At 45.6% G+C, this 287,367-nt stretch overlaps 3 protein-coding genes and 1 long non-coding RNA gene across 5 annotated transcripts; 2 read left to right on the plus strand and 2 right to left on the minus strand.

Moving 5' to 3' along the window:
- The first annotated feature begins 65,776 nt into the window (after positions 1 to 65,776).
- Positions 65,777 to 79,939, plus strand: LOC308346528. The gene is made up of 5 exons (XR_013967193.1): positions 65,777 to 66,153; positions 68,465 to 68,533; positions 69,095 to 69,183; positions 74,818 to 74,887; positions 79,563 to 79,939. It is a non-coding gene; the product is annotated as an uncharacterized lncRNA (long non-coding RNA).
- Positions 79,940 to 82,171: 2,232 nt separating this feature from the next.
- CHD2 (chromodomain helicase DNA binding protein 2) lies at positions 82,172 to 198,324 on the plus strand. Of its 2 annotated transcripts, none has more exons than XM_080809522.1 (39): positions 82,172 to 82,704; positions 83,052 to 83,184; positions 104,901 to 105,132; positions 108,847 to 108,933; positions 110,640 to 110,701; positions 116,755 to 116,862; positions 118,825 to 118,965; positions 120,395 to 120,528; positions 122,381 to 122,606; positions 124,044 to 124,144; positions 125,185 to 125,229; positions 125,400 to 125,578; positions 127,502 to 127,626; positions 128,641 to 128,857; positions 130,623 to 130,712; positions 131,516 to 131,706; positions 139,766 to 139,954; positions 144,748 to 144,910; positions 145,235 to 145,387; positions 147,787 to 147,858; positions 151,137 to 151,286; positions 152,032 to 152,180; positions 153,189 to 153,285; positions 153,746 to 153,838; positions 157,171 to 157,341; positions 158,196 to 158,371; positions 162,947 to 162,988; positions 164,260 to 164,399; positions 169,297 to 169,435; positions 169,633 to 169,783; positions 170,915 to 171,037; positions 172,259 to 172,387; positions 173,300 to 173,440; positions 175,195 to 175,329; positions 180,979 to 181,157; positions 183,083 to 183,182; positions 184,210 to 184,423; positions 189,778 to 190,021; positions 194,815 to 198,324. In XM_080809522.1, exons 2-39 carry the CDS (start codon positions 83,123 to 83,125, stop codon positions 195,146 to 195,148), a joined length of 5,484 nt encoding a protein of 1,827 aa, XP_080665648.1. In that variant the 5' UTR covers positions 82,172 to 82,704; positions 83,052 to 83,122; the 3' UTR covers positions 195,149 to 198,324. The 2 variants fall into 2 exon arrangements, with proteins under 2 accessions (XP_080665648.1, XP_080665649.1); XM_080809523.1 differs by having other exon boundaries at positions 82,197 to 82,704; positions 172,259 to 172,381.
- Positions 198,325 to 211,662: 13,338 nt separating this feature from the next.
- RGMA (repulsive guidance molecule BMP co-receptor a) lies at positions 211,663 to 237,521 on the minus strand (the record flags this gene model as incomplete). The annotated part of the gene is made up of 4 exons (XM_080808433.1): positions 211,663 to 212,385; positions 219,930 to 220,444; positions 236,470 to 236,581; positions 237,357 to 237,521. 4 exons carry the CDS (start codon positions 237,519 to 237,521, stop codon positions 211,663 to 211,665), a joined length of 1,515 nt encoding a protein of 504 aa, XP_080664559.1.
- A 37,419-nt stretch (positions 237,522 to 274,940) lies between these two features.
- Positions 274,941 to 275,399, minus strand: LOC308346074 (transmembrane protein 216-like; the record flags this gene model as incomplete). Its single annotated transcript, XM_080808677.1, is given in 3 exon segments — positions 274,941 to 275,222; positions 275,224 to 275,240; positions 275,243 to 275,399. Coding segments are annotated over 3 exon segments (456 nt in total).
- Between the last annotated feature and the right edge of the window lie 11,968 nt (positions 275,400 to 287,367).

Genomic DNA, 287,367 nt, shown 5'->3' on the forward strand with positions numbered 1-287,367 from the left:
AAAAAAAAAACTTTGGGGAAAAGCAGGGAGTGGGTAGACGGGAGGCAAGGATAGGACGGAGAACTTCCCCCGCACCATCCCTTTTGTAGTTTTTGAGGCTTGAACCTGTATCTGTTTAATTTAAGAAACAAAAAAAAAGAAAAAGCCTTTCAGAGGAGGGGTCATTTTAGAACTCTCTGCCTCCAAGAGGACAACTCAACGGTCCTCTAATGAGAAAGTCTTCATGCACCCGTTACTGATAAGGAAACAAAAAGGGTATCAGAGCTGCCCATGGCTGCAAGAAGGTTCTTTCATTCAGACCCACGCATACAGTGCCCATGGCCTCTCCCATTATGCTCCCGAGACTCATTCAAGCTGAGACTCAGGCGCCAGTGACATCTGCTCACAGAGGTAACCGTGGGCAACCAGGCTTCTCTCATGGTTGTCATAGCAACACTGGTGTTCCTACCATTAGGTTTTCATGGTGAAATGATTATCAGGCCTTGTGGTGGGCTCTTCCACGTCTGCAGTATGAATGAGCCTAAATTAGATGCAATTTCAAATGAACTGTGAAGAGAGGCTGTGAATGGAGGGAGATTTCCAGCTCCTTCCATCGGGACTGGCAAGCCTCATGAGTTGCACGCCCAGTGCAATTCAAGGATGGGATGTCACCGGCACAGCGGTCATCAAAAGCTGGGGGATGGCCAAAGACCTGCCATGTTTCCCTGCAAAATGGGCAGCCCCTTCGCTACTTCCTTTCCTCGTCCCCAACACGTAGCAGGAGCTAACCCAGCAGGCTCTTGGTTTCAACCCCGGATCCAGAACAAGAGCTCCTGATTTACCAGAACACCGTGAGCCCCAATCTCCTGAACAATGAGCCCCAGCTCCACACTGCGGCAATCTCAAATTCCTGCTCGCCAGAGCCCGCCGCTGGAAAGGGACGGAGCCAGGATTCCCAACCGCCTCTCAGAGTGTCTTCCATCCCTGCTCCTTCACTCACGATGAAATTTCTCTTTTGTGTTTGGAGAGTGGCACGGAGTTTCACCCACTCCATGAGCCTCAGTGAAAAGAACAAGTGTTCTGCGTCCATCGGCCAAAGGGCGGAAGGAAGGGGCTCCGTCCCGGCAGCCAACCACCCCCGCTTGTCGGTGACAAGCTCCCAGTGACTCATACACACCCTTCACCTCTGATTTCCAGGGGTTATAATTTGCCCAGCCACATGCAAATACATTTCTCTCTCACCCTGTGCTACATTATTCCGTTCCTATAGGGCATCGCAAAGTGGCAAGGTATTAGAAAAGACTCACAGAATTTGGGCTTGCATTAGGTACTTTCTGGGAGAATTCAAGGAAGTGGGGCTTTGCTTTGAATTGGATGTTGTCGGGAAGAAATAAATCTTAGCTACAAGGAGAAAATAATAGAGAAAGCTAAAGTTTTAACTGTAGAGAAGCAATCACTGTGGGGAGAACAGGATTATATTAGTTTCCTATGACTTCCAACAAATTACCACAGATTTAGCAATCATTTATTAAACACCATTGTTTCACAGTGTCTGTGAGTCAGGTTGTGGCATGACTTAACTAGGTCCTCTGCTCAGGGTCTCACAAAGCTGCAGGAAAGACAGAGAGGGCCTTAGGGAAGGAAGGAGGAAGGAAAGAGGTACACAGAAAGGTGAAAAGACTAAGACTGAGACCAACACGCAGGCCAGTACTAAGTATAACTTTATTATGGGCTCTTCTCCAGTCCAGCCTCCAGATGAGAATGCAGCCATTGGCACTCCCGAGTTCAAGGTCCAGCAAACATCAACAAGCAATGATAATGCAGTGCGGCAGGGCAGCCACCGAAGCAGTCACAAAGGAAGCCAGGAAGGCCTTAGAGGGACAGGATCACCTGCCATCACCTACCACATCAGGGAGGAAGGCACACCTCAGCTGGATTCTGGAGCAAGAGCTGGTCCCACAAAGCAGAACATGGGAGAACGTTCTAGCGTCTGAAGACAAAACAGCACCAAGACCAGAAATAAGAGAAGCTACAAAATGCTCAGAACACTTGCAAGCAGCTGGAGAAGTTACTGTAGAAGGTGCAAGGGTATGAAATGGGGTCAAGGGGGAAGAAATGGGGTCAGACAGGTAGGGATCAGATTCTGAAAACCTTCAGTTGCCTGAGAAGGACTTTTTTTTTTTTTTAGAACAATGAGGAGTCACTGCGAAGTAGGAAAGAGCTATAGAAATGTTATTCACTATTAGTAATATCCAGAATCATCACAGCAGCATTGATTATACAGCAGAATTTCCAAGCAGATGTTTTCAGAAACCAGAAATGTTACATTTATATATATTTATATATAAATATATATTAAAACATTTTATTTTATTAATAATTAATATTATTAATTAATATTATTATTAATAATAATAAATATTGCTAAATATTATTAACGTGAATATTTGAAGCAAAAATTATTTGTCACTGATAACAAGTGTCCTGGGCACATCTGTCCCGGTGTTAAGATGTCTGCAGGGTCTGAGGTCTGAGAGCAAGGGCTGGATCCTCTCACAGCTTTGAATGGGGTAGAATTTAGGTAAAACACGGGCAGGCATGCTTGCACAGCTCAGGTACTGGTGAGACCATAATACAGAGAATGGTGATTTCCTCAGGTCCTTTCGTTATCAACAAACATTCATTCTGTGGGAAGGCCACCCATCGCCCCTGATCTGGACACACCAGCCACTTTGGACCCAGACCTAAGCATTTACCTGATTCTTCTGACAGCAGTTCCCTTGCCGCTTTAGACTGCTTTTGAAGGAGCTCATCACTCAGAAGCCTACCTTGGAACAGCGGCTCAGGGGCAGTGCCTCAAGTCAAGCCTTGGTCCTTAAATTCATGCGGACAGAGCTTCTGAGTCAGATCGGCTTCCCGGTACCGCATACAGACGATCCCTAAACTGTTGATAAGATTTGGTTATTAAAAATCCCCAGGGGGGCGGGGAGTCAAAGAATCAGGTCCATCGTTAATCTCGACAGAGAGTCGAGAGAATTAACCAACCAAGTTTAATTTCATTTAAGTCTTTCTTACTGGCTTAATTTAATAATTATTTGTAAGCACAAAGCATCCCTCCTTATGTAAGATCTGCAGGAAATTAATCACTTCTCCCTCCGGACAGGTTATTTGCATTCTTTTCAACATTTTTTAATAGGAAATACATAAGGCCTGGTACAAAATACGAAAGAGAGGAAAGAGCAGACAGAAGAAAGTACATCATCCAGGTCCCTCCCCCAGAGGTAGCCTCTGGCAATTCCGGAAAGCACGGACACACGCCCTGTTTGGGATTTTTTTTTTAATATTATACCAAAAGTAAAAACAATCTACACAGTTTTCAGTAATATAATATTCTAGTTGGTGACTGTTCTATACCAATATGGGAGAAGCCCCATTCTTGGTTACTCCACTGTAAGGTTATGCCTACTCTCTACCATTGATTCCCTTACACACAGACATTTAAATGGCTTCAAACCTTTTGCTACTTCTAATAATGCTGCAAATTAGATCCTCATACAAAACTATTCTCCATATGAAAGAATAAAGAAAAGGCAGTAAATACCTAAAATGGAATATTAGTCAACCTTAAAAAAGGGACATTCAGGGGGCACCCGTGGCTCAGTCAGTTAATCTGGCTCCGGCACTGGCTCCCTGCTCAGCGGGGACCCTGTTTCTCCCTCTCCCTCTGCCTCTCTCTCTCTCTCCCTCTCTCACATGAATAAATAAAACCTTTAAAAAAAAAAAAAAAAAGGACATTTGGACCCAGGCAATAACATGAATGAACCCTGAGGACATTACACTACTGAAATAAGCCAGTCACAAAAGGGTAAATACTGTACGATCCCACTGTACCTCATAAATTGTATGTTACATGTATTTTACTACGATTTTTAAAAATTCATTTTCTATATTCTTAGGTATTCATTTACTCATTCATCCATTTATCCCATCGTTCCATAAACCTATGTGTGCCAGAATCAGAGAGTTACGCACAGATTTATCCTCAGGTTCAGGAAGACAAGAAGGAATTAAGGAAGCAAAGAAATATCACAAGGACATTCCAAGCAGAAAGCTCAGGATGTGAAAAATTCAAGTGCCACACTAGAGAAAAAAGGATGGAGAGATAAGGAGGGGCCCCATGTAAAGACCTCCAGCATCTTACTAAAGGGGAGATTTTATTCCAGAAGAATAAACAGTCATGCTGAAAGGTTTACGCAGCACATCAGCCACCTGACCTGTGTGGTCAGAGAGCTCGGGCTTCCCTGTGCGGGCTGGACAGAGACCGAAGCTAAAAAGAACTCCTTCCATGCTGCTTTCCTCCAAAGGCAGAAAAGTAACAGTGAAGCTTGGTGAATCTTGACCTGCCCAGAAAAGACGGAAAGGAAACAGACTGTAGAAAATTAGGGTGCATAATTCACTGCTCTGGTAGTTTTCAAAGCATGGCCTCTAGACCAGCCACATCGGCATCACCTGGGAGCTGGTTAGAAATGCAAATTCTCAGACTCTCTCCCAGCCCCACTAAGTCAGAAACTCTGGGGGCGGGACCCCAGCAATCTATGCTTTAACAACCACAGGTGATTCTGATGCAAGCAAGTTTAAAACCATTCTCTACAGCAGAAATTACCACAGGTGCCTTTTATTTTCTCTTTTTTATGTTTTTAAGTAGGCTCCACGCCCAGCATGGAGCCCAACGTCAATCTTGAACTCACCACCCTGAGATCAAGACCTGAGCTGAGATCAAGAGTCAGATGTCTAGGGATGCCCGGGTGGCTCACTGGGTTGAGCCTCTGCCTTCGGCTCAGGTCATGATCTCAGGCTCCTGGGATCGAGCCCCGCCTCGGGCTCCCTGCTCAACGAGGATCCTGCTTCCTCCTGCCTCTCTGCCTACTTGTGATCTGTCTGTCAAATAAATAAAATCTTAAAAAAAAAAAAAAAGTCAGATGCCTAACCAACTGAGCCCCCCAGGTGCTCCAGTGTCTTTTAAATAGTATGTTTCCTTCTTTTTTTTTTTAAAGATTTTATTTATTCATTTGAGTGAAAGATCCAAAACTTTGTAGAGACTTAAAGACCAGAACTTTCTAAGCCACAAAGTCAAAAAGCCTAAGAAATACATGCCAAGAAAAGCCATCTGTGAACCATTCAGAAATACCGCATGTCCAAATGTCCTGGGGTCTTCGAAATGAGAGCACTCACAGGTCCTTGATTATAGCGAAACCAGTAAGCATTCCTCCCAGACTCCAGACATTTTACTCAAATCTGAGGCGGCCCATAGTTACAAAATACGTTTCCTGCCATTAAAGAGAGTTTTGTTTGGGCCTCTGCAACCACTACGACAATTCCAGTTTTCTTGTGGATACAATTCGTATAATAAGCAGCAGCAGCACAGAAGCAGTGGGGTGCAGTCAAAAAATACAGGCTCTGTTGAACGAAGGGTCTTCTCTCCAGCCCCTGGCCTAGGAAGGACAGCCTTGCTGAGGTATCAAGCAGGCAGTGCTGTGATGCCTACTACAATACCCGAAACAAGGCAAAGCATGCAACAAGTATCTATTATTCATGTACTGATTTCCCTCTGCGCCAGGATGGAGCACAGCGACAGATCTCACTGTGAAGGGAAATCAGGACACTGAGCTCAACGGTGTAAGAACATCGGTCGCCACTAGATGGCGATCGCGGAGCTAAGTAATTAGTTATTAACCGCGGTTCTCCACGGAGCACCATTTGTCGCTCAGCATTCAGTTACCCTCCATTCAGAAAATGATTTTTCAATGCCTGCTGTGTCCCTAGCACCACAGTTAGGGTACGAGGATCAGCAAAAGAAGACAGAGTTCCTGTCCACAAACCTTACGGTTCTAGGTGAGAACATGGGCAAAGAATCGCAGCAGTAAAACATCTCAAGTGCCCTGATTCTACACAGGGGGAGAGTCGGGCTGCGAGGGAGGAAAACGTCCCCAAGAAAGAGATGAGACCGAGAAGGGGGAAGCTGAGGTCGGAAGAACGGGAGCTGGTGGGGGAGGGGAGGGGAGGGAGCACTCAGGCGGAGGGAAGAGCCTGTCAGTGGCTCCCAGGTGTGCAGGAAGACAGCATATCCACGTGGCTGGAGTCCACGGTGTGGGACAGCAGCGGGGGAGCTGCCCATCCCGGGGGATCAGCAGGAGCCAGCCATGCAGGGCCTCATAGACCCTGCTCCTTCGGGGGATTTGGGTCTAGACCCAAAGAGAAATAAGAGGCCACTGATGGGTTCTACACTCTAGAAGGGGAGAGCGCTGGTTGGCGACGTTGGGTTTGGCTTTGACACGTCAGATCCGCATTCTATCAGGGTTGCTTGGGTCTGCTCCGGGGATTCGACTGAAGGGTTGGATCAGGGACGGGGCCATGGAGATGAAGGGGCAGGATGACAAGATGAGCCCAGGAGGGAGGCGGAGGCGGAGGCGGGGGGAGTAGGGGACACATGACAATCAATGGTGAGGGACTGGAACAGGAAGGGGAGAGGCAGAGATGGCTCCCAAGCGTCCAGCTCAGACAGGACAGCAGAAAAAAAAGGGAACTGAGGTGGGGGGCGGTTCTCAAGTAGTGGTTGGGTGGAGGGGAGTCATGAGTTCAGTGTTACACATGCTGACATTGAGGGGTTTGGGAGATGTCCAGGCAGAACCATCCAGAAGGGAAAGTCTAGAGTTCAAAGACAACCACGTTGAGTCAGCTGGACAGGGATGAGATCACTGGGCAGTGAAGCCTGGAGAAAACAGGAAGGCCACCTGGATGGAGACCAGCCACTGTTCAAGGACAGACAGAGCTGCTGAAGGCAGTCTTAGAAATCTACAGACAGAAGTCAGGATAGAGATAAGGTTTCCAAAGAAATAAAGAAAAAAAAAAAAAAAACCCTGAGAGATAATAGGATTGTAAGAAGAATGAGATTCCACGGCATTCCCAGCAAATTGCTCCTCCTCCCAAATTCATTCTTAGAGAAAGGTTGTGGCCTTTAATCACCCCTAATTGCTTAGAGAGTCTGTTCAAATAGCCCTCTCCAGGAACCTGAGTAAACAGCTTTCAGCTCGCTGTATGTGGGAGGGGCCCGCTTGGCAGGGTGGAAAGTCAAGGGCTCTGAAGGAGGGCTCTTAGTATTTGGAACACAGGGGCGCCTGGGTGGCACAGTGGGTTAAAGCCTCTGCCTTCAGCTCGGGTCATGGTCTCAGGGTCCTGGGATCAGCCCGCATCGGGCTCTCTGCTCAGCGGGGAGCCTGCTTCCTCCTCTCTCTCTGCCTGCCTCTCTGCCTACTTGTGATCTCTGTCTGTCAAATAAATAAATAAAATTTTTAAAAAATATATTTGGAACACAGTTCCCCTGTCCATTCCCACTTCAAACAGTTAAACCGCCGTCAGCTCGACTTTTTTCCCCAGGATAGATAACAGACACCCAGAGACTTGAGTTCAAATCCCAGCCCCCTCCTTTAGAAACTGAGCGCCTAGGGCAGTGAGTTACTTCTCTAAACTCTAGTTTCCCCCAGTTTTAAAAGAGGAATGCTCTGCAACTCTCATATAAATAAAAAGAAAGGGAGAGGATAAAGCAAACGTGCCAAAATGGTCATTGGTGGATCCAAGGTGACGCTACAATGGTCATCCTTCTGCAGTACGTATCAGATCAACACGTTACCTAACTCAAACTTACACGATGTTATACATGCATTCTACCTCAATAAAGGTGGGAAAATGGGTTAACCTGGGTGATACAGATGTTTTCAAGACTATTCTTATAGTTTTTCAATAGGCTTGAAATTTTCTTAAAAAAAAAAAAAAGGAGGGGGCGTAGAATAATAAAAATATCTGGTGGGGCACCATGAGTGTAGATTAAACCCTACTGGCTATTAGGTGAGAACTGTGGGGTGAGAGGCGCAGAGGTGTTCATTATATTATTTTCCACTTCTTTTTTTTTTAAGATTTTATTTATTTATTTGACAGAGATCACAAGTAGGCAGAGAGGCAGGCAGGGAGAGAGGAGGAAGCAGGCTCCCCGCTGAGCAGAGAGCCCGATGCGGGCTGATCCCAGGACCCTGAGACCATGACCCGAGCCGAAGGCAGAGGCTTTAACCCACTGAGTCACCCAGGCACCCCTCCACTTCTTTTTTCAAGAAGGCTCCACGCCCAACATGGGGGTCGAACTCACAACTCTGAGGCCGAGTCACAGACTCCACCGACTGAGCCAGCCAGGGACACCCATTTTCTACTTCTGTAGATTTTTTTTTTCATAACAATAAGCTTCTTTAAAAAAACACAGTTGCTGTGTGGGGTAAGAGGCACCCCAAGTGCCAGTACCTGGCTCTGCCCTTCATCCTTAATCTCTTCCCACTTACTTTCATTTGCTCTCCTGCCCCAGGCGAAGGTTGCCCTACAATGCCACTTTGTTCTCAGATTTGCTCGAAAATACAAGGTTCGGGTTGGGGGGTAGTTTTTTCCTCTTATCCTAGAACAGCTGACGACTTACAACACTGCTGGTAACTCACTGGACGCTTTGCACAATTCCTCGGATCTAGGAGCGCCGCAGCTTGAAAGGCCTTCCCTTCTGGCAAGCAGACCAGCCCTGAGGTGTAGAAAGCCACAGGAATGCTGGGCAGAGAGGTGTAGGGAGCGGAGGTCCCCCCTAATTGCCCATTCGCCCTGCACTGCTCTGGCCAAGCTCGGAGCTTCCTGGGCTCCTTTTTCCACGACTGCTGAGGCAAGGTTGAGAAGCGTCCCTGCCCTGTTTGGGGGCAGAAGCACCCACTTCGCTGCCTAATGTGCTGCCTCACTCCTCCATCACTCCCACGTTCCAGGCGCCCTAAGCAACAGGTAGGTGGTTCCCAGCTGGACTTGGCTCTCGGCCACAGACGCGCTTTTGCCCTTGCCCTTGGAGTGAGCTCGCGCCAGCAATGCCCTCCCGGCCCAGCATTGTTCCCAGCGCTTTTGCCCTTGCCCTTGGAGTGAGCTCGCGCCAGCAATGCCCTCCCGGCCCAGCATTGTTCCCAGCAGCCCTGCCTCTACTTACCAGCTGGGTGACACTGAACTAGTTGCTTAACCTGCTAAGACACTGTTTTTCCCTTATTATTCCCTTCCTCCTTGAATTGCTTTTGCAGATCAGGAGAGATGGCACATGGATGTGGCACTTAGCATGAACGACAGCTCAACAAATATTATTACTGAACACTTCACAGACTCTAACGGAAATGATCTTATTTTTTGCCAGACTGTAGGCTCCTTGAGAACAGGGAATGTAGTTACCTTCTTTGCATCTCTAGTGTCTATCATAGAACACAGCAGACGGATGGGACTTGTAAATACCCGTAATTCAGAATCGCATGAGGGTTTGCTCTCACTTGTTGCAAAATACAGACCCACTAGGAATCAGGTCCTAGTTAGTGCCTGGTAGCAAATGAGTGAGGATACCACCCTCTGGGGCGCCTGGGTGGCTCAGTTAGTTAAGAGCCTGCCTTCTGCTCAAGTCATTATCTTGGGGTCCTGGGATCGAGTCCCCGGGGCCAGCTCCCTGCTCAGCAGGGAGTCTGCTCCTCTCTCTCCTTTTGCCCCTCCCCCCGGCTCATGCTCACTCGAGCACTCGCGCTCTCTCTCTCTACCCCCACCTCAAATAAAATCTTTAAAAAAGATATTACCCTCCATGATCCCTTTACCCTTCCTCTCTAATATGGACAGCTGGGTCTGCTAAATCATATGTGAAGTGCCACTAAAAACGAGTTTGGTCCTACCCTGTATTCGTTCCCCAGGGCTGCAGTGACAAATTCCCACAAACTAGATGACCTAAGACAACAGAAATTTGTTTGTTCCCTCGGAGTTCTGGAGGACAGCAGGGCGAAAATAAGGTGTTGGCAGGACTGTGCTCTTCCTGCAGGCTCTAAAGGAAAATCTGTTCCGGGCCTTTCTCCTTGCTTCTGGTGCTGCCCGCACATCTCCTCCGCACTCCTTTATGTGTAAACACGTCACTATCTTCCGTGTCTCTGCAGTCACATACTCTTCTACCTTCTGCTGACGAGGATAGATACAAAGACAAGGAGGCTCCACCTTGACAATCCAAAGTCTCCCCATCCCAAGATCCTTAACTTAGTCACATCTGCAAATGCTTAGGGTTTTGTTTTCCAGATGAGGTCACATTCCAGAGATTAGAATGAGAGATGGGGGGGGCGGCATTATTTAGGACACCACACCCCGAGCCCTGGTAGCTTAAACTGAGGTACATTTGTAAGCTTCCCATGGGACTCTCGCAGCTGTAAAAACTACTGAGCCCGGGCACTTACCACAGGTCTGTTGAATGAATGAACTCCACTATGGAAAATCACCCTCTCCTCCACTGCCTGACTTTGGGGATAGCCCTCAAGGGAGAGAGATCTTTCTATCAAGTTCTATGCCTTTAAAAAGTCTTAAAAAAAAAAAAAGTTTTTGGACTTCCTGACTCCCAAAATACAGTGGGCCACAAACACATCCGATCAGAGATGAGCACAACCCTCTACCCCTTCGGTTCCCTTTGTGATGCAAGTTTCTCCACGGGGGGGGGGGGGTGCAGAGGGCTCCCTGGGCAGCTCTGCCTCCCCCTTGCCCCAGAACGCTTGTGCAATACTGAGCAGACTCACCCAGGAAAAACTCGTGACTCAGCCCTTGTTTACAATTTGATTTGATTAAGAGAGGAAGGGTGTTGAGACATCTTAGCCCAATGCTGCTAAGGGACTCCTGAGTCCAGGCGCACTGTCATTCCAGGCAACCTGAGAGGAGCGACCTTCTCTGGGCTCCTCCCAGCAGAGCAGCAGCTGTGAGAACGTAGACTGTGCTGATAAATGTTTAACCACCGGTTCCCCAGAGGCAGAAGCCTTGGATCTGTAGCTTTGCCTATTGCTAAGACATAAATAGTCGCGTCGTGGCCAATTTCAAGCTGCCAACGAGGTGTTGCGTTCTCACCAGCCAACTCCGGCCCATCCCCGCAGCTCCCAGGCACTGACCTATGGAAAAACCACTCTTCTCCCAGTGAGAATTTGCAGGCCCAGGAGCTGGACCGGGCAACTGATGGAGGATTACTACAGAGTCAGTTTCCTGTATTAGAGGACCAAATAATAGTACTAGTAACAGGTGTTTAGAAGAATCACAAATCTTTATGACCCCTACCCAGCACAAGAGTTGTAGGCATGAAACACATCTTTCTCTTCTGTCATCAAACTATTTCTCCCATCTCTCTCTCTTTTTTAAGGATTTATCCAACAGTGATTCGGCCAAACGCTGTCTCGAGTGCACTACACTCCTTGACTCAATGTCGTACCCTCATAAGAATCCCAGGAAGCAAGCACTTTAATGATCTCTTTGTTTCAGCAGATGAGTAAACGCAAGCACTAAGAGGTTAAGTCAACATGCCTAAAGTCACACAAACCTGAATCACCTTTGCAATTCCCAATAAAGAGGAGAAGAGCACGGTGGGTGGCTCAGCATCTGCCTTCCGTTGGGGTTGTGATCCTGGGGTCCAGAGATAGAGCCCCATCAGTCGGGCTCTCTGCTCAGTGGGGAGTCGGCTTCTCCCTCTCCTCACTCGTCCTCACTCTCTCTCATATAGATGAGTGAAATCTTAAAAAAAAAGAAAAGAAAAAGAGTAGAAGAAATGACAGTCTCCCAACCCAGGAACTCATATGTCTTAGATATAGATCTTTGTAAAAATAAGGAGCAGTATCTATCCATATTTAATTGTAAATTGAACCTAATAGACATGTAAATATAACCAATAAAAATTTTCACGATGATCAGTCTTGGGAATAACAGCACTTAATCTTTCCACATTCATCTTCACTAAAAAGGCTCAACTGTCTTTGCAATTATCAATTAATTACACACCAATATTCCTCAGAGGCTAGACAGTACATTTATGGTCTGTTTTATAGTCATTTTATTGCTGGTATTAGTAATGAAAATAAGAACAATGTTATGCAGCATACAATGTATCACGCAGACACCAGAATTAGACATAGTCATTGTTCCAGGGTTTAAAACAGAAACTAAATTCCCAAGAAATGACTATTTCACTATTAATAACAATACCTCAAATTCACAGAGCGTTTTATGTTTAAGTTTTTCATGGCTACACAATAGAGCACGTGGAATATAATCTGCAGCCAGCCAGACCTGAGTTCAAATTTCTGTTTCTGGGGCACCTGGGTGGCTCAGTGGGTTAAGCCTCTGCCTTTGGCTCAGGTCATGATCTCAGGGTCCTGGGATGGAGCCCCGAATAGGCCTCTCTGCTCAGCGGGGAGCCTGCTTCCCCATCTCTGTCTGCCTCTCTAATTGTGATCTGTCTGTCAAATAAATAAATAAAATCTTAAAAAAAAAATTCCGGTTTCTGCTCTTAACATTGTTCTGAGTATAATTTTTAACTTTAATTTTATTTGGAGTCTGTCTGATTCATTTGCTTGACATTCACAAATCACAAAGATTTACAGAAAAATGTTCCGAACTCAGTCCCCCTCCCACCCTGTACCTACCTCCTTTTTTTGGAGGTTAAAAAAAAAAAAAAAAAGTTTATTTTTTATATCCTTCCAGTGATATTTTATGCATACAGGGTACAACGAAAAAAGATACATAATCTTGTACCATTTTATACCAATGTTAGTATTCTACCCTCATGGAAATTCTGATCTAGTTTCCTCTCCTGGAAAAGGGCGGTGGGGAAGATTACATAAGAGAATCACAAAAATACCTAGCCACAGTGCGGGACAGGGAGGTCGCCCTCAGTAAAAAGCCTGGGAGTTCAGGGGTCCCTGGTGTGCCTCACACCCACCCAGTGCTTGTTAATCACTTCCTGACTCCTGCCTCCCCGCAAGTTTCCAATTTGGAAAGCCTTACGAAGACCCCATAATCTGCATCCCAGCCAGCTCCTAATGCTGCAGCAGCTGCTGGTCAGAGGGTCCCCTGGGAACCGCAGAGCGGGCACTTAGATGCCCACGATTGCAACTTCCAGGTCCGGCCGCTGGAGCACGTCACTCTCTGAGCCTGTTTTCTTATCTCGTGATTAACGAACAACTCCCATCGCAAAGGATGTTGTGCGGGTTAGGAAAGATGCAGCAAATGCACGGCCTCGGTCGTGGCACGCTCCAGAAATGAAGCGCGAAAGAGACTGGAGGCAGCTAGAAGGGCGGGGATCCCCCAAGACAACCGAGCCAGCGCCCCCAGCCCGGGGACCGGCAGGGTCGAGGGCAAGCACATCTGAACACAGAGGTGGGGGCTCCTGCGTCAAAGACCTCGTACACCGGGCACCGCGTACCGAAACCCAACCATGCAACTGTACGGCGCTTACTGTTGAAACTGCGCGCAAGCAAGCAGGCGACCCGGGTTGAACCCAAGAGCCACGTGGGCGCACGGGACCCAGGCCCCGCCCACACGCGCCCCGCCGCGCTCCGAAGTGGCTGTGCGCGGACGTGCGACCGCCAAGGGAAGAAATGGCGGCAGGGGCGGGCGGGGCCGTGCGCGAACGGCCACCAGGGGGCAGTCGCGCGTCTGCGGGCCGCGGCCGGCTGGAACCGGTCTGGCCGGAAGTGGGGGCGGTGCCTCGGCTTCCGCCGCGACGCGCCACGTGCGCGGCCGGGAAGGACTGGAGAAAACAACAAAATGGCGGCGGTTGGGGGCGGGGTCAGCTGGTGCCCTCGAGCCCGCGGGTGCCATAAAGGGCGGCGGCGTTCGCAGAGCCGGGTGGACGAGTGGAGTGGGGGTGCGGGAGGCGGGGCAAGCTGACCGCTCCTGTCCGGCGCCTCCCGGCCAATGCGCTAGGGCGAGAACAGCCGCGCTAGGCCGTGGAGCCCGCGCCCTAGGCGTCCCCCAGCCTCACTGTGGCGCGTTCGCATGAAGCCCGCCGGCCTACTTCCCAGTCATTGTCCTGGGTTTTTGGTTTTGGGGTTTTTTTGGGGGGGGGGGTTGTTGGGGGATTTTTTTTTTGTCCCTGTGTTTGCAGCTCCCTGCGAACGAGGGCAGCAGATAAGCTCTCCTCAGGGCGTTTCCTCAAGTGAGGGAGAGGTTAGGGGCGGCGGAGAGAGCCCGGCGAGTCCTAGTTGGCTCGAAATGCAGTCCCTCCTGTTGGCGGCAGTTTTCATGACCCGTTTCCTGCCTTTGTTCAGACTTAGAACTGCAGCCCTCTTGATGGAGGGAAAAAAAAAAAAATGCTCCGTGCTCTGGGCTTGAGGGCGTCCTCCCCGCCCTGTCCCAAGTGTCGTTGGAACGCGTGTGACCTGTTAGTGCGCGGGAGCTGACCGGGACCGCGATTGCGGAGCAGACGCCTTGTTTCCTATCGGCCACCTCGGTCGTGTTTTCAGAAAGAAATGTAGATGTCGGTGGTTCTGTGTCACACAATGCAAGAAAAAAAAAAAAAAAAGGCGAAGTCGCCAGGTGTTCGTGGCTTTTACACAAAGGCCTGCAGCTTCCCCTCCTTGTGCGTGGATCCGCACCTGGAAAACCGACGCATTCAGTCTCTCCCTGGACAGTTGCCCCGGCTCGATCTGCCTAACCCACCGTTTCATCTCACATGGGGTTGAGACGCAGAAGGGCCAGTGTGGGTAAAAATAGTTAACACGAGCCATGCTGCTTGTGATGGTATATTTAGAATAAAGGAGACGTTTGTCCTTGGTTTTATTTATAAATCTGTCGTCGTCTTTGCGTTTCAGATGCTCTCATTCCTGGTACTTTGTGGGGTCATGTAGCAAGTCTGGAAGGACGTGACTGTTGAGGGGTGGGGGGCGGTGTTTTTAAATAAAACTTGCCTCCCACAGTGTGGGGATGTTTAATTCCTAAAAATTTCTTCATGTGGTAAGGGCCCCCGAATGAGGGCCCGCTACAGTGACAAAGCCCGGGAAAGACATTATTTTGTTTACAAAGGAGCCCTGAGGTTTCCTCTGTCTGGTAGGCGGTTTCACACTTGTGCTGTGATCAAAACTGCGTCGCTTTTAAGTGAAATGCTAGAAACGGTATAGCGTGGTCAAGAGGGGAAGAGAATGCTCAAGGTTTTTATTTTAGGGATTAAATGCAGATTTTTGACCCAAGCATAGGTTCCAGAGAATTTCCCTTCAGCCACTCATTTTTGTATCCATGACTTCGAAGATTTCACTGCAGACTCGGCCATCATTTTAGGGGGAGGAGGGGGAGGCTGGACGGTTTCCAAAGGATCCTTTAACCTGGAGGGGTAAGGACCCACCCTCTCTCAGGCCTGGGAAAAGATTGCAGCTTCCTTAATAACAGGTCGTCAAAAGGAGCCTGCCCCCTTTAGTCTCTATATTCGTCAGTGATTGCCCCCTTTTTTGTCTCCTGTGTACACATGATTCAGATTTTGGGCAGCTTTTTCTGCAAATACCACTGAGCACAAGAATTAGTATATCCCCATGCCTTAAGTTGTTTGCCTCCAAGAATTTCATTAACACTGCCTTCCTGTTAAAAGGAGAAAATGTACTTTAATTTTAGAATAAAATATCATTGAAGCAAATTTGGCTTTTTAAAAACTGGGAAGCAGAAGAAATTTTAAAGAATCTGTACTCCAATAATTTAGAGGTACTTGTCCTTCTAAGCATATACTTAAGTTTGTTTGGGGGACTTTATGTTGTGTGTACAATTTAGTAGCTTCCCAGAACGCCACTACCAAGGAATGGCCACTGTTAAGCAAATTTTATTTTTTCTTAAAGTAACACTGTACCTCATTTTGTAACCTATGGTTTGTATTTAGCCATGTATAATGTACATTTTCTTATGTCAGATAAGAACGTTAATGATTTTTAGAGCCTGCATTATATTCTATCAGATGAGTTAACCATTAACTATTTTCTTACTGTTGAACACCAAGTTCGTTTGCCAATTTTTGCCCTTGTAAGTAATATTGACATGAATACTTGTGTGCAAAAGCTTTTTAAGATTTTGTAAAATAAAGTTTACAGTGAATCTGAAGTTTTTAAGGTTTGTGGGTACATGTTTGACTCCCCAAGTTAATGGCATTCCATCTTGAGCGTTCTCATTACCGTGCCTCAGCATGCCACTTGGGGTCAAATCCCACCTCCTGTACTTTCTTTGCTTGCCTCTAAATTTGTTTTAGTTATAAATCATTTATTCTTGGTGCCTTGCTTTTGATATGGATGTGTGTTTAATAACTGGACTAGAACTTTTAAGTTAAACATTTAAAAGGAGTCCTTTTGCTGTCAACCTGTTAGAAACACAGAAACCTCTTTTCTTTGTAACCACTTCATTTCTGTGTATAGATGTGCCACAAAAGAAATTCATTGTTGAAGTTCTCTCTGCAGTGTTAGGCAAATATATCAACTTTGTAATTCTCATTGTAAAATAAATGAACTATGGGATTGTGGGCTTTTTCAGCTTAAAGGCCTCTAACCATGGTGTATCATCATTTTATTAGTTATTTCCAATTGTTTTGTTGTGGATAGGTTGCTAGACCTTTATCTACAGGGACAGGAAAAACAACTCTGTTAGACACAGTTGTTACAAGGTTTCTTTTTTTTTTTTTTTTTTAAAGATTTTACTTACTTATTTGACAGACAGAGGTTGCAAGTAGGCAGAGAGAGAGGAGGAAGCAGGCTCCCTGCTGAGCAAAGAGCCCGATGTGGGGCTCGATCCCAGGACCCCAGGATCATGACCTGAGCCAAAGGCAGAGGCTTTAACCCACTGAGCTACCCAGGCGCCCCACAAGGTTTCTCTAGATCAGTGTAATGATACTTAGATACTCCCTACCAAGAAACCATTCTGGGTAGTCTGTTCTTCCAAAATTAAACTGTTTGCCACACTCATTCTTCTCTCTCAAAATAATTTAGAGAATGCGGAGAAGTAAAAAGGAATAAGACAAATGTATGAATAATGGATATGCATCAATCAGCAGCCTTTCCATGATCATCTCAAAATTACCTCAGAGACTGCGAACTCTTTCCTGGGGCAATATCCTTTCTAATCACCCCCTATCCTTTAAACAGCCCTAGTCTCTTTTTAAATGAAGTCCTAATTACTAAACTTGGAATAAGATCCATCCCACTACAAGTGAGAGCACAGTTTGTTAAAAATATTTATTCAAACAGATTTGGGACTTGAAAAGCTACCATAGATGGTAATCATTATTATTCTAGAAGTCTCCCTTTTGGTGACAGTACCCCAGTGCAGGGGCTTATCTCTGGGACTATCGTTTTTGAGACCAGCTACTTAACAGTCTGATTCCACAATAAACACGCAGATTTTTTTTTTTTTTAAGTTATATCAGCGCGGTGTATCTGAGATTAAAACCTGTTATTAGGGGCACCTGGGTGGCTCAGTTGTTAAGCGTCTGCCTTAGGCTCAGGTCATGATCCCAGGGTCCTAGAATTGAGCCCCACTTCCGACTCCCTGCTCGGAGGGAACCCTGCTTCTCCCTCTCCACTCCCCCTGCTTGTTGTGTTCCTGCTCTCGCTCTCTCTGTCAAATAAATAAATAAAATCTTTAAAAAATATATAACCTGTTATTAAAGATTCATTCACTGTAATCCTTTCAAAAACAGCTCTAGATTTTTCTTGTTTTATCATTTGATTTCATAGATGATACCCAAGACAGCAAATAGATGAATATTTTACATGTTAGTTCTTCTAAGGGCAAATGACTTTGAGCAGCTTTGGGGAGCTATATAGCTCTTAGAAACTTGTCTCCTTGGAGTTGAAGTATAAAATCGGCTACTGATATAAATGAAGAAGGGGGATGGGAGGAGGAAGAAGGAGAGAAACAAAAAAAAACATATTTTTTGGATACTTAAAAAGTACTTAATATTCTTTCATCTTGAAAACATCAAGTTTCCACTCTCAGGTGCAGTTGTGGCCAGCAATGAAAGGCAGAGGTCTCATCTTCTTGCCCCTTGAGTGAGCCCTGCCAGAAATAACAGAGGGAATCCAGGTTGTGTCATGTCCTAGACTTTAGGCCCCAGAGTCTACTACACTGCTACACTGGCAAGTTATGGGCACATTCCAGCAGGGCTGGGGCTCTGGTGACCGGTGCATCATTACCTTCTAGTCTCCCCCAAATCTTCTGTCCCCCATATCTAACACCCCTAAAGTTCTCACTCTTTCAGGGTTCTATGGAGCCGTGGTTAACCATCAGGGCTTAGGAGTCAGAGGAAGCTGGAGTTGGGTTCTACTTCTGTGATCTACAAACTGTGACCTTGGGCAGGGTAACAGGTCTGGGTCTCAGCTTCCTTCCCTGTAAACTGGAACTATTTCTTTCTTTGTTATGAGAATTAAATGATGGTCAGTACATAGTGCTTAGCCTAGCGCCTGGCACAAATAAGCTCTCAGTAGGAGGCATTGGTTATTAATCCCTCTACTTCTTTAATCCCTCCTCTACCTGCACTCAGTTCCTCCTTCTCCTTTGGCTAGTGGCTTCCTGACTGGTCTACAGCCATCCAGCCTGGTGGCCTGAGAAGCTTACTGTTCCTTGTATCAGTCTTCCCTTTAAACATACCCTTAGCTCTTCTAATCTGCCTGGCAAACTCCTACTCATTCGTCAAAACGCAAACCTCAATATCCTGACGATGAAAGTATAAACTGATGTAACTCCTTTGAAGGGAAATTTTTACAAAAACTAACTGCATGCACTAACTTGTGGATCCAGGAATTTTGTTTCCAGGAATGTACCCTATATATAGCCATCCTCACACATGGGGCAAAAAGGGAATGTACATACAAATACTATTTGTAATAGCAAAAGATTGTAAAACCCTACATGTCCAATAGAGCTCTAGTATCAAAATTTTAATTTATCCCTATTAGGAAATACTGTGGGGCTATTAAAAAGAAGTAAATAGCTCTACAAGTACTGATTTCCAAAATATATTGTTACATGAAAAAAACTGGCACATAAAAGTTGAGTAGAAGACACACATTTGTCCAAAAGAAAGTGGACAGATGGGGCATTATATTTATATTGATGAAATGGTAGTAGTTGCCTCTGATGGGCAGTAAAGCATCTGAGTGAGGAAAGAGTTCCTTTTCACTGTCTACTTTTTTGTTCTATTGAAATGACTAACCACTTGTATAAAACATTAAATTTCTTTAAATTAAAAAAAAAAAACCTTAATTCCAGAATCTTTTCTTTTGGCCCTCTCCCTCCATTTCCAGCCAATTTATCCCTCCTTCAACATTCCTCAGTTGCCCTTGTGTTTTGAATGTAATTCACCTCATTATATTGAATGTAACTGTCTACAAGACTGGTTTCCTTAGAAAACCAAGAGCATCTAAGAAGCTAGGACTGATATTGTTTTCATTTTTTTTAAAAGATTTGATATATTTATTTATCCCAGAGAGAGAGAGAGAGAAAGAGAGAGGAAGCTCGAGCGAAGGTAGAGGGAAAAGCAGACTCCGCATAGAGTACAGAGCCTGGTGTAGAACTCAGTCTCAGGACCCTGAGATCATGGCCTGAGCTAAAACCAAGAGTGGGATGCTTAGCCAACTGAGCCAATCAGGTACACCAATATTGTATTCATTTTTATGTTCCAAGGATCCAGCCCCAGATGATACACATACACTCTTTTTTTTTTTTCTTTTGAAGGAATGAATTGAAAAGGTCTAGAATGGGTCTCTCCCACAACTGCCCTGATCCTATTCTGGTTATCCAAAGGAGAGTGTGGGCTCTTACAGATTCACCTTAATAATCTGGCCCCACACTATATTATCAGTCATTCCCAGCAAACCCTCTTGTAGCTCCAACTACATCTGACTTTTCACTGTTTTTGTAATTGTTGTTTGATTTTTTAAAAATCCACAGTCTCTTCAAATGCCTTGCCTTTGAGCGTGCAGTATCCTCTACTAAGGTCCTTCCCCCATGTTGGCTGCTCAGTCTCCTGACATTCAAAGTCATTTCCTCTTCGCATTGGTGGTGTAGTGGTTAGGGTAGCCGCCTTCCAAAGGCACTTCCCCTTTAAAGCCTTCCTGTTTTTACCCTGCCTTTGTCAGATAAACTTCACATTCCCATGGCCCTCTGGTCAAACTTGTGATCACTAGTCATTTATTGCAAATATCATTTCACCTGTTAGTTCACCTGACAAAAATAAGGATTCCTGGAATTCATGCCTGACACATAGCAGGCATTCAATAAATAATTGTTCCATGAATGGATGAATGAACAAGGAAATAGTAAGCACTCTTTATATTTTGATGGGCTGCATGTGATAGCCATCTGTTTATTTATTTAGGGCAGCATAGCTGGACGCCGAGTGCGTCACATCCAAACCTCAGCCTGGCCTCTTGAACTGGGAGGTCTCGGTAGTGGTTACCACTCTAATGCAGGTGGAGAAACCTGATTAAATGTGTCCTTTTTAAGTCCCTTAAAGGAAGACTGACAGATTTAACAAATACAAATACAAGTTGCCTGGTTACATTTGAATTTCCAATAACCAACATTATTTTTAGTGTAGTTACGCCTCAACTATTGCTTTTACTTAAAAAAAAATTATTCATTGTTAATCAGAAATTCAAATTTGGCTGGATGCTCTGTATTGTATCTGGCAACCCTACCACAAAGGCCGAATTCCCAAACCCTATCTTCCTGTGTTCAGACCCAGTTAATTCTTAGAGAATTTTACGAACTATGCAGTCTTATCATCTTCATGAAATAAATAACCCAAATCTCCCAACTCAGCTCACTAGAATTTTTTTACACATTAAAAAATTTTGCTTCCTCCCAAAACTCCTTTATTATATTTTTGCCATCAGAGTTAGCTTCTAATTTACAGTAGAGTCTTAACCACTTAATAGTAGATAGAACTGGATCTGCGAGGGAAAAATCCATGTGACTCCTCCCATTTGAATCTTCTGGATATTTTCTTTCGGTGTCTGGTGTCTACGGTATGTCTTATGTACCAGAAGATTATGTCTCAGCACCGTAGGGCAGCCATTAAGTAATATTACAGAGGAGGCTTTGCAGAAGACTATTTTAAAACTTAGAAACATCATCTGATCTGAAAATGGGCATTTTCAGATTTCAATCTCTCCGCACCCGTAAATTACCTCGCAGGCCAAAAATGCAGGCACCAACAGTGACTGCACATATTTCTGTTCCCAAGGAACATTTCCCATGACACGAAACCGCATTCCCCTGCGGCTTGGAAGTGAATGACAAAATCTCCACGATACACCTTTTTGCTACATGTAACTAGTTTTCCCTGCGGTCCTATAAAGTCAGGTAATGTCACAAGTGTCATCCCTTCTTTAACGTCCAAATTTGAAAATTATAGGCGTTGTCCTACCTGTCTAAACTAATGCAAAAATAAATAAACAAACAAACAAATAAATAAAAATAATTCCCTGAGTACTCAAATAGCACAGTTGTGAGTTCTGAAAAACACGAACGACCATCAAAAATGACTACGTGGCGATGAGAACGTGAGAGAATTTACATTAGGGGCGAAAAGGGGTCATTTTTAAAAAAGGGCTTGGAGTGGACGGGTAAAGTGACTTAATGGGGCAGAGAGGCATGGGGGAAACGGCTCAGTCCCTGAATGGAAAAATCAGTCTGCCAGGCCCACGGGAAGCCTAAAACCTCGTCTCCACATTTCCCCAAGAGCCCTTGTGACACGGTCAGGTCCGCGGTCAGAGCCTGAGCACAGGAGTGGATGGGTGTGCCTGAGAGCAGTTTCCAACAGAGAAGACAAGTACCACCGGGCAAACCAACAGAAGAGGAACACAGCGGAGGACCATCTTTCCAACTTTGAAATGGACTGAGCACTCACTCATTACGTCAAGAGTTTTACTTTGGGAAGACCAGTATTTCTTTTTCCCCCCGCTGCTTCCACGATGGCTTCTAGTAAATACTGCTTGGTCGGGGGGATACATTCAGAGCCACGGAGGCGAGTAGAATATGTCCTCGATGTTTACGTTGCAAAAAAAAAAAAAAAACAAAACAAAAAACAAAAAACAAAAAAAAACAAAAACAGGAGAATTCTGTTATTTATTTGTTCTTTCAGAAAAGTGAGACAGCAATAAACGACCGCTTAACTTGTACAGCATAAAAGCTTCGCACATGAAGAAAGTTCTTTGACGACCAAGAAGCAGGAAAAATCTTATAGGTGATTGATTCTACTGTAAAAACTGATCTATGAAGGGAGGACACATTTTCTGATCCAACCTGAACCCATCCTGTTGCCTCTTAAACACGTTTATCTTGGTTTTTTTTGGGTAATTTTTAATAGGTTATAATTTGCCAATCCATCTGTCAAAAATAGATTTATTTTGCTTCAGAGCCCAATCATTTTTAAACCTGTTGCACAGTGTAACTTTATTCCTGGAGCTGTTATTTTTGTCCCGTTCCTGTGCGTTTAGCGGCTCTTTCTGCACCAGAGAAGAGATTTCGGGTGTTTGGAGGTCCCCCCCCCCAACTTTCTTGGTTATGAGGAAGCCTATTCGTTTCGACATTATTTGCCCAATTATAAACTAGTCCTAGAGACTTCGAACTGAATTTTATTTCCTCTCGGAAGATAAAATGGAAACCAATTAGTTTACAAGGGCATCTAGCTCAAGGGCTCTGGTTAGGAAATGTGAGGGTACCTTTAAGAGCAGCCGCGGTAATTTTCCACGGCCCGGACAGCCCCGCCCACGCGGCAGGCGGCGGGGTGCGGCGGAGTGCGGCTGCGCGGCGCGGCGCGCGCCTCCCGTTGCCTGGATACCGCCTCCTACACCCCCGGCCCCCGAAGCCCTTTTGTTTCCAAGATGGCCTCCGAGTTCTGTCTAAATGCGCTCGGAACAAAGCCAATTGAGCCCCCTTAAGCTGAGCAGAGAGCAAGAATTGTGTGGTTGGCGCTAAGAGTGTTCAGTGTCAATATTTATTTACTATTATAACTTTACGAAAATCCTCCCTTGGGTTGTCTGGATGGGAGTAAAATCGGGGAGTGCCTCAGGGCGTGTAAGCTCTGGTCTCAGCCTTTCCGCGACAGAGCTTTTGGCCTCGACGTTGGAGATACGTTCTTTTCTTCTGATAAGAATTCTGTTTTTTCCTGTTCGACTAGCTCAGGAAGAAGTCCTTCCAGTTTTAAACTGGACTCTGATGCTCAACGTTAAAGACCATATACAATTACGTGGCGCCCAATTAGGGTAACACTCGCCACGCGGCCGTGTCCGCGCTCCTTTAAAAATCCCCGCTGGTCTTTCTAGTTTTCCTTTTCTTGAAAGTTTAGTTTAAACCCAAATTAATCTCATGGTACCATTATCATGAATATAAGATGGCAAATGCCTCTGGGGATAGGAATTATGTTTTATTCATCTTTATCGTCCCAGAGGTATTTCTGCCTGTTACAAATCTTAGAATAATGGAGCTAAATAATCCTAATTAATTTTTGTGGCTTTTTTCTTTTCCCCCTAACGCCAAGCACTGTGCTATGAGGCGGGTCCTATGAGAGAGCTTTTATCTCCCGTTTTACAGGTAGGGAAACTGAGGCACCGGAAGGTTCAGTCGTTGCCTGAAGCACCGCAGCGAAAGTGGTGGCAGGGAGATTCCAACCCGGGCAGCGTGAAGCCAGCCTGCGCCCGGCTGCCCTGGTGCCATACTGCCTCTGAAAACACTGCCTGAGTCCATGATGTCTTCTAACTGCGGCCCTGTCAGGGAGGAGCATGGAAGTTCCTTTCTCTGAAATACGTTCCTCTTTGTTGTGCATAGACTTTTCACACTTACATCCGTCAGGGCATTCAGATGCTTACTAGAGCCCGAGCTGGAAGACACAGACTCAACCAACCCTGGCCGCAGGTGTTGGGGACGTATAATTAAAAGCAAAAACTCCTGCCAACCCAAAGAAATCTCTCCACAGGTAGAAGAGGCGGAAAACAGTTTTATTATTGAATAGAGAAAGTATTAAGACAAAATAGGATGTGCATCACAGGCAGTCCATTGAGAGATCGAAAGGACGGGAAGAAATGCCACCCTTTTGCACTGCTAAGCCAGATACGCCCTATTAGGTAGGTACCTGTTCTCAAAACAAACAACTAGTTCTCAAGTAAGAGGACTTGACAGCACCATTTGTCACACACTGTTCCTCTTAAACTCACCTTGGAAATCGGTAGCTGATATTCTGTATTAGCTAATTAGTATTATCCGAAGGAAAAAGTAAATTTACATCTTTATGGCAGGAGGTAGGTTTGCAACTTAGAACCAGAAACCTGAGTTAGACTCCTACGCGCCCATAGAAAACGGAGGGGTGGGGGGGATAGGGATGCTATCTTCCTTGGTGATTACATTTCAAAGAGATGGCTCCCAGGTCATTGAGAAAAATATTCCTGGGGTTGAAAAGCTGGCAAAAGGCTTACCTAGCTTTTAAAAAGGTTTACATACTTCTGGAAGGGGTAGGTAATTTATAATCATACATTTTCTTAAAGTGAATGCTGAAAGAAAGTGGGGGAGTGCGGGGGTCTCTTTCCCTTTCTGTACTAGACAAATTTATTTAGATTTAAATTTACCCTGACACAAGATACAGAGACAACTCAGGTCAGTTCTTTCAATCAAAGAGTGTGCTTGCATTCAGATTTTTCAACTCACTAGCCCACCTTTTCCCCAGACATAATAATAAGCATTACCTAATGCTGAGAGTTAGGTTTTCTATTTTGATTCGAATTCTTACTTCCTGGTTTCTTTGAAATTACATCTAATTTCTAGCAGATGCTGAGCGAATTTGCGTGCTGCACTAGACCATGAAAATGTGTCTAAGAACTGCCAAGCAGACAACTGGCTTTCACGTACTTTTGAGTTCAGTCTTAACTCTTCTGTCCACCCTCTTCATAGCACAGCCTTGGGGGTGTGACAGGAAGGACCTTCCCTTCCCCCCACCTCTTAAGCCTCCACTGACTTACCTCAGCTTCTTTAATGAAAAGCTCAGGTTGCTTGGCTAAGGCCTCTCTGCCTTAGCATGTGGTGATACCTGACACTGGACCACCTTCCTCTAGGTTTCTGCTTGCCTTGTTTGACTAGCAAGGCATTTCGCCCATACTTTCCTTCTGGAATCCTTCACTGGCCAGCCTCCCTGCTCACTAGCCTTCCTCTCACTTGGTCTCCCCTGGACTCTGGGCCCCTTGGTAACTTCCCCCTCTTATCTGTATGGGTGGAGACATGTTTAATGTATTATTCTGTAAACTTCTTGAGATGTAAGATCTTTGTTAACAACAACAACAAAATCTTTAAAAATTCCCAACATCTCACAGAAGGGTACCGAGATGAGCAGATCTGAGACCTTGAACTGGTGAGTCACAGGCTTCACCCAGCTCCACCGAACTATTTTAACTCTTTAAAAAAAATTTTTTTTTAAGTTCCAGGACACAGGGGCACCTGGGTGGCTCAGTGGGTTAAAGCCACTGCCTTCGGCTCAGGTCATGATCCTGGGGTCCTGGGATGGAGCCCCGCATCAGGCTCTCTGCTCAGTGGGGAGCCTGCTTCCTCCTCTCTCTCTCTCTCTCTCTCTCTTTGCCTGCCTCTCCCCCTACTTGAGATCTCTGTCTGTCAAGTAAATAAATAGAATCTTAAAATAAATAAATAAATAAATTCCAGGACACATTTTAAAATCAGGATTTACATTCAAATCAGGGTCTTTGATGTCTCTTTAAGATGTGACCATCCTGGGTCTGTTTCCACATGGCAGCAGGTACCAACCTGATACAGAGACTAGCCACTGTAGATGGGACAGGAGCTGTCCACTTCGTCTCAGCCTTTGCCACTCCCTGTCACTTTCCCACTGAAGCTAAGTATGAGGCTTCATTTATTTATTTATTAAAGATTTTATTTATTAAAGATTTTATTTATTTATTTGACACACAGAGAGAGAGATCACAAGTAGGTAGAGAGAGAGGGGAAAGCAGGCTCCCCGCCGAGCAGAGAGCCCAACGTGGGACTCGATTCCAGGACCCTGAGATCATGACCTGAGCCGAAGGCAGAGACTTAACCCGCTGAGCCACCCAGGTGCCCCATGAGGCTTCATTTAAAGCGAGTGCACACTGATGTTTCTCTTGGAGTAAACTACTTCTCAGTACCGAAATCAAGGAAGCAAGACTAAAAAGCATCTTTCAAGGATAATGGGAGAGAGCCCATTCTGTGGTAGGGGAGAAGAGTTGCCTCTGGGTTGCTAGGGCACATAAAATACGTCTGTCTCTGTTTTTCTTAAATCCAAGTGCTTTGTTATTTACGTCATCTTCCTGGCCACTACAGATATTTGATTTTTTGACCAGTAGGGTAGATACTCAGAAGCTGTTTGAAGAAATGAGGGAAGAGAGAAGAAAGGAGGGCGCCTGGGTGGCTCAGTGGGTTAAGCCTCTGCCTTCGGCTCCTGTCACAATCTCAGGGTCCTGGGATCGAGTCCCGCATCAGGCTCTCTGCTCGACTGGGAGCCCGTTTCCTCCTCTTTCTCTCTCTGCCTACTTGTGATCTCCCTCTGTCAAATAAATAAATAAAATCTTTAAAAAAAAAAAGAAAGAAGAAAGGGAAAATAAATTTAGAAAATGGTTAGGATCCCAAACTTTTCAATCCAGCTACTTAAAACAGTCTTTTCCAATTTATCACCTTTGGCCAGTCCTTCAGTTTCATCCTGAACATCTCCTCTGCCATTGGCTGCTGTTGGCTTGGGTGTGTACATGATACTCAAATCCCTACAGCCACTGCCTTAGCAAAAACCATTCGTACCTATGCTTTGTTCTTGATGACTCCACAGACCTAGAATACACAAAACAAAAAAGTTCACTTCATGAGGGTAATTAGTTTTCAAAGGATTATTATTCACAGCACTTTAAGATAGATAGTGTATAATGGATAGAACTGAGAGCTATTTTGTGAAACTTCAAAGAAAAAATCATAAGTCCTGTTGCAATCCATTCTTATGTACCACAATGAGCATCTACATAAATAGTCTTTTCTCTCTAAACACAAGTGAGATAAGAATCACCAAGGCACGTACAAAGGAGGAGGATATTGGCATTCATCTCACATAAAACTGGTCAAGATAACAAAACCATACTTAAGAAGTTACAAACATTGTTTAGTAGAGCTTTTGTTTTCAAGGAAGGGTTTTTAATTACCACTTCCTCCTAAATTCTCATAGCTCAGATTTACATTGTTTGAACAAGAATCCTTTCCAGTCTTATGGAGTAGAGAATCTTTGAGTTCCTTGAGTATTTGCCGTCTTTTAATGGCATTATTGAGCATGGAGTGATAAAACGGAGCCAATGCAAAGTTTTTCTTTCGCCCTGAACGTGCCGTGACATCATGAAATAAACCTCAAGTGGTCTGTCTCCTTTTCCTTGCCTGGGATTTAAAAGCCACTAAATTATTGTCTTGCCTGGCCATCTCGGTCCTTTTCAAAACGTGTGGAGGTGCTCCGGCAGTGGTTGGTGGGGGGATCGGTATAAGAAAAGCTTCACAGTTGATTCTGAAAATATCCTTTCCTGAAGAACCTGCAGTTTAAAAACAAGGGAGGGATTCTGTAGGGGAAGGGTGCATCAGAGAATTTTACATTTGTTAAACTCATTGTGAAAGAGTTCTGTGCACTTAGGAGAAACAACGACCCGCCTAGCAAGCCATGCAAATTGCATTTCCTTTGGGCTTGAGAAAAGCTGAATGAACCTTCCAGCCACTAGAAAAGACCTAAAGCAAAGTTGGCGTCAGGAGACCCGTGTTTTGCTGAAAAGACTCCCTAAGGATGAGGGGAAAGCGACTATACTACTGAAAAATGGAAATAAATGGCCTCTTTCAGCACCTAGAATCTGCCCAGAAATTTAAATTCCATTCTCCGTTAGAAAACCCAACCATATTGCACGTAGTAGGGTTTGTTTATTCAGCACATCTCTTCACAGTCCTCCAGATATTTTAACAGCCGTGCTCGACTATGTGGCTGGCACAAGGACCACAAAATCTTTCGTAGCTAGGGAGGCTCGTTGGCAAATAGATTTCTTGCATGTGATGGAACACAGGCTCATTCAGAGAACTACACATTTCCGTGTGGTTAGATGTGGGAGACTGAAGCTCTGATTATTACCGTTTCTCTAGGCATGCTGCAATAATCGTGTCCTGTCTGCAAAAATGGAGAAATATTTACTCTCTGCAGGTTTTCGTTAGCTTCAACAAGAGTAACTGCAAATATTTTGATATTATTTTAAGGATACTGACAATCAAAGAAAGATCCTCAATTGGCTAAATTATCGCGTTGGTTGGAAAGAGAGGGAAATATTTTTTTTGTTATTTTGATCCTCTCTCACTCGGGATCTGCATGAGTTTCCATCCATGGTATGGAGTACCCCCGTATGTCACAAGGAACCAGCCCAAACCAAACCAGTCACCTATTACCGCAGAAATTTGAAGGATGCGTGAGCTCACTGATGTCAATTACAAGAAAGGCGTCTACTGCCATTTTATTAATCATCCTATCTAAGGGTACCTGGGTGACTCAGTCGTTAAGGGTCTGCCTTCGGCTAAGGTCATGATCCCAGGGTCCTGGGATCAAGCCCCACATCGAGCCCTGCATCGAGCCCCGCATCGAGCCCCACATCAGGCTCCCTGCTCAGCAAGCCTGCTTCTCCCTCTCCCTCTGCCTGCTGTTCCCCCTTGTGTGCTCTCTCTCTCTCTGTCAAATAAATAAGTAGATAAATAAATAAATAAATAAATAAAATCTTTTTAAAAAAAACCATCCTATTTAATCTTCAGAGCCTATGCATCTTCCCTTTTCTTCAATACCAACTGTCCTTGTCCTTATTCTAAGTCAAGCTGACTTGGAATCTATTCAGGGCTGTTACTTAACTCCACAAAGAAAACACTCTGCTGGGTGCTAAGCTCCCAGATTTGAGTTAGAACCTACATCCTGAGTCTGCACAGGCCTTTTTTCCTTGCCTTTCTATATTCATTTCATTTTTCCACATCTTCCTTTTGAATATTTTCCTAGAAATACCTAAACCGTAGGGAAGGAGATGGAAAAGGCCATAGAAACAAGAGTTCCATATGTGTTGCATGTGACTCTCTTGCAGAAAGGTAGTACAATGTCTCTACGGTCTGGCTCTCAAGCTTTGGAGCCGAGATGTGCTCAGGGAAGGCAAAAGGTCCCCCAGCCCAGGAAAATCTACCAATCCAGTTTCCCAAGGCACATATAACTTGCTGACACCAAAGAAGGGCGCCGTATGGGGAGATGTGTGGTGGGGCACGATCATTAATACACTGCTTTAGAAAGAGGGGCCGTGAAGGACTCATCTACCGGCTTCGATGCACGCGTGTCTTTACTTTGGCTTTGGGAAACGATCGGTCAAAATTTCCATTTCTACAAAGCCTGAGTAAAAGAAAATCGAGTGTTAATGTGGTCGGACCCCAGGTTTAGGCAGACGAGAGAGGTTTCAACCAAGTTTGCTTTGTGTTAGAGGACTGTCACACAAGCTGTAAATAAAAAGACCCCTGGCTTTAGGCCTTTTTCTGTTTGTAGACAGTAAATCTAAATCCTTTGTCCCCGCAGACCAACTCAACTGCAGTAACCTTGGCTACGGAGGCTGCAGAAGAAACACACTCTCCAGATTTCCAGTTCTATGTTCAGTTTTAGAAAATCGGTTATGGCAAAAGGGAAAAAAAAAATGACTTTGCCTCAGTATTGACACCAAGAAGCACTCCTCAGACGTAGGGAGGGGAAACAATGAGTCATTCATGCTGTCAGCCCAGGTGGTGCCTGAATTCCAGACACAGGCCGCCGCTGAGTTAACCCCTGCAGGCCTCCTCCCCGAGCAGAGAGAGCGCTGGGCCCGCCTGCCCCGGCCTCCCCGCGGCCTCTGGGGGAAGCAGGGCGGCTGCCAAGCAGGCCCGGGGCTGGAAGGGGACACGAAGCCTGTCACCAGGGGCCCTACCTCCCCGGGGCCAGTCCCAAGGGGCCTCGGGGCTGTTTGTCACCACCTGATTGGCTCCAGGAGAGGGGTGGGGACATGGAAACATTCTGCCCAGGATATATTTAGTTGAAGTGCAGCTGGGGGTGCGCTTAAACAAGGGAGCTTTTGTCCTCACCCTCAAGTGTTTTTCCTAACTGGGCGAGAGTGAAAAACTTCAGCCACGTACTGATTTCTTTTCCTTCCCCTCCATTTTTCTCTTCTTTAGGGTTGCCGGGGGGGTGGGGGGGGAGTTGTTCTTTGGAACGTGGAGGATTTTTTTGTGGTTTGGTGTCTAAGAGGAAAGGGAGCCATTTTGAGGCCGAGTTGACAGCCCAGTGGAAAGCACATACTCTTGCTGGAAGACGCAGTTAAGAAATCCAGACGCTTCCAACACGTTGGATACGTTCGCGTTGTCGCAATTAATTTTCTGTCAGGTCAAAGGGGAAGTGAGGTATTTCCAAACGTCTCTACTTGGGTGGATTTATGGACTTAGAAACATAATTAAGTTTTATAAGCTGACAGAACCCTGTTTCGTTTGAGTTGATTCACATTTTCCAGTAATGAAAGATTTACTTCTGCGCTGATGAGCACAGCTTCTTTGCAACAGATTACTGATGAGCCGTGTAATGGCTCCTGTTCCCGGACTCCGTGGAAAGCCACCGAGAACTGGCCACCTTGCTATGACGCTTTTACGGCCTTTGTGTAAATGCTGTAGCTTAGGGGTACATTGTCTACTATTAAGTCGCACAGGAAATAATGTTAAATGGAAATCCCATTTGCAGTAATGAACCAAGGGCAAAAACTTTTGAACAAGAAGCCGACTGTTTTGATGATACCTCGGAAACCAGTTGTATTGGTATTAGCCAGGGATCTTGAGACAAACAGAAGCAAGAAGGAAGAATATATATATGGAGAGAGAGGGAGAGAGAATGAGTGAATGAGATATGTTTCAAGAAATTGGCTCATCTGATTGTACAGGTGTCAGGTCCAAAATCTGCTGGGTGAACTGACAGGCTGGAGACCCAGGAAGACTCAATGTTGTAGTTCAAGTCTGAAAGCTGTCTGCTGGGAGAATTCCCTCCTGCTGGGGGAGGTCCGTCTATTCAGTTCTTCAACTGATTGGATGAGGCCCACCCACTCTGTGGAGGGCATTGTGTTTTACCTCAAGTTCCCTGACTTAAATGTTGCGCTCACCCAAAAATACCCTCACACAAGCATTTAGAATCATGGCCACACATCTGGGCACTGGGGCCCAGCCAAGCTGACAAGTAAAATCAACCATCCCACAGGTTAATGCTCCCATTTGGAAACATTCACTTGATTAATTACAAGGTTATTTAGCAGGTTGAAGCCACTGTGAAGGTTTAGAAATGGGTAAGATATGATAACTTCTGATAACTGCTTTCTTGAAAACTGCTTTCAGGTCTTCTCACTCTCTCTCTCTCCCTACCTCTGTCTCTCTCTCTCTTTCTCCCTCTCCTCCCCCCCCATCCCCACCCTTCTCTTGGGAGGCTTGCACTGGGAACCAAATGAGGCACAGCATTGTGAGAAAGCCCATGCTACTGGGAGAAGCCATGTGAGGATACTCCAGACAAAAGTCCCCAGCCAACACAACCTCATCTCTAGACATGTGGGTCGGCCAACCCTCAGGTGTTCGCATCCCCAGCCTCCAGTCTACCAGCTATGCCCTGACATAGTGGACCAGATTGGGCCCTGTCCCAATTTCTGACCCACAGAAACTCAGAAAATTCTTAAAAAGGGAAAAAAAGAAGAAGAAGTGGGGGAAGGGGGAGAGGGAGGAGAAGGAGAAGGAGAGGAAGAAAGAAAAGATGAATGCTATTTTAAGCCAGTAAATTTGGGGAGAACTTGCTAGACAGCAATAGATAACTAATAGAGTAAGATAATGGTCAACTTTATAGGAAACTACCAAACTATCTTTCCAAAATGTTTTTACCATTCTGCGCTCCTGCCAGCAGGGCATGAGGGTTCCAGATGCCCCATCCTTACTAGCAATTGATAATTAGCAAGTGTTTCAAATTTTAGCCCTGCTAATGGGCGTGGAGTTGTTTCTCATTGTGGTGCTGATTTGCATGTTCCTGATGAGGCCATACTTACTTTGGATCAGAAATATTATTACTCAACTTAGAAACCAACCTTATTTGCCACGATGTTTCCTAACCATATGCCATAAAACCAACTCATCCTTATCCCCCAATATTTGAGAGTTTATTCTTACATTTCCAATTTGTCTTAAAAATAATTGCCCAAAATGAGTCTGTATTGCTAATAATTATCCACAATGGGCTCAGGAGTTTGCAAGCCCCTGGAAGAATGAGGAGCAAAAGCCATCTATCCATGGATATGGGACTCCTGAGCCTAACTATACCATCACCTGTTTTATTGTTCTGTTTTGAAACTGTTTTAAGATTTTATTTATATGTTTGAGAGAGAGAGAGAGCATTATGACAGGGTGTAGAGGAAGAAGCAGACTCCCCTCTGAGTAGGGAGCGACACAGTGTTCACCCCCAGGACCCTGGGATCATGACCTTAGCTGAAGGCAGACACTTAACCAACGTAACCAACACTTAATCAGTATTGCTATTATTACTATTTATTGAGAAATGCTCCGAGCTGGGCATCTGGCACTTACCACAACACCACTAGGAGGTTCATATTTTTATCCTCATCTTATTCCTAAGGAAGAGTAGGTTTAGGGAGGTCAAGAAACTTGGCTATGACCACACACTGAATTTGAACCCAATATTGTTTTATTTGATCCAAAATAGCTTTTTCCTCACTTCTTTCTAATTTTATGCTGAGATGTAAGGAAACATTTTGGCCTAAAGTAAACAGTGGAAAATATTCCAGACTGGGAGTTGAGACACTGGGTTTTACTCCTGGCTCTGTCTCTAATAAATGGTCCACTCTTGGGCAAGTCCCTCTCTGGATCACAGTTCCTCATTACTAAAAATGAAAGGCTGTGTTAAGACCTTATCCAGTTCAAAAACTGTGATAGATCAGGCATAAGGCTAAGCATTTTACAAGTGTTAGTTAATTTATTTATAGGTCATAAGAACCCTATCACATAGGTATTATTATTGTGCCCATTTTACAGGTGAATAAACTGAGGCACAGACATTAAATTACCTTTCCAAAGTCACAAAACCAGTACATATGATTTCAACTCAGGCAGGTTGGTGCCACAGTCTGTGATCTTTTAAACCAGGCAATGTTCATTGAAAGCTTAATTTTTTAAAAAAGATTTTATTTATTTATTTGACAGAGAGATCACAAGTAGGCAGAGAGGGAGACAGAGGCGGGGGGGGAAGCAGGCTCCCTGTTGAGCAGACAGCCTGATTCGGGGCTCGATCCCAGGAGCCTGAGATCATGACCTGAGCTGAAGGCAGAGGCTTTAACCCACTGAGCCACCCAGGTGCCCCAAAAGCTTAATTTCAACCGCCACCTCGTGACATTAGCAGCATTATTCTCTCCCCATCCCCATTTTCCCTCCTGCTTTTTTGTTTTGTTTTGTTTTGTTTCTCTTTTCATTTCTTTTATTCTTTTATTTTCTTTTTTGAGAGGAGGGCAGTGGGAGAGGCAGAGAGAATCTCAAGCAGTCTTCATGCTCAGCACAGAGCCCGATGCGAAGCTCGATCTCACAAACCTGAGACCATGACCTGAGCTGAAATCAAGACTCAGCCGCTCAACAGATTGAGCCAGCCAGAGCCCCCTCTTACCTTCTGGATGAAAAAAACTGAGATTTAGAAAATTTATTCTGTCCCAAGTCCCACAGCCAGTCAGCGGTAGAGCCAGGATGGGATGGGAAGGAAGCCCGGGCAGTTTGTCATCAAAGTCTAGGGTCAAAGTCTCAGGAGTCAGAACGTGAGAGACCACAGCTCCATAAGCCCCAGAGAATCTTGCCAAAGGAGCTCCTGGGAACACCCAGGAGGACCTGACGTGGTCACACCTTCCTCTCTCAATTCCAACCTGGCCGCATTTCCCCTCTCTTTTCCTCTCCTCTTAGGAAACCCATTGCCTGGAAATCATAAATTAGAACTACACGTGTGTGAGGGAGCCTGCCCTGGGGCACTGGTGGTGGCCTTGGTAGTGCAGCTTCCAGAACATTCCCTGCTGCAGGCTGTGGGGGAGGGGGTCTCCCTAACAGGTCCTCAGGGTCCTCATTCTTTCAGGCCCAATGTTGAATTAATTACCTGGGACTCAAGCCTCAGGTAGAAAAGGGAGTTTGGGCAGCTGGAATAGGACAGTTCCCAAGGCTGTTACTTTGAGACTCTGGTTTTGTTTTTATTTATTTGACTATATCCTTTTTTATTTTTTTAAGATTTTATTTTTGAGTAGTCTCTATACCCAAGGTGGGGCTCGAACTCACAACCCCAAGATCAAGAGTGGCATACTCCACTGGCTGAGCCAGCCAGGCACCCCAAGCATATCTTTTCTTCTCTTTTAATCTTTTTTTTTTTTTTAATTTATTTATTTGTTAGAGAGAGAGAGAGAGCGAGCACAGGCAGACAGAGTGGTAGGCAGAGGCAGAGGGAGAAGCAGGCTCCCTGCCGAGCAAGGAGCCCGATGTGGGACTCAATCCCAGGACGCTGGGATCATGACCTGAGCTGAAGGCAGCCACTTAACCAACTGAGTCACCCAGGCATCCCTCTTTTAATCTTTTTCAATAGAAAACACGCACATAATAAAAAGTCAAATAACACAAAAAGCACATAGTATCTAGTGAATGTGATTCTTCATCTTTTTAAAAACGTTTTATTTATTCATTTGAGAGAGAGAGAGAGAGAATGAGCAGGGGGAGGGACAGAGGGAGAAGCAGACTCCCCGCTGAGCAGGGAGCCCGATGCAGAGCTGGATCCCAGGACCCGGAGATCATGACCTGAGCCCAGGGCAGACACTTAACCAACTGAGCCACCCAGGCACCCTTGATTCTTCATCCTATCCCTGACTTCACTTCCCAAGACCATCTCATTCTCATCCATCCAGCCAAAGGTAGTCCTGCGTGTGTGACCATACAGGGGTAGATTTCCAACCACACCAGCAGGCACCTGAGATACACACTGCTCTGTATCTTCCTATTTATTTCTGTTTAGCAATGTAGCTTGGAGATTATTCCTTGCCAATCCCTAAACACTCTCTCCCTCTTTTACAAGGATGCCGTGGGGATTTCTGCTGTAATTGATCCGACCAGTCTCCTCTCCTGACTGCTGAGGCTGTTTCTGATAGGAAGCTCCGACAGGTCGGCCTCGCGAATCTCTAGTGTTTGTGTTGCACGGCCACGCAGGGCCCTCGGAGATCCTGTCTGTCACGTGGATCAAGGAGGAAGGGAGCGGGGCTTATGGCTTGCCCTCCCCCAGCCTGCAAGGCTTGTATTACTGCTGGAGTTTGCTGCATAGGGCTCTAGTCAGGGGACAATTCATCTGTGGAGGTAAAGCTCAGAAAAATGCATCCAGACCGCAGCTCTACTGCGTGCTGAAATCTGGTAGCTGCAGCCATGAAAATATCCTGGGAGCTTTCCCAAATATGCCTGGCCCACTATGCCACGGTCACGGTCATCTTCTGCTACAGGACCTTGAGTCCCAGGGACGGGGTTGGTTCTGGGACTCGGGCAGCTGGAGGCGCTGCCTGTCATTCAGGGCGGTGGGGACCCGCAGACAGGGAGGGGGAGAACAGGAGAGAGTCTGCCGGAGGCTGCCAACCTGTGGCTATTTCTCTTAGGAAAGGACCTGAGCCACTGACATGGGTTCAGTTCTCATTTTCTCTTGCCTGAGGTGAAAGGTTTCGGGGAATCTTCTTGAAAAGCCAACAGCTGAATGTCTGCCTCTGTCCAGCTTGGTTCAAAGATGTCTGGCTTGACTGTCAGCCCTCTGTGAGCCCCTCCATGATTTCCCTTCTAAAAGAGACACCAACACTGGGAAGCCCCAACCTTCTATCCCCAAATACACTCTCCCAGGACAGACGAAAAAACCTTTCCTTATATTGAGGCCATTGTCCCCACCCTCCTCTCAACAAAAATTAGTTGAAAGTGACCAATAGAAAGCCACTGATTGGGGCGCCTGGGTGGCTCAGTGGGTTAAAGCCTCTGCCTTCGGCTCAGGTCATGATCCTGGGGTCCTGGGATGGAGACCTGTGTCGAGCCCTGGGTCGAGCCCTGCATCAGACTCTCTGCTCAGTGGGGAGCCTGCTTCCCCCTCTCTCTCTGCCTGCTTCTCTGCCTACTTGTGATCTCTATCTCTCTGTGTCAAATAAATAAATAAAATCTTAAAAAAAAAAAAAGAAAAGAAAGCCACTGATTCTCCCCCCGTATTTTTTTCGTGAAAAAATATTTTTTTCACCATATTTTTATCATGAAAATTCCAAAACATACAGAAAACTTGAGAGAATTTTGCAGGGAACTTCCTTCTATTTACCCCTTAGATGCTACAATGAATATTCTGCTAAATTTGCTTTCCTTTCTAAAATACTCTCCCATCTCTTCAGGCCACTGATGCTTGAGGGTTTTTTAAAAGCGTGGCCTAAAAATTCGATTCATTTGCTTTTAAAACTTCAGAACAGGAAACTTAACGCCTTGTTTAATGAACACAGAATAATTTAGTTCCATTCCAAATTGGGCTGCGTGGAGGGAAGAGAGAAAGGAGGTGAGAAGAAAGTGAAGAGCGGGGGGAGAGAGGAGGAAGGGGCCCCGGGGGGGGGCATGAAGACAGAGGGAAGGTCTCGGGGTCCCAAATGAGCGTGGGCCGGGTCACTGGCACGACTCACCGAGAGCCGGGGGTGTAGAGGTGCAGCACCCAGTAGGCAGCTGCCGCCGTTAAGGATGCCGCTGGCCTCCCCCTGTCGCAGTAGGGACAGCCACATGTAGGCGTCCCGGGAAGGTGGAGCATGTGTCATCATTCCTCGCAGACTTCCTGGCCCCTGGGGGCTCCAGCTCGGAAGACAGCTGTCAAATGGTAAAATGGAGCAGAGCCGGGATCTGGAGAACCAGACACCAGCTGTGAATCCCAGTTCTGTTGTGACCACCCCCACGCCAGCCCTCGGACACTTATCCAACCTCTCTTAGCTACTGTATTCTCATCTGGGAAATGGGCCCGTGAGGAAGAGATACCTCGTGGGGCTGGTGGGCAGGTACTCTACACGCTTTACCTCATGCCGTCCTTGCATGGGCTCTAGGAGCGGGCCTCATTTTAGAAATGTGGGAACTGAAACGTGGGGTGGTGAAGTCACTTCTGCAGGTGTGCAGCTGGTCATGGTGGGGACAGGCCAGGCCCCCCCACTGCTCTGCTGCTCTCAGCACTGTGCTTGGTGCTAACCCTATTCGGCATGACTACACAGGCTTGTCACAGTGGGTTCCTGCAAGGTCAAGGTGGGAAAACCCATGCGAAAGAGCTAATACTTAATAATAATACTGGGTCCTTAAAAGCCTTCACTGAATGACAGACCATGTTGGTGAGCTCAACAAACACTTGGTTCTTCAGCTGCTGTCCCTAATTGTTCTCCCATCCAAGTACTAACCAGGCCCTACCCTGCTTAGCTTCCAAGATCAGAGGAAATCGGGTGCGTTCAGGGTGGTATGGCCGTAGACAGCTTTCTCTAATCGTTAATGTCATAGAAGCTTCCCTCTGATCAGAATAACCATGGAGGGATGGGGAATCTCCTTCATCCCGTATTATACAAATGTCAGGTTTAACAAATTACGAGGGAGCTGATTTTCTTTGGGTTCTGACCTCATTTATATTAAAGCGACATTGAACCTACTATATATATGTTTTTTGCTTGTGATCATACAACAGGAAAGCAGATGAGACATGTCAAGATGTAGGGCAAGCCCTTCTTTCGCCTGCCTGTACCAACCCGGTACTGGACTTCTCTACGGTACCACGGGCAATCCAACCCCCAGGGCTGTCCCGGGAGAACCGAGCTGGGAGACTCTTCCCTCTCCTTCCCTTCAATAAGGCCTCTGCACACACTGGTTACTGAGGCACGCTTTTGCGTGGTGGTTGTACTTCTTGTACTTGTGAAGTACTTCCCTTCAAAACTTGTCAAATAACAACCCTATGAATTTATCTCTAAATGCAATGAAGAAGATACACAGACTAAAGGAAGATCATATATGGAAAAGTACTTTCAAACTTTCTTTTTTTCTTTTTTAATTTAATTTTATTTTTTAAAAAGATTTTATTTATTTATCTGACAGAGAGAGAGAGAGAGAACACAAGTAGGCAGAGAGGCAGGCAGAGAGAGAGGGGAAACAGGCTCCCAGCCGAGCAGAGAGCCCAATGCAGGGCTCGATCCCAGGACCCCGGGACCATGACCTGAGCTGAAGGCAGAGGCTTTAACCCACTGTGCTACCCAGGCGCCCCTCAAACTTTTTTAAAATTTTCTGTACAAACACAAGGTTTTTAAAAAAACTGCTTAATAGCCAAAAGGTAGAAGTAACCCAAGTGTCCATCAGCAGATGAAGGGATAAGCAAAATGGGGTATGTTTGTACAATGGGGTATTATTCGGCCTTGAAAAGGAAGGAAATTCTGGCACACGCTAAACATGGATGAATTTTGAGGCCTTTATGCTGAGTGAAATAAATAAGTCTCAAAAGGACAAACTTATGTGAAGTACCAGAGTAGTCTAGGCAATGGATTCGGAGTGTAATATGGTGGCTGCCAGGGGCCAGGGAGGGGAGGAAGGGAATGGAGAGTTACTGCTTCATGGGCACCAAGTTTCAGCTCTGCAAGATGTTCTGGAGGTGGATTGTGGTGATGGGTGTACAGACCATACCTTTAAAAATGCTGAAGGTGGTATATGTTATGAGTATTTTTCCCCAATTAAAAATAATTAACTAATTAAAAACAAGCTTATACATTTTATGATGTTGGTTTTCAAAAATTTTTATTTAAATTCCATTAGCCAACATATGATGGTAGTTTTGTCTCATTTTTGCCTAAGCCAGTTAAGAGGACACTATATCTTTTTCTTTTAGTAAGACCCAGAGACCAGAGCTAGGAAAGAGGCACCCATGAAAAGGACAAAGTCCTGGGCTTGAAGCCAGAAGTTAGGGCCCTTAGACTCACCTGGGGTCCAAAGGTGATTCCAAGGGCCCCCTGACTGCCTCTCCTTGGAGTGAGAGAAAGCAATAGTTTTGGGGACTAAGTGAGTGATGACCAACTGAAGAGTCTTAGGACTGAAGAGGGTTCACATGGCAGAGGGCGCCCCGGGCGGGTGTGGGACCTCAGCACCCTACTCGGTGAAACCAGGGTCTTTTTTTTTTTTAATTTTATTTATTTATTTGAGAGAGAGAGATGACAAGTAGGCAGAGAGGCAGGCAGAGAGAGAGGGGGAAGCAGGCTCCCCGCTGAGCAGAGAGCCCGATGTGGGGCTCGACCCCAGGACCCTGAGATCATGACCCGGGCCGAAGGCAGAGGCTTAACCCACCGAGCCACCCAGGCGCCCCGAAACCAGGGTCTTGACACCACGTGGGAACCTATGTCTCAGCTCCTTCTAGCTCTAACAAACTGTCACCATCTACAAAGAAACAACTCAGCCCATACACCTTTGCTTTTAAACAAGACCCGATTAAGCCAGTCCCTCAACTCTCAGGGATATGCGATGTTTCAAGAGAAAGCAGGAAATCTCAAGTTAAGTGTTTACAACTTGCCTCTGTGTGTGTAAACACTCAACTGTGTACCATTCCTCCTCCTCTCTCTGTCTCTCTTTCTCTTTGTGTGTGTGATGATGGTTTAAAATATCAGCAGATCCCTACAGTCTCATTTTTGTATCACGGAACAATACACCTCCTTTCAGCTTTTCATTCCCAGGATAAACTAATCCAGTTTTTTTTTTTCTTCTCTTTTTTTCCAAAGGCCAACCCTTTTAGCATGTCATTATGACCGGTTGTAATTTCCATTCCTGTGTGTTCAGGATTGATGTAAAGGAGTTAAAAGCTTTTCCTTGGCCTTCATTACCTCTTCCCCAAAGATGAAATTCAACTTAATATTACAACAACAGTTCCACAGGTCACGTCCCACATGTTGACGTCCCCTCCACACATTCGCACCAGCTGACGGACCGAACCGCAGCTACCACCTGTCCTCTCCCCGGCAGCTGACTCTACTCCTGTGCAACCTAGAAAGGAAGGTCCTAGCCTGGCTCTCTCCGTCCACAGCTGCAGCCTCAAGCCTCCTACACCTGTACAATGGGAATAAAAGTGCGCTTTGGAGTTGTACAGAAGAGAAAATGAGATGACATCTTTAACTGTCGGCTCCCCACCTCTTCCTTCCAGAATTTTCTTCCTGGTCTCTTTCCTTTTATTTTTTCTCTTTCTCCTTGTCTTTCTTTCTTATTCTTACCAAGGGAAACACTGTGGAGACCACAGTTAATAGAGCACACCCTTCAATGACAAGGCATTTGTTTTATTTTATTTTTTTTCCCTGGGTCACTTTTCCTGATTTCTGGTCACAGCCTGGCCATTGGTAATTGGTCATTTGTCAGCTGGTGCACTGAGATCTACGTACATGGGCTACTGTCACCAGAATCTCCATCTTTCTTCTTGAGTTTAATAACATTTTCCAATTTCCTACCAGCTAGCCTAACTGCATCCCAGCAAATCTGTGGGTCTCCTTCATTAAGGAATTTTGCAGCAAAATCCCTTCAACCGGCTGGGAGGATTTTGCTCGCTTTGGTTTGCACTGAGCTTCGTCCTTTCCCCTCTCTCATTAAGAGACCCTGTTTGGGGGCTCCTGGGTGGCTCAGTGGGATAAGGTTCTGCCTTTGGCTCAGGTCATGATCTCAGGGTCCTGGGATTGAGCCCCTCATTGGGCTCTCTGCTCAGCAGGGAGCCTGCTCCCTCCTCCCCACCCCGCCTCTCTGCCTACTTGAGATCTCTCTCTGTCAAAAAAATAAATAAAATCTTTAAAAAAAAAAGAGAGAGAGAGAGAGAGAGACCCTGTTTACATCTACACCTCCAATTCTGTTTTCACATTGGACCAGCCCTTTCGGTTAACATTTTCACCAGTGGCGTGTCTAGGACTTCACTCAACATCAAACTGTTTCCTTCGAGTCAGAAACAAAAACAGATCCTTTGTTCAAAAGTTCCTTCACTCTCTTCCTCAAGCTTCCCCCACCCCCACCTCCTCCCTGGCTTTGTACTTTGTACCGAATAGCAGCTGTACCTTCTGGAACAGTCCTGAACTGTCTTATGCTATGCAATGCAGAGAATGCACTTTCTCATAATCAGAAGTTGCTGGCAGAGCAGAAAGAAACAAAAAACAAAAGCTGCATTTCAGGAACTTCATTTAGTGAAATATACTTCCTTTTGATAGCACGCCAGCTAATTTCTTCAGCAGGCAATGATATTTTGAAAGTAAATGACTATGGGGGGAGGGAGGGAGTCAGTGAAGGGAATCAATAAACCAAATCAGGTGCCACTTTCAAATGATGTTGTCCATTCATTCATGAAACTGTGGGAAAGAGATAAATTCAATGGTGAATGCCATATATTACCATAACAACTTTGTTCCCTGTTTCTCATATAGAGGAGAATTAAAAAACCCCCCAAACCCACCTGTATTTGATGACAAAGGAATTGTTACAGATTACAAATGTTTTACAGGGTATATTAAAATATTAAAGCAAATCTAATCTCTTACAAATGCACAAAATAGACCTTATATTAAAACCTTGAGATTATCTATATGTTTCCTTGCTTGATACTGAGGGATCTTTAAATCAATTTATTAAGATTACAAGTAGATGCACAGGAATTAAAAGGTCATTTGGCCTTTCCTTATATAGTTTCATCAAAGAATTCATCAATTATCTAGTTTCCTCCTCATTTGAGATTAACAAACTATGATATACACAGTAAGTGATATACTTTATAACACACAAGTCAGCATGAAAACAATACTCAGAACTGTTGATTTTAACATCTATTTTAACTAACTTCCGAGTACCAAATTACATTATTTTCTATTCAACAAATATTTTGAACACCCGTTATGTGCGAGCATTGCATACACACTATGGGAGAATACAAAGAAAAGTAGAATAGTCCCTTCCGTTGAAGAGCATTCCACATCCAAGAATACAAGACACCTATAACGACTTGAAAACACTAAAGACTTCTTTATGAGAAATAAGGTGATGCATGTATGATGTACTTTCAAAATGTTAACAAAATCCATGAACATATTTTAAAAACTTAGGATGGTACAAGAGCACTGTGAAACCCAATTCTCCCTTCCCAGCTCCCCCGGCTCTTTTCCCAAAGGCCATCTCTGCTACGTGTTCCTTGTGTATTTCCAGTGATGATATAAGCAGATACAAGCATATACATAAGCTTACGTATCACCACATTCATCACTAGTTCTTTACACAAATTTCTAACCCACATTTTAAGAGAAGGTTAACCTAGAACAACTAGCCATTGTTTAGCAATCTCAGGGGATGATCAGATCCGTTCATTTGGATGGCTAGATGAAAAAATCATTCCTCTCCGGTAGGACATTTCAATTTTTTACTATATGAAATAATGCTGTGTGAAACATTTTTGCGATCCAACCTTTCTTTAGGCAGATTTTCAGAAGGCGGATTATGAGGTCAAGTCCTTTGGGTATTACCAAATTGTATTCTGATAGCTATTTACTCCCATCAGCACCATCAGGGATGATTTCATTTTTTTCCATCTTTGCTAATTTGGTAGATGGAAAACATAATCTCATTGTTGCTTCAGTTTGCATTTCTTCGAATTAGTGAGGTTGGACATTTTTCCAGATGTTGGCTAGTCTTTGTAGAACCTGTTTTTGAGAATTTTCTGGTAGGCTCCTTTGCATATTTAACTGTTGGGGTTTTTCTTCCTGAATCTTATGATCTCTTTAAATATTAAAACTATTAATTCTCTTCCTCATTATTAATGAATAGTTCCCCTCATCTAGTGTTTGCCTTTTGAGTTTTGATTTAATTAGCTTATTTTTGGCCCAGAAGATGTACATTTTTATCTGTTCACTGCTATCCATCGAGTCATTCATAATTCATTTCATTACCTTTGAGGCTAGAATAACCTACTTATTGCATCCTTTCAAGAACTTTGTAGAGACGGAAGGGAAGTCCACCTTATGTTTATAGCCTGTCAACAGGGGAGTTTTCTAAGCATTCATCTGCAGAGGTGGGTTGACGATTCATTCTCTCTTTAGGTCTGATGTATGTGAATCTAAGAAAACATCTTAGACATCCCTTTTGGAAGGACTTTGCCTTATGGTGCAACTTCCAGTTGGGAAGCTAATCATGTGGAGTTGTGAAGTGCCATTATCTTTCTTTTCTCTTTCTCTACGACCCAGAGTTGAAAATTGCTATTGACTTTGTTTTTAGCCTCTCAATGTGTTCATCTCAAATCCTTTATTCAAACAATTCTTCCTGTTCTCTTGGCCACCGTTAAAAATAAATCTGAATATATCAATCAGTTCTTCAGAGAAGTAGAACCAATAGGACACACACGCATCCCCGTCGTCGTCATCATCCTCACCATCATCTCTCTATCCTGAGAGGTTTAATCAGTTGGCTGACGTGACTGGTTGGTTGGGGGGGTGGTTAGCAAGTTGGAAATCAGGCAGGATTTCCATGTTACAGTCCTGAGGCAGAATTCCTTCTTTGGGAAACCCCAGTTTTTGCTCTTAAGAGCTTCAGCAGATTTTGGGAGGCATTTTTGAGAGTAATCGTTATTACTTAAAGTCTCCTGATTGTAAGTGTTCATTACATCTATAATACTCCTTCACAGCGACCTCTGGGCTAGTGTTTGACCAAACAACGGGGCACCATAATCTAGGCGAGCTGACACATGAAACTAACCTTCAAACTGATCTTCCCATTGGATTGATTTCTTTCTCAGTCTGTGCTTCTATGATCCTATAAGCTTATTTGTGAGTGCGCAGTCTACTAGGATTTATTAAACCTATTATAAGATTTTGATAGTATACATTTGTGAATACAATCATTGCCCGAATGTTTCTATGGCTGGTTCGCTGGCTATACAGATGTTCTGCTCCAAAAGTTGGATCGAATTGAACCCCATTCTAGGAATTAGGAATACATTATGTCTAGCTTTGACAATATGGTTATTAGAGAGTTTCGGATCTAGTAGGACATGTGATAAGAGGAACGGTTGAATGTGCGGTTTTGTATACATTGTCTGGAGGTGGTATGGAGGCTCTGGCTAAAACATCAGCTCTGCCCCTTAATAGTCTTTTTTTTTTTTTTTTTTAGATTTTATTTTTATGCGTTTGAGATAGAGAGAGAATGAGAGAGAGCATGAGCAGAGAGAGCAGCATACTCCCTGCTGAGCAGGGAGCCCAGTGTAGGACTTGATCTCAGGACCCTAAGATTATAACCTGAACTGAAGGCAGCTGCTTAACTAACTGAGCTACCCAGGTGCCCTGCACCTTAATAGTCTTGAGGGAACTAGGCAAGACCTGGGAAAGGGAGGCTACAGGCATTAGTTGGCTGGGGTGCCACCAATTCAGAGGAAGAATATGGAGCCGGATGTGATAACCTGCAATGGCGACCACGCAGGTACTGGGCAGGTGAGAGGTGGGAACTATGCCATCCTGGTAATGGGAATGGAACTAAGGACATAGCTGCTGCCAAGCTGGTAATGGAGACCAGCTTACGCACAAGGATTGCAGTTGAGTGAGACAAAGGACTCTGCCACCAGCACTGGCAGTGGGGTAAGGAGATCCTGCTTACACATGCTTGCGTGAGCAGGAAAAGTGAACCTGGGCCTGCTTCTCTCTCAGGCTATTCAATAGGACAGGCCAGCCCCTGGTCTCCTGGAGACACAATCCTGGGAGTAAAGAACAGGCACAATCACCCTCCTAAGAAGCGAAGAATCTGAGGTTCCGAGTGGGTAGGTCTCTTGCACAATGCCATGTGGTTATCTGTTAAGATAAATGTATTCATATGTGTTATTGCTTGAATTGCATCCATCCCCCCCTAAATTCATGTGTCAAAATCTTAACCCCTGGTATCTTAGAATGAGGCCTTATTTGGAAATAGGGTCATTGTAGATGTCATTAGTTAAGATGAGGTCCTCCTCGAGTAGGGTGGGCCGCTAATCCCACATGACTGGTGTCCTTGTTAAAAGGGAAAACTGGGACACAGGCTTTGCACGCAGGGAGAGCACCATGTGAAGACGATGCAGAGATGAACGATGCTTCCTTAAGCCAAGACACAGCAAAGATTGCCAGCAACCCCCAGAAGCGAGGGGAGACACATGGAACAGATTTTTCTAACAATCCTCAAAAAGAGCCAAACCACCGACATCTTGATCTTGAAATTCAAAACCATGACAGCATAAATTTCTGTTGTCAAGCCATTCAGTTGGTGGCAATTTGTTATAGCAGCCCGAGGAAACTAATACAATATGAAAACATCTATTGCTCTTTATGTTTGTTTTTAATGAAAAAGCATCTTGGAAATTGATTCAATTTCTTATTTTAAGTGAGAACAGGTTTTGCTTAGCAAATACATAAACAGAAGTTCTTGTAATTTAACAAAAATGGTGGCACGAAAATTCGGACGCCGAGTATATATGTATCCTGTAAAGAAACCAAAAGATTTCTCGATGAGATACTCCGAAGGTCAACATTATCTTCCATTTATCCATTCACAGGTGAAGATGTTTCACTCCCCACAGAAATTTTGAGAATCACTGAGTCACAACCAGGATTATTCACAACCCAGGATTATTCAGAAATTTCAGAGACTTTCTCTGTAAGGGGAGTAGTCACCTAACATTCATCCTCAGACTAAATTATGTTTGTTTGCTTTTTATTTTCCTGAGCACATTTTTTTTTTAAGATTTTATTTATTTGACAGAGAGAGAGATCACAAGTAGACAGAGGCAGGCAGAGAGAGAGGGAAGCAGGCTCCCTGCGGAGCAGAGAGCCCAATGCTCGATGCTCGATCCCAGGACCCCGAGATCATGACCTGAGCCGAAGGAAGAGGCTTTAACCCACTGAGCCACCCAGGCGCCCCCCTGAGCACTTTTGAAAAAAACAGCAATTTAAAAACTTACACTGAAGTTTCATTTGAACGAGCTGAGAGTTTAGTTTCTTTTACTGAAACACAGTTGACATACAATATTATATTGGTTTCAGATGTGCAACATAGTGATTCAACATTTATATACATTATGAAGGGATCATCACAATAAATCTAGCTACCATCTGTTACCATACAAACTTGTTACATATTATGGACTATATCCTTCTATGCTATACATTGTATCCCTGGGTCTTATTTATTTTGTAACTGAAAGTTTGTACCTTTTAATCTCCTGTCCTTATTTTGCCAGCCCCACAACACCTTCTCCCATACAGCAACCATCATATTGTTTTCTGCACCTACGAGTCTATTTCCGTTTTTTCGTTTTGTTTGTTTGTTTGTTTGTTTGTTTTTGTGAGACGGAGAGATTGAGCGAGTGAGGAGCAGGGAGGGGTAGAGAGAGAAAATCTCAAGCCTATTTGGCACTGAGTAAGGAGCCCGATGTGAGGCTTGATCCCACAACCCTGAGATCATTACTTGAGCCAAAAATCAAGAATCAGACACTTAACCGACTGAGCCAAGCAGGCACCCCATTTTTGTTTTGTTTTGTTTTTTAGATTCCACATATAAGTGAAATCAGATGGTATTTGTCTTTCTCCATCTGACTTATTTCACTTAATTCATCCAGATTGTCACAAATGGCAAATTTTCATTCTTTTTTATGATCTTTATCCATTCATTCATTGATGGACGCTTAGGTTCTTTCCCTATCTTGACTATGGTAAATAATAGTGCCCTGGCTGGCTCAGTTGATGGAGCACGTGACTCTTGATCTCGGGGTAGTGAGTTCAAGCCCCACATGGGGTATAGAAATGACTTAGGAATAAAATATTAAAAAATAATAATGCTGCAATGAACATGGGGGTGTCCATATCTTTTCAAAGTAGTGGTTTTATTTTCTTTGGATAAATACCCAGAACTGGGATTGCTGGATCATATCCGTGGTCCCATTTATAACTTTTTCAGGCAACTCCATGCTGTTTTCCGCAGTGCTGCACTGATTTACATTCCCATCAACAGTGCACAAGGGTTCCTTTTTCTCCACATCCTTACCAACACTTGTTATTTTTTCTTTTTTTTTTAAGATTTTATTTATTTATTTGACACAGAGAGAGAGACAGAGAGAGAGAGGGAACACAAGCAGGAGAGTGGGAGAGGGAGAAGCAGGCTCCCTGCTGAACAGAGAGTCCAACGCAAGGCTCGATCCCAGGACTCTGGGATCATGACCTGAGCTGAAGGCAGTCGCTTAACCAACTGAGCCACCCAGGTGCCCCTTTTTTGTCTTTTTGTATAGCCACCTCTGGTGAGGTGATACCTCGTTGTGGCTTTGATTTGTGGGGACATTCATGTGAGTGAAATTATTTTTTTAAGCATGCTGTTTCACAGATTGAAAGAAAAATTGTCTTTCCATAGGTTCGGCAGCAGCAGCAACTATCCACGAGAAAGTTTTCCCCTAGATCCCTTCTGTCATTCCACAGAATAATACAAAAGATGCAAAATTGATAGAAATACAAACACAGAACTAGAAGGAAGAGTTTTTTGGTGAAATCTATTGATGGAGAAACTCAAGTATCAAGTAAAGATAGAGGTCCTGTTTTGGGGATGCCTGGCTGGCTCAGTCAGTTAAGCGTCTGCCTTCAGCTCAGGTCCTGCCTCTGGCTTCTTGCTCAGCGGGGAGCCTCCCTCTCCCTCTGCCTGCTGCTCCCCCTGCTTGTGCGTGCTCTCTCTCTCTCGCTGGCAAATAAATAAATAATATCTCCTAAAAAAATAAAAGAAGTCCTGTTTTGGAGTTTTTTAAAGTTTTGTCTGTTTGTTTGGGTTTTTGGGTTTTGTTGTTGCTATCGTTGAAAAAAGCAAAGGGTCATAAGTAGTCAATCACATTTACAATATGTAAACCAAAGGTAATTTGAACCATTCAGAGCTACTTTGAAGTTTTAGCCTATTCTGTTGTCCTATAAAACTCAAGGGAGGACTTTGGGCTTGAGCACTGTTTAGGGGCCAGAAATGAAAAGTCACTTTGTTTGGTTATTTACTTTTTCATCTGAAAATGGAATACCATTACTGACAATCTTGCAGAAAGAGCAGGAAGAAAAATATTTGGAGAGTATTTCCAAGCTAATGCATACCTTTTAAAATTATTATCTAATTAGATAAACTACATGTTGTTTTAACGCATTTTTCAAAAAAGTAATTTCTGTTGCAAATATTTTCTTCATAGAATAATTGCATTTCAGGCTCCACATCATCTTGGTTGTTATCACTAAAGATGACTGCTAACCTGAAAATGCTTGGATGATGAGAAAAATGCCACCAAATTTACATATGCTATATCCCTGAAAAGGAGTGGCCATTGACTCGCATGTGTTGGAATTCAAAAGCGTCCAAAATACTCTGAAAAATCAGGAAACTGAAGAAATAGAGGAAAAAAATATGTAAAAGATGGTAGCAAGCAACAGAGTCAGAAGACAGACCGGGTTTCCCACCACTTGTCCTAGTGCTGTGCCCAAACACAAGTCAGCCGGCAAAGTTACTAAAATGGCATTATCTTACAATTTCCTAGTGTTGTGGGTCCCCGAGACTTCCCCAAGCTTCGAAAATTTGCTAGGAGGACTCACAGAACCCAGAATATAGTTGTATTCACAGCTCTAGTTTATCACAGCAAAAGGTTGCAAAACAAAATCCGCAGAGAGGAAAGGCTCTGAACTTGGCTCAGACCCCACTTCACAAACAGGGCTGGTGTTGTGGAGAGAAATCATGTCTACACGGGTTTGTCTTGTTTTGTTTCAGCTCCACCCCCTGTGTTGATCTGGTTCCATCTCTTTCAAGGCCAAACGGCAGAAACATCACCTCTGTTCCACCGCCCACATCTCTTCTTCCCTCTCCTCCCCCAGGAACAATAGCTGAGTCTCACAGCTTGGAAGACACCAGGCACGGTCTAAGGACTTTATGTATTTACGTGACTAATCCTCAAAGCAACCCAACGAGGTGGGTGTTATTACCTCCATTTTTTTTTATTACCTCCATTTTTTTCCCAGGTTTTATTTACTTATTTGACACAGATAGAGAGAGACAGTGAGAGAGGGAACACAAGCAGGGGGAATGGGAGAGGGAGAAGCAGGCCTCCCGCCAAGCAGAGAGCCCAATGTGGGGCTCGATCCCAGGAGCCTGGGATCATGACCTGAGCTGAAGGCAGATGCTTAACGACTGAGCCACCCAGGCGCCCCTAGTACCTCCATTTTTAAAAAGAGAGGATAGAGGCACAGAGGGCCAAGCAGCCTCTTGAGGCCTTACAGCTAAGAAGCGGCACAGCCTTAATTCAAAGCCCTACAGTCTGGCTCCGGACCCAGCTCTCAGCTCCTGTATGACACTGCCTCTCAGAATTAACACACACTGGGCTGCACACAGTCAGGCCGTCGTGGCCCTACCAAACCCAGAGAGCGACAGGAAGGCTAGAGAATCAAAGCCAGCCCTCGGCTGACTGCAACTCTCTCCTTACAGTCATTTCCAAGTCTCCCAAACAGGCTTGACTAACGTTCTCAACAGTGACCAAACAAGCCACAAAATCCTGAAGTGATTCATGAACTCTTAAAGAGCGGGTAGAACAACATGAATGGATTTGTGACTGAACTGTATATTTAAAAATGATAAAGGTGGTAAATCTTATACGTAGTTTGCCACAATTTTAATCTATCTATTTTTTAAAGATTTCACTTATTTATGTATTTTTAAAAATATTTTATTTATTTATTTATTTGACAGACAAGAGATCACAAGTAGGTAGAGAGGCAGGCCGAGAGAGAGAGGAGGAAGCAGGCTCCCTGCTGAGCAGAGAGCCCAATTCGGGGCTTGATCCCAGGGTCCTGGGATCATGACCTGAGCCGAAGGCAGAGGCTTTAACCCCCTCAGCCACCCAGGTGCCCCAAGATTTCACTTATTTATTTGTCAGAGAGAGCACAAGCAGGGGGAGCAGCAGGCAGAGGGAGAAGCAGGCTCCCCACTGAGCAGAGAGCCCGATATGGAACTCTATCCTAGGACCTTGGGATCATGACCTAAGCCAAGGGCAGACACTTAATGGACTGAGCCACCCAGGCGTCCCTTACTACATCTTTTAAAAACCAGACATAATTTCATGCAAAGCCCTTCTGGCATCTATGCTAGCGTGCAACGGATACCCCTTCCTTGTGCATCTAAGTAACTTTGGGGAAGACGGTTTAGTTTGCTTGACTCTCCGTGCTGAACTTGGGAGCTCACAGATCAAGCTGTATTTGCTAATCCCTGCTCAAAGTGCAAGCCTGCAGATAAGCTATTGCTAATTATTATTCCTTTTCATGTTTGTCACACAATACTGTTTTAAAAGTGTTCTTTTTGTACGTTATCTCATCAGACAGTAGGTTGTAGTGAATTGCCCTGCAAAGAAAATGTAGCAGATATAATCATCTATATTGTATGGCAGAGGAAGTGGTGGGGGTGAGGCCCGGGAAGCCCAGATCTTGAAGCTTGTAAATGGCCGAGTTGAGGTCACAATCAAAGCCTTTTGGTTACCACCTTCCCTTTTCTCCAATTCTCTTAATCCCAGGAAGGCTGGAGTGAGGGGAGCCAAGTGAGGCACTTGCCTGGGTTACAAAATTTAAGAGGCACCAATCAAGACAAATTATGGTTTAAGGTAATATCTTTATAAGTTAAAATTAATGTTAAAATCGTCCCAATGAACAAAACACCAAAATTGTAAATGCAGACCTGCTGTTTGCTTATTGTACAATCCTGCATTATTGTGCAGTGGGAACGGTTGTTTCCCATCAGCCTGAGAAGTTCTCAGACCCACGAGGCCATCTCCTCCTTGTCAGGTGGTGGTTATGAGGGTGGCCAAGGGGGTGCAGACAAGTGGGTGAAGCGGGGTTCTCTAGAGATTTGTGATCTTTTACTGTAGAGGAGGTTCAGAACCTGCCTGGGGTCAGATAACCGGAGAGAATGGTCAAGTTCAGGTTGGATCCCAAAGTTCACGGTGCCAGGGACCCTGTACTTTGCTTGCTGCTGGGTTGCCTCTATCCACTCTGCCTTCCTAGTGCCTACAAGTAACAAGGAGAAAACACCCGTAAAGGAGTCACTCTACTGCACACTGAAAATTATAAGAGCCTAAGTGAAGTCCCAAGGGGTGCCCAGGATGGAGATACTTATGGTTGGCCGGTCAGGGGCGATTGCATAACATGCCAGCCATTCCAGAAATTCTATCAGAGTGCCAGGGGCAAAGATCTATTTTTACCACCCACATACAGGGTGTGTCCTACTTTGAAGGAACTCTAACAAATGGAAACCTATATTTACATTAAAAGTACATTAAGTTGTGATTATTTACTTGGTCTAAATCATGTCAAAGCCCATTCAATATCAAGTTCTCCTAATCTATTAAGTGGAATTTGATTGTGTGGCTGATGGGTACTTTGCCAACCTGTTGGGTAATTTTAACGTAGCAAATCTTCAGTCAGCTGCTATTTGAGCATCTACAATTGTGCCGTGATAAACAAATGAAAGTCGAAGTCAAGGTCTCTACCTCCAGTAAAGCCACACAGAGTCTACTTAGGGAGATAGGATCCCTATACCCACATAGACAAATATTGACTCACGATAAGAGCCACCTGAATACTGACTAGCATAGCCATTAACTCACAGAAATTCCAAGGAGGAAGCAATCACTTTGTTTTCTGGATTCTTTCTTTCTTTCTTTCTTTCTTTCTTTCTTTCTTTCTTTCTTTCTTTCTTTCTCTCTCTTTTTTTTTTTTCTTCTTGGGGAACAGAGAGGGGACAGTTGGCATGAACTGATTCTGCAGGATGGGTACCTAGTAGGAAATGTGTGCAGCATGTATTTGAGGGCTGTAGGGAAGGCTGCGCAAAGGTGGGGGGGCCGCCAGGTGCCAGAGAAGATCACATGACAGTGACACCATCCATCCTGCTGAGTAGCAGCTGTATTAAGCTGGCAAAACACCAATCTGAGACCTGAAGGTGGCCTTTGTGCAGAGAGTTATAAGCAGATGAGACGTTCTAGGGAGCCCATCAAGACCAGCTTCATTAAGCCCAACCAGAAAGATGCCTGAGAAAGAAATGGTTGAAGCAGGTAGAAGAAAGCAAGGAGCAGCAGTATCAGAGAGAACTGGGTTCCAAGAGCTCCACGGGGTGAGTGGCCACTGTGAGGTGCAGGACGGAGGTCAAGGAGAGAACCATAGGAGGCGGATGGTCATATTTTTAGGGAAGGGATTTCCTGTTGGCATAGCTTCACAAGGACGGTACCAGTCTGACGCTGAGCACGACCTTGATTCAGCAAACTTTTCTTCTGTTTCTCCAGCTAAGGCAGCAGAAGGGATGACTTCCTATGTACATGTAACATTCAGCCATAACTGAGAACAGAAGTTGTCCAGAATGGCACAGGTCCAGGGGGAAGGGCCAGAAGGGACTGTTTTGGTCCCTGTTTTGCGAGGTGGGTCTCTCACCAGGTCTCTGACATTTGGTGGGCAATGGATGTTTTAGACCCATTAGACAGGTTCTAGAAGTAGGCATGCGCCCAACAATTGGCACTGGTGTCGCTCACCTCTGGCTTTCCTTGTTTCTGCTCCTGGGGCCTCTGTGGGCGCACAAGCTAGTGGTTTACTTGGACCTCTACCTTGTCCTCTTTTCTTTTCACCTTGCCTACACATTTGCTCCTTTCTTGACTTGGCTCTCATGGTGTAGAAGTTCCTAAGATGACCCTAAGGCAAAGAGCTTTGAGCCAACAGGTAAAATGCAATCTAATACAATCTAATTCATCCTAGTAGTATGTTCCATATAATAAAATCTGGAATATCCTTGGAAGGATACTTAGGAAACTAGTTACATGAACTGCTTTCCTAAGGGGTACTGGGTAGATGGGAACAGAGACGGGGGAACTTTTCACATTCTACTCTTTTGGACTCTTCGAACTTTGAATGAGGTGTTAACTATTTAAAAAACTAAAAATTGAAAGGAAAAAAAAAAAAAAAGAAGGGCCGCCAGGGTGGCTCAGTGGGTTAAAGCCTCTGCCTTCGGCTCGGGTCATGATCTCAGGGTCCTGTGATCAAGCCCCGATTTGGACTCCTGCTCAGCAGGGAGTCTGCTTCCTCCTCTCTCTCTCTCTCTGCCTGTTTCTCTGTCTACTTGTGATCTCTGTTTGTCAAATAAATAAATAAAATATTAAAAAAATAAAAGACTAGAACATGTGTGCTGAAAAAATAAAGAAATGAAATAGAAACAAATGTTTAAAGAGTACAATCTTCACAGGACAGTCCATCAAAAAATAAGCAAACAAACAAACAAAAATAAGCAAACAAGCAAACCCTTCTGTCATTTTTAAAGGAATAGCCTTCTTCAGGTAGAGTTGACACACGTAATCTGTACCTGTTTAAGTTGCATAATTTGATGAGTTTTGACATGCATTTCCACCTTTGAAACCATCAGCATAATAAAGATAATGAATATATTCGCTACTTTTGAAACTTTACTCATGTCCTTTGAAATCCCTACCCCCTTCTCTCCCCGCCTTGTCTCCATCCTCAGGTCACCAAAGCACCAGTCTGCTTTCTACTGGTTTGAATTTTCACAATGTTTATATAAATGGAATTATATAGTATGTTCTTTTTTTTTTTTTTTTTTTTTTTTTTGTCAGGCTTCTTTCACTCAAGCAAAGTCATTATTTTTTTTTTTTTGAGGATTTTATTTTTAAGTAATTTCTACACCCAATGTGGGGCTTGAACTCACAACCTCAAGATCAAGAGTCACATGCTGAGCCAGCCAGTTGCCCAAGGCGACATTATTCTTGGGATTCATCCACGTTGCATGTATCAGTAGTTCATTCATTAAAAGTTGTTGAGTTGGGATGCCTGAGTAGCTCAGTCAGTAAAGTGTCTGCCTTCAGGTCAGGTCATGATCCCAGGGTCCTAGGATCGAGTCCCAGATTCAGCTCCTTGCTCAGCAGGGAGCCTGCTTCTCCCTCTGCCTGCTGCCCCCCTTGCTTGTGCATGATTTCTCTCTCTCTCTCTGACAAATAAATAAAATCTTAAAAAAAAAACAAACAAACGAAAGTTATTGAGTAGTATTTCATTTCATAGATATGCCATTTGAATAAATACCTAGAGGTAGAGTCATATGCTAGTATATGAAGACCTAAAGAGAAACTCTTTTGAAGTGGCTGTACCATTTTGCGTTTTCACCAACAAAATGTGAATGAATGTTCCAGTTGCTTCATATCCTTACCGCCTGGCAGGGACTTTTTAATTCTCAACTTTCTATTGTGTGCATAGTGGTATCTTGTTTTGCTTTTAATTTGGATTTCCGTAATCACTAAGGATACTGAGGATGTTTTCATGTGTTTATTGGCTCTCTGGATATCCTCTTCGATGAACTGTCTCTTCAAATATTTCTCCTGATTAAAAAAATTCTGTTGTTGGGGCACCTGGGGGGGCTCAGTCAGTTAAGTGCCTGCTTTTGGCTCAGGTCATGATCCCAGGATCCTGGGATCAAGTCCCAAGTCAGGCTCCCTTCTCACAGGGGAGTCTGCTTCTCCCTCTTCCCTTCTCTACTGTTCATGATCTCTCTCTCACTCTCTTTCTCTCTCTCTCAAATAAATAAAATCTTTAAAAAATTGTGGTATGATTATTGAATATGGAGAGCTCTTTATGTATTCTGAATACGAGACCCATCACATACATGATTTGCAAATATTTTGTCTCAATCTGTTGCCTGTCTTTTCATTTTCTTACTTTCGAAGAAGAGACATTTAAATTCATTTAATAATGAAGTCCAGCTAGTGTGGTAGCCAGCCTGCAAGATGGCCCCAGTGACAGTCCCCTGCTCCAGCATTCCCACTCTTCTATGGTCCCCTCTCACACGGAATTGGGCTGGCCTGTGTAATCAGCAGAATATTGAGGAGATGATGTGGTGTGGCTTCCTGGGCTAGATCATAATAGACATTATATCTGCTGGTTTCTACCATCGCTCTCTCTTGAATAACTCTCTCGGAGGGAAGCTAGCTACTATGTTGTGCAGACACTCAGGCAACCTTGTATGAGATTCATGTAGCAAGGAACTGAGGGCTCCTGCAAACCGCCCTGTGAGTGAACTGTCTTGGATCCTCCAGCCCCAGTCAAGCCTTCAGATGACTGCTGCCCGAGCTGACATCATGTCTACAACATCACAGGAGACTCTGAGACAAAACCACTTAGCTAAGCGACTCCTGAATCACTGACCTACAGAAACTATGTGGAATGACAAATGTGAATTATTATTTAACTCACTAAGTTTTGTGGTGACTTTTTTTTTTTTTTACAAAATATAGATAACAGTACAGTTTCTATCATTTGTAATAGAAACATTGTCGTTTAAAAAATTATTTTATAATTTAATTTATTTATTTGACAGAGAGAGCAAGAGAGCATGATTTGGGGAGAGGAAAAGAGGGAAGCAGACTTCCCGCTGAGCAGGGAACCCAATGCAAGGCTCGATCCCATCATGACCTGAGCTGAAGGCAAATGCTTAGCCCACTGAGCCACCCAGGCACTCCGATGGTTTTTTAAAAAAGATTTTTATTTATTTATTTACTTTGACAGACACACACAGAGAGAGAGCACAAGCAGGGGGAACAGCAGAGGGAGAGGGAGAAGCAGGTTCTCCACTCAACAGGGAGTCTGACACAGGGTTCTATCCCCGGATCCTGAGATCATGACCCCAGCTGAAGGCAGATGCTTAACTGATAGAGCCACCCAGGTACCCAGAAAAACTGATGATTAATACCTATTTTACATTTTTTTAATGTGGAGTCCCTCCCCCTCCCCCCCTTTTTTTAAAAGATTTTATTTATTTGACAGAGATCACAAGTAGGTAGAGAGGCAGGCGGGGCAGGGGTGGGCGAAGCAGGATGCCTGCTGAGCAGAGGGCCCATCGTGGGGCTTGATCCGAGGACCCTGAGATCATAACCTGAGCAGAAGGCAGGGGCTTAACCCACTGAGCCACCCAGGGGCCCCTAATGTGGAGTCTCTTGGGGGATGGGATGAGATCTTTGGATCCTTCACTTTGTAGTAACTACCACCAAAGTGTCCTATAAATAGCCTGAGTCCTTTATTTCTCATGACGTTTTCTCCTTCTTGGTCCCCTGGCCCATTCCTGTGACTTCTGACCTTAACATTCTACAGCCAACTGATTTGGGCTGATGAGGTGGTGGCAGAAGACATTGGAAAGAAAGTCACCTTGAGCAAAATTAGGGGTTTTGACACTCGCAATAATTCCTAGCTCACCCATCTCACAAGGCTGGCCTCCCCAAACATTATCTATTTCAATATAAAACAAGTTTGTTCTTGCCTTAGGTCTTTTTCAGTAGCTTTGCTCTCCTGGTTGGATCATTGTTTTAAAAAATTATCATTAATATAATCAAATTTTAATCAAATAATCTTATTAAATGTTCTTACATATTGAAGAGTATATAAAGCATACACATACAGGTAAATAATAATAACCTTGCACCACAACTTGGCTTAATAAATAGAGTGTTAACAGTACCTTTGCAGGCCGCCTGGGTGGCTCAGTTGGTTAAAGCCTCTGCCTTCAGCTCAGGTCATGATCCCTGGGTCCTGGGATTGAGCCCCGAATCAGGCTCTCTGCTCAGCAGGGAAACTGCTTCCTCCTCTCTCTCTGCCTGCCTCTCTGCCTACTTGTGATCTCTGTCTGTCAAATAAATAAATAAAATTTTTTAAAAAACCAAAAAAATAAAACAGTACCTTTGCAGCCTGCCGGGTACCCCTTCATGGTTGTGCCCCTTCCTCATCAGAGGTTACCCATATTCCTGAGTTTGAGTTCATTAGAATTAATTGTTCTCTTGTTTTCATTTATAGTTGGAAAAAAAAAATCACCTATGAGGTCTCCCTGGATAGTCATCATTCAGTTTTGAAAAACTGAGTTGCAAGCACACACCTAGATATAATGTTGCTGGAGTCAGATAAAGGAACCTAGAAGACAAAGGGAATGGTCCTTAAGTTATAGTCTGACTTCAGCTTCTTGGGGAATTTACCAGAATGTCTCCTAGGCAATGTCATGAGTGAATCCTGGGGAAAAGAGGGTGAGGCTAGTCAGGGCCCTGGAAGGACAATAATAGTAGGAGGCTGTGTTAGATGTGTGGCAATTATGTGGGGGAGGGGAGGGTGCCGCTCTGTTTTCATCTGCTTCTAGGATCCGCACAGCCCTGCAGTAGATCAGAGCTGATCACTTCTGTGAGGGAAGACAGGAGTCCTTGGCTGATCTAGGGTGGCCAGGCTTATGGGGAAGAGAAAATCTTTTATCAATACATGCTCCAAGATAGGTCATGGACAGACTGGGATCTGGGTCGGATCCACCTGTGTATTTGGTCCTCAAGTAAAAAGGAAGGATCGATGGGTGACAGCACCTGGAGGAAACCATTTTCAGCATGTCTGTCTCTTGGGTTACACTGTCCCAGTTCTGACTGGTGGCCATCTGGAACATGGAATCTCTCTGCACCAACCATCTAGGGACCGTTTGCTTGCTTCCTGCAAGGGATCTCCTCTGTCCTCTGTCCCGTGACTTCCTCTTTTTTGGTTTAGTGTCCTGTGGAATCCATTCTCTAGCAGCTCCTTGGAAAAGCACACATGGGAGGCAACCTTTTTTGAGATTTTGCATGAAAATGTCCTTTATTCTATCCTCTTATCTACTCAATGGTTTGGCGAGGTATAGAATTTTAAGTTGGAAATCATTTTCCCATAGCATTTTGAAGATGTTACTTTACTATCTTCTTGATTCCAGCCATGCTCTTGAGAACCCCAAGACTGTTGATTTCCAGTCCTTTGTACATGACTTTTCTTTTCTCTTGAGGCTTGTAGAATCTTTTTCTTCGTCCCCTGTGTTTTGGAATTTCACAGTGATGAGCCTTGGTGTGTGTGTGTGTGTGTGTGTACGCACACATGTGTTTTAGAGAGAGCGTGTGTGCACATGGAGGGGGAGGGGCCGAGGGAGAGGAAGAGAGAGACTCTCAAGCAGGCTCCATGCCCAGCACAGAGCTTGATGTAGAGCTTGATCTCATGGACCTGAGATCATGACCTGAGCTGAAATCAAGAGTTAGATGCTCTGCCTACTGAGCCTTCTAGGCGCCCTTTGGTGTTTATATTGATCTGTTGGTCTTCTTTTTTTCTTTTTTTTTTTTTTCGTTTTAAAGATTTTATTTATTTATTTGACAGAGAGAGATCACAAGTAGGCAGAGAGGCAGGCAGAGAGAGGCAGGCAGAGAGGCAGGCAGAGAGAGAGGGCGAAGCAGGCTCCCTGCTGAGCAGGGAGTCCAATTCGGGACTCGATCCCATGACCCTGAGACCATGACCTGAGCAGAAGGCAGAGGCTTTAACCCACTGAGCCACCCAGGCGCCCTGTCCTTTAATTTTCTCTCCTATTGCCCATCTCTTTCTTTTTGTTTTACTTTCTGTGAATTTTCTCCAATTTAATCATTCTTTCTACGGAGTTTTCTATTTCTGACATAACGTTTTCGATTTCCAAGAATTCTTTTTGGTTCTTTGAAGTATTTCTTTATATGGCATCTTTTTCTTTTTTCATGGATGCAACATCATCTCTTCTCCTTTTGAAAATCCTGATGATAATTTTCTAAATTTATTTTTTGGTGTCTTTTCCCTGCATGGTCTGTTTTCCCTTCAAGTTACTTCCCCCCCCCCCCTCCCCCCCCCCCCCCCCCCCGCTGGTTTTAGTCCTTATCCTTCATGTGAGAAGCTTTGTTTAGCTGCTGGGCATTAGCTGTTTGCTCATGATTAAGAGTACAGTCTAAAAGGCTGTTTAGAAGTTCTGAGTGTGGGTTCAGACCTTGTTGTGTATCTTATCCAAGGTATCCCCCAAAGCAGGTTCCAAGACTTATATGGAGGTTGTGCATTTGTTAAGCAATCCAAAAAAGCAGGAATGAGGGACAGTGGGAGGGTAAAAAGAGAGAAAGCCAAACTAAGTGTTAAATGTGTTATCCTGCTGGCCATTGCTGTAGTGACTAGTGCTCCATTCCATGCGATATTCTGGGTCTTATGGAATTAGACTGTTCCCTCAGGGGATGAGAAGGGGGAAATATTTATCTTCAACAATAGCTCCACAGACATTATCTTCCCTGAATTTCTGGGTTGCACTTGCCTGAATGCAGATGCTGAGAGCTTCTGCAGACCCACATGGATATCAAAGAAGCTTTGGGACAGAAAGCTAAGATTCAGGGCTGAGGTGAGACTTTGCTTGCTGTATTAGTGGTTTGTTTTTTTTTTTTAATTGACATATAACGTATTATATGTTGTTGTTGTTTTTTTACTTGACAGACAGTAGGCAGAGAGGCAGGCAGAGAGAAAAGGGGAAGCAGGCTCCCCACGGAGCGGAGAGCCCTTTTTTTTATTAAACATTTATTAAATGTTTAAGAACATTTATTAAAAAAATTTTTTATTAACATATAATGTATTATTTGCCCCAGGGGTACAGGTCTATGAATCGTCAGGCTTACACACTTCACAGCACTCACCATAGCACATACCTTCCCCCATGTCCATAACCCAACCACCCTCTCCCTACCCCCCTCCCCCGGCAACCCTCAGTTTGTTTTGTGAGATTAAGAGTCTCTTACGGGTTGTCTAGACTTTGGTTGCTGTATTAGTTAAGGCTCTCTAGAAAAACAGAAACATTAGGAGACAGAGATAGATATAAGGAATTGGCTCATGTGATGATGCTGAGAAGTCCCAAGATTTCCCTCCTGCAAATTGGAGATGCAGAAGAGCCAATGTCATAGTTCCAATCCAAGTCCAAATGCCTGGGACCCAAGATAGCCAATGGCATAAGTTCTAGTGTGAGTGCAGAAGACCAATGCCCCAGCTCAAAAACATTAAGGCACAGAGAAAGAGAGAGAGAGAGAGAGCATGTGAGCAAATTTCTCCTTCTTTCACCTTTCTGTTCTATTTAGGCTCTCAACAGTTTGGGCAAAGCCCCCCCATATTAGAGAGGGCAACCTGTTTTACTCAGTCTACCAATTCAAATGCTAATCTCATCTGAAATAGCCTCATAGACTCACCTAGAAATAGAGATTAATATCTGGATATTTTGCAGCCGGGGCAAGTTGACACCTGAACTTAACTCTTGTACTCGCTCTGGGAAGCCATATGGAACTTGATGGGATGGTGGCTGCAACTGTGGGCAGAGCAAGAGGTGAGACCAAGGGGATTAGAAGTGGTCTACACAAGGTGTTTGGCACTCTGACCCTGAGCTTTACTGAAGGGTGACTTGGCTGGATCTGCTGGGAGATTCCCCAGTGTCAGACTCCATGGGTCTTTCTTCACAGACTGATAAGAGTCCTTGAGAAGAGTTTTCCTGTCTCTTATCTAGAAGGTGAAGATCACATTGCCAGCATTCTGAGAGCCACATGGTGCAAAATAGTTGGCTTCTCTGCCTTTGGTGTACATCTGGCCTCTGGATCCCCCAATTTCTGCTGTGGTTCTTATCCCCCGAGTGTGCCTGGCATCTTCTAGACCAGAGACTCTCCCCGGAAGATAAACCTCCAATCTTCCGCTGCGATCAGGGATGGGATCCAGCTGCTTTTCAAATTGCTTTCATTCAGTTCTTACCTTCACCTTCTCCTCTCCCCTCAGGCCCAGTGACCCCTGGTTCTGCGAGTTTCTGAGCCTTTTAAGGTATTTCCAGTACAAGCCAGTTGCTGCTCAGCTTTCTCGGATCTGCTAAATCAGTTACCACTCATCCATCTATTTTCTAGCTTCTGAAGTTGTGTTGTTCTCTTCTCTTCTCCTGTTCTCCTCTCCTTATGAGTTTAGGACTTAAAAATAAAAAAGAAGAAAGAAAGAGGGGAATAAACGAAAGAAGAATGAACGAACAAACTTAAAAAAAAAAAAAATCTGTGTAGAGCAGTTTTGGGCTGGAGCAAAATTAGTTGCATGCAGACCATCTGCCATCTTAGCCTGAAACTCACATGCCGTTATACACATAGCTGCCTCCTTTGTGCGCTTCCTGCTTCCAATTTAAACATCAGAGAGGCCTTTCTTGACCACTCATCTGAAATTAGGCCCCCTCTATAGCACTTATCATTACCTGGTATTTTCGTATTTATGGACTTCTGCCCTATTAGAATGTAAGCTCCCTGAGAACAGGGACCCCGGCATCCGCAGCTTGTAAAACAGTACCTCCAACATGGAAGGAGCTCATTATTGAGCACGTTATTCAAACCGTGTTTGGAAATGATATTTTGAGCATCAAAGGAACATCAATCCTGTGCGTGAAGTACGCTGGGAAAAAGAAAGACTGCCACATGGGAAGAGGGAGTGGGGTGTGTACAGAAGTGAGACAGAGTCTGCATGTAAATCATGCAGAATATAAGCAGCAAGCGAAACTGCAGGGAGAGTGGGAGCAGAACTCCAGGATCTGGAAAGGTCTGTATTTGAAAACAGTGTCTCTGACCTGAGTCAAGGACATCCCGGGTTTCCGATGAGTCTCCATCATGAGCTGGGTTGATCGTCTGAGACCAAGGGGGACACAGACGATGGGAAACGGAGAAAAGCTGACCTCACTGGCGTCTCTTCCTCTTTAATTGCCACATGAAGACAGGAGGGCACGGGCGCATGGTGAGCAGCCCTGTTCTGTAGTGTGGGAGGCCAAGTTACACTGGGATTGAAAGCGGCTGCCCCATTTTATGTACCAAGAATCCTTATCATCAACCAGGGACATTTTAGGTGCTGTTCACATCTCTGGAGGTACTGAGTATTGTGTGAACTTTATTTCAATTAAAAAAAAATGTGTTTATTGTAACAAATGCAGATGTCACAACTAAAAAGTTAAAAAAAAGGGCACCTGGGTGGCTCAGTCGGTTAAGCATCTGCCTTTGGCTCAAGTCATGATCCTGGGGTCCTGGAATTGAGTCCCACATAGGGCTCAGCAGGGAGTCACGTTCTCCTTCTCCCTCTGCCTGCCCCTCCCCCCTGCTTGTGCTTGTGCTTTCTCTCTCTCTCTCTCTCAAAAATAAATAAAATCTTTAAAAAAAAAAGTTAAAACAGTTACCTTCCTAATAGTGTTTTTAGCTCAGTAGATTATTTGAATTTTGTTCTTTTCTTTCTTTCAGAAAGGTAACATTCACATGGCTCAAATTTCAAAAGTCACCAATGGGTCGGTTGGCAAAAGTGACGTTCCGACCCCGTTCTCTACCTGTGAGGTCTCCTTGGAGGCGACTAGTGTAAACAGATCTTTGTATCCTTACAGAAATATTCTCTGCCCATCTATGTTTTCATTTGGTCACAATTATATAGGACGAGAACTACTCAGAGCACACGCAGAGGTCTTTCCTTTAAGTGAGCCAAGGCTAAGGGCTCTTTATTTTCCCCTGTAAAGAAACAGCAGTAGGGACGCCTGGGTGGCTCAGTTGGTTGAGCAGCTGCCTTCGGCTCAGGTCATGATCCCAGCGTCCTGGGATCGAGTCCCGCGTCGGGCTCCTTGCTCAGCGGGGAGCCTGCTTCTCCCTCTGCCTCTGCCTGCCACTCTGCCTGCCTGTGCTCGTTCGCTCTCTCTCCCTCTCTCTCTCTGACAAATAAATAAATAAAATCTTTAAAAAAAAAAAAAAAAAAAAAAAAGAAACAGCAGTAATAGGAGCGAGTGTGACTGGGGAGAGGGAGGGAGGGATCTCCTCTCTGTTCATTGGCAGATCACTTTGCACGAAAAGGAACAGTACAGGGGATAGGATGGGGTCCTTCAGGTGTCAGGTACTTTTCATTTAGGACAGAGCTAGTCTAGCTTTAACAAGGGATGGCCAAAGACTTGGAAAAGTTATAGCAAAAGAAATCATTGTTGATGTGTGGCAGGGAATAAAGTTTCAACGTGGCAGATGAGGGCTTTCTCTGAAGAGGATGTTGTGTGGGATGGAAGCTCGGGAGAAGAAAGCTGTTTTATGTAAGCGGCCCAAGGTGTATCTTCATAAAAGGGAGTCACCCCACGGCTGAGCTGTGGGGGTCCACAATCAAAGATGGAACAAAACAAGAGCTAGATGATTCCCAGGTGGCAGGCCAGGAGATTGACAGTAGCAAGGTGGGGCCCACATCTGGGAATTCAGATAGAATGGATCTGACATTTCCCAATTGGCGGGAAGCCCAATTCTGAAGGTGGAACATTGCAATGAAGTAGGGGATGGGGCAGCTGGCAAACCAGACAGCTTGGCATGACAGAGGATCTACTGAACCTATCTAGCAAGGGGGCAGTCCTCAAAAAGAAACTGGGAGAGGCAGAAGGGAATGGTCTAGAGCCAGAGCATCTGGGCTCAATCCTGGTTCTGGTGTGTCTTAGCAGTGTGAGCCTGGGCAAGTCAAACTCCTCGAGCCTCAATTTCCTAATAGAGATAATACAGAGGAATAATACTAGTCTCTCACAGGGATGCTAAGTTAACCTACAATGATGGCTTCGAACAATGCCTGATGCCTAGCTAACTCAACGCTTTTCAGCCATTAATTTTTTTTAATTAAGATTCTTTATTTATTTATTGGAGAGACAGAGTGAGAGCGAGAGTGCCAGAGCAGGGTTGGGGGCAGAGGGAGAAGGAGAGGCAGACTCCCCACTGAGCAGGGAGCCTGACTGACCCGGAGGAGCCTCATCTGGGGGAGTTCAACCTGGGCCTCGATCCCCAGACCCTGGGATCACGGCTTGAGCTGCAGGCAGATGCTTAAACAGTTGAGCCACCCAGGTGCCCCCAGCCATTACTATTTTTAGTAAAGGCTTGTTCAGGCCTGCTTTGCTGGCACAGAGTACTTGGAGAAGAATACGGAAAAGCAGAATCATAGATGGATTTCAGGTAGTGGTCAGAAGGGAAAAGGGGAGTGAACGATAGCACAGCAATAGCAAACCAAGAAGCATGAAGGAAAGGGATTCAGGGTGGGACTATTTCAGAGAAAAAAGTCTTGCTGCAGGTCTACAGTGCTCAAAGCCAGACTGTATGAGGGCATGTCTCTTGGAGATTAAGTGCAGAAAATTTAATTTCAGTTAAAGAAGCACTCTTTCTCTGTGCCCACTTAGAGCTCAACTTATATTGCTAAGGCGAGTGGCCAGGTTACCTAGAAGGAACCCAGTATCTCTAAGCGAGGAGACTTAGGGTCTAGTCTTGGCTCTGCCCTAAGTACCTCATGCCATATTGAGCTGTTAATAGCTGTGCCGTTTTTGTTTTGTTTTGTTTTAAATATTTTATTTATTTATTTGACAGAGATCTCAAGTAGGGGGAGAGATAGGCAGAGAGAGACAGGAGGAAGCAGGCTCCCTGCTGAGCAGAGAGCCCGATGCAGGGCTCCATCCTGGGGCCCTGGGATCATGACCTGAGCCAAAGGCAGAGGCTTTAACACACTGAGCCACCCAGTTGCCCCAGCTGTGCCGTTTTTAAAAGAAGGGCCAGAACTTGTTCCTAAGCCTGATGAGTATTTAACATACTCTGAGTCTTACCTAGGGGAAGGGTCTCAAGAGAATTCAAGAGTTGCCCCAAGAACCAGCCTCTCAAAGGTATCTGTTAAAACCAAGAGCCTCGGGTGTTCCTTTCCTTTTCCCTAGGTCCCTTGCCAAAAGAAGCAAGATTTCTTAAAATGCTGGCAGTGGGAGAGAGCTACTTTTTCTTCTCTCATCCATTTCGGGAAAGTTTAGGTTTTCAGTTATTCCTATTGATTGTCTAGATTGCTTCCAGATTTAAGTTAGAAGACTTAGTGAATAAAACGTGAGTTTCTTAAAGAGAATGAAGTTTGTTTTGCCCGATTCTCTGGGAGAGGGCTGGACAGGTAGACTGTGGTTAAAACTACCTCTTTAAACAAACATTGCCCAAAAGGGTGGTATCGGGCCCAACCAGGATTATGAAACACCGATTCACTAAATTCTAAGGACAAGGGACATATGAATAGGCTGTCTTACGTAAATGGGCAACAGGAAGCTTACCACCCCTCAAACAAATGGCAACTCAATTTGGATACTGGGCTAGGCGTTGCGCTTTGTGGAAAAACCACTGGTCCTGACTTTGTGGCCCTTAGGGAAGACCGGCTGGTTAGAAGAAAAATCTTGAGTTCTACAGTCGAGGAAATACGGCTTGTTTGCTCGTCAACCTGTCAGTCATCTTCTTTTTTCTCAAAAAAGAGGACAAAAATCTGAGCTCGGAAACACTGAATTCCTAGCTTTTTCCGTAAGTGAGGCCCTTATTTCTAGGTCTCTGTATTAACGATTCTAACCTGGCCTATCTGGCGCCAGGAACCACCCTCCCGCCCCTCACCAGCCAGCCTGGAGGGGTCCGCACTGCGGGGCGCAAAGCAACAGCCCACCTCCAAACCCAAAGGTTCCATCACCAGCCAATCCCCGGCTGGTGCCCCACAAGAAAACCAGAAACACCTAAGAGGAGTGACTGGCACTTAAGTCAGCCTGTCCGCACGGCGGCAGCCGAAGGGGTGGGATCAGAATCAGCCAATAGTATTGAAGTAGTTGTTGTTGGGAGGGAGGAAGACGCCTGCGAGCGTGCGTGAGGCCGCTCCCGGGAAGGGGAGGCAGGAAGCTCTCGGAGCCAATGGCCGAGGCGGGCGGGCGGCGGCGCGCTTGCGCGCTGGGACGTGGGGCTGCGGGCGGGAGGCGGGGAGGGTGGGGGAGGGGAGCGGGCAAGAGCGCGGCGGAGGCTGCTGCTGCCGCCGCAGCCGCCGCCGCAGCGAAGAGGCCATGTTGTGTGGTGTGTGGGGCGGGGGGAGGAGGAGGAGGGAGTAAAGCCGAGAGAGGAGACGGGAGAGAGACACCACACACACACGGCACAAGATGGCCGGAGAGGCAGCAGCACCCCGAGCTGTCAGGCGCTCCGCCGCGGCCGCGGGGCCCGCCGCCCGGCGGGAAGCTGCGCCCGGGCGGCCCGTAGGCCCGCGGGAGCGAAGCGGTCGCGGCTGAGGCGAGGCGGGCCGCGCGCGGGTGTCGGAGCCCGCGGCAGAGGCTCCCGGGGCGGCCGGGCCCACGACGCCGAAAGCGACGCTGCGGCAGCGGCCGCGGAGGCTCCCCGGGGCCCCGGCGGCTCGACCCGGCGCGGGCGGGAGGCTCGGGCGGTCGGCCTGGCGCGGAACGCGGGTGCAGCCGGCCAGGAGGTGCCGACAGCCGCGCTCGGACCCGGTGAGTGGCTCCCCGGCTCCTTTTATTGTCCTTTGTCCTTGGGAGGAAAAGCAAAATGTCCTTGAGCGCGCGAGCAGGAGGGGGTGGCGGGCCGGGCCTCGCCGGCCGGCTCTCCCCGAGCAGCCCCGCCGGCGTCGCCTGCTGGCTCTCCCGGCGGGAAGCGCCGGGCGCCGCGGGGCCGGGGCCGGGGGGCGCGCGGGGCCCCGCGGCAGACCCCACGGGGGGCGGCCTCGCTGCCCGCAGCGGCCCGGCCGGGAAAGGGGCGGCGGCGGGTGACCGCAGGCGGGAGCCCGAAGGGGACCGCGCGAGGAGAGCTCCTTTCTGTCCGGGTGAGTTATTTTGATATTTAGGGTAAGGAAAAAAAAATTCCTTTCAGATTCTCCAACGGGGGAGCTTTTTAACCTCTTTCCGGCGAGGTGGGAGCTCATCTTCGTGGTCGAATTTAAAAGAACAATGGAAGCCTGACTACGTTTAAACAAAAATAAAACTTGCTTTTTTTTTTTTTTTTTTCTTTTGGGTGTTGGCTTTTAACTCTTTCAAAGCCGATTTTGAAAACGGCTGCAGTGTTACAGATGAGAAGGTACTTGCTGCTGATTAAAACCTCTGTGACGTTAAGGTTGTCTTTAAAAAAAAATGCAAGTTGGGGAAGTGCCGCTGGTATTTCAGAAATTACGAAGATAAGTTTACTATACCGTCTAGGCGTTTAATGGAAATAGGTTTTAATTTCAATGCTAGACGATGACGTTTGATTAAGATAGTTTATTTTACCGACTAATTACGCCAGGATTAGTTGACGTTCTCATGTTTGAATAAGGCTTAAATAGACTGTTTGGTACTTTTTAAAAGGTCATAAGGAGCCGTTATCTGTAACTTACCACACCTGAATGTTAGAACGTACTTGGATCAGTTCCTGGACTTCTAAAAGTTGAAGTTCATCATTTTATTATTTTTAACAATAATGTATGTTAGGACAAGCCATGGTTGGCAAAACTTTTACAAAGGAATATTCTGACGCCAAATCTCTTTGTGAAGTTACTTTCTCGTAGTGTAAATATTAAAGTAGGACTGTTCTCGGTAATGGGAGATGAAGAGGAGCCATATTTGTTGCATTTGTTGCATGCATAAAAATCTAGATATGCTTAAAACGGAACAGTATTTTAGTAATAAATACTGCTTTCTCGAAAATTTGCAGAGTCCTGTATAGTTGTGAGTTTAAAAAATTGAGAGGGGATGTAAGTTTAATGGCTTGAAGAACAAACCACAGATGCACAAACCTTTGTGTATTTTAGAATATATTTGTCTTCATTCTGCGGTAGCTCTTGTGTTGTAAAGGTGCAGATCTACGTAAAAATAGTGTTGGGCAGATTTATGTAGTACCTAGAAAATCAAAGTTACTGGTGTAATCCACTGTATTTCTGATGGTATTTTTGTCAGTGAAATTGTTTTATGTTCTGAATAGCATTCATACAGTGCTACATGTTACATCAGTTGCGCATATCTTGATTTTACAGAATCTTTACCAATTTTGGTTTTTCAAAACAACATTTTTGAAATTTGTGAGCACTGAAAGTAGTTTTAGATGTACATTCTGAATCTATTTTTTCAGGCCCCCTTTTTGAATACTGAAATACAAAATAATTGCTAGCAATTTTAACCTCAGAAGATCTTTTTACGGGAGAAATGGGGGAAGGGAGAGACTGAAAATGCTCAAGACCCTGGTTTGAAATTGAATAAAGGTCATAGATACTACATGTTTTAGACTTGCTTAAAAAACAAAGCTAATATCACACTTGGTGAGATCAAGTAACTTGTGGTTTAAAAATTTAAAGTAACCAGTAGCCATTTTAACTTCACTGATTTCTCCTGGAGGAGTTAATATTTGATTGCTCATAATTGTAAAAGGTATTTCTAGGTGGCAATGGAAATTTTAAGATGATTTCAGTGTTTAAAAACGGTAACTTTTCCTTTGTTTTGTGTATTACCTGGCATCAAAAGAAAAATAAAAAAACAAGGTTATAATCCTAAATCTGTCTGAGGATGTGAATTTTCTGGAGTTTATTTAATCTCATTGCCTTAATATCTAGTGTTTGTCCATGCCACTAAAAGACGAGCAAAACAAAGATTGATATATCATTAAGATAAGAAATAACTGCAACCTTAAATGTAAAGGTAGTGTGTCGATGAGCCATTCCTAAATTTGTCCATAGATCATGTATTTGGAATATTTTCTCATTGTTTCATCACACTGAAACTTTGGCCAAGAACTGTTCAAAAAATCAAAACATTGATATCATCTTTTTTTTTTTTAAAGGTAACTTACAAGATTAAAATTAAATTTGGTTGATGATGGTTCTGAACAAATACAGCTCTTTTATTTGAGGTAAGACTGGGTAAATTTTTATTACTTTCACACAAAAATAAGCCTATTTGGTTTTTATTTTGCTCTTTGATTTCCTAGGAAGTGGTGATTATGAGTATGAGTAAACTAAATATCTGGAATAATTTTAAAAAGCCTTTAAATCTTACCATTGAATGAAGAGTATATGTGCTTAGCCATTGTAACTTAATGTGCCTTTTGAATAGTTTAAAATACTGAAGGTCTCTTAAGCCTTTGTTTAATTTTGGGAGCAAGAAAAGACTGATTATATTTTGAGAAAAACGGTGAACCAGAGATACGTTTTTTTCTTTTTAATTCTCTAGTGTACTGTGCAAACTAATTTTTTAAGTATTTAAAGAAATGAATTTATTGGAAAATTTGAACTAGTTACTATTCATAGTAGTAGATTTTAGGGAAGAACAGTTTAAAAATCAAGTTTTGTGAGCATAGCTTTTAGTTTTTGTTTTCAGTTATATAATAAAAGTTTTAAAAACACTATTTGCTGTTCGTTGTTCCATCAATAAATTGTTTAGAATATTGGTGTGTTCTCCCCCCCCCCCCCAGAGGTATGCCATTTTGAAGACTGAGACCCATGGAGTTTTATCCTTGAGTATAAAGGAAATATTCGCAGAAGTCTCTATTTTATATAGCAAGTAAGTAAACATTTTATTCAGCATCTTAAATAGCTACCAACATTTGAGTAGGAATATACCATTAAAGTTTGTCAATTAAACATAAATTGTAGACTCTCTATCTTGAGAAGGAGATGAGGAAAAAAGCCCATCAAATTCCTTTACCTTATATCAAAGCACTTTCGTATTCTATTAAAAGTTGATATACGTAATTCATATCAGAGCAGTAAGACAGTACTTTTTAGTAATACGCTGCTTCTGGATTATGGTTGAATCAGTAGTTGAGTTATCACAATCATATGTTTTTATCATCTGAAATTCTTCAGCCATTTTTTTGATGATCTAGATCATGTTTTTGAAATGCCCTAGAATTTTGCATTTGCTGATCTCCAATTCTTAAAAGAACTATATCTTAAAAAGTGAAGACACTTTCCATATTTTAGTTCTTATTAGTAGATTTAATATATTCATTTTACCTATTTTTACAGTTTTGTTTTCAAATAGGTAGTAAAATGAGTTATCTTACAGGAAATTAGAATAATGCATCTGAAGAGATCTGTAATCTAACCTTGGTAAAATTGTTTCTAAAGCGTAAAAGGGAGAAATAATTTTCAACATGTATGGGAAACTTTGACACTTAAAACTAGATAAGTGAATGAAAAATATTCGTCTGCTGATAATTTTCAAGAAATGTTTCTTATGAGTTAACACTGAACATGGAAATTGCTGTTAAGCTGATGCAGAGGAAATACGTATATATAGTAAGAGATAACCTTGGAAAATTTAAGAATAGCCAAATAAGTAATACGAAGGCAAGTTTATCTTTGTCCTTGAAATGTGGAAAATCATTTACCTCTTGATGTTGGCTTATTGTATTCATTGAAGTAGGTGATAAAGGTAATATTTTTATTGTGTTTGTTGTAGCTTAATTTTTCCTTTTCAGTCATTTTGCAGTTTCATCAAATTTGTGTTTAGTGTACAAAAGAAAACAATGTTAAGACTTGACTATAGTGTTTTTAAAGATCTAACATCATACAGAAAAAAAATGAAATATTTTTCATCTTAACCTTTAACATAAATGCCAAGGTTATGGTTTCTTGTATAGAAGTGATAGGATATTAGACTATTATACAAATGTGATTGGCACTGTTAGAAAAATTGAGAATTGGACCTCTTAGACACAAATGTATGTGAAGTATAATGTGATTTTAGGTTTAAATCAGCAATAAATTTATAATGGGCTACCGAAGAAGGTACAGTTTGACCCATTAAAATAAAAAAATGAATGGATGACTATTAGATGTGTTAAATGATGATTTGATTTTTTTTTTACTCCAGTATCAGTAAATATGAACAAAGTCTAAATGATACAGTAACTTCTAAATTAGTCCCCAGTCTAATGGAGTACAGCTTCCCTTTTATCACCAGTAAAATAAAGGGTTATAGCAAATCACATTTTAAAAAGGTCTTACATCTCCATCAATCTTCATGATGATGCTTATATTCAGTGTTCTGGTATTTGCTGCTCAGGCCAATCTTGTAAAAATGGGCAGTACATTTGATGGACAAAAGTAAAGGACACATGAGGGCAAATATAAATGTAGATACTCTTTTAAATTCCCAAATTTCTTTAAAAAGTAACCTACTAGTTTACTACCGTATTTTGCCTCAGAACTGAAGTGATACTTAAATATTTGTTTTTGTTTTGGCATTTGAACGAACTTTTGAATCATAAAAATCACCTATCGAATTGGTGACTAGGTTTCATTGCATTTGTTACTATGGTACTATTAAAAAGTACCTGAAATTCCACAGAAATGAAAGCAGCCATGCATGCCCATAGTTAATTACAAGGTTTTCATGAACTATGGTATGACACTTAGAGGCTGCATTATATGATATAGGTAACTTTGAATATAAATTTTCTTTCAAGTTGAATTGTGTTATTGGTAGTTTTTTGATTATTTAAAAATTTGATGTGGACAATCAATTAATTTACTTTCTCTCCTGAGATTTTTTTGTTGAGAGGCATAAGGGGAAAAACATAATAAGAGGACATCTCCATCTTCGTTAATGAGGTGTGTGTGATAGAGTGGAAAATACAGCTGTGATTCAACAATCAGGAGATGAACTTGTAAATGTAGATTAGCCCTGTAATCTCGACATTCACTGTAGACATTAGTCTCCTAATCTACAGAAAGTGTTTGGAGTTTCTAATCTCTTAAGAAGCTACTTTAGCCCTTAATTGTGTGGTTAAAAATAGCAGTAAGGAGTATCTTAACTCCTTTATGCAAATTGGAGAATAGTTTTTGTAATTTTTGCATTAGAAATTATGTATGCTGTTTCTGTGAAGAAGTGGATTGGGTAACATGAGACCCAGGTGATACAGTATACCCAACTTTTTTGATGGTACGCATTCCAAAATATTAATATAAATGCAGATGTTATAGAAGGTTGATTTTTTAAAAATAGTTAAAGTGTGAAATTGTATTTAAACAAGTGGGATTTAGAATGCTGCAGTAAAAAATTGTTGGATTTTCCCCCTAATGATTAAATATACTTAAAATTTAGTGTGTTTAATGTAACATTTGCATCTGGCTATAACAATTATAAATGAGGATTTATCATTTACATGCTTGACATAATCGACTTCTTTTAAGAAATTTTTATGCTTCAAAGATACATATCTTCAATTTACCAGCTACTTTCCCATTCTTAGGTTGAGCGGCTCAATAAGAATTTTCAAATTGGCTGTTATTTCTGAATGTAATTAACCTTTACAATTTAAATTCAAGGATGTTCTGAAGTTTATAAATAAAAGCTATATGACTTGATTGTTTTCATAACATTCAGGTGGCATGTTCTCTACAACCAGATGAAGTTTTGATTTGTACATTGTACAGGCTAGATCTGTGTTTTGGAAAATAATCCTTTGCTTTTTGAAATTAAGCTATTTATTTGATAATGAATATTTCCCAGACAAGCAATTTATACCCAAACGTGCACTACATAATAATCATAATCATTTTAATTTAGATGATGAATATAGTTTGCTTAACTTTAATGGTTTCTGAGTTGACTTACGAATGTTAATGACTATTACTACCTTATTTTTGTGAAAGGTTTTATTTCAGAGTGCTCTCAGATTTTATTAATTTAAATGTAAAAATTGTTTTAAGAACTTTAACAGGTTAAAAGTTGATGTAATCTATACTTTAAGAAAAGCACAAGTGGGCTAATAAAGAGTCTTTGCCTTTTAATATAAAAAGATCAGAAGTCAAAATGTACATTATACCTATAATTTTATATTAAATGAAAGTCTATAATATTGCAAACTCTTAAAGATAGGTAGGAATAGGGGCGCCTGGGTGGCTCCGTGGGTTTAAGCCTCTGCCTTCAGCTCAGGTCATGATCCCAGAGTCCTGGGATCAAGCCCCACATCGAGCTCTCTGCCCAGCAGGGAGCTTGCTTCCCCTTCTCTCTGCCTGCCTTTCTGCCTACTTGTGATCTCTCTCTGTCAAATAAATAAATAAAACCTTCTAATAAAAAAAAGATAGGAATATGAGCACAATTACCAACTTTTGTAGTCTGCTTAAGCAAAACTTGGCTCCTCCCCACCCTTTTCAAAGGAAGGCAGAGTCCTACTTTCTCAATTTTGGGGAAGGAGATGTTACGGTAGATTACACCGTTGTCCGTAATTTTTGAAGCGGTGCAAAGTGAGATTCAAGTCCTCTTTTGTTTTGGTGGAGTGAGGCACATACTCTTACTCATAGGTAGCTTTTTAATCACATTGTCGGACCAGTGTGAAGGATTTCCCTCAGACATTTCTTTGGCCAATGGAAGTCAATTCCACCTTTCTCTTAGGAGTTAAATTAGTTTAGTTCATTTGGTTGATTTAGTACTTGTTTTTGTTAACAAGCTGTATACCCTATTAAGGTCAAATTAAATTTGGAAGCTTAAAGGTAAATAATGCTGTTTCTTGTAAATTGCTTCATTTGTTAACTTGGTGGTAGTATATTTTAGCATCGTAATTCTTAGAGGTAATTTTGAAGCAGATCTTTGCTGTATTTCTTGATTATGATTAGTCAAAATGACTTGAAGGGATTTGGATTTGGTAGTATAATCAGGAACTTGCCTTATAATTTGAAAATTTGAAATCTTAGTCATGGAATAGTGTTTGAGTAGGTAACTTAAATCCTAAACTATCCTGTTTTCTAAAAAGCCTTAAATTACTACACTTTTTTTTTTTTTTAAAAGATTCTAATTTTTTGAGAGAGAACTAGCACAGGCAGGGGGGAGGGGAGAGGGAGAAGCAGAGTTCCTGCTGAGCAGGGAGTGTGATGCAGGCCTCATCTCAACACAACCCCCCATCATGACCTGAACGGAAGGCAGATGCTTAAACGACTAAGTCACCTAGGCATCCCAAATTATTTCACTTCAGTATTGAACCTAGAGGTTTTTGATAGCTCTACATGTTATGATTATTATAATCATACTTAAGAGCAGAGTGACTGAAAAAATACATACCTTTATTCAGAGGTCATTTGAAACAAACCTCATTTTCCATGTACAGTTTATGGGGCATTTCTACCTAACTAGTGAATAGCATGGATATGAGACTTTTGTTACCAGTTATGTATTTTTAAAAAGTGTTAGTGTTGCTTGAGTAGGTCTCTACAGTTGGTAATAAAAGTAGTTTGAAATTTTGTCTAAGATTTCCTTTCTATTTATCTTAAAATAGTTAAAGTACATGATGATGTGAAATAATATGATGGCTATTAATGAGTGAGAAACATCATGGCAAGTGGGTAATGGAAGTTTTCTTTTAGAAGTCTTGAAAGGGGGGCGCACCTGGGTGGCTCAGTTAGTTAAGTGGCTGCCTTCAGCTCAGGTCATGATCCTGGGGTCCTGGGATTGAGCCCCATGTGGGGTTCCCTGCTTATCGGGGAGCCTGCTTCTCCCTTTCCTCCCCGTTTGTGCTAGCTCTCTTGCCATCTCTTAAATCAATGAATAAAATAACAACAACAACAACAACAAACCCACTCTAGAAAGTGGATTAGATGAACAACCAGAAATTTTAGATAATCCTATATGGTTAAGTGATTGTTGGAAGGGCCCTTGGGTGGCTCATTTGGTTAAGTGGCTGCCTTCAGCTCAGGTTGTGATCCCATGGTCCTGGGATCCAGCCCCAACCTCAGGCTCTCTGCTCAGTGGGGAGCCTGCTTCTCCCTCAGCAGCTCTGCCTTGCTTGTGTGTGCTCTCTCTGTCAAATAAATAAAACCGAAAAAAAAAAAAAAAGAGTGATGTTGGGTTCTGTTAAACAGCTAGTACTATACCCTGATGGTCCATTAAATTTAGAAAGGCCAGATTTTATCTACTCTGTTGGTGAATGAAACTTAGGCATGGTGAATGAAACTTAGGCATGGTTTTTCTAGTAAGTTACTCTACAGGTGAGCCTCCTATATAGTCAGATTTAAAATCCTCGGGGTTAGAACTTAACCTTCTGCTTGGACTATTTTGTTCATAAATACATGTATGTCTTGGTCTTCTGGTTGATGATTCTTGTTTTGAAATTCTGGAATAAATCATGGCATTTTAGTAGTCTATTTTTATCTTCTTCTTTGCATAAAATTATATTCTTTTTGTTTCCTGCAGAAATGCGACTCCAGAGACTGAATTCTCTAAAGGGCCTGTACAACGTAGTAGATGTTGGTGGAAGCATTTAGTAAGTTTTATTTAATTTTCATGTTTAATCTGTTTTTAAATTAAAAGTGACTTTGGAAATTTGAATAATTGAGCCAGAGTTCTAGAAACATAAAGGGATTTAGTGAAGCTCAAAGCGGTACAAAAATAAAAAATGTGGTTAGATGTGTGTGAAGCTGATTAAACTTTTGCTTGTTTATTCCAACCTGTCATTTTCTTTCTTAAACTGACAGAATGCAAAGTAACCCACATATGAACATACTTCCAGCATTTCACCCTAGAATTAGGTGGTGGTAAAGTTGTCCACCCCATCTTTGTAAATAAAGTTTTATTGGAACACAGCTAGGCTCTTTCATTTATACATTGTTTGTGTTTCCTTTCCCACTGTAGCTGCAGAGTTGAGAGTAGTTGTAGCTAATGGTCACAAACCCTGAAGTAATTACTACCTTGTTTTGTAAAGAAAGCTTACCTGTCCTTGTCCTAGATCTATCTGTTGTGTCAGCTTAATCCTTCCTATGTAGAACTCAGAAGCCCTTGGGTTTTCCTTTGGTAATAGAACATACTTTTAATGGATTTCAATGTAACAGTTTTAAGATATAAAGTAATTCTGAACTTTCCTTAAAAAAAGGCACAACAAAAAGTTCTTTTCACAGCGAGATTATGCTTTGATTTTAGAAGACTTGGTTACTACTACTGTGTAACATTCTAACGCCCAACATGAGAAAAAGTGAGAAGAGAGTGTAGAAATGAATTAGGATGAATCTTCCAAAGGATTTATTTATTACTGACAGGACTTTATAGGTATGATTATTACATTCTCTTTCATAAATATTTTTGAATCACATTTGAGGATGTAGATTTTAGAAGATAATTTTATTCCTATTTAGTACTTAACTTCCATTGTGTAATGGCTACTAGGTCCCGCAAAAGGTGAAGTTCTGGGTTTTTTGTTAAGTTTTTATGGGGATAGTGAGGCCAGAGTTGAAAACTTCTTGATGTACAATTATTGATCTCATGTCTCATATTTTAAAGAGATTAATTGCCTGGCACATAGTGGATGCTCAATAACTACGTTATTTATGGTATATCATTTCTGTTAAACATTATTTGTCAACTATTGGTTTAGGTCTAATTGGAAAACAAGTTAAATTCATTATTAAAATAGAAATTTTAATGCATTAATTATTTTTAGTGTGTCTGAAAATGAAAACCTTGACTCAGTAAAGACTAAAAGGGACAAGGAACTACAACTTTCAGTCTCTTAACATGTACATGTCAGATTTTAGACTAATAATAGGGACAACGGGAAAGATTTGATTTGATTGTAAAACCTTAGATGATTCTTTTTCTTAGTTACCATAATTGATCTTACTCTCTTGGTGATCACCATTTGGCTGGTCTTTTTAAAATAATTTTGTGGTTAGTTTTTATGCCCACTATATTTAGCACCCAGACTTATATTGTAATTCTATTGAGGATTCAAGCTACTTTTTGTAATAGGACAACCTGTGTGAGTTCAGTATTAAATATTTTCAAGTTTAAAGACCAGCACAAAGAAGACTGTTGTCAAGTCATAAGCACCAAGAGTCTTAATTACATGATGGGAAGGATCAGTTTCTGCTTATCATTCTTTTACATGCTTTTGTCCCTTTGGTTTTGCAATAACTATTTGAGTTTCAAAGTGACATACATTAACATTAATTTATTGTGGCATTAGAGCCATCTGCTTTTAAAATTAAGAATCATTAATCATTTCTTTTTCCTTGTGCCCCTCCCTATCCCCCACATTTTTTGGTGGTATTAAAAATGGGAGTTGCTGGGAAGTAGAGGTAAGGAGATGGCTTAGCTTATTTTAGCAGAGCCCCTTGTAAACCCAATTCAGTAATGAATTTCATTTCAGCTTACATCACTTGTTTGCATTTCAGCTGACTTACTTTATTTTACAATATCTTTGATTTTGGAACAAATGTACTGAATTAGAATTTAAAGAGAAGACCGTGTCCAATTTTATATTCTTAAATTTCTGGATGTACAGTGTTTAGGGATTTTAAGAGATAGCTGTCAGTACCTTCTTATCATAGAAACCTTTACTTTTGCTTTTGGGAATTTTCTTAGAACAATTTTCCTTAAAAAGAAGATCTCAACTGTGAACAGCAGGGTGGAAAAATTCTACCTGTTCATAGAATAAGCTTGAACCCTGTATGTAAAATATACAAAAGATCTAGGTCTGTTTGATGATGAAATTCTAGATCAAACCATCATCATTTCAGTATGTCTGCAGTAATTCACAAGTTACTGGAGAGATGTGTAGTAAGGCTTTGATATCTGAACCATACTCAGTTTTCTGTACCAGTGTTACTTTAATGCATGATTAAATTCTCTTTAAAGCAGAAAGTGTCTTTAAATAATTGACCCCATTTATCCAATGGATTTTTCAGAGGTCTTATTGTTATTGGAATATAAATTACTTTGATTAGTAAGTTTAGTTTTTAGATCTCCATGTACTTTGGTTATTGTTACATGGGAATAGTAGCTGAATAACATTTATTGAGGTCTTTCTATATGCCAGGTAATGTAAAGCTGTAAATGTACTAATTTAATTCTCACTACTGCCACATGAGGTAGGTACTACTATTTCTGTTTTACAGATGAAGAACTGTGGATTTTGTTACTAAGAAAAGATCCAGGCTCACAGAATTCATGCCTACTTTCTTTTTTATTTTGTAACATAAATTTGCTTATTTGCAAATTTAGTCTTTTCAAGAATTTGGAATTCCATGAAAGTAAATGGCTTACTCACAAATCCCTCATTGATTTTTTTTAAGGTATTTTGATGCTTGACTGAGCACTTTTGCATATTAATAAAATTCTCACTTTTTGCTTTTCATTGGCTTTATAGGAGTGCAAGACCGATTATGACTTTTTAATGTCACAAGAGTTGTTTGCTCTTGTAACATTTGTCTTTTTTTAGTCGTCTTAAACATGTAACGTGATGGAATATCAATATGCTAGTATTTTCTAACCTCTTGTTACACAAACTATTGCATTTTATTGAACAATTTTAGAATGATTTTAACATCATTAGGTTTTCTTTTGAAATTTTTTTTAGATAATGATTTTAAAAGGAAATTTCAGTGTCCTGGATAAATTTTACCTCTTGTCCTGTGGCAAAAGAATATAAAGCATTGAGTTTATCATTTAATGTACTAAACTGAACACATTTCACTTATAGCCATTGAAATAATTAAAACTTGTTATCAGTACATTAGTGTCATTGTTGATCCATAATCGTGTTTCCATCTCCAAGTTTATTTAGGGCTTGATCTTGCAATGTAATAATAGAGATTGGGGAGAAATTATAATAAACAGTACAAGAGAAATGATGGTACTTTTATTTTTAATACTTCTGTATAGTAATATATGTCCGTTTTAGGGAATGAGTAGTTCAAATGGAAGATACTTCATTGATAACGAAGAATGGATGCGTTGTGTAGTTCTTACTTTTGGTGGAGAGAAATCAGTAAAGTATGTTAAGGAGAAACATCTTGCATTTGATGTTTATTACTGATGTGACACTCAATTTTAGTCGGTTTTTTTAATATGAGTGGTAGTTATCAAGTAGTTTACTACTTGTTAGTAGTTATCAAGTAGTTTGTTATCAAGTAGTTTACTTAAGTAGATACTTATTTTGTGTATGTAGACAACAGATCCTAATTATAGTTTATGAGATAAGTTTTAAGTACCTGAAGAGCAAAAATGCCTTGTATTTAATAATCTAGTCACCCAGACTTTATATGTACAAATTTAGTTTGAGAGCTACAAAATTGGTGAAGACCAGAGTTAAAACTTATCTTTGCAATTATGTTTGCTCATGATGGATCAGATCATTTATTTAATAGTAGAATATCCTGGCTTCCCACTTAGTCCCTTTAGGTCAAATTATTTAAGTAATGGATTTGTTTCTCTATGAGGAACATTTGATAACCTCGGCAACAGAAGTATTTTACTTGCACTTAATTTGAAATCTAATAGCAATTTATGGCAAATACCAAATAGGCCACATAGATATTTTACATTTTTATCATTTTTTTTTTCTCTAGTTGGCTACATATTTTTCCTGTATTCTCAAATAAGTTGCTGAAGATGGTGGCATCTCTATTGGCCATTTGTGTTACCTAAGCAGAATTAATTAACATCAGTTGAACTGGAAAACTATGCGGTTATCCACTGCTTTGCATTTTTTTTTTCCTTAATCTCAAAATTCTTTTCCATAATTAGTTTTATTTGAAGAAGTTTGGAAAGTTTTCTGCATTGAGATTTAGAATACATAGTGTTGCTATAATTTAGCTCTCCAGGATTTTGAATTTGAATTTTTGTTTTTACTTCTCAATGTTGACAGTGTAACAACATTAAGTATGTAAAATTTGACTATTCATTGCCACTTTTTTATAGTTACATATGTATCTGTGACAGTACAAGAACTTTGTTACTCACTTGCAGTCTTGCCATGATTCTCTCCTTGAGAAGTGTGTGTAGTACATAGAAACTTTAATAAAGTTTCATAGTTTAAAGCTGTTACAAAATTAAAACTTTGTGTATGGTAAGAGTATCTTCAAGGTGGGTGGATGTTCTCTGTTTGAAGGAATAAGATTATCGGTATTCCAACAGCATTTTTTTCTTTTAATGTTTTCATCAAGCACCCAGTCAGCTTGAAGAGTCTCAAATGGACCCTACCACTGAGAAAACAAGATGGCAGTCCACTATGGGGATTTGAGGAAAATGGATTAATACAAGAGTGCTGTGATAATACACAACCAAGACAGGGTTCTTTTAACATGGATTTCATGAAATGAATGAAGACATAGGTTTCTTACCCAGCACAAATGGACAGTGGATTTGACTTTTCTAAAGACTTTTTGTATCCCTAAAACAAGTACATTTTTGACATTTGAAGAAGAAAGATGGCACAGTAACACAGATGTTAGTTTGTATGCCTGGAAATTTTTGCAGTTGGATTTGTATGAGTATGATCTTGTGGAATGTTAACTTTAATAAAATTTCTAACACTTTAAAATTTCTCAGTTTGGGCTTTTTTTTTTTTCCCAAGCCGAAGTTTCATTAAATGTTCAATTACTGCCTTAACACTTTGACCTTTACAGTTCCCCAGCAGTAGGTATACTGAATAAAGCTGGTAAAATGGAAATGGTGTGCTGAAAGAGGGTTCACTTGGTTGATTAAGATTTGTCTTTTTTCACAAAGTTTTGGAAATTTGTGCATTAAGAGATGGTTGTTTGGTTGAAATGCTATTTTGTGCTTTCTTGAAACATCTTGGAAAATAACTTACCAAGGGGTCATAATAGGAACTTTAATTTGCCATGAGATTGTAATAAGCTTATAAAACAAAATGCCTTTTGCCTCAAAATTCAGAATGAGTGATAAAATATTTTTATGAGTTACTTTGTGTTGATGGAAAAGGTCTTTCTTACCTATGCTTTTTAATATATATAATGTTTTACAGTAGAATATTCATCTGAACCTTTAAACTGGTGCCTCTTGTTTTAGTGGTTAATATCAGGAAAAGAGGTATTGGGTTTATATGGAAGTGTCCTTAGGGTATTCATAAAAGGACTTAAGATTTTGGTGGCAATAATGTCTATAATACATTTTATGTAAATATGAAGGTAGGGTTTTATCTTCTATTTTTCTTACTCTGTTTAGGAATTTAAATAAATCATGCTGTGTCATAGATTGTTTGAATTCTAGGTGAATGCTGCTGTTCCATTTATTGATAATTGACTAATACCAGTTTTAGTAACAATGGTAAAAGTGGGGTAGGCTTCATTTTGATAGACCAAATGACTTGTTCATTGTATTTTCCCATTATACAGATAAGAAGGAAGAGTTCAGGTTGAATTTTTTTTTTTTCGTGAGAAATAATCATTTTGTGTGGCTAATGCCAAATACCATAGTGTACACATCTCTGATCAATACATGTGCAATATTTATTCTCATTGACTGATTTGAGGTGGTTGGTCTGTATAAATCAAAAGTGGACTTTTGGATTTTGATTCTGGTAGAAAATTTAATGTTTTGTAGAAGGTATAGAATTGAAACTAGGTTTTGATTATGGATTTTACTACCTGGATACAACATTGTTGGTCTTGTTAGGTATAAACCTAAAATGGGTTTCTTAAATGAGGTGAGGATATTGTTCTGGTATACTAAATAATGTAAGTGAGGAAAGTTGATTTTTTTTTGGATGCGTGAATGTTTTCTTGGGGTGCTTGTTTGAGAGAAATGTGTTAAATTGTTTGTTTTTGGCATTAGTAGTTATATTGTTTCCATAGATCTCATGGTTTCGGTATTTAGGAGAATTTGCCCTGTGACATTACTTTGATAACTTGCCATCAGATAGGACCAATTGTTACTAACTTGCCATTGTTGGAATGGGTGTATATGCTTAGAATTTGATTTGAAATAAAAGGGAATGATTGGGATATATGTGTGTTGTATTGGTTTGAAGGTGGAGTTTCTTGGGTTTGTTAAAGGGTGTACATAGTAGTTCCATGCTCTTGAATTTAAGAACTTTGTTTTGCCTGACTGTGTGAAGTAAATACATTGTGGTTATGAGGATTTTTTGGTGAAGTTTTCAAGGTTATATATAATGGGTTAAAGAATTTCATTAAAAGTTTACAGAAAGATTGAGGTTCTTGGGTAAAAGCTAGTTGCATTAATTTTTGCTCTAATGCAACTGAACACTAGGGAGGCGCTGTTGAGTTGTACCCCTTTTTCCAGTTGGGATGGAAAATTCCCCCATAAACTTTGTCATTAGATAATTTTTAGGCTTCATAAAGAAGGCAAGACTTGACTTTAATTTATGAAATTGAGGTTTTGCTTTTATTTAGAAACCATTTTGCCCATGTGGGGGTTAATTTTTAAAAAGATTAATACTTAAGTTTAGCTTTATATTCTCTAAGAATTATCCCTCTTTCAAAATGGCTTGATAAAACACCACTTCCTGTCCAGAGAGGAAGTTATTTTAGCTCAAGGACTGAAATATTTAGCAGATCTTTAGACAAAAGGAACAAATTACATTTCTCTCTGGCTTAAAAAGGGTGCTTGAGCCAGAGGGGGTTAAGAAACCCTCCCTCCTCCCCTTGATGGGGTGGTCTGGAGGGGCAGGGAGGTGTGGGGGTAGGGGTCCTCAGGCTCCCTGGGATGGAGGATCTTTTTTTTTCTTTTTTTTTTTTTTTGGTGGAGATGAAGGGGTGGGTCTATGGTACATCACCTGAGTTGTGGGGTAAATGTAGAGAGTGTCAATCAAAGGCAGAGCTCTCAGAGCTGGGAAGGAGGCTCTAGATGGCGGCTGTGCCTTAGAGAGAGCGCGCTCTGCTCCCTGCCTTCGCCTCACTTTACGCAACTTTCCCTAACTTTCGGGCAGCCTCAGGGGGCCCCCGCAGCCCCCTGCCTCTCCTAGTGACTTACTGGGGTCGATTCGAACCTTTTTAAGGGAGAAAAGCAGCTTTTAGGAGCTTTCTTTTCGTGCCTTGTTGGAAAGAAGCAGCCGTACTGAGAGCCCAGGTCGTTGTTTTTTCCAGCTTAGAAGCCATGGCGCACCTCCATTTTTGTGCGCTCTCCTAATGAGGTTTTTTTCCTTCCGGACCCGTTTTAGTATTAATTGTTGCTTTATTTTTTTGGCCAGTTAACATATTGGAGGATTATTTTATTTATTTTTCGTTTTTGTAACGGAGAATTTTGTTTTTATTTTTAATTATTTGGGATCTGGTATTTTTCTACTACTAGATAGGACTCTTGCTTTGGACCTACTACATGGATCAGGTAAGTCCATGATCGTTAGTGATAATTTTAAAGATTTATATGTATAAGTTTGCTTTATTTTCTGTAAATATGAGAAATTCCTGGATGACGCAATAAGATACAGAGATTGTTATTTGCATCCAGTGTGTTACTTTGAGAAACTTTCCTTATTGATAGTGATGATTCTCCCTGTTCGGTTTATCCGTTTTTGTTTTTTTTTTTTTAAGGAAAAAATAGAAATATTTTGGTTTTTTGGTGCTTACCGCTGTTGTATTATAAGAATATCGTTACATCGTCAGGACTTTGTTCCTGATAATAAAAACCATCGATAGAAGCTGGGACCTTACCTTTCTTTCAACTTTTGACAGTAAATACCTGGGCACAGGACTTCAAAGCAAACACAGATTCCCCCTCCCCCTTAATATTTAAGAATTAAAAGATGATGAGAAATAAGGACAAAAGCCAAGAGGAGGACAGTTCGCTACACAGCAATGCATCGAGGTATGAGCTATCAACTTTCTTCCTTTTTTCTTTTTTTGGGGGGGAAACCTCAGCTTACATTGTTTACCTTGACAGACAGGGAAAGCTGTCTGTTTTATTTTAAGTATTTTACTAATTTGGATTCGTTTTTTAAAGCGTGACCTTGAGATTGCTAATATGCCACACCCTAATTTTTTGGTAGCAATTTATGAAAGTTGAGTTGTGACTTAAGGCCTCTTACAGCAGTCAAAAGGTAAGGTACCTTTATTCAAAGGGGCCTTTCCTGTAAACTACAGTTTTTCTGTTAATAAATTTCAGTTTTTAGGTTTTTGTGCTGTAGAAAAATGACCTTGTCGGTTTAGCCATTGCTGCATTGCACCATTTTACATACAAGGCAAATTTTTTCTTTGAAGAATCTAGGATACCCAAACTTGTAACTGAAGGCCATAGAGGAGCCTTGTGGTAGTAAATTATAGTAAATAGACGTTTGAGAAAGTTATATGAATGAAAAAATGTACATTTTAAAATGAAATGGCAAAAAGGACTCTTTGACTGATGCCTCTCAGTTTATATTTTTACTTGACTCTATATTTCTTTTGATACTCTTGACATTTTAGGAAATTTTGATAAGATTTATCAAAACCTTCACTCCATGGTTATAGTTCCTGCATTTATGAAATCAAACCTGTGATCACAGAAATACTGGAATACTCTTAATATACTTCTCTTTTGTGTTTGTTACTGTGATTATATTTGTATATTTTGCATTTAAAATATTTTAAGGTTTGCATTTATATGCTTATATTCAGACAGTGCTTTCTGGTTGGTAGATCTGTAGTGTCTTATTCTTGCATTTTAGTTGTAGCTGCTTTAAATTTATTGATTTATTTTGACAGAGTCGCCTGGAATGCTTTATCTTCTGAAGCTTACAAATGTACTGTTTGTTCAGATCACGATTTGTTTCACATTTGTTGGAGTATCTTAGTGACTAAGTAATAAAGCTTCTTAGACATTTTGTTGTATGATCTGTATATTAATTTTCAAAAGTACATATGAATGCATTTCTTGATGTGTGTTCTTACAAATTGTCATGTTATGAATTTTAAATCCTACAGTTAAGGATGTGATTGGTTATATGATTTTCCCCCCCTAGTTTTGCTTTTACTTTTATAATTTTATAGAAGTAATATACTTTATTACTAGGTTAGTGAATTTGAAAGTTTTGAAGTGGTTTATTACAAATGTTGAAGTTTATGTTTCATTATACTTAATCTATTTTGACTCTTGCTTCTAAATCCACATTCTTTTGCAAATTGAGTTGTCATACAGTTTGGACTGCTGTCTTTTGAACTGAATTGCCCATGTCATTACTTAGGTTTGATTTAGAACAGAAAACTTCTCCACTAATCCTGAGCTGATTTTTCTGAAAAGTAATGGCAATTTGAAGAAATAGGAATCCCCAGGTGTATTTGACAAATTATTAAAGATTCAGTACCTAAATTGTTACTCCCTTGAGTATGTATGATTTGCATATTCTCACATAGGTTTTGGCTTTCTTATGCAAGGTTTGTGGTTAACATCATTGATGAGGCTGCCTTCTAATTTCAAAAATTAAGCAGTGTTGCTATTTTTTTTAAAAATAATTTACTCCCTAGAAAACTTACTTGGAAGTTGTCATGCATTTACCTATTGGCAGTGGGGTTATGGTTAACAAGGAAGCATGTACTGTACTCTTAAATGCATTTTGTCAAGTAGTTTGATTCACATACCTGATGGATGTTCAGAAATAATCTGAGAGACTCCTTGAAGATGGGAGTTTAAAATTCCTTACCCGAAATTGCATACCTTAATACATGTACATAATTATGACATCACTTCCTTTAAAAATTGTAAAGCTTAATGGGATGCTGGTGGTGTTTATTGTGGTAGATTAATGTAATTTTTAGGAAGTTAAAGTTCAGGAGACTGTTCAGGTACTAGTACTTGGTTCCAGTCTTTCAGAATTTCTTTGTAAGGACCTATTTCTATGGCACAAAGTCTAATATTTAGGGAATACTACAAAAATCACTTGTAGCCTGAGCCACAAGAGAGGAAGGGAAGAGTTTGCAGGTCAAGTAAATTGTTCTGAGAATTAGTTTAGGATCTGAAAGGATTGAGTGCGAGTTCAGGTAAACCTGATGCATTACTGTTTTTGGAAATAAAGCAATGACTTTAAGTTTGTTATTCCTGTATTCTTTTGTTAATGCTTTTAAATTTGTTGTGTGTTGTATATCATGATTTCTGAAGATTAAAAAGTTCACTTTCAAAAATACCATTTTAAATACTTGATAAATCTGTAAAGTTTTTAAATATTTAAAAGTTTTAGTGAAGGACGTATATAGAACCGTATGCTACATACTTACCTAAATAATTGGCAGTTTGGGGTAACCAGTAATACTAAAAAATGGAGACAGGAGAGAAGGGATGTGAATGGAACTGTGTGCACACAAAGAGTTCTGTGTGTTTTAGGACGCTGCGTTTGCAATTTTATCTAAAGAATTGAGACAGTTTATTAAATTTATCTCTAAATTGTCTGCCTTTGAACCAGATTTATTTTGACAACCTGCGGTGCGGGCAAAATCTTCTGCTTTTTAGTCAGCCTTTTAGCAGTTACTCGAAGATCGTGGGGCTAATTAGAAATGGCATAATGCAGTTGCTTGTGGACTGAACAGGCAGTTTTTAAGTGGCAGCCATTTTATGATGGTGATAATTCTTAAGAATCGGGATTTTTGAAAATACTGAAAATCGAATGGAAACTTGAAATATCAAAACTCCTTCCCCCCCCGCCCGCCTCCCCTTTTTTGGTTCTCTGATGCTAAAATAAATGGCAGCTCGGTAGTTAGCGCAGGCAGCAGCTCTGTGAGCCCCTGGCATCTTGGTGCAGGTCCAGCTCAGTCACAAAATGGCTGTTCCTTTGTGCCGCAGCGCTGACAGACATACTGCATTGCACTGTGTACTCGCCAAACAGCAGGAAGTTGCCGTGCCGAGTTCAAAGGCCGGCCGGCGCCGGCGTCGGCGCCTGCTGCTGATTGGCTGTGCGCACGCCTGGTAACAGCGGGTCAACAGCGGCGGCCTCCGGCAGGTCCCGCCCCGCGACGTAAGGCGCGTCGCCTCGCTCCTGGGAGGGGCGAACGCAGTGACGTTGGGCTGCGTGCGCAACCTGGGTGCTTCCTCTTCGTCTGGCGAGCCAGCAGCGTTCGGGGGCGGGGGTAGGAAAGGGAAGGGAGCGAAGCTCTGGCTGGGACTTTCCGGTAGGCGGCCTCTTCCCTGCCGATTTCGCCTCTGGCAGTCCTCTGCGCCCTTTCGTTTAGCCGTCCGCACCCTGCAGCGTGTATTCCTTTGCCCATTCCTGGGAAGGGTGTTCCTCTCAGGAGCGGCTTCTGCTTTCGGCGACAGTAAAAGGCGCTAATCGGAAACCTTCAAATCGAAAACGTGCCAGTTTTTACATTCCCCCCCCCCCCCCGCTTTCCTTTTTCATATCCTAGCGGGTCTTTTTTTTTTTTTCCCCCCTTTTTCTGTTCAGTGTGAAGAGATTAGTAAACTTAATCTTTTACCATTGACCAAAACCTTTAACTCAGAGGAGATAACTTTTGTTTAAAGTGAGACGTCCTAACGGGTGTTACAGCTGTTACCTAATCATGGCTCATAAACAAAGGGAAGATTGTTTGAACTTGTCCCCGTGCATTTTTACTTGGTACCATACATTTTCTCAGTTGGCATTTGATGGAGGAAAACTCAGGTCAGTATGTGCAAAGTGATTTATTTCTAAAATTACGGGGATAAGTACAAAAGAGCGTAGGAGTTTTCACTTAACTATAAATATTGTTTAAAAATAACAATACAGTATTAGGCACCCATTACTATGCAAACAACTGTTAGACAACTCCTTTTAAGTGTTAATAGCACCTGGCTAAGGAACTGTGACTCCCCAAAACTTGGTTGATAGTGGAATGAATTACTCAGAAGAACCTTCAGAAGCCGCTCAAATCCCCGATTCTGGAAATTTTAATTCAGTCCCGATAAACTTGTTAAAATGCTGTGGTTATGCTCATGGTCTGTCTTATTGGGAAACCCTTGGCAAGGATTTCTGGTTTAAACAAAAACAACAACAACAAACCTAGTTTAGCAATTGATGATTCCATTATTCAGTCACAGGTAATGAATTTAAGTAAGAAGAAAAGACTATTATGTTTTCCTGCTGTACCCTGCCAAAAAGTACCCCCTCCCCCCTATGCGATTGGAGTATTTTAGTAGTAACAGCAGTGAGTTTTACGTAGTTGGCCCTTTCAGAAGTCTTATTGAACGGAATATGTTAACTTCAAGAGGGATGTGGATTGTAGATAGAGAGGTTTGCCTGGGCATCTCATAAGTTTCTGAATAAAGCTTTAAAAAAGACAAAATTCATTGTAATGGTTGGTTTTGTATGTTCACTGAGTTTTGATTTTTTAGGAAGAATTCTTTGAAGAGTTTATGGAAACTTTAGGTGAAACTGGATTTTCAGTTTGTTTTATAGACTTGTTCATCAGAGATTTGACGAGATTTTTAAATTATATGCTCGGGTATAAATTATAAACAAAGAATTAGCTGTAGAGGTAAATACTTGTAGAACTTGACCATTAACTGAATTTCAAATTAAAGTGCATTTAAAGCAGCAAGAACAAAGTTTCTTTCTGTGTATTGAGATTGAATTCTGGTTAGTTGTATTACATTTTTATTATTTGCTAGATGCCTTTAAATTCCTAAAAACTAGGGTAAGAATTAAGTAACATTGTATTCATGTTCCAGGGTATAGATTACTCTGTTGAAGAGTTTAGTCCAAAATAGATACCATTACTATGTGAGTTAAAGTACATACTATGATAAGAGTAATTTATGAACTGTTTGCCTGTCCCTTAGAGCCAGTGAACTTCTTAAAGAACCAGAGTAATTAGGCCTGTTGGTTAAACTTCAGGGCATTTTCCTTCTGTGTGCAAATTGGCATGAAATGGCCAGAAAAGTGTTGATTTAACTTCTCTTTTCTTTGGCGGCTTTTAAAACCTAATTTCCAATTGATATTTGGCACCTTGGAAATTAACATCTATAAAGATTAAGTCCTCACAGGAACATGTGTTTGATGAAGAATTTTGTGAAAGTTTTAGCAAGTTATTGTTTGAGAGGTGAATCTGAAGCTTGGTTGACTTTTATCTGACAGTATCTGAAATTCACAGATTTTTGTTTTTTTGAGAGACACAGAGGGAGCAGGGGGAGGGGAGAGAGAGAATCTGAAGCAGGCTCCACACTTAGCACAAGACTGAGGTCATAACCTGAGCGAAAGCAAGAGTCAGATGCTCAGCTGACTGAGCCCCCCAGGTATCTCTCACAGATTTTAGAGTTTACCCCTCTCCCTTCCCTCCTACAGCAAATCCCTAACAATTGTGATACACTTCTTGAGGCCCCTGGGATTTCCAAACTCTTATCCTTTCTCCTACTTTCTCCTATAAAATGTGGTAGTAAACTTGTTCCTGACAAAAAATTGAGTGACTGCTCTGTGTGACACCTAATAAATTTTAATCTGTTTATGGGCCTTTTTTTTTCCTTTTTAAAAAGGCCTTTTAGGTTCTTTCTGCAAACCTTAGAACTGGGCTTTTTTGAGGGGTGGGGGTTACATTAGCGAAGAAAGTTTTTTTTTTTTTAAATCTCCTAAGAATTATTTAGTATACAAATCAACTATGCTGGCCAGATTATGCTGGGTGCTGCTTGTTATAGCTGAACAATTGTTTTCTGCCTTTAGCCTGCCCCGGCATTGAATTCAAATTTATACCATAGCAGAATTGCTGTTGCTTTGGAGCTTTAGTGTTACTAATGTAAAGCCAGAATGACAGAAGTTGACTCAGTTATCAGATACCCATCAAATACCAAATACCATCAAATACCTAGACTTAAGGTCTGTTGTATGTTTAATTTGTAATCAGTAACTTAGAACAGTGTTGCAACATGTTGTTTATATATCTGCTATGACCTTTTCCCTTAAACAGTTTAAACTTGAATTGGCATGGCAAGCCTGGGGACAGAGACCTTTCTAAAACGTTTGAGTGCACTTTATGAGGTGGGGAATGAGCCTTTGCTTTGTGAAATAAATCATGGAGAACCTAGGTTTATGGAAGCCATTCATGGTACATCTTGGAACAGTTCCTATTTAGTATTTTATTGTTAAGATATTTGGTTAGGGTCACCTTTTTTGGTTAGTTCAGAGGCATCGTCTGGATTATATTCCATACTGAAAAGTACTTTAAATTCTCTTTATTGGAGAGATCCTGTATTTTGGGGAAATGGTGCCGACAAGCCTTGGCTAAGGCATCATTCTAAGGATGCTCCTGATTTTATAGTTTGGATTCCATCTAATGAATTATTTTGTTATTTGTGATGTGTTTAACTGTTAACTTCCGTACTTGGCAGGAGCTGTGTACCTAATACACACCAGTGCAGTGTTTATGTGGATACTGAAAATTTTTTTTCCCAATTTAGGCCCGTGAAGTACTCATTCTTGGACTTCCAAGTTTCTTACTTAAAAATGTGGATAATGATAATTTTTATTGGGTTAAGAAGTTAAGTAATGTAATGCCTACGAAGTGCTTTATTAGCAAAGAGCCTGTTATATTGAAAGTGCTCTTTGAATGTAAGCTGTGAGTAATATTTTACTTATGTTTTATCTTCCTTTCTTCCCCCCCTTTGTACTACGTCCCTGTTAAGAGCCAGATTGTCCCTGAGTGAGTTTGGTGTCTTGGCCTCCCACAAGAGATCATTTAGGCCTAATTTAGACCCCTTTCCTTCCAGCTGATAGGTATATGTCTAAATCATTCTAAAATGATTTTAGAAGGCAAGTCCCCTTTTAGTTAGTTGAAACCTTGGGTTGTTTTCAGTTAATCCTCTTCTAGAATTTCCTTCTGAGAAAGCCTGCCTTTCAAAGGGAGTGTGTGATTCTTTCTGGACCAGAACAGCTTCTTGTGTGAGTCACAGCCCAACTCTTGGCAGTCACTCTTGAGTAAGGTACCTTTTACCCACCTTCTGGAGCAAGTGATTATTGCCCTGGTTTACCCGCTGCCTCATTTCCCCTCTCAAGCTGTGCAAAAGTGAATAATGAAGGCAAGGAGCAGTGCTGTTTGGGTGTAGATGTTACCGTGGTAATACTTACAGCCAATGTTCAGTTGTTTGTGGCTGGTTCTTAGTAATCCACCCTCACTAGGGCACTGTATATTTGACTTAGCATATAGTCATAGCAGACCCTGGAGGGGTCTTACAGCAGACCCTGGAGGGCATCTTAAAAATACTCCAGTCCAGAGGTGTCTGGGTGGCTCAGCCGTTTAAGCATCTGCCTTTGGCCAGGGTCTCGACCTTAGGGTCCTGGGATTTGGCCGTACATGGGACTCTGCTCAATGGGGAGTCTGCGTCTTCGAAGCTCTGTGCCCTCTCTCTTATTTTCTCTCTTTCTCTCTCTCTTGCACGCCTGCACTCTCACTCTCAAATAAATAAAAATCTTCAAAGAATACTCCAGCCTGGCTCCTTAGGATTGAGTTAATTTTCCAAAGCTCTCCATGCATTTTCAATGTGCACGTGTTTCTACATGTTTGTGTGTGTTTTGAATCTTTTGACAGAGAGCACTCTTGTTGGATTCTTTTTCTAATTCTTGATGTTGCTGTTGTGTGTCTCTGTGCCCCTTTAGGGCAGTTCTGCCAGCAGCTTGCCTTTGGAGGTCTGGAAGCAAAAGTGTGTAGGGTGCTGTTACAGGTGGTTGTGTGCTTGGTGGAAGAGGAACAGTTGCTGCATTAAATGTAATGCTGGACTCAGCAGTAGTGTGTGCTGATGGACTTTGTCGACCCCAAGATTTTTGCATTCTTGTCCTAAATGCATTAAATTGTAGTGCTGTCACTTGCTATAATTCTCCACTTGATGCTCCTTTTACCAGGTGATAGAGGTGACTGTCTAAAGCGATGGATGTGGGCTCTGCTGTGGAACAGTTATTTAGAGGGGTGCTTATTACCCGTTGGTGGGCTGTGAATTGTCACCAGCATTAAAAAAGAAAAATAGAATTTGATAATAAATCTCAGGGAATGGCATTATTGTATGGCTTACTTCTAAGTTCAGCACACATAAGGCTGGTAATCTTTAATTTTGGATTTTATTATAAAGGAAAACAGCATGTGGTAAGAATTTTATGGGAAAATACTGCAGTAGATCTATGCTTTTTGTCCACTTACTTTGACAGGCACTAAATTTTAAGGTGTTTTTGTTTTTTTTAAAAATGCGTATTTTGTTAAATGTTATGGTTAGTGTAGCAGAAATGCTAGTGACCTCCTCCTGGTTAGCGAGCTCCCCAGATTAGCTGCCATGGAGCTCTTCCTTTAAAAGCCTGTGGGTGGTCCTGCGTCCTGCTTAGCTTTCATACCCATCCCATTGTGTTCCTTCACTTGAGTTATATACATAACAAGGATGTGCAGATCCTTCACAAATTTGTTTATACTGGTTTTGCTGGCAGTTTTGCATTTCAGTAACGTACCAAACCAGTGCATGAGATGATCGTGAGATATTTCAGTGAAAACTTAGTTGTTTGCTTTGGAAAGACAATTTATGAGGCCTACTGTGGGCCTGGAACTTGTTAGAACGAGTCCTTTGTATGTGTTAATGTGGGTGATCCTCACAAGCCTGTGAGGTAGGTGTGATCACTATCCCTGTTTTGCCAGTAGAAAACTGAGGCATTGTGGGGAGGGAGTAGATGGTCGAATTGGATTCAAACACTGGTAGTTTGGTTCCAGGGGTCACTTAAGCATCTTGTCAAAACTTGCCATCAAGTTAGATGGCTAAGAGGAAACTGTACAGTAGGGTAAAATGGTAAAAATGTAGAATAACCCTGTAGGCGGTTTCTTTAAAAAAACCCTGAAAACTCAAAAATCTCAATGCATTGTAGGGTTGATTGATGCCAGAAACTCAGTGCTGCTCTGTAAGTCATCGTTTTGCATAAAGAATTTCTAGTTAATATGTGGCTGCTGAAGTGATTCCCATGAGGGTGCTTGGGGACTCACAGGAAAGAAGGGTAGATGGGAGGGGGGTGTACTGGAAATCTCAGAAGAACCGTGTGTCATTTTGCTGTCTGACTCGCATTGCCTCCACACACTAAGGATTTGGCAATGGATTATGAAGATTGGGCTTGTAATTTGTTGTTTTGTTCTAAGCTGAGTTCCCATACTTACTTCTCAAATAGCTCTTGTGTGAGAATCACTTGAGATTTTTTTTTTTAAGGCCCCATACCTGCTTGGATTTTAGGGGTTATGCAGTGTGGCAGGGGAGATCATTGGCATTGTCCAAGTGTCCCAGGTGGGTCTGCTGTGTAGCCAGGATCAGGGACAGTTCTGTAGACATGCTCTGAAAGGAAACAGCTCTTGATTGTGGTGGGTGTTGAAAATCTTGAGTGTCTTCAGTTCCAGTAGATGTTATTTGACATTCAAATAGAACCAGTTATGGCTGGTTAAGTTGTTACTTTGAGGGAGGCGAGTGATGGGTCAAATTCTCCATTTCCCTTGTTTGATTTACCAAAAAAAAATTTCCCTTTGAATTTAGCTTTATAGAGGCGTAGAAGTCTCCAGATTTACTTGCTAAGAGTCACTTTGAGTGCTTGTTAAACGGAAACGTATTCCCAGACTTTTCACCTGGAAATTTGAATTCCATCGGGGGTGGGAGGTTCCCTGTATGTTGAACAACCATCATGGTTGCTTTTGTGAGGAGGCTGGTTTGGGAAATAAGGGCTAATTGGGAAAGGGATTTGGGTCTTTGATCTGCCCCCCGCCAAGATTTTATTTATTGACAGAGTGGGAGAGAGAAATCAAGCACAAGCAGGGGGGAACAGCAGAGAGGAAGGGAGAAGCAGCCCCATGTGGGGCTTGATCCGAGGACCCTGGGATCATGACCTGAAACTGAAGACAGACAAGACACTTAACTGACTGAGCTACCCCGGCGCCCTCTGTTCTGCTTTTTAGCTGTAGGACCTTGGCAGGAACCTCTGAGCTTGTTTCTTTTTTAAAAAAGGAGAAAGGGTAGAGTATGTGTCTCTTGGGGAAGTTAGAATTGAATAAAATAATGCTTCTGAAAGTAGTGGTTTCCCATTGGGGACATCCCCCTCCCTGACTCCTGGCAGTGTCTGGAGATATTTGTGGTTGGGTCTGGGGTACACCTGGCGTCTGCTTGGTGGAGCCTAGGGATGCTGCTAAACACCCTGTAACACTTAAGGACAGCCTCTGGAGAATGAATTATCTGGCCCCAAATGTCAGTAATGCCACACTTTAGAAACTGGTCTAAAATATTTAGCATAGTCCTTGGCACGGTGAATATTGGTTGTTATTGAGAAAGTTGGGAGTTGGGGTGCCTGGGTTGCTCAGTTGGTTAAGTGTCTGCCTTTTGTCGCAGGGTCCTGGGATCAAGTCCTGCATCTCACTCGCTATTCAGCGGCGAGCCTGTTTCTCCCTTTCCGTCTGCCATCCTCTCTGCCTACTTGTGCTCTCTCTGTCAAGTTAAATAAAATCTTAAAAAAAAAAAAAAAAAGTTGGGCGTCCTCACCATTCTTACTGCTTTTCTGTGACTTGATCCTGGGACCACACTTAAGTTCTTTGACACTAGACAGAAGTCATTTACTACTGAGGTTAGCATTTAGGCTTTTTAAACCTCCTTTGAACGTTGGAATTGCTGCCTTATGGAAGCCTAAAGATCATAGCCTGAAAGTAAGGAAAAAGTAGTTAAGACCCAGAGTGCTGAAAGGAGTTTGTGGCCAAACTAGTCCATCTGCCCTCAGGGCTCTGAAATGGTTGTAAATAAACCACAGGAGATGGTGGGATGTAGGAGGAGTTTTCCCCCTACCTGCTTTCAGTACTTGGCGGCTTAGAAAGTCTTAATGTTCTTACCCCTGTAGAAAACACGTCCTGTTCTTGTGTGATCCTTAGTGCATTGGCAGATCCAAATTGGGTAGCTGTTTGTGAAATGGTTATCTGGTTTGTACCTCACCCAGGCTTCTTGCTCTAATTCACTTTTTCCTAGTGGTTTGTGTCTGTGGGTGTCATTTGTTTGATGCTTCCTGGGCTCTTTAGGACTACTCAGCATTAACTGGTTATGGGGGAGCAGAGGTAGCATGATCAAGAAAAGAGGCTCCAGTTGAGAACGTTAGGAGCGTGCTTATTACAGTGGATGCTTTTCCCTTGTTTGTACTGAATTTCTGAATATGGGAGGTGCTGATGAGACTTCGCTTTTTACCATTCAAAACTGTAAGCAACATTTTTGGGTGCATTTTTTTTTTTTTTTTTTAGTAGATACACCTTTTTTCTGAAAAGAGCGATGGTGTTACCAGTGTTTGAAGTAACTTCCAGAAGAACTGTCAGACCCCAGAAGGCCTGCTCCTGAATACTGATCAATTCTGAAATGTTAGAAATAGTCCTTTTTTGAGAAATTCAGAAAAACTCAGAAAGATACAAAGATTACAATTAAAAGCTCTATACAAATTAGATATCGCTAAAATTCTATTTGCCCCTTCTCTTTAGTTACTTTCATGAACTCGGCATATAAAAATTGTTGGCATTTTAAAAATTACATGGTTTGCGTAATGTTTTGTGTTTTAAAAATCTAATAGTTTTGAAATTGCCGTATTACAGATCTAATTCATTTCTAGTCTAACTTGTAGTTGATTGCATAGTATAAATCCACATTTTTTTCCTTTATTTTTTTGGTCTTTATGAGCAGAGCCATGAACATTTTTATACTTTCTCCTCCTGCACAAATTTAATAATTCGTCAGGTTATATACCCACACGATGAATTGCATGATTCATATGGCTGTTTTGAGGTTTACTCGGAAATGGCAAGTTACTTTGCAAAGCCTTTGCTGATTCCTTTTCGGGTAACAGTATATGAGTACCCTCTTGTGTATTTCCTCTGCATCACTTAGTAGTAGCATACATTTTAATTTCTACAAAGCAGATGAATGTGAAATAATCTGTTGTAATAATACACTTCTCAAATCACCCCTGACGTTTAATTTCCTTTTCATAAGTTGTTCTGTAGTTGGTGTCTCTGACCTTCTCTCAGTTTTCTGTGGATTTTTTTTGATCTGTAATTCTCATATTATATTGAAATTTCTTTTCTCAATCTGTTACTTGTCTTTTAACCTTGTTTATAATGTGTGACGTATTCTTCAGAATGGTAGGATTTGAACCAGAGGTGGAGGTCTTAACAAAGGTCTTAAATGTTCCATTTATTTAAGGAACTGGATCCAGTATTCTTTATCAATAAGAAACTCATGGTTTAATGATCTTTGCCTTTCCTGCCTACCAAAATACTCAGAAGTTGCTCTGCGTCCTTTGTGGGTGGTTCAATGATCTGTTTAACTGAAGAATGTATGCAGGGCGGGCACAGTAGTGTGAATTCCATACTGTGGGGCTGCGGGATAAAATCATGTGTATAGACACTTGAGCTAAGCCTCTTCTATAAAGGAGGATAATTTGTCTTAGAGGGTTTTTGTAAAGATTGAGAGGAAAATTTTTGCAGATGCTTGATACCTAAGTGCTCCATAAATACTATCTATTAAATCATCGATAGAATTTAGTCTGGAAATAAGTTTTAAGGAATTTCAGTGTAGGTAGCTTGGTGGTTTTTACTAGATTTTGCTTTCACTGACAAAAAAACCCATCCTCTGCCAAGCAGTTCAGCCATTTTGTAAGTATCAGAAAAATAAACACTTACCCAAGTGCTGAAATGGCAGCTCTTGGGCAGAGGACCCACAGGCTTGCTTTTCTTTAAACTGAAGTGTTGCTGTGCTGACCTCTTGTGGCCATTGGGGGAAACAGCTCTAAAAAAATTGAAATGGGAACAATAGCTCTTACAATGCCACTTGCTTTCAAAGCACAGTTGTAAAATACACTTCACGCCATTTTTGCCAACTTCAGAAAGGGTTTTGAAGAGATACCAAATCCTTTTCTATCCTCAAGTGAAAAGAGGTGTTAAACTTTTTTTTTTTCATAAGCATTTAATTTCTGTTGGAATCTAAAATTCCAGTTTGGGGGCGCCTGGGTGGCTCAGTCAGTTAAGCATCTGCCTTCAGCTTGGGTCATGATCCTGGAGTCTCCGGATGGAGCCCTTATCAGGGTCCCTGCTATGCAGGGAGTCTGCTTCTCCTTCTGCCCCTTCTCACCCTGCTCATGCTATTTCTCTCTCAAATAAATAAAATCTAAAAAAATAAAATAAAATTCCAGTTTTGATGAGTCCCTTTCATTATTTTTGCATTGTATTTCCCATGTAGTGATTGTTTACAAGACTTGTTTGCAAAATAGATTTTGAGTAATTTTAATATTCACGTATTTTTTCATAAGGATTCTGTATATGTGGTGGATTCCTGAATATCCCATTTTTAATTGTTTTAGCGCTACTAATGACTTTGGAAATCAGGTAATTTTACGACTTTCTTTGTTGAGGTAAAAGCTTAAATAAAGGACTCTCCCTCTCTCCCCCCACTAACTCAGTTTGACCCGTTTACTTGAGTCTTGTGGATTTTCCATATCTCCTGGTCTAAGTTGGCATCACAAGCTATAATTAAGTATTGATAATGATTTAGTATTATGATTAGGCATTAATAACAAATCTGGATAATATTTAATCCTCTCTTTTGAGGGAATAATCAGATTATCAGTGCTTTAAATGTGGAGGTATTTCTAGTTTTTGGTTTTTTGGGGTTTTTTTTTTTGTTTTCAATACTCCTTTTTTTCCCTTTTTAAACAAGTAACTGCTTTTCTTTTTCAGCATTTAGGAACTTGCCCTTGTAGGAGAGAAGCATACAAATTAGAGTTAAACCTTTATTAAGTCTTTTTTTTCCATTGTATAGGAAGTATATTTACTTTTTCTAGTTTTATTGAGGAAATAATTGGCATATGTTACTATAATTTTAAGGCATACAGCGTGGTGATTTAATTTTCATATACTGCGAAATGATTACTGCAGTAACATCCATCACTCTCATACTGACACAGTAAAAAAAAAAAAAAGAAAAGAAAAATTTTTTTCTTCTTGTAGTGAAAACTTAACAGGATTTACTCTTTTAACTTTCCAATATATCCTATAGCAGTGTTGGCTGTAGTCATCATGTTGTATGTTACTAGTACTAGTTACTAGTGACATACTAGTTCTGTGTTATCTAGTACTTACCTGTCTTATAACTGGAAGTTTGTACCTTTCAGAAATACCTTCCTCCAGTCGTCCCGTCCCCCCCCCCCCCACATTCGGTAACCACCAGTCTGATTTCTCTTTTTTTAATACAAGTTTTTTTAAAAAGTTACTAGTTTATTTCTTTTTTTGGATTCCATGTGAGACCACACAGTATTTATTTTTTTACATGAGACTGTACAGTATTTAGTATTTGTCTGTCTTAGTTGTTTACATATGTTGGCTGTTGTAAGTAATGCTGCCATGAACATGTGAACATGGAGGTACAGGTATCTTTTTGAGTTAGTGTTTTTGTTTCCTTTGGATATATTCCCAGAAGTGGACTTGCTAGGTCATAGGATAATTCTTTTTTTAATTTTTTGAGTATCCTCCATACTGTTTTCCATGGTGACTGTATCAATTTACAGTCTCATTAGCAGTGGACAAGGGTTCCCTTTTGTCCACATCCTTGCCAACCCTTGTTTGATATCTTGTCTTTTTGGTGATGGCCTTTCTAACAGGTGTGAGGTGATGCCACATTGTGGCTTTAATTTGCGTTTCCCTACTGTCTAGTGATGTCGAGCATCTTCTCATATACCTGTTGGTCTTTTGTATATCTTTGGAGAAATGTCTCTTGAGGTGTTTTGCTCATTTTTAAAATTTTTAAAATTTTTTAAAAGATTTTATTTTTCAGAGAGAGCGAGCAGGCCCAAGCTGCGAGCATAAGCAGGGGTAGCAGCAGGCAGAGGGAGAAGCAGGCTCCCCACTGAGCGAGCAGCCTGATGCAGGACTCCATGCCAGGACCCTGGAATCATGACCTGAACCACCCTGGCCTGGGTGTCTCAGTCGTTAAGTGTCTGTCTTTGGCTTGTGGGATCGAGCTCTGCATTGTGCTTCCTGCTCGGTGGAGAGCCTGCTTCTCCCTCTCCCACTCCCCCTGCTTGTGTTCTTTCTTTCACTGTGTCTCTCTCTGTCAAATAAATAAATAAAATCTTAAAAAAATTTTGTATTTACTTGAGAGAAAGAGAAAGTGTGCACCCATGTGCATGAGGGGAAGCAGAGGGAAAGGGCAAAGCAGACTCCCCACTGAGTAGAGAGCCCCCCATGTGGGGCTCAATCCCAGGGTCCTGTGATCATGACCTGAGCTGAAGGCAGCCACTTAACCGACTTAGCCACCCAGGTGCCCCATTAATTTGTTAACTTTTAATGTATTTGTTTTTTGCCATTGAGTTCCTTCTATATTTCGGATGTTAACTCCTTACCTGATAAATGGTTTGCAAATTTTTTTTTCCATTCTGTAGGTTGTCTTTTCACTTTTTTGGTGGTTTTATTTTTGGCTGTGCAGAAGGTTTTTAGTTTGATGTAGTCCCACTTGAGTTTTTTACTTTGTTGCTGGTACTTTATTTATTTATTTATTGTCGCTGGCACTTTGGATGGCATATCCAAAAAAATCATTACCAACTACTGGCAAGGAGCTTTATTTCTGTGTCTTCATCTGGGAATTTCACAGTTTCAGGTCTTACGTTTAAGTTTCTAATCTATTTTGCCTTTATTTTTGTGAGTGGGGTAGGATATGGGTCCAGTTAGATTCTTTTACCTGGGGTATCCGGCTATTCCAGCACATTTATTGAAGAAATAGTCTTTTCTCCATTGAGTTTTCTTGGTTTTCTTGTCAAATATTAGTTGATTGTGTATGCTTGAGTTTATTTTTGGGCTCTCAGTTCTGGTCCACTTTTTTTTTTTTTTTTTTTTCCCTGTTTAAATGCCAGTACCATCCTGTTTTGATGCCTGTAGCTTTATAGTACAGGATGAAAGTAGGAAGTGTGATGCCTCCAACTTCATTCTTGTTTCTCAAGATTATTTTGGCTCTTTCGAGTCTTCGCAGTTTCATACAAATTTTAAGATTGCTTTTTCTCCTTCTGTAACAAATACCATTGAAACCTTGGTAGGGATTGTATTGAATCTATAGCTGGCTTTTGGTAATAGTGACATTTTAACAATATTTTTCCCACTTAATGAACATGGGATACTTTTCCATTTGTGTTGTCTTTTTTTTTTTTTTTTAAACTTTTATTTTCAAGTAATCTCTACATCCGGTGTGGGGCTCGAACTTATAACCTTAAGATAAGGAGTCACACGTTCCACCAGTTGAGCCTGCCAGACCCCCCCCTCCATTTGTGTCATCTTTTATTTTTTTTCATTAACGTTTTGCAGTTTTCAGAGTAGTGATCTTTCACCTCAGTTAAATGTTTTCGTAAGTATTTTATGTTGGTGATGCTGTTGTAAATGGGATCAATTTCTTTGTTTCTTTTTCGGAAAATTTGTTTTTAGTGTATAGAAATACTGCTGATTTTTGTATGTTAATTTTGTATCCTGCAACTTTCCTGAATTCACTGCTTAGATATAATAGTGTTTTGTTTGAGTCTTTAGGATTTTCTCCATATGAAATCATGTCATCTGCAAATAGAGACAGTTTTACTTCTTTTTCCGTTATGTTGTATTTCCTTTTCTTACCTGATTGCTGTAGCTAGGACTTACAGTACTGTGTTGAATAGGAGAGGTAAGAGTGGGCACTCTTGTGCCTGATCTGATTGGAAAGGCTTTCAGCCTCTTCACAGTTGAGTATGACATTAGCTGTGGGAAGGCTTTTTTTCTTTTTTTTTAAAACACCTTTTTCCCCTGAATATTATTCTAAGTCTATTATATTTAATAAGTCATTTATATTTAAAGTCATATTTGACTTGATGGTTTAAAAATTAATTTAAGAAACAGTCTTTCACTCATATCCTTATCTCATCTTGTGTGGGATTGGGGGTATTTCTATCCTTTGCCTTGCATTTGGTTCTTTTGTCTGGGTTTAATGTGAACCATTTTAACTGTTAAAAAGACTGATACTTACATAATGAACAATTGCGAACTCACCACTCAGCTTCAGTCATAAAACATCACCAGTGTCATTCTCTGATCACATCTGCCTTGCCCAACCCTTGAGGTAAGTACAGTTGTGAATTTGATGTTTATTTCTTTAGAGGTTTGATTTTCATACTCCTTTTTTTTTTTGAGATTACACAAGTAGTTTATTGTATCCATTAGTAATACTTCAAATAACTCATCCAACAGAATAAACCACTGTTAACAGTCTTGTGATTAAAATGTATCTGTGCACATAGATAGGTGTTGATGGGAAACATGGCTATTTTTTTCCCTGCAAAGCTGTTTGTGTACACTCTTACATTTCTAGGGGTCACTTTCATACACAAACACAAGCATGCAGCTGCACAAGAAGGCATATACAAGGATATTTATAGCTTGTTGGTTACAGTGAGCAATTTGGAAACCTAAGTATTCTAGTCAGAAATACAGAAATGTAGAGGTGTATCATGGATATTTGTAGCATATTGGCTAAGAGAACTGTTTAAGAATATTCTCAATATCTCAGGAATAGGGGACAGATTAAATAAAATGTATCCATATTATGAGGCAGTTAAAGGGAGTGGGGTAGCCTACTTATACACGCCCGGACGTGGGTGCTGACATGGGACATTTCCATCACATCTACAGTGATTACTGTTTTTCAGCACAAAAGGCTCACAGGATTTCCAGTTACTGGGCCATTCTGGTTATCTTCAGCAGACTAATGCTGCTATTTGTGGCTTTCTGTTTCTTTAAGTTGAGATTGAATATTTTGTCTTGTTGGAATGTTTTGTATTTCATGGAACATCCTATGGTCTTGTGACAGTTTTAGTTGGTGGCGATTGTCAAAATGTGATTCTAGACTTAATCTGTTGTCTGGAGATACTAAGCATTATAGTAAGTAAAAAACTATGGGGTGCCTGGGTGGCTCAGTGGGTTAAAGCATCTGCCTTCGGCTCAGGTCATGATCCTGGGGTCCTGGGATCGAGCCCCGCATAGGGCTCTCTGCTCAGCAGGGAACCTGCTTCCCTTCCCCTCTCTGCCTGCTGCTCGGCCTACTTGTGATCTCTGTCAGATAAATAAATAAATAAATAATCTTTAAAAAAAAATTTTTTTTTTCAGAAGGGTTTTAAAAAGATTGCATATTCTAGCGAAGTCAGGGAGTCCCCCTGTCTGTTCTCTTCGCTGGCGTACTGGGTACAGGGAACATCAAAGAAGACAGTTTAGCTCTCAAGTCTGTTGGGGAGGTTGACAAGTGACCAAGTTGCTTGTGTAGGAATGGGACACATGGGAGGCAAAGAGGCACAGATGTTAATATAATGGAGCCCGTCCCCTCGGTCGGGATGTGTGTCATAAAGTGAGGAGAGCCAGCGGAGCATTGGTGGTGGGAGCTCACGCTGAAATGAGGCTGCCCGTTTGAGTCCCCAGGGGCACTAACTGCTGTGGCAGAGTATTACAGAAGTACTTCGTAGGCACTGAGTTTAGGATTGGAGAGGGCACAAGGAATGTTTTCCGAGAGAAGGTAATAATACCCGCGGTATTATATATTATAGTTCTATATTATTTATATATTACATTTTTATATATATTATGAATTCTCTCTCTGGTATATAGTACTAGAGGTGTCTGTCACCCACAGAGATTGAGCAATCCTCGGGCTTCCTCTGTTTCCTACAAGTGGTTCAGTGAGGCTGGAGCAGTGGGGGTGAGGGGAAGGAGGGCTGAAGCGCTGAGTCTTGAGAACGTGTGGAGGGAGGCCAGGTTTCACAGGCACATGGAGGGAGACTGGATGTTCCCAGTGACCGCCCCGGGGCGGCTGGGGGGAGGTGGGCAGCCAGCTCCTCATCCTCAGGCCTCTCTAAGCACTCAGGCGCTTTGGTATGTAGATGCAGCTTCCAGGTACATTCCTAACACCCTTCCAAGTGAGTGGAAAGGGGTTTCTTTCTAAACTCCTCCTGAGGACATTCTGGAACTGCCTCTGCACCTTTAAAATTGGCCGGGATCGAATGGTGGAGGCAAAGGTAATAAATTCTAACTATTGCCATAAATTGTGTGGTACTGGTTGACTCATGAGCACTAGCAGGGAAGAACTTTGTGTTAGAAGGGGCACCTGAGCTTAGGTGTGAAATTCTGAAAATCCTACTAATGTTTGGGTAAGGTCTTGTCATTTATAGGGTCCTGCTGTCCTGCCTGCCATTCGGTGCTCTCATGACCTTGCTGAGGATGGCACGGGTTAAAAAGTGTCATGGCCGTGAGAGAGGAGCTAGGACAGAGACCCAAGCTGTGAGTGCTGAAGCCTGCACTTTTAAATCTTTTTTTTTTTTTTAATAGATTTTATTTATTTGACAGGCAGAGATCACAAGTAGGCAGAGAGAGAGAGAGAGAGAGAGAGAAAGGTGGAAGCAGGCTCCCTGCTGAGCAGAGAGCCCGATAAGGGGCTCGATCCCGGGACCCTGGGATCATGACCCAAGCTGAAGGCAGAGGCTTTAATCCACTGAGCCACCCAGGCGCCCCAAAGCCTGCACTTTTTACTACACTGTCCAGCCTTCCTCTTTCTTTTTTTTGCCTGGTGACCACTTCGTGCTTGGTCACAGGTGGAGTGTAAGTGACTTAAGATACCTTAGTCAGCTGGATTAGGCAGCTTTTACTGTCCAAAGGGCCAAGGGGTCAGTCAGTATAATGAGGCCTTGGAAGTGTTGAGTTACTTGGTACAGAGATCTCTGACTGGTTTTGGACATTGTGTAACAGGGACAAGGTTTATTTTCTGAGTTGCTAAAGTTTTGAACCCTTGTGGTAAAATAGAAGAATATGGGCATTAGAGCCAGGCTTGAGGGTTGGGATCCCTGCTGTTTCAGGTTTCTCATCATCATCTTTCTTTTCTAAGATTTATTTATTTACTTATTTGTCAGAGAGAGAGAGAGAGAAGGCACACGCACTGCACTGGGTTCACAAGCAGGGGGAGTGGCAGACAGGAAGAAGCAGACTTCCTCTTGACCAGGGAGCCCAGTGTGGGACTTAATCCTGGGACCCCTGGGCTCATGAACTGAGCTGAAGGTGGACACTTAACCGACTGAGCCACCCAGGTGTCCCTCAGTTTTCTCATCTTTCACATGGGGATAATAATTCCTAATAGGATTATTTTGGGTAATAAGCAAGGTAATATGTATAAAGTCCTTTGAGTAATGCTGCGTACCTATTAGATGATTAAGCAGTTAATATGTGGTTTCCCCTTCCTTTCTCCCCTCCCCAAGCTAGACTCCCCTGCCCCGCCAACCCCATTCTCATTGATTTCTCCCTCATCTAAACTAAAAGGCTCCAGGGCTGTAATGTGCTTATTGTGGATCACTTGGGATTTTGGGTATCAATCCCAGTTCCCGTGTCCTGCCCCTATCCATTCTGTGGACGTGTTTGTCAAGTGATAGGCCCTCATTGCTAGTTGGGAAGATACAGTGGTGGTAAATTCGAAGCCTTCTTTACCCTCTTGGGCTTCATGCCATGGGAACTCAAGGCTCCTTTTGTTAAGTTACCATTAACCCTGGGTTCTGGGTTGCTAAATGCGCTTCCCCTCCTGTGCTCCAGCTCTGAGCAGAAGAGTTGGACTGCCCAAGTGTTTTTCTGGAGTCGATACAGTTTAGGTCTTTCCCTTTAAAGTAACTTCACCGATACCAGTGTGCCCCTGAATTGCCTTTTACTCTACGGGGAGGGCATATTGCTTGTTCGACTCCTGGGGTTGTTACCCCATCTTCCCATAGCCTTCAGGTGCTTCTGTTTTGTGGTTTCTGCTGTCATCTGCCTACCTAGGTTGCTCTTTCCTGTGGGGTGTTTGGAACGAGGAAGGAGTGGGATGTGTGGTAGCCCATAGTGGTCTTTTTTGGATTAGGCGTTCACGTCACACTTGGAATGCTCTTTTTTAGTTTTTTCTGTTGATTCTACCAGGGCCAGAACTCACTGCCAGAGATTGCAAGGCAGGACATCTGGTTGGGGGTAACGTGTATGTGTTTTCATACCGCTCTCCAGATGAGTGTGATTCGCACCTATGGTTGAGAACCAGTGATTGGATAATTGAACCAGGTTGTGTTCTTACTCTTGGGGTAACGTTGCTTTCCTTTTTTGTTTTGTTTTGTTTTTTTTTTTGGTTCTGCGTTGGGTTTTTCCTTTGTGTGTGTGGGGGTTTGTCTTAAGGAGGGAGAGAATGATACTGAACGAATGAGACTTAGTGGATCCAGACTGGTTGACCTTCGTGTGTCACCGTGGGAGACTTGCTTAATTATTTCTGAGCTTTCGTTTTTCCTCATCTATTGAAGGAGAAGATAATATCTCTCTTTGGAGTTTTATAAAAGAACTAACCTATACAAATTAAGTGGTAAATGGCATGATCTAAGCACTCAGGAAATTGTAGATACTAGGGAGGTTGGGAATGATAATAATGACATTATTTGCAGTATAAAAATACAAATCTGAATTTGAAGATTTTGGTTTTGTATTACCAGAATTAATTCTCTGCTTTCATTTTACCGCTTTTTAAAAAAAACAGATTCTGTGCAGTTCTTAAATCTTAATTTTTTTTTTTTTCCAATGAAGTCACTCAGCATCTGAAGAAGCTTCCGGTTCAGACTCAGGCAGCCAGTCGGAGAGTGAGCAGGGCAGTGATCCAGGAAGTGGACATGGCAGTGAGTCAAATAGCAGTTCTGAGTCTTCAGAGAGCCAGTCGGAATCTGAAAGTGAGTCGGCGGGTTCCAAATCCCAACCAGTCCTTCCAGAAGCCAAAGAGAAGCCAGCCTCTAAGAAGGAACGGATAGCGGATGTGAAGAAGGTATCTACTTTGCTATACAGAGAAAGTGTGCTGCGAGCTAGGACCAGCTAGCCGACCTCTATTTCCCATGGAAGACTTATGAGTTAATCTGGATAATAAAAACTATAGCTACCTTTTGTAATCATCTATTGCCTGTGGATATAAACAGGGACTGCTTTCTGTTTTGTTTGATATAGTAGACACAGGGCCATAAGGAAAATAATTACATGAACCGTCAAATTACAAAGCAAAAAGGCACATTTTTATTTATTTATTTATTTATTTTTTAAAGAGTGAGTGAGCTAGTGGGGGGAAGGGGCAAAGGGTGAGGGGGAAAGAGAGAATCTTCCGTGGGGTCCATCCCCAGCACGGAGCTAGACACGGGGCTTGATTTCACGACCCTGAGATCATGACCTGAGGTGAAATCAAGAATTGGACGCTTAACCAGCCGAGGCACCCAGGCACCTGTATAGTTTTGGTTTTTAACATCTAAAAAGGTAATAGTCAATACTGAATAATGCTAGAGAGAATTACTGACAGATGATTATGGAATGTAGTTGTAAAGCTTAGTGATGGATGATAACAATTCAAGAATAAGGATAGTTTTTTCATATCTGAAGGATGGAAGAGAAATACTTCTCATAGGAAAAAAACTTATCTGCATCTAGGCAATGTAGGTATTATGAACATAGAAGAGTCTTCTAGCAAAGAATGCAAATAAGCCAAAATTCTAAGTGCATAGTGTGGTCTCATTGAGGCACAAACTTTGAAGTGCATTCCTTTTAGGGAAAAATTAATGAGTTGGCCTAATTAATCACAAGAATGCAGCCAATCTTTTAAAATTCCATTTTGAGACAGTTGTATTTGAATCACTGAAAATAGAAGAGAATATTCTTTTAGAAATTTAAGAATAAAATGCCCTAGTGAAATAAAAAGCTTTATGCTGAATCGGTTTTTATTCTTCTAAGATAGAAATCTAAGAACATATTTTTGTAGTAGTACAAACAATTCAAAATTACCTGCAGGTTCTACAGAATTGCTTCAACAGATGTTCTGTGAGGGATGGGAAAGCTGTCCTTGCTACTTTAGTTAACAGGAGTGACTTTCAGACACTCGACTACTCTACCTTGTTGCCTGCTCATTGTATGGGTGGACTTTTCACAAGAGGGAGTATATGTAGAAACACCTATTAGAGGTTTTGTTCTGAGTATCACTAAACTCAGACTTACTGCCCAGGCTTGTAGCGGAAGCGTTTCTCTGTGATCTTCAGAGTGTGGTGTCAGAGCCTGGTTTCCTCTACATCTAGATCAGGTGCTCTTTTTGGAACACCACCACACAATTTTGAGGGAAGTATAATGGGTGGAAAAAGTCTGGATATGACTTTCATCTGTGCAGTGGAGATTTCTTGACTTGCAGAGTAAAGGAAACCATGGAAACCATTACTTAACATAGTGCTTAAAACGTCCCTGAGATCATGTTGATCAGGATTCACAGTGGTTAAGTTTTAAGACCTTATATATTTAACCTTATATAAAAAAATAAAGGGAACTAAGAAGGGAAATCATGACTAAGACTGAATTTCATAATGGAAGTACAGCTTCAGACAGAAATATTAAAATGCACTTCCAAAGTTAAGGTGATCAGTTCCAGGAAGTTAAATAGTAAGGTTAATGCGTGGATGCGTGTTCTAACCAGTTAGAATGATTGGATTTTGACTTTAAGGGTATTATTCTAAAATGAGAACTTCTGAGGAAAGCTCTTTGTTTTCTGTATACAGAGAACAATGTCCCTTTACATGGTAGCTTTTTTACTGAAGGGTTGAATTAGATATTGTGGCCCTCAAAAGGACAGAGATGAACTCAGGATGATATTAGTATGTGTACATTACGGTATAATACAGTCCCAGGAGTTGAGCCTGGATTCCTAGTATTTTAAAATGATAAAACTAATGAGTGGTCTTTTCAGTGATTTAGCAGTCCGAGTTTATAAAAGCTCCTTAAATACCTGTGCTGAGTAAAGAAATTTCATAGCTCTAACACAGGTTCAAAAAGGGGTCAGGGTTGAGGTAGAGGTTGGGGTTGGCACGGCTAGGTAAACCTTTTTGTCGCCTTTCTTTCTCTTCCAGATTTGTTCAGTGTTCTGCTGCCTCTCTCACCTAGATTTCCTGCCACTTGCTTATTCCTAACTCTGGTTGGGCACTTTGTCTTCTCAGCTCTGAGATTATTTCAAGGCCATTATGGATTTGTCACCTTTATAAACTGAGAACACTGGATTCCATGATAAAATTGGATTCTTGTTCCAAAATGCCTTTTCCTAGAACATCTTGGCTTGTTTTCTTTGGAGGCCTTGGTTTTCTTCAGCTTACTTGGCATTTTTTTTTTTTTTTTTTTTTAAGGCACTTTGGTAATATCCTCCCTTGCCTTAATGACATTCTGTTTTTTTCTGAGTTGTCTTTCATCAGTTTTGTCTTTTTTGGGGTCCACTTTCCACACACTTCATGAGTCTCACCCAGGGGCTTCTGTGGCCTCACTTTCTAAATATATTCATGAGATTTGCTGTTACCTGTATTTTGACAACAAACCCACATTTCTAATCTTGGCTCTTAGGCATTTCTTCTACATGTTGATCAACACCTTCATTTCAGTGTTCCCACAATCCATCCAAATTCATTTTGCCTCTGTGTAACTGATTTCATTAGAAGAACGCCATGATATACTTGGTAATAATTATTTGTGGGAAGGAGACCGAGGTTGGGGGTTATAGACACTCAGAGGTTTTGTGGGGCCTTCTACATTTTTTCTATAGATTTGTTGATTTGAGTCTTTTTATAAGATGATGTTGGTATATTGTGGGGAAAAAAAAAACTGTCTCTCCAACTAAGCTCTCCTACTTACTTATTTTCGGTAGAAAAAGGTGGTTTTATGAAGGCATGGGAACAGGACCCATAGAAAGAAAGAGCTGCCTACTTACTTATTTTGAGATTTTCTTTTATTTAAGTGATCTGTACAAACAACATGGGGCTTGAACTTAGAACCCTGAGATCAAGAGTTGCATGTGACTGAGCCAGCCAGGTGTTCCTACTTTTTTCTTTTTTTTTTTAAATGACTAGTGAAGATTATTACTAAAAATCAAGTCCCCAAAACCAGGCAAAGGGTAATTATCGTTGGAGAATAAAATAGAATGATCCAGAGAAAGGTTGGCAGTGGTGCTCATTTCTGGAACTTCTTGCTAAGTGTCAGAAATGCCCAATATGCGTGCTTCTGGCATGTTATGTATGCATCCTGAGGAATTTAAAGAAATAGACAGATGTTCTGATTCTTATTTAATTAGAATTATCAGGGACTTACTTGTTTTTTGAGCTCCCAGATAGGTCAGTGTACAGTCACACCTGAAACTGGAAAGCATTAAGGACTTAAAATTCATCAGTAAAAACTCTGTCTTTAGTGGAAGCCTTGCCGTATTACTCAACTGTAAGTTTATATTTTAATGACCAGTAATCAGCGTGCCATGTAGTTTGAGAGCCATTCAGTAAAGAAGAGGCATTGTTAAACTTCACTGTGTTCAGGATAATACAGGTAGTACTTTATTATCTCTAAACAAAGCTAACAGAAAACAACCTTTTTGATATTTAGTTACTTGAATTTTTTTTAGATGGAGATACATGTTCCAATAATGAAAATAGTAAATGGGGGATCAAGAAAAAAGGGATTCACACATGGTCTATTAATTTTACAGATGTGGGAAGAATATCCTGATGTTTATGGGGTTAGGAGGTCAAACCGAAGCAGACAAGAACCATCACGATTTAATATTAAGGAGGAGGTAAGAAAAAGAAATGCTTTAAGAGGATACATTTAAACTCCTTATCTTACCTCATCCTTTTCAACTCTGGTGTGTATGTTCCCATTAACGTGAGCTTTATGCCTAAGAATTAAGTGACTCTCTTGCGAGCTTTCTTAACCTAGAACTATAAGGAAAACCACAGGTGTCTTTTAAAGAAAAGAAATTCACCAGGAAGATTGTGTCACAATGAATGTTCTAGTAGAGTGTTAGAGTATTATACAGTATTGGCTTCACATCTTTATTTTCATTTTTTTTTTTAATGTTTCTGGATTTCAAGTGAAATTGATGATTGCAAAAAGTTTATCTTTTAAAATAACCTAGTTTCTAAATCTCCTAGATTTTGTTAAATGAGTCACTTGCTTGGTAAATGTAGTAATGGACATAGTTTCAGATTTATTTTCTGAGAAAGGAAGGAGAGTTTGTGTAACCTAAGTAATGTGTTTTAACTAATTCTTCAAATTTGCTTTCTGTTTTTAGTGTGCAGTATAAAATACTTCACACATATAACTCTGATCTAATTGTGAGAGATTGGTGATTTTTAAAAATTGGTATTATGTATTGGGTTCTTTTGTTTCCATAGCATCAGACTTTTCTCACCTTTCTCAGTTTGTGTGGTATTTTTGTCCGTTCTTACCTCTGTATTGGGTTTATAGACCACATTCTGAAGAGATGCTCTTTTACGTCTCCGTGAAATGCCCCCTTTCTGCATTCTTAGGAGGACTTTGCTATTCTTAACTATGTAACATCCTTCTGATGAAGGTGAAATGTTAATATCCAGAGGTCAGTGAGTTGGAGGGTGGATTTTGGTAAATGTACTTTACAGATCTAATTGCCTATAATATCCACATTGCCTTCATGGTGTTTTATTTTGAATGACCTCTGAGTGGTTTGCCTTAGCTTTCTTTTTCCTCAGTGTCTAGGACTAGGTTCCTGAGCCGTGTTGGTTACAACCAGTCCCATAGTTGAGTCACTCTTGTCCTCTTTTGTATATAAATTAACACATTCTCCATAGGGCATAAGACTAACAGCAGTAGGAATATTTGCCAGTTTCCCTAAGTTTGGGGGGAAAGAGCTGTTTAGATGTTTTTGACTGTATAAACTTTCTTTGGCCTAGTGCTGTCAGGCAAGACAGCAGAGCACTGTCAGCTCATGATTGAACATGTTCTTTAATGAGACTGAAATGGAATAGATCAGTAGGTCAGCACCTTTAATGGCACACTAAATGTGGCATTTTCACATGATATTCGAGATCTGCAGTATCCAGTATGGTTGCCACTAGCATGTGGCTTTTAAAATTTGTATTAAAGTCCAATTAAAGGAAGGATTCCGTTCCTTAGCCGCACTAGGCGCATTTCAGGGGCTCAGCAGTCCCCCTGTGGCTGCTGGCTACTAGATTGGATCCTGCAGATAGAGAAGACTTCCATCATCACAGAGAATTTTATTGGCCATGCCCTTGTAGAAGTTAAGCCGAGAGAAATATTTCCTGGTGTTAGAGGTAACTCCATTATAACAGATTAATTCAAAGGAAAAGGAGAGTGAGCGCCACCAAACACAGGGTTCTTTTGTCTGAAAGCTCATGTTGAATGGTGTTATTATGGAGCAGATTGTTGGATCAGGGGTTCGTGTTGTCCCTGAGAACTGTGAATTAAAGTCTGTGATCATTTCTCCCCCCTCACACACTGAAGGCAAGTAGCGGGTCTGAGAGTGGGAGCCCAAAAAGAAGAGGCCAGAGGCAGCTGAAGAAACAGTAAGTCTTTCATGGGGCACGTACTTCACACAGGGGTTTTGAGCACGTCCACTTCTGTGGGGCTGCCTTTGTCGTGTGGTAGTCCACTCCAGGTCCCAGAGTCTGCTGCTGCTCCTGCTGTCGTGGGCCACTGTCTGCTGTGACCTGCTGCCTCGGCAGCCCTTGAAGCCCAGAGACCCCATCTTGTATGTGTCCCATTTGTGCTGGGCTCCAGCTTATCCCACCTGGTGAGCCCGTTAGCCCCATTGTGGTTTTCTTTAAAATGTGCACAAATTCTGTTGTGATTGAACAAGGAACAAATGTAGATCTGCTTTTTTTCCCTTTTCATGTGGTTCTGACTGGACACCCAATGTAGTATGAAATTTCTCACTGTTGTTACTATGTAATTTTAATACTGCAGTTCACAAGCCAGAAAATTTTAATTCTTGGGCATGTGAAATTCCTTTAGAAGATAGATTATATATTTATTATTTTTAAAATTTACAAGTTTTACTTAAGGTGAAAAAAATATTTTTATTTATATTTTTTAGAATTTAAAAATCATCCTTGGAGGGGGTCTGGATCTCTGATAGTCTGAATTATACAGCCCGTCTCCTCAGGGGCTGCATTTGAAAATGTAGATACTGAAATCCTGGCAGACAAATTCAGGGATTTCTCATGGTAAATAGTTGTCCATGGTGCCTATTAAAATAGAACCCCAGTTATATATATTTTCTGTCCTAAAATATTAGTACTCCTTAGTAAATTTTTGGCCTAATAAGGCAAAGGAGTTTGAATTTTTTAAACCTGTTTTCTCATTTTCCAAAATAGAGTAATACTTGTTCTGCCAACCTAACAGGGTTGTTGGAAACTATGCTAGGGAAAGTCAAGTATTTAGTATTGCCCTCCCCAGAGCACATCTAATTTTCATTTGTGTTTTAAATATTTAATTAGAGTTGGAGGAGAAACCGTAGGCAGGCCTGTACTTCTTGGCATCTTAAAAGGCTTTTGTTCTACTCCAGTCCCATGGCCTGCTTGGGAAGCTGTTCTGATCTAATGGCCTTTTGGGAGCCTTTGGGAAGTCCATGCACTTGGCCTTTTCTCCACCATCTGGCTACGTTCTACTGGTCTCTTGACTGGTATCTACATGGTGCTGTGCTTGAAAACCTCCATAACCTACTTTAAGGGCCTTCTCTGCATGTGCAGAAGCCCACTGGCCCCTGTACTTATTTTCCTCCAGTCATCCTGAGAGTTCTCTAAAGTTGACAGCCCTCAGTGGCCTTCCTTCTCCTGAGTAGAACCTCTTAGTTTCCTTTCAGGGGCCTGTATCTTCTGTAAGCCTGCTTCCCGGCCCCACGTTCTTCCGTAGGAACTTGTAAGAGCTGTGGGAGTTCCCTTCATGCTTGTTTGTGTGGGGGCCCTGGGCTAGCCTCACTTCCTGCCATCCACTGTGCAGCTGGTGAGTACTGGGGCTTATGAGGAGCTTTTCTCCTGAGTCAGTTATTGAGTAGGATTGATTGGAGGAGGTACCACAGTAACTGAAGTTGGAAGGCACAGCACTAAAGGGGGCCCTCTGTGATCTGAGCAAGCTCAGTAGAACCTAGTGTGGGGGCACATAGATTTCAGAATTGACTCAAAGAGAGTGGAAATTTTGAAGTATTAACATAGGGAAATGCTTTTCTGAAACCCTGCAGACTGTACCACAGATTTTGAAGTTCTTTTAAAGGAGCTATTTTTATTAACTTTATTTTTTGAATTCAAACTTTAAAAAGCTCTAAGAACAAAAATAATGTAAGGAATGCCTGTGTACTTTACCCAGATTTGCCATTGGTTACTGCTTTTGCCCCATTTGCTTTATTGCTGGGGGTGCTTTTCTTTGTATGTATTTATATATGCATGCATGTAATATTTTTTCTGAACCACTTAAGACTAGGATTGACACACATCATGGCCTTTTACCCCTAAATACTGAAGTCTGGATTTCCTAAGAAGAAGACTATTCTCTTTCCTAAGTACAGGGTGGTTTTAATACAAATAGATTTAACATTGCTAAAATAATTTTGTCTAATTCATATTCCCATTTTGTTAATTGACCCAGTAATGTCTTAAAACATATCCTACCTCCACTGCAGTGTCCCATCTAGGGTTAGATATTTTATGTAAGTGGTCAGGTTTCTTCACAGCACTTTCACAGTGCTTTCACACTACTTTGCTCTCGTGACTTTGGCATTTTTAAAGAATAGTGTCTCACAAGGGACTAACTTCCCAGAGTCATAATGTGAATTAACATTTTAAAAATTCAGAAGTTACACAGTGTAACGTTCTATACAATATTGAAAACATTTTTCAAGTTAGTTGGCAATGTTAAAATTTGAGAAATGGTGCTTAAGCGTCCAGATTTCTAGCTTCTTAGAAAAATCTGTCAGTGCTGGCCCCTATAACAGTGGTCTTTATAACCTGATGGTCTGGGAGTTCTCCATTTGACCCCATTTACACACCTTGCCTGGCCCAGTGGGTATTTCAGTTGTAACCCCTGATCTAGTCATATTAACCAATAAAATTTTTCATTTATTTAACCTACTCCTGCTGTTTTGATCACTGAACTGTTATCCATGCCGTACTTATTAATGTTGTCCAGATTTGTGAGAAGGTGTATAGGATTTTTGCTGACTCATGGTCCCATCAGTGCTTCAAACCACTCTAGAATGGTTCCAGAACCTTTTCTCCCAACTGTAATTTAAAAAAGAATGTGTTCACTGTAAGTCACTTGAAGTTTCTCTCCTGGGATCATAGTTTTTTTTTTTTTTTTTTCCTTCCCCCAGTGCTTTGAGTGGAACTCTGTCACAAATTTGTGACACAGTGGAGAAGAATCTGTTAGCCCCAGATTTTCCTTTTTCATTGGAACTTCTTCCTGAAAGGCCTTTTTTCTGGGAAAATGTACTGAAAATAAATGAAGTTTAAGTAGCTCTTTTCTTCTTTTCCTGATCTGCCTTCTAAAAGTAGAGGAGAGAGGAACCCCCTTCTTTGAGCATTTAGTGATAATTAGTAGGACTCTTGGCCACAGTTTATGCCTGTTGTATTTATGAAGGAATTTTGTGCATTCCCTCCTTCACAGCTGTTTAGATTTGATTTGTGTCATAGGATCTGCATTCTGCCCAACACCTTTTTCTAATAAAGGAACAGAACTATACCTACTTAGCTTGCATTCTGACTTTTTCATGTCTATTTACATTGCCTTGGAGCCTCAGTGGCCAAATCTCAGTATTTTTCTCCCCAGTTTCCAAGATTTTGGTAAAAATTTCATTGATTCCTTCTTAGGGAATCCCGCTGATGCCCTCTTAGAGCTGGATCTGGCAGTTCAAGTCTCCTTTGACATGTGAAAATTTTGTTAATCATAATCTTGTATTTTATTTTTATTTTTTAAAGATTTTATTTATTTATCAGAGAGAGAGAGAGCACGCGCACAAGCAGGGCAGTGGCAGGCAGAGGGAGTAGGAGAAGCAGACTCCCTGCTCAGCTAGGAGCCCAATGCAGGACTCAATCCCAGGACCCTGGATCACAACCTGAGCCAAAGGCAGATGCTTAACTGACTGAGCCTCCCAGGCATCCCAATCACAATCTTATATTTTAGACAACTCCTAATTGTAGCCTGACTTGTAATGTATGGCTTAGTCATGGAGTCATCATCCTAAAATTTGCATTATATATAAGAAACCAATGATCTAAGAGAGCCCTTGACATCTGCAGGGTTGGGAAGTAATCTTTTTTAGCTGATCACTCTTCTCAACTCTTCTTTATGCAAAGTGACTTAGTGTCACTGATCCTTACTTACTTTTTCCCCTGTTCTTGAAAGTTAAAACAAATTTTAAAATCATCCAGCCAGTTTCAGATACATGTACAAATTTAGGCCTAAAGCCTTCAGTTGTTCAGATCCTCCCAGAACGTGTAGCTTGTCTTTTCCTGATTCTGTAGTCTTCAGTGGGTTATGATTGAAAGAAGGGGGGCTGGAGGTTTGACATGGAATGCCAGATACCTTGTTCTCACTTGGGCCAGTTGTTTTGCTCAGTTATTGTACATTCTCATACTGGAAGATGCTCAGTCTTCCTAGTTGTCCGTAAGTTTATACACCTGCAATTTAACTGGAAAACTCTGGCCTCAACACTGATTAAGGTTACTGCCATTATAGTCTCAGAGTTGAAGAAGTGGACCCCTTAGCTGCCCTAATTTAGGTTCTCAGTTCCTGTGGCATTAGGTAGATTACAACTAATATTTGACCGTGGATCTTTCTCATCTGATCTGCTCTCCCTTACATCTTAGTTGTTTTGTGTTCTTTCAAGCTATTTTCCTGTGAAACCACTTTGGTTTGGCTATGTGAGCCCCTTCCAAGGGGTAAACTGTTCTGAACTTGGTTTAAGAAAGATGACAGCCTCATGTGCCAGTCTCCCAGTGCCTGGAGACCTCTTCCTTCCTCCCTTCTGGGCTGTCCCCTTCTATTCCTTTGATTGCTTAGCAAACAGTTCTTGTACTTAGTTCTAGGGAAGGGGATTAAGACAGGTGTCCAGCATGTAGCTAGACATAAGGAGGTCTTTGTTTAAACGAGAGAAGGAAGGCTATTAGGCAATATTAATAGGTCATGGTGAATTAGCAGTCTGCTTCCAAAAAGTACCCTATCTGTCTGTTAGACCGATAGGGTTCATTCTTAATTATTTCTTTATTTAACAAAGCAGCATCTCCCTCCATTTGCTTGCCTTTGTGCTAAGTGTGGTGCAAAGGTGAACAGAAGTGGCCCTGCACAGAAGCAGTCACCTGTGCCAGAGGAGATGGATATGAAGCAAACAGTGCCAGTGGAGCTTGAGTAATGTGTTCTGTTGGCTTTTCATGCTTTCTAGAATCTCCACTCACTCAGGTGTTAGGGTGGCTCCTGGACTTTTTAGGAAGATTCTCAGGAATCGGTTGATAACCACCTTCTTGCAATAAGCTTCCTTTATTCCTTTGACCTATTCTCTTATGAAGAATGTTGATGTGACTTTGTGATTCTCTAATAGTTGTCTTTAGTATAATCTTACTTCCTAGTCATGGGCCCAGAGGCACAGTGGTGATTGTTTTGTAAAATCTCAGGTACTTGCCTGTGAGTTGGGTGTTTTTTGTTTTTTTTTTTTTTCCTGGATATTTCATGCCCAGTGGCTATTACATGTTTCTTCCTTTTTCCCTAGAAATGAGCTAAGCCCCACATTTGATCTTTAAACCTCAAAAACTCTGGGGTGGTAGGAGAGACCTATAAGATATGGCTCTTTAAAGCCTTCTAAGATCTCAAGGAGCAAAGGAACACCTACTGTGTCTAATAAATAATTATTAAAGACTACATCTTTAGCTGAACAGATTATTTAGTAGGTGATAGGTTTATTGTGAAAAATAATTTTAGGGATATATTATTTAGAATAATATTCTAAACATGTTAAAATATCCAGTATAGTAGTTCTAGAAAGAGTCTTTAACCAGTATTAGCATCATCTTTAAATATGGTAAGAGTCACATTTTTTAGGCCTCTTATTACACTTGCTGAATGAGAAACTATGGCTGTGGTCCAAAAATTTCTTTTAGTAAGTTTTTCAAGTTCTGATCATCTTAAAATTTGAGATAGTCTACTCTAGTATGTATTATGGTCTAGTGTATATTATGGCTTCAATACATTCAATGATAGTAAATAAAAATCTAGTATTTATTATGGCTAGTATATATTATGGCTTCAATCCATTCAATGATAGTAAATAAAAATAGAGTATGAGAGATTTAATAGCTTTTTTTTTTTTTTTTTTTTTGCCAGAATAGTTTAAAAAATACTACTGTGGTATCCATTTTCATTTATGTTTGTCACCAGAGAAAAAACAGTCCAGGAAGGAACACAGCCAAAATTTAAATGGAGCTAGAATAAACCTTTTTTAGCCATAATGCCTAAAATACACATGCTTTGTCCTTTGGAGAATCCGATTGAAGTTGGTTTTGTCAGGTTCTTCAAATTAAACAGTCTTGAGTTCTTTTAGAAAAAAATGATTTTGCTTTGCTTTTGATCACAGAGAAAAATGGAAACGGGAACCCTCAGAAGATGAACAGGAGCAAGGCACCAGTGCAGAGAGCGAACCAGAGCAAAAAAAAGTGAAAGCCAGAAGACCTGTCCCCAGAAGGTGCAGTGTTTGCTTGAACATCTCTGCTTCTGGTGGCGCTTAACTTGTTAGATGGTGGATGATTTGGTGTTAGAACGACAGCCTTAATTGATGGGATACGACATGTTGTGACTCTGGGCTTTGGAAGTCTGTGTCCACTTCTTGCCAGTCTGCCTCATTAGCAAGTGATTAGATGATGGGGACGCTTACATTTGACAGGGTGTTTGCATGGTATGTCTCACAGAGCGAAGCTTCTTTTTCTTCCTCCGTGGCGTACTAGTTAGGAGGGGCGGACTTGTCTTCTGCTTTTAAAAAAACCTCCCTGTGTATTTGAGTAGTGTGTAGGCTCTTTTTGGGAGAAGTAATTCCTGAGTTTAAAATACTGGCTGGTTGAAAGCATGCTTCACAGCTTATTACCTTGTTCTTAGAATCTATCACGAGCAGAGAACGTGACTGTGCAGAGAAGGAAGTAAGCTGAGGTGGTAGGAAACTTCGGTAATTTTTGTTCAGATGTCTGGCAGCAGGGGTACTGGTATTGAAGAAAGGAAGGCGGGAGACAGAGTTCGCAGGGAAATTTACCTCACAGTAATGCTTAGGATGGGGTTGACAAGCTTTTGCCTTTGGGCCAGCTCCCACTCACCACCTATTTCTGTATGGCCAAGTGTAGCTTTTATAGATAAACATTTATAGTCTGATGGTAGGGAACACTAAATTTGAACCTCAGTTAAATGAAATGTTATCCTTTCAAAAAGAATTCTGTTCTTCTCATTAGATGTGTATCACAGAAAGTGTACTGAGTGATGATTATTCTGAGTGTTATCAGTAAATATGTGAAAAGTCATTTTCCCTCGTTATATCAGTGCCTGGGTAGGGGCCTCAATTTTGCTTCTTGTCTGGGAAAGCTCTGTCCATTTGCAGCAAAACATTTGCCTGCCTCCTACTTAGGACGTTGTACAGCTGCCCCCACCCCAGCAGGGAAATTCACTTCTGCGTTTGGGATCCTTTTGTCCAGGTTTAAGTGCCACCTCAGCTTTCTCTTCTAGAGTTTACCTGTTATTTACTGACCCTGATCATCGGTCTGCGTGGCATTGGTTATGGAAGATAAAAGAGAGACAGGCAGGATTGTGGGTTTCCATCTCCCCCTTTCTCCTTTTGCCTTTTTATCATGGGTAGCGTATTTAGGGATTTCCTTCCGAGTGCCCAGGCTGTGGCTTTCTGTCCTGGTTGTTGCTGGGAGTCACGCACGGGGCTGTCTCCGCAGCCTGTTCGGCTGGTTTGCGGCAGGGTGCGCACGCTCTCAGGTCGTCTTCTGGGTGTACGTTGTGCGCATGTAACAAAAATTCACGTGGAGCGATTTCTGTCCTTTGCTCCTTCTGTATAGACAGCATTTCATGTGTCTTGTTCTGCGCTTTTCTTTCCTTCTCTTGGGAATCTTTCCTATCAAAACATGGAAACGTTTTGGTGTTTTTTTGGGGGTGGGTGCTGGCTACCTAGTATTTGGTTCAGGAACAGATTCCCAGCTGATGAAGATTTAGCATTTTCTTAATTTTTTGTTATAGCAAACAGTCCTACGGTGAATACCTTATTACACCTGTATCTGTGTGTATCTGTAAGAGCAATTCCTAGAAGTAAAATTGTTAACGTTTGTGCGTTTGATATTTTCAAATTGCCCGCCAAAGAGGTACCATCAGCAACAGGTTGCATGTCCGGTAGTCCTGAGGAACAGTGGAGAACCATTGCCTGGGAATCCACTGTGTCTCTTTATGTGATTGAGGATTCTCAGCATTAGAATCACTTTTGTGTTGAAAACACAGATTTCCAGTCAATTAGAATCTCAGCAAATGGGACCCAGGAATGTACGTGGCTGACACTCCCCAGGTTAATCCTGTGTGTGGACTGCTGCTCTGGGAAATTATAAAGATTTGAAGCAGACACCAAGGGATAGAGTGAAAACGTTGCTATTTTTTCCTCTTCTCATTTCAGAACAGTGCCCAAACCTCGTGTTAAAAAGCAGCCGAAGGCTCAGCGTGGAAAGAGAAAAAGGCAGGATTCTTCCGATGACGACGATGAAGATGACGAAGCTCCTAAAAGGCAGACTCGTCGCAGAGCAGCTAAAAATGTTAGGTGGGTGATGCCCCAGAAGTCTTTCACTCGCGTGAGGGTGATGGTGTAGTTGGCTAGAATTCGGTCGTGGTAAGGGCAGGATGTTGCATCTGATAGGCAGAAGTAATGACCCGTGCCCAGAGGCTGTGCTCAAAGATGTGGCACGTGTTCTTGTAGAAGGAATGATGTGGGCCAGTGGGAATGGGGAAGGAAGAGCGGCTCATTCCAGGCCTTCGTTCCTGGAAAGAAAACTGCTTCAGGTTGATGCCTTCATTTCATACCTTCCTTTCTCAGGAAAGATGTTTGGATTGTATTCTCAGTTCTAAATTGCTCCTTCAGTTAGATTATCCTGAGGATCAGATTACATATTCGGGTATAATAGTTTTATTAAGTTTACTGATAGGGTATGAAGCACTAACAGGAAATAAAAGAGGAAGGGATACATGCCAACATCAGTGTTTTATTTTATAGGAGTCAAGGGCATTTCATTTTCTTCCGGAGGATACACAGGTTTCTTCTGGTCTACTTAAAGGTGGTGAAGCTAAGTCCTGGAGATACTAACCTGGCTGTGTGTCCAGTTAATGACTCCACAGCTAGGACTAGGTGCCGAGTATGCTACCGTATAGTTCAGCACCTTGTCCTCGTCTAGCTGTTACACATTCAAGAGCGTGTTTTTCTCTTGTGGAACTCCCAGACCATTTATTGCCTCTATATGGTGGGAGGTTACGTTTTAATATTACCAGGAAGTATGTTAGTTGAAGTTTTCAACAGTTTGAGAATACTCACATTTCATCTTCTTCAAATATCATCAGGAGACAAAATATAGGGTTCAAGTGTTCAGTCTTAGAAATACAGCTTTCTTTTTGCTTAATGAAACAGTAACTGTTTTTTCATTTATTATACATTTTCTTTGTAGTTGTTCCCTTGTTTATATAGTCATGATCTCATATCACAAAACGAAAGCATTGGGGTGCCTGGGTGGCTCAGTGGGTTAAACCCTCTGCCTTCGGCTCAGGTCATGATCTCAGTGTCCTGGGATCGAGCCCCACATCGGGCTCTCTGCTAAGCAGGGAGCCTGCTTCCTCCTCACTCTCTGCCTGCTTGTCTGCCTACTTGTGAACTCTGTCTGTCAAATAAATAAATAAAAAATCTTAAAAAAACACAAAAAACGAAAACATAGCTGTGTCCTCCTGTATCTCGCTTACACAGATCACTGCAAATGTAGTCTGTTTTTATTTTAAACTGTGAGTAAACCTTCTTGCAGTTCTCGGTGAACATGCATTACTTAAGTAGGACGAAAAAGAACTTTGAGCCCACTTTAACTGTGGCTGATCTTAAAACAACATGTTGGATCCAAACGGGTATATGGTTCTTTAATGATATTATTATTTGCTGGTGTTAAAGTCTGAAAAGGCAGTTTCTCATGTATTCAGCATTATTCCTCATGCAGTTACAAGGAAGACGATGACTTTGAGACCGACTCCGACGACCTCATTGAGATGACTGGAGAAGGAGCCGATGAGCAGCAGGATAATAGTGAAACTATTGAAAAGGTCTTAGACTCAAGGCTGGGAAAGAAAGGAGGTATGTGTCTTTGGGAAATAAATTACTACTGTTTCTTTTTTTTTTTTTTTTAAGATTTTATTTGTCAGAGAGAAGAGAGAGAGCATGCATGCGCACAAGCAGGGGGAGCAGCAGGCAGAGGGAGAAGCAGACTCCCTGCTGAGCAAGGAGCCCAATGTGGGTCTCGATCTTAGGATGCTGGGATCATGACCTGAGCTGAAGGCAGATGCTTAACTGACTGAGCCACCCAGGTGTCCCCAAATTACTTCCTATATATGCTCAGTGAGGCCCAGATCTTCTGTATTTCAGCTCTGATTTTCAGTCTGTGCTCATATTGGTTGTGAAGGGTGGAGATTTTTCTTTCTTTCTTTCTCCCCCCCCCCCCTTTTTTTTTTTTTTTGCTTTTTCAAGTTTTTATTTAAATTTTAAATTAGTTAACATACAGTGTAATACTAGTTTCATATGATTCAACACTTCCACACATTACCTGGTGCACATCACAAGTGCACTCCTTAGTCACCATCAGCTGTTTCACCCATCCCCGCCCACCCTGCCTCCATTCTGGTAACCATCAACTTGTTCTCTACAATTAAGAATCTGTTTTCTGGTTTGCATCTCTGTTTTCCTCCATGTTTATCTGTTTTATTTCTTGAACTCCACACGAATGGAGTTACATGGTATTTGTCTCTGACTTATTTTACTAAGCATAATACTCTAGTTCCATTCCTAGTGTTGCAAACAGCAAGATACCATTCTTTTTTATGGCTGAGTAATATTCCATCTTCTTTATCCACTCATTTATCAGTGGATGTTTGGACTCCTTCCATAATTCGGCTGTTGCTGATAGTGCTGCTATAAACACTGGGGTGCTTAGGTCTCTTTGAATCAGTGTTTTTGTATCCTTTGGGTAAATACCTAGTAGTACAGTTTGCATGAACTGTGGGAGTTTTTTTGAGCCAGTCTCATGGTTCATTGCAATATGCCTTTGAGACTTAAAAATTAAGATGGTAAAGATGTGTTAATCTCTTAAAAAGCAGTGATGTAGCAGAGATTCTTGCTTACAAACATTAAACAAATTTACCTTTAATTAGATGTTTCTGAACCTCCTTGTAAAATGTATCAAACTGGCTAAATACATTTGTGGATGATAGCAGAGATTTTTTTTTATATCTGATTTGAGGTATCTCCTAACTCAGTTTCTTTGAGGTAACCTTCCATATAGCAGATATCAAATTATCACCTCATTCTTTTTTCTTTGTCTTTTTTTTTTCATCCAGCCTCACTTGAAGTTAAGAGAGTAAACAGAGAACTTTGGATGGGTTGGTAATTGGCATTGGGTGGTGGTGGGAATTTTTATTTTCTTAGTATTTCTGGGGAGATAGACTTGTTTTATGAGTCAGGAGGGACCAAACCAAAAGGATGCTTCTCTTCCATTATAATTGTGTTTGGACAAAAGGATTTCTTTAACTTCACCGGCAAATTCTGGAAAATACTTTTTATTTTATTTTTTTTAAAGATTATTTATTTATTTGACAGAGATCACAAGTAGGCAGAGAGGCAGGCAGAGAGAGAAGGGGGGAAGCAGGCTCCCTGCTGAGCAGAGAGCCCTCTGCAGGCCTCGATCCTAGGACCCTGAGATCATGACCTGAGCCACCCAGGCACCCCTGGAAAATATTTTAAAGTATAGAAATTAGGTTTGGGCTTTGAAAATATTTGAAATAACAGATCTTGTCCATCCTGTATTGTTTGTGAATTTCTGCATGTTTTTAAGTCAGAGGACTTTGGTGTTTCATCCAGAAAAGGATATGTGCTTGAGAAGCTTTCAATGTCTGGTTTAATGCACTTTTTAAAGTTTACCCAAATCCTTTTGTAGCCACTGGAGCTTCTACTACTGTATATGCGATCGAAGCTAATGGAGACCCTAGTGGTGACTTTGACACTGAAAAGGATGAAGGCGAAGTCCAGTACCTCATCAAGTGGAAGGGTTGGTCTTACATCCACAGCACATGGGAGAGCGAAGAATCCTTACAGCAGCAGAAAGTGAAGGGCCTAAAAAAATTAGAGAACTTCAAGAAGAAAGAGGATGAAATCAAGCAATGGTACATTTTTGAAGCAGTGGTATATTTGCAGCGTTGAGGGAAGGGAAGGCTTTTCAGTAACGCGTGGAGCACACAGCTGTCTAGGAACTTGAATTTTGCCTTGATATCTGAGCACTGAGCCAGCTGTAATTCCAGTTTATAAAATTGTGACCTGAAGACACTCTGTACTTCCTATATAGGCCACCAAGTTTGTAGATTTAATTAATAAGTAGTTTATGGAGCATTTTTGCACATGCAGTATTTTGAATCCTCACAATAAGCCCATGAGATTCTCTCTGTTGTACGTAGCACATTTTATAGGTAGGAAGAGTGAGGCACAGTGCAGCTTTTCTAGGGGGACCCAGGATTGGAACTCTGGCAGCCAGAGTGCCTAAGCACCTTGTTACTTCCTGTGTTTTCTGGGGTAGCTTACATGTCAGGAGCTCCTATTCTAGGACTGTCTGGGTTCTGGTGCACTTAATACTATTCTTAGTTTTATACAGTTTGCAGAAATGGTGAGACGGAAACACATAACTTCTGAAGCTGTGATAGACTGTTGTGTGGTTAGTTTTCTTACAACTTTGAATGTGGCCGAGTTGCATATGAGAAATAGGTGGGGGCAGTAGCAGCCACAAACCTAAACTAATCATCAGGTTGAACCCTGAAGACACACCTGTCAGTGTAATGGGGTCAGGTTGTAAAGTGGTTAGAAATTTAAAATCCTCAGAAGTACAGTAGTATTTCATTTCAGGTTGCTCCTGTCATCCTTCTATAGAATTTTGGTGTCCGGAATAACTGGTTTTCCATAAAAGCTACATCGAATCATTCTTAAAGTACATACCTACATGAAAAACAGGCACATTTCCTTTTAAATCTGGAGAGCAGTTTTATTGCCTGTTCTTTTTAGATATATGAATTTGTCACACAAAGTTATTTTAGGTTATTTTTTAAGTTATTTTAGGTTATTTTTAGGTCTTCATAAAAAATGAACAACTGGTGTGTCCTGTGAGTGTAAGGTTTTCCTTTTTTTTTTTTTTTTTTTTTTAAAGATTTGATTTATTTGACAGAGCACAAGTACGCAGAGTGGTAGGCAGAGGGAGAGGGAAAGAAGCAGCCTCCCCCGCTGAGCAGGGAGCCTGACATGGGGCTTGATCCCAGGACCCTGGGATCATGACTCGAGCCAAGGGCAGATGCTTAACCAACTGAATCACCTAGGCGCCCCAGAGTCTAAGGTTTTCTAAAAGTATGTTTTTTATGAAATATCTGGCCTAATTACTAGTAAAGGAATTGCTAAAGGGACAGATGAAAGTAGAGACTCAGTTTCTTTTCCTCTTTTTGACTTTGAGAGATGTGTATAGGTCTCCCAAATATTTTTTTTTTTTTTAATTTTAAAAATTTATTTATTTTTTTAGGTCTCCCAAAGCTAACTAGGATGTATTTTTTCTGTCTTCTGTCTAGGTTAGGAAAAGTCTCTCCTGAAGATGTGGAATATTTTAACTGCCAACAAGAGCTGGCCTCAGAGTTGAACAAACAGTATCAGATAGTTGAAAGAGTAATTGGTGAGCACATGGAAACTTGTTTCAGCAGTGTTTGAGCTCCACGAATAATGGCTTTTGGTTTTGGGGTAATGTAAATTAAAAAATGCGTTTTGTGGGTTTACTTTTTGACAGTGTATAGATACCTAGATTTATTTTGAAGGAAAAGTTAACAAGATTTGCTGGTATATTTGGATGTGGGGGATGAGAGAAAAAGGTGTCAAGTATGATGCCATGATTTTTGACCCAAGCAAATAGGAGAATACAGGTACTATTTACTGAAATGAAAGGTTAAGACCTGGAAGAGCTGATTTTTAGAATGGAAATCAAGAACTTGGTTTGATATTTCTAAGTTTGCTATACTTCTTAGTTGTCTGAGTGGGAAGTATTGTGAAAGCTGTAGCATATGTGAACCTGGAGTTGAGATCTCTTAGTCTGTGCTAGAGATTTAAATTTGGGAATTTATCACTGCATAGATAGTATTTAAAGCCTAAGATATACTGAGATTATCAGAAATGGTATACATAGTGAGAATAGGAAGTCTGAGAACATTCCACATTCTGGAAGTCAGGAAGAAGCCACAGGAGACAAAGAAGAGTCAGTGAGATTGGACGGTGGCTGTGGGAGTATATCCTGGAAGCCAAGTGATACATGGGGGTTGGGAAGGAGGAAAGGCTGCTAGCCGAATGTGGTGAGGACCAAGACGGGATCCTTGAGTTTGGCCCCTGTGTGGTGCTAGTGAATTGGATCGGTGGAGTTGTGGGAATACGGGCCTGATTGGGGTGGCTTCAAGAGACAATGAGGTGGACAGTGAGTAGGAACAAGTCTTCTAGGGAGTTTTGTTGTAAAGAAGGAACAAAGGAATGGGGTAATAGATCCACAGGGCTGTGAGCACAGGACTGTTTCCCCTTCTCCCTCCTCCTTTCCCCCCTCCCTTCCTTCCTTCCTTCCTTTTGTGATACAATGTTGTAGAATATATTTGTATTCTTACTTGTAGGTCCTAAAATGTCACTCTTTTCTTGGTTATAGTGATAATTTTTCTATTTTCTTTTCCATTTGTTTAGCTGTGAAGACAAGCAAATCTACACTGGGTCAGACAGATTTTCCAGGTAAGCAAAAGCTCTGGTTAATAAATGTTAGCATTTAAGAGCAGTTCGTGTTTTGCAGAGTATCCACAGTTTTGCCATGTGGCGTTTCAATGGTTACATGTAAAACAGAATTGTCACTTCCCTTCCTTTAATGACAGATGCTAATCTACAATTTTTTATATGTAAAATAGCTCATAGTCGGAAGCCGGCACCTTCAAATGAACCTGAATATCTGTGCAAGTGGATGGGATTGCCCTATTCAGAGTGCAGCTGGGAAGATGAAGCCTTGATTGGCAAGAAGTTCCAGAGCTGCATTGACAGCTTCCATAGTCGGAACAACTCAAAAACCATCCCGACAAGAGAATGCAAGGTGTGATTGCTGGCTTTTGTTTTTCCAGGGGAAAGAGGTATTGATAGGGTTGGTCACATAGATATTGGGAGGAGAGAAATACTACAAAAGTAAATGATAATTCCCATTTTGAAGTGAAAGAAGATGAATTAACCTTGCATCAAAATTAAATATTAAAACAAAGGGATAGCATGAGTTGTATGATGGCTCTGCTGATCTCTTTATTCTTAAAATTCATAGACCCGGGTATGTCTAATTAGAGACAGTGTGCAGAATATTTGAAAGAATTTAAGTCCTTTAAAGAGAAGTGACAGGAAGGGGGAGAGGCTCTGAATTCTAAGTTAGAGCCCAAATATATAGGCTTTTTCAGTTGCTAGATTGATTGTTCAGATCCTTTCCCTTCATCGGAATCCACTGCCCATGTAAAGTGGTGTGCCTCTGTAACAAAAGTCTGTGTAGACGTGGCTCTGTCTCTGGGAAGTTGACATCCAGTTCATGGCACCAAGCCTCCGTCTGTGAAACGCAGTATATGACTGAGGGGGCAATGAGTATAGTAAAGAATTTGTGGTCTGAGAAGCACAGAGGTAGAAGTCACTGAGCTCCGGTAGTCCTTGAGGAGGTTTGAAAGAGTTAAAGAGGAGGTTGTATTGAACTGCCCTGGTCCTTGGAGAAGGGGTTAGTGCCTGGGAGACAAAGAGAGGCCTGGTTTATTGCCCTCCCGCGAAGGATGCAGGAGAAAGCTGTTCTTTGAGTGGGAAGAGAGGAAAGTGACGTCAGCGAGTGCATTTGGGTCCGAGTTCCTTGAAGGTGCTTGAATAGGCACCTTGAATACTGTGAAGGGTATTTTGGGCTTTACCCTGTGGGTTCTGATGTGAGAAGAGCAGCAGGATGGAAGGTGTATTTAGCCCCGTCTCACAGCAGTGTGCAGGAGACTCTGGAGGTGGTTCTTAAAAAGCCAGAAGGTCCAGCCAGGAACATGCCATACAAGTCCCTGAGGGAAGAACAGTGTGAGGACAAGGGAGGTTATGGAGGGATGGAAGGATCAGATGGCAGAAGCACGATGGGGAGACTTGACAGAAGTGGATGCTGTGTTTGGTGGCTCAGCGCGAAGAGTCAGATTTGTTTACCGTGGGCTGCTCACAGAGGAGAGCTGAGATGATCCGTGACTACCTTATCAAACGGACTTTTAGGGTGATACTTCACATAGTAGGGTGCTAATTCCGCAGAACCCTAATCTTCAAGGGAAATAGTCCCTGAAAAAAGACTTTGTGGCCAACGAACTTTGGGAAGCATTTCTAAATGAATTTTCCCTGTAAATTCACAATATGCACAAGCATTTTAGACTTGGAAAAGTCACGAGTCATGAAATTTATGTAACTTTTATTGCGTTGTTTCCCAAATGGATTTAGCCATGGAATCCGTATTTCGTCAAACCATAGAGACATGGCCCTACTAGATAGACCACCCGATCCTTCACACCCTTTCATTAAGAAAACCAAACTCACATACCTGGGGGTCCCAGCTAGATGGAGGCTGCATTTCAGAATTTGCAAATGCTATCACGGTAAAGTTCTGCTGGGTTTAGTGTGTGCAGACTTTCCCAGAGGTGTCGTACAGTTTAAACGAGATAACATAAAGATGATAGTACGGCACTCACTGCCTGCTGTAAGGTAGAGACATTATAACACAAGTGCTATGTAATGTTCACAGACTGCAGGACCAGGAGCAGGCCAACCAAGAACTATTTGGGATGCTTCAGGCTTTGGGAATACAGACTACAGTGAAAGGTGGTGGGCTGGGCTGGGCTGGGTGGGGTTCGTGACGCAGATGTGGAATTTAAACTTTTGTGCTGTGGTTCAGAGTGCATAAATCACGGCTAGCATTTTAACATAGGAACAGCAAGAAAGTCTTCTTCAGACCAGGGCTTTAATTTTGGTTTTTCAGGCCTTGAAGCAGAGACCACGATTCGTGGCTTTAAAGAAACAGCCGGCATATTTAGGAGGGGAGAATCTGGAGCTCCGTGATTATCAGCTAGAAGGCCTCAACTGGCTCGCTCATTCCTGGTGCAAGTAGGTAGAAAAATATGAAATTTTCTTTACAGTTTCTGGCTTCTTTATTGTTAAGTGCAAATAATTATTTTTTTCTGTTGTGTATTACAGAAACGGAAAAAGTATATGAGGGAAGGCTCTTCTAGGAGTTTATATGTGTGTGTAATATCATTTTAATCTTAAGTAAAGAGTACTTGGTTAATTAGTTATTTGAGGGTAGATGGCCTTTTGCCATACATCTATTCCTGATTCCATGCCAAATGGGCTGTTTTCTATTTCCCAACATACTTTCCTACTCTGGCCATTTCTTTGAGTGTTTTTCTTCCATCTGGACAATCCTCTCCTGTTAGTGTCCAGTTGAAATCCAGACTGTTTCCTAGAACAGTGTTTCTCAAAGTGTGATCAAAGGAATACAGCTGCATCAGAATATCCAGAAGTGTCTGTTTAAAAGTTCAGATCCTTGAGCCCTTTCCCAGATATTCTCATTTGGTAGGTGTAGGGTGGATTCAGAAATCTAACCTTAGCCTACCTCTGGTATAAATTGTCCTGTATTTAAAACAAGCCACAGGCCCTGCAGCATATAGGCCTAGGGAGTAGTGTGCATAGCATTAAACAACCCAGTGGCCTGCAGTGCAATGGGTGGGTGCTTTGGGAAGAAGCACATGATAGCCACTTTTCCTCTGCTTTCTGTAATGGTGGAGCCCAAGGTCATGTTCTTGGACACCCGAGTATTATAAAACCTGCCTTCTCTGTTATAAGGGGTAGATGTAAAAGAAAGACCAAAATGCAAGGTAAAGAACATAGTCTGGATAGGCTCTGATGGAAACCCAAAGTTGGGTTATACTCAGATCACTTGTTATTTTACTATTTTATAGCTTCTACTTTCTTTTCATGCAGGAGAGGAAATTCGGTTGGGGCTTGGGACCAGTGCCTTGCTTGGTGAATTCTGAGGCTTTAATGTCCTTGTTCTTTGTGTGTGTGTGTATGTGAACTAATGATTTTGTTTTGTTTTGTTTTTATTTTTCTCTTCTGCAGAAGTAACAGTGTAATCCTTGCTGATGAAATGGGCCTAGGAAAGACCATCCAGACCATATCATTCCTCTCCTACCTGTTCCACCAACACCAGCTGTATGGCCCCTTTCTTATAGTCGTCCCTTTATCCACCCTCACCTCATGGCAGAGGGAGTTTGAAATCTGGGCACCAGAGATTAACGTAGTGGTTTACATAGGTGACCTGATGAGCAGAAATACGGTGTGTAAACAAAAAGAATTGGGATAGAATCTGTGTTATAAATGTATTTTGGAAATTGACCTAAAGCCGTTATAGTCTTTAGTAACATTATGATTCTGACACTGCCATGCCCCCAATGTTGGGGGTTTTATGTATCACAAAAATGCAACAGAGGTAGTCTTTAAAACATGCTTACTATGTTAAGGGAAGGCATTGGCAGTATATGAATGGGAATCTCTTTTAGTTGGATTGTAGTATTTTTCTTCTGTCTTTTGTATTTCTAAGACCACTTTATTTAGAGATGGAGTTAATACCTCATAGAATATTGATATTATATTTGCTGTTTAAGCAGAGAGCTGCTGCTAAAACCGAGTTCTTAGAGTTTGTTTCTCAGCCTTTTAACATGACGAAGTTATAGAACTTGTAAGGAAGGAATAAAGAGAAAGGACAATGAGCCATCCTAGGGCTGTAGAAATGAGAATTATTTGTCTGTTTTCAACCTTAACGTGAGTAGTAGGAACTCAGAAAACAGAGGCTTGGTTTGCTATTTGTTTAGCAAGTCATTTCTTGATAATAACTGACTTTTCCAAAAGTACCTGTTATGTGCGAGGGCCCATGCTGGGTGCTTTGTATATATTACCTGTAACCCCCACGATCGTCCTCCAAGTAGATGCCACTCTTTCTAAGCGATTGATGAAGTAAAGGACTCTAAGAGTTTAACACTCGTTCCAGGCCAGCTAGAATGTGGCGGAGCTGGGGTCAGGACAGAGAATGGTCTGGTCCCAGACCTTTGCTCTTTCATTACTGTGTGTTCATTTCATAACTGTATGTTAGAGTAAACTGTTTCTGGGGGATTGCTTATCACAAGAGCAAGCCATCAGGAATCCTTGAACCTTTGAGACATACGTTATATATTAAATATTTTCATTCAAATTGTCTAACTAAACCCTGGCAGATTTCATGACTCTGATTTTGAGTTTCTAAGCATATAGTCGCTCTTAGCTTTGCAAATCCATTTGTTAATTATTATAAAAGTTGAAAGAAAAAACCTTAGATTATGCAGAATGGCTTCAATCACTGCATTCAAATCTGAAGACAAAGTGAACTCTGAAAACTTGTGGAGTCAGAGAAGTTTTCTTCGTGAACTCCCAACATTCCTTTTCTCTGTTCTTTCTTCCCCCTTGGTGGTGGTCACCACGCACACTCCTCGCCCTGTTGTCCAGTCACACTGCAGTATGAATGTGGTAGTTTTTGTTTTCCTTTACATTGACATTATTTTCATTCATATGAAATTACGTTTTATCCCGTAACCTTCCCTTTCCTTTTCCTTGGAGGCCACATCTTTCTGCTCTAAGTTAATGACATTCCTGACCGAGGTAGAGGTTGGGATTTGTTCTCCTTGTTAATAAAAGTATTGCCCTATCAAAGAGCAAAGAATACTAAAATATTCTTGAGAAAATTAACATTTTGGGGATCACTAGATAAGTTCAACTTACCGGGGTTTAATTACAGATGCAGTGCATGTTTTGGTCAAATATTTTGGGGCGGAGGTGGGGGGAAGATGACAGTTTATTTGAATTCTGGCAGTAAAATTTTTGCTGCTCAGTGATCTTTTAATTCTCTTATGGCTCTATATTGTGGTTGCTTAGGTCAGTTTAGAATGTATAAAATATTCATTAAATTCTAGTCAGGTTTGTTTTTTATTTGGCATGTTTATCACAAGACTGCTGGTGATACAGAAAGGTGAAAGTAGAAATTGTATCTTAATTACTGATTTCTCTTCTAGATACGGGAATATGAATGGATTCATTCTCAGACTAAAAGACTCAAGTTCAATGCACTTATAACAACATATGAGATCCTCTTAAAAGATAAGGTGTGTAATTTTGTAGTGTGACTTGTCCAAATGGTGGGGTCTGTGCTTCCTGCTTGCCATGTTACTTCTCTGTATTTATTTTAAAAAGCAAACAAATGAACAAACAATCCACAAAGAATATTGAGGTTGTAAATAAAAATCAGAATCTTACAGTTGAAGGGGACTTTAGATTGCTTAGTCCAATGGAATTAAACCGGATGAAAGGGTACTGAGGCCAGTAACTTAACCTGAGCGCCATCCCGGGCACTTCCCATCATATCTTTGTCAAGGAATTTCTCCACAACAGATGATGTGAACGGTCTCTGAATGAAGGTCTTTACACCATCTCCTTTCTACAATTACTAAGAAATGTGGCAGTTGGTCCCATTGGTGATAATACGTGTAAATGAGTTCAATTTGGTGGCTCTTGGTGTTTCTGTGCTTCAGGGTTGGGGTGGAGAAGAGGCAGAGAAGAATCTTAATGAACGAGAGACTGCACAATTGTGTTTTTCTGTTTTTGTATTGTTTTTGCCCAGCATACCAATTTTTGTGTTCTTGCTGTAGGGCATGCAGCAATGCCTGGCCTAAGAGACTCCCCCTCCCCCCCAATACCTTTTGGATGGTGATGTGCTCTTCTGAGTAGACACCAGTCTAGCCAGAAACAGAATAAACAGAGGAGTCCTAATATAGTTTAAGTCCGTGAAGAATAAATGTTTTCTATGTATACCTTTGTGACGGTATTTGTACAGAGATAATTAACACTTGAAAGTACTTTTGGGTTCCCTTCTGACCTGGTGGCTCGTTCTGTTTTGTTTTTACTTTAGACTGTGCTGGGCAGTATTAACTGGGCCTTTCTGGGAGTGGATGAAGCCCATCGGTTGAAGAATGATGACTCTTTATTGTATAAAACTCTGATTGATTTCAAGTCCCACCATAGGCTCCTGATTACGGGGACCCCTCTTCAGAATTCCCTCAAAGAGCTCTGGTCCTTGCTGCACTTTATTATGCCGGAGAAGTAAGCTCCTTCCTGTGTATTTCGAAAGATGCAGAATGTCTGAAATGCCAATGCTTTTTAATTCTTGAAAAACAGACCTTAGGGAAAACAGATGGCATGATTTGGGGATAGCGAAACGTGAAACTGGTGCAGGAACAAAATTAGTAAACTGTTCCGTGATAAATGTGAGGAGGCACAGAATTCAGCATGATGTCAAGGAGGAAAAGCCTATTATCTACCAGATGTTTAAATCAGTTAATGCATTGGGGAAATAATTGGTAAATAGGAAACCTCAGACCTCTCTGTTACAAGGTAATCAGTAATTGAAATGACGTATATAAGATACAGAGTGTGATAAGCATTAGTATCTTAAACCCAACCTTGGATAACAGAAGCCATCAGCATTAGGTGTTACTCAGATCTCTAACTTAGTAAAGAATCATGGAATGTTTTTATTGAGAAGATTTTTATGGGAGAGATGCTATGTACGTTTCCTAAAACTTAAAGTTATCCAGTGGTATTCACTGATCCTTAGAATGAAATCTGAAGTTGTTACCCTAACTTGGAAGACGTGGATCTGTGCGGCCCCTCAGTAGTACTTTGACTCCTCCCATCCCACTTTATTCACCACCCATTCTGATTCAGCTGTTCTGTCGTCTCTGTCTATAACGTGCCAGGCCCCTGCCGCTCTTTTTATCTGGACCGTTCTCCCTCCGCCTCATCTTCACATGGCCAGTCACGTTGTAACATTTTTGCCTCAGCCTATGTGACCACCTCCTTTTTGATGTCTCCTCGGACCACCCAACGGAAGCCGCCTGTTGGATGGGCTTATCACCTACCCTGTCTTATTTTCTTCATGGCACCTCCCTTTCCTCATTTCTTCCTCGTTCATCTCATGTCATTAGATTTTCGCATCAGAAGCTGCAGGGATCGTGTTCACGTAATTCATCGATTGTCCACATTGCCTAGGGTAGTTTCTGGCATGCGGTAAGCAGCCAAGGGTTGTCACATTGACAGGGAAATGCTCCACAGTTTTTTTAACTCAAAAAAGATTTGAATGCCTGCTATGTGCCATAAATGGAGCAAGGCGTTTTTGATAACGTAATGAAAAACATAAAAGTGCTCCCCTTCCCCATGTGTTAACTTTTGGTAAACACTATTGAGATACTGTTTACATACCATAAAATACACAATTGCAAGGATGCCATTCAGTATTTTTTAGTAAATTTCTTGAGTTGCGCACCCATCATAATCTAGTTTTGGAATATTTTCTTCACCCAGAAAAGTTTCCTCTTACTGTTTGTAGTTAGTTTCTGCTTCTGCCTCAAGCCTCAGGCAATCGCTAATTGGTTTTCATCTCTCGAGATTTAACTTTTGTAGAAATTTCATATAAATGGAATCCTAATAAGTAGTCTTTTGTTTTTGGCTCGTTACATTTAGCATAATATTTTTGAGATTCCTCTGTGTCGTAGAGATTATCAGGAGTTAGTCTGTTAAAATGGGGTAATATTCCATTTTATGTGTGTCCTGTCACTAGTTAATGGACATTTGGGTTGCTTCAGTTTTGGGCTGTCGCGTCTGTGTGTGGACGTATGTTTTTATTTATCTTCATTAGATACTTAGTGAAATTGCCGGATTGTTGGGAAAGTATATATTTAACTTAAGAAGCTACCAGACTGTGTTCCATTTGCCATTCTTACCGGAAGTGTTTGAATTTTCAGTTTCTCAGTATCCTCACCAGTACTTAGAAGTTGTCAGCCTTTTGGAGTCTAGTCATTCTAGGAGGAGTGTAGTGGCATTTCATTGTGGCTCAAGAGTTGCATTTATGTGATGACTGATAATGTTGAACATCTTTTCATGTGTTCATTAGCCATTTGTCTATTTTTGGTGAAATACCTGTTTAAGCGTCTTGCCTATTTTTTTTTTTTTGAAGAATATTTATTTATTTGACAGAGAGATCACAAGTAGGCAGAGAGGCAGGCAGAGAAAGAGGGGGAAGCAGACTCCCTGCTGAGCAGAGAGCCTGATGTGGGGCTGGATCCCAGGACCCTGAGACCATGACCTGAGCTGAAGGCAGAGAGGCTTAACCCACTGAGCCACCCAGGCGCCCCCGCCCTGCTGCCTGTTTTTAAGTTAGGTTGTCTGTCTCATGGGTCAAAGACTGACTTCCTTCCTTCCTTCATTCTTTCCTTCCTTCATTTTTTAGTATTCCAGATTCAGGTGCTGTATGTTTTGCAAGTATTTTGTCCCAGTTTGTGGCTTGTCTATTTTCTTAATGTTGTCTTTTGAAGAGCAAAAAGTTTGTAAGTTGATGAAGTATAATTTTATCAACTTTTTAATGGATTGCGCTTAAATGTCGTAAAAAATGGGACATAGTTCCCTAACCTAAGGTCACAAAAACTTCTTTCTTTTCTTCTTCTTCTTTTTTTTTTTTTTTTAAAAGATTTTACTTATTTGATAGAGATCACAAGTAGGCAGAGAGGCAGGCAGAGAGAGAGAAGGGGAAGCAGGCTCCCCACCGAACAGAGAGCCCGACGAGGGGCTCGATCCCAGGACCCTGGGATCATGACCTGAGCTGAAGGCAGAGGCTTAACTCACTGAGCCACCCAGGCGCCCCACTTCTTTATTTTCTTAATGGGAATTTTAATTGTTACGTTTAGGTCTCCATTCCATTTTGCATTTTTTGTTACAGTGTGAAGTATGAGGACTGAAGGTCATATTTTTTTGCGGTGGGATTTTGGAAATTGTCCCAGTGCCATTTATTGAAAAGAATATTTTTTCTTTATTGAATTGCCTTGGTACCTTTGTTGAAAATCAGTTGAGATCATGAATATAAGGTTCTGTTTCTGGATTCTCAGTTCTGATTTGTTGGTATGTATTTCTGTTCTTACGCTGATGCCACACTGTCTTGATACTGAGGCTTTACACTGATTCTTAAAATGGTGAGATATAAGTTCAGTTTTGTTTTTATTAAAAATATTTTGGCTATTCTTGATCCTTTGTATTCCCATAGGCATTTTAGGATCAGCTTGTTGATGTCTGAAAGGAAAAAAAATCTTCTAGAACTTTGATAGGTATTATGTTGAATTTAGAGAGATTTATTTAGAGCGATTTAGAGAGAATTTAGAGAGAATTATTATAACGGTATTGAGCTTTTTAAGCTATTCATCATAGAAAGTTTCCTGTTTATTTAGATTTTCTGTAATTTTTCTCAACAGTGTTTAGTAGTTGTCAGCCCATAAGTCTTATATTTCTTTTGTTAAGTTTATTCCTACTTATTTTGATTTTGATTGGAATTTTTTTAAATGTAGTTTTCATATTGTAATAGAGTTTTTTATAGAGATCTTGAATTACTTCCACTGTTTTTGCTGTTCTTTATTTCCCAGTGTTTTCTAGATACAGGATCACATCTCCAAGTAAAAGAAGTTATACTTCCTTTACATTGTGGATGGATGTCTCTTATTTCTTGCTCTGTGGTATTCTCTAGAATGCCTGTGTTGAATGGAATTAGGAACAGGATAGTGGCTATAGAATTTTTGTAAATACCCTTTATTGGGTTGAGGAAGTGTTAATCTATTCCTGATTTTTGTGAGTTTTTATAATGAATGAGTGTTGGATTTTGTCACATGCTTCCCATCCCCCTCCCCGGGTCTTTTGAGGTGACTATGATTTTTGTTCTTTATTTTATCAATATGGTGTATTAGTTACTTTATAGATGTTAAGACAGCCTTTCATTCCAGTGATAAATCTGTCTTAGTTATGATGTTGCATCCTTTTTTGTGTTTCTGCATTCATTTTGCTAATATTTTGTTAAAGACTTCTGCATCTGTGTTTTTGAGGAATATTAGTCTCTAGTTTTGTGTTTGTGTTGTGTGTGTATGTGTAATATCTGCCTGGCTTTGGTATCAGCGTAATAGAATGAATTGGAAAATGTTCTTTCTTCCCTTATTTCCTGAAAGAATTTATTAGGATTGGTGTTAACTTCTTCTTAAAATATTTGATAGGATTTACCAGTTTAGCCATGTGGATGGGCCTAGTTTTTCTTTGTGGGAATTTTTTTTTTTTTTTAGGATTTTATTTATTCATTTGTCAGAGAGATTGAGCACAGGCAGACAGAGAGGCAGGCAGAGGCAGAGGGAGAAGCAGGCTCCCCACTGAGCAAGGAGCCCGATGCGGGACTCGATCCCAAGACCCTGGGATCATGACCTGAGCCAAAGGCAGCCGCTTAACCAACTGAGCCACCCAGGCGTCCTCTTTGTGGGAAAATTTTTAATGACTAATTCAATTTCTAGTTGTAGACCTATTCAGGTTTTCTGTTTCTTTTTCACTTAGTTTTGTTAATCTGTGTCTTTCTAAGAATTTGTCCATTTTGTTTAAGTTGTCTGATTTGTTGGCATAATGTTATAGTGTTTCCTTATAATCCTTTTACTTTTTGAAGAATAAATTGTGATCTCAGTAATTTTTGGTTGTGGTAATTTGTGGCTTATCTTTTTTTCTTGGTCATTTCAGGTAAAGGTTTAACAATTTGGAGGATGTTTTCAAAGAAAACAACTTGCGACTTTTTTTTTCCTGTTTTCTATTTCATGTATCTCTTTTCTCATCTTTATTATTGCCTTTGATATAATTGTCTCATTTTCTCTTAAGGTAGAAGCTCAGATTACTGATTTAGGGCCTTTTTTCCTTTTCTCGGTATTGGTGTTTAAAGGTATAGCTTACCCTCCACACGCTGCTTTTGCTGCGTTCTCTGAATATTGGTCTCATGTGTTTTGGCTTTCATTCAGTTTCACCTTTTCTGATTGCTTTTGTGATTTCTTTGATGCATGGCTTTTGTTTTAAATGTGCTGGTTAGTTTAAAATATTTAGGTATTTCCTGATGATTCATAATTTAATTTTGTCTTAATACGTTTTAAATGGATTTACTGTTACTTGTTATATGCTATAGTATGTTTTCTATTTTGGAGAATGTTCTTTGTGCACTTGAAAAGAATAGTACTTTGCTTTCATAGGGTAGAGTTCTGTTTATTACATCAACTTAGTTAATAGTCTTAGTCAAGTCTTAGATAGCTTTATTGACTTCATGTCTAGTTCTGTTATTGACAGTGAAACATTTCAGTATTTAACTGTAGTTGAATGATCCACTACTTTCGGTTCTGTGAGGTTTTCCTTTTTTGTTTGAGAAGTTTGGGTGTTAGGTTTGTGCACTTTTGTAATTGTTTTGTGTTCCTGATAATTGATCTTTTTATCATGAAATGTGTGTCCCTCTTTATCTCTAGTAATATTTCTTGTTCTTTAGATCTGTTTTGTGTGATATGACAGCTCTTTAGCTCTCTTTTGGTAACTGCATGGTATACTGTTTTCCATCACTTCACTTTCAGCTTCTTTTTATGAGTTTAAAATGTGATTCTTTTAGACAACATATGGTTCATCTTCCTTTTTTAATCTGGTCTGACAGTCTCTGCCTTTTGAGGGTTTAGTTCATTCACACGTAATGTTATTCTTGCCATGGTTGGATTTACGTATGCTATTTTGCTTCCCACCCCCCCCCGCCCCCCCCGCCGCATGTTTTCTCTTTTTTGTTTGTTTCTCTTACTGCCTTTTTTTGTTTCAACGGTTATTATCTTTTTTTTAACAGTTATTTTCTAGTGTGCCATTTGAATTCTTCTGCTAATTGATTTTTTTAAAAAGTTATTTTCTTACTGGTTGCTAGAGTTTTTGGTATGCATTTCATCACAGTCTTCTTCCGATTAATGCTAACCTATTTCTGGTAAAATATAACAGCTTTTCTCCAGTATGGCTTCGTTTTCACTTCCTTCCTTATGTTGTAAACCCAGGAATACAGTGATAAATTTATTGCTTTATTTAGGCTTGTCTACCTCCCCCCACCGCCCCGGCTTGTCTTTCATATTACACATCTATTTTATCATTTCCAGTGATCTTTATTTCTCATCTTGCCATTGGGTATCACTTCTTTTAGCCTAAATGACTTCTTTACTATGTCTTGTAAGGCAGACCTACTAGCAAGAAATTCTTTGTTTTCATTTGTCTGTGGCTGTCCTTTTTTCACTTTTATTTTTCAAGGCTAGTTTAACACTCCTCAGAAGGTGAGTAGAGAAACTTGACCACTCTGACCACGCTAAAATCATCTAAAATAATCTCTAAATAAAATAATCTCTAAAATAATCTCTAGGCTGTGGCATGATGTCATTATTAAGTTTACTCCTATAACCCTATATCATATGTAGTATTTTAAGTTGACAGTTTTCTGTTGCAGGGAACAGCAAACTTTTTCTTAAAGGACCTGATAAGAAACATTTCTAGCTTATAGGCGTTACAGTCTCTGTTACAGCTACTCATCTCTGCTGTTTAGAGGGAAAGAAATCAAAGACAATTCATAAACCATTCAGCGTGTATATAAAGAAATAGTGTGTCACATTAACTTTTAATTTACTAAGAATACTAAAACGAGGCAGGTGAAAATATTTGTTGCCTAAAAGAGTAGGGGAAGTAAATTTTGTAAATAAGGTTCATATTGAAACTTTTATACTAACATAATTTTAATTCATGATGAATATTATGTGAACTGAAATAGTCTCTTGAAATTGTCACCCAGCTTTTCAGAGAATAGCCTGATACAGTGATAGTCCCTGATTTCCAGTTGGTTTGTGCATTTTGTGCGTGAGGTGCTATCCCTAGCATTGAGACCGTTCAGTTGGCATTGTTCCTTTTAATCCTCTTACCTAGTTTTAAGTACTCATTTAGTTTTGTTCCTGGAGTCATTGCATAGCAGTGTGACAAAATGCAACTTAGGTTTATCAGTTTGTAAGCTTTAGTGGTGTTTTTAGATTTCTACCCCAAACGGTCTCTTCGTTGGCTTCCCCGAAGAGGGCAGTTTCTCGTGTTAGCAGGTGTTACGAGGCTGGTGTTGATCCACCTCCCAGTACGTGATGAAGCGCGTGGCTGTTTCTCAGTTCAGAACTGGCAGCAAACTGTTGACACCGTTGTGCTCTGTGGCGGCGCTGAGGTGGGCAGATGCTTTTGAGTCCTCCAGACTCTGGGTAATGTGGAGCCATTCTGTCTTCTGGAGTGTGACTGGCCTCAGCAGAGGAGGGCCACCGGGTGTCAGAGGACAAGCGGTGGCTGACGAAGCTTCTGGTTCTTGTGTCCTTCCATGGCCTGCTCTCCCGTGCTGAGCGTCTGCACATAGGGCCCAGAAGGTTCTTCGGGTGCTTCCCTGGCCTTCTAGTGGCAGGACAATGCACATTATTTTCAATCATAAAAGAATTTTCCTTCAGTCTTTTTTGTTTTTTGAAAGAAATCTGTTCCCAGTATCCCGTTCTGGACTTCTGCCATGGGTCCTGTAGTAAATCAGAGATGATTAAATTAAGATTTAAACATGGGAAACTTTATACAACTGAGGCAGAATTATTATGGTGACAGGTTTTAAAATTTATTAGTAAAATTTGTGTCTGCAAGTTCTAATACTATTAAATTGGTATCACTTGTATTGCTATTCTTATTTGGGGACCATAGTCTGTCTTACTGTCATTATAATCCATTAACTTTTTCATCTATGAAAAATGAGGATTTTGATGGAAATTGTGTAACAAACTTTTCATCTTTATGCAGTGACAGCTGTAATATTGCCATTAATTATTCTCTTACCTCTGAATTTGTTTTCCCAAGAAATTGCAGCATATTAAAGATAGCTTATTAACTTTTCTGCAGAATGTTTCATGACAATAACTTGTCTGTACTTATGTACTCATTGCATGTCATACTGAAATATCTTGAGAACTGTACACCTAGTCCGAGAATTGGAAACCTAATGTTATCACATTGTAGACAGATGGGATTGATTCAGTTGGTTTTTTTTCCCTTTCCTTTTTGTTTTCCCCTCTCTTGTGTCCATGAGCTAGTGACTGGTAAAATTTATATTTTCATAAAGGGAAGAGTCTTTTTTTCTTTTTTGTTTTAACAGATTTTTTTTTCCATTTAGTTAATTGAAATTTTAGGTTGAAAAATGCTTTTTTCCCCCTTCCCGGTTGCTTTTGTAATACATGCTGTCTTATTTTATTTCCAGGTTTGAATTCTGGGAAGATTTCGAAGAGGACCATGGGAAAGGGAGGGAGAATGGCTACCAGAGTCTCCATAAGGTGCTGGAGCCCTTCCTCCTCCGGAGGGTCAAAAAGGACGTGGAGAAATCCCTTCCTGCCAAAGTGGAGCAGATCCTCAGGGTGGAGATGTCGGCTCTGCAGAAGCAGTATTACAAGTAAGCTGTGGGCTGGATCGTGCCACCGTAGGGTTAACATCTGGACAAAGAAGCCGTAAGATACACAGTTGACAAACTGCTTTTTTCAGTGATGCCTCAGCACGGATGTGAGTAGCAGTATATTCATGGTTAGAAAGAGGAAGTTTTACTGTTCTTGCTTTCTTATTTGGGTGAGAATTTGCACAGCACTTTTCATTCTCTAGGTGGTCTGAAGTCTATGTTAAATCTCAGCACTAATCCCCCCCTCAACAGACACACATTTTTCACTCATTCATCTGTTTCTTCTCTGCTATTCATTCAATCATTTATTAAGATTATGCAGTGTGGTAGGCATTCTGCTAGGTGCCGGGAGTATGAAGATGAGTGGAATGTGTTCTTGCCAGAAGTGTTGCTTCAGAGGGAAGACAGTAGAGACAAGGGGTCAGAACAGTGTTGTTTAATAACCAAGGCGTATGCAAGGCACTGTGGGAGTAGAGAAGGCCATGTGCTCAGCTCCGTGCTGCAAGGGGAAGACGCTCTCCTTTCTGGCACTCCCAAGGGGCCTGGGCAGGTCGTGGATTTGGTTTAGGTTATGATAGAATGCTGCGTTTGGGACAGGGTGGTATCGAAAGTACTTTAGTTTTTGTTTTTTGTTTTTTTGTTTTTTTAGAATTTATTTATTTGCGTGTGAGAGAGAGAGGGAGAACGCACACATGCACAGGCAGGGAGAGGGCGCACACAAGCAGCAGGCAGAGAGAGAAGCAGGCTCCCCCCTGAGCAAGGAGCCTCATGTGGACTCTATCCCAGGACCCTGTGATCATGACCCGAGCTGAAGACAGCTGATTAACTGACTGAGCCACCCAGGCACCCTGTGCTTTAGTTTTGATGATTTAAAGTTGAATCTGGAATGATTGGAACTAATTACATGCCATGAACATTACAGTCTTTTATGGTTAAAGGTCTGATAATTTTTCTGATAATATTCCTTTGTTGTTAATGCAACTGAATAAAAACAAGACTTTAATTTTCAAAAATTACCATCTGACTTTTTAAAAGATTTTATATATTTATTTGATAGAACAAGGGTACAAGTAGGCAGAGCAGCAGCACAGGGAGAGGGAGAAGCAGGCTCCCCACTGAGCTGGGAGCCAGATACTGGCTCCTTCCCAGGACCCTGGGATCATGACCTCAGCCAAAGGCGGGTGCTTAACTGACTGAGCCACCCAGGCACGCTGCCTCTATTATTTTTTAAATTGAAATATATTTGGCATATACTGTGTAAATTTAAGGTGTACAACACATTACTTTGATACATTTATTTGTAAAAAGATGGTTGTCATTGTCATGATAATTAAGCACCTCTATCAGCATTACATAATGACCCTTCGTTTTTACTGGTTGGAATCTTAAAGTTCCAGTCTCCTAGCAAGGTTGATGATAATAATATGATATTATTGTCTGTGTTCACTATACTGTGCATTAGATCTCTGGGATTATTTATTAATGCAGGTTTGTAACCTTAAACAACATCTGTCCCGTTCCCCCATTTCCAGGTAACTGTTGTTTTACATTCTGTTTTTCTGAATTTGGCTTTTTCAGATTCCACATGTAAGTGACATCATACAGTACTTGTTTTTCTCTGTCTGACTTTTCTCACTTAACATAATATGCTTAAGGTTCATCCATGTTGGAGTTTGACATGTTTAAAAGAAATGATAAGGGGGTGCCTGGGTGGCTCAGTTGGTTAAGCGACTGCCTTCGGCTTAGGTCAAGATCCTGGAGTGTCAGGATCTTGGGCTCCCTGCTCAGCAGGAAGGAAGCCTGCTTCTCCCTCTGACCCTCCCCCTCTCATTCTCTCTCTCTCTCACAATGCAGAGTACTAACCACTATATGATCACGGCCTCATTCTTTCTCTCTCAAATAAATAAAATCTTTAAAAAAAAAAAAAAAGGGAGGGGCGCCTGGTTGGCTCAGTGGGTTAAAGCCTCTGCCTTCGGCTCAGGTTTCGATCCCAGGGTCCTGGGATTGAGCCCCATGTCAGGTTCTCTGCTCAGCAGGGAGCCTGCTTCTCCCCTCTCTCTCTCTGCCTACCTCTCTGCCTACTTGTCATCTCTGTCTGTCAAATAAATAAATAAAAAACCTTTAAAAAAAAAAAAAGGGAATGATAGGTTATAGCTATCCTTTTTCAAAGGTTTTGACCAGTGAGATTTGTTTTGGTATGATTTCAAATTCATTGATAAGCATATCCATGTTTCCTTCTCTGATAGTTACTCTTTTATACTCCTGGTCTAATGGCTCTATTTTTAGCCAGGAGGAGCTCATTCAGGTTGGTTTTGAGTCTTTTTGACACAATACTAGTTGTAGCTCATAGCCTTTTGCTTTCTGGAATAAAATGTTTACATTCATCTTGTACATTTCCTGCCCCACAGCAGGAGTCAGCCATACATCCAACAAGTTCTTCATACTGTTTTATTGTAAAGTGGAATTTGGAGACCTCAGACTGGGGAGCTGTGACTTGTGACTGCACTAGACATCAGTGGACAGAATTAGGAAATTCGTTTTTTGTTTTTTGTTTTTAGGAAATTTATTTGTTTTTAAAGATAAGGAATACATCATAAATTTTTTTCAGTTAAACAGTACAAGATAGATATTTTATTTGACCTTAATGGTCTTATACCCATACTAAGAATTCCACTTCTTAACTTCACCAACCTATTTAACACCCCACACACAATCCTAGTAGTAATAGTGCCTGGATTACTATCAGCAATGTGAATTATAAAAACAGAGTAAGGGTAAAATTCTTTAATGGTAATTTTTTTTTGTTTTTAAAGGTATATTCCACTAGAAATGGATGAGTCTTAAAGTACTTTGAGATAGTTTTTCTTACTTGTGGCTAGATAGAATGGCTTATTTTATTTATATTAGTCACCAGGCAGTACATCATTAGTTTTTGATGTAGTGATCCATGATTCATTGTCTACGTATAACACCCAGTGCTCCATGCAGTACATGCCCTTCTTAATATCCACCACCAGGCTCACCACCCCCCCTCCAGACCCTCAGTTTGTTTCTTGGAATCCACAGTCTCTCATGGTTTGTCTCCCCCCCTTCCTTCTCCTGATGTCCTCCATGTTATTTTTTATATTCCACATATAAATGAAACCATATAATAATTGACTTTCTCTGCCTGACTTATTTTACTCAGCATAATCTCCTCCAGTCCCATCTATGTTGACGCAAAAGTTGGGTATTAATCCTTTCTGATGGCTGAGTAATATTCCATTGTGTATATGAACCACATCTTCTTTTTTTTTTTTTAAAGATTTTATTTACTTATTTATTTGACAGAGATCACAAGTAGGCAGAGAAGCAGGCAGAGAGAGGAGGAGGAAGCAGGCTCCCTGCTGAGCAGAGAGCCCAATGCGGGGCTCGATCCTAGGACCCTGAGATCATGACCTGAGCCGAAGGCAGAGGCTTTAACCCACTGAGCCATCCAGGTGCCCCTGAACCACATCTTCTTTATCCATTCATCTGTTGAAGGGCATCTTGGCTCTTTCCACAGTTTGGCTATTGTGGACACTACTGCTATGAACATTGGGGTGCAGATGGCCCTTCTTTTCACTACATCTGTATGTTTGGGGTAAATACCCAGTAGTGCAATTACCGGGTCATAAAAGTTGTCTTTGCTTGATTTTGCTTCATAGTTATTTCTAATATTTGTAGAGTTCCAAAGGCAAACCTATAAAGCCTGCTGTGTTCAAAGATAATCTAGTGTCTTTCCTCGTCCCCTTCATTCTAGTCCTTCTTTCCCTTAGGTAATAATAATGACCAGTTTTAAAATTCTTAATGTTTACCTTTCCTTTATTTTTTAATTTTAAAAATGTAAGCCAAATGTATTTTAACTTTTTTGCTATCTCCTTCCTCCTACGTCAGCAGCATGCCATATACATTTTTCTGTGCCTTACATTTTTCACTTACATTGAGGAACACTCCGCAGTGGGTTATAAAGCTTTTCCTCTTCCTCTTTTACAACTGTGCCGTCCTCCAGTGTGGGTCTGCAGCGGAATGTGGTCAGCGCAGCCCCCAGTGGTAGACAGTTAGCTTGTTTCAGATACTTCTAGAAATAGTGCTTCAATGAAAATCCTTGAGCATTCTACTTCGAGCTAAGTGGGATTGTTAATGGTGTAAAGAAATGCCATTGCTCAGAAGAAAAGGTACTTTCAATATTTTATAGCGTATGGTTAAAGCTTACATGTGGATAAACATACGTATTTCTCCTTCCCTTTTTTAAAATTTGGATAGAAAACATAGTTACTGTGAGCACTTTATCATGTTAAGTGCCCTTTTACAACAATTTGTAAATGGGTACAAAGCTTCCATCTGATGATAATCTTAATTTAAATAGTCTCATCCTGTTAGCTTACTTGCGTTTGTATGTTGTGAGAAAGAGGGCTTCAGTGACCCGTCCTTGTTTGGTGTGTGTGTGTGTGTGTGTGTGTGTGTGTGTGTGTGTATAAATATTATTTCACTGTCGTTCTTTCCTTCTAGTTTGCTGTGTTCAGGTTGAAATGCCCAGTAGAGCGGTGTTTGCCCTGTAGTTAACATTCTGAATCAGACTAAAGATGTGAGTGGTCCCAGCTAGGTGGCAGGAGGTGAAAATACCAGATCCCTCCATGCCTTCTTAATGGTCTTAGGTCTTTCCTGTTTTTGTTTTTGTGTTCCCAGTAACACTGCTCTCTGTCACAGTCTTCTGATACCTCCAGTTCTCTGTTTCTTCAAATTGAATAACATCATTATTTTTTAATTTGCAGATGGATTCTGACCAGGAACTACAAGGCTCTTGCTAAAGGGACAAGAGGTAGCACATCCGGTTTCCTGAATATTGTGATGGAGTTGAAAAAGTGCTGTAACCACTGCTACCTGATCAAGCCACCCGAGGAGAACGAGCGAGAGAATGGGCAGGAGGTTCTTCTGGTGCGTGGCTGCCTTGTTTGTAGTTAAGTTCTCAAATACTCCGGTGTCGTAGATGCTCTTTATCAGAGCCCTTTGCTCCTTTGATGACTCTTCAAGGAGCATCAGAAGAAGCTTTGAAAAGAGGTGAGGAAAGTTCACTGGGAAAACCGTGGAAAGTAGGATGTCGCAGATGCCAGGTAAAGAGCATTTCAGGAATTGTCAGCCAGACTGCAGGGGGCTTCCCCAAGCTGAAGAGTAATTGTCAAACTAGGAACTCTTAGCAGTTAAAGGCAGATTTAAGTACGGGTTTGAGTGTGATGATTGGAATGTCTTTTCAATCTCCAGTCCCTGATCAGGAGCAGTGGGAAGCTGATTCTATTAGATAAACTGCTGACAAGACTTCGAGAAAGGGGCAACAGAGTCCTTATTTTCTCCCAGATGGTCAGAATGTTGGACATCCTAGCCGAGTACTTGACGATCAAGCACTATCCTTTCCAGGTAAGGATGCTCAGTGATTGGAACCCCTCCCTGTTTCCCTCCCTCCAGGTTGAATGCTTTGCTTGCTCAATTATCCTAAAGTTAGGAGACAAGTTTTCTGGCTGGAAACAAATTGAGCCGAAGATTCCAGGGCAGTGTTTATATTTACATCCATACCGTTAAGCCACCTATAATGAAAGTGGTCATGTGAGGTCATTCTGTTTTTCAGGGAGCAGTAAGGGAATGGATAATAGAGGAAAAGCAGACAAGAAAGGATGTTAGATGGTGTCTTCCGGCTCTAAGTCTGGGGTAAGAGTAGAGAGGAAGGAGGTGTGGACCTAATTCCAGAAGCCCAAATCCTAGGAAGAAAGAGAGGAGATAGTTCTGTGCATTCACCTCAGGGCAAGCTGACCCTGGCTGTGAGGCTGGGAACCCAGCAGGGCCGTGCACGTGAAAGCTTGCTGGGCCCTGAAGCTGGGGTTGTGGCTCCCTTGTCTCTGTAGGATTGTTACTATGGATTCTCATCTTCACTCCATTGTCTCCTATAAGATAAGGAGAAAAACAAGATAAGGGGGAAATGAGTTTCTGCAACACAGTATTTTTTCTGGGTGTTAGACTGTGTGAAACTTCTCTCTGGTTTATTTATGGATGTGTATGCTGTTTATCTTGACTTTCTGCATAACATTTTTATAGTGCTTTGATTTTTAAGATTGACTTAATATTTTTTCTATGAGCAGTTGGACTGTTCAACCTACTTACGTAATTACGCTGGTATTGAAGAAACCTGGGGGTCAGTGATTCTCTCCTAAGAAGGCCAAGCTTTAAATTCACTCACAGATTGTCTTTTTAAAATGCCCTGAAAGGCATTGTCCTATCCATAATACCTTATGTAGTCTTTCAGCTGCTGACTTTAGAATATGATTTGATACTGTGGTTATTTTAGGAATAAAAACAAAAACAATGCGTGCCTGGGTGGCTCAGTGGGTTAAGCCTCAGCCTTCAACTCAGGTCATGATCTCAGGGTCCTGGGATCGAGCTCCACGTCGGGCTCTCTGCTCAGCGGGGAGCCTGCTTCTCCGCCCCCCCACCCCCCCACCCGGTGCCTGCCTCTCCATCTACTTTTGATCTCACTCTCTCTCTGTCAAATAAATAAAATCTTTAAAAAAATCATAATAAAAACCCAGTGCACTGCCAGAAGATTATTGTCTCTCAGTGCCCAGAGCTATATGAGCTTTTCAGGTCAGACTAATCAGTTGATATCAAGTAAAATAAGAATGCATAGCTTTCCTCTGTGGGGAATATTTGGCTGGAGTCCACTTGGGTCTGTCATGTCTGCTGTCTCCTAATAATGAGAATATTAAAAGAAAGGTGTTTGGGTTTTCTCATACCAAATACAGGCTATGAACTACCATTTAAACATATCTTTGGGTTGAGGCTCTGAGTAGAGCTGGTAGAAAGACGAAAGGGGGTTCCCTGGTGTGATTTGACTTGTGTTCAGGTGGGCCTGGGTCTGGTCAACAGAGCTCTGAGATGGAGAGAAGTAGGTCCCTCTACAGATTATGTCCCCAGTCACTTGCCATCACTGGGCAGATGACATCACCTCTTGCGTCAGTTTTGCCTTCTGTAAAATGAGGTATTTTATTCATCTCAAGATGTGATTGTAAGGGGAACACATGTAAAAATGATTTTAAAGAGTAAGAAATAAGCACTTTATATGTACACCACATACCTAATGATTCTCAGGTATTTATTTGACATGTGGTTTTCCATGGTGATGTTGTTTGGGACCTAGAACTGACACATAACTAATAAAAAATAACTAGTAAATGCCAGAGGCTTTCTTAAATATGCATTTTGGTTACTTAAACAATTTGCTCTGACTTCAGAGTGTAATTTTTGGAAAAGCTGGAATATATGATTGACTTGATTTTAACACAATGCTATGGCAGAATGTTTCCAAACTTATGTAACTGATTTTTTGGTCTGTGTAGCACTTAATAACTGTGTAACTTATAGTCATATTAGTTAAGAAGGATCATTTTCTGCATGAGCTAATTATTAGGTGAGCAGTGGTATGGTGACCTAATCTCTCCGTCCCTACAGATACAGAAATGAGCATCATTTCTGAGGACAGTGTGGGTTGCATCTTTCTCATTACAGGTCCTAGCAGTCATTCTGATCCTTGGATAAACCTAGATAGCCCTTTGAGTCAGAAGCTTCTGACCTTGAGTTTGTAACCGGAGAGCTTGGGCAAATAGGATATGCTGCCTAAGCACGGTCTCTTGACAGCACGTTGCCAGTGCATTCCGGTTATTTTTACTAAGTGGGTGTTGGAGCGATAAAAGTTGCAAGTCTGGTGTTCTGTTCTGAATATAGCTGATCTTCCTACCTTATGATTTTCTTGTGGTCTATTTTTACAGCGTCTGGATGGTTCCATCAAGGGAGAAATCCGAAAACAGGCACTGGACCACTTCAATGCAGATGGGTCTGAGGTACACCATGCATGGCTTTATTGTTTGGGCTGTGTGGGCTCTGTATCCAGGGGAAAGCCTTTCTGGCTTAACGTATTTCATTTCAGAAACAGTTCACAGTGAAGTTCTCCTGCTTTGGGAAGGAAATAAGAAATCACTAATATAAAAGATGCTTCTTAATTTTATTGTTTGTTATTCCAGAAAAGCATATGCATGCTTTTGTTGATCAGCCCTGGCCTGGATTAGTGGCAGAGTAGTTCTAATAGCAACTGAGTGTTCCCTGGTGGCTTCCAGATAACCAAATTTCTGGGCCTGGGAGAGCAGCAAGGCAGGAGTTGGGAAGGCTGGTCAGTAGGATTAATTTAGACATGTATGTTACATCAGAAGGTTCTGAGCTGTACTTTTTTGGTGACTGAGGCTTGAAAAGTACATTGGCCATGTCTCAGTTGTGTTGGATTGCTGGTATGATTGATACAGCTTAAGTTCTACTGTCCAGCTTGGATTTGCATTCCAAAATGGGTTTTAAGGCACATATACAAGGGGTGCTTAGGAAAAGTGAGAAACCATGGTGACACTGTAGTTGGTACATGTCAAGCTGAGAAATGCTGTGGGAGTTGAGAGATGGGGGGAAGAAGAGGTTGCGCAGAGATAACGCTGCAGCACCGTGTGTGGGTAAAGGCAGCAGTGGAGAGAGCCAGAAGTAGAGCTAGTGTTTTGGGCAGAACATGAGCGGTTCTGAAGCCTGGGCCACTGCTTCATAAAACAGACCTCACGTTCTGCTTTCTGAAGGGCTTTAAAAACTCTGTGTCTGTTACTCCAGAATGGTGGTACGTCTTCCGCCTCTAGAAATGCACGTGGTCCCAGTTCAACTGTAGCATTCTGGCTTCTTTAGCCTTAAATGTTAGTTCTCCTTGCGGAGCTTTGGCTGTGGATCTGAACAGAACTGAGGCTCTGAATAGTTCAGAGAAGAGGAGTTGAATTACTGAAGACTGCTCACTCTCTAATTCCTGTGCCTTCGTTTTCTCGACTGTTTCCTCCTATAAAATCATGATAATTCCAGTACCCGCTGTGGGGATTAAATGCAGTGACCAGCACACAGCAAGCACTAGGCTCATTGCCTGGTACATCGTGAGCATTCAGTAAATGCTAGCTAGTTTTATTATTTAGTATTTATTGAAATTGGTTTTGTGTTCCCTACTCTTAGTTTAAAAAATGGTGTGAATGTTTCATATTGCCCTTTCTCAGAGAAACACTGTTAAAGCTGTCTTTTCTTTATATTCTCAATTCTCCACCCCATGGCTATTTATAGAATACAGGTTCTCTACCATTAGTCTGCACATCTGAGCCTTTTTTGTTAAGAAAAATAAAATACTTTATCATTGGGGGAAATATTATATGCACTACTAGAAAATTTAGGAGATAGTGAAGAGTACAAAGAAGAAAAATTGCACAATCCTCCCTCCCCCTTCTCCCATCCCAGAGACAACGTTTGGTGTTCACACATTTGGGTACGTTTCCATTCATTATTGCTTATTTCTCTGTATATTTACCTAATTGGAGTCATTCTGTATGTAGTTTTGTTGTCACTTTATATTCAAAATTCTGTAAGCATTTTTCCCATGTCAAATTAAAAATTAAAAATTTTTATTTAAATTAAAAATTTTAAATTAAATTTTTAAAATTAATTTAATTTAATTTTTAATTTCTAATTTTTATTTCTAAATTTCTAATTTTAATTTCTAAATTTTTAATTTCTAATGTTTCCTCATGCTCATACCATTTTTTTTAACCCAATGGTGAAACCTAATCATTTGTTGTTGTGTGTTAGGAGTGTATGAGCTTTTTAAAAAGCATTTTAAAAATCTTCACTTCGCTAGATTTCCCAAAGCAGTTTATTTTCATTCTGTTTGTGTATGAATATTTTCATCTCACCCTTATCAGTATTGCATTTCATGGAGTTTGTTTTCAATTTGGTAATAGACACAAATAACATCTTATAATTCACATTATCTTTGGTAAAAGTGACAGTGAAGGGGCACCTGAGTGGCTCAGTCGGTTGAGCATCTGACTCTTGGTTTCGGCTCAGGTCATGATCTCAGGGTCCTGGGATCAGGCCCCACGTTGGGCTCCCTGCTTAGCATCTCCCTGAGCTTATCCATTTCCCTCTGACTCTCCTCCCTCAAATAAATAAATCTTAAGGTAAAAAAAAGAAAGAGTGACAGTGAAAGTTGTTTATATGATTATTCAGACCCCAGATTTTATTCGGTTTAGGTATCTCATTCTCAGGTGTCCTCTGCTTACTTCTAGGCTTCTCTAGTTTAGTGTGATGTCACTCTGTGTTTCTACCAAGGATCACAGAGTATATGTGCCTCCACATTTGTTTAAAGTTCTTCTGAGATCATTCTCCATTTTTATTTCTGTGGCAGGATGCTCGTGAGTGTGACTAGTTAGAATGTGGAGAGCTTTTCCTTGTGTCTGCGTATACTAAATACACCCACTGATCAAAGTGTAACTCAGAACTACCAGCTTCTGAGCATCACTTGTGTCCCAAGGGTGTCAACCTTTGACATACATGATCAAATGCCCTAAAAATAGAAATCTCTGTGGCTTTCTTTTCTTCTGGCTCATAGGACTTACTCTCTGCCTCCTGCCCCATATTTGCTGAGCTCTAAGATGCAGGCAGGTGTACTATGCCTGCTCAGTCTCTGTTGCTGAGGAAACCGGAATATGTCAGAGCCTGAGTCTTTCCCATATGTGGCTCTTCAGCCACAGGTGCTCTGGTTTTCTCTGTGCACGAGCTGTGCTGATCGAGGACCCCGTGCTTCCCAGCTGTCCCAGCACTCGATCTGTTAGTGCGGTGTTGGTGTGTTCCTCACCCACCTAACAATAAAGTGTCCTTGCTCACACCGACTAGCTTACATGGTGTGATCCACCTTTACCCAGAAAGTAAGTGTGTAGGCAACTTGCTGGAATGATCCCCTTGCTAATTATGTTCTGGATTTTGTTAATTGCTTGTACCATTTATTTTAGCCAGGAGAGAACACTAATTCTTTTGTTCTGGTTGACTTACCAGAATCAGCTTTACTCCTTAGTTCCCTGCACTGACTCTTTCCGCTTAATGAAATGAAAATTCCTTCTACCATCAAGTCCGTGACATTCTTGTAGCCTCCATAAAGTTTGTCCATCATATCTCACTTTTCTTCACACCTGCAGGGGTTTCCAGGTATAAGGGCTTATTGGACTGTGAAACTGTTTCTGAGAAGGCCACTGCATAAAGTAGTATATTGCATTGTGTACAGGACTTCTGTTTCCTGCTCTCGACAAGGGCTGGTGGCCTGGGAATCAATCTGGCTTCGGCGGACACAGTTGTCATCTTTGACTCCGACTGGAACCCCCAGAACGACTTGCAGGCACAAGCCCGAGCCCATAGAATTGGTCAGAAGAAACAGGTTGGTGGAGAGAGACATATGGACATGGTTTGGGGGAATCAGAAAAGGAGGGTGGTTATTTAGCCCTTTCAGGATGTTTGTAAAATGCTTCTTTCTTGTTTTGCTTTCATTTCCCCAAGGGTAGAGCCTGTCTGTTAACTAGTAAGAGAAGGTGTCTTTGGGGCTAAGAGGAACTTACTAGGGAACTATTCTGTTTTTCTGTTTGGAAATTATGTCACCAGTGACTTTCAGGTTTACCCCAAGAAAGAGAGATGATGAATAGATTTAGAACTGGAATGTTTTTCTATTTTAATGTGGATAAGTTGTTAAATAATCTAACATCGTTCAAGGTGGTTTACTTTTATTATATGTGACAGTGTTAGCTCTGAGCTATGTTGGGGAAATACATGCTTGTTTCCTTCATGTGTGAATCTCAGAGTCTGCTGTAGTATTGGGTAACTCCTAACTTTCATACTCGACCAAAGGTTTGGTTTGGTGAAACTTTATATCATGAAACTAATTATTCTTTAGCAAGATTTTTATCTTTAGAATAGGCTGTAGTAACAGTTTTTTTTAGGTGGTTTTATTTAAGATTATAACCTGTTACAGTAAAAATATTGGGTCTACTTAAGCTGCCTTTTGGATGAATGGCTTATAGTCATTTCTGGTAGAAGAGAAATAAGTTCTTACTTCTCCTCTTGATTTTAGATGGAGGTAATTTTTTTTCAGTGATCAGGTATTAACATAATATTTCTTTTTTCTACAGGTAAATATTTACCGCTTGGTTACAAAGGGGACTGTGGAGGAGGAGATCATCGAACGGGCCAAAAAGAAGATGGTATTGGACCATCTGGTGATTCAGCGTATGGATACCACTGGCCGGACAGTTCTGGAAAACAACTCGGGAAGGTCCAAGTAAGTTCTAGAAAGGTGGAAGAGGTGGTCAGAGCCAAATCAATTTTACATCAGCATTTGATAGAATTCATCCTTCTAATAGGATTCTCTATAATTGACGTTATCTATTAATTACCTAGAAGAGGCCAGGCCAAGACCACAAGAGGATGTCATTTTCATTTTATTGTGCTTTCCGTACTTTTTCTTTTTTGCCTCTCAACCCTGTGCTCTCTGCTCTCCCTCCTTCTTGGCCTTCTCTCTTGCCTTTTGCTTTTGGCTCCGCATGTGACATTCGACACAGCAGCAGTGGCAGGTGTGTGTCCTTCCTTAGGCTTTCAGCCCAGTGCAGAGTTCCCTTGAATGTATCAGTAGCAAGGATCTGCCAGATGGAGTTGGTGGCTCTTTTCTTAAAGAACTACTGGTAAAAATGTTTGTGTGGAGATTACTTTTCCAGTTGGAAACAGAAAGGTGTAGAAGGAAAATAGTCAAGTTTCAGTTGACTTTATTTAGAAGCACAGCTATTTCTCTGACCGAGTTTACATTTTGACCAGACTGTTCAGCGTCTTCTGCGGCAGTCCTGACGCTGTGTCACAGGTAGAAATCAAATGAGCCCTTCCCTAAATCCATTCAAAAGGAACCTAAATGGTAAAATCTTGGTTCTTTTATTTTAGACCAGAGTTGAGAAAGTTAAAAATTCTTGGTGAATGATAACTTCCTGAGTCAAAAGACAAAGAGCAAAGAACTCTCTGCTTTCATGTTGCTAATTAAGTTTCTCGCTTGATCATGTAATAGATGAGCCATCAGGAAAACAATTCATTTTCTAGTCTTCCGCTAGGTTAGGTTTACCATCGCAGACTCATCCTGGGGATTAAAAAAAATGAAATCTTTGAGAGATCATTTTTCTTGGGGCAGAATTTATGTTTTCACCAGTGATTTCACTGTTTTATGAGGGGTGGCTATTTTATAGTAGAACTTGATGGTGGTTATTTGACATTCCTGAGAGATTACAACTACCTTTTCCTTCTATAGCTCAAATCCTTTTAATAAAGAAGAGCTGACAGCTATTTTGAAATTTGGAGCAGAGGATCTCTTCAAAGAACTGGAAGGGGAGGAGTCAGAGCCACAGGTAATTAACGAGGAAAAGACTTTTTTTTTCTTTAAAGATTTTATTTATTTACTTGACAGAGATCACAAGTAGGCAGAGGCAGGCAGAGAGAGAGAGAGAGGAGGAAGCAGGCTCCCTGCTGAGCAGAGAGCCCGATGCGGGGCTTGATCCCAGGACCCCGGGATCATGACCCGAGCCGAAGGCAGAGGCTTAACCCACTGAGCCACCCAGGCGCCCAGAAAAAACTTTTTTGACAAGTATTTGTGAGAGTCTCAGTTTCTCTGGAAGCAGATTCTGAGTCTGTGTTAGAGGCTTTCGTAAAGAACAGTAATTACTTGAAGGATATAGTTTTTTTAAACCCAAGTACTGTATAGGTGAGTGGGATCCTGGGATGGAGATTTGGTTCATTTGCATCCAGTGTTTTTAGTCCATACTGATGACTGTTGCCTCTTTACCGTATTGTATTGTTGGTGTCCCTTAGGAAATGGACATAGATGAAATTTTGCGCTTGGCTGAAACCAGAGAGAACGAAGTGTCAACAAGTGCAACAGATGAGCTTCTGTCGCAGTTTAAGGTAAGGAACTCACTGTGGGAGGGGGTCCTCGGCACCGATTCGTTAACTAGCAACCCACTAATGTCTGCGAGTACTTCCTGTGTGCAAGGCGCTCTGCCTTTTCCTTTACCTGACTCGCCTCCTTTCTTTCTCGTCCTGAGTTCCAGGGTGTTGTGAGTGTAGATATAGTCTTCCATGTGGAGGTAATCGCTGACATGCCCTGTCCTGCCCAGAGTCAGGAGATAGAGGAAAAGTTAGCGAAGAGGAAAGAGTGTGTCTCCATGGGACAGGTGGAGACCCAAATGGTGCGGAGCTCTGGGAAGCATGGACAGTGTTGTGGGAGAGACAGCGATAGAATCAGCTGACAAAGAGGGGTCAGAGGCAGAAAACAGAAAGTGACAGCGCTTGCTGACTTGGTGTCTTTTTGTTTTTTTGTGTGTGTGTTTTTTTAAAGGCTATTATGGGTAGTATCTGATATAACAAAATTAAATGAAATCAGGACTAAGTGCAGAAGCTGGGGACCAGATGAAGAGGAGGTGGCAGCATTGAGTGTGGTGGAGGTAATTTAAAAGCTCGTAAAGAGTACAGTGAAGGTGGTGTATGAGGATAGAAGAGTCAAGCAAGGCAAGGGTTTTGAAAGATGTTATAATGTCTCCAGGTTGAGGAGAGAGCTTGAGAATAGGGGGAGATTGGAGGTTCTAAGGCAAGGAGGAAAATTTGATAGTACATTGCCTTAGAAGAGACTGGAAGGGATGTAAGAAAAACAGGTGGCGCAGTTGGCCTTCAAATGAAAAAGGAAAGTACACTTTAGGGAATAGGAGGGGAGAGAAGATGTGGGATTCCTTCCTTCATGACCATAATTCCTAGTAAGCAAGTAAAGTAGAAATGATTTGGGACAGCCACGGTGGTGCCGGGAAGGAGGAACATGATAGGGAGTGAGCCGTATTTGGAAGGTAAGACTTCATGTGGGAGCTGCTCAGCACGGTCCTATGACTTTCTCCAGCAAGTACATGAGGTCAGAGGGACTGATATTTCATGGCCCCAGTGTGGTCCCAAGATGGGTTTGGGAGACTGAGGAAAGTCAAATTGGCAAAGATTTCCCAATCTCAGGTGAGAATATGGTTGAAAGAATTGGCATGGGTTCGTTCTGTATGGGTTAGAGAAGCAGGAGAGACCTGAAGGTTCCAGTGATGGTTAAGTTCAGTAGATTCTGTAGGATTGAGGGAGACTTGGGTGAGGTGTTGGAAGGAAGCAGTATTAGGTAGAAGTTGTCTCAGAGAAAGAACACAGAAGGAACTGTTGAATAGACCAGAGAGCTCTAGGATCAGAGTCAGTGTGTTTGAAGTTTAAGGTGAATTATTACCTTTTCAAACAGACTCCACTTCCAGGACTATTGCTCCCTTTTATTTTTTATTTCAAGATTTTGTTATTATATTTGAGAGAGAGAGAATGAGCGGGGGAGGGACATAAGGAGAAACAGACTCCCTGCTGCAGAGAGCTGAATTCTGGGCTCCGTCGTCCCGGAACCCTGGGATCCTGCCTGACGGCGGACATTTAACTGACTGAGCCACCCAGGTGTCCCTATTGCTCCCTTTTAAAGAGAAGTAATCTTCATGATAATGTTTTAGTCAGAATATTATATGATGACTTAGGTATAAAAATGTCTGCATATTAACAGGTTAATCGAAAGTGGTCAACTATTGACTTTTGCCTTGCTGAAGCTCTTTTGGCTGTTAATTTTAGCACCTGGTCAAGTGTTTTAGTTCACAGTAGGAGTCTTCCTACCTAGGGGCTCTTTTATTTCTGGAGTGCTTCAGCTGAGTTGACTTTATTTTTTCCACTAATCCTTTCTTTTTTTTTTTCTTTTTCTCTTTTTCTCTTTTTTTAACTCTAACATGTTGGAAACACAGCAAAAATTTTTTGAGATAACTTAAGATTATAGTTTTCTTAAGTAATCATAACTAATAGTTGCATCCCTTACTGTGTGTGTCAAGCCCTGTTACAACCGTAGGATGAATTGGACAATATTTTCTTCCCTTATAGATAAGGAACCTGAGGCACAGACAGGTCAAGTAGATTTCCTAAGGTCACACATGTGGAATTGTGATCACATCCTGGCAGGTGGTCTGGCCTGTAGCGTGTGGCCCTTAACCATTCTGCATCCTCAGAAAAGTTCATTTCTCAACTGCGTGAACCACTAATGTATATATTTACATCATTTATGTCATTTTCATTTGGCTGTTTTAAAGATCAGATCTAAAGTAATTATAAATACTAGTTAATTTAAGAGATTGGTCAAATGATTCATTTTTATAAAACAAAAAATGTTTTCAATCTAAGAAATTACACCTGTTGTCTTTGTCTTGGAACTTTAAAAAATCTGATCTTGAAGATCATAGTATCTATGATGGAAATTAGAGTTAATTGTGGCCCAAAGTCATAAACTTACGACTTCACTGTCAGTTCCAAATGACTTTGAGGAATAGAAAATCCAAAAGCTCTTTGTACTTGATTGTACCCTTGAAGACTGTGTGGGAAGGAATAAAAAAGATGTGGAGCCCATGCCTGGGGCCTGCCCACCACTGCTCATAAGCCGGCGGAGCTGGTAGATGTATCTGTGTGTAGCTGCAGGCTGAGTCTTTGAAATATATACACTTAGGTGGTTTTCTTTCTGGGATGTACATATCTTTTCAGTTCAGATTGATGCCAGATATTAGGTATTTGGTATGTTGTAAATGGAGTATTATTCTAGGTTTGAATTTTTTGCATCTTAAATTCTCATTTTCATTTCTAATAGTAGAGTGCACTTTTGAGTGTATGAAATCATTACATACTTTTAGTTTCTGTACTTTTTTTTTTTGTTTAAGTTTCTACTTTGATAAAAATGAGTAAGATATGTAGTTGGCTACTGATTGCTAGGGCTTTTAGTTATGCATTATTCCAAATGAGTGCTATTTAATAGCAATTTATAATTTAGAACTGTAACTTCATGATGGATTGGTATTAAGTATTCAGCATTTGATAATCTAATAAGTAAATCTAAATTTTCCAGTTAGTATCATATTTACTAGAAAATATGTACGATTTAACTTATGAGACCATTTTATCCTTATATCTGTTTCTCTAACTTTTAGTAATTTATGATAAACTTGGGGATTTGGCAAGATATTTGGGGGGAGGATAAGGGAGAGATTAGCAAAAAATTGATTATCTGATTATATAACATCACAGGAATTCTGATATTACATACAGCGTCTTACTTAGATTAAAAATGCTGGGTGAGTTGGTGTTTTAGCAGATGGTGTTTGGGAAACAGGGAAATGTCAGACAGTGAGTTGTCCATTTGTTTTAAGGTTGCCAACTTTGCAACAATGGAAGACGAAGAAGAGCTGGAAGAGCGTCCTCACAAGGACTGGGATGAGATCATTCCGGAGGAGCAGAGGAAAAAAGTAGAGGAGGAAGAGCGTCAGAAGGAGCTGGAAGAAATTTACATGCTTCCTCGAATTCGGAGTTCCACTAAAAAGGTAAGTGAGGGAGTTGGAAGATAAGAAAGGGCCTCTTAGGTTGTAAAGGGTACAGTAGCGCTGATTACTCAAGGAAGAGGCTTTGCACTGTTGCCTGGTGATGGGACGCAGGTATTTTATAGCAAACCTAGCAGAGGAAGATAGAAAAATGTGGAGTGCCCCTGAGTACACCCGTGAGACCTTTGAACTTTGTAAATTGGCTCTTGGTGAGACAGATGGAAGGGATCTGAATTTGGCAGACATTTGCATTTTGCTGTGGAGATCAGAACCTGTAATCCTAGTGGTTTGGTTCCAATCGACAGTGCCTTTGACTTTCAGAGCCAGCCTCTTCTTGCCTATAAGTATTTGTGGCACTTGTTATAAATACTTACTAAGAAATTGTATAACCATAGACAAAAACATACATATACTTCACAGCTTACAAAGCACTGTTACAAGCATGATCTCATTTGATTTTTGCAACAATATTGAAGTAGTAGTAATTGTGTGCCAGGTGTAGTTGTGCTGTTACACCTGTTGACTCATTTAATCTTCATGAAAACCCAAGTAATAGGTAGTTAACCCCATTTTACAAATGAAAAACCAAGGCACAAAGGGGTAACTTACGTAAGGAAGTATACACAAACCTACAATTCAAATATTTTTATTCCATTTCACTTGTCATTACGTTGCACTACACCTGTGGAAGGTAACTGTCCCAAGCAGATCTTCCTTCTTTACATGACACCTGCCTCCATATTGGACTTATCCAGTATGATGAAAAGTTCTGAGTTCTAGCGAATTAAGATGGGCTGGTTTTAGTCCCTTGAACTCCTGCAGCTGGCCCTTGCTACAATGTGACTTTGCCTTTTCAGGCTCAGACAAATGACAGTGACTCTGACACTGAGTCTAAGAGGCAGGCGCAGAGATCCTCTGCCTCTGAGAGCGAGACGGATGACTCTGATGATGACAAGAAGCCGAAGCGCAGAGGGCGCCCCCGAAGCGTGCGGAAGGACCTTGTCGAGGGATTTACTGATGCTGAGATCCGAAGGTTGGTGGAGGGTCTGCTCTCTCTCTGGAGCGTGCGTGGAAGGCATGCTGCGAGCGGTGGGCTGATGGCATTCCTGACATTGAAGCAGGGCGGGCAGAGGCTGGTACCTGCAAGGAAGGCAGGAGGTGGAGTCATGCCCCAAGTCTTCAGAAGATTCAGCCCTGCAGGGTTTTCCTCACTTGAGCTTGCTCTCGTCATTGCCCCGCTCTTGTGTTTTTCCTGTTCTCTGGTTACTCTGAGTGATTTCACCAAAGTCCAGCCAAGACAAAGAGACAGTTCGAGGCAAACTTGGATTGAGCCTTTTAAGAATAGGAATACATACATGCAAACATACATAGAGACGCATACCTGTCTGTGTGTATTAAAGAAAGAGTATGAATATAAAAAATTAAAATGGTATGGGTAATGCTACTCTATACCCCTCGTCTCCGCAGTTTACTTCCTGTCGGTGTTAGTACTGATACCAGTTTGGTGGTGGTTTGGTTTATGAGCACCCAGCATACTGTTCTGCAGCCTTTTTCCCACCTCTGATTGATTTTAGTATCTGATTGATTTAGTATCTTTCTGTGTCCGTATGTACTGCACATTGTTGGTATTTAATTCACATACATCACCCTCCAAAAAGATCTAAAATTGTTGCGTAAATAATTTTTCCAACCACTTTGCATGATATTTTTTATTTTAGGCTAAGAAAACAGTATGAAGGCAGCTTTCTGAGCCAATCCATATTATAATTATATGAGATAGCCTTGTAGGTCAATGGGTTTTAAACTATGGAGTCTTTATTTTCCCCTAAATGTTACCATTGTTCTTTTCTTCTTGCTTTGTTTATTAATTTATTAGGGAAAAGTAAATATATACAAACATTGACAGATAAGGGTATTTACTCCCATACTTAACCATGTTATCATCTTAACCATTCTGAATTTGTAGGCAGTCTTCTATATAACATCCTTTCTCCTCTTACCCTCAGTATTATTTTCAAAAGAATATGTATTCTGCTGTAGGTGGACACAGTGTCCTACAGATGTTTGATTCTGGGTTCAGTCTTCATTTCCTTACTCATCGTCTCCCTGGTGGTTCTAGCCGTTATTGAAAACGGGGTGTTGAAGTCTCTACCTGTTACTGTTGTGTTGTCTGTTTCTCCCTCTGCTTTGGTCAGTTTTTGCCTCATGTATTCTGGGGCTCTCATTAGGTGCATGCATTTTATAGCTTGATATGTCTTCTGTCTGGTGGATTGGCCCTTTTATTCTCATAAAATGTCCTTTTGTCTCCAGTAATAATTTTTGTCCTAAAGTTCATTTTAAAAATCTGATATTAGTATAGCCACTTCAGGTCTCTTTTGGATATTGTATGCACATTGTCTTTTTCATTTCGGTATGCCTGTCTTTGAGTCTGCAGACAGTATGTAGTTCTGTCATTTTTAAAAAATCTATTCTTTCAGTCTCTTCCTTTTGAAGACTTTATTTATTTATTTGACAGAGATCACAAGTACGCAGACAGGCAGGCTCCCTGCTGAGCAGAGAGCCCGATGCAGGGCTCGATCCCAGGACCCTGAGATCATGACCCGAGCCGAAGTCAGACACTTAACCCACTGAGCCACCCAGGCTTCCCTCAGTCTCTTCCTTTTGATCAGAGTCTTTAATCACATTTACATTTCATGTATTTACTGACAAAATAGAATTTATATCTGCATTTGGCTATTTATGTCTTTTGTCTTTTTCCTTTATTGCCCCATTACTACCATCTTTTGTATTATGTAGGTTAGTTTTTAATATACCATTTTAAATTCCTTATTTTTCTTTGTGTTTCTCATTCTCCTGTACAGTTTCTTTTACTCTAGTTTCAAAGTTATTTTCCTAGTGGTTGTCTTCGAGATGACAATCAGTACCTTAACTTGGAATTGTGTAGTTTGGATTATCATCACCTTAATTCTAATGGTATATTAAAATTTTACTCCAATATAACTTCATTCCTCTCCCCTCTCCTGTGTTATTGTCACAGGAGTTATATCTTTACCCTTTATAAACCTGTCAACACAGTTTTTTTTTTTTTTTTTTTTAAAGATCTTATTTATTTATTTGACAGAGAGAGAGATCACAAGCAGGCAGAGAGGCAGGCAGAGAGAGGAGGAAGCAGGCTCCCCGCTGAGCAGAGAGCCCGATGCAGGGCTCAATCCCAGGACGCTGGGATCATGACCTGAGCCGAAGGCAGAGGCTTTAACCCATTGAGCCACCCAGGCGCCCATCAACACAGTTTTATAATAACTGCTTTATGCAGTTTTTTAAAAATAAGGAGAAAAGAGTTAACAAACAAAAGTACTTTTATGCTATCTCTGTACTTACTCAGTTACTCTTCTTACTTCTTTGTGTGGATTTTAGTTAGTGTTTGGTGTCCTTTGATTTCTGCCCGAAGGATTCTTTAGTATTTCTTTTAGGGCAAGTCTGGTAGCAGCAAATTCTTTATCTTTGTTTATTTGTGAATGTCTTAATTTTTTCTGTGTTTTAGAAGACCAGTTTTTTTAAGTTCAACTTTTGGACTTTCTCAGGGACTATTTTCATTGATTGCTTTTTTTTTTCCCCTCTGTATGGGTCCTGCTTTTTTGTTTTTTTGTTTTCTATAATTTTTGATGAAAACTGGACATTGTAAGTAATACAGTGTGGCAGGTGTTGAAATCAGATTTCCCCTGACAGCCAGTTTGTTGTGTTTGCTGTTTGCTTTTTGTTCGTTTAGTCACTTTCCCGGACTAGTTCTGTGAAGTCTCTGTTCCTTGTCATGTGGTTTCAAGTCTCTGCTCATCTAGCTTAGCCATTAGCTAATGGTTGGACAGAGATTTGCTTAAATGCCTCGAGTCAGTAAGTCTACTGGCTTTTGCTGAAGGGCTCCGTGTGTTTATCGGGGGCATGTTTTCAGTGGTCTGGCAGGCATGGTACGGCTCTGCCTTGTCATCAGTTCTTGCTTGCACAGCGCCTGGGACTGGTTGGAGGTGACAGGTGAACCACCTCAGGTCTTTCCTGTACGCGCACACGCCCTTGCTCTCATGCGTGGTTTTATAGGTTTTCAGGAACACGTCAGCTTTCCAAAGCTCCTTGTGGACATTCCCATCAGTTTTTCCTTTTCAGTTTTTGGTCATCCTGTTCTTACCCCAAATTGGTTATGTTGCCTGAAGTAGCTGTGGTCTTAAAACTTTGCTTCTAATTGTTTTCACCAATGAACCATGGACCGAAATTTTCAGAGAGGTCAAGGAATGCAGGCCTGAGAATGGAGCTTCTCAGGGCGTTGCCAGGTCAGATAGCATGTTCTCATGGAAAAGAGCTTTGGGGTCGCTCCAGACCTGTTCTCCCTCCTCCAGTGGCTGATAGGCTGCTGCTTTGGACAACTACTGTAGTTGCAGAGGTGTTGGTTTTCCAGGCTGTCATGGAGCGTGGAGAGAGGAGCATGGGAATAGAGCAAAGGCAAAATGGCAGAGAGCTTTCAGTTCTTACTTAACTGAGTTCCAGCCGTTTGCTTGAGTAAACGCCAGAGTTCTAACAAAGTCCATCATGACAGTGTTTTGCCAGTGTTTTTACTGCTTTCGTGGAGGAGCAGATTTTCAGAAGTTCTTACTCCATTACTCCAGAAATGCTTCTCCTTCCTAGGATTACTTCGAAGTAATCCCCAAACATCATGTTATTTTATACATGAAATATTTCAGTGTATATTAAGAAGGAGAAAGGTAGAGTTGAGGAATAAGCTTCACATTCACTTTCCCATGTAACACTTTCCTAGTCCTTCTGTCCGTGCTCTTCCTTAGTATTGATTCCTGGCTGTGGGCCTGCTCATTCCCGTCCCCTTGTTCTTTAATTGCTGTGTTCTCTGTTTCCATTTATCCCCCCAAAGTATCTCGCCTTAAATTGTTGCCTAACCAGATGATTTTAGTGATGTGGACAAGTACAGTGATTCTCGCTTTTCAGTGAAAGTGTTAGTGGTTGGTTCTAAGGAGGGAAACAGATGACACGGTTGATGTACAGTATAGTTTTGGGTAGAGATCTGTGGAAGGATTGTTTGGATTTTTGTTTGGAGACAAGGTCGGGCAGAAGAAGTCAGCAGAGTTTCCAAAGTAGTTTTGTCTAAGAAGTTTTAAATCACATGTTTATTTTATTTTGCCTTATTCCCAGAAGTATTTGAGGCAGTCTTAAAAATCTTACAGGATAGAGCTGTTAACCATATTGGGGTCTTATCAAAGGAGTTGTGGTTGAATCATTAATTATGTGTTGAACTCCATAAACTTGTACCTTCTAAAAAGGGTACTATTAGAGTTAGATCACCGTTATCTTTTACATCCCTTAATGGTTTCTTGATCAGTCACTGAGAATAACGTTGATCTTTAATTTTACTGCATCTTTAGCACTCATTATTTTAAGTGGACCAGTTTCAAAGACATTCAGCATTCTTTTGTTGAGTGGCAGTTACATCATTTGGGCTCAGTCTGTTTTCACACAGTGTGTGCGGCATCGTCCATTCACCACAGGATATGTTGAAGTACCAGAGCCAAAGCCTCTGTTTTTTAATGTGTTTTATTGATTGTGTTCTCAGGTTCATCAAGGCATATAAGAAGTTTGGTCTCCCTCTTGAACGGTAAGCTCCTTATTCACCTGTTTCTCATTTTTATTATGTAGGCTTTTTTTGGGGGGGGGGGTACTGTTTCCCACTTAATACTAATGCTGGGAACGTTTTTTTTTTCATCCTGGAAACATTCCTTTAACAAATATTTATATCGTATGTGATTGTACACGTCCTTTTGGGGAGGGATGCCAGAAATCACCATCTGTACAGAGATTTTGCTTAAGTGGAACATGAAGCAAGTACATGCAGAATACAGGGAGATGATTTCCAGAAGAGATGTTCAGATAATTCCATTTGGAAGAATGCATGTATTTAGTCCTTATTTAGTAATGTAAATTCGTGATTTTGTAGCCTTCTGCTTCTTAGTAGGGTGTCATGGGGATTAAGTGTAAATAATATCTTGCCAGCAGGAACTTACTAGAGGGTTGGCTGTCATTACTATTTTACAAGCATTCAGGAAATGAACTCAGAAGTTGGATTTTAACAAAAGACCACCTCAGCTAGTTCATTATTTTGCTTTGTCCAGAATCAGCAATATAGCCCATAAATAATAGTATTGACTTGAAGGAAATAGCAGATGCCTTTCTCTTCTTCCTGATAAACTCATGGAGGGGAAGGAAATTACAGCCTATGTGTTTTGTGTTTGTCCTCTCCATTTGGAGAGGAAGCAGTGATGTGTAGCAGTAGTAGCAGTGGAACCAAGAAGGTCAGGTGCACCTCTCCAGAGTTGTTGCTGGCCACCCAGGATAGAATGCTTGTCTGAGGCAGGGACCCTAAAAACCACCAGGGTGTGGAAAAGTGCATCTGGCCCTTTCTGGCAGACTGATTTTTGGACATTGGTATGTTCTCATGCTCCATATAAGATCACTGAAACATACTGTACTTTGCTTCTAGGAATATTGTGAAGAATGAAAGTAGGCTGGAGGGAGGAAAGTGAGCACAAGGCAGCAGATGACTGCAGACAGCCTTGCACTTCCACTGCCACTGGCGGGCAGCCCATCTAGTTAGTAGAGGAAGCCGACTGCTTCCCCTGTGTTCTTTGAAATTACTTTATGGACTATTCGAAATCACAGTTCCTGATGATGGAAAATGAGTGGGTTAGCCCTCAGTCACTGTTGGAGGCTTTCTTGCTGGAGCCTTGGAATGATCAATAAAGTTGAGAAGAATGTAATTTTTTTTTTTTTTTGCAGGAGCAGGATTATATGAGCCCAGGGGGTATCTCATGGGGCATTAGAGAAGTGGGCACAGGGCCTTGATCTATCCCTGTATTTGTCCTTCCTCAGGCTGGAGTGCATAGCACGGGATGCCGAGCTGGTGGATAAGTCTGTAGCAGATCTGAAACGCCTGGGGGAACTGATTCACAACAGCTGTGTGTCAGCGATGCAGGAGTATGAAGAACAGCTGAAGGAGAATGCCAGCGAGGGTAAGTTCTCCCAGACCGGCACTTGCGGACTGGGGATTGCGCTTCTGATGGGCTTTGTTTTTGAAGAACAGACTTCTATCCCATGCGTCCCTAATCCTTTGAGGTGTGTGTTCTGACCTGCCCTTACGTGAGCTCAGTGTTGTAAGAGCCCAGAGATCTGCTCACAAATGAAGTCGATTTGCAGAAGGTGGGGAATGGAGAGTAATGAGCAATGTGAGTGGTTTCTTCTGATGTTGCTACAGACACCTTAGATTGGTTTGAATGATGTAAAGACTTGAGTGGGCAGAGCTGAGTGGATACAGCTGTATTTTGGCTGCAGATGAGGACATTATAGATCACAAGCCATCACGAGTCATCTTGGATATACAAATATGGATTGTGTTATGGCAGACTTAAAGGATTTAGAGAATTAATAATAAAATATGGGGTGAATAGGTGAATACTATAAACATTTTTGTTACAGTGAGATTTTCATGGTACTAGAATTTGTTATAATTGGACTGGATGAGTTATACCCTCATAGCTGTCTCGTTTGCAGAGGGGAATAGCAGTGCCTGCCTCTGAGGGTTTGAGTGGTTCCTGGCTGATTCCATTCACATGAAGCGCTTAGCATGGTGTCTGGCTTGCAGTGTTCACTGACACCAGGAAAGAATTATTTGTGCTTTAGATTTTCTTTTAAAAGATACTATTGAAGGAAGTAGAATTTCAAAGTGTCCTAAGTATAGTCAAAATTTTCTTTAGATTTATTTTCCTCTTTTTTTAAAGAAATTGGCATGGTTTGGACAGTGCTCCATGTACATGCTTTTATTTATTTTATTTTTTTTAAAGATTTTATTTATTTATTTATTTGACAGAGAGAGAGAGAGAGAGAGAGAGATCACAAGTAGGCAGGGAGGCAGGCAGAGAGAGAGGGGGGAAAGCAGGCTCCCTGCTGAGCAGAGAGCCCGATGTGGGGCTCGATCCCAGGACCCTGAGATCAGGACCCAAGCCAAAGGCAGAGGCTTAACCCACTGAGCCATCCAGGTGCCCTGAGAATACATGCTTTTATATACTACTCAGAATACACCCAAGAGTCAACTTTAAGATTACCATGTTTTCATTTTTCATTGTAATTGTTGTGAATAAATTTTACACGCACAAGGTTCCAAATTGAAAACTGGTAACCCTATTTCTTATATCTTTCTAGAAATGAGAAAATTCATATTACAAAAAATGAATAGATCATGTTTTGTCCCCTTATAACACAAATGCAGCAAGCACACTCTTCTGCACCTTGCTTTTTCCATCTCATGGTATATTTTGGAGATAGTTCCTTCTAACAGTCTTCTGCCTCCCACATCCCTCTTTCTTGATGCACTTTCTTTTTCTGGATCTGGCTGATTGCTTCCTCCTGCCATTGCATAACTTGTTGCCCCTACCTGTTACTTGCCGTGAGCTGGTGTTTAGTGTACTCTGGATCTAGGATGGCATTTCTAATTCAGATGGAAGATTTTTTTTTTTTTTTTAAGATTTTTTATTTATTTGAGAGAGTGAGAGAGAAGGAGAGAAAGTGAATGCATGAGCTGGGGAAGTGGGAGAGGGAGAAGCAGACTCTCCGCTGAGCAGGGAGCCTGATGTGGGACTTGATCCCAGGAACCTGGGATCATTGTCTGAGATGAAGGAAGATTCTTAACTGTTGAAACTGTTGAGCCACCCAGGCCCCCCTTCAGATGGAAGATTATCGATAAGTCTTTTCTTAAGTGGAAAATTTTTGTTCCTAAAAATGCTAACATAATTATGTATTTGTCCTATCCTACATTAGGTTTGAATTTTTTTTTTTGCCTTTTTTTTTTGTCTTTAGGAATACATCCTACTAGCTCTATGCAGTTAAAATACCATGTTTTAATGTTATTAAAAGACTTTTCTCGTGTAGTTAGGCCACTAACTTAATAGATAATGCATCCTCTTTCATTTTCACTTATTTTTAAGTTTTCAGGGATTGCTTTTCTCATTTTGACTTAACTCTGAAACATTTGAAGAAACTTCTGTGCTAGCGTGGCCTCCTGCCCCTCCCTGGCCCCAGTCCTGCTTTCACCATTTTTATTAATTTTGGGTTTATCTTTCCACTGTTTCTTTGTGAGAATTTCGGTGTGTGTGTGTCCCTCTTCTACAGAAGATAGCATACCGCGTATTGTGTTCTTCACCTGCATACTTCATGTGTGGAGAGGACTGCCTGTCTTTTAGACATCCTCTTTCTTTCCTTGTGTAATTTCAGGGTTCCACCACTTGGGTAGACGTTAATTCAGACTTTTTTGTTCCTGAGTAATGAATATTTGGGTTGTTTTAGTCTTTGGCTATTATAAAGACAGCTGTAGTAAACTCGGAGTCTGATGGATATGCTGTTCTGTGTCTCTACGAGCATGTCTTCTGGATAGGTTTCTGGAAGTGGGACTGCTGGGTCCTGGGGAAGCATGACTTGGTTGGATTTTACCCAATTTTCCAGCAGTCTGATACCATAATTTATATTGCCACTAGCAGTGGATACTGGTACTTGTTTATAAGCCTCACAAACAGAGGATATTGTCAAATGGTTGGGTTTTGCCAAACTGATTGGTGAGAAATGGTGTCTTGTTTTTCTTTTAATGAGTTAGGTTGTTAAGTGTTTTCTAAGAGCCATTTGTGAACCATCCATTTTCTCTTCTGTCCATTTTCTTAATTTTTAGGATTTCTTTTTCTAATTAAAGTTGCTGGTTTTCTCCTATAATTTGTGATTTGTCTTTCTACTTGGCTTAGGGCATTTTAAGAAAAACAAATTTTTTATACAATTTAATGTATCAGTCTTTTCCCTTATTGTGTTTAGATTTTGAGTCTATTAAAAACATTGCCTCTACTACCAGTATAAACAGGAATTCACTGTTACTTTTTCTCCTCTTGTTCTTGTGTGATTTCATTTACTTCTATATATCTCTGATCCACTTGGAGTTTTTCCTGGTGTATCGAGTTTTACTTATTTTTCTTTATGGTTACTATATGTTTCAGTGCCATTAAAAATGGTTAGTCTTGGGATGCCTGGGTGGCTCAGTGGTTTAAAGCCTCTGCCTTTAGCGCAGGTCATGGTCTCAGGGTCCTGGGATCAAGCCCTCATCAGGCTCTCTGTTCCGCAGGGAGCCTGTTTCCTCCCCTCTCTCTGCCTGCCTCTCTGCCTACTTGTGATCTTTCTCTGTCAAATAAATAAAAATCTTAAAAAAAAAAAAAGATTAGTCTTTTCCCCACTGCCTGATTTTTTTTTTTAAGACATGCATAATCCATTATGGATATACTACATGTTAAGGGACATTCAGTTATATAACCTTTTGCTTTAGTGTTGTGGTAAATAATTTTGTATGCATGCCATTTTGCACTGTGCTCTCCCACCAGGCATTGCATGAGGGTGTCTGTTTCCTTTTGGTCTCATCAGTGTAATGTTTTGAAATTTTTGAGTTTTTCGACATCATAGGTTAGAAATGGTATGTGTATATACTTAGTTTGCATTTCTCTGATCATGAGTGAGGTCAAGTATTTTTCAGATGTTTAGGAATCATTTATTTTTCCTTCTCTGAATTATCTCTTTACCTTTGCCTATATTTCTGTTGCAGTCCTTTTATTTTACAGATGAGGAAACTGAGACACAGAGAGGTCAATAACTAGGAGTTAGAGGGGAGGAGAGAAGGGAGCAAGGGATACTTTGTGTAGATTTGGGAATAAATCTCAGATTTTTGATTTTTAGAGAAGTGCCTTTCCCATTTTCACACATTCTGTTCCAACTGTCTTCAGAATTATTGGGAATAGCATTTGCAAGTGAATTCTAGAGGAGTACAGAAGAATATCTAAATATTTATAATTTTAGCACCGTTTCATCAACTTGAATGTTTAAAAAAATATTTTCTCAGGCTTCGAGCCATCTTTCCTCTCACAGACAAGTGTCATTATCTTGTGCCATTATCTTGCCAACATCTGGCTAGAGTTGACTCGGTTTCTTTTTTTTTTTTTTTTTTTTTTATTTATTTGACAGAGAGAGAGCACAAATAGGCAGAGAGGCAGGCAGAGAGAGAGGGAAGCAGGCTCCCTGCTGAGCAGAGAGCCCGACGCGGGACTCGATCCCAGGACCCTGGGATCATGACCTGAGCCGAAGGCAGCGGCTTAACCCACTGAGCCACCCAGGCGTCCCGACTCGGTTTCATTTTTAATTCTAGGATTATTTTAATTTGGTACTAGGGCTAAGGAAATATTTTCATGACACCTTTTCATCATTTCAAATGGTATTAACTTTATCTCCTATTTTTTAATAGAGAAAACCATCTTGAAAACACTTGAGTTTCTTGAACTCTGCTAATAGGATAGTTAGAAGACAAAAGAAAAAACTTCAGTATTACTACTAATCCTTCAGAATCTCCTTTACTTTCAATTTTGGAACCAAAGTATAAAATAGGAAGATTAAAATAGAATTATAAATACCAGTGGATTAAAAAAAATCCTGAATCTTCAAAAGCTGAATTGTTTAGAGATTATTATTACTATTATTTTTAAAGATTTTATTTATTTATTTGACAGAGAGAGCACAAGCAGGGGGAGCAGCAGAGGGAGAGGGAGAAGCAGGCTGAGCAGGGAGCCCGATGCGGGACTTGATCCCAGGACCCCAGGATCATGATCTGAGACGAAGGCAGAGACTTAATCATCTGAGCCACCCAGGCGCCCCTGTTTAGAGATTATTTTATGAAAGTTAATTGAGAAACTTTTTTGACTTTAGGTTACATCTTTGAACTAACAAAATAAGTCAGAGGTATCTATCGAGTGAGTAAGCATTCAGCGTTTGCTGATAATGTTTTCTATGGAACTCAGCACATTCTCACTTAATGGATGTGAAATTGGTATCCTTTAGGGAAAGGACCAGGAAAAAAGAGAGGCCCAACAATCAAAATATCGGGGGTCCAGGTTAATGTGAAATCCATTATACAACATGAGGAAGAGTTTGAGATGCTGCACAAATCGATCCCTGTGGACCCCGAAGAAAAAAAAAAGTGAGTCTATTCTGGGCAAACGCGTGAGTGGTTGTGCTGTTAAGAAAGAGTTGAAGTTCTAGTTGTGTGTTGTTATGTAGTGTTTTCATTGTCTTTTGTGTAACACATTAGGATAGTTTGTCCATGTTCATTTGTGTTCATTTCCAAGTTCGAAAGGCCCCTCCTCTCATGTCCTCCTGTTTTTGAAATTCCTTTAGATACTGCTTAACCTGTCGAGTGAAAGCTGCACATTTCGATGTGGAGTGGGGGGTGGAGGATGATTCGCGACTCCTCCTGGGAATTTATGAACATGGCTATGGAAACTGGGAGCTAATTAAGACGGACCCGGAGCTTAAGTTAACTGACAAAGTAAGTAAATCTGTGATGCTGGAGATTTCCAGAAGATTGGTTATATACAATATTTTTATATGGATAACTTATTTTTTATTATTTTCTGGGGGTTGGGGGATCAGATCGGAAATTAGTACAGTAATACATTCCTGGGATTTCTTTGTTTTGGGGAATATTACCTTCTTTAGTGGACTGTGGTACTGTTAGACGAAGATAATAGCCAGGTGAAATTTTGGGGAAATCACAGGAGAAATCTTAAAATTTTAATTCTATACGTCCAATCTCATTACAACAAATACCAGGGTAAGATCATTAAAAATATGAGTCCTTGGCCTTAAGTGTTGGCCTCTTGTTTAAAACCATTTTTGAAGTCGTCATGTTCTAGTTCTCCTCACAGAGGAGGAGCCACACCTTGGTATTTTTTGTAGTGGAATTAAACATTGGCCGTACTTCTCCCACAAACTGAGCCTCCCACCCTGTCCGTTGTGAATCAGGCTACCCGGTAGTAAGGCCGTGCTCAGAGCTGTAAGCAGGGAAAGCTGACTGGCTCAAATTTTAGTAGGATGCGCTCCATGTTGTGCTCCTGGCAGGGCTTTTCCTGGCACGTCAAACAATGCTCATCCCATGTGTGATGTTCTCAGAGGGTGACAGCACCCCGCCATAAGCGCTGAGACCAAATCCAGTCTGGCCTGAGAGGTCCAGCTGGGGCAGCAGGGACGGATCATGTCCTGGCATAGCTCAGTGCTCTCCGGCAATGCTCTAAGAAGCATTTTCAATCTAAAACGAAGCTTTAACCTAGCTCCAGGGATTCCCTGCTCCTGGAAGGAGGAAATCCACGACGGCTGGGATGCTCTAGCAGATGAAGCCAACAAGCCCCTCCTACCTGAGTTGTTCTACCCTGTTAACAGCACAGGTAGGAGCCAGTGGGAGAGCTGGATTTCTCCATCCCATTTTGTAAAATGAGAACGGCTCATAAGGGATTTTCAGTGACTGGGAGCCATGGACATGAGATAGGATCTGAGGCTTTATCTGTCTTTTGGGTGGTTGGGGAGGGAAAGGACTGCGCAGTTCTTTATTGTCTCTGTGAATCCGGATCCACTAACCGGGACATGGGTGGTGGCGGGTGCTTCTCTTCCTTTCCTGTTGAAGATTCTGCCCGTGGAGACAGATAAAAAGCCTCAGGGGAAGCAGCTGCAGACCCGAGCGGACTACTTGCTGAAGTTGCTCAGGAAGAGTCTGGAGAAGAAGGGGGCCGTGACGAGCGGGGAAGAGGTGAGTGCGGCTGCCGGGTGGGCATCCTGCAGAGGCCCGAGGCTCCGACCCTGCAGAGTTAGGTAGGAGAAGGGACATTGCGCTCTCCGGGTGCTGCACTGCACGGTACCTTCCACGGTCAGGTGTTGTTTTTGAGGTTCCAGTCATGATGGTTTGGTTGATGATAATAGAAATGTTCATTCGATAATTGCCCTGGACATCTTGGCAACTTCCTTACATGCCATTCTCCTCCAGTTTTGCCTCAAAATAGTCCTTGCCTCTGCCAGTGCCTTTGGTCCAGACATTCACTGCTGCTTCTTTATGCTGCTTCCTCAATTCTGGAACATAGGTCTGGTTACTCTATGGCTACCACCAGCATTACCTGGTACAGCTGACCCTGGGCTCCTTGTAGTGATGGATCCCAGAGGTGATGTTGGATAGTTAGAGTTCCTTCAGAAACTGGCCTTCAGTTGTGACTGCCTTGTTTACTGAGTACAGAATACCAGCGAAGTTGCTGATGAGCTCATCCGAACCTTATCTCCGTTTATTTTCCCAATTTTTCATTTCAAAATCAGGCCTAGAAAGATGAGAAAATCACAGTGAAATGTTACATCTGGCACTCGCGGTCTTGGTGGGGTGTGTGTGCTTAGTGCTCCTAGAACTCTGCCGTTTACATAAATTTCCTTATATTAGAAACAAAACAAATTTTAGGGGGAAAAAAACCACCCTAATCCCATACCTTGTCATAAGTAGTGCCATTCTCCGGATAACACGTTGAGTACGAATCATACGTTAGGTACTGGAGGGACAGATTAGATCATGTTTATATTTGTTTTAGATCTCTGTATCATATTTGAGTGGATTGAGAGCGTTTTATCCTTCGCCTTCATTTTTAGGTAGAGTGTAAGTCTAGATTTTTAAATGTTACTTTTATGTCTCATAGATTTATTTGTATCTTTGTGCGTCCGTGTGCTTTTCCTTCTTTTGAATTGTCTTTGGCATGAATGCTGCACACTGGAGTCAATAGATTCAAGGATATGCATGCTTTTCTGTGGTGTAGGGACACAGATGGTACATTACTGTTTTCCTTAGGCTCCCCCAGGTAGAACTGGTTACGCTCCTTTGAACTGCCTCTGAACGTTCTCGTTAGAGTCGGGCTGCTGCTGCTCTGCAGAGTCCTAGTGTGACTTGGTCATGCTTCCTGAGGTTTGTGGTTTTATCGCTGTTTTTTCTCCTTTCCAGGCCAAATTAAAGAAGCGGAAGCCTCGAGTAAAGAAGGAAAACAAAGAGCCCAGGCTGAAAGATGAGCATGGGGTTGAGTTTTCATCTCCTAGACATTCAGACAATCCATCGGAAGAGGGAGAGGTAAAGGTACGCGGCTAAATTCCAGTTGAGGGTTCTTTGAGGCTACGTGTATTATGCCGGCTGGTATAAAACCATTCAGAATGTGTTTGGTTTACACACACAGTCAGTAAAGTGAAAATAGAATATGTATGTCTCTGCTTCCCCTGTGAGAGAGTGATTTGTTCATTCAAGCCAGCCGTCACGGATCCATAGGTAATGGAAGTCAGTGAAGGGAACCGTGCGAGGTGTAATGATAAATGGCCCGTGACACCCAGCCCTGTGGTTGAAAAAGGTAGGGAGTGGTGATGGGGACTACAGATTACCGGGGGCCTCGCGCCTCTGCAGTTCAGTTCATTGTGGGCCAGCAAAACACATCCATGGGTCAGGTTGGCCCACGGCCTGCCAGTTTGTGACCTCTGGTTTGAGCAAAGTGAAAAATCGGTAGCATTCAGTGTGTTGTTTCAGTGAGTGACAGCTTTATGGGATTTTATGTTGTTGCCCTTCAAGTGTGATGATACTTTGAGATTAGCTCCAAGAGCATCAGCAGTGGGGACTGAAACTGGCATGAATTTGTCATGCACACATGAATTCAAAAAGTAGTAGCAACCGTGACGGTTACTAGGTGTTGGGTATGTAATATCTCTGGTCCTCAGTTTTTTCCACCTGTGGAACGGGAATGATAATGCTTATGGTTGAAGGATTGCTGTGAGAATTAAAGAGAGGATGTGAGTTGCAGAGCATCTGTTGCTACAGCCTTACCTGGTTATTACCAGAGAGCTTAGCCTTGTGTGAGTGAGTGCTGTAGGGCTGTGTGCTTGAAAACAAGCTCCAAGTGTAGATGCAGTGATGAACCATTGCAGACAGTGCTCCTCTCTCCAGAAAGCAGATGAGCAGATCTAAAGTTTGTGGCAAAAGCTCACAGCCCTGTTTGTTTTCTAGGATGATGGCTTAGAGAAAAGTCCAATGAAAAAGAAACAAAAGAAGAAAGAGAACAAGGAGAACAAGGAGAAACAAATGAGTTCTAGGAAAGACAAAGAAGGGGACAAGGAAAGGAAGAAGTCAAAAGATAAGAAAGAGAAGGTATTGCTTACTGAGATACCCATAGTATCTGAAATGTCTTCTAGAATTTAGACAGAGTGGGGCTTAAGCACCCTGAAATAATCATCTCTTTAAGGGTCCATCGAAGAAGGAAGGACGGGGCTGTCAGAGGGATGCCTGCACCTCTTCTTACAGAGAGGGGAATGTGCAGTTGGGGAGTTGGGTATTTTTTTTGTTTTGTTTTGTTTTGTTTTGTTTTGTTTTTAAACTATAGATGGCCTTTAGTTGATCTCTTATTACATGTTTCAGAGGGGAAGTTTTGATGAGATAGGACAGGTGAGAGAAAGCTGCATTTACAGATAATGATGTCAAATATGTTCTCATATACATGGTAGAAGAGTACAATCCACGGATGAATTTGAATATTTGAGAAGTAGAGGAATCAACCCAAATATATCAAGAGAAGCTTTTGGAGTAGAAATGGATGCTATTATTTAATCTTCACTTAGGGACTTCTGTGAGGTTAATTGCAAACCACAGATTTCTGGAAGAATGTTGCATGTATATTTGCTGGCTTCTGATGAAATTATTTTGCAGTTAACCCTTAGTCATTAAAACATAGAAACAAGTAACAGCTATAATTCTGCCATTCACTGATAATCTCTGATAGATTTCTTCATCTTCAGAATTTTTGTCTTATATGTGTATGTACAAGTATAAAAGGAAGATCAGATCAGACTTTGGGTAGCCCTTTCTGCCCCCCGCCCCCAAGCAGTACATCAGAAACAACTTTCCCAATGAATAAGTAAATGTTAAAATCACTTCACATAGATAAAGAAGATTCTATTTGATTATAATACCTTGGAAGCAGTGTAGACTTCCCATATTGAAATCACTTCCAATTTCTTAAGTTAGGAAATGTGCTGTGCCAGATGCCTTTGCACTTCTGCTCCCACAGAAAGATACTTTTTTTTTTTTTTAAGATACTCTTTTTTTAAGTGAAATATTTCCAAAATAAAAGCACAGGGAGCCATTTAACAGGCATCTGCTTATCCACCACCCAAGATAGAACTGTGGCCAGCTTTCTTCCACGTTTACTCTAGGTGCATTTTATTGGGCTGGTGTATTTTGTGTTTTGTGCACATCTTACCAATAGTATTGAAGCACCCCCCTCCTGCCCCCCCATATTCCTCTTTGCTGATTTCGTTACTCTGCCTAACTCTTTTTTCCTCCCATGGTTTGAAATCTTCCTATCCATGTTTTTATACTTTTACTATACTTCACATAATTGTAAACAAAGCATAGTCATATTTTTTTAAATGTTCATCATACATGTATGTATCTCCATCCTTCTGTATCCAGATTCATGTACATTTCAATCATTTACAGCATCGTAGTTAATACAGATTTCTAGGTCAAAGTGTATGATTATAGGCTATAAATAAAAGAAGCTACATAATAGAGTGCAAGAGTTCTGCCAGTTTATAATCTCTGCCTGTTGATGATGTTTTTGTGCATTTTATGGGTAAGGGAATAGAAGCCAAAATAGCATTGTCTTCAGGCTGAAGTTATAATTGGGTGTGTTTGGAGTCAGAAATGGAAATGATGTATGATTAAGCCATTCATTAATCATGTAGATTTGATTACGTGATGTTTCAGAAGACTTTATTTTACCATTTTTGTAAAGTGAGGCTGTCACATGGACCCTCTGGAGTGGTATGACATAGCTAAGGTGTCCAGCCTGCAAGGCAGGATTGCGCCAGTGACAATGATTCCTTGTAACTCTTTTTTAAAAGCCTAAAGGTGGTGATGCCAAATCTTCAAGTAAATCGAAGCGATCTCAGGGTCCTGTCCATATTACAGCAGGAAGTGAGCCTGTCCCCATTGGAGAGGATGAGGATGATGATCTGGACCAGGAGACATTCAGCATAGTAAGTCTGGAAATTGAGGGGTGCTGGTGTGTGCGGCCACAGCGCCTACTGTGGTTCTGCCTTCCCCAGGTCCAGCCACATGGCCTCAGCTGGCCAAGCAGTAGTATGTTACTGTGGAACACATGGCTTCTGCTATCTAAAGACCTTTTGCTCTGGGATAGGCAGGCATAGATAGATAGGCATATCTCATAGATAGGCAGTTCTCACCCTTTGGTGAGAACTAAGTTTGGGGAATCGATTTCCTGTCTTGTGCTCCCAGTCAGAAAGGCTGTGGTAGGGGGTGGGTGGGTGTGGCTCAGTTGGTTAAGCATCAGACTCTTGGTTTTGGCTCAGGTGCTGATCTCAGGGTTGTGGGATCAAGCCCCGTGTTGGGCTCTGTACTGAGGGTTGAGCCTGCTGAGATTCTCTCCTTTCTCTCCCCACTCCGCTCCATGTGTATATACGCTCTCTCCCTCTCTCTCAAATAAACAAACAAGCAAATAAATAAATAAAGTCTTCATAAAAACAGAGAAAGGCTGCAGGGGCCCTTAGAGGCATTTGGGAAACAGAGGTGTTCGCTGAGCTAATATTTACTGAATACTTTCTTGTGCCAACTCCGGAGTTCTCTACCATGTTGCAAAGAGAATTCCTTCTCTTGCTGCTGAGTTCGCATTTGAGTAGGGGAGACAGATAGCCACACGGGTCGTGCTCGTGCTACTGTGATGGGTTGGGGGGTTTCTTTAGCAGGAGGCGCTAAAGATCCTGTAAGAAGGGGATTGACCCAGGCAGGGGCTGTTGGGAAGGCATGCTTCAGGCGGCGATGCTTGAACTGCGTGCTGAAGGAAGAGGGAAAGGTCGTAAGAGGTGAGGGGAAGGAAGAACATGTCAAGGCAAGACAGCGGCAAGCGCAAAGGCCATGTGGCAGGACCACCGGTGGTGCAGTGAGGTCACAGAAGGCCACTGTGGCTAGTGTGGTGAGAACCAGGGGACATCCCATGAGACAAGGTCAGGGTTCTGGCTGGGTGAGTGAGAGCAGTGGTGAGCCTGAGTGTGGTGTGTCCTCCATGCTAAGGGGCTAAGACATACCCAGGACACGGTCTCTTTCCTCATATGGGACAGGCAATGTGATGGGGAGGGCAGTGCATGGACCAGGGCTCGAGTAGGAACAGAAAGAGGCCAGCGTGTCCTCAGGGACCTTGGCCCCTCACTGGAGCTGCATGGTCTTCACTGTGCTGTGCTCCACGATTCCTCCCACCGCCTCTGCCCAACCTTCCACAAATCACAGCTCCCTTGAACAGTTAATTTAGTCTCAAAGAGAACCTCATCTTCTAAATCTCAGAATACTCCTGCTGCGTGGCAGCAAAGGATAGAACATTGACCTCACCCTGTAAGGTAGTCGTCTCTTTCATTGCTCCTTTCTCTGTGTTCTCAAAAATCTGTACACACATATATATTTTTTCTTTGTCCTTAACTCATTTTTCTTAATTCTCTGTACTGTTCTGTCCTTTGCTGTCTGACGGCAAGTAGCAATTCTTATGTTCAAGTATGTTTGGGTGTTAGAAGTATTTCTAAAGGAAAATCAGTAAATGCATAAACTGACTGAATAAATTCACTGAACAACCAGCCTTTTGATCTGATCTGTTTCCTGTTTTTTCCTTAGTCCAGTATGTATGTATGTATTTATTTTAAAGATTTTATTTATTTATTTGAAACACAGAGAGCAGGGGGGAACACAAGCAGGGGGAGTGGGAGAGGGAGAATCAGGCTTCCTGCCAAGCAAGGAGTCCCATGTGAGGCTCGATCCCAGGACCTGGGATCATGACCTGAGCCGAAGGCAGATGATTAACAACCGAGCCACCCAGGTACCCCTTAGTCCAGTATTTATAAGAGAAAATCCTAACCTAATGCTTCTAATAATAACCATTTATTTTTTAAAAATGCTTTCACTTATTGGCTCTTTTTGTCATGTTTTAATATTCTAAAATCTTTTAAAAATGTAGAAAAATTCAAGAAATACAGTAGACATTGATAACAAGTACCATGAAGCCTTGTGAAATGTGAGTTTACGACTCAAGAGTTAAGCTGAAGCCCCTGGTGTTTCTCACTCTAAACCCACACTTGTCCTTTTTTACCTCCCCAAAAGTAAGGGAGTAGTTTTAGATCTCGTTACTGTTTTTGTGCTTGGTTTTAGCATTTTTTTTTTAAAGATTTTATTTATTTATTTGACAGGGAGCGATCACAAGTAGGCAGAGAGAGAGAGAGAGAAGGAAGCAGGCTCCCTGCTGAGCAGAGAGCCTGATGCAGGGCTTGATCCCAGGACCCTGAGATCATGACCTGAGCCGAAGGCAGAGGACTTAACCCACTGAGCCACCCAGGCGCCCCTTGGTTTTAGCATTTTATGATTTCTGTTTGTCTGTAAAGACAGTAATGACTCACACAAACAGCCAGGCACTGTTTGTGCTTTTACGTCTTTTTTCTCCACAACAATCCTATAGGATAGGTAATTTTCTCCATTTTACTTATTAAAAAATAAGATGAAGAGGGTTACCTGGCTGGCTTACTTAGTAGAGCCTGATTCTTGATGTTGGGGTTGTGAGTTTGAGCCACAGGGGAGTGGGTGTGGAGTTTACTTAAAGATAAAATATTTAGGGACGCCTGGTGGCTCACTCAGTCGGTTAAGCGTCCGACTCCTGGTTTTGGCTCAGGTCATGATCTCAGGGTTGTGGGTGTGAGCCCCGAGTTGGGCTCCCTCTGCAACAGGGAGTCTGCTTGAGGTTCTTTCTCTCCCTACTCCTCTCCTCCAGCTCCCCACTCATGCGTGCGGTCTCTCTCTCTCTCAAAAAATAAGTAAATAAAAATAAAATCTTTTTTAAAGAAATGGAGAGTCACAGAAGCTATTTGTTAACATCGGTAAGATGTAGGGCAAAGATTTGACCCAGATAGTTTGGGTTCTTGACCCGCCTCCTGCACAGCCTCCTCTGTGTCCCTACACAACAAATAGTTTTGCTTTCCGTGTTGAAAGAGTTTATAAAATGCCACACTGTGTATATCCTATAACTTGATTTTCCTCTGCAGCATCTCTGTTTCTGAGGTTGACCCATGTTGGTGATTTAAACCGTTTCAGGGGCGCCTGGCTGGCTCACTTGGTAGAGCACGAAACTCTTGATCTCCGAGTTGTGAGTTCAGGCTTCACACTGGGCATAGAGCTTACTTAAAAATAAAAATTAAAAACTAAAAAAAACCTGTTTCATAGTATTTTATATCATGACTTCCACAATTCATTGTTTCTCGTGTAGATGAACCTTGGGGTTTTCCAAAGGTTTATTACCAAAAACAGACAGCAGCAAAGTTCTTGTAAATATTTTCATTTACACGTGTAAGTGCTTCTCTAGACTATACAGCTTGCGCAGAGCTCTGGGTCTTTCCTTGGGCGTGCACATGAGTCACTTCAGTCAGTCCTGTGGAACTACCCCTTCCAGCTCTTGAGATTTATACGGACTCCTAACAGGGAACCCGATTTCCGGTGGCCTCCCAGTCACAGAAATACTTGGTCATTTCTGACTTCTTAATTTTTGCCAACCTCTGAGGGGTATGAAATACTGATCAGTGATCAGTGGCGTCGTTGAGTGTTTGTTTTCGTGTCTGTTAGGCATTCATGTTTCCAGTGGATTGTCTGTTGTATCCTTTGCCTGTTTTGGGGTAATTTGTTCTTACCTTGCCTATAGCAGTCCTTTATACGATCATGATATTGATCTCTTTCTTACCCGTTGGAGTCATCATAGACACCTTCCAGGTTGTGGTAAATCATCTTCTTTTGTGTACTTTTTGAAAATTGAGGTAGAACTCCAAAAAGTAAACAGAATTGCCACAGAGTGATAGAAGTTTGTAGGGTTTTCTTTGTTCTGAAATTTTGTGCTCATGTGCCTTAGTAGTTTATTGTACCAGATGCCTCATGGTAGACAGCCATGCTCTATGGGTCTGAAGCATTTTCTTGAATTATTTTGTGGTGGTTTCCTCCTGATTCTTAGTTTTATCTTTACAGAACTTTTTGTTTTGGGAAACTGCACTCTGGGAGGGGTCCCTAATATTACTACCTTTTTTTTTTCTGTCTTTTAAATTCTGCATTCTAGGGGCACCTGGGTGGCTCAGTTGCTAATAAGCATCTGCTTTCGGCTCAGGTCATGATCCCAGGGTCTTGGGATTGAGCCCCACGTTGGGCTCCCTGCTCAGCAGGAAGCCTGCTTCTCCCTCGCCCACTCCTCCTGCTTGTGTTCCCTCTCTCTCTGTCTCTTTCTGTCAAATAAATAAAATCTTAAAAAAAAAAATAAATTCTACTTTCTAGGAGATTTCCCCCCACTTTATCTCACAAGAGTATTTCTTTTAAGCTTTTTACTTCTCTTGTCATGTTTTATATCCAAGATCTTCCCCCTGTCCAGGGTTCTCTGAGTGTTTTTTTGTTTTCCTTGAACTTTTCCCCATCATTCATGTTAGATATCTTTTTCAGATGACTTGTCATCATTGGTGGTCTGCATACACATTTGGGAGCAGGGGACTAACCATCCGACTAGAAGCGCTGAGCGTGTGGGTGGGGCTTGGTGGACGGTTGACTGCCAGTGCTCACTGTCTGGTGATGTGGCTGGGCTGCTTCACTGGACGACTTGCAGTGGGGAGTTCCTTGTCTTAGTTGGTCAGATTTCGTGGACGAGCACCCTCCAGTCTCCTGAGTGAAGGCTGTCGGCCTGGCTCTCCTCATTCTGGAGTCTCCCTGGGAGGCAGAAGGCCAGGTGCTGGCTCCTCTGGTGTGTGTCCGCTCATAGGCTCCTGTTTCCGTTCACAGACCTCTCCTTTATCTTCTCCAGAGAATAACCTCTTTTGCTGGGCACAGTTGGAAATTTGGGTATCTTTTGTGAGTCTGGGTATTTGTTACTTCTAAGCGTTGTTGAAAAAAACCACTCCTTAGTTTTAACCAGAGGTACCTAGCTCGCCTCTGGGGGAGGGGGCGGTGGGGGGATGTGGCAGTCTAAACCAGCTTGGTTCTCATGCAGGTCCCTTAAGTCATTTCCCTTGCTGCCATTATTTTGTTGCTCTTGTTTTCTCTTTCATTTTCCCTTCTTTGTGGGCCTCCCTCTTTTTGAAGCACTACCTTTGCTGTCGTTCAGTGGAGTTGGGCAGGGGAGACGACGACTCTTGTGTTCCCCTCACCGTCTCTATCCGCAAGCCTTCTCCGTAGTTTGTGGCAAGCCCAAAGGACTTGTAACTTTTCTATCCTGCAGTTTTAGATAGTTTATCTGGTGGTGGGACTTTGCTGGGTTAGGCTCTAATCTTGCTTCTCATTTTATCTTCATAATGGCCTTCTGAGGCTGTATCACACCCCTCTTTACAGATGAGGAAACAGCATTTTGAGCTATAGTAAAAGGAAGATATAGAAGTCATCACTCTAAGAGGTGATAAAGCCATCATCACTCTGAGAGATGCTGTTGGGACCTGCACCTCGGGTTTCCCCGACTTGACAGCGACACTTGCTCCCAGGGCCTTAACCCGTTCCTCCTCCAGGGGTGCGATGGCACGAGGGATAGCTGGGTTTTCTCTGGGCGTTCAGGGCACAGGGAACAAAGACAAGATGTCTTTGCTGCAGGTGTTTTACGTCTCTACTCTGTTGGCCTGTTCCAGTGCAAAGAGCGGATGAGGCCAGTGAAAAAGGCTCTGAAGCAGCTGGACAAACCTGACAAGGGGCTCAACGTGCAGGAACAGCTAGAGCACACCCGAAACTGCCTGCTGAAGATCGGAGACCGGATAGCTGAGTGCCTCAAAGCCTATTCAGACCAGGAGCACATCAAACTCTGGAGAAGGCAAGTGACCGCAGCCTCAGACTGCCTGGTGCGATTTGGCAGTGTGTGTGTGTGGGGAGGGTTCTGTTTCTGTTTTATAAGAGGTGACACAGCCACCTAATGAGTCTTCCCCCCGATAAAAACCATCTATTGTACCCCCAGGCTTCAGTTTCTTTTTCCTGCAGTAGGCCATTCCACTGAGACCAGCCTTTTGAATAGGTAGGATGATGTCATTATTTTATGAGAGAACAGCAGGGAGACTGGATTTGCTGGCCTAGTCTCAGAACAAAGACTTGGTCTGTAAACCTGGAAGGAATAAAAGTCATCTAGTCTCACTACTTCACCCACCTCAGACTGATAATAATAACTGTTTGAATAGTTCTCTACTGGCACACGAGGGGAAAGAAAGATTAAAACCACCAGAGCTGTGATTTTTCCATTCTCTCTGATAATTGAAGAACTCTAGTAGTAATTTGTATTAATGCAATTTAATCCAGAACTTTAATTTGTAAGGCACATCATGGCTCACACGTACTCATTTATGTGTTCACTTTTGATTTTTTAGGATAACACAACTGGAATTTCTTTCTCAAAGATAATTGTAGCATTTAGTCTCTTTCCATAATCCAAAGTGACTTTGAACTCATGTACTTCATGGTTCATGTAATTATCCTAGTATAATATGCCCGATCCCAGTGGATTGGTTTCAAAAAAATGGATTTAAGAGAACTTTTTCATGATGCTATCCATAGTATGCTTCACACCCATTTAAGAAAATTAAGTTTCAGAATGTTATTTTTGTTCCCCTTTACACATCACCAACTTCTTCATGTGCCTAGCCACTGGGCTGTTTTTTTAGCCAAGTCAATCCCTGCTGGAAGAGAACAAAAGGTCATTCTAGTACGTAGATCTGTGGAGCTCGGCTTTCTGCCGTGCACTGGCGCCTGTGTGTTGAAGTGTGTGGGGGCACTGTAGACCTGGCTCGTAGTCGTTTGTGAGAAGGTCCTTGCCCTTTCCAGAGACACTGTCCGTGCTGAAGTGGGCATTGCAAGACCAGGTATGGTAGGTGTTGGAGAAGGAGGCGGGACCTGCAGAGGAGTAGTGCAGGAGGATGCCCTTCTGAGAGGCAGGCAGGTGTACTTGAGCTGGGCAGACTGCTTAGAGGAGAGTTTTCAGGCTTTGGCACAGGCTTTGGCACAGGCTTACAAGTGGGCTGGTGAGGGGGGCTGGGCGGGTTTTAGGCTTTAAAGGCAGTTTGTTAAGACCACTGAAGCCCACTCTAGAAGACCTTAAAAAGGAAGGGACAGTGCAGCAGGTTTATGGCTTTGGGAGCCAGTCCCGTTTCTGTGGGTGGCGTGTTGTGGTCAAACTGTTCTCTCCAAAGCATGGAAGCAGGTGAGACTCCTTTTCCAGCTCACCACGAGTACCGCTGCCTCGTTCTAGACACCCGTTCTGTCAGTCACTCCGCTGGCTGTGGTAATGCTTGCTAGGATGAGTGCAGTGGTATTGCGGGGAGGCACTGCTTGGAGTTCTCAGGAAGAAATGAGAGATCTTGGTGGTGACAGCTGGGAAGGAAGAAGGGGCAGCAACATGGGGATGCCCGGATATATGTAGGTCCCAACTGGGAAGAAGGGGGTAACGATGGATTGTGTGGCCGAATCCGGAGACTTCAGGACTTTCCTGGGTGCCGGTGAATTAAGGGATTTGAGCTAGGAGACCCGAACCCTTGTCTCCAGACTCCTTGGTCAGACTCTGTTCAAACATTGGCATCTAAAGACGTGTTAATGAAGTGCAGACCTGAAGGAATGTTTCTGTTACTTAATTTCTACACTTGGGTGAGGATCTGTGGCAGAATTTAGTAGCTTGTTGTCAGTAAAGAGAACAAAGTCATTTAACGCATTCTGTAGTTTACTTAGGGCTATTTTTTATTTTTTACTTTTCTTTAGGAACCTGTGGATTTTTGTTTCCAAGTTTACAGAATTTGATGCTCGGAAATTGCATAAGTTATACAAGATGGCTCATAAGAAAAGATCTCAAGAAGAGGAGGTAAAATACACATTTAATCCTAATTTATACAATCAGATAAAAACCAGTTCCACAGAATTCCTCCATTACTCTTTTTCCCGGGAGGATGGTCAGGGGAGGATACTGTTGGTGCCAGAAGGGTCCTTGGTTCTCTGCCCTCAATACAGATGGAGGGGGAGGTGCAGGAGGGTGGAGGTGCCCAGCACGGCCCTGCCTGTCCCCCACAGTGCGCCCTAACACCGTGTTACTTGTGCAGCGTCTCGGCATGCTCCCCTACTGGGGAAAGTAACAGTGACACTTGATGGGTGAAATAGCCAACGGATGCGAGCCAAAGCGAATTAAAACTCTGACAGGGAGTTGTTACCATGTGTTTCTCTGTCCTGGAGTCATTTATTCACCTATCTTGTGGCGGCTTACAAACCTGGCTCCTGATAAGTAACAGGGTTGTAGGCAGAGTACTTTTTCTCTTCTTTTCTGGGCCGTGTGTATTGGTGTCCTTCCAGCTTTCGTACGTAGCGTCCCAGCTGCTCGTGTAAGGGAACAGACACGAGAAGGTGCCCAGAAGTTCTTCCCTTCTCCGGCACGGGGGGATGGGGGGGATGGGCACATAAGTGGCTTCCCTGGTTCTGCAGGGGCCGCGTTCCTGAGGCCAGCATGCCTCTTTCCAGATCTGCTGACTTGCCGTGTGGGCCCTCCCAAATCAGCCACTCAGGGCCCATCTGTGAACATGGAACACCTCTGCCACTAACATGTCAGTGACATGTTAGTCCGTGACACCTGCTCACGGGACTTGCCAGCAAAGGGTGACTTCCTTGTTGGGGCAGCAGGTGCTGCTCTGAGAGGCTGGCGTGCGGCAGGAGCTCAGGGCAGTTCCTGAACAGGGTTTATGAGCGTGTCATAGACAGCAGGTCCGAAACCACGAGGGCCAAGAGAGGAATACTTGGAGGTGGTGCTTTCTGTACTGTTCTTTTTTTTTCCCCCTGTACTATTCTTGGGAATTCTGCCAGCCAGGGGGATTAAGAAGCTTTGGTTTCTTTTTGATTCTCAGGAGCAGAAGAAGAAAGATGATGTGATTGGTGGAAAGAAGCCGTTTCGGCCAGAGGCCTCAGGCTCCAGCCGGGACTCCCTGATATCTCAGTCCCACACCCCGCACAACCTTCACCCTCAGAAGCCTCACTTGCCCGCCTCCCACGGCCCACAGATGCACGGACACCCACGAGATAACTATAATCACCCCAATAAGAGACACTTCAGTAACGCAGGTAGGTCATGAAGTGGAGTTGTTTTGTTTTTGTTTTTGTTTTTTTAAATATTTTATTTATTTATTTGACAGAAATCACAAGTAGGCAGAGAGGCAGGCAGAGAGAGAGGAGGAAGCAGGCTCCCTGCCGAGCAGAGAGCCTGATGTGGGGCTCGATCCCAGAACCCTGGGATCATGACCTGAGCCGAAAGCAGAGGCTTTAACCCACGGAGCCACCCGGGCACCCTGTGAAGTGGAGTTTTAAGAAGAGATGCCAAAAGAATCATTTTCTTTTCTGAAGACAGCAGGTAGACCTGTGCTCCGTTCTCCTTCAGGACTTTGTTGTCTTCCGTCTCAGTGAGACGGAGGGTGAAGTAAAGGTCCAGAAGGCTGGTCGTTACTCCGGCGTGAAGAAGAACGTGGCCAAACAAACAAGTAATAGGCCGAGAGGAGCAGTTTACATTATACAGGATGGTGAAATGGTCAAAACTGCTAATACTGAAAGAGCCCTTGTAAATTGACAACAAAAGAATAACCAAATTGAAGAACGGGCAGAGGTTAGGAATAGAGAATTCATACAGGAGGAAATTCAGGGGGCCAGTATGACAGGTGACCAGCGCTACTCATAGGGAAATGTAAATTCAGGCAATAGCAAGCTAGCTAATTTTTTTGCCCATTCAGATCAATAAAAATGAAGAGGGTGGAATACATGGAAATTGCTAAGAGTGTGAATTGCTACAGTGTTTCCCGAAATTAATCTGAAATATCTAAATACATAAGCTTTTTATTTTTTGGTATCTACCAGGATGTAGGAGGATGCCATTCTGGTCTTAGAATGGCAAAAAGCTGGATATAACTTTGGATATCCATTAACAGGAGTATCATGAGATAAATGGTAGGACGTTGGTGCTTTATATATTATTATCAGTTATTAAAAAGAACGGGCTGGCTTTAGAAATAATGGGTGAGAAAGCAACAACAACAAAATCTGTATGTGTCTGTTTAGCTTTTTTAAGGGGACATTTATATAATACCAACTTTACTTTCTTTATAAATTTTGTGGTTTTTAAAAAAGATTTATTTATTTGAGAGAGAAAGTATGAGAGAGAGCAGGCGGGAGCAGGGGCGGGGTGGTTGGAAGGAGAGCAGCAGACATCCCACTAAGCAGGGAGCCGGACGGGGGCTTGATCCCAGGAGCCCGGGATCATGACCTGGGTGGACAGCAGAGGCTTAACTGACTGAGCCACCCACGCGCCTCGTAGTTCACCATTTTATTTATCCGGTTTAGTGGCATTTACTACATTCACAGTGTTGTGTGTAACCACCACTTGTCTCTTAGTCACTAAACATTTCCATCGGCTCAAACAGAAACCCCACATCCGTGAGGCAGTTTCTCCCCGTCCCCTGCCTGCAGCCCCCAGTGTGTATTCTGTCTGTGTGGATTTCTGTGTTCGGGACACTGCCTGTTAATGGACTCATTCTGTATATATGTGTCTGATTCATTCACTTGGCATAGTATTTTGAAGGTTTTCCACATTGTAACGTTTCTTAGTACTTCATTCCTTTTTGTGGCTGAACTGTATGGACACAGGCCACAGTCTGTTTATCCGTTCATCAGTGGATGGGCGTTTGGGTTGCTTCTGTTTTTTTGGCTATTGTGAGTAATACTGCTGTGAAATATTTGTGTGTGAGTATTTGAGGACCCGTTTTCGAGTCTTGTGGGTGTATGCCTGGTAGTGAAATTGCTGGGTTATATGGTAATTCTAAAGATTTTATTTATTTATTTGACAGGGAGAGATCACAAGTAGGCAGAGAGGCAGGCAGAGAGAGAGAGAGGAGGAAGCAGGCTCCCTGCAGAGCAGAGAGCCCGATGTGGGGCTCGATCCCAGGACCCTGGGATCATGACCTGAGCCGAAGGCAGAGGCTTTAACCCACTGAGCCACCCAGGTGCCCCTATATGGTAATTCTAATTCAATTTCTTGAAGAGCCACCAAGCTGTTCTCCATAGTGTATGTTTGAATAAGCACAGAGAAAGACGTGAGAGCACACCCAGTACCAGTGACCTTATGATGCCGGGAATGGAGGTGGGGATTGCAGGAAGTTAATAATTTCTCCATCTGTTGCTTCACTGGTTAATACTGAGCGTGGATTTTAAAAATACAAGTAAAAAGAAAGGGAAAAAAGCATATAGAATCAAAGCCAGAAGTACATAGAACATACAGAAGTCATAGTACAGGATTTTACGGAAGGTCACGTAGTCTGTAATAACCAGAAGTGGTGTGTGTTTCTTTCTAAACTTCGGTTTTACGATTTCCATTTGATTCTTTCGAAAAATTCATTTCAGTCTTTCAGTAAAATTCTCAAGCTTTTAAGAAAACTTAATTTTTCCATCTTTTCCTCTTTTTTTGAACATACGAATTACAGTTATTTGAAAATCTTAACCTGCTAACTCTAGGGTCTAAGTTATTGTGCGTCATTTTCTGTAGTATGTTTATTTCTCTTGGTTTTCAGTCCTATGGTCCTGTCTTTAGGTATGCCTAGTTAGTTTTGATTAAATGGGGGAACCTGTGGGGCGCCTGGGGGGCTCAGTCATTCAAGCATCTACCTTCGGCTCAGGTCATGATCTTGGGGTCCTGGGATCGAGCCCCTCTCCCTCTGCCCCTTGTTACTGTTTGTGCTCTCTCCCTCTCTCTCTCACTCTGTCTTGCTCTCCCAAATAAATCTTTAAATATATATACATACATGGCAGGGGGGGACCTATGTTGTAGAAATTGTGTAAGCTCCAGATGGTGTTCCTTTCCCGGGAGAAGATTCCTTCTTTCCTCCCCTGGGCACATGGAGTGTGAGGCGATCATTCTAATCTAGTCTGTCTCTGGTTCCTCATCCTGGGGCTTAGCTCTTAAGGGTGCTCAGCGGACAGCCTGTAGTAGCATTCTCTGCCCTCTCCCCTCCTGCAGGCCTTGACCTCCAGGCTTGGTTTTGTCAGCACCGTGAGACTGCCCCAGACTGCTCTGCTGTTCTGAGGCTTCCGGTTTAGGGTTTTTAGCCTTTTGCTCCCTGCAGACTCAGCACGTGTGCTAAGGGAAGACTGGTTGTGTGTTTGAGCCTCTCAGCTCTGCCATGCCTCTCCAGCCTAGAAGGACCTGGAAGGCTCTGCTGGTGTCTCTGGTCCTGTGCTGGGAGCAGCTCAGATGTTCAGCCTCTCACCTGTGCTCAGAATCACAGCCGCACCCTCACCCCCCCACCCCCGCCTGCAGTGGCTTTGGTGGTCACCTTCTACCTCTCGGAGCTTTTCTGCTCTTTGGAGTCTTACTCCTGCTCGTTGTGATGGCCCTGGCTGTTCTTGATGTCTCCAAACAGGTAGTTTTTGTTTACGTGGCGTTTCTTACTGTCCTTGGCGGAGTGTGATTCTGCTATAAGCTGTTCTAAACTACCTGGAATAGAAGTCATGTCTTCTGATCTTAAAAATCCAAGTAGTTCAGAAGTAATTGATCGCCATTTGATTGAGGGCGAGGAAAGGTAATTAACTGTACAAGGTGACTGGGCAGTGTTCCATGTTCCTAGATCTAATTGTATTATTGGGCCCGACTTTTTCCTGGTATCAGACCAGTTTTTTTGTTATTTGTGTGACGTTACTGATTTTATATTCTGATGCTTTGAAAGAACTCTTCTTAGTCTGCTCACTGTAGTCTTTTATTTAAGTCTTGGATTCTTCACCCATGTCCTTAATAGCTCAGTACTCCCTAACCAGTGACCTACCTCCTGGCAGATTCAAGAAGAAAGAAAAGCACTGTTTCGTTTCTCTGGAAATAAAGGGCTTGGCTTGAGATGTAAGCATCTCCGCCACTGCCATACCACAGACACTGGCACCCTGTTGGAAACACTGCTTTCCATTTGGTGTGAAGCCATCTTCAAGTGATTTGTTTTCATGTTGTGAAGGTGTCGCATTTTTGTCGTTGTCCATTAAGTTCATTCACCGGCATAGTCATCGTTTTTTATTTGTTGGTGGTCTGGCCCGACCCACCTTGGATCAGCAGTGCCGTGAAGCCACTGGTTGACTGTATGTTACTTGAATGGTGTCAGAGTCTAAGTTGCACAGGTTCCTTCATGGTGTTACTTTTTGGCTCTATACAAAAGTGCTTAGAAGACCAGCAAAATGAGTAGAGACATCTGTCTGTGGCATATTCTTGGTGTTAGCATGGTTGTAGATAGAAGATGGATTTCCTGGGAGGCCATGGGTATGGGAATATATATATACATATATATATATGTGGGTATATATTCCTTCTGGTTAAGTCTAAGGTTGCCCATAACAAAGGACCACAAACTGGGTGGTTTTAGAACAATGGAAATGTATTCTTTCCCACTTCTGGAGGCCAGAAGTCTGAAGTCGGTGTCAGCCGGGAGACATAAAGGAAAATCTGTTCCCAGCCTTTCTCCTGCTATATAGTGCCTGCCAGCAGTCCTCTGTGCTCTTTGGGGGCTCCATGGTCCCCGTTGCTGGCGCCCTCGCTGAATGGCCTTCCTCCCTGTGTCCGTCTCAGTGTCCCTTTCTCTTTGAAGAATATCTTGGATCTAGGGCCCAGTCTAAATCCAAGATGATCTCATCTCGAAATCCTTAATTTACATCCACAAAGACCCTATTTCCAAGTAAAGTCATACTGTAGGTTCTGAGTGGACATATATTTTGGGTCACACTTGAACCACTGTAGCCTCCATTCCTGGACTTTTGTGTGTTCACTGCCTTTTTTGATTCACATCAGTGTAATTCTTCTCAGGGGAAAAGGGAGGCTGCAGAAGCAGAAACATTTCAGTTTGGTCCTGTCCTTGAGAGCTAGCGTACTCATCCAGATCCGCAGTTAAAGGTGTTACTTTTTACAGGAGGAGGTTCATCTCGGTGGTGTGGGCTGGGAAAGAGTAGTAGATCAGTATGAATAGTCTGGACATACTTTCAGAGACCAGGCACGGTGTATGGTACTAGCAGGTAAACAGACTTTCGACATGTAAACAGAAGGTACTGCCTTGCATCTGTGAAACTCAGCGGGTTCTGTTTTTTCAGTTAATGTTTGGTTTTCTTTTTCTGAGTGACATCTCATTTTAACGGTCGGCCCCAGATTGGAAGGTAAAGAGGCTTGGAAAATAAAAAGTAAAATCTTAGGATTTCCTAAGAGAAAGGCTGTGAATTTTCTTTTGCCTTAAAATTTGAGAGAGAGAATGTTGGGACTCAGTGCTGGTATGTTTACCAGCAGCAAAAGGCGACGCAGGAGGAAATTTAATGTGTTTCTATCATACGTGTCTGCCTTCGAGTTTAAACCTCGGTGGGTGTGAAATTCAGCCATTGTTGCAGTCGTGAAACTGTTGTTTGTTTTCCTGCAGATCGAGGAGACTGGCAGAGGGAAAGAAAGTTCAACTATGGTGGGGGCAACAATCCTCCATGGGGTAGCGACAGGCACCATCAGTACGAGCAGCACTGGTACAAGGACCACCATTATGGGGACCGGCGACACATGGACGCCCACCGCTCTGGGAGCTATAGACCCAACAACTTGTCCAGAAAGAGACCTTATGACCAGTACAGCAGTGACCGAGACCACAGGGGACACAGAGATTACTACGACAGGTAAGCTGAAGGTCCCGAGATGCAAGGTGCTGACCTCTGCTGGGAGTTCTACTCTTCGAGGGGGAGAGACAAGTGACATACACACTCATGTACTTACTAAATGTTCATTGAACATCTCATCATGTGCCAGGCATGGTCCCTAGTCTGAGCGGATGTTTTTGCCGTCAGAGCATCCTTAGGGTGTTGGGGAGGAATCCTGGTGTAGGCAGCTGGCACCATGTGCTGAGCGGAGGGTTGAAAGAAGGGGTTTTGGAGGGGAGGGGGGTGGGGGGTTGGATGAGCCTGGTGGTGGGTATTAAGGAGGGCACGTACTTCATGGAGCACTGGGTGTGGTGCATAAACAATGAATTTAAAATTCACTAAATTTAAATTAAAAATTAAATTTAAAAAAATGAAAAGAAAAAAAAAGTAGAGGTTTTTGAGTTTTTCTCCTGGGGGCTGAGGAAGAGAAGAGGTTGCTAATTCTTGCCTTGGGCCCTGAAGAGTCTGCTAAGCAAAGAGAAATGGAATAGGTTATCACAGGTCAGGCCAAGGGTTGGCACCCAGAGAGGGAAGCCTAGAAGATGAACACTTTGGCTAATAAGGGGTTCAGGGCCAGGTTAGAGGTCTGGAGTTGTATTCTTTGGGTCATAGGGAGCCATCTGCAGGGTCATCATTCTGCAGGGTCATCATTCTGCACGTACAGGAAACATTTTCTCCCTTCCTCTGAGGGAAGGTAGAGAAGTGGTAGCCTTAAAATTAAATTAGAGTCTGCAGCCCAATTATTAAGCTCGGTGCATGGTTCTCAGGAGGCAGGATACTGTGATGGGTCCCAGCCCATGGTCCTTGTCGGCCCCAAGCCCACAGTTGAGGGGCGAAGAGCTTTTGAAGTCGTACCCTGTCTACAGCTGTTCAGGACCGTATGAGCCCGTTACCGTTGTAACCTGTGAGTTAGTGGCTACGGGAAGCCTGAAGTGGTTTTGTTCTGTTCTTTCTAGTTTTAGGACTTGACTGTATTTTAACCTCATAGCAGCTTTGGTTTTCCTTAGGCTAATGACATGCTTTGTTCGGACTTGAATTTAAATTTGGGAAGTTTTATATAAATATCTCCTCATTTCTGGAGGATCTGGTAACACATTAGCACAGTGGCTCTGGCCAGGTAGCAGCTGTCTCCTCTAGAGGCTCCGTGTCCCCTCAGCGCCCCCCCCCCCCCCCCCGTGTCATCTTGTCAGCTTCCAGTGGGCATTTACCCTGTAATTCTTGGTCTAGATCTGTATTTCCATTCAGTGTCACTTTTTTTTTTTTCCCTGCCTGAAGACCTTTTCATTTGGTGGGGTCTGCTGGTTCTTTCCACATCTCTGTGTCTGGGAAAGCCTTTGGTTGGCCTTCACGTATGAAAGATACCTTTGCTGGGTATAAATTCCGGATCAACACGCTCAGTACTTTTTTTTTTTTTTTTTAAGATTTTATTTATTTATTTGACAGACAGAGATCACAAGTAGGCAGAGAGGCAGGCAGAGAGAGAGGAGGAAGCAGGCTCCCTGCTGAGCAGAGAGCCCGATGCGGGGCTCGATCCCAGGACCCCGAGATCATGACCTGAGCCGAAGGCAGAGGCCTTAACCCACTGAGCCACTCAGGCGCCCCAACACGCTCAGTACTTTAAAGGCGTTCCTCTTCTCTCAGCTCGAACTGTTTCTGAGGAAAAAGATCTGTCATCTTTATCTTTGTTTCTTCTCTTTACGTAACGTGTTTTTTCCTTTGTTCCTAATTTTTAGCGATTTGATTATAGTGCATCTTGCTGTATTTTGCCTCGTGTTTGTTTTGCTTGGGAAGTGTAGAGCTGCTTGAATCTGTGGGTTTATCTTTCTTATCAAATTAGGAATATTTTTTTACCTTTATTTCTTCTGTCCTCCCTCTCTCTCACCTCCTTTGGAGATTCCACTTTTACCTGTAATTAGGCTGTTTGTGTTGGTCTCCCAGCTCACTGATGCTGTTTATTTTTTTTTTGTTTTGTTTTCTCTCTGTCTCTGTTGGATAGTTTCTATTGCTATGTCTACAGGTTCACTGAGGTTTGTTTTTCAATGTCTAACCTGCCTTGAGGCCCATCCAGTGTATTTTGCATGTCACACATTGGAGTTTTATTTCTAGAAGTTGTATTTGGGCCTTTTTCCCCCCCAGTTTAAATCTTCTTCTAACCTTTTGAAATCTGGAATACAGCTTATAAATAGTTTTATATCCTTGTTGGCTAATTTACCGTTTGGATTAGTTTAAATTGGTTAACTTATTTCCTCATTATGGTCTTAGTTTCCTGGTTTTCTCCATGCCAAGTAATTTTTTTTTAAAGATTTTATTTATTTATTAGAGATCACAAGTAGGCAGAGAGAGAGGAAGGGAAGCAGGCTCCCTGATGAGCAGAGAGCCTGATGCGGGGCTCGATCCCAGGACCCTGAGATCATGACCTGAGCCGAAGGCAGAGGCTTTTACCCACTGAGCCACCCAGGTGCCCCCATGCCGTGTACTTTTTGGTCAGATGCCTCACTGAGTGCCGGATGTGTTATATTCCTATAAACGTTCTGGAGCTTTCTCGTGAGACACAGATTACTTGCCAACAGTTTGATGCTTTCCGGTCTTGCTGTTAAGATTCTTTAGGCAGAATGGGAGCCGTGGTCTGGCAGGGGTTAATTGTTCCCACCACTCGGGCAAGAAGGCTTCGTTGTACTCTACTGATGTCCCTTGAAGCTTGTTTTTTGGTATAGCTGGTGAGAACAGGGCACTGGCACCTCTGACCCTCCGGTGGGTTATTTTCTGGCTTCGGGTAGTTTCTTCACGTGCATACCCTGAACAGTTGTTCACTGAATCCCAAGGGGAACCCTTTCCATGTCTTTGAACTTCTTTCTGTCTCCCGAATTCTCTTCTGTGTTCCATCCTCTGAACTCTAGCTGCCTTGGTTCTGTCCCCGCCTCTCAACTCTGGGAGTCTCCCCTTCCCTGCGCTGAGGCCTGGACGCTGGCTCAAGGCAGTGAGGGGGTTTGTTAACAAGCTTCATCTCCTTCGGTTTCCATCCCTCAAGGAATCACTGTTCTTTGTTACCTGACATCTGGTGTCTTGAGAACCATTGTTCTGTACATTTTGTCCCCTCTCTCTCCCTCTCTCTCGTTTAATGAGGGGAAAGTTATATAGTATGAGTTAACTGTTTCAAGGTGAACAATTCGGTGACTTAATTTAATACATCCACGGTGTTGTGCTGTCATCACTGCCTCGAGTTCCAAACACTGATCACCCTAGGGAAAACCCCGGAACCATTACACAGTCACCCCATTCTGCTGTTTCCCCAGCGCCTGATCACCAGTCTGTATTTTGTTTTCATGGATTTACTTCCCTTGGATATTTTGTATACATGGAATCCTACAAGATGTGCTCTTTTGTGACTGGCTTCTTTGAACATGTAGCATCATGTGTGAGTCTCACCCGCATTGGAGAACGTGCCTGTACTTTGTTTCTTTTCATGGCTGAATAATAGTTCGCTGTGGTGCTGTTTATCCATTCCTCTGTTGGCGGACGTTGAGTCGTTTCCACCTTTGGTGCTAGTAAATAGTGCTCTGTGGGGCACGTGGGTGGCTCAGTGGGTTAAAGCCTCTGCCTTCGGCTCGGGTCGTGATCCCGGGGTCCTGCGATCGAGCCCCACATCAGGCTCTCTGCACAGCAGGGAGCCTGCTTCCTCCCTTCTCTCTCTCTGCCTGCCTCTCTGCCTACTTGTGATCTCTCTCTCTCAAATGAATAAATAAAATCTTTAAAAAAAAAATAGTGCTCTGTGAACACAGGCGTAAAAGTATTTGTTTGAATACCCATTTTCAGTTATTTTGGGCATACACCTAGGAGGGAATTGTTACTCATATGGTAGTTCTGTTACTGACTTCCTAGAAACCACTGGTTTTCCACAGTGGCTGGAACATTTTTACCCTCCTACTAGCAACGTACAAGAGTTGCCATTTTCTCACATCTTTGCCAACACTTAACCTTCTGTGTGTGCGCACGTGTGTGTGTGTGTGTGTGTGTGTGTGTGTTTAAACATGGCCATCCTCATGGGTACGAATCAGGGCTAGCTCATTGTGATTTTGATTTGCATTTCCCTGATGATTAATGGTCATTAAAAATGTTGAACATCTTTTCATGTGCTTAGTGGCCATTTGTAGATCTTTGGAGAAATGTTTGTTTGTGTCCTTTGCCCATTTTCATATTGGGTTGTTTGTCTTTTTGTTGTTGACTTGTACCAATTTTCTCCTAATGGGATAACAAGTAGTTTACTATGGTGCTAATTAAAAATTTTAATATTCCTCACATTGAATCAATTTTTAAAATAATTTAATTAACCCGTCAGTTATTGTTGACCGTTGGGGTTGATCGTAGGTTTTGCTGTTACTAATAACTTCTCAAATAATTTCCGTGGCTCTTTTTCTCCTGGGCCAGGTCAAAGAATATGAAAATGTTCGTAGGTCTTGCCAGTTTTCCTGAAGGGAGTACAGCTTTACAAAGCCACCAGTGATTCAAGTGTGTACTTGTTTCACTGCAGACTTGAGGCTTATGTCATTTCATAGGATGTGTTTTGCCAATAAGTGTAAAATAGCCCTTTGTTATTGCTTTTGTGGGCTTGTTTTTTTTTGGTTTTTTTTTTTTTTGATTCCTTGTAAAGTAAGCATTTACAGACTGAGTCCTTTGGAAGTGTCCTTGACTGTGAAGGCACTGGGAAGAGCCAGTGGAGGAGGGAGAATGGGAGAGGTTCCGTCTTTCAGCTAATGCTCGCATCTCCATTTCAGGCACCATCATGACTCCAAGCGGAGGAGATCCGATGAATTTCGGCCTCAAAATTATCACCAGCAGGATTTCCGACGAATGTCTGACCACCGCCCCCCTATGGGCTACCATGGCCAAGGACCCTCGGACCATTACCGCTCTTTCCACACAGACAAATTGGGGGAATATAAACAGCCCCTGCCCCCCCTGCACCCTGCAGTCTCAGACCCTCGCTCGCCCCCTTCTCAGAAGTCTCCCCATGATTCCAAGTCACCCCTGGATCACAGGTCTCCATTGGAGAGATCACTAGAACAGAAAAACAACCCAGATTATAACTGGAATGTTCGGAAAACATAAAGGACAGCTGGGAAAGAAGGGGAGAGCAAGAGTCATTAAGCACCTGGATATTTTTGGTCTGATCCAATGGGAGCCAGTTATCTAGACCAGTGAGTGGAGTTTCTGGACATGCTGCTGCTGTCAGCTTGCCGGCCGAAGGAGCGCCTCAAGGAGTGGGGGGCGTTTCACTCGGTCCAGCTTGGGTTTGGGTCGCCACTCCTGCACTTTGACACCCCATCCCATTCTAGCCTGGTTCGAGCCCGTCGCAGCGATGGGTGCTAGGAGGAAGAGGTGACTTGTGTGTACCAGCTTCGCGGGCTGTATTTCCCCAGTGAAGGAAGACGGGATCTTAGAGTCGTGCTGTTTTGTTGCCGGGGCCCGCGCGCCCTGAGCCTGGGTGTGGAGGGCTGGGTAGGAGCGTGTGTGTGCAGGCTGCGGGGACCTGCTGGGCGGCCCACGATGGCTTCACTGTGACGTGACATGCTGCTGACAGGGAGCGGGGCTTGGGTCTCGCCTCGGGGGACTTGAAGGGGCGCGGGCACACTCCTCCGACATGTTCTTGGGAGAAACCGTACACTTGGGCTTCAGTATGACATCTGTGGTGCAGGGGGACAGGGGAACAGCTTCCGCGGCGGCCCCGTCCTGACCGACACTAATTTTTCCCACACTATCTATACATTTCAGAGGCTTGGTCTCCGGCGTGGGCCTCCTTCGCCCTGGTGCCAGGGAGGCGAGGGCCCGTCTGGCGGACTTCTGAGGACTGTGAGCAGCCGGCACTGGCGTTGGCGTGGGTCTTCCTTGGTTGGGAGTGGGCTGAAAGCGGGGCTGGGGTGGGGGCGGTGTGGCCAGGGACCTGGAATCCCTGGTGCATTTCTGATCCTGGGACGAGAAGTGTCCGTTGAGGGCCGGGGGGCGGCGGGGGAGGCTTGGTGCTGGCAGGCGCCAAGGGGGGCGGGGTGCAGGTACAGGTGGTGAGTGGGTCTCGTGGGGAGAGGGGGCTTGGGGTGTTGTGCCAGGTCAGCCTCTGTAGCCACCTTGTAGTCACTTTAGTTTCCTCTGCCCAGCGTGACGCGGAGCCCACGTCTGCTGACCCCGTGTGGCGGGTGGACCGGTGAGGCTCAGCGACCTGCGGGGAACAGGCTCCCTCAGCTAGGCAGGCAGCAGTAGACTTGAACTCCAGTGTTGTTTAGAATGAGATCAAATAAAGTACAAATGTAACTTAAGAGTTTTTGCAAACTAGGAAGCCTCCGAGGCCAGGGGACTGCGCTGACGGTCAGAGTGGTGCAGGGCCGAACGGAGTCAGAAGGCGAGTTGGTTGCACCAGTTAATTAGGCTGCTTTCGTTCTCCTGATGCTGGGCCTTCCGTTCTCCTCTTTCAGAATATCCTTGCCAGTATTGTGTGAATATCCAAAGGCCTTTCTGGGTGGACGCACTGACTTGAACCTACACTGTGCCTAAACGTGTCCAGGCTCAGAGCTGGTGAAAAGCTTCCCGTTGGGCACGCACAGGGCTCAACTCCCTGAACTAACCTGTGAGGATGTCATAAAATGATCATCACTTACCTGCCGGTACCCTGGGCAGCACCATTAATGCCTTTACTAGCAAAGCCCCCAGTCCCAGCGCCTTAGTGGAGCAGACGTGGCTCTGCTGGGTCATTGCTGCTCACTGTGCGCAGCGCCCTGGGGCTGGCCAGCGTCTGGGTCCTCACAGCTTGTGCTGGGAGTAGTGGGCCTGCCCCGTCCTTATTTATCTCCTCATGGTACTAGGGATGTTCAGCGTGGGCTCAAAGGGGGTCAGCGTGCCCGGAGCACAGTGCAAAGGAACGCGTAGGAGCCCCTGGCCGTGGTCGTCCCACGGTGACTGCTCGGTGAGAGAAGAATGTGTCCGCTGTGGCCACCACCAGCGTAGCTTCCTGCTGACAGTACTGACACTACCCTGTGTTTCTCTTGTGCAGGCTGCAGTGGAAGGCTAGGTCGGCTTGCCGGGTCCTGTGGGGGTGGGGGGGGACGGATGAACACCAGCACGTCTCTCCCCGCGGGAAGTCAGGCCGTGTCCTCTGGGAGGCGCGGCATCCCCCTTCCCTTACAGGAAGCCAGGAGGAATTAGCGGAGGCCCCGAATTTCATGGCTCAGCGAGGGTGATTGTCTGAGGTTGATAGGAGATGTGAGTTATTCCCAAAGATGTCTCATCATGAAGAAAAAGGAACTTCCTTTTGTTTACATTCAGGACTTGTAGTGCCATATGATGTAGCAAAAGGCAATATTCGCCGGATCAGTGTTAAATTGATTATAAAGTTACAGTATCCCCATAAAAGCATCTGTTTTAGGTGTTGAAGTATGTTTGAAGACTGGGCTGGGAAAAAGGAGGCATTTCCTCATTGACCTAAATCAGTATGAATACTGTATGCTCTTCTCAGAAACAAATTTGCACAGGTAGGAATTCTCTCCCTTGCGGGTGGGATAAACCGCCCCAGGAATCCGTGAGGGTGGCGGTCCATGGAGCCTAGCTTTGAAGGATTTCATAATCGGGTAGAAACAGCGGGGGTCGAGGAAGAGGGCCGTTAGCATCATCTGAGATCTGAATATGAACAAGGATTAACACGGTGTACCACAGCCCTGGGAAAGGGTGCCGTGAAAGCCCAGGTACATCACCGTGGTCTTCTCAGAGACGGCTGCAGAGAAACAGCCAGATCCTCTGCAGAGCCCCATCTGATGGCCCCAGGGCGGCCCTCCCCCCTGCCCCTTCTAGTCATTCCTTTAGCCCTTCCACGGGAAACCGGAACACTGCTCCCACCGTGCTGCAGACGTTGTAGCCTGATGCCCGAGAGCTGCATCGGGACGTGTGGTGCACACGCGAGTCCGCTACGAATTCACACAGGGACACTGGAATCCTACAGACCAAAATCCACTCGTCAGCAGGAGCGGGGGCCCAGGGCCCAGCGCCAGCGGTCTTCCGGCTTGTCTGAGGGCTGCCGTGTCGGGCGAGGAGAGCCAGGCCAAGGGTCCAGGCTGCTTTAGTCCATCCGGACCCCACGCGTTTGGGGACGGATGGTTTTTCTTTATTGTAAAATTGTGGACTTTTAAAACCTGTTGACTAAACAGTAATTAATTTATATTTGTGAAAAATGCCACTGTCCTAGTGATTTCTGATGTAAATAATGTTGTTTATATAGTATGTATTAAATTTTCCTACATTGTAAAACTGCTGTACTTTTGATTCTTGTATATTAAAAAGTGTTACTAAGGATTTCTAGAATTGGGCGAACACTGTCACGTTGCGTTGGGTTGGCGGGAGCTCTGACTGGCCGCACCTCTGGCTCCCTCCCTCCCCTTGGTCCCTGGGTCGTTCAGACTGCTTGCCAGCTTGTGAAATGGAGCCTTTTAAAGTCTCATTGTTTTTCCCTCTGGGGCCAGTTGGGGTGGTGGGTCTGGGACCTGACCACGGGGTTGGGGGTCCGGGGGTTCTGAGATTTTCCCCGAGGCTAACAGCCCCCTGGCTGAGCAGCTCCTGTCCTCAGTGTCCTCAGCACCGGGTGGTGGGGGCGGGGAGAGCCAGAGGAACTGCAGCCCCTTAGTATTCCCTTAGTATCCCGTGGTGGTGGTCGTGGTGGTGGTGGTGGTGGTGGTGCCGGTGCCGGTGCCGGTGCCGGTGCCGGTGCCGGGGATGGAGCCCGGGAGCCCAGGAACGTGCGTGTGAAGACCTGTGTTGTCCAGACAGGGGACCTGCCCCGCCCCCTCCATCCAGAGGAAGTGACTGGGCCGTGTCTGCCAGCCCCCAGCCTTGAGGGCAATTTAACAGTTGGGTTATATATTCATGAAGGGGGAGAGAGGCATTTTATAATGGAAACACTGACACAATGTTAACTCGAGCAATTTGGCACGGGGGCAGGCCCAGCTCCTGCGAGGCCCAGACGGAGGAAGCGTGGCACAGCCCGCGGGCGGAGGTGCCGTCTGAGTGGGAGCTGGAGGGGTTTGCCAGACCCCGGGGGGTTTTGCTGATACTTAGGAGACTGCAAGACCGAACTCCGATCTTCACGGAGCTCTCGATTCTCGATACCCGGTAAATCCATACGTTCGGTTAACTCGCGCGACTGGCAACCCGGGAGGCTGGCGGCGGGCGGCCTCGCTCATCCTGGCCTGGGCGGGGAGGAGAGGCTGGGATTTTTAGTGCCTCGCGTTCTTGAGGCAGAGACTCAAGAGTTGAGGGTTCCTCCTGCCGATAAACAATTCACAGTCGTGTTGCAACTCACAGCTCGGCTGGAACCTCTTTGGGAAACTTGAAAGCGCTGCAATAATCAGCTTATGATTTACAATAGCAACGCGGCTTCTAAACCAGCTGCTGCCAAGAAGCCCGCCTTTTACTGGAAAAAGCAGGCCCAGGCTCCCCGCCCCTCTCCCCCCTCCCCCCTCCAGCTGCTCCCTGGCGGGGCCTCGCACGTCTGGCATCAAAGCAGGTCCTTCTCAATTAGCACCAGCAGAAAGGTCACTTACTGAAACGCGAGGCCCTGCCGTTTGCCAGACCGGTCTGGACTTGGGATTCCAACCTGTGGCTCTTAAAGGAGCAGGGCCGGGTCTGGCCCTCCCTGGCCTCCACCCTTTGAGGCTGGAATCCCGCTCGCCCCGCCTCCAACCCGCCTGTGGTGTCTGCTCCCTGCCTTGGGGAAGAGGCGGAGCCCAACCCAACACACGCTCTTGGTCCTGTAGAACTCGGGCCCTGCCTGGTGCTGGGGGACCCCCTCCTAGGCTTGAGGTCCGGGTGTTGCCCGGCCAGGTGTGTGGCCGTGAGATCTGGCTTTGTGCGGGAACCCGGACGCCGGCCTCTCACCTCAAAATCAGGCAGAATATCGACTGCTTGGGGCCAGCTGCCCCACGGAGGGTTTGCACTTGGGATCTTAATTTTTTTTGTGAACCGTAAGAGGATGGTCGCTGCTATAGTGTGGTCCTTGCTAACCCTGTGTACCATGGTGGCCTTGGGGGGCCCAGGGGGTCTCCAGGGGGCCGGCAGGAAGGGCAGCGCGTTGTCTCCGTTTGGCCTCCCCCTGGCTGCAGCTGGGCAGATGGCCCAGACGTCGTCATTTGTACACGAAGGAGGCGGCTTCTAGGGTTCATGTGGTTTTACCGTGAGAGCTCAATGTTGAAAGGTGTAAACCCTGCTATGGGCTACCCAGAAGGAGATAGTGTTCACCGGCCCCTGCTGGGAGCGGGGACAACGGGGACACCGAGGAGGGCACCTGTCCAGCCCGGAGGGCAGGCCCGACTTAGCATTTGGCCCGAGCACGCATCAGCCCAAAAACTTCTGAGACCAGCAGGGCTGCTCCTCCGGGATCCCAGCTCACGGGGGGGCCCAGGAAGAGCGCCCTCTCCAGATCAGACCCCGGTGGGAGGGCCTGGCGGGGTGCTCACCGTCCCGCGGGGACTAGACGGTCATGAGAGAGAAAGTTTCTCCCTTGACTAAGATCTTAAGCACTTCCTGTGGGCCAGGCCCTGTTCTAGGAGCTGGGACGCAGACTTGGCAAACCAGGATGAGGGCCCCTCTGAGCTGAGGGTTGGCAAGGCACACGTAGACCAACCACAGAAGGACCAAGTGTCACGAGCGCCAGGGAGAAAAGATATGGGCGTGGGGACAGGGGTGCTGCCAGCTGAGCCCAGGGGAGGGGGTCGGGGAAGCCGTGGGTCCAGGAAAGGGGCAGAGCTGGGTTGGACGCAGCTGGCCTTCTCGGGCTCGTTCTCTCCCTGTGCGAGCCCCAAGTACAGAACACGGACGGTGGGAGTTTGCCAGGCTGTGGCGGGGTGAGTGAGGCCGCTGAGCGTGGCTGAGCTGCGCGTGGCACCTGTCATCATTCTCAGAGGGTGGGGGTAGGACCTCCCCAGGCTCAGCGGAGACCACTCCCGCCACCAGCGCTGGGGGCCTGCCCCTGCTGTTGGGAAGAGGAGCCGAGGTTCCCGTTCATTTCCCAGACGGAGGGTCCTGAGTGACCGTGGTTCTAGAATCTTCCTGCAGGGGGCAGCAGATTTCCACAAACAGCCTACCCCACGGCCAACACTGGCATTTACAGAGCCCCCCGGCGAGGCTCACCGTCACTCCTCTGCCCTGGCGGGCGCCTCCCTTCCCTGCAGAGCCCACGGTGAGGAGACGGGGAGTCACCTCACCCCTGCAGGAAGTGTGACAGGGGATGGGGAGGAGGGGAGGCCGCCGGGAAAAGCTGGCCTCACCTGCTCCACTAGTAGGAGGCCCCGGGGCAGTGCTGGCCAGCCCCGGCCCAGCCCTCCCAGGGGCCTCCGCCAGCCAGGTGGCTCTCTCCTTATGGCAGCCCCTGACTCCAGGACACGCGGACTCCGGCTCCGTTTGGGTCCAGCCCCTCCTCCCTTTCCCCTCCGTGTGGCCGCCAGAGGGACGTCTTGAGCCACAAGGCGGGGCATCACTGCTAGTCGCCTGATCCTCACCGGAGCTCTAAGCTCCCTGGCTTGGGTCCTCAGCCCTCTGTGACCTGCCCTCGCTGGCCCCTCTCTTCTGCCCCCAAACTGCTCTTGCAGCCTCTGGCCGGTCCTCGAGGCAGAGCTTGACCTCCAGGCTGCTGTCCCTCGTCCCCCTCCGTCACCCCCAGCTGCCTGATGAGTCTGGGTTCATCTTCAAGATGCAATTCAAACTTGGTTTCCTCTGAGCGGCCTTCTGGGCCCCTGCTCTTCCCGCTTCCCTTCCTGTCTGTCCCTTCCCTGTGCCCACAGTTGCCACGGGAGCCCCAGCCCACTCCGTGCCCCCACATAGTCATAGCTGTGGCCTCCGTGGGGCCCGTGTGGAGGCTGGGCTTGGAGCCCAGCAGGCTGAGCAGGCGGGGGCTCAGACCAGAGTTTGGGTCTCGGCAGGCAGGCCTTCCCGATTCCGGGGATGTTTCAAGCAGCCGGTCCTCTCTTCTGGACCATCTTCCCAAATGCTCCTGGCGTGCCAGAGGATAACCCATTATTTGCTGGATTGAGGGAAGGTCCAGGGACTTTCAGGGAGCTGCCTGGAAGGGTGCTGGGCTGCAGAGGCCCCCGGTGGGCAGTACGGAGAGGCGCTCACTAGCCATTATGGTCCCATTCCAGCTGTGCTGGGACAGGTGGCTGGCTTCGAGGCCCCAGCTGCCTTAGCCCACGTCCTGGCCCTGGACTCCCTGGACCAGGCAGGATGGGGAGGAGGCAGGGAGGCGTGAAGGCGGGGGCAGCCGATGCAGAGCTGAGTGGGCTCACAAAAGAGGGACCTCAGTCCCAGCAAGGAGACCCAGGGTTCTCATAGCAGCTGAGCTGAGAGCCTGGGCTCTGGGGAGACAGTTCACCTCCAAGTCAGGTGCACCGTGGACTGCTCTAACCTGGCCAGGTGTTAAGCTTTGAGGGTGGGGAGGACGTAGTCCCGCCCACACCTGATGGGGGAGCCGTGCCAGGGACATGCTAAAGATGAGGCAAGGTGAACCACCACTACTGCGGCCGACTCCTCGAAGCTACTGTCCCCACATGGTCCCTACCGTGTCCCCACTGCCCTAAAGGGCTCTCTGCTTCCCTGCTGTCCTCTCTGAGGCCCTGTGACAGCAGGTGCAAACAGCGATCAGAAGAGCGCATTCCCACTTGACGGTGCGCTGGCTCAGCGGTTCCCAAACTTGGGGTTTCAGATGTCTAATGAGGACGATAGTCCTTAGAGATATCTGGAAGAATTTAAATTTTTTGTTCCCCTTTTGATGAGCATTTAAAATTTTTTTTTGTAATTTATTTATTTGTTAGAGAGAGCGAGCGAGCGAGCACAGGCAGACAGAGTGGCAGGCAGAGGCAGAGGGAGAAGCAGGCTCCCCGCCGAGCAAGGAGCCCGATGTGGGACTCGATCCCAGGACGCTGAGATCATGACGCCGAGCAAGGAGCCCGATGTGGGACTCGATCCCAGGACGCTGAGATCATGACCCGAGCCGAAGGCAGCTGCTCAACCAACTGAGCCACCCAGGCGTCCCTTGATGAACATTTTAAAGAAGTAACTTCAGCAAACCCCAAATCATTTGGAAGCGTGGAAGGAGAGAAGAACCCAGGACTCTAGGGTCTTGTTGGATCCAAGGGGTCCGTGCTCCTTACCCAGCTGGACACAGGGACGCCTGGTGTCAGCTTTCACAGGGTCTGAAGAGTGAAAAGTAGAGGGGACCGGAGTCACTCCCTGGCACCAATGACAGGAGCCTGGACACCACCACCTTCGTCACATGGTTTTTTTGTAGTTTTGTTTGGGCTTAATTAGTAAACGCATTTGGGTTTATGGTTGAAAGGAGCTATAATTACAATTTATTACAATTAAGAATTGATGTTTAGCCTCATGAATCATAAAATCTCCAGCCATGGAGGGAGGGCCTGGAGACATATTGGCCCCTGGAAGGGGTCTGAATGTACATCAGGTATGTTTGGGAACTCTGGGCTGTTGGTGGCCCAAACCTGAGAGTAAATGAGGCTGCCCCAGGGACACACCTGTGAGCAGAGCCCACCATCTGCTGACCGCTACTGGGGCTCAAGCTCTGGGCCCGTCGCTTTATTGTATTTTAATAATCTTGTCTTCATGAAAATAATCCTAGAAAATCCTAGGAGGTGGGATTTATCCCCATTTTTCAGTAGAGCATCGTGAGGCCCAGAGACCTCAGGTCACACATCTAGGAGAGTTGGAACTCGGAACCCACTCCAGCTCCTCCCACCTCTCGAGGCCAGCTTGTCACCGCCTCCTTCAACGGCTCCCTCCACTGTCACCCAGGCGCCTTTGCACCAGTGTCATCGTATCCTGGCAGGCCCTGTGAGTCGGTCCTAACCCTCCCCCCGCCCCGCCCCGTGGCAGATGGGTGGGCTCGGAAGCCGCGTGGGACTGGCTCGGGGGTAGAGAACCAGCAAGTGGGGTCGCCAGCCTGCCATCCGCCTCGCCATGCCGTGTCCCCTTCCCTGCTCTGCTCACGGCAGCCTGACTCGTGCCCTGCCTGCCTCTCACTCTCGGAAGTCGGTCCTGGGACTAGGGGGGCACATTCATCTGCTGGGGTCACTGCTCTGTCCCCAGTGCTGAGCACAGTGCCTGACCCCTCACAGGGCCTCCGGAATCAATGAACGGATTCCCACGGGGCCCACAGGGGATGCTGCTAAAAACGTTTGTGCAAGGAAGGAAGATGGGGGGTGGGGGAGAGAAAGGAAAGGAGAGATGACTTCGTCGCTGTGTTAGAGCAAGAGAGAGGACCCCCAGAGGGAGGGGCCTGGGGACACTTGCCTTAGGGATTCATTTCGGATCATGAGCAAAGGAGAAGGTGCGTTAAGTCAGCATGGCGGAGGCTGCCGTTATCCCGTACTGTCCAGGGGAGGGGGGCCTGGCCCTAACCTTGGCAATCGGTTTCTGGTGGTCCAGGCCCCCAGCCTTGACCTGAAGGCCACCCAGAAGCCCTGCGTTCCAGGCCCCTCTCTCACATGGAGCCTGGGCTTCGAGCCACCTGAACTCCGGGGCGGAGGCGGCCGGAAGGGGGCTCCACCACGATAAATCCGCACTTGGATCAAATACTTGGCAGGATGCCTGACGCATGGCAGGAGGCCAAAACATGTAGCTGTCATGCTGGGGGGCTCCAGTCTCCGTGTCAACGGGGGTAGGCTCTATAGCGGCAGCTGGGGCATGTCTGGGATGGCTGAGAAGGTTTGCCCCCCGCCCGCGGGGAGGCGGAGGACCACCCCGGACCACAGTGACCCAGCGGAGAACCCACTGGCACCCCAGCACCATCTCCTTCTGGAACCCTGAGCCTCTCAGACTTCAGATCTGAAGGGCCCTGTCTCCCATCCTTCTTCTCTTCAGGGTCCAGATTTGAAGTCTCTCCACCCACCCAGCCTTCCGGCAAGGTGGGGGGGTCTGGCCTCACTCCCTGCTGACCCAGGACCAGAACCCTGGATTGACGCCGCGGAGCCCCTTCTCCGTCCTCAAGGGCAGAGCAGGCAGGTGGCATGGGTGTGGGTGTTCATCTGGAAGTAGCCAGGCGTCCACCTTCAGGGGCATCATGAAAACTCTCAAAGCAGCGGCACAACTCAAGGTCGGGGTCATCTGTAGGTGTTTGCTCTGCAGGAGGACAGTGTGGGGGAGGGGCTGTCATCGTTGGCCCCTGGTCGCTGACGCTGAGCAGGAGGCTGCCTCTCACCCCTGCCCCGTGCCAAGTAGGTTTGAACACGACTTTAGACGAAGCACGTGCATCAGGCCTGAGGCGGGCTCTGGTTCCTGCCGGAGGGAGGTATGAGTCGAGCAGGAATGGGTTCGAATGTGGAGGCATCCGTGAGCGGTCCCAGGGTTCCTCTGGGCAAGGAATCAAGCCCGGGCATGTGCCGGCCTTGGCCTTGGGATCTAGGCTGCCTGGGATCGCGTCCCCGGATCCCAGAAACACCCCTGCCCCCACCACGCCAGCCCTTGGACTGGCGCTCCTGGATCTCTTAATTAACTCCGTTCTGCTGGGGGGTCTCCCTGAGGGTGTTCCTCTCTGTTCCTCTTCTTCAGGGCGTAGACCTGGGTCACGGCCGAAAGTGATCAAATGGTCCAAAGTGTGGGAAGCCCAGAAGGATGGGGAAGGTAGCTGAGCGGAAGCTGTTGAGACAGGGAAGGGGTCCTTGGCCCACAGATTCAGGGGGTGGGGTCCCTGGGGGCCTCCATGGAATTAGAGGTCCTTAGACTCCAGCTTCGGGCATGCGGGGTTCCCACCCACCCCTGGCCAGAACACCACGCTTCTCCAGCCCAGGTAGCAGCCGGACAAAGAGCTCGTCAAGTGTTTCAAGACTTGGACAATTGGGGCCAATCAGACCAAAGAGATGGGGTTTCTAGATCATTCCTAAGAGATGAACCTATCACACAAAGTAGGGTCCCCGCCCTTTGTGCCTGGTGGGAGACCCCTGCGTGGGGGCCAGAGGGTGGGTCTCTCCAGGTTGCAGTCAGCCTGGGAGCGAGCAGGGCCCGGGGCCTGCCTGGATTGCTGGAGCGTCCCCTGGACAGCGGCCCGGGCAGTGAGCCCCGGAAGGCGGTGTGACCCGGTGGGATGAGACGGGGAGGGAGTGGGTGCTTGTTGGGGCGTATGGCTTCCTGGGGTGGGTTCCCTATATGGTCCCTGCATAATTTGGTATTTGGGGTAAAATCCCATCTTGGCGAGTCCAGCTGTCCTTTTCCGAGCATATGGCCTGCCCCCCAGCTCTGCCCCTCCCCCGAGGCATGGGGCTCTGGACCGTGGCCTTGGGACTAGCCCGCAAGTGACATCTGCCCATCTTACCAACCACACCATTGCAACCCGCTTGTTCAAGGACAACACCTTCCTTTTGTTCTGGGTGTTCCTTTATGAGCCCTGCGCTCTGTAAACACTCGTTCCTGGGAAATGTATATCATTTAATTTAAAAATTAAAGACAATAGGGGCGCCTGGGTGGCTCAGTCGGTTGAGAGTCCGACTCTTGGTTTAGGCTCAGGTCAGGATCTCAGGGTCGTGGGATCGAGGCCCGCGTCGGGCCCCGTGTTCAGTGGGAAGTCTGCCTGAGATTTGCTCTCTCCCTCTGCCTCTGCCCCTCCCTCCCCTTGAAATAAATAAAATCTAAAGTAATAATAATAATAATAATAATAATAATTAAAGACCACTGAACTGCATGTGGTTTCCAATGTGTCCCAAAATAAGATTTTGATTTTAGCGTCCTGAACGCACTCCTCCCGGGGCTCAGGAAGCGGCATCCCCGAAGACCCCGGCGCTCAGCACCCTCCCCTCTCCCCTGGTTCCAAACCCCTCCTGCAGCCCCCTTGTGCTGTGCCCCGAAGTGGGTCATTCGTGGCGCCTGTGGCACCAGCCCGATCCTCCTTCTGACCAGCTCCGCCCCGAGCCCCCAACTGCCTCTTCTCCCCCCACTTCACGCCATCTGGAACTATTCCTTTAAAACCCAAGCTGGCCTCGTCCTGCCCCTGCTCAAAGCGGCACATGGATTCCTCTAGCAGGTGCAGCAAGACGTCAGGCCCCTCTGGTCACTCGTGGGCTGGGCAGGGCTCCCTCCTGCCGCTTGGCAGCCTCACCTGGACCCCAGTCCCCCAGCTCAGGGCGTCCCGTCCCCTTGTGTCCTGCTGCCCTCCGACTCCGCCACTGGGTGTCCAGGCCCTCTGTGCTCCCTGACCTCTCTGCCTAGAAGGGTCTCCCTAGCTCTTGGTCTGGCTTGTCCCCCAGATCCACGCAGGTGATCTGGTCAGAGGTCTCCCTGGACCCTACCAGAGCAAGGCTCCTCCCACCTCCATTCTGGGGTGGGGTGTCTCCCTCTCAGAGGAGCCCGCAGCCCTTGGATGCTTGTTGCCCTGGACAGCCGGTCACGTCACTGCGCACAGACTGGCCTCTCCAGGGAGAAGGGAAGGCAGTCCGCGCGGACTCCGCTGCACACCCCCCACGGAGGAGTTAGCAAGGGATGGTTGGGGGTGCGCCGTGGCAGAGGGAGGGGACCGCCGCCTTGGGCAGCCTCCCGGGGCTGCTCGAGGGCCCCTGTACCAGGCAATTTATGCGCATCCGCTCACTGGATATTCTGTAAGGACTTCAGGAGCTAGTACTCATAATTCCGTTCTACAAATCAGGAATCTAAGGCTCCAAATATCCAAGGGAGACCACACAACGAGGGACGGGCAGAGCCAGTTTGGATGCCAAGTGGGCTGGCAGCCCGAGACCGAGGGCCACCCCCCGCTCCACGCGGCTCGCTGGCGTCCCCAAGGAGCCCTGGTCATACCTGGCTCACCTGCGTCTCTGCCCCGGGGGTCCCGGTGAGGGTCTTCACCCCGGAATGTGCCCCTTTCGTTACGGAGGACCCCCGTGCACGGGTTTCCAGTAGCCCTTTCCCTCCTGACTCCTCTCACGAATTCTGTTGGCCTCACGGAATCTCTGCGTCTCTGCCGCACGTCCGTGTGCTGGGGCCGCGAGGGGACACGCATGTCCTTCTGCTCACGCGTGGACCTCCGGGCCGGCCGGCCCCGTCTCTCTGGCTCAGCGGAGCTGCTCCCAGCCCCGCCCGCAGAGCAAGAGGGAGCCGCTTCTTGGGGATCGTTTAGCTCAAGACTCTGTGTTCCATATTCATGATGAAACGCAAATTTCCATGTTCACGGGCGACCAGTAGCATGGTACTGGAAGGAGTTCCAGCTGGTTAAGTTTAGGGTCCTGAACGAATTCCAAACCCAGAATATTCTCTGGCAAGTGCCATAGCATTTTCATCTGATGGTGAGCGGGATATTTTTTTTTTAATTTTTGATCCCGTGGGCCCTGGCTTCTCCGTAATTGGTTCTTCTGCCAGGGGCTCTGCTGCCTCTGTGGCGCCTCCCCTGCGAGCTATTCCAACCCGGCTACAGCTGAGAGAGAGAGAGAGAGAGAGAGAGAGGCCTACCGGTCCCAGCAGCTTGGGCAATGGGGTAAAAGGTGTAGGTATGTTTGGACTCCTTCTGTCCCTTCCAGTCTGGTTCTTCCTGCCAACGCCCGGAATCCCACGCTCCCTCTGGGAGCCTGTGTGAGAGCTGGGTTCTAGAACGTTCTCCCTTCCTGCCCTAGACCCTCTCCTTCAGCTTGGCCTGGTTACACGCTCACTCTCCGGATTCCTCCCCTCGCTAGCCTTTCGGCTTACCCTCCCCCAAGCTCCCGGGGTCTGCGTGACCCTCTCCCCTCTCCTCCCACCCACCCTCCCACTCACCCCTCCCGCTCTGGGAAAACAGGGATACCAGCCCTGGTACACTCCCTGTGCTCCGGGCCCCGTCCTAAGTCCCTTACGGGAATTCATTTGCCGAATCTCCCAGCCACCCTATGGGATAGGCACTCCCCACCTTACAGAGGAGGAATCAGAGGCTCAGAGAGGTTAAGGGACTTGCTCAAGGTCACAGGGCTAGGACAGGGGAGAACCCTGGGATGTGGCCTGGCTTCCCGGTGCTGCTAGTCCCCCTTTTGACGTTTGGTGTTAAGAGCGGGCCCAGGCAGGGCCAAACGGACCGAGGTGTACAATCTTGGCCCTGCCCTAAGGACCCTATACAAATCAATTCATCTTTCCGAGCCTCTGTTTGTCTGTAAAATGGGCATGAATTTGTTCCTGACTCACTGCCTGGTTTTAAGAGGTGAAATGTGATGACAGCTAGCAGGAAACCTGTCCCCAGGCAAGTCTCTGTCCCCTCTGCCCAGCCATCGCTCTGGCCCTGGGCTGTGTGAGCAGGGGAGGGGGCCAGCCACAGTCCCAGCTCTAGGGCTCCTACATTGATGGGGGCAGTTGACACGGCCCTGTCCTGAGTCTGAAGCCAGCCCACCCAACCTTGTGCCCCCCACCCACTTCCTGTCACTCCACCACGTGGCCATCATCTGTCCCTGAAACTGTTCCAGTCTCCCAGGGGCAAGAACACTTGGAGCCCTCAAGCCCCAGAAGGAGAAAAAGTAATTTTAAAAGAAGTAGGGAGGGGCGCCTGGGTGGCTCAGTGGGTTAAAGCCTCTGCCTTCGGCTCAGGTCATGATCCTGGGGTCCTGGGATCGAGCCCCGCATAGGGCTCTCTGCTCAGTGGGGAGCCTGCTTCCCCCTCTCTCTCTGCCTGCCTCTCTGCCTGCTTGTGATCTCTCTCTCTGTCGAATAAATAAATAAAATCTTTAAAAAAAAAAAAAAAGAGAAGTAGGGAGATGTGTTAAATGGCTTCGCCCTCCGCAAACACCTGCCACTCCCCTTCACGTGCCTGCACACGTGGGCCTCGCCCCGACCCCTCCAACGGAGCCAGCCTGTTCAGAAAGCAAATTCCAGCACGCAGTCCAAAAGAAAATAACAAAACAAAAAAAACCCAAACTTTACTTGCATTTAGCCGTTAATAAATAATTTACAATATATACATGCGGTGACACTCTACACAGGTCGCAGACACAAGGACGCAGTGAGGGGTCCCCACTTCCTAGCAGAACGTGATCAAACACAACCAAAATAAAGTGCTTCACTTTTTACTTCCAACATAGGGACCATCTAAAAACCAGCAGGGCGGCCGGGGCCGGGCCTCCCACCTGCCTGCCCTGGCGTTGGGCAGCGAGAGGGGACCTCTTGGAGGGGAGGCAGGGAGCCTCCTGGGCCAGTGTATGAGAGGTCCCTGGGGAACAGCAGAAGGGCTGCCCCGAGACCGAAGGGCCAGGGCAGTGCGGGGCTGTGGCAACCGCCCTCCTGCCCCTTTCTGGGAGTGGAGCCTAGCCCGGCGTTGGTCCCTGGGTTCTCCGGAACAGCAGCAGGGGCGGGACTGGTTCGGGGCTCCTCGGATGGGCAGCTGGGCTCACAGCAGGTGGGCGCCAGGGCTCTCAGTGGCGGCAGGCCTCTCCTGGCTGTGTGGCCACGGGCTTAAGGGAGGGGACTAGAGGAACGAGACCAGCCCCGGATGCTCAGGGCTGAGAAGCTTGCAGACCCTGCTCCTCTCCCTGGCCTGCAGACGTCGGGAGACGGGTGGGGCGTGGGGTTCTGGGGGGGCAGGGGAGGAGGACGAAGAGGACCAGGGCAGGCCAGCTGGCCCTGTCCATTTGTGTCTCCTGCCCCCGCCCAGTGGCCCAAGCTCCCCCTGCCCGGGGACTCTTGCCATCTGCTGGGGAGAAGGGGACAGAAACCAAGGGGTACTTCTATTCAGACATTTAGACATGAGGACGTGACTCCTAAGCACAGAGGGGCATGGGGGGCGGGGAGGGAAGGAGCCAGAGAAGAGCGTTGGAGCCCGTGAGTGGCATCGCACAGACCTCGGGAGATAGCACCTGCTGCCCCAGCTGCGGGCTCTGGGGCAGGGGCCTGCTAACCGGCCGGAGCAGGGACACGCGGCTGCCCCGTGGGAGTCTCCCCTCGGCTCACAGGCAGGCCACGGGCCGGAAGGCACCAGGTGGGCACAACCTTGGGGTCAAGGATGATGGTTTGCTAAAGATGCCAAGCAGCGCCCCCCCTCCCCAGTCATCCTAAGGCCCAAGGGGAAAGGAGACCCCGCCTGGGAGGGGGTCCAGCCTCGCCGATGCCTCAGCCCCTCAGCTTAGTGTGTGCGAGTGTGCTCGTGTGAGTGTGTGTGCGTGTGGCGGGCGCGGGCAGCAGTCAGCTGGGCCTGTTTCAGTGCATTGCAGGGGTGGTGGGGGAGGAGCTCAACTCTGATCAATCCCAGTGTCTCTGGCGGGGCCAGGGTGGGGGGCTTCGGCCTGAGGGGCTCTGTTTTGCACATTCACACTGCGGGCGGGTGGAGGGGAGCGACTCCCTCTCTCAGCTCAACTGTCACAAACATCACAGCACCAGTCACCAGGACCTCTCACGGGCCCCCGATGGAGGGCGCGGGCCATGGGGGGAGGCCGCCCCCCGTGCCAGCCCTTGCCAGCAGACAGCCCGGGGGAGCTCTGAGGTAACCGTCCCCAGCCCGCCGGCCAGCGGCTGCCTCTGCTCCTGACCCCTGCACACCTTGCGGGGTCTCCCCCTCCCCGCCCTCCCCCCCCGCCCGCTGCTCACAACAGCCCCAGCCCTCCTGCAGCCACCCCCCCCCCCGGCTCAGGGACAGGCAGCGGCCCCTCTCTGCCCTACGCGGCCACGGCCTCCAGGAAGGCGGGGAGCAGGGTGAGGAGCAGCAGGCCGCCCAGGAGGGGCCGGGGGGCGGGGGGCAGCCCCGCAGCGGCTGCCCGGCCCGGCGGCTCCCGAGTCCTCTGGTACAGGTGCAGCCTGTCCTTGTTGGAGTGCAGCATCTTGACGTCCTCCAGGGCGTAGTAGGCGGCCAGCGTGAAGTTCACGTCGCCCGTGGTGAGCAGGTCGAAGACGCAGGCCTGGTAGTAGAGGTCCTCCACGGGCAGCTTCTCCTTGCACTTGGCCACGGCCGTCTCGTACGGGAAGGTGTCTGGGGCCGCGGGGGCCGGGCTGGCGGCCGCCGGTCTGCGGGGGCCAGGACCCTCGGCGTTGGCGCCGAAGGCCTGGAAGTCGATCTGCTGGTTGAGGGGGCAGCCCCGCAGGCAGAGGTAGAGGCCCTGGCTGTCCCTGTCCTCCACGGCGTTGACCACCTCCTCGGGCATGCGGACCGCGAAAGTCAGGTAGCGGCCCACTTGGCGCACCACGATGGTGGTGCCGATGTACTTGGCCTGAATCTCCACGTGCTGGCCCGATACCTTCTCCGTGATCTTCAGGCTGTTGGCCCCGTGCTTGTCCCCGCCGTTCTTGGAGCCGTCGGCGAAGGCGGCGGGGAGCTCGTCCATCTCTGCCTGGTACACCTTCTGGTCCACACACTCCTGGAAGTTCTTGAAGATGATGGTGAGCTGGTGAGGGGGCGGGGAGGGAAGGACAGGGAGACAGGTGGTCAGCGGTGCTGAGACAGTGGGGGGGTGGGAGGCCCAGCCCATGCTGGCGATGCTGCAGACAGGAGGAGCCCCCTCCATGCCCCAAGCCCTCCCTTCCCCATTTGGGTCACCTTGGTACCACCTGCGTTATTATGCACTTAATGTTCTTCTTTAAAACAACTTGTTTTACTCTAGGACAAAGGGGGAAAAAGGAGAGAGAGACAAACCAAGAGACAGAATCTTAACGATAGGGGACAGACTGATGGCTCCCGGAGGGGAGGTGGGTGGGGGGATGGGGGAACAGGTGAAGGGGATGAAGACACACCTACCCTGGTGAGCCCTGAGTCATGTATGGAATCATATATTGTATGTGAACCATACTGAAATTAAAAACTTAGTTAAAAAAAAAAAAAACCCAACCAACTTGTCGTATTTAAAAAAAAACAACAACAATCTGACTTAGAATGGGAACTTTAGATCACTACCCTAAATAGAAAACCAGCTCATTTACTATATATAGAAATGCACCATAAAAAGAAAAGCACAGGTAATTAAAAATAAAACTTCATTATCTATTGTAGTACGCTGAGTAATGGCCCCTAAGATATCAAGCCCTAATTCCTGGAACCAGTGAATGTTACCGTCTATGCAAAAGAGACTTCGCAGATGTGATTGGGTTAAGGGCACCAAGATGGGGAAGTTATCCTGGATTAGCTGGGGTAAGCCCTAAATAGAGTCACAGGTGTCCTCTTAACATGGAGGCAGAGGGAGATGGGACCATCGAAGAGGAGGATGGCTCTTTCCGGAGAGGCAGAGACTGGAGGGGGGTGACCATAGGCCAGAGATGCTGGCAACCACCAGAGCTGGAAGAGACACCAAAGAGATTTCTCCTGCGACCCTCCAGAAGGACCGACCCTCCTAATATGGTCACGTTAGCCCTTAAAGAACATTCCAGACTTCTCGTCTCCAGAGCTCCAAGAGAATACATCTCTGCTTGTGGGAAACCCTGAGTTTGTGGTATTTGTTACAGCAGCAACAGGAAACTAATACGGTCCACGACCATCTCACACGACCTCTCAAGCTGCCAGCGGACCTCCCGCCAAATGCCTTCCAAAGGGCCGTGAGCCGTTGGCTGATCATCGAGGCAGGTGGAAGGGGACAGATTCATGCTCAGGGAAAGAACAGGCAGGCAGAGGCCGGCAGAGGCCACGGAGGCAGGGCTGCCCCGAGGGGTCACCCAGCCAGGCTTTGGACGTGAGCAGGGGCACAAAAGAGAGGAGGAAGGCAACAGTCAGGGAAAGGAAGATGGGGGGTTCGAGGCTGAGCACGCAGGCCTGGCCAGGGCAGGAGCCGGGAGGCCCGGGTCTGCTGGTGCCTGTAGCCGGGGCTTCGGGGCTGGGCTGAGCTGCTGTAGGAGAAGCAGCTGGTGGGGCGGTTCCACTGGGAATGGTCTTCCTGACGACCACAGACGCAGGCACAGGTGCTGCTTCTCATAGTCCCGTGGGGCGCTGCCGGGGAGGATGACATGACCTCCCATTTAGAGCGGAGAAAAGTCAGCCTCAGAGACGTCAAGTGACTTGCCCAAGGTTGCACAGCCACCAGCAAGAGGTAGAGCACAGTTCAGTCGCTTGGTTTCCAACCCCTGGGCTCTTTCTGGCCACAAGCCCCCAGGGTAGGAGGCCTGGGAGAAGGCTGGAGACAAACAGCCTGGGGAGCGAGCATTTTCCCTTTCATCCCGGGGGAAGGGCCAGGCCGCGCTTTCCCTCCTAATCTTAACTAGGACGACTGCATGGGCTGGAGACAGGAATCAGATCCGGGAGAGACATGACCACCGCTCCTTCATTCCTGTTCCTAGGTGCCGCTTCTTGCCCCTGGTGGCTTTAAGGCCACTGCCCCCTGAATCAAGGGCGGCAACTCCAGCCCATGGCCAGGGAGGGAGGCCGGGTCATGGAGCAAGAGGGCACCCAGGCCTTTTGGTACCATACCTCCTCAGATGGTCTGCAGGCTGAGGGGGCCCCGATGTCCTGGCTGTGGCTGAGTTTTGTGCCTGGGCACCCTGGGCGATGCGGCAGTGGGAGGGGGACACCTAGGACGGCCCTGGGAGTGGAGGGTCGGCTGCACGAAGCGCTAAGGGAGTTTCTGGCCAAACAGTGGGGGTATGACAAGCGCAAGGGCCCGGGTGTGCTAGAAACCACGAGCAGGTCCTACAGGCAAGGGGAGGCAGGAGAAACGTGAAGGACCCCAGCTCGGGCCCAGGGTTCGGAAAGTCAGGGGCCCAGGGTGTGATCTGGGGCCGGGCCACAGGCTAGGCAGTGTGGCTGCAATTCGGGGGCTGGGAGGGGTGACCAGGGGCACAGACAGGATGCCGAGGGGGAAGCAGGCAGGGTGCGGCCTCAGCCTGGGGCCTCAGGAGCGGAGCTGAAGTTCTAGGCTGGGCCATCCCACAGGGTAGCGAGGGCCCGGCTGGAGCTGTCCGGGCTGTCTTGTCACTGCTCACGCTGGTGAAGCGTAGGGGTGGCCCGGCCGGGAGTGCATGAGGGGCCCGGAGCCTCAGAGAGAAACTCCCCCTTCTCACGCTGATACTCAGAAAGCTGAGGGCGAGAGCCAGGCCGCTGTCGGGAACGTCGGGGACTTCAGACCCGTGGGCCTTTGTGGGCCTCCTTCTCCATCAAAAATACTGAAACTACTGGGGCGCCTGGGTGGCTCAGTGGGTTAAGCCTCTGCCTTCGGCTCAGGCATGATCTCAGGGTCCTGGGATCGAGCCCCCCATCGGGCTCTCTGCTCAGCAGGGAGCCTGCTTCCCCCTCTCTCTCTGCCTGCCTCTCTGCCTACTTGTGATCTGTCTGTCAAATAAATAAATAAAATCTTTAAAAAAAAAAACTAAAATTACATTTTGTGACTGCACTGCTGTCCAGATGAATACAGTCGAGATTAGATGATGCTGATTTTTCCTTCTGACGTGAAAACAAATGAAAGCTTTCTCATGGGTCCCTGGAAGTCTTGGGGCCCCTGGCGCTCTGCCTGTTGGGGCCCAGTGGATGGTCAGGACGGATGGGGGCACATTCTGCTGTCTGCACGGGACACAAGGAGGGGCTCCGAAGCTGGAGGCTGGGGGGCCTGCCAGAGTCCAGGTCTGGGGTGGGCACAGCCTCTCAGGCACCAGACTCAATTTCCCTATCCTCCCCCCGCTGCAAGGCCACTGCCTGGTCCCAGGGAAACAGGGCACCCCGGTTTGCTGTGGAATGTCACAGGTGGCCGCGGCCCCTGCGTCCCGCTTGGAGCCCTTCTTGTCGGACCCCAGGAGCTTGCGGCTACCCCACCATCCCTGGACGACAAAAATGGCCACTTCATAGCTCCACCTCCATTCCGTCCCATGTCCCACGGCGCCCGCCCCAGTGTGGATGGAGGCTGCCTGTGGGGGGCCGGGAGGTGCAGCCAGGGTGGTCTGGGCAGTGGGTGGTCCTGTCACTGGGGAGGGGGCGAGCGACCAGGGGCTCCAGAGTCCCTGCCCGGTGTGCTGGGGAGCAGGGGTTGGGGGGGTGCTGCTGCTGGTTTCCAAGTGCCACCAGTCTCCTGGAACAGGAAAGGCTGGTTTCCCTCTAACCGTCATCTCTCGTGGAGACAGGCTCCTGGAAGGCTGACAGCCTGCTAGACTCTTCTTGGCACCAGTGCCAGGGACTCAACCACAAGTAACAGCATGAAGGGGCCTGTCGAAAGCCAGGCGGCTCGCTGCCAGCTCGGCCACGGGTGCGGCTGCCACTCCTGCCTTTGCCGCCCCCCCCCTTCCCAGGGGCACCCAAGGCCCCCTCCACCACACCAGCCCGGCGCTAGGGACTGTATCCACACACGGGGGCCAGGAGTCCAAGGGCCTTGTCCTCAAGGAGCTCACACTCCGGGGGGGGGGGACAGACCGGGGGGCTGAGTTAGGGGGTGGGACAGGTGGTAAGTGCAAGGCAGAACCAGCATGGGCGAGGGGGCAGGTTAAGGCAGGGGTGTGAATTCCTCTCCTCCCAGTGCCTCAGTTTTCTCATCTGTACCATGGGCTGCTCCGGGCGCAGCTGGAGGGAGGGTGGTGGAGCTGGGGGCTGAGCTCAGGGCGGCGGGAAGCCAGCTAAAACAGTAGTTTGGGCTGGAAAACACGACATCTTGATCACCTATGAGAACGGAGGGATGGGCCGGGCTGGATAATGCCAGGATCCTGGGAAATGAGCCAAGGGCCCTAGGGGAGAGGGGAGGGCAGAGGGCATGTAGGTTCAAGTGGGCAGAAGAGGTTGGCAGAGGGCTCTCGGGGGGAGGCACAAATACCCCTCCGAGATAACAGCCCCTTGGCTTCTCATGCTGCCCCTGAGGCTCCAGGACGCCCTCCCCCGCTCTGCCAGGCTCTGCTGTCCTCCCATGCCTACTGTTCCCCAGCCTCCCGCTCCCGTCCTCCCGAGCCAAGCTCTGCAAAGGACTTGGAGGAGGCCCTCCCCAGGGCTCAGGGCAGAGCGTCCTGCCCCCGCCACAAGCACCCTTTGGTCTGCTTTGGTCCTCCACGATCAGTGGGAGCGGCCAGGAGGTAGGAAGCATGAGGCACGGAGGCTGGCTCCGAGGAGATGTTTCGTAAATGTCTGCGGAATCAACGAACGAACAAAACCAGTGCACCTGAGCGCAGAGGCCTACGGGAACAGGTGCGGGCCGTGGGCCGGCCGAGGGCACTGGAAAGCAGCCGCTGGTCTCCCACCCAGGGAACCCGGTCTGCCTGGGGGCCTGCCACTGACTTGGCCACACACACGGACCCTGTCCCGGCTGGGTCTCTGGGCGGGGGACAAGCCTCGTGCTCCCTCCTGGCTGGTGAGGAGGGAACAGAAGGCCTTGGGGCTCTGCGCCTGCTGGGGAGACTGGGGGGACCGAGGTCACAGCAGAAAGCAGCAGGGTCCGTCAAGCTCTGCGGGGGATCCCCATACTCTCCGGAGCCCCCACGCTGACATCGGAAGAGGGCGCTCCCATCCCTGACTGGGCCCTGCTGCCCGATCCCTGGGCGCCTGGTGCAGAGTGGACGGTCAAGTCACTAGATCATTAATCCAAGTGGTTTGGGGACAGCACTGCTGGGCTCCCGGGGTACGCCAGGGAAGAGCTGAGGGTGGTACGCAGGGGTTCTAAGCCCGGGCACGTCACCCCGGCCTGCGGGACCCGATGGGATGTGGCCCCCTCCCCCTCCAGTCAGTGGGGGTTGCAGCCCAGCCTCACGGGTCACAAACCACCATCCCTCCCCGATCTGCGCTGGGCTCCGTCATCACATCTGGTGCTCACACCAGCCTGGGTTAGGAGGGGCGGGCTTCTGAGGTCCACGTCGCTCTCACACCCTCAGACTCCCCTGTGTGCCCCGGCCCGGGGTGGGGGGACAGGGAGGCAGGGGCCCCTCCCGCAGTCTGTTTGCTGCTGGATTTAGAAGCTGCAGCCTCAGGCTCCTGGCTTTCATTTACGTTGGCTCTGGGGAAGGAGGGGGGTGGGTAGATGGAGGGGCGCCAGGGAAGGGGGCTGGGTCCCTGATGCAACAACACCCACCCCCCCCCCATGCTGTTCTGCGGAGGGCGGAGAGGGCGGCCAGGGTGGAGAGAGTGTTGGCCGTAATTCTGCTGTCTACTAGGCTTCACGGCCTGGTGCCAAGGGCCTGCTGGGGTGTCTGTGGGGCAAAGAACCACTTGTTTCTCATCCTGCAGCTGGGCCCAGAAACAGACCCTCTGCAGGCATGTGGCGGCCACCAGGGCAGAGGGAGATGGCGGGAATTTTCCTGGCTGCAGGTCACCTTGCTGTCCTCCTGTGGGGCGTGGGGGGCAGGAAGGAACAGAAACGCCCTTTGTGGACGAGCCGGGCGCTGCCCAACGTGCCGCCTTGCGACGTGCTTTTCCTAGGAAAACAGAGCTGCTGCCAGTCCGGAATCCCCCAGGGGCTCTGGTGGGCCAGGCCCCGAGGCGGCCCACGGGTCCCCATCCCCTGCACGCTCAGGGCCCACCAGCCTCGTAGCCATGAGGCTGTGCCCCCTGATGGCTGAGGTCTGAGGTCTGGTTAGGGGGTCAAGGAGCCCTTCCTGGAAGCAGGTAGGGGAGGGAGAAGACGGGGGTGTCCAAGTGCCTGGGCCACGGGCCACATCTGTGGCTGCCTCTGGCTGTGGCCCTGTGAGCAGGACCTGAGACCTGCCACCCAGAGACAGAGGCCTTCTGGGGTCAGAAGATGACCAGCTCTCCGCAGCCTCTGGGGCTCCGGATGAGGACTGCCTCTCCCGGCAAACGACAACACGCCCCTCGGCAGAGCCACCTGGCCCAGGTCAGATGCTAGCTCAGCGTTCCCAGCCCAGTGCACTTGGGGCGGAGAGGTACATCCCACTTTGGGGACGTGTCCAAGGGAGCTGCTCCAGCCGGGCAGGGCTGGCCCGAGGGAGGAGGGAAAAAGCTGCCTGGGTGGCCCCTGGCAGGCTCGGAAGCTGATTCTGCAGCCTCACTTGTTCCATCTCCCCGTGTTCCCAGACACCACAGCAGCTCAGCCGCGGGCCTGCAGCCTGTCCGGGTAGGAACAGGGCAAAGGAAGGGCACCGCGGTACCCTGCAGCCCTGCTGACCCCATCAGCATCCTAGAGCCCTGGTCCCTGACCCCCTCCATGGGCCAGAATCACTGGGGGCTTTAAAAACATGCACATACGCACACACACACACACACACACACACACACACACGCACGCCTGACCCCACCCAGAGATCTGGTGCCATACCAGCCGGGAGAGGGGCCCAGAGTCCCTATCTTCTAAAATCTGTTCAGTTTGTAAACATGCAGCCACGTGAGAACCCATGGGCGGGATCACCCTCACCTCTGAGGCGCTGGGTTCCTGTGTCCTAGGGGGTCGGAGTTGCCCCCCACCCCGAGGGCAATGATGGAGACACACCTGCAAAGAGGATTCTGTCTAATTGGGATTGAATACCTGAGTTCTAACAAAGCACAATCTGGGGGCAAGAAAAGAATATTCCCAAAGCTTGAAACCTAGTGCTCTGGCGAGTGTTTCTAAAATTTGTGGACAAGAACCCCAGTAAGAAATCCCCCTCACACCCGGACCCGGCCCTGGCCCTGGCCCGGGTGCCCGAGCGCGCACACGGGCACGCACACAACCAGAACTAAGGGAGTGTTCCCTTCCCAGGCGCGACGCACTGGCCACCCGCCTTTCCTAGCGGTGTCCGGTTAGGCCGGCCTTTCTGCATTGCCCAATTGAAAAAGAAAAAAAAAAGTGACCGCCGGGTTCTGACCCGGGACAACGGATTTCACAAACCCCCAGTGGGCAGCATCCAGCAGTCTGAGAACTCTCACACTCCCCACAACGTGAAGAGATGGCTCCCGGCGGGTTGGTCTCATGACAAAGACCATCTAGAACATTCCTTTGTAAATAACCAGCCCATTTACTGGAAATAAGAACGCGGAGGGGGAGGGGTTGCAGGCGGTGTCTGGGTCTGGGCGCTGGGGACAGCAGGACCGCGCGAGCCTCAGCCTCACCCTTACCTTGCTAGTGGCCGTGGCGGCCGAGCCGGGCAGCACAGGTGTGTTGGTGACCTGCACGTTCAGGTAATTATTGTCGATGAGCGGCCAGGCGCCCTGCACCTTGCAGGTCTGGAAGCGGTCTGTGAAAGTCCTGAGGTGCGGGTCCCCGAAGAGGCCGCAGTGCGTGTAGTTGGGGGCCGCCGAGTGCTTGTGGAAGCTCTTCTCGTAGTGGCAGACCTCGGGGCTGTCGGAGCGCTCCTGGCTGTCGCCCGGCGGCGGGAGGGTGCGCAGGCGCGGCTGCGACGTGGGGCCATCCTTGGAGCAGTTGTACTGGCTCATGAGGTCCTCTATGCCATGGACGGCCGAGTGGTAGGCCAGGTCGCCCCGGCAGGTGCGGGCCGTGCGCCGCGTGCACAGGGCGTAGGTGCGCAGCGCCGCGCAGAACTCGGGGGCGTCGTCCGAGGCCGGGGAGTGGCTGCCGGCCGTGGCGCTCCAGAACTCGGAGTTGCACTTGAGGATCTTGCACGGGGACGTGGCTGTGGGGGGAAGGAAGGGACACGCCGTCAAGGTCAGCCGGCGGGCTCCGGTGTCCTCGCCCCCGTGGACCAGCGCCGCTGGCACGTGGCCCGAGGACATCTCCTCCCGCACGGCGCCACCCCCGCGGCACCTTCGCAACCGGATGGTAAATAGTGCCTGCAAGTGGGGGTGCCCGACCTGCCTGCCTTCCGCCTGGGGTGACCCCAAGGGGCCGGGCGTGCCGCAAGGACCATGCTGGCTCCTCCCACAGTTCCCAGGTGGTAAAGCCGGGTGTGTGTGTGTGTGTGTGTGTGTGTGTGTGTGTGTGTGTGTGTCAGGGTTTCTGGGTCAGCCCGGCTGTGAGAGCTGACAAGCCACCCTTGGGCCTCTGACGTCTGCTGACACTGTCACAGCTACCCCCAAGCATTTTGCCAACCTCAACAGAAATGTGGCTGGGAATTAAGCCCCACTATGTGTTCTGGGCTCTGCTGTGTGACCTTGTCCAAATCCCTAGACTTCTCTGTGCCTCATTAGATTCACCTAGAAAATGAGGCATAGTAGTATATGCCTTGTGGGGTTGGTCAGAGTGTAAAGGACCAAGAGCAGCACTGACTAGAGCAGGTCAGTGACAGCTGGCTAGTATGATTCCTCAAGGAGCTTTAGTCACAGGACACCTGGGTCCGGTCTCCTTGTCTGCCGAGCACGGGCGGCTTCCCTCTTGGTTGCCATCTCTCCCTTCCTCCCTCCTTTGTCCTGCTCAGGAGAGCATGCTGGGAAGCAACTGAGAGCCATCACCTTGGATGTGCCTTAATTTGTATTTTTTTTTTTTAAGTCACCCACAATCTTTGAGACTTGACAATTAGCTACAAATGACTATGCCTGAAAACTGTGCCTCGAACACACCTGAATCTTGTACCTGGACACGTGGAATCTGCCCTTTCCTGGCCTCCCAGATTCTTTTGCACAGTCCCTAGTAACTTCGGCAGCCAGACATGCAGACAGGTAGCAGGAAGGAAGGCTCTCCACAGGCTCCAGGAGCAAAGGGGTTGGCAGACCAGCTGGGTTGCAGCCCAGCGCTGGAGTGGTCGACAGGAGGATGGGGCAATCGTTCCCAGCCCGGCTCGTGAACCCTTGGAAAAGTCAGTTTGCTTCTCTGGTGCTGCCTTTTTACCTCCAAAATCAAGTTGCCAATAAAGCCAGAGGCAGTAATAGGTAAGGGCAGGCTAAGGAACACCTGATCAGCTGCCCTGGGCCAGGACACCTGGATGGCCTATCACTTAGACATCTGCTCCCTCCGCAAGCACCTGTGTGGAGCCGAAGCTGACCCGCCCAGGTCACACACCTGGACACGGGGGAGCCTGCGCTTGTCCTAAAATTCAGGCTCCTCTCCTAACTTCACCTGTGTTTGTCACCACTGCTGGCAAACGAGGTTGTTTCTGGTGGAGTCTGGGTGGACATTTTTTCTTTTGAGAAGTTACGTATTTACTTAAATGTGTCTTAGGAAAAATAAAGCAAATTTGATATGAGAGCTACAGATTTTCCATTTTCACAGCTTTATTTTAAGTTGAAGAACCGTGCTGACTCCAGGAGATTTGGTTAATAAGAGGGGGTGATTGCCATGAAGATGCATTTGAGGTGAACAGGGGAAAGGCACTCGTCGGGACCCCCCACCCTCCCTGCCCCGCAGTGGTCTTCCTCCCACAGGTGTGTGCTCCTGGGGCAGGGGTCCCTTGAAGGGCAGTTAGACGATTCTCTGGCCCTGCTGTCTTCATATTTAACTAAACCTATAGAAGACACCCAAGTGCCAACTGACCTTGCAAAAGGGCTAATGTGGCCTGCGTGGGAGAAGGTGAAGGAGCCCCTCACGGTGGAGGTGAGGTGAGGAGAGGGGGTAGGTGTGAGTGGAGGGTTGCCGTGCAGAGGAACACGGTACAAAGGCACTGGCTGTGGGGAGCCACCAACTCTCCGCCTGTGGTCGGCGGCCCCCACGCCTGGTCCCCTCGGGCAGCCTCCCCAGTGCCGGGCGCAGGGTGTGCTGACCTGCGTGCGATGCTGCTTTCTCAGAACCATGGAGAGATCGGGATGTCGGGAAACGATCTGAGGGGGCCACAGCCTGTGCTGAGTGGTGGCCGCCTGGGCTGCGCCCACACCGTCCACCAGCCCACCAACCTCGGGATCCCTGCCTGCAGCCAGGCTCGGTCCCCCTCTGGCGCTCAGCGTGCCCGGAGGGGAGAAGGGCCACCACCTGTCCCTTTACAACCAGACGGCACAACCCCAAAGCAGGAGCTCTGTTGGCCTCATCTCGGCCAAAGCGAACCGGGGACAGCAGAGAGCCACGTCGCAGCTACCAGACTCTGTCTCTGGCTGGTGCTGCCGCTCGGCCAGCTCTCCCTGCGGCCCCAGGGCCAGGCCCCTTGGCCCTGCTCACCTCCCACCTCCCTGCGGGGCACAACCAGGCTCACCTGCCAGCTTCTCTGGCCCCAGGTCTCTGGGAAGGAGCTGCAGCAGGGTTTGCATCTGGCCTGTGGGGCCCAAGAGCCCACGCCCAGAGCAGTTCCCTGGCAATTAGCACATTGAGCATCGCCTCCGCCCACCAGCCGCTGGGCCCTTCAAGGGCGCACTTTACCACCAGTGACCTTCAGCCTCTCCTTGTAGATCCCTCCTTCGGGATTCCCCCACCAGCTGGGAGGCCTTGCCCCCAGTAGACCAGTTCCCAGGGGCTGCTTTGCAGGGTGGGCAGTGGCTCGAAGGCAGGGGGAGAGAATGGGGCCTCGGGCAGGACCAGCCTGCACACAGACAATGTGGGGTATGCGGGGAGTCTCACTCCTGATCCCCATTTGTGGCTCTATCCCCACCCCTGGGCGACTCCACAGGCGGTGATAAGAGTCTGATGTTTTCCTCTCCTTCAAAATGGCTCAGAGCAGTGTCCCCGAGGCAGAGCTCTCCAGGATGTCTGGGGCTCGTGACCGAAATCCTCCAGAGGTGCCCCAAAAGAGGGTCCCTCCCGTGCTCTGGGGTCACCAGGGGGGGATCTGCCAGCACTTAATCCTCTGCTCAGAGCAGCGCTCTTCAAACGTCCCCGTGCACACCAGCCGCCTGGGCAGAGTCAGCAGGCCTCAGTGGGCCCGCGGCTCTGCACTTCAGCCAGGCTCCCCAGGGAGGCCCAGGCTCCTGGTGCACAGGCCACACTTCTTTAGAGTTGGGCCATTTTCTTTTCAACAGTCCCAAAAGGGTCAAGTTAGAACCTGCTGGAGCCTGGCCCGTCTGGAGTGTGTGCACGGGGCATTTCCTTTGGGGTAGAAGGGGTTGCAGAGGGGGCAAAGGGAGGAGGCCCCTCTCCCAAGGGGCAAGCCCAGCAGGGATGCAGCTGCCAACCCGGAGCAGTCCTGGGCCCTCCGTCCTTGGAGAACAGGCCTTTCATCAATCAGTTCAACTCAGTGGGGCTCCTTCCCTGGCTCCCCTCCCCCTCTCAGAGCCTCCCGAGTGGTGATGGCAGCTCCGCCCACCACCCCCAGGGGGCGACCGAGGTCATTCTGGGGCTGCCCTTGCCCCGAGGAGATAGACCTTCCACCCCACGCAGGGTCCGCACAGGGGTGAACTCCTCCAGCCCCTCACTCCCCTGAAGTCCCGCCCACCCTGTTTCTCCGCCATCTGGAGAAATGTTCGCGATGCTGTCACCCAGGACTAGGGACAGACCTGGGGAGGTGTGAAGGTGACACAGGCCACACGGAGTGGTGGGCAGTGGGCACTGGAGAGAGAGTGCCAGGCTCAAAATCCTGCTCTGTCCCCTCGCTGTAGTTGTGGGACCTTGGCTCTGCCTCAGTTTCCTATCTATGAACTTAGAGAGTGGCCAAGGGTTTCATGAGAAGAGGCACTTGTTCTGCCGGGGACCCCGTGGGTGATCAACAAATGGGGGCCCTGACAAAGCTCTCAGAGGGGGATAAAGGTAAGAAGTTAGAAGTCACAGGCCGGGACAGGGAGGGGACAGGAAGGGCAGTGGACCGGAGCGTCCCTTCCCCCACCTCTCCCTCGTCCTCACCTTAGGGCCCTGGCTGGGCTCTGCCCTTCCACCTGGACTTGGGTGTGCTGAGTGTGAGTGCTCTGTGCATGCAGCACCCACCCCTGCAGCCCACCCGCATTGGTCCAGGACCGTGGCTGGCCGGGCGCCACACTTCCCAAGGGCTCTGGGATGACTTTGCCCACCACCTCACTCACCGTCTTTCACCGGGGAGGATGCTATGGACTGAATGTGTCCCCCGCAAATTCCTATGTTGAAGCCCCAACCCCAGTGTGATGGTACTTGGAAGGGCGGGGCCTCTGGGAGGTGATTAAGTTCCTGAGGGGGATGTCCCAGGCTGGGATTAGCGTCCTTATAGGAAGAGAGAGACACCAGAGCTCGGGCTCACACTGGGCCATGCTAGGACACAGCAAGGATGGGTGAGTTAGAGAGCTGCCGCCAGAACCCGACCATGCCTGCCACCCTGACTTGCAGCCTCAGGGACTATAAGCCTTGCCCCATCTCTCCTCCCCTTCCCCAGCCCTCCTGACTCCTCCCTCCTCTGCAGAAGCCAGATCACTGGAGACATGCACTTGGCCAGGGGCCAGAAGACCAGGTAACCTTGGCTTCCCTTATTCCCCTCTCCTTGAAAGGACCTGTGGTCACCAAGGGGTGACCTGGGCTGGGATGACTCTCCCAGCACTTGAGGGGGAGAGGGCACGGGGGAGGCGTGAAGAGAGCTCTCATCTGCTTCGCACCTCACCCCCCCCACCAGCTCCTGGTACCCAGTCTCTTCCTCCGGCTGCTGCGGGCCCCGCCTGCTCTCCCACCGCCATGCCGACCCTTCCCCCCCAGGTGTCCGACGCACCCCGCAATGCCTCTTCCACCCAGAGGTTTTCTGAGAGATGGCGGAATCAGAAACGTTGGGTCCTGAAGTACAATTGCAACAAGTTAGCCTTTGCTCTTGTTAATGAATGAATAAAGGAACAGACCTTGGGTTCTGGGACACAAAGAAAAATGAGAGCGCTCGCCAGTTCCCCACCCAGACAGAGCACCGCGGTGAATTTGGGCCCAACAAGGCAGCTGGCGACAGGTTCTGTGTCACTGGGCAATCCCACGCTGGAGGTCCTCGGGAACCGGGGGACCTCGCTTCGGGAAGCAGTGCTGGTGGGGAGGGTTTCAAGGTATGTAACTCCAAGGGCAGATGCTTGTGGTCCAGTTCCAGGCTCTGGAGCTCAGTGCTGTGTGGCTACGGGCAAATCCACTAACCTCTCTGAGCTCAGTGCTGCTCTCTGTGCCATCAAGATGCGTCAGTACTGTCATCAGTACTCCAGGGACCAGTGGAGCCGATGTAAGCAAACCTCGAGAACACGGGAAGGCAGCTCAGTGGAAATCAGTTTTGTGTTAACTTGGTTTGCTTAAATGGTAATCTGGCGGGGGTGGGGGGTAGACTTAGATCTACCTCACAGCTAATATGTGCTGAGTACTTACTGTATGCCACACATTGTACAACTATCTCCATTAACGCTATGACGGCCCAAGGATTATGTTGTCCCCATTCAACAGACAGGCAAACTGAGGCCTGGTGGCATTACATAGCCCCCTCCTCCAGGTACTCTGACCGCAGCGGGAGACAAACCACAGCTCTCAGCCCCAAGCTGCTTTCCCTTTAGGGACTTCCACACACACCGGGCCGATCCCACAGGCTGTGGGCCACAAAGACACTGAAGAGGAGGCTCTGCCCTTTGGGGGGCTGATGGGATGGGCAGCACGCATGCACACATGTGGGGGAGCGCCGTGGGGGCACACCCACAGGACACCCAGGACAGGCTTCTCCAAAAAGGAAATGATGACAATAATGACGCCCGATGTTCCCTGACCCGTGTAGACTGCACACCGCTCCAGCGCCAGATCCTCACGGCTACTCCGAATCGGCGGGCAAGAACTATCATCTTTATTTGCTCCACGCACACACGCCTGGCTCACACAGCCACCTGGTTTTGGGGGGCTCTTTTCTCTGCTTTTCGAAGTGCCCTACCTTTCTGGGGACACCAGCTGAGAAGGATCCAGGTCCTAAAATTCCTGACACCGAGATGGATTTTCTTTGACCACGCCCAGTTCCTGATGTAGGACCAGCGCCAACCCTCGGTTCCCAGGACAGTGACCACCCCCCAAATGGACAGTGAGCTCTTGTTTAAGGTTCCTGGCCAAGGACTCCCACCACAGGTGGAGGAGCTAGAGCTCAGGGTGGGAGAATGGTGTATAAGAGGCCAGGGACTAGCTGGGACCAGACTTGAGGCCACCCCCCACCGCCCCCACCCCACCCCTGCCTTCTCTCCAGGTGGCAATGCAGCCCTCCTGGGTCTGCCTCTAGTGGTCATGCATGAGCCGTCATTTCCTGGAGGTCTCATGGAAGGGCTTCGAGCATGCGAGGGCTGGACAGTTCCCCCAGGGGGAGAGCCGAGGGGCCCTCGACCCCCCATTAGAGTCATCCTGCGGCCCCATGTCTACTCCGCTAAATCACAGGCTGGAGGCCACCCCAGGTCAGGAATCTGAATGTAACCTGGCCCAGCATCAAAAGAAAAAGCTCTTGGCTGCGGTGTCACCTGCCGAAGAAACCACAGAGGGGCTGATTTTTATGTACCGTATCTTAAAAGAAAAAGAAAAAAGAAAGAAAGAAAAGCGCGAGACCTTAATTCCAGGCAGGAAGCCTTGGCCTTTTCCTGATGTGAAAGTCCAAGGAAGGAAGCAAGGAGAGGCGACCAGGCTCTGCAGATCGAGGTGCCCTTGGTGCTTTCGGGGTGACAGAAGCCGGCGGCTGCCCCCTCCTTGCCTGGTTCCTGCAGACGGCAAAGCGGCCCCTTCTGGCTCCCCGGCCACCTCGGGCTGGATCCAAGACCGCCCATATGAGCAGAGCCAGGGGATCAAGAATCTAATGGGAATTCAGCTCTCCTGAGCATCATTTCCATCCCAGCCACTGTGTCATTGGGCAGAGCGACTCTGGGGCCTCCGGACTTGTGCCCCTGGGGCCGGAACTCCTTGCCTCTCTGTGCCATCAACTTCATCAAGATCGCTTTATCTAATCATCACTTTGTGTCGCCATCCTCAGCCTCTGGGGGACCCCCCAGCTGGGGGGGTCACCTCATCTTCCCCACCGCGCACTCAAAGCATCTTAGCAGATCTGATGCCTTTTTAAAGTGCTTCCCCGCCCCCCTCCCCGGGCTCTGCTAGGTCTGGTGGGGGTGTGGGGGTGTGCCGGGGGCTTCTATGTGCCCTGGCACGCCGCACAGGTAACATTTCACTTTTGGGGGGAGATGGGCTCCAGACTGCCTCCTTTTTGTGGGCTGAGACGTGCCCTCGAGAGGAATGAGAGCCCCACAGCCGGCCCGACTTAATTCCTTCCCTTTCAATAGTGACCCAGAGCCCCTTGGAAACAGCAAGCTGGGGGCAGGGAGCTGGGGGGCCCCCCGCCGTACCCACCCGGGCAGGAGGGAAATATTTACGCACCGGGGCGGCATTCGCTGCTTTCAGAGACCTCCTTTGAACTGTTAATCAAGCCCAATCTTTCGGAATAATAGCCTGATTATTACTGCCCTGTTTGCATAACAAAGAAGCCCAATAAAACTTATTTCACTGTGCGCGGAGGGGGTGTGAAGGATCGCCCTGAGAAACGAGTCTCAGGAATGCGGCGAGCCGCTCCACGGCCAGAACCCAGGAATAAAGACAATGCAATTTGCCACCAAGAAAAGCCCAATAGACCAATAAATTACCCGCGTGCAAAGGGATTAGATCGGGTTTCAGTGGCTGTGTGGGAGGGGTGGGGTGAGCCGGGAGAGGGGAAAAACCTGCCTCCTCTTAAAGGGGTAAGTCTCGTTCGGAATACAAGCCCCAGGATCCGGTCGGTTTTGTCCGACTTGGGGCAAGGCGTTGGGGGTGGGGAGGGTCGGGGGTAGGGGTGTGTGTGTGTGTGTTGGGGGAGGGGGGCTGTAGCACAGCAACTGCCCAGATTCATGTACTTGCTGCAAGTTCTGGACCCTACCAGGTGCTTCAGGCCGCTGCTGCAAGTCCGTGGGTTTCCCTGCTCACGTGCAAGCAGCTACCAAACTTCTGGAAGGCGGAGCAAACTCGTTTCACGTGAATCCTGAGTCGCAGCGAAGATGGAAGGACGGAGGCAGGAGAGGGGACCCGGGGAAAAGCATGTCAGCCCGGTCTGGAAGGGCAGGTGTGATTTGGCAGGTGATGTGGGACAAAGGTCTGGAGGTACACTGGCCTCGGGAACAGCGGAGGTTGGCTGGAGCCGAAATACTGGTTGGTTGCTGGTAGCAAACGTCACCGAGCTCCAAAGCGCTGTCCTCAGCAGTGTGGGGGGGCCGGGGGTCCCCCAGCTCCGTTAGATTCCACCACAAGGGGGCGCTGGTATCACCCTACCCTCCTCGGAGACCTGCCCCCCCCCCCGCAATTCCTCTTGCCTTGGTCCCCCACACCCCAAGGGGACCAAGAGGCTTCCTGCGGCGTGCGTGCCTCCATGGGCCCCCATGGCCTTTCCCAAGGTGCTCCCACAAGCACCCGGCAATCCCCTAGACTCAGGTCCCTCCGTGGAAATACCCCCTGTGGTTCTGTTCTCCTGCCTGGACCCTGCCGCCCCAGCCTGAGGATTTCAGACTCTGATGTGGTTGATTGTGGGGAGCCCCAGGGAAACGTTCAGGAAGTGCGCGGCATGATCAGAATACTATTTTTAGGAAGTGATGGCTTTCGTCAGGGTCAAGCAGACAGAGCATGCACAGAATGGCTTAAAAGAGCGGGGCCTACCGGGCCTCTGTGGAAAGGTCGCCCACAAAGCCGGAGACCTGGTCCTGTCCCCGCTCGCTCTGGGCCATGGAGGCACGGAGGCTCCCCTCTCATCAAGCTGTGATGGGCCCTGAAGGAGGTGCGGGGGGAGCACCAAGCTGGGGGGGGGCAGCCTGCCTGCACCCAGCATGGGACTCTGGCTTTGGCAGCAACGGCCCAGCACTCTCTTCTGTCCCCTCAGCAGGGACTCAAGGACGGGGCAGCAAACGGATCTGGTGCCAGGATGAGGCACACTCGGGCCTGGGCAATGTCCTGGAGTCTCCTTGAGTTCAGAGATGCCCAGGATCTGCCCGTCTGGGTCTCTCCCGCAGGACCTGCCCAGGATCATCGTGGCGTCACCATCGGCCTGTCGGACACCAGATACCCTCAAGCAGCACACCCAGGTCCACTGCCACCCACGGAGCTGAGGCAGGAGGCGCTGCCCCCTCATCCCACCCAGCCACGCAGGCCAAGTTGCTACAAGAAAGCACGCCGAGTGCCAAGGAAGAGGGCACACATCAGCTTGCCAAACGGGACACCCTCCCCCCACCGATTCCGCTGGGGCCACGGGGAGCCTGATCAATGGCAAACAGGGAATTCAAAAAAGCACGTGTCGGTGGAGGGCTCCTCTGGGTAAGAGGGGCCCATGCGAGCCAAGGGCTGAGCGGGGAGCGAGATGTCATGCCCAGAGCATCTTGTCTTAGGGCACAGCACTGAGCTACCCCGGGTTCCACAAGGAGGGCGGTTATGGGCAGAGACATCACTTTTCCTATATAAATGAAGCTCTCAGGTGTGCAATTTGGTCTTCCTGCTTTGAGGTATAACCCCGTTTCCTGAGTCTAGGGGCTGGCTCTCGTATTGATAATTTTCCATCCTGGCTCTGCCTCCAGGAACCCTGGGCTCATCTGCTTGGCCGCTCCAGGTCCAAGTTCATTTGAAGTGGCTTTTTTGCCCTCACCGCTGTCCACAGGCAGGCCTCCCTCCTCCACCTTCCTCATGCGGTGGGAGAGCAAACGCACGCCAGCTGGGCACACGCCCGGCTGGCGCACACATGTGTGAGCCTGTGTTCATGGGCCATTCCTCAGCATGGGAAGCAATAATGGGTTCCTTTCTGCGGGGACCTGGGTGCAGACGGACCACTTTAATAGGCGTCTAGGTATTCCGACTGCTTGGGTGAAATGGTGCATGAAATGAATAAATAAGCAAAACCCAAAAGACATAAATCTGACTTGGGAAAATTTGCACAATGACAGCCCTGCCAACTCGTTTTCCTGACCTATGGCTGGGTGGCATCTTCTTTGCAATACTAAGCAAGGGAACGGATAGGGAACAGAGAGGGCCCTTGGGAGGAGGCAAAAATGCTAGGTCTGCAGAAAATGTGGTCACTCTTCATTCTGCTATCGAATAGCTCCTAATTTTGTTCCTTATTTTTCCCCACCTTAAAGCCTTATACGCTCCATAGCACAAACTCTCAGATGCCACAAAACAAAATGGGTGTATTTATTCAAAATCGGGGATATGGATAAGGGCAGGGGTCTGTGTTCTCCCTCTGGCTCTGTCACTAGCTAGCTGTGTAATATCAGGCAGCCTCTCTGACCCTCTGTTTCCTCTTCAGGGCAGTGGTGTGATGACATTCTGTGAGGAAGGGATGGTGAGCTCAGGAGGTATTGTATTTAAAGCATTTGGCTTTAGATGAGCTTTAATGAGCTCCTGGTATACTGTGACCACTCAATAAGTGAAAAGAGGTTTAAAAATTATTGTTCCCCGTTCAGATGGTCATACTTTGGAGAGAACAACATAAGGTATTATATCTCCAAGGATCTCTGCGAGGTCAGAATTTGGGTTATTTTCATTTACTTACTTATCCTTTTCAGTTTTTAGATTTAAAAATGAGGGTTGTTTTTATAACCAAAAAAAGTTATTTTAGAAAAAAGATTGGGGTATCTGGGGGGATAAAAGAAAACCCGTGGTCTCTGTCTCTTAGGAAAAAATAAAACAGAAATACCAAAAACCCAAAGGCCCTACAATTCCCAGGATCACATGGGTTGTATTCAGGGTGTGCAGCAAGGAGAAGGGTATGAAGAAACAGAAAATGGGGTTCTGCCCTTATTGAAAGAACTGGTGATTTAGGAGAGGACTAAAACCTAAGACCCACAAAGCAATGATGCTTCGAGGAAGCACAGATGTCTGCAGCCAAGGGAATAGGTGTCTAGGTCATTGGAGGGATGGCACCGGACCCTGAGAGACAGCACTGAACTTGATCAAGGGGGCATTCCCATTCCAAAATGGGCAGCGGCATGAGCACGGAGGTCCTGGGAGTTGCCCACAGGGAGAGCGTGGTGGGGTAGTGGCAGACTGTGTCTGTGTGTCTGGGGGGCAGGAGTGACCTGGAACCTGGGGATTTGCCAGAAGTCATGGGAATGAGGCCTGGGAGAAGCCTGGGGGTGGGGGCCAGAAGTCAGAGGGTCCTCCCTTTTGGATGCTCCAAAGAAGGCTACAAGGAGGCACGACGAGTTCCCAAGCAGGGCTTTTAGAACAACTCATTTGGGGTGTGCACGGGGGTCAGGGAGCCAGAGAGGGGGGTCCTAGGGCTGGCCAGCTGCTGTAGCAAGGGGACAATGGGAACAGACAGGACAGGGTGTAGGAAGGAGAGCCAGCCCCAAGCACCTGGACTGAAGGGACAGGCCCACGTCAGACTTGGCGCTTCACTGTTCTGGGCAGTTGCTAACAGACTCAAACCCGGCACTAGCCCTGGGGGCAGGAGGGGAGCAATCTTAGGTGAGCCACCATCCTGGTGTGTCCAGGACTGGGAGGGTTTCTAAGGACAGCAGACTTTCAACTTTCAAACTAAAAAAGTCCGGGGTATGCCAGGATGTGTTGGTCACTCTAGAAGAAACCGTGTGTTCAGTTTTCTGCAGGTTGAACTCAGCCAAGCATGGGAACAGCATGGTAGTCAACCACTCAGTCAAAACAGAAAGTTGGGGTTCTCCGCCCAGTTCTGTGCCGGGCCTTGCATATTTCACTGAAAAGGGGATTTTTCGCAGGAACCACGTGTCCCAAATCTAAAAACTGGTCCCCACCTCATCCTCTTACCTCCACAGGGTCCTGGGACGCCCTCTTCCCCATTGCACAAAGTGTCCTTATCGGAGCCCATGGACCACCTGTCCCCACTTCTCCTTTGAGCTCTGGGGTGATTGCTAGCAATTACTTGAACCTTGCAGACAGGTTCCCCTTCTTCAGCCACAAGAGCAGAAAGCCTCTCCTTGGGGCACCTGGGTGGCTCAGTGGGTTAAAGCCTCTGCCTTCGGCTCAGGTCATGATCTCAGGGTCTTGGGATCGAGCCCCGCCTCGGGCTCTCTGCTCAGCAGGAAGCCTGCTTCCCCCTCTCTCTCTGCCTGCCCCTCTGCCTACTTGTGATCTCTGTCAAATAAATAAATAAAATCTTAAAAAAGAAAAGAAAAGAAATCCTCTCCTTATTCCCAGTTCACCCTCAGGGGCTAACAGGTAAACCGTCCACAGGATCTTACATCCGGCCTTCCTGGGAGCCAAGGCTCTGCTGTGTCACACACCGACCTGCTAGCTGGCTCTGCTGTCCTCTGGCTCCTGCCACCAGACATCACTTCATTCTCTCCCTTCGGGACACCAAGTCTCACTGGGAGAACAAAATCGTGATAAGCAAATTGACTTGCTTGCACATTTCTAAGCACCAGCTCTAGGAGAACTTTTCTCATCCCTATAATGACACAGATGCCCTTAGACACTGCAGACAGCCTTGGTCTCCACAAGCCTTACTCTCCTTCCTGAGGACTGACGTTTCTGTAACCGGCGCAGTTTAAAAGTAAAGGGAAAGGAACGAGGGGAAAAGACAGGCTATAATTCTTAGAAGGGCAGTCTTCACACTGGAGGGCACATCAGAACCCCCTAGAGGGCCCGGCAGGGTACAGACTGCAGGGTCCCACCCTGGAGTATGGGCTTCGGTACGTCCGGCGTGGGCCCAGAGCATGTCTGTGTCTAACCAGCAGCTCCCTCGGGAGGCTAAGGCTGCGGGTCCAGGGACCAGACTTGAAGAACTGTGCGAGTATAGACCATACCCACCCATCTGATGTTCATAGGAAACAGGCCAACATATCTACAACCCTTTGACAGGTTTCTCTTAGCAATCTGTTTGATGAAGTCACGGTGATTTAGAAGTTTAAGAAGCATCTATATCTCTCCCCCACCCCCGTCCCTGCCCACAGCTCGACGCGGCCACTGGTCCATCCCCAACCACGGTGGGCACAGCACGGTCTAAACACACAGCCTTGCAGCCTGAAGACTACCACAAAACCCCTTCCCATCAGGAGGCTGGGGATCTGCCAGCCATGCTGGGAGGGGGGTCCTGAAGGCTGCCACTGAGTCAGAAACCCAGCAGGCATGCCAGGGGGCCACAGGCACTGGGCGAGCTCCTGTAAACACTCTCCAAAGACACGTACCCTCTCAGTCTACAGAGGTTAAGGCATCTTTCCCCACATAACTATGTCCAATTTAATTTGCACTCCTCTGGGTTTACTCCTGGCAGCCGTTCAAGCTAACTAGCGCTGAACAAACCTATTCTTTCCTGAGCCTGCTCAAGCCAGATTCCACCTGTCCTCAGTGGGAGAGGCCCGTGCGGGCAGGGCCCCCGGGGTCTCCACGCCTTACACTTGCCAGGGCTTTGGGTTTTCTCCAGCCCCCCGCTGACTCTCCCTGCTCTCCCTCAGACCCACAGCTTCTCCACTTCAGTCCAGAGCAGCCTCTCTGCCACTGGGTCCAAGAAGAGGATAGTCTGTCCGTCTTTCACCGCGAAAAGGACCCGTTCCATCTCTTAAGAAACTTGTCCTCTGCCCCAGAGTCTTTGCGCGCGCAAGTTTTTGGAGCCCCGCGCATATCTAGAAGCTCAGATTTTAGTAAGGTGGGCAATTTTGACTAAATGCAGCTGTCAAGTCCTCAAATTAGAAGAAACACGAGCCAATTGGCATGACGGTGCTGCGGCTATCTGTTCTATCTGCCAGGTTTTAGTTACCAGCCTTAAAGCCAAAAATGAAATGGGCTTCTAGGAAACAAAAGTGATGGAATGTGCGTTGTGAATTATATAACCCACCAGCTTTCCTGGGACCGCGGTGGGGGGAGCGGTTGGGGGAGCAGTGTGTGTGTGTGTGGGGGGAGATTTTAAAATAAAGATGTTCAGATGGAGACAAGAAATGAGCAACAAGGAAAGGGGTGCTGGCAGCTGCCTCCTTGCAAGTCCCGCCGGCTCTCCCTTTCCTCTCCCCAATTCCAGCAGTTAACAAGCACTGCCCCTTTAAGAGCGGGAAGGTGTTGTTTTAAGGGCCTCTAAGCCCCCCTTCTCAATTTCAGCTCCAAGCTGAGATCACATCCCCCAAGGCAGCCAAGGGACAAAAGCTATTTATCAACCCATCTGATAAAACTTCCAACCCGCTGGATCTTTATCTAGACCAAACTGAGATGCACACCCCGCAAAGTCCTGCTCCTCCAAAAGGTGGATTTCTTTTTAAAGAAGACTGTCCTTTTTATTATTTATTATTATTATTCTTAGTTTTGGGAAAGGAATCAAAGCAGCCTTTCAGCCAGGCCCTACTGTAAAAGGGGTAAAGGCCTTTTAAAAGGTGGGTGAAGGGGGGAGGGAGTAGGCCACCCTGTTGCTGGGTTCACTATATAGAGGTATTAATATTCCCCGACGGGGGGCGCATGAGGGTCCAAGGTCTCTTTGGGTCACTGACACCCCCCCCCCATCTTGTCCTTGGCCCTGGCCTCCCCAGTGGAATCCAGAGCTGGGAGCAGGTTGTGGCTCTCCGGGATGCCCTTGGGGCGCGCAGCTGCTGGGTGAGCTGGGCACGCTGGACTCCGCCGGCGCCGGTGGGCCCCCGCAACCGGGCTGGGGCAGGAAGGTAAACTGATCCCCTGCCCCTTACCGCTGCCAGCAGCGTCCGCCCGCCGGCCGCCCCAGCTTACAGCCAGGCAGAGCCCGGACTGCCCAGTTCTGCCAGTTCCTGAAACCCAGTTGGCTGGGAAGCAAAACAAAACAACCCAATCCCAGTCTAACCGAAATCTTTCCTTGCAAAGAGATCGGTTGTGCGCGGGGGCTGCGGATGCGCGCCGGGCTGCAGAGGCTCGCACTTCTGCAAACAGACACCTCGGCACCCCGCAACACAATGGAGCCGGCCGAGAGATCCCGCCTTGCGTCGGGGACCATTTGGCCCGTGACACTGGGTTTATTTGTATTTTTAGCAAGAGAAAAAATGGGTATAAAGGATTTAACTGGCGTTTCCAGGCTGTGAGTAGCATATGGCCAAAATGAAATAAAGTTTTATGAAACATTATAAAGAAAACAGACTGGGGATTTAAGTTTCGTGCTTTCCCCCCTCCCCCCGAAAGGGAAAAAAAAAAAAAAGTGAAGAAACTGGAGCGTTTGGGAAGGAACAAATGCTTCTCTGTGGAGTTGGTCTCCCTTCCCCCAACAAAAACAAGAGGTCCGGGCTCGGAGGAATTTGAAAGCAGCGATCTGCCAAAAACATTGTGAAAAACTATGGGGGATTCATTGGAAACAGATGGCTTTTTCAGCTTTAATTCTGAAATTCTCTCCCTTTCTGACACAATAAAAACAAACAGGGGGCGACGCGGAATGTTATCAAACAGGAACCCGGGCTTGAGTGAGCCCAGTCCGTGGGCTTCCCCCCGCGTGGGCAGGCGCGTGGGGCGGGACGGGGCAGGGTCCCGGAGGAGGGGGCGGCCGGGGACCCGCCTGGGACCTCAGGGGCGGCCCCGGCTCCACCCTCGGGCACCCGGCAGGTTCGCACTCCGGTGGGCGAGCAGCCGGAGAAAGTGCCCCCCGCTGCGAGTCCGCGCTCCCTCTCCCTCCCCCCTCCTTCGGGGCCCCTAAGGGGCGCGTCCCCGGCACCCCCTTTCTCGGAAGGAAGGAGGCGCCCCCGGCCCCTGCGACCTCCTTCCCGGGGGAGCCGGGCGGGGTCCTTCTACTCCCCCCCCGCCCGGGTCCCCGCGGGCATCCATCGTGCCCTCGGCGGGGCGCGGGAGAAACAAAGACCGGTGGAAAAGGGAGGCGGGGGTCCCGGGGACGCCGGCGAACTTCAGCTCCGACCGGCTCGCAGAAGTATGGCCGAGGGGCGGCGGCGAGGCCCGGGAGCGGTGACCGGCCGTCCCCGCGTGCCCGGGGCAGTGCCTTACCTGCCGGGAAGCTGCAGAGAAGGAAGGCGAGGGTCGGCCAGAATCCCAGGGCTGAACGTCCTGCCCCTCTCCCCATACCCATCCATCCAGCTCGGCCTGTTACCACTAGCCTCTCCCTGGAAGAAGAGTTTAGAGGAAAAGAAGAGGAAAATAAATCACGCTGCGGAGAAAGGGCAGCCTCGCTCCGCCGGCGGGAGCAGCGAGCCGGGAGGCTCGGTCCCCCTCGGCCGCGGGCGCCCGGCGCGCCCCCCCCTCCCCGGGAGCCCCTCCCTCGCCCTCCCTCCCCCGGGTCCCCTCCAATGTCGGCGCGGCCCCGCCGCCCCAGCCGCCGCGCGGCCCGCCCCTTCGCGCTCGGGTTTCAGCGCGGCCCGCGGGGGGTTGGCGGGGGACGAGCTGGGCGGGGACCGAGGCGGTGGGGCTCCGACGCTGGCCGCGGGGAGCTCGGGAACCCGGGCCCAGGGGGTGCAGGGTGCGCCCCGGCTCCCCGCTCCCCGCTCCCCGCGGCAGCCCAGGCCGAGGAGGCCCAGCGCTCCCGGACGGCCTGCAGAACGCCCCCCTAATCCAACCTGTAAATATCCAACCCAAGTAGAAACTGCGCTTGGAGACAAACCCCGGGACCCCGTTCCAACCAGCCTGCCGTCCCGACGCCGCCGCCCACACCCCCCTGGTTCATTTCTCTCACTCAGATGTGCCCCCCCGCCCCCCTCCCCTTGCAGGAGGCTGGAAAATCCGCTTCTGAGTTTTCCGAGGGTGTCCGGGATGGCCCGCTGGCTGTCAGCCGCCAGCGCACCTCGAGGCTCCCTCCCGCCGGGACCCCGGGCCACCCACCCCGCCGGGACTCTGAGCCTCCCGGATCCCCTTCGCGCACTTCGCTGCTTCCCCGGTACTTGCCCTGGCTGCAGTCCCGAGTTGGGGGCCTGCGAGCCTGACGGAGGCCGCAGGACGGCTGCCACCCCGGAGGAGGTGTGGATACAGCGGTCTCTGCGATGCGCCGGGCCCGGCCTTCTGGGGCTGCCAGGGCAAGGCCACCAAGGCCGCTCTTGGGAGGGCATCAGGGTGGTGACTTCCCTTAACTCGGTCGCTTATTTTTCCAGGAGAAAAATGTCTCCTCCCCAAGGTTGCCTAGGACCTGCGGCTCTTCTGTCGCTGTTGGGATATTTAAGAGACTGGCAACTTTCCCCGAGAAACATCTTTTGGATGGAACGCAAATAGGCCAGAGCAAGTGTTTTTGCGTCGAACCAATCCCTCCCTTGGCCCCCCTCACCTCTCCTCCAAGCCTGCTCATCTGGCTCTTTGGAAAAAAATTCTGAATTTTTATCCAATTTTGATGTTTCTCTTAAGCACTATCGCAGTCCTCACTTGCTGAAGGCCACACACAGGCTGCAAGGCTTCGCCTGCGCTTAGGACTCTGTCTGCCAGGAGGGGAGGGTAGCTCTGGGGAAGCAGGCTTTGGGCAAGGGGAAGAAAGCCCTATGTCCCGGGAAGTCACAACCCAGTCAGCCTTCTAAATCTGGCTTCTGCAAAACAGGTGAGAAAGGGGGCTACTGTTTCAGCCAGCTGTGCCATGGGGCCCCGGGAAGCTGTGGTCCCCTTGGGGCAAAAATGCCATGAAGACAACTGCTCATCTTTAAAGTTGCACTGCCCATTTCCCCCAAATAGTGAGGTCGCCATCCAACAGGCTCTAAGTATCATTTTCCCAAACTGGGGTTCATTTTAAGCCCTGATTTGTAAAATGCTACGGTTCTGTTGGTGGAAAGTCCAGCACCTCCCAACCCAGGGCTCTCCTGGCATTCTTCTAGAGCGCGGCCCCCTTTTGGCCAGACCTAACGGTTTATTCTAGAGAATCCTAGGACAGCCCTGGCCCACTGAGGCAGGCACAGACAGAGCCTGATGGCACAGAGGTGCCTTTGAGGTCCATCCATTAACACCATTTGTGGGATTGTGCCCTTTCCAGTTGGTTCTAAAGCTTCTTGCTAATGAGAGAGGGGATCCTTCAGCAAGGTAGCCCCCACAGTGACTCAGCCACAAGCACTGCTGGGCTTGGAAGACCCGACAGCCTTTCCAGTGTGGTCCTTGCCTGAGGGCGGACCTTTGGAAGCAGGACTTGGAGCCTCTGTACCTCAATTTCATCGTCTGTAGGGGCAGGCTGATAATATTGTCACCCTGAGACTGCAAACAAATACAGTTTGAGAGGGGCACCGGGCCATGGGAACGCCCGAGTTCCTGCTACAAGATTGGCCGCCATTTTGTGAGGCGATCCAATTCTTATGACGTAAGCCCATGATTTAGGAAAGGGATACAGACGGCTTCCTTTTTTTTTTTTTTTCCCTCACGAGGAGAGATGTGTGAGACTATATTTGGACATCACGAAAGTAGAGATTTGGCCTTTACATAGTTTAGACTATCAAGAGAAAGGCAGTCCCCCAAAAGAGCAGTATGGGGTCATGTTGGCCTTGAGCAACCCATCTATACTGGCCAAACCAACCAGCTTATTGACAATTCCGCAGGTCTTTGCAATAAGAAATTCTTGGAACACTGGGTTATGGAACTCAGCACTCTATTCGCCAAAGAAACTCACTTAACTCAAAGTGTGGCTGACTTCTTATAAACAGTCCCATTATAGAGCGTGGCCACTTCCGGGTTCTCTCCTAGGTTGTGCTCTGAGCCTCCAGTTAGAGATCTCTCCTTGCGTGGCTCTTGCTATCACCCAACGTGGGCTGTGTCGGGCCCAGCACTGAAGCCTTGGCCCCCAGCCTCCACAGTTAGACATGGGGCTGTGCGGCGGAGGGGCAGGGCATTTCTGAAAGGCGAGGTTCTACGTAAGGCTGAAGCTCTCTCAGAGATGAGGCAAGTCGGCAGCTCCAACTTTCCCTTCCTCTGGGTACACACAGGGTGTTCCCAAATCCAGGGCCTGAGTCCTCAGTCAATAAGTGCATATTCAGAACTACGGCATGCTAGATTTGCGACCACATGGATGGAACTAGAGGGTATTATGCTGAGCGAAATAAGTCAATCCGAGAAAGACAATTATCATATGATCTCCCTGATATGAGGAAGTGGAGATGCAACGTGGGGGGCTTGGGGGGTAGGAAAAGAATAAATGAAACAAGGTGGGATCAGGAGGGAGACAAACCATAAGAGACTCTTACTGTCACAAAACAAACTGAGGGTGACGGGGAGGGGGGGTCAGGAGGGGGTGGTGAGGTTATGGACATTGGGGAGGGTATGTGCTATGGTGAGTGCTGTGAAATGTGTAAACCTGGCGATTCACAGACCTGTACCCCTGGGGCTAATGATACATTATATGTTTATTTAAAAAAAAAAAAAAAAGGACTACAGCATGCTAGTCCCTAAGGGATAAAGAAATAAATAAGACAGACCCTGTCTTTGCACTGCTGGTAGAAACCCAGTATTAGAGGAAGGTGAGGGGTGAGTAACTAACCGCCCGGGGAAGGCTTTACCAAAAAGGTGTGTCTCGTGGGCTGTTCTGAAGGATTTGTTTTTAGGAAGACTGACAGTAATCCTGGCTTGCGTTTCGACGCGCTCTCACATTATGTTGAGTGCTGGCTAAGTACGTTTCTAGATACTTTAAGCTAAGGTAAGTTCTACAGCCATCCCCATTTTGCAGATGAGAAACTGAGGCTGAGTAAAGTCAGGTGTTCACCCGATGACTGGCTACTAAACCACAGATCTGAGTACCCCAAGCCCACACCTGATGTGCTGTATGTGCGGTGCAAGCCCGCGCGGGGTGGCAAGTCACGGCTGGACGACAGATCACTTAACAATCACTTTCAATAAAGCAGAACACAGACTCTGACAGCGGAGACACAGAACATGGGCACCAGGGACTTCAGCCCAGGATGGGGTGCGGGCTGGGGAGGGAAGTTTTCCAAGTGTGGAGGAGTGCTGTAGGGGGGCGGGTGGAGGTGGTGGACAAGGGAAGGGGAGCAGGGTAAGGATTCCAGGCATGTTCCAAGGTGCGACCTGCCCCAAGAGCTGGACAAGCCGGAGGACGAGGCTGCAGGGGTAACAGGGGCTTGTTCAAGCTGGGCTGGGGGGGGGTGTCCATTTTTAGCACCTGAGAGCCCCACCTGAGGTCTCAAGAAGAGGAGGGAGCAGTAATACGCCCAGGAACCATTCCAGAGCAGCCGAATCTGAATCCCTGGGTAGAGCTCGGGCATCAGCGTTTGTTTTTGTTTTTAAAGATTTTTATTTATTTATTTGACAGAGATCACAATTAGGCAGAGAGGCAGGCAGAGAGAGAGAGAGAGAGAGGAGGAAGCAGGCTCTCTGCTGAGCAGAGAGCCCGATGCGGGGTTCGGTCCCAGGACCCTGGGATCATGACCTGAGCTGAAGGCAGAGGCTTTAACCCGCTGAGCCACCCAGGCGCCCCTCATCAGCATTTTTAACGAGCTCTCCCAGGTGACGCAGTTGTAGGGATTTGCTAGGTTGGTAAGTCACATCACGCGTCATTGACCCTGGGTGCCTGCTAAGACTCAGGTCGAGTCCATCACTTTATTCTTAAAGTCAAGGCTGCTGAGACAGATAACTTAACAAGCACTTTCAATAAAGCAGTGACTGGTGCGTGACGCAGGCTGACCAATCAGAGTCCGTCCTGGGCTGTTGCTATGGGGGAGCCCCTTCCTGGTCTCTGATTCCAGAGGAGGGGTCTGCAGGTACTACCTGATGGGGAGGCCGGTGGGTATGAGTGCTGGCGGGGGAAGCTGTGCTGGCAGAGTTGGCACACAGTTTTTACTAAAATTGCACTTTATCAGGTGAGCTTTTCTGGGGTTGATGGAGATTTTCAGGGCTCCCCACGCCACTCCAGCATGTGATTCTCCCCGCGCCTCCTCTGAGTTATAGGAGTACCCGTTCCAGCTGTGGGAGCCAACAGAGCTCCTTACTTTGCCGAAGCTGGTTTGATTGAGGATTCTCTCCCTCGTGTGCACAGACTCCTAACGGGGAGGGAGTGGATGGTCCAACACGGGTCCCAAGAAGTCTTTCCGCCGGCCTCGCAAGCAACAGAGGTATGTTGTCAATGGCGTCTAACCCCTCATTCATTTACTGGTAAAGTTTCTTGAGCCTATTCTCATGCCCTCCACCCCCTACCTGTGAAAACATTTTGGCTGTGCCATGTCTTAAGGAACTCAGTTGGTTCAACTGACGATGGAGTGTGGGACCCAATCCTCTTTAATTGAAATCAAGGTTAACTTCAAGTTCCTCTTTCAAACTTCAAGGGCTCCTGTGGGGTCTGGTCGTCTCGGATTTGATGAACAAGACCTCCTTCACTCTCCCCATAACTGTGTTGAGAAGCCAGAGCTGGTGTATTACATAAAGAATCTGCAGATTATGACCTTTTCCATGAGGGGGCACAGGACCCCCCCGCCCCCCGCCACGGGTCAGCAGGGGGTCCCCTCAGCATCCAGGCTCCCACTTTGGACAAGTGACACCCACAGGGCTGTTTCTGATTGAAGGTGAGGTTTCAATAACCCACATCAAGGAATTAGAGTCACAAGATTTATTACTAACAGGTCCCGGAAAGAGTGGGATTGGTGGGGTGCAGAGGGAGGCAGGCAAGGGGCAGCCCTCCTTCCCAGGTTGAGAGAGAGGAGGCGACAGAGAGCAGGGTAGCAAGCACCCACTCCTTACAGGGTGGTGGGGGTGGAGGTCACTCCCTTTTCTTGGGCTGAACTCTAAGGGTTAATTCAAAAGGTACCCTGGAAAAAGCAGAGCATGGAACCCTAAATTTGAGTCCTGACCTAAATGTCCAGGGTGTGAGTATGGTTCTCCTACTGTAAAATGCAAAGGCAGCAGCTTGGAAAAACTAAGGTTGTTTTTCTCATCATAGTAAAAATTTTTTTAAAGATTTTATTTATTCGAGAGAGAGCGGAGCCAGTATGGGCAGTGGGGAGGGGCAGAGAGAAGTGGAGAAGCAGACTCCCCGCTGAGCAGGGAGCCCAATGTGGGGCTCTATCCCAGGAACCTGGGATCATGACCTGTGCTGAACGCAGACACTTAACGGACTGAACCACACGGGTGCCCCTTCACCACAGTAACTTTCAAGGCTTAATAGGCTTTGACCATATCATCTTTTTGGCTTCACTTTGCCACACTGAAGAACAAAGCAGTCCAGCTTCTCAGACAAGTCTTATCTGGGTGGTGACTTTACTGACCTTTCTACAGTACTGAGGTATTTTTCTCTGGGGGAAAGTCATAAAACCCCCAGGTTTGGGACTAGCCCAGGGAGAATCCTATTTTGGGCTTAGCTCCCAAAGCGGTTTCTGGAAGCATTCTGGCACTTTCTGAACACGTAGTCCTGCATGGCTGTTAGCAAACGAACATTTAGCAAAGACCCCCAAGATCCCCTTCTGGGCTGTAAACAGGCTGGACGGAGTCCATTTTGTTATCATTTGGATGCTGTGCTCCTAAATGCATTAACTGAGGCTTCAATGTGTATTTTCTTGCTAACTCATAAGCGTTCTCTGCCGTCATCCGCCATGTGTCTGCCCTCCGTCTGCAGGCCTGGAAACATCCGAGCATTCGCTCCTTCAGATGATCTATGGACACTGAAACTAAGTCTGGGAGCCCCAGTGATCCTTGGGGATCCCCACTGTTTATAATTGTCCATCTAGCGAAGTACCTGTTTATCCTATCTTTTGTTTCCTGTCTCTAAGGACGGTTCCAATCTGTGGCGATTTCCCCGCACATTCTGGAGCAACTTGCCATTGCGAGTGACCCCCGGGGGTGGAACTTTCTCAGAAGGAATTCTGAAAGTCTAAACATAATTCATCCCTGGGTTTCTCCCTCGTCTCCGGCCCTGTTTCTACCTCCTCCAAGAATGTTAATAGATTTCTCCGGTTTCATGTTCTCTTCTCAGAGAGCGTGCTGTGCTCTGTCCAGTTCATTGGGATTTCCAAATGTTCTTGGTGATATTAGGTCTTCGTATGTATTCCATGGAGCGGCTATTAAGAGTGACCCTTCCTAGACGGGGGAGCTCCCTTTGTGGCCAGGGGGCCCAGGGTGTACACCCTTGGGCGCAGGCCCAGTATGGAAGGTCAGTGCCCATTCTGGCCATCGGGACACGGACGCCATCTTTCATTACCCCTGCTCCCTTCCCTCTAGATGGCTGGAGGGTAGGAGGCCATGGAGTTTCCCTGCTGTTTGTTTCTGTGATCACTGAGGAGAGGACCTCTCCCTGCTCCTCTTCTTCCAACCCATTTGTGAATCTTGTTCTTACTCTGGAGTCAAAGACCCCTTCCCTGTAGACTTCAGGAAGCTCAGTGTGCTCCCACTTTGGCCAATCCTGTCTTCTCAGCTCTTGCCGTTGGCTTCCTTTGTCCCGTGTGCACACCCTTCCATGTGCTTCTGCGCTCCCTCCCTCACCACGAGGGGTGCTTATTTTTAGGAATCAAAACGTGGAGACTTTATTCCGACACTTTAACGGTGTTCTGAAACACAGGTGCCCCTGGCATTCCAACAGCTCTCTTTGGAAACTGAAGAGGCATCTCACTTTTTCTCTGTATTCTTTCAGATGGATTTAAGACACGTCAGCAGATTTTATTTGCTCTTGGGCATGGCCTTAAACGGATGCGATCAGACCAGTCACATTGTTTGGCTCCCACAGAAGACAGATTCTTCCTATTTATTTACTGTGCTTCTGTTTAACTCCTTCAACGAGTGTTCACGGAGCACTGAGTACTCAGCTCTGAGTGGGGGCCTTGGGGGTTCTCAGGATGGGGGCAGATGGTCCCAGTCCCCTCCTGGTAGCCCAGGAGAGTGGTCAGATGTAGAGACAAATGATTTCTGCACCTCGTGCTCAGTACTCTGGATATTCATGTGTCTCGGGAGACCCGCATTTACTCCCCTTTGTCATTTCTGCAAATCAACCTGGGACTCTGCAAAACTGGTGAGTCTCTCAGAGTTGGGGGTGATGAGGAATTTCTTTTCTTTTCTTTTTTTTTTTTTTAAAGATTTTATTTATTTATTTGACAGAGATCACAAGTAGGCAGAGAGGCAGGCAGAGAGAGAAGAAGGGAAGCAGGCTCCCTGCTGAGCAGAGAGCCCGATGTGGGACTCAACCCCAGGCTCTTGGGATCATGACCTGAGCCGAAGGCAGAGGCTTTTACCCACTGAGCCACCCAGGCACCCCTGATGAGGAGTTTATACCAGTAACTTCTTTAACAAATGAGACCACCAACGGTGAAGACTGGTGACATCTACATTCCCTTAGCCTCATGCTGTCTGGAACACCGTCCTTCCAATTTTCACCTGTTGGGACACTACTTCAGACTGCCCCTGGGTTAGCATTCCTGGTCGTGAATCTGCTTTCAGGAACAGAGGCTGGAGACTTTCAGAGCCTGGTGAGCCGGCTGGACTTGGGACATTGATATGGAGCGCCCCTCCCCCACGGTAGGCACGGACATTTTCAATGTGCCCGGAAGATACAAAAGGGATTTTACAAAAAAAGAAAATGCTAGAAGAACAATTTTTCTGGGCTTTCCGTGTCCTTTGGTCCAACATCAAGTTTATTAAAAAAAAACAAAACTGAAAGAATAATATTGGCACATGTTTAAAAAAAATCAACTTCCTGTCAAATGAAATTAGGTGACTCTCCCTGGAGGCAGTAACTCTTAGCAGTTTCATGTGCATCTTTCTAGATATTTCCATGGGCATATAAACACATATAGAAGAGCAATCAGTCCAGCTCATTAGCTATCATTTCACCCAAAATGATTAGCAACCTTCTGACTGTTCCCTCCCAGTAGGTATTTCCTATTTATTTTTCCTTTCAGTTAAACATTCCTGGGAACTCTTCCATCATGGAAGGGGCTAAGCAGTCAGCGAAGACCCGAGTTCACCAGCCAAAGGGGATTTGCAGATGTACGGACAGACAGACTTCATCCTTTGCTCTCCCTGGACTCCCATTCCTGTTTAAAGATGCTTGTTCTGTCCCCTCTCATTTGGAAGCCGGACAGCTCACGGTTGGTTGCCCCCGCTAACACTGCAGAATGTAGGAACCTTCCCGAGGTCACCCAGCTGGCTTGGTGGCACAACGGGGCACGGGCGACTCCTGGCTGTTACGCCACCTCTGATGAGCTCCCCAACTCCTTCCCAGGCACAGAGATGTCAGGTCTCCCCTGTGCCTCTACTGATCCTCCAAAAGGAGTGCCCCCCCCGCCCCCGCCCACCTACCCAGGCTGGGTTGGAGCCCTCCTGATCACCTGCTAACACTTTCTGGGGTCGCAAGCCCGTGGTATTTGGAGCTGAGCACCCTCTTCCTCCTCTTCTCACCTCTCCTTGCTGACTTCTGAGTTTCCCTGTAAACTCTTGGAGGCGCCAATGCTTTTTCTTTTGATGCTTCTCGCATCTCTCCCTACAGAGATGAGATGACGATACAGAGATGACGAACTAGTGTCTAATTGGAATTTTGTATACGAAAGTCTCCCCTCCCTCACTTTCCTCTTGACCCTCAGCACTGGGACGCCAGCGCACACCTACTGTCTGGTCTACAGCTTGCAAATTCTTCTGCCTATAAAGCCGTTATGAACAGGATAGCATTTGTGTAGCACTTAGCTGTCAGCGTGGAGACTGAGACTTTCTAGACATTGCGGTGGATCTGGGGAAAGAGAGAGACCCAGGATTCGGGGCAGCTCTGCCTCGAGCTGGGAGGCCCCTGCATGGTCTGTCCTGTCTCTGGATCGTCAGCTTTGCAGTCTGCAGAATCATGGCCTGGCTGCCCCCCCGAGGGGTCTGCCAGCTCCCTGCTCTAGCGTCTCTAGGGACCCAGTGAACCGTGCTGGCTCTGTCAGTCACCAGCCTTGCCCACACCTGACTTCAAGGAGCCATTCTGGGGCCTCATCTGTAACATTTCTGGGCTCCCCACGTAAAAATGTGGCTGAGCAAGGAGGAAATGGTGCTTGAAGAGCGACATTTTTATGTTTGAGTGTCACCATGAAATTCTTCAGCAGTAATCCCCAGCAATACCCGTATACCTGAAACCTCAAAAACACGTAGTAACCTCTTTTTTTTTTTTTTTTAAGGTTTATTTATTTTATTTGAGAGCAAGCCAGCGAGCAAATGGGATAGGGGCAGAGGGAGAGAGAACCTTAAGCAGACTCCTGACTGAGCACAGAGCCCCATGTGGGGCTTGATCCCACAACCCTGAGATCATGACCTAAGTCGGAACCAAGAGTCAGACGCTTAACCGACTGAGCCACCCAGGTGCCCCAATCACCTCATGTTTTAAAGAAACGTTTGGGTACCCATACCAAGACACACCAGGTTCCTGTAATGGAGAACAGACCACCCAGTGTTTACTTCTCCCCATTCCAGTAAGTACTGGGGAGAAGCAGCAGCTTGGAACCATTTATCCACCAAATAGCAACTGTTTGAACGGACAGTGAGTCTCTCTCTCTCTCTCAACCGGCAGAAGGCTGGAGGATTTGGATTAATGAACAATTTGGTGCCAAGCACAAATACCATAGACATTTAGCAATAGAAACAGATAACCAAGTTATTCATCAAATTCAAAACTGTTTAGAATGGCTAATGCAAAGCTGAAATAAAGAAGATCGCTGGCTCATGGGAGGTGGGGAAAAGAGCCAAAGCAGAAACACGAGCAAATGTGTCCCTTTATGTGACAACCTCCCTCCCCCGCATTGTTTTCTGTTTTACGTTTGTTGGAGGCTTCACTTTGATACGAGAGAAACAACACAGCAGGCAGGCTGAGAATGTGTGGTCTGAACACCGGTTCCTTAAATCTCAGGGATCTCATCTGTGAAGTGGGTATATGCTTTGCTCCCTCCGAGGGTTACTGGGGAGATTAGATGAGTTAACACGATATAGACCACTGAGAACAGATGCTTGGCATAGTGAGTGTTGGTAAGTAGCTGACCATGTCAGCTTTATATCACGGACAAGAACCATTCTTTGGATTAGAACAGAGTGTCAATTGTGCACCCGATTCTGCCTTTGTCTGTGTGGGAACTGGGGGGAGATCTGCAGAATTCCCCGAGGATGCGTGGATATCCTTGATTACTGGGTGGGTTCTAAGTGCATTGCTGGTAACATTCAAGTTCTGTTGAGCGACCACAATACAGCAGAGTTTCCCACGTAACTATCGAGTTGTCCCAACTGTGTCGTGGAAACAGCTGCCTTCATTTCATGAGTGAGGACACTGAAACACTGGGAGATTAAGTGACTTGTCCAAGGTCACTAAGAAGATCAGAGCAGGGAGAGCCTCAGACCCTGGCCAAGGGATGCCAAGTTCAGTGTTCCCCACCCCAAATTATAGCTGCTTCCCAGCTTTTTCACCTGGGGTTTACTTTTTTTCCTGTTAGTCCAATAATACGCTCCATTTGTATAATAGTGGGTTATGTGTTAGAAATGAGAATATGGGAGTGGGGGTGCCTGGCTGACTCCGTTGGTAGAGCATGTGACTCTTGATCTAAGGGCTGAGTTCAAGCCCCATACTGGCAGTGGAGCCTACCTTAAAAAACAAAAAAGAATGCAAGAAATGAGAATATGTTTAGAGATGTGCTGCTTTCCAGAAATAAACAAAAAATCTTAAAATATTTTAAGAAAAGAACAACTTCCCTGAACGATCTCCCCCAGCCCCTTAAAGACTTAGGAAGTTGAAATAGTTACAGAACTCCTTTTCTTTCTTTGGGATATTAAATGGTATTTTTAGGTCAAGTTTTCACAGAATGTTTACTTGGATGTAGCCTCTGACTGACAAGGTAAATATGACACAACAAGATGTTTAGTAAACCTATCTAGAATATCAATTCGTTTTACTCCCTTCAGACCACAAGCCATCCACACCTTGTCTCAAATTCAAAGCCAGGTGGGATTCTGCCCCTAAGAGACTGGTCACTGACCTGGAAAGGGAAGGCTTGGGTACCATCTTGGTTCGGGTTTCCTTTGTCCTCGTTGACTCTTGGCCGAGGCTCAGGGGAGGCGACATATTTCTAACTAGGCCTGTGCAGGTCTGTGGAATCTACCAATAGCGTCCATTTGCTCATATAGAAATCAGACACTTGGGAGTTTAGGGATCTCAGCAGAGAAAAATAAAAGCTAAAACCCTCACAGTGGAGAAAACGGTGGCATCTGGCTTTTCCTTACCATATGCTCTTGAGATACTTGAAGATACAAAGCCCACCGTGCTTCCAGATAGGAAGGTAAGCATTCTGAAATCAGTATTCTGAATTGTGAATATCAGACTGTTTCAGCTGCACCAAAGGGTGTGAGACAACATAAACGAATGTCCCACAAATCCCTTGTTCTGGCGCAAAATGAGCCGCCCACCTTAGCAGGGAGGGGTTCTTAGCAGGTGTGGACCTGCGAGGGGGTGCCGTCGTGAACCTCACAGTGTCTCCAGGTGAGCCTGGTCTCTAAGCTCTACATTTCTCCTTGCTTTGCCTCTCTTGCATAAATGGAAGCCCGTCTGAGAAAATGCAATGATGTTACAAAATCTATTACTTATACTCTAGCTCTTTCTATACCAGATATTAAATTGAATGGAAATGAAAGTGTATTATACACCCAGATTTCCAAACAAACATGAATTCTTACTGTTTCCAAAGTACCAGTTGTTTTGAGGAAACCTGGCCGTGTTTATGATTATGAGAATGAGGTATGCATTTCCACGTGCTCTTCTGTTACAAAATCTGTCAAATTAAGTGGAGCCCAGGGTGCTGGGTGGCGAGCCATAGTTCAAGGGCGGACCACAGGAGAAACTGAAATGGAGAAGTTTTATCATTCACAGATCCTAGAGGACGAGCAGGGCACACCTGGAGGGGCCAGGTGGGGCGGGGTCAGTGGAGGGGGCGGAGAGAGGCAGGACCAGGGCTCAAGCCTTTATTAGGGTGCGTGGGTACAGCGTTGGAGGGTTTCTGTGCTAAAGCTAGATTGGTCCATTCGAACCAAAAGAGTGGGCTTTTGGTGAACCCCAGGGGGGTCTTTTTCCAAAGGGTGCATCAAGGGACAGCCCTGGGAGGTGGGGGGGACTGTTTATCACAAAGGCCATTGGGGAAAGTCATTAGGACTTACATCTGCTTGGGACTTGGTAGCTGCTGTCCAGGGCATGCATTTGCACAGGGGACAGGGGTGGGGGGAGGCTATGACCAGTCTAAGATCCCCCCACCCCACACACACATACAGGCAACGTGGCCAAACGAAACATTTGTCGAGGCAGCAACACCACAGAGGGGCTTCAACTCTCAGCGGTCCAAGGGATGTACTATGACAGCGGTCTGTTCTCCAGGATGCCAGGGTTAGAAGCTGAAAATGCACACTGGCAGTGAATTTCCAAGTCACTTTTGCCCAGCAGACGTTTTTTTCTGAGCTACCCCCGGCCGTGGGTAACCAGCAACATCTTATGGTTGCAGAAAAGGATCAGACTTTGAGAGAGGGGAGGAAACTTTGTGGCAGCACCTGGAACAATGAGGTAGCCTGGTTTTTAATATTTTATTTATTCATTTGACAGAGAGAGATCACAAGTAGGCAGAGAAGCAGGCAGAGAGAGAGAGAGGAGGAAGCAGGCTCCCCACCCAGCAGAGAGCCCGACTCGGGGCTCGATCCCAGGACCCTGAGACTATGACCCGAGCCGAAGGCAAAGGCTTTAACCCACTGAGCCACCCAGGTGCCCCGGTAGCCTGGTTTTTAAAGAGCTAACAGCTGGGAAGAGACACAGCAGGGTACAGATGAGGGAAATGCAAACAAGACTACCAGGAGACGGAACTCTGAATTTGGGAGTCTGCGCTGTGGCCACCAGGGCTGGTGACACAAATGTTTAGGGGGCCAGAGGCGTGACTCTTGGTGCGCTTTTGGGTGTTTCCACCTAAGCTCCTTTCAGAGTCATCAATCAAGAGAAAAGTCTTCACCATCCTAAAGAGGACGAAAAACTGTGTGCGTCCATCTTCGGAACAGTGTACGAAGCATAAAGGGATGATACCAAGGCTCTTCTTGGGGACTTGGCCAGAATATCTCTGCTCCCAAGGGCAGAAGAGCGGAGCATTATCGGGACCCAGGACAAATTGTTGCCATCAGCCAGGAAAGCTGCTGCAGAGACCTTGAGAAGGAGAGACCCCGGAGATGGAAAAATAAAACATAAGTAACAGCCATGAGGGATGGTCAGCACTAAACAGGGCCTCAAAGATGCAGATCAGTAAGTTTCAGGGCATTTGTACTCACATCTGCTAATCTCAGCTCTGCCCTGTGGAGGCCGCAGAACCTAGAGGAACTAGCCTTGATTCATCAGATAGCTGACAGATTCTTTTGTTTTTAAGTTTTCAAGGGCCAGATTTTTCAGACTCTGGCAAATTTAGTATCTTTTTTTTTTTTTTAAACAGCAAGAGAGGGAACACAAGCAGGGGGAGTGGGAGAGGGAGGAACAGGCCTCCCGCTGAGCAGGGAGCCCAATGTGGCTCGATCCCAGGACCCTGGGATCATGACTCCAGCTGAAGGCAGAAGCTTAACAACTGAGCCACCCAGGTGCCCCAAATCTAGTATCTTGATTCCAGAAAGTTCCTCATCTTGTAGTGTTACTTTAAACAAACAACTGAAAAACCAGAAGTAAACTCAACCGGTTGCTTTGTTATTTTTTCCTGCATCAACGGTGTTTGCTACGCTTTAATTCTTCACCTTAGTAATCTGGATATAATAATGTTATAAGTCAAGTTAGTACAAAGGGCATTTTTATATTCATCAAGTAGCAGTGACTTGAAATTTTTTAAATGAAGCTACACAAGATATTTGCATTTCTTTGTTACAAAATTGCTGCCCAAGTTTCAAAATGTCTTCTTACTGCCCTTAGAATTAGAAAAATTTCACCTGTCAGCACACATTCTTGCCTCCTGACCCCTAGGATCTAATAGGATGCTGCGTTTTCTATTCCTAGGGTCACACCTGGTTGAGAAACTGGGCATCCTTTAAAAGATGTTTATTTGTCACCAAGGAAACGGACTTCTGCCTGACCTTGGATGCATGCACCCTTGGGTAAGTGCAGTCCTTAGGTTTTTCACCGCCCCGTTCATTGCTCCTCATAGCTTTGTTGCTGTGAAAGGAAGGGAGGCTGACACGGAACTTATCATTCGGTCAAAATCAGAAAAACAGGAGTCTGTCCTTTGAATGGGGCTGGATACCAGACAGGTGGGAGAGCCTGGAGCCTCCCACTTTCAGGGTAAATTTATGTCAAGTCTGTTGCCTGAATAAACAACGGATGTTGATTGAAAAGCAAAGCCATTGTCCTTGAAGAGCCACAGAAACACGGCAAACGCTTAGAAGTTATTTGAACTTTGGGATATTGTAAGTCAAGTTACAGAACAGGGGTGTTTCTGGAGAGGCGTCTTTCCATTTCACAGAACCAACGGATTCAAACGAGCCTGCGCTGGTTTCTGATAATCCCAGTTTGCTGATGCTCTGTTTCACTTGGGTCTATCCCCGTCTCTTTCCCTGGATGGCAGACTTCTCAAGAGATCGGTGATCAGACCTCCTAAGGCGTGACCGAATTTGGGGGCCGTGCTTGGTAGAAGCCAGTGCTTGGATTTAATTCACTTGGTAGCATCGTTGAAAGTGAAAGGGCACTTTCAACTCCCAGAACCTGGGCTCTACCTGTCTGGACCTCAGTTTCTTTAGGGAGATGGAAATGCCAGCCCCTGTTCTGGTGAACAGTGCAGTGGTGCCTTGAAAAACTTCCTGTCCTGATGTCAGGGATGCTCAGTACCTGTTCATTTAATTTTGCATCTCATCTAAGAATTCCTGTATTTGGCCCCACGTGGGGTGGCCGAAGGGCCAAGTCAAAGGTCCTATAGGACCTATAGGACCTCCTATTATAATAGGAGCCTCTCCTGGCTCTGTTCTGTGTTACCAGGCACACTAAGGGAACAGCAGTCATGCCTTGTAAGGGGTTTCTTAGCAAAGGTCAGAGAAGCCCTCCTTGCATAAGAGGCCAGGTTACTGCAAGATCCTTTTGGTCACAAAGCTGATTATTAAATAAACATCTGCAGAGGGAGAGACAGAATGGTGGGGGGCAGATACGCCCCCCTCCCACCATTCCACATGTCTATTTGGAAGGTAAGCACCTGTCTGTCACCTGGGAAAGAAAAGGTAAGAGCAGGGCTATTGCGAAAAGGGATCTGGGACCTTCCTCCCCAGCACCACAGGAAAGAGGATTTCAACATGGCAAGGGTCTTCACCGTATGGGGACCACCATGCTGCTCTCCAGGGAACCAAGGTACCCTTTAGAACAGGGAGAACTCAGCTCATTGCTAATATCATCCGGCCTGGAAGGTGGCAGCAAAAACCAGCCACAGAGAATGTGGAGCCCGCCTGGTGTGTGGGTGCCCCACCCAGAGCCTTTGTCCGCGGGGCTTGTCACCCAGCAAAGTCAGCCCCGTGGTCCACTGGAGACCATATCCCTTATAAAGGGGGCTTGCTTCTCACCTTCTGTGGCAGTGGAACATCAGGAAACCCTTTGCGTTGTGTTTTTAAAAGTGCCGTTTTGGGTATACGATCCCTTCCCTGCACAGATCGCCAGGAGGCCCTTCCCCACTCGTCCTTCAGTTGCCCTTCCGGCCAATCTCTTTCCTAGGGGTCATGGCTCAAGATCCGCCCCCAAAATCCCCCTCTGTGATGCTCTGGAGAAGACAGCAAAGTCCGTGCAACTTGTCTTTTTTTTTTTTTTTCCCCCTTTCTTCTGAAATAGATGCCACTCAGTGGCAGGTAACGTTTTATGTTTTTGCGGGCGGACCCTCCAGCCAGATGGGAGGTGACGGATCTCCTCGAGGTGACAGCCTGCCCCGCAGGACAACCTGTAATTCTGTCCCTTGAGCTTGGCGTGCTGAGCTGGGGGTCGGGGAGGCTCTCACTCAGCCCGACTCTGGATCGGCGCGTAACCACTCTTCCCGGGAGGGCTCCTCTGGCCTCCCTACCTAGCGCTGGAGTCTCCTACTTTGGAGAACACCCAACTTCATCGCCTGGAAGGAACGCGCAGCTTGCCAGTTCCGCTGGGTGGCGCGATTTCCCCTGCTCCGCCTGCGAGACGCCGGACTTATAAAAGAAACACAATCCGACGCCTTCCGAAACCACACCACATAATAGCGACTCGCAGGCTCCCATTAAAAATCTCCATCTGGGGGAACTGATTCTGCCTCCGAGCAAATCTAATGCAATTACACTAACAGGATGCAATCAGGAATTGCAACCGAGCGTCCCTTACCCACCCCCGTCGGCCCTCCCCCCTGAATACACCTGTACCCCTGCTTCAGCTAGTTCCCTGGCCTGAGCCACGGCTCGAGCCGGGCGCGCCTCTGTGCCCGCCCGCCGGGCCCACCCGCCCACTTGGGAACGCCGCGGCCACTCGGGAGTCCGACCCCTTAGCGCTGAACCCAAGTCCCGCACCTTCCTGCGCGCTGCGGCTCTCAGTGCAACGGACTTCTCGGACCCGAGCGCAGACGGTGCAGCACCGACGCCCCCGGGGGCAGGCGCTTGTCCCGCGTCTCTGCAGCTGGCCTAGGCAGCCAGGCGCGGAGCAGAAGGGGGGAGCCCGGTAGGGGTTCGCGGCGGGACAGCCCTCTGTCCGGCTCCGTCCCAGGCTGCGCCGGCCGGGCGGTGCGGCTACCCGGAGAGGAGGTGACCGCGAGGGAGAAAGGGAGCTCCCAGCCCGCACACAGTGGAAGAGACGCTCGCCGGCTCTGTCCAAGCACGCGCGCTGCCGGCTGCCCGGGGAGAGCATTTTAGGGGAAAAAAGAGCAAATGCTAAACCACAAAAACTTTACTGCTGCCAAGACTAAAACGATCGAGGCGCAGCAAAGCTCCAAATCTGGGCAAGACTGGAGCTAGATGAGACGCGGGGCCGGGGAGGACCAGAGCAGTGCCGTGGCCCCCGCAAGTGCGGGTGGCGCCGCGGGGATGTCAGAGCCAGGTCCGCCCCGTTCCCGGCCCGCGCTTACCTTGGCGGCTGCATGAGCCCCTGCGGCCCGCGGGGGGTGGCGCTGGCGGGGCTGCGGGCGAAGAGCGGGGTGCCGGGACGCCGCTCGTCGGCCCCGGGGCAAGGTGGGAGGGGCTCGGCAGGCGCTGCTCCCCGCCGCCCCGGCCGGCTCAGCAGCGGCCCGGGGCACGCCGCCTGCTCCCGGGCTGCATGCCTGCGAGCGCCTGGAGGAGCCGGCCCGGGAGCCAACGGCTAGTGCTTCCCCAGCCCAGCGGCTCGGGCGGCGCAGCCCGCGCTCGGGAGACAACTGCGGAGTCGGGCTGCTCGGGCCAGCCCCCTCCCTCGCCCGGCCCCCGCCCGCCGCCGCCGAGCGCGTTGCGAGGTTCGTTTGCGCGCTAGGGGAGGGGGCGGGCCAGGCGCCCCGGGCGCGGGCGGGGGGCGAGCGCGGGCGGGGCTGGCGGGGAGGGGACGCGGGAGGAGGTGGGGGAGCGGGCTCGGATGGCCCCGCCCCGCCGCAGCCGCACCCTCAGGCACCCGCACGGGTTTGGGGGCGGGGGTGGGTGGCTGGGTGCGCACGCGGTAAAGTCGGGACTTGCCGAAGTGCACCCGTTGCGGGGGGGGGGGGGCGGGTCGTAAGGGCGGCGACCCTCGAGGCGCCTCCAACTTTCCAGATTTCCCGTTGGGATGCTGGGGAGGGCACGTTTTCCACCTTCAGTTCTCTGCTGGTCGACGGGGGAGTTGCTCTGAGGTTTCTGGAATATAGTCACAGCCAGAAGAAACGCCTCTGCTCCCTGCGGAGACGCACCTTTGTTCTACTGAGATGTTAGTTTTGCCTAAGATTTTTCCTTAAAAGAATTTATACACATGTATTAAATGCGTAATACACGAATATCTTCCTGTGTACAATTCTACACAACTCGGGCGTATCTAGAGTAAAAAGAAGAGCGTATCCCATGCCCTCCCCACTGCAGCTCCTTCCCAGAGGTAACCTCGGGTCAGAGCGTGGTCCTCTGCGGTTCTCTCCAGTCCTTGCTTTTACATGCAAACGCGCAGACTGCAAGTGGATTCTCACGGGCTTTTCAAAAGAATGTTTCACCGCACGGTGCAGGCACACACTGGGAGGATAGCGGTAAATCCCCAGAGGCTTCCGGAGTCGGGGGAGAGACACTTGCCGTGAACAGCACAGAGCCACCCAATGCCGTGTGCAAATCTGAAACCCCAGCTGGGGCATGAAGTCAGCCTAAACACACAGCTCACGCCCAAATTAGCATTGCACGGTTAGAGAGATTTGCCAGTGCGTTTGAGACAGGGTTATGACCTTCCCCTTCCTCCTGAAAACAAGCTGTCTTGGATTTTGATACGATGAGAATTCGGATTTGCACAATGAAAAGGTATCCTCCGCATTAAAACACGATCGTTATTTATGCTTGTGGTCTTGAGGGATGTGGGTTTAACTCAATATTCTGCGTTTTATTGGCCAAGTGTATTGAAATAATCTACGGTGGGGATGTACATAAAATCCATGTGATTTAGCAGGAAGGGATTAGATATTGGGATGGGCGGTTTCTATAATTAGTTCTGACCTTGGGCAAGACATTTAGCTCTGCTGGGCCTCAGTTTCTTTAGGTATAAATACAGGAGTTTTGCTGTGTGTGTGTGTGTGTGTGTACATGTGTGCACTGCAGACCTAATAGTCAGTGAATAACTGATCTCTTTCCCGGTTCTCATTTCAGCTCAACTCCAGTATCCCTTCTTTAGGGAATGGCTCTCCCAAACCCCATGCCTTTCCTTATCTCACTCTGTAATTATGTGTTCCGTAGGCTGACCTTTCCATAAGTGTAGGTCTCTCCCACCGGACTCTAAGCACCGCGAGGACAGGTCCTCATCCGATCTCCAGTGTCTGGCACTTAATAGAACGCTACGAGGATCTCTGAATGACCATCACCCGGGTGGTGGATCTCTTATTGCTCTTCCAGATTGCTTGACGTTGACGTTGGCAAAGGATCTGTTAAGTGGAAACATCTCGTTTTAAAATGAAGCCTTTGGAAAGTACCCAGCAGGGTTTTCCCATCTTGGGGGACCAACAGTTTCACTGTCTTGAGAAAGGACAGATAATTCTTAGCTCAACCACAGGCTGTGGAGACAACCAACCATTATTTACCTTGATGAGCGGAGGCTCCCGTGGAGAGGACAACGAATATTAACGCTGCTCATTAAGTATTTGATTAAGTTGGAACCATGCATAGGTAGTTGCAATGCACACATGAGCGCTCAGAGTTAAATGAGGCCGTGGGGTGTGTTTAGGGCGCGAATTAACAAGTGTACATGCTTTCAACGAACAATCTAGAAACATTCCTAATAGAAAGCTCCAGGGAATGCTTGTCTTTCTTTGCTGCAGAGAGCCTGAATTCCTTAAAAATAGAAACAGGAAATAGGCTAACCTGGGTTCAAGTGCTAAAAAAAAAAAAAAAGAAAAAAGGCCATTGAAGAAACAAGGGGTAGGGGAAGTGAAGGAAGGGAGGGTCTAATTCAGAGCAAGAGTTATGTCTGTGTTACTTTCTCTCTTGTCCCTTGTGCAGAGTTGCCAAGGGAGAGGTTAGAATCTGGCCTCATATTTGTATAGGAAAACGGGAGAGCTGGGGCTCCCATCCTGTCTTGGCCACTGTTTCCTCTTCTCTTTTTCTCTCTTTCTCTCTCTCTCTCTCTCTCTCTTTCTTTTTAAATCAGGGATATGTGCAGTGGCTGGTTCCCCCTCCATTCCCCTTCTGGAAGCCCCGACTTTGTGCAGAGAGCTTTTGCCTGCAGAAAAGGGTGCAGCGTCAGTGGGGCCCCTGGGCTGGAGCAGGAGGAAGGAGTCCCCACGCCCAGTGCAGGGAAAGCGGGTGCTACCAGGGCGTGGGGACAGTTTGCTGTCTCTGGCTGCTTCAAATGAGGGGTGGCGGCCGCGGCCCGAGCGGGTACCCTGGGAAGCTGGATTCCTGGCGAAACCCATGAAGGGATTCTTCCCAGCTGACAAAACAATGCGAAGTGAATTGGCAGGACTCTTCACTCAGGGCTGGCATTGGGGGCTGTCCCTTTGGATGGGGGGGGGGAGGAATCACCCCATTATGGGTTCCTGGGTAAATGCAGTTTCAAAAGTAAACGGGCGGCTTATAGGAGAAGCAGGTCAGGAGCTCTCATAGGAGCCTGTTAAAGAAGGAGGGAGTGGCTGTCCCACACTGGTTCTCAGTGAGACGCCAGGAGGGAATGGGTGCTGGAGACTTGTCTGTTCAGCACAGACTGGAAGAAGCTGTGCGGGCTGGACGTGTCTCAGGCATTATCTGCCCCTATAAATCCAGCGTGCTTGGTGTCGGGGAGCTCTCCACAGCTGCTGTTGTGCTCAACCCTGCGGCAGGCATTGACTTAAGGAAAACAGCCTCTCCGCTTCAGACACTTGCAGTCCAGTGTGGGATGGGAAAGAAGGCTGAGAAGGTCTCCATGGCTGCGTGGCGTGTGTGAGGGATTGTGTGTGCCTGGGCCATCTGATCTCTCTTCCCATCTCATTGTAGTAACACCAGTGCTTTTGCAAGTGTGGCTTGAAGGCCTATCTCCCCACCTTCCCTTCCCAACCAGATCGTGCTCAAAAGCCCCCATGGACCCTTAGGGTTTGACACTACAAGGTAGAGGGGAACAAGGGACAGAAGGAAAGTAAGTACAAATTCAAGGTCATGGGATTTAGAAGGTAGGTGTATTTATTGCTAGTTGGAAGGATTGGGAAAGTCTTCACGGAAGAGGTCTCCCTTGAGATGATCTCTGATAGATGGATTTGAGTTTTGCGTGTGGGCAAATGGGAAGGAGGTTGAGTATTCCAGGGAGAAGAATCGCATGAAAAAGGCATGGAGGTGGGAAAAGATCAGTAAGTTCAATAAGGAGTGATTAAATCTAGTGGGAATGTGGGTCCTGGAGGAGAGATGTGATAGGGAAGGGAGTTGAGGGCTGTATCGTGGAGAACGTTGGTTGCAGAATGAGTAATAGGGAGCCATCGAAGGTTATTGAGCAGAGGAAGGATGCAGATAAAGCTTCACTTTTGGTAGGTCAGTGGAAGACAGTTTGGAGAAATAGGAGGTGGGAGACCAGCAAAAGATCCCAATAGTCTTGGTATGATGTTATCAAGAGCACAACTCAAGATGCTGAGTGTCCAGGAAGTAGGGGCTGATGGAAGACCCACATGCTTCATTGGGAGCTGGAGGCGTGTCAAAGTATCAGAGAGAGTAAGTGCTCGTTACAGAGACTGGGAAGTCATGAAGACAAGCTTGGAAGGAGTAGGTGTGGATGGCCATCAGACTGACCGTCATGGCCTCAGCAGGGGAGGGAGCCTCAAAACTATCCTGAGAGCATTACTTGATTTTCCATATTTGATATTATGGACATGGGTTGAAGCCAAAAATCCAGTGCCTGTGCCCATCATTAAAAAAAAAAAAAAAAAAAAAGGCCTAATGAATTCACTGTTGCTTTCTATAGCTTTTTTTCCTATAGGCCAGTTGTTTGCTGTCTAACGGTAAGGACCATAATCAAGGCACACGAAGGATTTTTTGGTTTTGTTTTGGTTTTGGTTTTGCACTTTGTTGTTGTTAAGAAAGTGGATGACCAGCTTCAGGAACAGAAAGCACGTAAAGCAGTCCTTCATTGTTGTTCGTGAATTTGGACAGCAGAAGAAGGTGACTGGAACGCAGACTTTTCCACGAGGCCATGTGCTTTGCTGGCTGGTTTAGCCATGAGAATTGTTGGAAGGTCTGGGCAGCCACAGTTGCAGGAGAACAGCTGGGATGTGGTCAGCGAGCGTATCCACCCGCCCCACAAGAGCACCCACAGAAGCCCGTCCTTGACAATTTAGAAACCTTGAGGCCAGCTGGCATGCTGCATTCCTTTATGGCGACTTGGCAAAGAAGGCAGGCTTGCTGACTTCTTTATCTTGAGGCAGGATCAGCTTGGGTTTTGTTTTGCAGTCACTGGCTCAGTGCCAAGTCTGCCAGAACATTCTATATGTGCTATAGATACTTCCTCAGGCCTCATGACGCTCCTTCTAAGGAACTGAGGTTTAAAGAAGTTGCGTGAGTTGAAGAGCACGTAGTAGAGTCAGGATTGGAATCCACATCCATCTGAATCAAACTGGTACATTTCTCACTACTAAGCACGTGGCCCCCCTTTTCCTTACCGTCCTTTCTCCATCTTTCCTGATGGTCTTATGGAAACACCTACGCTCACCACTCTGGGGAACAGGCTTGTACCCCACTTTCTGTAGTGCTGCAGAAGCTGGTGGAGTATGACTGCATTGTCACCTCCAGCCAAAAGCATCCAGTGTCCACAGGGCAAGCTCTGCAAGCAGATTGGTTACCTAGTGGACCCCGGAGAGCTTTGTCACACTTGTGAACCTTGGAGAAGCGCAGGGAGATACTGGGTTTATTTTAGTATTCAGTGGACCTTACCAGGAAGTAACTGAGTCACACCTATTTCTGGGGAACTTAGCGTTGGTCTCTAAATTTGGACCCTGTGGGAAGAAGCGCACAGACTGATATAAATAAATTGTCATCATGATCGACTAGGGTTTTTGGCTCGCTCCCTGACAAACCCACCCCGTTTTTGAAAAGTAAAATGATTTATAAATGTATGAAAGCCAGATCCCATGCTCCCCAGAAGCTGGTCTTTCTGGAACAAACCCAATTCAATAATAATAATAATAATAATAATAATAAAATCGGTCTTTTCCCAGAAGATTTAACATTAGATTGCAGGATTGTTTAGTTTTGCTTTATCAATTGTTAAGCATTTATCAAGAAAGAATGAAACTCTTCAAATATTTTTATAAACAATTGTATGTAAAAAATTTCTCATGCATGGAGATGGAGGTCTTGTTGATTTTGGTTTCCAACTTAAACTGGGCTTTATTTGTTTTTTATTTTTTAAGATTTATTTATTTTAGAGAGAGGGGTGTGTGCAAGGGGGCACACAGAGAGAGAATCTCAAGCAGACTTCCCACTGAACCTGGAGCCCAATGTGAGGCTGAATTTCATGACTCTGAGATCACGACCTGAGCCAAAATCAAGATTCAAATGCCCGGGGTGCCTGGGTGGCTCAGTGGGTTAAGCCTCTGCCTTTGGCTCAGGTCATGATCTCAGGGTTCTGGGATCGAGCCCCGCATCGGGCTCTCTGCTCAGCAGGGAGCCTGCTTCCCCCTCTCTCTGCCTGCCTCTCTGCCTACTTGTGATCTCTCTCTCTGTCAAATAAAATAAAAATTGTTAAAAAAAAAAGAAAAAAAGATTCAGATGCCCAACTGACTGTGCCACGCGGGCACCCCTAAACTGGGTTTTGAAGGCATTGACTCTGTTCCACAGACTAGATATGTTCAGCCGTGGACAGGAGTGGGGAAACTCAAGGGTCTATGCATTGTCCGGAGGTACTGTTTGAGGGGCTCAATTAGTGTTCAGCAACAGAGGCCACTGGTATTTAAAATATATGGATCGTGTCGAGGTGACGCATCAATTAACATGAGGCTGGACCACGTACCAAGAGACCTGGCAATGGTATGACTTAAAGATTAGAGTTTCTATCCTTTCTCTCTCACACACCCAGGCCAGGTGGGCTTTCCAGGCTGGAGGCAGGCTCAGGGCCATGTGGTCATTCAGGGATTCAGGCTCCTTCTGAGTCATTGTTCCGCAACCCCCCCCCCCCCCCCCGCAAAGACTTACTGCGATCTGCCTCTTGAAGCTGGCACACTGCCAAGCCCGGCTTGCAGCCTGCAGGAAGGAGAAAGGGTGTGGAGGAGCCACACTCTTCATTTCCTCTGAGACTCCGCTGGAGAAAGTCGAATGTCCATACCAGCTGCAAGGGAGGCTGGGAAATTCGTGTGGTTAGGCGGCCATTGTTCTCCTTCTGTGCAACCGGGGAGCTGAGATTTCGGTGCTTAACTAGCTGTATTTGCTGGTCAGCTAGGAGCTAGATACATCTCAGTGATCCAGCATGGTGGAGAGGAGGATGTGCTTGCTCTGGACCCCGATCGAAGTCCTGGGTTTGACTCCTCGCTCTGCCACTCTGAACTGGGCAGGCCACCTCATCTCTCTGTTTCCATGGCTGTGCCCTCCTTACAGGGCTGTTGGGAGGATCATAACACAACAGGTGCTCGATGCAAGGAATGAAAAGCAGCTGGAGGGAGTTTGAGGAGAGGAAGACTTAGTTTACGGGGCCGATCATCCCACAAAACCCAAAGGCAGGGGGTATGGATGAACCTTGGCAGGGAAGTGGAGCTGGAAGCATCTGGAACAGGAGGGACAAGGGGGAAGTCCTCCGAGTCACCCATCCACTAGCAAATACTGCTGGTACTGACTCCACAATAAATCCTGACTGTATCCATTTCTCTCCATTGCCACTTGCCCCTCAGGTCCAAGCCACCCTGCAGCCTGGCGTGGACGATTGCAGCAGCCCCGATGACCTGTTTCCCTGCCTCTATCCTTGGCTCTTAAATTCATTCTTGCACACAGCAGCCAGTGTGAAGTTTAGTAACACTGATGAGATCATACCTCCTGTTTGAGACCTGCAGTTCTGCCCATAGCATGTAGAATAAATTCCCAGCTCCTTACCCTGGTTTAGCAAACCCCACATAATCCAGCTCCAACCCCCTCTCTGTCTTTATCTACCATACTGTCCCTCCTTCACTTGGCTTTATCTACATGGTCCAGCTAGATCTAACCATGTTATCTATTAGCTCAGTCCTGCCTCAGGACCTTTGCACAAACTGTTTTTGATGCCTGGACCACTCTCACTCCTTTCTCCTTCTCTTATTCGGATCTCAGTTTAAAATTCAGAAACATCTCTGTTATGTCCCCTACTTTAATTCCCTGCCTAGCGGTTTCACACTATGATAATTGTCTCACTGACGTTTTATTGTTATCCAATCCCCAGGCCCCATCACCGCAATACATGCAATTTTTATGAGTGGGGAGCTGTCTGTCTTGGTCTTTGATGCATTCTTCTTGCTTAGTAATATTTATTGATTGAAATGATGAATTAAGCAAAAAAAAAAGACACTCGCTATTATTTTTTTAAGATTATTTATTTATTTGAGAGGGAGAGAGCACATGGAAGTGGGGGGAGGAACAGAGGGAAAGGGACAAGTAGACTCCGACACGGGGCTGGATCTCATGACCCTGAGATCATGACTTGAGCCCAAACCAAGAGTCGGATGCTTAACTGACTGAGCCACCCAGGTGTCCCTATGTTTACTATGCCTGAAACTCTTTTACAACGTAACAGTATATTTTGAACTGCTTTCCATTTGAACAAATACACAACTACCATCCTATTATCCTATAAGCGTCCCCTGTCCCATCACTTAGGTATACTGTAACTGATTTCATCAACCCCTGCTGTTGGGGTATTTCTTATTTTTAAATTTTTATTTTTTAAAGATTTTGTTTGTTTATTTGACAGAGAGAGACACACAGCGAGAGAGGGAACACATCAGGGGAGCAGCAGAGGGAGAGCGAGAAGCAGGCTTCCTGCCGAGCAGGGAGCCCAAAGCAGGTTTCGATTGAGGGACCCTGGAATCATGACCTGAGCCAAAGGCAGACGCTTAACAACTGAGCCACCCAGGCGCCCCCCTGTTGGGGTATTTAAGACCATCCTTACATAAGGACATCTCTGTGCATTCGTCATTATTTCCTAGAATGCATTTGTGCGGGTGTCGTGATGGAAGATATGCAGGTTTCTGAGGTTTGCTAAGTAGAGGAAAACTGACTTCTAGAAAAATGGCCATTGTTTGTATTGCTTCTATGGGGTCTGCTTCCTCGGACCCTAGGACACAAGATCGACTGTAAAATTATTTTGCCAACTGGACACACTCACTCTCTCACTCACTGAATCTCACTGTTTCAGTTCACATTTTTAAAAAGCTACCAGTCCTGTTCAATATTTTAGATCTATTTAATGGCCCTTCGTATTTCTGTGTTTTGTCTTTTCCTGGTGGCCTGTTCACCAGCTTGTCCCTTTTCAGAATGAGCTTCATCTGCAAGTGCTGTTTCTTGGTGATCTTTTTCCTCTTGTGTCCTCAGAGGCACAGGTTCAGGTGGGAGAACATTTGTAAGAAGGAGGGAAATTGATTCCAGCCTGGCCCGCCAAGCTCCCCAGAGGCCCTGTCCTTCCTCCCATTAGAATATAAATTGGCTACCGCTGATGCTGCTGGAAGCAATGCCCGAAAGGTGCATTTGCAAAGAAAAGCCAACAGTGACTAAGAGGCCAGGATTATAGAACCCGGGTCAGGGGTGTGTCCCCCCTTGGGAATGACCATGGGGCCCTCCCTCCTGGCGCAGAGCTGTGGCATCGGCATCTTCATCGGAACGGAGGCTTCTGTTTCTCCATTCTGCAGGTCTGTGCGGAGCCGAGTACGCAGCAATCGGATGGTCCTTCCGCGCAGACTACGTGGGGTCTAGTGATGCCTTACTGGGTCTTTGTGGGGGCATTTGGAGTGACTGAGGCTTGGCGGTAAGAAGAAAGCAGGCAGCCTTCCTTGCACAGCGGACTCAGGAACTGGCAATACCGCAGAGCAGGCTGCCCTTTGGGCCAGGCCTCTGTCACCCCTGAAGTCAAAGCTTCAGACTTAAACTGACCTGGGAAGGAAACCCACCCTTAAGGGGTAAGTAACGGCCACAGCTTTTGGTCGTCCGTCTTTCATGCCTCTCCTCTTTCTCTAGGGAGGGCATGGCTTTCAGAGGATGTGCTCTTACATACGTTTCCCAGGGAAGCTCCCAGCAGAACATCGGGGCCCTCGAACCCACTACTCTTTGCTGAGTGATGATGGAGATGTAGCCTGGGTCCCGGCACACAGCAGAGGGAGGGGACTGGTACCCCAAACCAGGGCTTCTGGAACAGTGGTTGGCTTTTCAGAAAGCTTGAGGTTCATTGTCAACTGCTGGGCTCTTCCTTACTCTGGAGGGTTTCTCTTTCTGTACGTGTGTGTTTGCATATCTATATTTGTGCCCGAGTTCAAGTGCTTTTTCTTATAAAGTGCTAGTAGGAAGTAGTTGTTTTTAAAATATCCTTTCTTTTCTAGGGGTGCCTAGGTGGCTCAGTGGGTTAAGCCTCTGCTTTCGGCTCAGGTCATAATCTCAGGGGCCTGGGATCGAGCCCCACATTGGGCTCTCTGCTCACCAGGGAGCCTGCTTCCTCCTCTCTCTCTGCCTACCTCTCTGCCTACTTGTGATCTCTGTCAAATAAATAAAAAAACTTTAAAAAAATCCTTTCTTGACACAACAAAGAGCTAGCAAATGCATATGTATTGCTCCATTTTTTCCCCCCTGAAAATCTGTGAACTCCCCAAATCATTGGCTCTACTGATTTCAGGGAGAGGCTCTCCATGTAATTGTGCCTACGACATTCTGTGTTAACGGGAGACTTGGGGGACTTCTTGCATTAAGCCTCAAAAGAAGGACACCACCTCATTTCAGTTGCCGAGAAGGCCTTTTCCTTCCCCAGGATGGGAACTGGGGCACCTCCACCATCACTCTGGGGAGGGGGCAGTGATGCCAAATTCAGGTGGGCCCCTGGGCTGGCACAGCTGTGGGAGGTGACACGGGGTGTGTGGTGGGGGTGCGAGGTCCTTGGATCACAGGCCCGAGAAGATTCTGGAAGGAAAACCGAGGAAGCAAAGTAAGAGCAGTGTCTTCTCGATGACTCTCCCCCTTTCCTTCCCTACCTCCCAGCTTCCTCAGATGGCTTCGCTTTAGGAATCTCAGGGCCTCCAGGGAAATTTTATGCAGCGGAAGTTAACTTGCCTGTTTTTAAATAACCAGGGTCTGGACATTGGATTTTTAATTTTAGAAAACTCCAAAAATAAGGCATAAAGACAAATATAAGTCAATCGAAGCTTCCCAACGTTTCCCATTGTTGGAAAAGCACGATAAAGCTTTCGGAAGCCAGAGCTGGAAAACAGAATCAGTTAAATGGCTGCAGAAGGAGAGCAGGCAGGGGTCCCCTTGTTGCCCCCTGTGTCTTCATCTGTGCTAATTCTCAGTACAGGAGACTTCAGGGGTATTATTACAAGATAAGAGCTCAGTGTCATATTCCTGGGAGAACAATTCCCTCCGGTCTGCAGTAAGATCTTGGATTTGACCTACGGCTTCCGTGTCACAAAGACTCAGTGCAGGCCAAGCTCGCTTTTCCTCCCCCATCCCCCTCCCTCCTAAAGAGAACCTCAATTTCTTTGCCATTATATTTAAGCAGCCGTTTTATGAGATGCCAGAAGCAAGGCTGGACTCCATAGTCACTGTGTTTCGGCCAAGTCCAGTGCGTGCTGTATTATACATGGACAGGCACAGCCCGGTGCTTTGGGGCACTGAGTCAGTCCTGCGGAGACCCCATGATTTGCTCTGCTGCCTGTCTTGGTGGCTTAGCTTGTTTTCATACTACAGAGGTGGGGGTAGTGGTAGGGGTGGAGTGAGGGAGTTGCACTTTTGGAGAACAGAAGAGCTTAGGAAATGTGATTCTACCATCTTTATAAAGGCAGCAAAGGAGATCTCACAGCAGGTGTGGGAAAAAGCCCCTGGGGTGCACAGCTGGCAACATTTTCCCCAGAGGGCCGAGTGGGGCACGGAGGGGGTCCAGGCACAGCTCAGAGGGGATCGGCCCTGGGGCAGGTGGGCTTCTACAAGGGGTAGTCTGGGGTTGGGGATTCTCAAGTTCAACAGGAATGTCTATAGCCACCTGTTACCTACAGAGGAACTGGTGGGAAAGCCTGGGGGAAGGCAGAAGGGCAGGGAGTCTCCCAGGGCAGCAGGGGGAAGGTCGCCTTCATTGAAAGAATATCGAGGGACCCCAAGGGCGGGGGCTTCAGAGCAGTGGAGACCCCTTGTCCCCAGGGAGACGAACTAGCGAGAAGTCACGGCCATTTCTAGATGATTAAACATTCTGTACGCTCTTACACCAGTTTGAGAGATTTTCTTATCTCACTGAAAAGTAGTCATAATGGAAAAATCTAGACTTAAATTTTGTAAACAGATCTGGAAAATTATAACCCAATCTACATATAACTGAAAAATAACACTTAGGTGTGTGAGGGGAGTCATGTGCTCCTGGAAATGCTTGGTGTGCATGTGGATTGTTGGGTCCTCTGCAGCGGTCCCCAGATGCCTGGGGTCCTCGACCTACCAGGGGAACCAGTAAACTAGAAGTTCAAAAAATCAGGTCCCTCCCCTGCGAAGTTTAGTGGATGAAATTGAGGAACTTACAAATCCGTGTTTTCAGCCCAGGTTCAGTCCTGATTTTGAACACTCATATCCAAATGCTCTGAGCTACCTGGATGTTTCGTAGGCAAACCTCAACATTGCCAGACCGAATTCTATTCTGGATTCCTCTATCTTCCTCAGCAGAAAGTCTCCTCCCCGTGTCTCACTGGCTGCCATATTTGGCCCATTTTATTTCCTAAAGCCTTTCTGGAATCCTCCAAGCCCACCCCTCTCTGTCCATTGGCTTCCAAGACCCAGCTCAGGCCCCCAGGGGCTGTCACCAAGGACTATGGGAACCCCTTCCAATAACAACCCATCGGAAGTGCCCATTTTGCCACCTCACTCCTGTGCTTAACACCCCACCCCATGAAAAGATGCTCAGCATCAGTCGTCATTAGGGAAACGCACATCGGAATCGGGAGACACCACTACACACCCATCAGGATGGCCAACATAAAACCAGGGACATCACCAAATCCTGGTGAGGACGCACCCGAGCTACATCGCTCATACGTTGTGGGTGGGAATGTAGAATGGACCAGGGCTGACAAACACATTCTGGAAAACCCTCTGGAAAACCGTTGGGCAATTACTTAAAAAAAAAAACAAAAAACCAAACGTGCAACTACTAGAGACCCCAGCAAGGGCATTTCTGAACACTTACCCCAGAGAAATAAAAACTTATCTTCACCCAGAGCCCTATCCTTAAATGTTCAGAGCAGCTTTATTCGTAATAGTCCCAAACTGTCCTTCCATAGGCCAGATGTCCCTTAATAATAGGCAGTTAAGCAAAACTGGGACACATCCATGCCACGGAGCAGTACCCAGGAACGAGAAGGAGCCAACCGCTGAGACCTGTATTAAATTGGATGCCTCTCCAGGAAGTGATGCTGGGTGCAAAAGAACAAACAAGAAGGTCTGTATGAGTGAGATGAAGGTATGATTCCATTCACATACAATTCTTGAAATGTTACCATTTTGTAAATGGAGGACAGGGGTTTGGGATGGGGAGCAGGGTTGGAGGGGTGTGGACATGATAATAAAAGGGCAGCATGAAGGATCCCTGTGGTGGGACTATCCTAGCTTGACTGTGGTGGTGGATACCCAAACCCACACGGGTGATAAAATTACACACACACACACACACACACACACACGTACAAGTAGAATGGGGGAATCAGAATACTTTAATTGTACTAATGTAAATATCCTGGCTGTGATATTGTACCAGAGTCTTACAAAGAATTACCAGGGGACAAATTTTACAACAGGTAAAGTATAAGATTTTTTTTCCTTTTTTTTTTTTAAGATTAAAAAAAAATTTTTTTTTAAGTAATCTCTATACCCAGCTTGGGCCTTGAACTCACAACTGAGATCAGGAGTTGCGTGCTCTACTGACTGGAACCAGCCAGACGCCCCAGAAAATTTTCCATATTATTACAACTGTGAATCTATAATGAGCTCAATTTAAAAAACTGTTAAAATGTGAAAATGTGTTTGTGTTAAAGTGTATTTTGGGGGTGAAACATATATAACATGAAATTGACCAATGTAGCCATTCTTAAGTGGACACTTCTGGGCATTAAGCACATTCACATTGTTGTGCAGTTATCACCACCGTCCATCTCCAGAACTTCTGCACCTTCCCAGCTCACTTTCTGTACCCATTAAAAGTTAACTTCCCATTCTCCCTTCCCCTATACATTTGAAAGAAACACTAAACCCTCCAGAGCATCTCATCATCCACAGTGCAACCTTTCTCAGTGACCTTGACCTGCCCTTGCTCCGTAGGCTCATCTGCCCATGGTCCCCTGCACCCTGTCTTGCCTTATCTCATCCTTGTCGGGATACCTCCTCTCCACCTTGCAGATTCTATTTCAGGGTCCTTCTGAGGTCTGGGAGGAGGCCAATGTGTTTACACAGTCGTAAATTTTTGTCAATTTGCAAAAATAAAATATTTTCATTGCAATCAGGAGCCACCTTGGGCATGTCCTGTCCTTGTCCCCCACCGCCCCCGCCATACCTAAAGTTGTTGACTACTTCCTATGTTTTATCTGTTACATGTCTTCTTTTCAGGTTGGCTAAGCTTGGATTTTTTCTTTAAGGAATTTAAGTGTCATGAGAATGTCTGCGCTTCATGAAGCTGTTTGAGCCTTGCAGTGTAGGATGTGTTGAGAGCTCCAAAATGTATTTTTGCAGACTTGGAAGAAGAGATCGAACATAAATGAGAAGCATTCAAAGCTTACGCAAAAAAGTTGATAAACCTTCAATATGCATTTTTCTTAGAATTTGGAAGGATGCTTTGGAACACGTCAATAAAAGAAGTGAGAAATCACAGACTCCTAATTTGGATGAAAATGAACCTATTGTGTCATCTTTAAATTTATTAAAGAACTGAGAGCGGCATAAGTATACAGAAATTGGATTCCTATGTTGTATGCCCAAAATGAATGTAACATTGTGGTCAACTCTACTCCAGTGAACTAATATAAAATAATAATGTGAAACCAAACAAAAAAGCTGGGAGCAAATTAATGGATTATATACAAAATGTGATTTAAAAAACCATGAAATCGATAGAAATCATTCTGACGTTAAAGAATTGTGAAAATTTTTAAAAGATATGTCAAAAGTAGAAATTCATTAAGAGAAAGATATTCTCTTTCTAATGGAAATGATGACTAAGTCCTCAGATTTTTTTGATAAGTAGATTAGTTAACTGAAAGGAGTCGAACATTTGGACACATTAGGAAAAGATTGAAGTTTCTTGTTGATTTGCCCACAAACACGGATATCAACAATATAATTTAAACTTAAGACACATACTATAACAAGGAAATCAACAGCAAAGTGGCTAATGAGTTTCGTCAATTCAGAGAATTTGAGGATAGCAAAATGAGTCACCACCCAAGAAAACTCGGAATACCCTGAAATCTCACAGCTCATATATAAACCTTAAGAGGTTTTTCTCAGTTTTGACAACAATCCTGAAATTTACACAGCCACCCCAGAAATTAGTGGGAAGTGCAAAGAATTTGTTCTAAACTGTCAAGAATAAAAATAAAATTTCTATCCACCATGGGAGAGGAAGGACAGCATTATCCATTTTCTCTGTAAAAAATATGGCATTGTTATAGGACGGGGCAATCGAAGAGTGGGCAGGACAAATATATAGGGAGAAAAGCATTGCAGAGCGAATCAGGCAGATCATGAATGAAATTATTGTGTCTCTTTCTTTCTTTCTTTTTTTTTTCAATCATGTAATGTTTGCAGTATTTGATCAACTTTTTAAAATTTGCAGTGTGGTGTTTTCTTGTGCTAAGCGAATATTCATTTTGGCACCTAATTTTGTGTTCATAAATTTGTATCTGAAAGACACTCCCCAGATTTTTTTTTTTAAGATTTTATTCATTTATTTGACAGAGATCACAAGTAGGCAGAGAGGCAGGCATAGAGAGAGGGGAACAGAGAGCTGAGCAGAGAGCCCGATGCGGGGCTCGATCCCAGGACCCTGAGATCATGACCTGAGCTGAAGGCAGAGGCTTAACCCACTGAGCCGCCCAGGCACCCCAAGACACTCCCCAGATGACATGAGCCTCAGGCCCCCACAAAATCTGGATCTATGCGCGCCGCACGTCTCTGCTCACCTGTCTTAGCTGCGTAACCGCCAGGCACGTTCTAAGACTCTTATCTCATATTGTCCTTCCTAACAGTAAAAAAGCAAACCCTGAAAACCTTTGCATATGCTTTTATTTCCCCTACTGTAAACAGTATCATATGATGGACAAGGACACATACTCGGGCCCCTGCTGGCTGGGTTTGAATTCCAGTAACTGGCCTGGTAGCTTTGTGACCTCAGGCAAATCCCTTATGCTCTCCAACTCAATACTTTCTTCTGGAAAACCGGGATAATAGCTACATACTTAAAATATCATTGTGATGGTAGTGATTTTTAAAAGTCTGGCATGTGTTTCCAGTACCTAGCAAGGTGTCTGGCAGAAAGCCTGGTATGCAGTAGGTGCTCTATAAAGGTCAGGTTAATTTGAATGCGTGGACTGGTTGCAGAGTGGCTGAGGCCCATGGCTTCACAGAGTGTGACATTTTGTAAATTCATCTCTCTAGTCCTGGATTTTGTGAATATGAAACAGTGGTTTCCAAATTGAGATCTTCCGAGTTCCAAAATCCTGAGTTAGTAAACATAAAATAATATGTGATTTTATTACCTACTAGAGTGAACATTCAGGGAAGCTCGATTTCAGTTCTCTTGACAATTTCTGGGTTTTTGCTCTTGACTCTGATTCTTCAAATATTTTCTCTAAGCAAGCAGGATATAAATAGAAACAACATCCCAATTCCAGACTTTGTGATTACGAGCTCATAGTAATCTTATTATTAATAGTTGTCCGTCTTTAACATCCTTATTTTCCTCCCTTTTAGGAGTATCTATAGTAACTTGCATTTTTATAAATCTCTAGATTCGGGAGGTATGTGTTTGTGATAGTTCATTTTGCGTGTTCACTTGGCTAGGTTATGGTGCCCAGTTTGCTCAAACACTAGTCCACGGTATTTTTTAGACACGATTAACACTTGTAGTCAGTTGACTTTATTTATTTACTTTTTTTTAGTCAGTTGACTTTAAAGAAATTATCTTCCATGATGTGGGTGGGCCTTATCCAACCAGTTGAAGGCCACTGAGAGGAAAGACAGGTTTAGGGATAAGAAGGAGTTCTGTCTCCACACTAAAACGTAGAAACCCTGCTTGAGTTTCCAGCCTGTTGGCCTCTCCAGCAAATTTTTTGCTAGCCCCCACAATCATGTGAGCCAATTTCTTAAAATAAATCTGCTTGTATATATCCGGTTCCATTTCTCTGGAGGCCGTGACTAATACAGCACTCAAACAGGTCAGCTCAAGACATAGGAGGAGCGTGCATTCATTCATCGGCTCATCTAGGCAGTAATAACTTCGATGCACACAGCATTCTGGAGGGCGTTGGACATGATTTGTGAACTATCACAGGAAGCACGACGGGCTCATACTGTACACTTCCCTGAAAATGCCCCGTAGAGTCTGATTAAGCAACAAGGAAATAGGTATTACAGGAGCTGGGAGACTTACTCTAGGTTTGGTTAGACAAAGGCCCCCTTTCTAGGAACTCCAGAGTCTACACTTGTCCCAGTTAGAAGATGAGACTTTTAGCAGAATGTTCCAAAAATGAGATCCTGACCCATGCTGCAGCAGCAGAGAAGGACCTCAAGGTCATTATGCTAACTGAAATAAGCCAGTTGCAACAAGACAAATACTGTATAATTCCGCTTGTCTGAGGTGCCTGGAGTAGTCCAATCCACAGAGGCAGGAAGGATGGTGGTTGCCAGGGGTTGGGGGAGGGGAGAATGGGGAATGGTTTGGGATGATGAGAAAGTTCTGGAGACGGATGGTGGTGAAGGTTGCACGACAGTGTAAATGCACTTAATGCCACTGAACTATATGCTTTGAAATGGTTAACACTGGTAAATTTGGTAAAAATGGTACATTTTATATTATGTGCCTTTTATTACCACCTCCCTCTCCCCCCAAAGCTGTACAGGCTTTTCGAGGGCAAGGAACTTGATCCTGAGGCTACTTCACCATTCTGAAAGCACATGTGCCATTCTTTGGCTCCTAGCTTACTCTGCACCTGTCTCCCTAACATCAACCATCTCAAAGCGTTCATTCAGACAGGAATGTGGTCACAACCAGGACAAACCCATCGGTGCCCGGAAGGACAAAATGGTAGTAGCCCTGGGTAAGCCAGGAGAGCCTGTGGAAGACATTCCTTCAAGCCACCTACTTGTCCCACTGGGGATGGGACATCCCCAGATCCTGCCTCCCCACCCTCTCCACCAGTCATCTTGGAGCTTGAGGATAGCAGCGCCTGGGGGACGGGAATGCCAGACCCGCCTGGGTTTCTGAGACCACACCCCCCCCCCCATTCGTAAGGGTGAGGTTCAGCCTTCTCTCTGTCACCGAGCTGCCACCTCAGACATCAGTCGGGACAACCATTCCCAGGGCACCTCATTCTCACCTCCTTGGAGGGCCAGGGGAGACCGGAGCCTGCAGCCTTCCCCCTGGGAGACAGAGTGTGGCGGCTGTGGGAGATGGGAGGTCAGGAAGGAAACATAAGGCAGATTCCCTGGGACCTGCTGTCCTCTCAGCAGCCATCTGCTGCTGGCTGGGGCCGGAGCCACATTTTCCTGCAGACTTCTCACTTCTCCCAACGAGAAATGTTGCCCTTGAATCAAGACAGTGGTGAAATACCTCTAAATAATTAATCGTTCTCTTGAATTGGTGTTCTCTGCCTGCTTATGCTTTTCGGGTTGCTTTTGCTTGTCTTTCCCCCTTTTTGATTCAAAGGTGGGATTAATAATTTATGAGCAGATGTGTGGTGCCATGCACTCACGCTCACACGCACGGGGAGAGGAGGCCCCCCCCTTCCCTCTGCATGTCGGAATCGATCGGAGGGAAGTCAGAGCCTCCAACATCAGACTCTTTCCTGCTCTTCTTGGAACAGAAATGAGGGTCAAGTCTATGTATAGGTTTGGCCTGGTTCAAGCTCAAGAGCTTTTCATTCTGTTCAACAACGCTGACAGGCGCTGGGTCCCAACAGACCTTAAATAGAGCAATAATACATTCTGTGACAAAGAGCACCGAGGGGGAGAAATTAGGAAATGGAAAAATGAATGTTATTTTTTTATTCAGCCAGGACTTCAAAAGGGGGAGGGTAAGGGAATCTAATAAGGAGGCAGAGTTGCTGGAGGGAAGACTCTGGAAGGTTTGCAGTCCCCGTTACGGACGTAGGTGGCCCCCGGGAAATGGGAAGCAAAGCAGGATTGGACCAGGCACAGGGGATCGCTGGTGAATGTTTTAGGTGGACTGGTAACAGACATCCCAAGGAAAACGGGAGAAAACCGTGTGTGGAGAATGCCCCATTTTCAAAACATCTGTGGGGACAGATGAAAAAGTGATCAACAGGTTTGCTCTGAGAAGGGGTACGCGGACGGGGGACAGGACCGGCAGGACCGTCCCTGTTATTAACCAGACTGTTTCAGAACCTCGAATATCAGCGGCACTTGTGTGTGTTACTTTCCTACAAAAACCACGACAGATAAATAAAGACACGAGGGCACGAATCGGGGGCAGATTTAAAGAGGCTTCTTTGTGGTGAACGAAGAGAAGTCAGAAACGCACAGATTGTGAGAGGACCTGTTTTCTGGTCTGTAAATATTTTGATAAAATAAATCTTATGAAGATGTAAAGGAGAGTTCCACGAGGCGGCACCATACCCTGTGACTTTATGTGTCCGTCAGAGACGGCAGATTATCGGCCATTTCACGTGGTCAGACCCAGGATATCTCCATCTTGGCACTGCGGATATTTCGATACTATTTTGCTGAGCTGTGAGGCTGACCTATGTGTTCTAGGATGTTGAGTGGCATCCCTGACCTTGGCTCACCAGAAGAGCATTAAATCAAGTGTGGGGCTTGGGCCCTCCTAATTTGGGTGCCCCATCAAGCTGTGTGATGTAGACACCCATGAGGCTAACTCTGGTTTCCAGACATTGCCAAATGTGAGAACCACTGGTTTTTTTTTTTTTTTTTTAATATTTTATTTATTTATTTATTTATTTATTTATTTGACAGACAGAGATCACAAGTAGGCAGAGAGGCAGGCAAAGAGGGAGAGAGGAGGAAGCAGGCTCCCCGCCGAGCAGAGAGCCCGATGCGGGGCTCGATCCCAGGACCCTGAGATCGTGACCTGAGCTGAAGGCAGAGGCTTTAACCCACTGAGCCACCCAGGCGCCCCAGAACCACTGGTTTAATCTATTAAACTTAGGTCTACTTAGACACGTACTCAGAGTCACAGAAAAAGTCCAACTTTTGTGTTTTTTTTTTGACAGAAAAGACACATTTATTATAAAACAATGTTTGTTTCATGATGAGGGTAGAAAAATAGCATTAGGAGCTACTAAAAAGGCTCTGGAGCTCGGCCTCTGAGGACTGAGGTGAGAGGCTTTTGCTTTACTCCGGGAGCAGAGCGTCCCGAGGCTCGCTGAGCTCACGGGACAGGAGCGCACAGCACGCATGGGGAGTAAGCCGCTCCGGTCCTGCTGGAAGCCCAAGGTGCTTACACGGTCTGGACAAGATGCTCTGGCCACGATGATCGAAGAGAACTTGAGGGCCCCAGGGAACTGCTTTTGAGAAGGGCCAGGATGGGACAACCTTGTTCCTCCCAAGACTGGATGTGGAACAGTCTCTCAGGCTGAAGGCTGATGGTCCTGGTTCAGAAGATGATGCCCAGCGGCCTTCTGCTCGGTTTGTTGCCCAAATGTCTGTGCCAAAGAAGAGTGGAACCTTTCCCAGGACAACCTGACCCACCAGTTCTCACTGGTGTGGTTAAAGAGCGGAAATATCTGTGGTCTCATCCCGCGGCTGCTGAATGAAACGTTTATACTCCCAATCTGGTCCATACTGGAGAAAGCCGTCAGGGTGAACACCTCAGGCAGCAGCTCTGAGCCACAGAAGAAGAGCGAGATGCTGGTTCATGATGGCTTCCGGCGGAGCACATAGGTCTGTGGCAGATAATAAGAGGCCACCGGGACAGATGGCAAGGTCAAGGCCATGCTAACACCAAGTGGCATCTTTTGTTGGCAGAGGTTTCCCTTTGTACCAAAAAATAGTCGAACTCCTTCAACTCCAAGGTAAAGGAGAAACATCACCACGTCTAGGACTAGATTCGCTGTTGGATATGGTAATAGGAGAGCTTTCTACAGAAATATGAAGAGTTCCAGCAGGAAACAGGTAACATAGTACCACCTTTTCAGAAAGAACAGGATTTCCAGTGGTGGGGGTGAATGCCAGCCATGTCCTTCTGGAAACCATCTGCAGTCTCCATGGAAACTGTAAGCCATACAGCCGCTCCAAGAACTTCTTTAATTTTTTTTTTTTAAAGCATAAAATTGGATGAAGTCCTAAGAAATGCTACGGCAGAACATCTAGAAATTTGGCTGGCAGCCAAATCTGGCCCGCCATCTGTTTTTGTAGATAAAGTTTTATTGAAACACAGCCATGTTCATTTGTTTACATACAGTCTGTGGCCACGTTCCCCTAAGACAGCAGTATTGAGAAGTTCCAACCGAGACCATATGGGCTGCAAAGACTAAAGTATTTGTTATTTGTCCTTTTACAGAAAAAGTTTGCTGACCCTGCTCTAGATGATTGGGTTTTCAACCTGTGATGGTGGTGGTGGTAGAAAAGATGGAATTAGCTAGAAGCCTGTGGGTGTGTTGTCCTCTGGCCCCTATTGTCCACACCAGCTGGAGCAGTTAGGGTTCTTGTTGCAAAGATAGTAGAGAATTCCTCCTGCTTAGGTAAGGGAAGGAAAATGTATAGGGAGGATATCAAGGGTGCTCAGAATCAGTGGGTGGTTTAATTAATGCATGAAATCGTGTGTGGAACACAAGAGAAGTAATGCCTTGGATTCTTTTAGTGTCCAGCTTCCTCAATCAGAGTTCACAGGAGAGGAAATGATCAGAATGGAGCTCTTCGAGTGTTAGAAAGAGTTACAGGCTGAACAAATGTAGGGTCTAGGTTAGTTTTTATTTTATCTGAACAGGTTCATTTCATTCCTAATAAATATTCTTTTACATTTTGGCTCTTTTTTCCTCCAATTTTTGAAAAATATTACATGTCTTGAAAGAAGTGCTTGGTGAAAACAATCGAAAAGAAGGCGGTCTGATGGAAACTCAAGTAGTTTTGCAAGAGTAATAATAATTATGTTGGTAGGTTCCCTGCCTAAGCCTTCTCAGTGGGCAGCATTTGCAAATTAAACACACTATGAAATATTCAGCCCCTTGCTACATCTCAGTTGATTTGTATAATCCCCCTGCCCGGCTCTGGGGTGAGCTATTCCCTAATTAATTATTAAATTCCCATCTGTACAGTGCAAACAGGATAATGAAATTCCAGCAGGCCCTAGGAAAAGCCGGGCACCGCCTTCTGGGGAAGGCTTCTGGCTTTCCCGGGCTTGACCCACCCTTCCAGCCAAGGGTCCCTTCCCGTGCATCTCCCCCAAGGACTAATTGTAGATTTGGCCGGTGACCAAAGCAGTTCCGACCTTCCTATAACCCGGGATTCCACGAGTCTGGTCAGCCCCATACCACCCACAGCTCAGCCACCAAGGAGTCATCATATGGCTTTATAAGGACATTCTCCAACCCATCCTAGGCTTGTTTTATGGACGGCCCCTAAGGTTCATGGCTATTCCCCGATTACTTCATTTTTGGGTGCGTTCTTCCATGTGGCAAAAAATCAGTTTTGCTCTAGTCATTCAGCATGGATTTTCAAAGCCACGACCCCCTCCAGCTCTGTGGAAAACAGACCCAGGCCCTTGCAGAAGGTCCGGTGGGCATACTGGGGCCAAGTAGCCATGGCAGACGAGGCTGAAGATTGGCTGCAGGGGAGCTGAGGATTTGGGGGTAACCTGGTGGCCCCTAGGAGTGAGCTCGCTCACCTGAGAACTGAGGTTTCTGAGACATTTCACTGTGGTCCCCTCCAGGCCGTTCTTGCTTGGGAGCTGTGTTGCTGGGCAGATTTTTTGGGATTTAAAAACCAGCACTCATTAGTCAATGTAATCTTATTTATTTATTTGAGAGAGAGAGAGAGAGAGGGAGAGAGGAGTGAATACACACACCAGGGGGAAAGAGGCAGAGGGAGAAGCAGACTCCCTGCTGAGCACAGAGCCCGATGTGGGGCTCAACCCCAGGACCCTGAGATCATGACCTGAGCCAAAAGCAAGAGCTGGACGCTTAACCAACTGAGCCACCCAGACGCCCCCTCAATGTTGTCGTTAGACACACTGAAGAGAATTATTCACAAAATGGTTATATTTGACATTCCTTGGGGTCATATAGCCCAGTTCTCAAACTTTCCCCTGCACATAAGTCACCTGACGATTTTGTTAACGTGCAGACTCTGATGCAGTGAGTTTGCCTGGGGCCCGAGACCCCACATTCCTGGGAACCCCCAGATGCTGCTGCTGCTGCTGGTCCACGGACCACACATTGAGTAGTGAGAGGCCGTGAGGCAGAAGTGTACTTGCAAAGAGAGAAGAAATCAGACTCACCAATGAAGGGAAAGAACCAACATGTTAAGCTCATGTGTACCTTTTTGTAGCTTTTTAATTAAAGGCATGATTCGAAGGGATTAGAGCAAAGTCGGCATTAAACTTCTTTTCTTGTGTTTATTATAGTCCTTTTTTTCATTTCATGGAAGCCTGTGTTAAAATTTAGAAGTGGGTCTGCAATGGCTCCTTGGGTCTGAGCTTCTGGTTGACCTGACGGAATCGTGAACTCTGCTTTTTTACAGGTGGGAGTGCGTGATGTCTAGGAAGTCTGGAACCTCTCTGGCCTCTTTCACCATCTGTAACGTGGGGATAATCTCAGAACCCACTGACGTTGTACACCTGGAGTCATTGGGGGCGGACTCTGGGATTGTTTTGGCTGGGGTCCAACCCCTGGCTTTACCGCTGGAGTGTTTTCCCCTTCTCTGGACCTCGTTCTTCTCATCCGTAGGAGAGGACAGGTTGGGACCTGTTTTAGAGGATTGCTGTGAAGATTGGGTGAGGACTAGGACCGCTGCATGGCAGGTGCTCGGTGATGGTAGGTGACGGGAGGACCAGCAGAGCTGACCTGGCAGCTGGTCCAAGATGAAAATGCCTGCAGAGAGGCAAGGAGAAGAGGGTGCGTTGAAGGTCTGGGAGGCCATTTGTACTTTTGCGTCACATTTATGGAATGTCTGCGATTGTGCCAATACTGTGTGGGGTTCTATGGGGCACCTGAAGAACCATCTGAAAGGAATTCTGTAAGAACGCCGTAGACATTCTTTTTTTTTTTTTTTTTTTAAAGATTTTATTTTATTTGACAGAGAGAGAGAGAGAGATCACAAGTAGGCAGAGAGGCAGGCAGAGAGAGAGAGGAGGAAGCAGGCTCCCCGCGGAGCGGAGAGCCCGATGCGGAGCTCGATCCCAGGACCCTGGGATCATGACCTGAGCCGAAGGCAGAGGCTTTAACCCACTGAGCCACCCAGGCGCCCCCGCCGTAGACATTCTGACGGAAGCAAAAGAAATGCCACATCAGACACGAACTGAAAAACCAAACCAAACCAAACCAAACCAAACCAAACCAAACACAACAGTCTCCTGGGAGGCTGACTGATGTGTCGGGCCCACTGGTTGATCACAATGATGAGGTTACTCGATCGTAAGCTTGAGGACACGGGTGTCATGGAAGAACAGGAGGTTAAGTTGAAGTAGGGAGCCCGGTGGCTGAAGCCTATCGTTTGCGTGTTTGAATCCTCAGAAAATCTGGTTCTCCAAGGGAAGTAACCATCCGGGTGATGCAGGGGACATGCTAGGAAACCTTGTGTTTCATCCTGTGCTCTCCATGGCAAGATGGCGCCATGTGAATTGGCCGGGGCGGGCGCTGGAGTGAGTTAGATTCCTTTGCATTGGTTGATCTGATGTCCCGGGAGTGAGTCTGCGTCAGGGGTTGCAGACTCCTGAACTGTTGGCCACATCCAGCTTGCAGATGGAGTTGGCCCTCAGTTTCCTTTTTTAAACGTTTATTAGCTGCCAACAGGAAAAGTGTTGGAGATTTTATATTAAAGTTGAGATTTCCATCTATAAAACTAAAATGAGTAATTCTGGGCCTGGGTCCCTGTGTGGTAGCAATCTGTCAGCTCTGAATAAAGGATGTGCCCTTCAGGGGAACGCGGCTTCCCAGGTGCCACACAGTCCCTGCCTACCCTACTTTAACCATTCACCTGCCCTGACTGGCCTCTGTGGGCATTTTCATGTGTGACTGTGTCATAGTTTGGGCACCTCTCCCATAACTTATCATCTCATCTTCTGTTTGAGGGCCGGGAAGCTATGTTCTAGATTTTCGCCCTCCCAGTGTCTTCATGTCCTTAAAGTTTTGTTACCTGTAGGCCCACAACAGTGGAAGGGACACTTGACCCCGAAGATCTGGGTGTACATGTAGGCGTTGACCCTCACCAGCTCTGGGACTCTGGGCAGGCACAGTCATTCCAAGACTTATTTTCTTTGTGAAGTGGAGGCTTCCCACCATGACCAACTGGGCAGTCAATGACACGTCATCATGAGCTCTGGAGGGTGGTGGGGACATAGAAATGCTGTGCATGTGGTGTCTCCAGCCAGGACTGAGGTAGACAGAGATAGGAGATCATAAGTGCTATTATGCAGAGATGTTGCTGGCATTGGGAAGATTAATCCACTTCAAGCTGGGAGGCAGTCAGATAGGGCTTCGTGGGGGCGCCTGGGTGGCTCAGTTGGTTAAGTATCTGCCTTTGGCTCAGGTCATGACCCCAAGGTCCTGGGATTGAGCTCCATGTCAGCTCTCTGCTCAGTGAGAGCCTGCTTCTCTCTCTCCCTGCTGCTCCCCCTGCTTGTCCTCTCTCTCTCTGTGTCAAATAAATAAATAAAATCTTTAAAAAAAAAAAAAAAGATAAGGCTTCATGGAGGAAGGGATCAGCTGAATCTTAAGGACTACTTGGCTTTGCTAACATGACCGGGTAATCTAATGCTTCTAATAACTGAAATGCCTAGGCTCCTAAGAGGGATGGTTAGGAGGTAATTCTAAAGCCTCAGGTTGCCCACTAGCTGTGGGGGAAAGAGGGATCTGGTCAGCTTTCTGGGCAACCCCTCAGACATCCTGATGGAAACTGACTAGCTGAAGCCGGCTTGGGACGTTCAAGCTGGAAAACTGACATTTTCCCCACTGAATTGCCTTTGTTCTTGGTGAGAAAGGAAATTGAGCCTTTGGGAGAAAGGACCTTTATGAGAAACTTCAGGCAGTTGGTAAGTGTGAAGTCAAGACAGAGTTAAAAACAGGATTCTGGCCCTTTCCATCTGGAACTATCACTGTGCATTGATGGCTGGAGAAAATAATGTAGTCTGATTGTTCCATTGGGTCATTTCTGGGAATATGAAGACATTTTTCCAAAACTGGAAGTCCGTGTGCATTAGGAGAGCATCTCGATGCTTGGTCCCACATCCTCCCTTGGCCTCCCCTTCCCCGGCCCCCTGCTCTGTCCACAGTAGACACTAGTTCCCCCTGAAACTCAACTTAATTAGATGTGACCCAGTTTTTGCTACATTGAACTCTGTTGGGGTTGAAGATGCATTTGGCTGCCCAAGAAAACCCCAGCCTGCTTCTCCTCACTGCATTGCATTTGGCAAATGTCTTCTGCAGAAGGAATGTGGAGAATTTCCCTTTTCATCATGTCAGATCATCTGGCTTGGGCTGGCCCTTCCCCAAGAGCCCAGTGGACACAGCTGGAGCAGGGCGGGGCCCAGGCAGACTGCTGAGCTGGGAGCGGTGGCCTTTCCTTGGCTTGAAGGCCACCGTGGGACAGGGCTGACCAAGGCCAGTGGATCCCATGGGGTTGGAGAAGGCCCCCAGCCTGATGCACAAGTGGAAGGAGACCGGGCACAGGGAGGCCTCAGCCTGGGCCTCCCATCTAAGCTTTAATCCTGAGATTATGACCTGAAAATTCCCCAAGAATGCCACACCACTTGACTAGGAGATCTCCAAGAGGAGTCATTTCCATAGGGGTGGACCCAGGTTTTGGGTGGCCTGAACTTACAATTTTTGGAATCGTTTTTGAGAAAACAAAATCATAAATACAGAATGAAGTACTGGGGCCCTTGCAAGGGAGGGGCTTTGATGCCTCAGCCCTGTTCATGTCATGGTGAATCTGCCTTTTTAATTTCCATTCTAATAGGCAGGAAATGCGAACATAACGGGAAGACATTTTGGATTGGGTTTTGGTTGTTACTTCATGGACCTGCTCTTGCTGGCCTGCCGTCAGTCAGGGGAGCCCTGACAGGTGGGCGAGGGTGGGCGTGAGGCTTGGAGCACCTGGTACTCATAGGGATACATTGGGGAAAGTCAGGGGGATCCGTCCATTGTCAGCCAACAGGGTCAATTGAAATACCAAGTACCGAAGTGTAGGATGTCGTTCGGAGAGGTCAGGCTTCTGTTTGCTAGAATTCATGCAATCGTTCAGAGGTCCAGAGTCACCATTTCAGAGCCTCGCAGATCTGGATTTAAATGTAGGCCAAACTGCCTCTCTTTGCGCAGGTGGCTGGGTCATGTCTTTAGTCGTAGCCACAGACTGGTGGAGGAACGCTTGCCTTTGAAAGCAGACGGTTTCCAGCCCCGTGTCTGCCACTTCCTGGCATTGAACTTTACATTTCTTCATCTGCAAGACTCCTATCATACAAGTTTCTGAAGAGTTGTGATAATCGGGGCACTTGGGTGGCTCAGTCGGTGAAGCGTCTGCCTTCAGGTCAGGTCATGATCCTGGGGCCCTGGGATAGAGCCCTGTGTCCGGTTCCCGGCTCAGTGGGGAGCCTGCTTCTCCCACTCTCTGCCTGCTTGTGTTCTCTCTGTCTCTGTCAAATAAATACATAGACTCTTAAAAAAAAAAAAAAGAGTTGCGATAATAAAAAATAACCGACACAGGTCACGTCCTATTACTATAATATTAAACACAATTTTTTAGAAACCAGATTAAATAAATACACAGTAGTAAGTATATACCACTTACCTGCTCGATCAAATAGACATAACATAGAACTCCATAAACAGAGACAATGCATGTTCTCAGGCCCACCTGGTCCATTTCCATGGACTGACTGTATTCTAGGTCTCAAAGTCTTAAGCCTTAAAAATACAGGCTGACTCCACTCCTTTCAACAGCTGTATACACTTTGTTCTCAAGCATAGACTCAGCAGTGTTGCTGAACTCACGTAGCGATCTACACTGTCAGTACCACGGTTCTTGAATGCTCAGTGTCAAGTGAGAACATTAAGCGGCAGAATATAAATAAAACTTGATACCAGCTATCTAAAATTTAAAACACAATATTATGTGTCCTTTTATGGATAGATATTTAGAAGAGTAAAAGCATGGGGACGTGGAAGGATTTACCCATCCATAGCTGAGTATTTCAGAAGTTCTGGAAATTATATCAGAGACGTGTGTTTAGAAGATATAAAGGCCTGAATTAACCGTGGCAAGTCTATACATGTTAAATCTAGCCCATGTCTACCTAGAGCATTGTCCTATGTCTTACTTCATATCCCCTTACGCTCAGAATTAAAAAGAAAAGGGGCCAATGGTGGGCACATCAGTGGCATTCAGCAAATGTTCAGTTTTGTCTGGACCAGGCTTTAAGAGAGCATTCAATGAACTAAGGTGGTTGAAAGTTCCTAGGGCAGGCACCCAGGATGGGGCTGGACCCTCCTTCTCTGTCTTTGAGTTCTGTTGGAGCCTCTCATAGCTACACAGCTGCTCCCACTGGCCTGCTCCCCCACAGTCTGGGAGGCTCTCTGGGTCCTGGAAATATCAGAGAGGCAGCAGCTGGAGGCTGGGGAAACCAGGCCTTAGTCCATGGCTGATCCCCATGGCCCTGCCTCCAATGGGACAGTGAGAAATTCTCCCCTGAGCTCCACACATCATCGTTGCTTGGCAGGTCCTAGAGAGATAGACACTCTAGCTGTCCCACTCCTCTTTTCGATTGCTGTTTGACTCATTAGTACTCACCCTGATCTCCCCTGAGGCAGTGGGCTTTCTTACCTTTTTAGGATAATTAGCAAACCTATTAGACAATAAAAACATGGCTTGGTTTCCATGGTGATTTGCATGCTCCCTCTCATGATGCTTTCTAAGGAGCCTATCTTAATCTTCGCCAGCCCTACTGAGACTGGTCTCTGCTGTTATGTCATTACAGGGAAAGTTTCCTTAGGAAAACAGTGTTTTTCCTCATGCTTCTTTCACCAGGGCAAAAATTCCAGTGTACTGCCTGGTGACTAGAGTTAACAATTTTGTACTGTATACTTGAAATTTGCTTTGAGAGTAGATCATACATGTTCTCAGCACACACACATGATAGAAACTCTTTGAGGTGATGGACGTGTTCATTAAATTTATTGTGATCATCTCACAATCTATACATGTGTCAAATCTCACGTTGTACACTTTATACAATCCCATTTGTCAGTTATATCTCCATAAATCTAGGAGAAAATAAAATTGGCACTTTGGAAGCAGAGACTTCCCAGGTTCGAATGCACTCATCTGCCTCTCTCTAATGCCTCCCGTAACTGAGAGTAACTGATTTCTAGTCGTGAGTTGATATTATGGTTAGGAGATAATAAATCCTTAGCACCCATGCCGTGAAACAGCTTGAAGACACTGAGGATGTGTGTCTGTGGGACTACCCCACGAATGTGGGCAGCAAAACCTTGAAGCCTGTATTCAGAGACTGGTCAGAAATCCACGAGGGGTTTCAATCCCCCGAAATGGCAAGTTTGCAGAAGGGCAAAGTGCTGAGAGCGATCAGGTTGGTGGGAAGAAATCAGTTTGAGTCGGACCCAGTGGGAGCCAAGCCGTGTGGGCAACCACTTAATGAATATAGACTTGCACTGCCCTGTGCATTATTTACCCAACTGCGCCTGTTACCATTTCAATAATTTAAGACAATTTGTTACAGGGGTACCTTGACTGATGGCGATCAATAAGCAAGAAGCCTAGAAGCCAATCTCCACGGCATGAGGGCCCCAGCTGGTCATCTAGGGGCACGACGCCTCTCTCTTAACCCTTTCTGCTCCTGGACCATCCCCAGAGAGGTCTTACCAAATGTCTCTTGCGGGAACGCTTGGCATCTTCCCATCCAGTGCCAGGATGCTCCTGGCAGGTTCCTGACATTGAGCGACTCAGTGTGGTCCAGGATCTGGCTGATTCCTTTTTAGCATCAGTATCATCCCGCCTTGTGAGGCCAGATGTGAATCCTGGGACCCTTCCCAGACCTCCTGAGGCAGAAACTCTGGGGATGGGGTCTGGTAAGCTGTGTTCCAACAAACCCTCCAGATGATTCGGATGCACACTCATGTTTGAGAACCCACTGGATGGGGGGAAAGTTAAGTGCAAGTAGATTTGTTTCAATAGCCAGGATTATGAGTTGCAAGGTATGCATCTTCTCCTCCCACACCCAGCAAGCAACCCCCACCCTCTTCTGCTCCTACCCCTCTGTGTCTCTCCAGCATGACTCTACCAGGACAGGCTGTCTCTCTCTGGCTCTGCCCCTCAGCCCCGCCAAGCATGGCGTCTCCTCCACACCCGACGGGGATAGTTCTGGTTTTGCACACATTGCAACTGCCAGAATTGACAGAAATGACATGGATTTCATTTTATTCCCTCTCCACAACAGCCAGCCATGACATTCCTCCCACCATGAGCCTAGGAATAGAATGAATTCGGCAAGTAGTTTTCGAAAGCCATATTTCTTGAATAGCCTCCGCTCTCCTGTGACAGAGGAGTGGCTCTTACTTCAGTAATTGAATTAATAGTAGGAATTTTCATCTAGAATCCCTTAGAAATAGTCAGGATCTCTTTCCCTCCCCCCAGCTCCCCCTTCCCCCGCAACAAGAGTGAGAGCCTCAGCTCCCTTAAAAATATATATGACCGCTCTCGTGAGCTATAACTCACACACCGTACTCTTTACCCTTCAAAGTATACAACTCAAAGATTTTTAGTGTATTCCCAAAGTTGGGCAACCATCACCACCATCAGTTCTAGAACATTTCCATCCCCCTCAGAACACGCCCTGGACACCTTCATCATCACCTCCTCCCCCAAGTCCCATTCCTTCGCAGCCCCAGGTAGCCATGCAGCCACCTTCCGTCTCTGTGGATTTATCTACTGTAGACATTTCAATTATTTCATGTCAGTGGGCTTATGCAGTATGCGGTCTTCTGTAGCTGGCTTGTTACACTTTGCATGGTGTTCATGGGCGGGGGCGGGGTGCAGGGGAGCAGGAATCCGCACTTCATTCCCTGCCGTGGCCGAATCCCAGCCAGTCTGACCTCGCTACTCTCTCATCATCGCCTTGTCACTTGTTAAGTTGGATTTTAGTTCCAGACCGTGTGCGTGCATATATTTACTTTATTTTTGAAACGATCAATATTTATCATTAGTTTCAGCAGCAGCAGCAGCAGCATCTCCCTTCATCCCGACCCCTCGCCTTCTCCTGCCCCATCCCCCATGGTGGGGACTCAACTCTTACACTGAGTGCTGATTGAGCCGTTTGGATCTTACCCTCAGCTCTGAGCTTAAGGAATCAGGACTTACCAGGTAATTTTCTTCAACCTTCCCCCGCCTTGTAGACAACACAGATTATAGGACACAACACACATTCCTGTGTCCCAAGGGCTTCCCTGACATGGCTATGCGGACGCCCCAAACGTAACATGTCCAATAGAAGACTCGGATTGTCCCCTCCCATCTCCAGAGCCACCCCCAGATTAACTTCCTCAGTTGCTGGGTCTATAATACCTCTTCACTGACCTTCTTGCTTCTACTGTTGTCCTCCAGCAATCCATTCTTTCCCTAACTGCCCGATGGCCCATTTAAAGTATAACCTGGGGGCGCCTGAGTGGCTGAGTCAGTTAAGCATCTGCCTTTGGCTCAGGTCATGATTCCAGCATCCCGGGGCTTCCTGCTCAGCGGGGAGTCTGCTTCTCCCTCTCCCTCTGCCTCTTTCCCCACACTCATGCTCTCTCCCTCAAATAAGTAAATAAAATCTTAAAAACAAACAAACAAACAGAGAATGTCACTTTCTAGCTTAAGAGCTCCTGATGACCTGTGGTTGCTCCTAGAATGAAATCCAGACTCCTCTTGGCTTTAAGCCCCTCCCAGCTTTGTCCATTGTCTGCCACCTTTCAGTGGAATAAGAGCAGAGACTCTTGTGTCCCATGTGGCGCTGAGCCTGGTGGACTGGTTCTACGCCTGCCTTGGCCTCCCTGTGGCTCTGTCTGACCATCAGACTCCAGAGTCACTGTTGGTCTTGGGTTTCCTGTGTTTTGAGCAAAGGCTGATGGCGGTGTGGTGACCTTCAGTGATGAAGGTGCTCCTTGGAGAATATCAGTTCAAAGTATGTGTGTTTCATGATGCCTTTGGACAGGCTCTCACTTGGTGTTCTGGAATTTGTTGAGAAGTGTGGACTCTTTCTCTTCATCTCTTCCATCATTTCCAGCTGCGAGCTGAGCTGTCTTGGGAGCTGGGGCTTCTGGGTTCTGAGGGCCACATCCTGGTGGCTTTTCTGGAGGCCAGGCTGGGGATCTGGACCCTGTAGATGACTTCCGGGTGAAGGGATCCCCTAGGAATGAAGACCGGTCTTCAGGGTAAGGAGTCACTAACATTTCTGCATTTGAGAAGAACAGCAAACATTAAAACATAAAACATTTTAAGAGAAGGAAAAAGCCCTTAATAGTAGCATTTCCTACACTTACACCCAGCAGGGTTCCTAGTGACCAGTGAGAATGCATGGGACAGGAGGAGTTTTCTGGGGACATACTGGGCTTGCTAGGGGTAGGGAGGGGGCTTGTACCATTTTCTCTTCCCTGAAAGGGCAGGCTCCCCTGCTGTAAGCTTTTGGGGCAATTGCTTCAGCCCCCAAATTTAAGTGTCCCATGGATTCTTGTCCAATGAGATCTGTGCACCAAGACTGGAGGTATGTTGAGATCAGTTGGAGGGCCATCCTAAGACTAAGGGCAACATTATCATTAAGGCAGAAACTCCTTCTGACCCTTAGTTGAAAGG

Source organism: Martes martes (genome assembly GCF_963455335.1).
Source record: "Martes martes genome assembly, chromosome: 7".
Taxonomy (NCBI): domain Eukaryota; kingdom Metazoa; phylum Chordata; class Mammalia; order Carnivora; family Mustelidae; genus Martes; species Martes martes.

Coding starts and splice junctions, on each gene's coding strand:
- CHD2 (XM_080809522.1), top strand. CDS start 83,123: ATGATGAGAAATAAGGACAAAAGCCAAGAGGAGGACAGTTCGCTACAC. Junction 127,627..128,640: donor CTCGCTCATTCCTGGTGCAA/GTAGGTAGAAAA, acceptor TCTCTTCTGCAG/AAGTAACAGTGTAATCCTTG. Junction 171,038..172,258: donor CCGTGACGAGCGGGGAAGAG/GTGAGTGCGGCT, acceptor TCTCCTTTCCAG/GCCAAATTAAAGAAGCGGAA.